At 39.1% G+C, this 286497-nt stretch overlaps 1 protein-coding gene across 1 annotated transcript; it reads left to right on the top strand.

Annotated features, from left to right (window-relative positions):
* The first annotated feature begins 98580 nt into the window (after positions 1 to 98580).
* Positions 98581 to 273623, top strand: LOC128647616 (5-hydroxytryptamine receptor 3A-like). Its single transcript, XM_053700373.1, has 9 exons — positions 98581 to 98698; positions 151049 to 151197; positions 164842 to 164886; positions 194595 to 194704; positions 212741 to 212913; positions 255575 to 255735; positions 261426 to 261633; positions 272985 to 273194; positions 273282 to 273623. Exons 1-9 carry the CDS (start codon positions 98653 to 98655, stop codon positions 273584 to 273586), a joined length of 1407 nt encoding a protein of 468 aa, XP_053556348.1. The 5' UTR covers positions 98581 to 98652; the 3' UTR covers positions 273587 to 273623.
* Positions 273624 to 286497: the final 12874 nt, after the last annotated feature.

Raw genomic sequence — 286497 nt, 5'->3', positions numbered from 1 at the left:
ATATATATATATATATATATATATATATATATATATATATATATATATATATATATATATATATATATATATATATATATATATATATATATATATATATATACAGGGAGTGCAGAATTATTAGGCAAATGAGTATTTTGACCACATCATCCTCTTTATGCATGTTGTCTTACTCCAAGCTGTATAGGCTCGAAAGCCTACTACCAATTAAGCATATTAGGTGATGTGCATCTCTGTAATGAGAAGGGGTGTGGTCAAATGACATCAACACCCTATATTAGGTGTGCATAATTATTAGGCAACTTCCTTTCCTTTGGCAAAATGGGTCAAAAGAAGGACTTGACAGGCTCAGAAAAGTCAAAAATAGTGAGATATCTTGCAGAGGGATGCAGCACTCTTAAAATTGCAAAGCTTCTGAAGCCTGATCATCGAACAATCAAGCGTTTCATTCAAAATAGTCAACAGGGTCGCAAGAAGCGTGTGGAAAAACCAAGGCGCAAAATAACTGCCCATAAACTGAGAAAAGTCAAGTGTGCCGCTGCCAAGATGCCACTTGCCACCAGTTTGGCCATATTTCAGAGCTGCAACATCACTGGAGTGCCCAAAAGCACAAGGTGTGCAATACTCAGAGACATGGCCAAGGTAAGAAAGGCTGAAAGACAACCACCACTGAACAAGACACACAAGCTGAAACGTCAAGACTGGGCCAAGAAATATCTCAAGACTGATTTTTCTAAGGTTTTATGGACTGATGAAATGAGAGTGAGTCTTGATGGGCCAGATGGATGGGCCCGTGGCTGGATTGGTAAAGGGCAGAGAGCTCCAGTCTGACTCAGACGCCAGCAAGGTGGAGGTGGAGTACTGGTTTGGGTTGGTATCATCAAAGATGAGCTTGTGGGGCCTTTTCGGGTTGAGGATGGAGTCAAGCTCAACTCCCAGTCCTACTGCCAGTTTCTGGAAGACACCTTCTTCAAGCAGTGGTACAGGAAGAAGTCTGCATCCTTCAAGAAAAACATGATTTTCATGCAGGACAATGCTCCATCACACGCGTCCAAGTACTCCACAGCGTGGTTGGCAAGAAAGGGTATAAAAGAAGAAAATCTAATGACATGGCCTCCTTGTTCACCTGATCTGAACCCCATTGAGAACCTGTGGTCCATCATCAAATGTGAGATTTACAAGGAGGGAAAACAGTACACCTCTCTGAACAGTGTCTGGGAGGCTGTGGTTGCTGCTGCACGCAATGTTGATGGTGAACAGATCAAAACACTGACAGAATCCATAGATGGCAGGCTTTTGAGTGTCCTTGCAAAGAAAGGTGGCTATATTGGTCACTGATTTGTTTTTGTTTTGTTTTTGAATGTCAGAAATGTATATTTGTGAATGTTGAGATGTTATATTGGTTTCACTGGTAAAAATTAAATAATTGAAATGGGTATATATTTGTTTTTTGTTAAGTTGCCTAATAATTATGCACAGTAATAGTCACCTGCACACACAGATATCCCCCTAAAATAGCTATAACTAAAAACAATCTAAAAACTACTTCCAAAACTATTCAGCTTTGATATTAATGAGTTTTTTGGGTTCATTGAGAACATGGTTGTTGTTCAATAATAAAATGAATCCTCAAAAATACAACTTGCCTAATAATTCTGCACTCCCTGTATGTATATATATACGCCAAACATGTTTTGGGCCAAGTCTCAGCCCTTGTTCACTGGCATAATTTGTGTTCCCACCTGCTAGTTCTATTTAAAGGCTAAGCATTAAGACAATTGCAGGCACCTGTACCTCATTAACCCTTTGAGAAAAAGGATCAAAATTAAAGGTTCTAGTACACTATAGTTTTAAGCAAAAGACCATATAATATTTCTAAGTAAAATTACAAATATATATATATATATATATATATTTATTTATATATAGCTAAACTATTAACTCCTAACCTCTGAACCACCATTACCCCTATCACAATAACCCCTACACTGCTTAACAACTTAAACTGCCATTACCCCTATTGCAATAACCCCAACTCTACTTAACCATCTAAACCACCATTACCCCTAAACTAAGACCCCCTAAGTTACAAAAAAAAAACACCCTATCAAATTACGCCTCAATGGAAGCGAGCCCTCAGTTTGCACTTGTGAAGTTGCATTTACTTTCAACTTGTAATATGAGCACAGGTTAGTGAGGGCATAATATTGCAATACCACGTCCTCGGTAACAATAGTGCACCACTGGTAATCTATCCCAGAATGTTCACTAAATATAAAAATGGTTTATGTGTAGTAACAGTTCAAATAATACATATGTAAACTAAGTTTCACTGTACATTTAGTAGACTTCTTATAATTTAAAATGTTGCCACTAGCGAGAGACTGATATGCATGAAAATGTGTACTTAAGATGGAGGTTAAACCTTTTAAAATTAGAAACACTAAAATGAATGTCCTTCCTAGAATGATGTACTTGTTCAGAGCCATACCGATTGGCATTCCTTTGCCGGAACTTGAGACACTACAAACAGATATTTTGAAGTTTTTGAGGGGAGAAGGTAGACCAAGAATAGCCTCACATTTGCTGAAAATGCACAGACGGGTAGGGGGAGTAGGGGTTCCAAATTTAGTGGAATATTATCAGGCCTCAAGACTGGCGCAGACGGCTGTATTAGGTAGACAAAACAATGGATTAGTGTGGCCAAGGATAGAAGCAGAGATTGCGGGCAATTCGAAAGCAGAGGATATATTATGGGACTTAGAAGCAATAACCAAACCAGGGGAATATAGATCACCAATAACACTAGAAGCAATTAGGCAGTGGAATAAGATCACGAGAGGGCTGCGGTTATGTGGGCCAAACTCATTGGCAAGACCTGTCAGATTCCTACTGCCAAACGAATTAAGGAAAATAGTCGATAAATGGGCAAATAAGGGGCTGTATAGGGTGGCAGATTTTTTATCTAACCTCAAGCTACTTTCGTTTTATCATATTAGAGACCAAATAGAGCCGGAACAGCTACACTGGTTTGTATACCTGCAGATCAGTTCAGCGATTACAACGTACATGTCAAATAAGCAGACCACCCAACCTACAGAACTCGAGAGAATGGTAATGGCGGCCTCTAGAGGGAAAAAATTGATATCTAGGATCTTTATACTAATTCAGAAGGTTAAACGCAATACCAAGCTAGACATGACAGAGAGATGGGAGAGGGACACATTAGAGACGTGGGAGACGGATGAATGGAATGAACTGATGCTAAATTCATACAAAGGATTGATTAGCGCAGACATGAGAGAAAACTGCATAAAGGTGATGTTTAGATGGTACCTGACACCAGAAAGGACAGCGCACTTTGCCACAACGCTAAATGGTAACTGTTACAGGGGATGTCAAGAAAGGGGTACATTTAGGCACATGTCGTGGGATTGTCAGGGAGTACAGTCACTGTGGAGGAGACTGTCAGAGCTGGTTAGAGATCTGTTGGAAGAAAGAGTGTCTCTCACGATCACACAGGCATTACTTCATGATAGGGTGAAACCATTCAATGCATCAATAAACAAGTTCATCAAAATCCTCTGCACTTGCTTGAGAATCTGCATTACCCGTCACTGGAAGGTGGGGGTACCCACATGGCAGGAGGTGGTGGGAAAAATAACAGACGTATATCATGTCAGAAATAGCGGCGTGGTCACAGGGATAGCCAGAGCAATTTCAGAAGGTTTGGCTGTATTGGTTGATGAGATCAGAACAATGTTTGAGATTGTACCAAAGAAGAAGAATTCCTTCAGACCAGTTCTGGATCTAAAAATATTGAATCGTTATGTAAGGATACCAACGTTCAAAATGGTAACTGTAAGGACTATCTTGCCTTTTGTTCAGCAAGGGCATTATATGTCCACAATAGATTTACAGGATGCATATCTGCATATTCCGATTCATCCAGATCATTATCAGTTCCTGAGATTCTCTTTTCTGGACAAGCATTACCAGTTTGTGGCTCTGCTGTTTGGCCTAGCTTCCAAGAATTTTTACAAAGGTTCTCGGTGCCCTTCTGTCTGTAATCAGAGAACAGGGTATTGTGGTATTTCCTTATTTGGACGATATCTTGGTACTTGCTCAGTCTTTACATTTAGCAGAATCTCATACGAATCGACTTGTGTTGTTTCTTCAAGATCATGGTTGGAGGATCAATTCACTAAAAAGTTCATTGATTCCTCAGACAAGGGTAACCTTTCTGGGTTTCCAGATAGATTCAGTGTCCATGACTCTGTCTTTGACAGACAAGAGACATCTAAAATTGATTTCAGCTTGTCGAAACCTTCAGTCACAATCATTCCCTTCGGTAGCCTTATGCATGGAAATTCTAGGTCTTATGACTGCTGCATCGGACGCGATCCCCTTTGCTCGTTTTCACATGCGACCTCTTCAGCTCTGTATGCTGAATCAATGGTGCAGGGATTACACAAAGATATCTCAATTAATATCTTTAAAACCGATTGTACGACACTCTCTAACGTGGTGGACAGATCACCATCGTTTAATTCAGGGGGCTTCTTTTGTTCTTCCGTCCTGGACTGTAATTTCAACAGATGCAAGTCTTACAGGTTAGGGAGCTTTGTGGGGATCTCTGACGGCACAAGGAGTTTGGGAATCTCAGGAGGTGAGATTACCGATCAATATTTTGGAACTCAGTGCAATTTTCAGAGCTCTTCAGTCTTGGCCTCTTCTGAAGAGAGAATCGTTCATTTGTTTTCAGACAGACAATGTCACAACTGTGGCATACATCAATCATCAAGGAGGGACTCACAGTCCTCTGGCTATGAAAGAAGTATCTCGAATTCTGGTTTGGGCGGAATCCAGCTCCTGTCTAATCTCTGCGGTTCATATCCCAGGTATAGACAATTGGGAAGCGGATTATCTCAGTCGCCAAACGTTGCATCCGGGCGAATGGTCTCTTCACCCAGAGGTATTTCTTCAGATTGTTCAAATGTGGGAGCTTCCAGAAATAGATCTGATGGTGTCTCATCTAAACAAGAAACTTCCCAGGTATCTGTCCAGATCCCGGGATCCTCAGGCGGAAGCAGTGGATGCATTATCACTTCCTTGGAAGTATCATCCTGCCTATATCTTTCCGCCTCTAGTTCTTCTTCCAAGAGTAATCTCCAAGATTCTGAAGGAATGCTCGTTTGTTCTGCTGGTAGCTCCGGCATGGCCTCACAGGTTTTGGTATGCGGATCTTGTCCGTATGGCCTCTTGCCATCCGTGGTCTCTTCCGCTAAGACCAGACCTTCTGTCGCAAGGTCCTTTTTTCCATCAGGATCTCAAATCCTTAAATTTAAAGGTATGGAGATTGAACGTTTGATTCTTGGTCAAAGAGGTTTCTCTGACTCTGTGATTAATACTATGTTACAGGCTCGTAAATCTGTATCTAGAGAGATATATTATAGAGTCTGGAAGACTTATATTTCTTGGTGTCTTTCTCATCATTTTTCTTGGCATTCTTTTAGAATTCCGAGAATTTTACAGTTTCTTCAGGATGGTTTAGATAAAGGTTTATCCGCAAGTTCTTGAAAGGACAAATCTCTGCTCTTTCTGTTCTTTTTCACAGAAAGATTGCTAATCTTCCTGATATTCATTGTTTTGTACAAGCTTTGGTTCGTATAAAACCTGTCATTAAGTCAATTTCTCCTCCTTGGAGTTTGAATTTGGTTCTGGGGGCTCTTCAAGCTCCTCCTTTTGAACCCATGCATTCATTGGACATTAAATTACTTTCTTGGAAAGTTTTGTTCCTTTTGGCGATCTCTTCTGCCAGAAGAGTCTGAGTTATCTGCTCTTTCTTGTGAGTCTCCTTTTCTGATTTTTCATCAGGATAAGGCGGTGTTGCGAACTTCTTTTGAATTTTTACCTAAGGTTGTGAATTCCAACAACATTAGTAGAGAAATTGTGGTTCCCTCATTATGTCCTAATCCTAAGAATTCTAAGGAGAAATCGTTGCATTCTTTGGATGTTGTTAGAGCTTTGAAATATTATGTTGAAGCTACTAAGTCTTTCCGAAAGACTTCTAGTCTATTTGTTATCTTTTCCGGTTCTAGAAAAGGCCAGAAAGCTTCTGCCATTTCTTTGGCATCTTGGTTGAAATCTTTAATTCATCATGCCTATGTCGAGTCGGGTAAAACTCCGCCTCAAAGGATTACAGCTCATTCTACTAGGTCAGTTTCTACTTCCTGGGCGTTTAGGAATGAAGCTTCGGTTGATCAGATTTGCAAAGCAGCAACTTGGTCCTCTTTGCATACTTTTACTAAATTCTACCATTTTGATGTATTTTCTTCTTCTGAAGCAGTTTTTGGTAGAAAAGTACTTCAGGCAGCGGTTTCAGTTTGAATCTTCTGTTTATGTTTTTCATTAAACTTTATTTTGGGTGTGGATTATTTTCAGCAGGAATTGGCTGTCTTTATTTTATCCCTCCCTCTCTAGTGACTCTTGCGTGGAAAGATCTACATCTTGGGTAGTCATTATCCCATACGTCACTAGCTCATGGACTCTTGCTAATTACATGAAAGAAAACATAATTTATGTAAGAACTTACCTGATAAATTCATTTCTTTCATATTAGCAAGAGTCCATGAGGCCTGCCCTTTTTTGTGGTGGTTATGATTTTTTTTATAAAGCACAATTATTCCAATTCCTTATTTTATATGCTTTCGCACTTTTTCTTATCACCCCACTTCTTGGCTATTCGTTAAACTGAATTGTGGGTGTGGTGAGGGGTGTATTTATAGGCATTTTAAGGTTTGGGAAACTTTGCCCCTCCTGGTAGGAATGTATATCCCATATGTCACTAGCTCATGGACTCTTGCTAATATGAAAGAAATTAATTTATCAGGTAAGTTCTTACATAAATTATGTTTTTACCTTTTGGAATGTGCTTTTCTTTTCAGGAAGATTTAGTTTATGGTATATTAATATTCCCCATAACACAGTAGCTGCAGATTTTTTGTTTTACTGAAGTGCACTTTTTTAACTATTCACTGTTTAAAACATATTTTGTGGGGGGTTTTAAATTCTATTTTTATAGCCGAAATAAGTTTACTCTGTACTGAAATATTTGACTTAACATATTGTGACGCTACTGTAGCAAACATGTAATAAATTAATAACACATTTATTACAGTGTAGCAGCTATATTAGAAGTAATACACGTTCAGTACATTGTGACCTTATCGCATATACAAATAGAATTTAAAAAAAACTTGTCAATTCCAAAGAACACATGTTACATAGTGCAAAGCTGAAAAAAAAACACTTTTGTAAAACAAAAATCCAGGGCTATTGTCTTCTATGAAAGCTAAAAAGGTTAAAATCATGATTATTTAAATAATGAAAAGAATTTACTTGCATATTATAGTATTTAACAGTATACTACATACATATAATAAACTGCATACCCATGTACAATATACCCACATCATGCCCAGGTTTCACTGTTGTAATGTAACAAAAGGGAGGTTGCGTTTCTGTTGACACATGCAAATTGTACAGCCATTCAATACTGCATAAAGAGATCATTTACATGACACCTATGATGCTGCTTTTAAAATTCTGCCACTGTCAGAGCAGCATCACCTCCCACATAGAAGTTAAAGGGGCAGTCTAGTCAAAATTAAACTTTCATGATTCAGATAGGGCATGCAATTTTAAACAACTTTCCAATTTACTTATATTATCTAATTTGCTCAGTTCTTTAGATATCCTTTGTTGAAGAAATAGCAATGTACATGTGTGAGCCAATCACACAAGGCCTCTATGTGCAGCAACCAATCAGCAGCTATTGAGCATATCTAGATATGCTTTTCAGCAAGTGATATCAAGAGAATGAAGCAAATTAGATAATAGAAGTAAATTAGAAAGTTGTTTAAAATGACATGCTCTTTTTAAATCAGGAAAGAAAAAATTTGGGTTTCATGTCCCTTTAAGTAAATGTGTCTTGGCGAAACTTCCTTTTAAACTCTAATTTCAGCCCTTTATAAAATTTCACAGCCAATCTTAAATTCTCAACCCCAAAACTAATCCCTTTTTAAAATATTGCTATTATCACAATGTTTTTAACATCTGGACCTTAGAAATAAATTAAAGTCAGTATTGTATTTAGTGCTTTCTATGTAAAACTTACATGAAATTGTAAAAATAAATTATTTCAAATATAATTCAGTAAAATTTAATTTTTTGGACTTTAAAGGGATAATTTACTTAGGCCTAGATTTGGAGTTTGGCGTTAGCCGCGAAAACCAGCGTTAGAGGCTCCTAACGCTGGTTTTAGGCTAACTCTGGTATTTGGAGTCACTCAAAAAAGGGTCTAACGCTCACTTTTCAGCCGCGACTTTTCCATACCGCAGATCCCCTTACGTAAATTGCGTATCCTATCTTTTCAATGGGATTTTTCTAACTCCGGTATTTAGAGTCGTGTCTGAAGTGAGCGTTAGAACTCTAACGACAAAACTCCAGCCGCAGGAAAAAAGTCAGTAGTTAAGAGCTTTCTGGGCTAACGCTGGTTCATAAAGCTCTTAACTACTGTACTCTAAAGTACACTAACACCCATAAACTACCTATGTACCCCTAAACCGAGGTCCCCCCACATCGCCGACACTCGATTAAATTTTTTTTAACCCCTAATCTGCCGACCGCCAACTACGTTATCCTTATGTACCCCTAATCTGCTGCCCCTAACACCGCCGACCCCTATATTATATTTAGTAACCCCTAACCTGCCCCCCACAACGTCGCCCCCCACAACGTCGCCGCCAGCTACCTACACTTATTAACCCCTAATCTGCCGACCGCAAAGCGCCGCCACCTACGTTATCCTTATGTACCCCTAATCTGCTGCCCCTAACACCGCCGACCCCATATTATATTTATTAACCCCTAATCTGCCCCCCACAACGTCGCCTCCACCTGCCTACACTTATTAACCCCTAATCTGCCGAGCGGACCTGAGCGCTACTATAATAAAGTTATTAACCCCTAATCCGCCTCACTAACCCTATAATAAATAGTATTAACCCCTAATCTGTCCTCCCTAACATTACCGACACCTAACTTCAATTATTAACCCCTAATCTGCCGACCGGAGCTCACCGCTATTCTAATAAATGTATTAACCCCTAAAGCTAAGTCTAACCCTAACACTAACACCCCCCTAAGTTAAATATAATTTACATCTAACGAAATTAATTAACTCTTATTAAATAAATTATTCCTATTTAAAGCTAAATACTTACCTGTAAAATAAATCCTAATATAGCTACAATATAAATTATAATTACATTGTAGCTATTTTAGGATTAATATTTATTTTACAGGCAACGTTGTAATTATTTTAACCAGGTACAATAGCTATTAAATAGTTAAGAACTATTTAATAGTTACCTAGTTAAAATAATTACAAAATTACCTGTCAAATAAATCCTAACCTAAGTTACAATTAAACCTAACACTATACTATCATTAAATTAATTAAATAAAATACCTACAATTACCTACAATTAAACCTAACACTACACTATCAATAAATTAATTAAATAAAATACCTACAATTACCTACAATTAAACCTAACACTACACTATCAATACATTAATTAAATACAAAACCTACAAATAACTACAATGAAATAAACTAACTAAAGTACAAAAAATAAAAAAGAACTAAGTTACAAAAAATATCTACAAACATAAGAAAAATATTACAACAATTTTAAACTAATTACACCTACTCTAAGCCCCCTAATAAAACATCAAAGCCCCCCAAAATAAAAAATGCCCTACCCTATTCTAAATTACTAAAGTTAAAAGCTCTTTTACCTTACCAGCCCTGAACAGGGCCCTTTGCGGGGCATGCCCCAAGAAGTTCAGCTCTTTTGCCTGTAAAAAAAACATACAATACCCCCCCCCAACATTACAACCCACCACCCACATACCCCTAATCTAACCCAAACCCCCCTTAAATAAACCTAACACTAAGCCCCTGAAGATCTTCCTACCTTGTCTTCACCATACCAGGTTCACCGATCGGTCCTGAAGAGCTCCTCCGATGTCCTGATCCAAGCCCAAGCGGGGGGCTGAAGATGTCCATGATCCGGTAGAAGTCTTCATCCAAGCGGGGCAGAAGAGGTCTTCCATCCGATTGAAGTCTTCATCCAGGCGGCATCTTCTATCGACATCCATCTGGAACGGAGCGGCAGCATCCTGAAGACCTCCGACGCGGAACATCCATCCTGGCCGACGACTGAACGACGAATGACGGTTCCTTTAAATTACGTCATCCAAGATGGCGTCCCTCGAATTCCGATTGGCTGATAGGATTCTATCAGCCAATTGGAATTAAGGTAGGAATATTCTGATTGGCTGATGGAATCAGCCAATCAGATTTAGCTCGCATTCTATTGGCTGATCGGAACAATCGGATTGAACTTGATTCTGATTGGCTGATTCCATCAGCCAATCAGAATATTCCTACCTTAATTCCGATTGGCTGATAGAATCCTATCAGCCAATCGAAATTCGAGGGACGCCATCTTGGATGACGTCATTTAAAGGAACCGTCATTCGTCGTTCAGTCGTCGGCCAGGATGGATGTTCCGCGTCGGAGGTCTTCAGGATGCTGCCGCTCCATTCCAGATGGATGTCGATAGAAGATGCCGCCTGGATGAAGACTTCAATCGGATGGAAGACCTCTTCTGCCCCACTTGGATGAAGACTTCTACCGGATCATGGACATCTTCAGCCCCCCGCTTGGGCTTGGATCAGGACATCGGAGGAGCTCTTCAGGACCGATCGGTGAACCTGGTATGGTGAAGACAAGGTAGGAAGATCTTCAGGGGCTTAGTGTTAGGTTTATTTAAGGGGGGTTTGGGTTAGATTAGGGGTATGTGGGTGGTGGGTTGTAATGTTGGGGGGGGGTATTGTATGTTTTTTTTACAGGCAAAGAGCTGAACTTCTTGGGGCATGCCCCGCAAAGGGCCCTGTTCAGGGCTGGTAAGGTAAAAGAGCTTTTAACTTTAGTAATTTAGAATAGGGTAGGGCATTTTTTATTTTTGGGGGCTTTGTTGTTTTATTAGGGGGCTTAGAGTAGGTGTAATTAGTTTAAAATTGTTGTAATATTTTTCTTATGTTTGTAGATATTTTTTTATTTTTTGTAACTTAGTTCTTTTTTATTTTTTGTACTTAAGTTAGTTTATTCCATTGTAGTTATTTGTAGGTTTTGTATTTAATTAATGTATTGATAGTGTAGTGTTAGGTTTAATTGTAGGTAATTGTAGGTATTTTATTTAATTAATTTAATGATAGTATAGTGTTAGGTTTAATTGTAACTTAGGTTAGGATTTATTTGACCGGTAATTTTGTAATTATTTTAACTAGGTAACTATTAAATAGTTCTTAACTATTTAATATCTATTGTACCTGGTTAAAATAATTACAAAGTTGCCTGTAAAATAAATATTAATCCTAAAATAGCTACAATGTAATTATAATTTATATTGTAGCTATATTAGGATTTATTTTACAGGTAAGTATTTAGCTTTAAATAGGAATAATTTATTTAATAAGAGTTAATTAATTTCGTTAGATGTAAATTATATTTAACTTAGGGAAGTGTTAGGGTTAGACTTAGCTTTAGGGGTTAATACATTTATTAGAATAGCGGTGAGCTCCGGTCGGCAGATTAGGGGTTAATAATTGAAGTTAGGTGTCGGCGATGTTAGGGAGGGCAGATTAGGGGTTAATACTATTTATTATAGGGTTAGTGAGGCGGATTAGGGGTTAATAACTTTATTATAGTAGCGCTCAGGTCCGCTCGGCAGATTAGGGGTTAATAAGTGTAGGTAGGTGGAGGCGACATTGTGGGGGGCAGATTAGGGGTTAATAAATATAATATAGGGGTCGGCGATGTTAGGGCAGCAGATTAGGGGTACATAGGGATAATGTAAGTAGCGACGGTGTCCGGAGCAGTAGATTAGGGGTTAATAATAATATGCAGGGGTCAGCGATAGCGGAGGCGGCAGAATAGGGGTTAATAAGTGTAAGGTTAGGGGTGTTTAGACTCGGGGTACATGTTAGAGTGTTAGGTGCAGACGTAGGAAGTGTTTACGCATAGCAAACAATGGGGCTGCGTTAGGAGCTGAACGCGGCTTTTTTGCAGGTGTTAGGTTTTTTTTCACCTCAAACAGCCCCATTGTTTCCTATGGGGGAATCGTGCACGAGCACGTTTTTGAGGCTGGCCGCTTGCGTAAGCAACTCTGGTATCGAGAGTTGAAGCTGCGTTAAATATACTCTATGCTCCTTTTTTGGAGCCTAACGCAGCCTTTATGTGGACTCTCAATACCAGAGTTATTTTTATGGTGCGGCCAGAAAAAAGCCGGCGTTAGCTACGCGGGTCCTTACCGACAAAACTCTAAATCTAGCCGTTAATGCATTGCTATTTTGTTAACAAAATGCCACGTGTAATCTTTAAAAAAACAGGCATTTCTTTCCTAAGATATGGTGAGTCCACTGCATCATCAATTACTGTTGGGAATATCACTCCTGGCCAGCAGGAGGAGGCAAAGAGCACCACAGCAAAGCTATTAAATATCACTTCCCTTCCCACAAACCCCAGTCATTCTCTTTGCCTTTGGTGCAAGGAGGAGGTGAAGTTAGTGTACTGAGGAATTTATTGGGTCTAGCTGTACTCCACATTAGTCTCTTCAGTAGGGCAGTGGTGGCTTTCAAGCAGTTAGGAACTTGTGAGGTGAGCCTCTCTGCGTTCCTAACATATTTGCTGCCCATGGTATAGAAAGCCAGAGTAGGTTTACTCTGTTCTCTCTTTTTTCTACAGCCCTCTATGAGGAGTGGCATCCTCCCACGCCGTGTAAGCTGTCCTCCTGCCGGACGGCTAGACTGCAGGTAAGTGCCCTTTTCATTTTCTGGGACTGGGAGACTGGCACTAAAAGGGGTTAAGAAGCCTCCCTGCAACTTTATGATGGGACTTTATATCCTTTAGAAGGATTCTTAGGCAGGTCGCAGGCACTTTTTGTGGTTTAAGAGACTAGGGGTTCATACTTTTATGTGTAAAGTATTTCCCAAATTTATTGTGACTCATTTGTGTTGGCTCTTTAGGCGTTAATTGCTCCCCTTCATTACTTACAGCGTCAGCTACAGCGTCAGCCAAAGCAGACACAGACAGGGTATTTTAAAATGATTCATTAGGATGAATCTTAGGTGCATGCCTACAGCTTTTCATTGTGAATTAACCAGTGGGTCCTGCACATTATACTTCTATCAGAGGAGGTGTTTTAGAGCGCGCTCTGTTTTTTAATGATTATTTTCTCCAGATCGGCAGCCTTATGCGTTAAAGTGCCGTGATACCCATATTTTTTTGTTTCATGATTTAGAAAGAGAATGCATTTTCTCCTACATTGGTGTGTCCGGTCCAGGTATGACTAGTCTCTTTCCTAACAAGACAGTAATGCTAGAAGACTGTCATTTTCCCTTATGGGATCGGTAAGCCATTTTCTTAGACTCATAACAGAATGAAGGCTTATAAATGGGCTCTATACTGGTTGACACTATTGTGGGCTAAATCGATTGATTTATATAATATTTATATGACTTTTGGAGTGTTTTGTGACTTTGAAACACTTTTGGGAACGTTTTTATTACGCCTGGCAGTTGTTTAGACACCTAATCTAGTCAGGAAGGCCCCTTCACTCTGGTATGCAGAGGGAGGAGGCCTCATTTTCGCGCCTCAGTTGCGCAGTTACTTTTGGAAGCAGTGCATGCAGCTTCATGTGAGAGGGTCCTGTGGCCATAAAAACGATTTCAAGAAGGCTTATTTCTGTGGTGAATAACCCCCAAGGAAGGTAAAAGCTGCAGCAAAGGCTGTAGCAGGGACTGTAGTGGGTTTAAACTGGTAAATTGAACAATTAGCTCCGGTGTGCAATACTTTCAAAGAATTAAGACACTAGGGTGCAAATTTTGTAAAGATCGGATATTTCCTTCATAGTTTTTCAAACATTCAGAAATAAAGTGTGTTCTTTTTATTATTTAAAGAGACAGTAACGGTTTTGTATAAAAACGGTTTTATTGCATTAATAGCCTACTAAAGTCTGTCTAACATGTCTATACCTTCAGATAGCATATGTTCTGTGTGTATGGAGGCCAAGGTGGTTCCCCCTTTAAATGTATGTTCAAATTGTGCCATGGCGTCCAAACAAAGTAAGGACAGTACTGTCACATTTAATAAGGTAGCCCAAGATGATTCTTCAAATGAAGGTAGTGGGGATAGTTCATCATCCTCTCCTTATGTGTCAACACCAGTTTTGCCCGCGCAGGTAAATGCTTGTTACTATGCAGCAATTAACTGCAGTAATGGATAATTCTATAGCAAATCTTTAATCCAAACTGCCAGCATTTCCCAGAAAGCGTGATTGCTCAGTTTTAAATACAGAGGATGAGCAAGTGGGCGCTGATGATAATTTATCTGTTATACCCTCACACCAGTCTGAATTGGCAGTGAGGGAGGGTCTGTCTGAGGGAGAAATTTCTGATTCAGGAAAAGTCTCTCAGCAGGCAGAACCTGATATCGTGGCATTTAAATTTAAGTTAGAACATCTCCATGCCCTGCTTAAGGAGGTGCTAACTACTCTTGATGATTGTGACTCTTTGGTGATTCCAGAGAAATTGTGCAAAATGGACAAATTCCTAGAGGTCCCTGTGCACGCTGATGCCTTTCCGATACCCAAGAGGGTGGTGGACATAGTGACCAAGGAGTGGGAGAAGCCAGGTATACCTTTTGTCCCACCTCCTATATTTAAGAAAATGTTCCCCATTGTCGACCCCAGAAGGGACGCATGGCAAACAGTCCCTAAGGTTGAGGGGGCAGTTTCTACGTTGGCCAAGCGCACAACTATTCCCATTGAGGACAGTTGTGCTTTCAAAGATCCTATGGATAAAAAATTGGAAGGGTTGCTTAAAAAGATATTTGTTCAGCAAGGTTTCCTTCTCCAACCAATTTCGTGCATTATTCCTGTCACCACGGCGTCGTCTTTTTGGTTCGAGGAACTAGAAAATTCGCTCCATAAGGAGACTCCATATGAGGAAGTCATGGACAGAATTCACGCACTAAAGTTGGCTAATTCCTTTATTCTAGATGCCGCTTTTCAATTGGCTAAATTAGCGGCGAAAAATTCAGGTTTTGCAATAGTGGCGCTCAGAGCGCTTTGGCTAAAATCTTGGTCGGCGGATGTGTCGTCCAAGACAAAACTGCTTAATATTCCTTTCAAAGGTAAGACCCTTTTCGGGCCAGAATTGAAGGAGATTATTTCAGACATCACTGGGGAAAAAGGGCCATGCCCTCCCACAGGATAGGCCTTTTAAGGCTAAGAACAAATCTAATTTTCTTTCCTTTCGCAATTTAAGGAACGGACCGTCTCCTAACTCTGCAGCCTCTAGACAAGAGGGTAACGCTTCCCAGCCTAAACCAGCATGGAAACCAATGCAAGGCTGGAACAAGGGTAAACAGGCCAAGAAGCCTGCTGCTGCTACCAAGACAGCATGAAGGGGTAGCCCCCGATCTGGGACCGGATATAGTAGGGGGCAGACTGTCTCTCTTTGCTCAGGCTTGGGCAAGAGATGTTCCGGATCCCTGGGCACTAGAAATAGTCTCTCAGGGGTATCTTCTAGAGTTCAAAGAACTCCCTCCAAGGGGAAGGTTCCACATGTCTCGCTTATCTTCAGACCAGATAAAGAGACAGACATTCTTACATTGCGTAGGAGACCTATTAAAGATGGGAGTGAAACACTCAGTTCCAGCAGCGGAACAAGGTCTGGGTTTTTACTCAAACCTGTTTGTAGTTCCCAAAAAAGAGGGAACTTTCAGGCCAATTCTGGATTTAAAAATCCTAAACAAATTCCTCAGAGTTCCATCATTCAAAATGGAAACCATTCGGACGATCTTACCAACAATCCAGGAGGATCAATATATGACTACCGTGGACTTAAAGGATGCGTACCTACATATTCCTATCCACAAAGATCACCATCAGTTCCTAAGGTTCGCCTTTCTGGAAAAAACATTACCAGTTCGTGGCTCTTCCATTCGGTTTAGCCACCGCTCCCAGAATTTTCACAAAGGTGCTAGGGTCCCTTCTAGCGGTTCTAAGGCTCATACAGACATTGTTTTAGCTTTTCTCAGGTCTCACGGGTGGAAGGTGAACATAGAAAGGAGTTCCCTGTCCCCGTCCACAAGGGTTCCTTTTCTAGGAACAATAATAGATTCTGTAGAAATGAAGATTTTTTCTGACAGAGGTCAGAAAGTTAAAGCTTCTAAACGCTTGTCAAGTTCTTCAATCTATTCCTCAGCCTTTCATAGCTCAGTGCATGGAGGTAATAGGTTTACTGTTTGCAGAAATGGACGTGGTTCCTTTTGCTCTAATTCATCTAAGACCATTACAACTGTGCATGCTCAAACAGTGGAATGGGGATTATGCAGACTTGTCTACCTAGATTCAAGTAGACCAGTTAACCAGAGACTCACTCCGTTGGTGGTTGACTCAAGATCACCTGTCTCAGGGAATGAGTTTCCGCAGACCAGAGTGGGTCATTGTCACGACCGACGCCAGTCTTTTAGGCTGGGGCGCGGTCTGGGACTCCCTGAAAGCTCAGGGTCTATGGTCTCTAGAAGAGTCTCTTCTCCCGATAAACATTCTGGAACTGAGAGCGATATTCAATGCGCTCTGGGCTTGGCCTCAACTAGCGAAGGCCAGATTCATAAGATTTCAGTCGGACAACATGACGACTGTAGCGTACATCAATCATCAGGGGGGAACAAAGAGTTCCTTGGCGATGAGAGAGGTATCCAAGATCATCAAATGGGCGGAGGATCACTCCTGCCATCTATCTGCAATTCACATCCCAGGAGTAGACAACTGGGAGGCGGATTATTTGAGTCGTCAGACTTTCCATCCGGGGGAGTGGGAACTCCACCCGGAGGTCTTTGCCCAGATAACTCAACTATGGGGCATTCCAGACATGGATCTGATGGCATCTCGTCAGAACTTCAAGGTTCCTCGCTACGGGTCCAGATCCAGGGATCCCAAGGCAACACTAGTGGATGCATTGGTGGCGCCTTGGTCGTTCAACCTAGCTTATGTGTTTCCACCGTTTCCTCTCCTTCCCAGGCTTGTAGCCAGGATCAAACAGGAGAAGGCCTCGGTGATTCTGATAGCTCCTGCGTGGCCACGCAGGACTTGGTATGCAGACCTGGTGAATATGTCATCGGCTCCACCATGGAAGCTACCTTTGAGACAGGATCTTCTAGTACAAGGTCCATTCGAACATCCAAATCTAGTCTCTCTGCAACTGACTGCTTGGAAATTGAACGCTTGATTTTATCTAAGCGTGGGTTTTCAGATTCAGTTATAGATACTCTGGTCCAAGCCAGAAAACCTGTGACTAGGAAAATTTACCATAAGATATGGAAAAAATATATCTGTTGGTGCGAATCCAAGGGATTCTCTTGGAGTAAAATTAAAATTCCTAGGATGCTCTCCTTTCTCCAAGAGGGTTTGGATAAAGGGTTGTCAGCGAGTTCTCTAAAAGGACAGATATCTGCTCTGTCTGTTTTGTTGCACAAACGTACAGGCATTTGTACAGGCCTTAGTCAGAATCAAGCCTGTCTACAGACCCATGACTCCTCCATGGAGTCTAAACTTAGTTCTTTCAGTTCTTCAAGGGGTTCCATTTGAACCTTTATATTCCATAGATATTAAGTTACTATCTTGGAAAGTTCTGTTTTTGGTTACTATTTCTTCTGCTAGAAGAATTTCTGAATTGTCTGCTTTGCAGTGTACTTCACCCTATCTGGTATTCCATACAGATAAGGTTGTTTTGCGTACCAAACCTGGTTTTCTTCCAAAAGTGGTTTCCAACAGGAATATTAACCAGGAAATAGTTGTTCCTTCTCTGTGTCCGAATCCAGTTTCGAAGAAGGAACGTTTGTTACACAATTTAGATGTGGTCCGTGCTTTAAAATTCTATTTAGAAGCAACAAAGGATTTCATACAGACTTCATATTTCTTTGTCGTTTATTCTGGTAAGAGGAGAGGGCAGAAAGCTACTGCTACCTCTCTTTCTTTTTGGCTGAAAAGCATCATCCGATTGGCTTATGAGACTGCCGGATGGCAGCCTCCTGAACGAATTACAGCTCACTCTACTAGAGCTGTGGCTTCCACATGGGCCTTCAAGAACGAGGCTTCTGTTAATCAGATCTGTAAGGCAGCGACTTGGTCTTCTCTGCATACTTTTGCCAAATTTTACAAATTCAATACTTATGCTTCTTCGGAGGCTATTTTTGGGAGAAAGGTTTTGCAAGCCGTGGTGCCTTCCGTTTAGGTAACCTGACTTGTTCCCTCCCTTCATTCGTGTCCTAAAGCTTTGGTATTGGTTCCCACAAGTAAGGATGAAGCCGTGGACCGGACACACCAATGTAGGAGAAAACAGAATTTATGCTTACCTGATAAATTTCTTTCTCCTACGGTCTGTCCGGTCCACGGCCCGCCCTGGCTTTTTAGTCAGGTTTCAAATTTTTTATTTCTGTACACTACAGTCACCACGGCACCCTATGGTTTCTCCTTTTTCTCCTAACCGTCGGTCGAATGACTGGGGGGCGGAGCCAGAGGGGGGACTATATGGACAGCTTTTGCTGTGTGCTTCCTTTGCCATTTCCTGTAGGGGAAGAGAATATTCCCACAAGTAAGGATGAAGCCATGGACCGGACACACCGTAGGAGAAAGAAATTTATCAGGTAAGCATAAATTCTGTTTTTAAACATCTTTCTAATTTGCTTCTATTATCTAATTTGTTTTATTCTCTTGATATTCTTTGCTGAAAAGCATATCTAGATATGCTCAGTAGCTGCTGATTGGTTGCTGCACATAGAAGCCTCGTGTGATTGGCTCAACATGTGCATTGCTTTTTCTTCAAATAAGGATATCTAAAAAATGAAGCAAAATAAATAATAGAAGTAAATTGTAATGTTGTTAAATTTGTATGTTCTATCTGAATCATGAAAGAAAGATTTTGGGTTTAGTGGCCCTTTAAGGACAGAAGGGATCATTGGCTAAAGGGCTTATGCACTTCTTACTGAGAGAGGTTTTTTCAATATATTTTTGCCTGTATCGGCTGACAGAATGAGGCACGAAGTTAGTTATAGCTTTGCGCTTCATTTCTGTGCCGTCTTTATGTCCCGTCTGCTTCATCTTATGTATGACAGAGAAGAGCCATTTTCGTCTCTCTTTGGGCCTGCCAGGTGACCACGCCTCCTTTCTACTCTAAGAGATCGGAGCGATGTTGATATAGAGTAGTTTGTTTATTCCGGAGTTATGCTTCTTATACTTGAGAAGCTTTTATAACGGGTGGTTTCCCTGTTATGTATCGAGTTGTTGTAGAGTCTAGACAGGGTATTTGGAATAGAGATTGGGTTACAGATTATCAGTGACCTATAGAGGGCGCTAATGCCGTACAATTTCCTACTAGATGACGCTGCCATCTACAATACTGTCTCCCTGGTGCTCATAATTAAGTTAAATTCCACTGAGGTTTGGTGGTATTAAGCTTTTATTTTGAATACAATCAAGCCTAAAACTTTTCTTTGTAATTGGGACAAGATGGAACAGAGGCCTGTTCCTATAAACTTTTGAAATTTGCCTCTTGAGATACAGAAAATATAACTACAGGTGGCTAAATGCCAGGAAATGTGTGTCTCTGTGTTTTATAATATAGAGCCTGCGGCACAATTTGTTGAACATATACAATTATGTGCTGCATAATTATAGATTATTAATTTCTGAGTCAATGGCATCTACTTATCAAGCTGTCAACTTACCTGCATTCGACGGCACCAATACGCTCGCCTAAGATCGCCTAACATCACTCCCGCGGACCTGAATACGTTCTCCAAAATTATCAAAAAAGCTGTCAAAACGCTGTGCACCAAGTACGGAGCGATGAGCAGCGGACTGTTGTTAACTAACAGTCATCAATCTCGCTGCTCTTTGGCTTTTTTACACCGCCGCCACCTACATTATATTTATTAACCCCTAATCTGCCCCCCTACACCGCCGCCACCTACATTATGCTTATTAACCCCTAATCTGCCCCCCTACACTGCCGCCATCTACATTATACTTATTAACCCCTAATCTGCCCCCCTACGCCGCTGCCACTATATTAAATGTATTAACCCCTAAACCTAAGTCTAACCCTTACCCTAACACCCCCTAACTTAAATATAATTTAAATAAATCTAAATAAATATTCCTAGCATTAAATAAATTATTCCTATTTAAAACTAAATACTTACCTATAAAATAAACCCTAAGATAGCTACAATATAACTAATAGTTACATTGTAGCTATCTTATTGTTTATTTTTATTTTACATGCAAGTTTGTATTTATTTTAACTAGGTACAATAGTTATTAACTATTTAATAACTACCTAGCTAAAATAAATACAAATATACCTGTAAAATAAAACCTAACCTAAGTTACAATTACACCTAACACTACACTATAATTAAATTAATTCCCTAAATTAACTACAATTAAATAAAATTAAATAAAATAATCTAAAGTACAAAAAACCCACTAAATTACAGACAATAATAAAATAATTACAAGATTTTTAAACTAATTACACCTACTCTAATCCCCCTAACAAAAAAAGCCCCCCAAAATAAAAAAAAGCCCTACCCTACACTAAATTACAAATAGCCCTTAAAAGGGCCTTTTGGTGGGCATTGCTCCAAAGTAATCAGCTCTTTTACCTGTAAGAAAAAATACAATACCCCCCAACATTAAAACCGACCACCCACCCAACCCTACTTTAAAACCCACCCAATCTCCCCTTAAAAAACCGAACAGTAACCCCTTGAAGATCACCCTACCTTTAGACGTCTTCACCCAACCAGGCCGAAGTCCTCAACGAAGCCGGGCAGAAGTCTTCATCCAGACGGCATCTTCTATCTTCATCCATCCGGAGCGGGTCCATCTTCTAGACATCCGACGCGGAGCATCCTCTTCATCCGGAGTCTTCTTCAACAATGAAGGTTCCTTTAAGTGACGTCATCCAAGATGGCGTCCCTTCAATTCCGATTGGCTGATAGAATTCTATCAGCCAATCGGAATTAAGGTAGGAAAAATCCTATTGGTTGATGCAATCAGCCAATAGGATTGAACTTCAATCCTATTGGTTGTTCCAATCGGCCAATAGAATACAAGCTCAATCCTATTGGCTGATTGGATCAGCCAATAGGATTGAAGTTCAATCCTATTGGCTGATTGCATCAACCAATAGGATTTTTCCTACCTTAATTCCGATTAGCTAATAGAATTCTATCAGCCAATCGGAATTGAAGGGACGCCATCTTGGGTGACGTCACTTAAAGGACCTGTCATTGTTTAAGAACACTCCGGATGAAGAGGATGCTCCGCGTCGGATGTCTTGAAGATGGACCTGCTCCGCGCCGGATGGATTAAGATAGAAGATGCCGTCTGGATGAAGACTTCTGCCCGTCTGGAGGACCTCTTCTGCCTGGCTTGGATGAGGACTTCTGCCCGTCTGGCGGACCACTTCGCCTGGCTTCGTTGAGGACTTCGGCCTGATTGGGTGAAGACGTCTCAAGGTAGGGTGATTTTAAAGGGCTTAGTGTTAGGTTTTTTTAAGGGGGTATTGGGTGGGTTTTAGAGTAGGTTTGGTTGGGTGGGTGGTGGGTTTTAATGTTGGGGGGTGTTGTAATTTTTTTTTACAGGTAAAAGAGCTGATTACTTTGGGGCAATGCCCCGCAACAGCCCTTTTAAGGGCTATTTGTAATTTAGTGTAGGGTAGGGCTTTTTTATTTTGGGGAGCTTTTTTATTTTGTTAGGGGGATTAGAGTAGGTGTAATTAGTTTTAAAATCTTGTAATTATTTTATTATTTTCTGTAATTTAGTGGGGGGGTTGTACTTTATATAATTTTGTTTAATTTTATTTAATTGTAGTTAATTTAGGGAATTAATTTAATTATAGTGTAGTATTTGGTGTAATTGTAACTTAGGTTAGGTTTTATTTTACAGGTATATTTATATTTATTTTAGCTAGGTAGTTATTAAATAGTTAATAACTATTTAATAAGTATTGTACCTAGTTAAAATAAATATAAAGTTGCCTGTAAAATAAAAATAAACCCTAAGCTAGCTACAATGTAACTATTAGTTATATTGTAGCTATCCTAGGGTTTAATTAATAGGTAAGTATTTAGTTTTAAATAGGAATCATTTATTTAATGCTAGGAATATTTATTTAGATTTATTTAAAGTATATTTAAGTTAGGGGGTGTTAGGGTTAGACTTAGGTTTAGGGGTTAATAAATTTAATATAGTGGCGGCGGTGTAGGGCGGGGGCAGATTAGGGGTTAATAAATTTAATATAGTGGCGGCGGTGTAGGGGGCGGCAGATTAGGGTTTAATAAATATAATGTAGGTGGCGACGGTGTAGGTGGGGGCAGATTAGGGGTTAATAAATATAATGTAGGTGGTGGTGGGCTCCGGGAGCGGCGGTTTAGAGGTTAAACACTTTATTTAGTTGCGGCGGGGTCCGTGAGCGGCGGTTTAGGGGTTAATAAGTTTATTAGAGTGGCGGTGGCCTCCGGGAGCAGCAGTTTAGGGGTTAATAAGTATAATGTAGGTGGCGGCAGATTAGGGGTCTTTAGACTCGGGGTACATGTTAGGGTGTTAGGTGTAAACGTTCCCATAGGAATCAATGGGATATCGAGCAGCAGCAAACATGAGCTTTCGCTGCGTTCAGACTCCCATTTATTCCTATGGCATCCGCCGCCTCCAGGGCGGCGGATTGAAAACCAGGTACGCTGGGCTGGAATAGTGCCGAGAGTACCTGGTAGACTTTTGATAACTAGGAAAAGTAGTCAGATTGTGCCGAACTTGCGTTCGGAACATCTGTAGTGACGTAAACATCGATCTGTGTCGGACTGAGTCCGGCGGATCGTATGTTACGTCACAAAATTCTACTTTTTCTGTTCTGTAGGCTTTGATAACTAAGGGGAATCAGGCTCGCCACAAATACGCTGCGGAATTCCAGCATATTTGCGGTTGACGGCTTGATAAATAGATGCCAATGTCTCTTAGGATGATACTGTTTAAGCAATGCCACAGTTTTCTCTTTTTAAGTCCCAAGCCTCAATGGCGTCACATGTAGTGCCCTGCAGTTACGCTCTATCTAGTGGAGGAGTGTTTTGCCTGCAGAATTTGCTGCCCAGTTATCTTCTGTTGTGTCTGTGGCTTTATCTGCTTTTCCTATACTAAAGGGAAATCACAAAAGGAACATTAGAGAATCAGGTAGTAAGGTTTCTGTTCTGCCTGCTGCTACTTTGCCATTCCTCATAGACCTGATGAGGGGGATACATCAGTAGCCTCTGGGGGTTAAATCTCAGATTTGGACAGTATAATTCCTTCATCTGATGCTGATGGGGTAACCCTCAGATGTATACCTGAGCACCTCATGTATGGTGCTTCTACTGTAGGCGCACAGTGCCTATAGTAGAAGGGGTTTTCTACTATGGCTAAGAGAATTTGATCCCTATAGAGCAGGGGTCAGCAACCTTGGGCCCCCAGATGTTTTGGAACTACATTTCCCATGTTGCTGAGACACTCTTTAGGCTGTCTGAGCATCATGGGAAATGTAGTTCCAAAACATCTGGAGGCCCAAGATTGCTGACCCCTGCTATAGAGGATACCTGCTCCTTTAAGGATCAAGGTAAAAGCTGGATAGATTGAAAGGGCGTCAGAGTTGTTTTAGTAACTTCAGAGGACTTCCCCTTCATCTTCCAAGCAGTGTCAGTCCAAAGGGCCTATTTATCAAAGCGTCAACTATGTTGCATTCGCCGGCGTCAATACTCTCGCAAAACATCACTGCCGCGGACCTGAATACGATATTTATCAAAAAAGCCGTCAAAAACATGCGCGTCAAGTACGGTGTGAAGCGCATCGGACTGGTGTTAACTAACAGTCATTGATGTTGCGGTTATTCGTGTTTTTCCGAACTTTCTTTATACCATTTCATTACTGTCCATGAACATATGTAAAGTTACTCTTTTATTTTTCAGCTGTTAATGTCCAAGAAATAGATTGATTTATACCTCAACAAACAATATCTCATAGAAAGTTATTTTTATATTGATTTGTTATATGATACTTTCACATAAATTAATGTGTTTTTGTTTTTCTAGAAGTCATTTCTCTTGTAAGGTGTATCCAGTCCACGGATCATCCATTACTTGTGGGATATTCTCATTCCCAACAGGAAGTTGCAAGAGGACACCCACAGCAGAGCTGTAATATAGCTCCTCCCCTAACTGTCATAGCCAGTCATTCTCTTGCAACTCTCAACAAGCTAGGATGTTGTAGGAGGGAGTGGTTAAATATAGTTAGTTTATTTTCTTCAATCAAAAGTTTGTTATTTTTAAATAGTACCGGAGTTGTGCTATTTTATCTCAGGCAGTAAATAGAAGAAGAATCTGCCTGAGGTTTCTATGATCTTAGCAGGTTGTAACTAAGATCCATTGCTATTCTCACATATGTCTGAGGGGATTACACAGATGAGGTAACTTCAGCGAGAGAATGGCGTGCAGTTTATTCTGCTATCAGGTATGTGCAGCTATAATTTTTTCTAGAGATGGAAAACACTAGAAAATGCTGCTGATACCGGATTAATGTAAGTTAAGCCTGAATACAGTGATTTAATAACGACTGGTATCATGCTTACTCCCAGGGGTAATACCCTTATGATATTGCAATATAAACGTTTGCTGGCATGTTTAATCGTTTTTATATATGCATTGGTGATAAAACTTTATTGGGGCCTAGTTTTTTACACATGGCTGGCTTAAATTTTGACTAGAAACAGTTTTACTGAGGCTTTCCACTGTTTCCACATAGTATAAAAGTTACAGTTGGTGCAGTTAAAATGACAAACTGTGACATCCAACTTCCCTCAGGAGTCCCCTGTATGCTATAGGACATCTCTAAAGGGCTCAAAGGCTTTCCAAAGTCGTTTATTGGGGAAGGTAGGACCACAGCTTGCTGTGGCAGTTGGTTGTGACTGTAAAAAAAAAAAAAAACAAAAAAAAACGTCTATTTCGTTGTTTTTTTTATCCGTTTTTTGAACTAAGGGGTTAATCATCCATTTGCAAGTGGATGCAATGCTCTGCTAGCCTATTACATACACTGTAAAAATTTTGTTTGATTTACTGCATTTTTTTCACTGTTTTTCAAATTCTGACAAAATTTGTTTCTCTTAAAGGCACAGTACCGTTTTTTATATTTGCTTGTTAACTTGATTTAAAGTGTTTTCCAAGCTTGCTAGTCTCATTGCTAGTCTGTATAAACATGTCTGACATAGAAGAAACTCCTTGTTCATTATGTTTAAAAGCCATGGTGGAACCCCCTCTTAGAATGTGTACCAAATGTACTGATTTCATTTTATGCAATAAAGATCATATTCTGTTTTTAAAAAAATTATCACCAGAGGAATCTGACGAGGGGAAAGTTATGCCGACTAACTCTCCCCACGTGTCAGACCCTTTGACTCCTGCCCAAAGGACTCACGCTCAAATGGCGCCAAGTACATCTAGGGCGCCCATAGCGTTTACTTTACAAGACATGGCGGCAGTCATGGATAATACACTGTCAGCGGTATTAGCCAGACTACCTGAACTTAGAGGTTAGCGAGATAGCTCTGGGGTGAGACAAAATGCAGAGCATACTGACGCTTTAAGAACCATGTCTGATACTGCCTCACAATATGCAGAAGCTGAGGAAGGAGAGCTTCAGTCAGTGGGTGATGTTAATGACTCAGGAAAGATACCTGATTCTAATATTTCTACATTTAAATTTAAGCTTGAACACCTCCGCGTGTTACTTAGGGAGGTTTTAGCTGCTCTGAATGACTGTGATACCATTGCAGTGCCAGAGAAATTTTGTAGACTGGATAAATGCTTTGCAGTGCCGGTGTGTACTGATGTTTTTCCAATACCTAAAAGGTTTGCAGAAATTATTAATAAGGAATGGGATAGACCAGGTGTGCCGTTCTCTTCCCCTCCTATTTTTAGAAAAATGTTTTCCAATAGACGCCACCACACAGGACTTATGGCAGACAGTCCCTAAGGTGGAGGGAGCAGTTTCTACTCTAGCAAAGCGTACTACTATCCCTGTCGAGGACAGTTGTGCTTTTTTAGAGCCAATGGATAAAAAATTAGAAGGTTACCTTAAGAAAATATTTATTCAACAAGGTTTTATCCTACAGCCCATTGCATGCATTGCCCCTGTCACTGCTGCTGCGGCGTACTGGTTTGAGTCTCTGGAAGAGGCTTTACAGGTAGAGACTCCATTGGATGACATACTTGGCAAACTTAGAGCACTTAAGTTAGCCAATTATTTTATTTCTGATGCCATTGTTCATTTGAATAAACTAACGGCTAAGAATTCTGGTTTTGCTATACAGGCGCGCAGAGCGCTATGGCTTAAATCATGGTCAGCTGACGTGACTTTAAAATCTAAGCTACTTAACATTCCCTTCAAGGGGCAGACCCTATTCGGGCCTGATTTGAAGGAGATTATTGCTGATATCACGGGCGGAAAAGGTTGTGCCCTTCCTCAGGACAGGTCCAAATCTAGGGCCAAACAGTCTAATTTTCGTGCCTTTTGAAACTTCAAGGCAGGTGCGGCATCAACTTCCTCTAATAATAAACAAGAGGGAACTTTTGCTCAATCCAAGACGGTCTGGAGACCAAACCAGACCTGGTAAAAAGGTAAGCAGGTCAAAAAGCCTGCTGCTGCCTCTAAGACAGCATGAAGGAACAACCCCCTATTCGGTAACGGATCTAGTAGGGGGCGGACTTTCACTCTTCGCCCAGGCATGGGCAAGAGATGTTCAGGATCCCTGGGCATTGGAAATTATATCCCAGGGATATCTTCTGGACTTCAAAGCTTCCCCCCCCCCAAAAGGGAGATTTCACCTTTCACAATTATCTGCAAACCAGATAAAGAGTGAGGCATTCTTACACTGTGTACGAGACCTCCTAGTTATGGGAGTGATCCATCCAGTTCCAAAGGAGGAACAGGAACAGGGTTTTTACTCAAATCTGTTTGTGGTTCCCAAAAAAGACGGAACCTTCAGACCGATTTTGGATCTAAAGATCTTAAACAAATTACTCAAAGTTCCGTCGTTCAAGATGGAAACTATTTGTACCATCCTACCACTGATCCAGGAGGATCAATATATGACTACAGTGGCTCTAAAGGATGCTTATCTTCACATTCCGATACACAAAGATCATCATCGGTTTCTCAGGTTTGCCTTTCAAGACAGGCATTACCAGTTGTAGCTCTTCCCTTTGGATTAGCTACAGCCCCAAGAATCTTTACAAAGGTTCTAGGGTCGCTTTTGGCGGTCCTAAGGCCGCGGGGCATAGCAGTAGCCCCTTATTTAGACGACATCCTGATACAGGCGTCAAACTTCCAAATTGCCAAGTCTCATACGGACGTAGTACTGGCATTTCTGAGGTCGCATGGGTGGAAAGTGAACGAGGAAAAGTGTTCTCTATCCCCACTCACAAGAGTTTCCTTTCTAGGGACTCTGATAGATTCTGTAGAAATGAAAATTTACCTTGACGGAGTCCAGGTTATCAAAACTTCTAAATTCCTGTTGGGTTCTTCATTCCATTCCGCGCCCTTTGGTGGCTCAGTGTATGGAAGTAATTGGCTTAATGGTAGCGGCAATGGACATAGTGCCGTTTGCACGCTTACATCTCAGACTGCTGCAACTATGCAGGCTCAGTCAGTGGAGCGGGGATTACACAGATTTGGCCCCTCAACTGAATCTGGACCAAGAGACCAGGGATCCTCTTCCCTGGTGGCTATCTCGGGTCCATCTGTCCAAAGGTATGACCTTCGCAGGCCAGATTGGACTATTGTAACAACAAATGCCAGCCTTCTAGGTTGGGGTGCAGTCTGGAACTCCCTGAAGGCTCAGGGATCGTGGACTCAGGAGGAGTCTCTCCTTCCAATAAATATTCTGGAACTAAGAGCGATATTCAAGGCTCTTCAGGTTTGGCCTCAGTTAGCAACTCTGAGGTACATCAGATTTCAGTCGGTCAACATCACGACTGTAGCTTACATCAACCATCGAGGGGGAACAAGAAGTTCCCTAGAGATGTTAGAAGTTTCAAAAATAATTCACTGGGCAGAGATTCACTCTTGCCACCTATCAGCTATCCATATCCCAGGTGTAGAGCACTGGGAGGCAGATTTTCTAAGTCGTCAGACTTTTCATCCGGGAGAGTGGGAACTCCATCCGGAGGTATTTGCACAACTGATTCTCCGTTGGGGCAAACCAGAACTGGATCTCATGGCATCTCGCCAGAACGCCAAGCTTCCGTGTTACCGATCCAGGTCCAGGGATCCCAAGGCGACACTGATAGATACTCTAGCAGCGCCCTGGTCTTTCAACCTGGCTTATGTGTTTCCACCGTTTCCTCTGCTCCCTCGACTGATTGCCAAGATCAAGCAGGAGAGAGCATCAGTGATTCTGATAGCACCTGCGTGGCCACGCAGGACCTGGTATGCAGATCTAGTGGACATGTCATCCTTTCCACCATGGTCTCTGCCTCTGAGACAGGACCTTCTACTTCAGGGTCCTTTCAACCATCCAAATCTAATTTCTCTGAGGCTGACTGCCTGGAGATTGAATGCTTGATTTTATCAAAGCGTGGCTTCTCCGAGTCAGTTATTGATACCTTAATACAGGCACGAAAGCCTGTCACCAGGAAAATTTACCATAAGGTATGGCGTAGATATCTTTATTGGTGTGAATCCAAGGGTTACTCATGGAGTAAGGTCAGGATTCCTAGGATTTTATCTTTTCTCCAAGAAGGTTTGGAAAAAGGATTGTCAGCTAGTTTCTTAAAGGGACAGATTTTTGCTCTGTCTATTCTTTTGCACTAGCGTCTGGCAGATGTTCCAGACATTCAGGCATTTTGTCAGGCTTTAGTTTGAATCAAGCCTGTGTTTAAACCTGTTGCTCCACCATGGAGCTTAAACTTGGTTCTTAAGGTTCTTCAAGGAGTTCCATTTGAACCTCTTCATTCCATAGATATCAAGCTTTTATCTTGGAAAGTTTTTTTTTTTTTTTTTGGTAGCTATTTCCTCGGCTCGTAGAGTCACTGAGCTATCTGCCTTACAATGTGATTCTCCTTATCTGATTTTTCATACGGATAAGGTAGTCCTGCGTACCAAACCTGGGTTCTTAACTAAGGTGGTATCTAACAAGAATATCAATCAAGAGATTGTGGTTCCATCCTTGTGTTACACAATCTGGATGTGGTCTGTGCATTAAAGTTTTACTTACAAGCTACTAAAGATTTTCGTCAAACATCTGCTTTGTTTGTTGTCTACTCTGGACAGAGGAGAGGTCAAAAGGCTTTGGCAACCTCTTTATCTTTTTGGCTAAGAAGCTTAATCCGCTTAGCCTATGAGACTGCTGGACAGCAGCCTCCTGAAAGGATTACAGCTCATTCCACTAGAGCTGTGGCTTCCACTTGGGCCTTTAAAAATGAGGCTTCTGTTGAACAGATTTGCAAGGCGGCGACTTGGTCTTCGCTTCATACTTTTTTAAAATTTTACAAATTTGATACTTTTGCTTCTTCGGAGGCTATATTTGGGAGAAAGGTTTTACAGGCAGTGGTTCCTTCCATTTAAGTTCCTGCCTTGTCCCTCCCTTCATCCGTGTACTTTAGCTTTGGTATTGGTATCCCACAAGTAATGGATGATCCGTGGACTGGATACACCTTACAAGAGAAAACACAATTTATGCTTACCTGATAAATTTATTTCTCTTGTGGTGTATCCAGTCCACGGCCCGCCCTGTCATTTTAAGGCAGGTAATTTTTAAATTTAAACTACAGTAACCACTACACCCTATGGTTCCTCCTTTCTCGGCTTGTTTTCGGTCGAATGACTGGCTATGACAATTAGGGGAGGAGCTATATTACAGCTCTGCTGTGGGTGTCCTCTTGCAACTTCCTGTTGGGAATGAGAATATCCCACAAGTAATGGATGATCCGTGGACTGGATACACCACAAGAGAAATAAATTTATCAGGTAAGCATAAATTGTGTTTTTTTATTTATTTTTTTAAATTATTATTAATGCTAGAATTTGTACATATATCCTTGCACATACGTGTGTGTGTATATATATGTATGTATATATATATATATATGTATGTATATATATATATATATATATATATATATATATATATATATACTGTATATATAATATAATATATGTGTGTGTGTGTGTATGTCAGTAATCTTTTGCAAACATATTTACATGTCCCTAAGTTCCTTTTTTTGTTCTAAACAATGCACTATATGTATATATTGTATATATAATATGTGTGTGTATGTCAGTAATCTTTTGCAAATATATTATTATTAATGCTAGAATTTGTACATATATCCTTGCACATACTTGTGTGTGTATATATATATATATGTATATATATATATGTATATATATATATATATATATATATATATATATACTGTATATATAATATATGTGTGTGTGTGTGTGTGTATGTCAGTAATCTTTTGCAAACATATTTACATGTCCCTAAGTTCCTTTTTTTGTTCTAAACAATGCACTATATGTATATATTGTAAATGTATTATTATTCTGAGCAGGAATAATTGCGAATATAATATGTAATCAGAGTATCATATGTATTTATTTGCAATCAATAGATATTTTAATAGGGATAGGAAAGTAGAAATTTAAGTTGCATGATTCAGATAGAGCATGTCATTTTAAAACACTTGGAAAGTTTTTTAAAAAATTTAAGTTTAAAATTGTATGTTCTATCCAAATCATGAAAGAATATTTTGGGGTTTCCTGTCCCTTTTAAGAGCTGGGCTAGTTTTCTTTCTGCACCTGTCTAACCCCTCCTGATTGCAATCTATTTTTAAAAATCTACACAGGTTTTATAAAATGGGCTGGCATGTAAGATGACATTTCTTACTGAAAAAGAAATTCAAGAGACTGAAGAAATACACTGAAATTAGCATGCCAGTAAATAGGTGATTTTAATTTCTGCTGTGTCTGAATCATAACAAGTTAGGTGGGCTATCCCTTTGAGCTATCCGTTTAAGATTATATTAAATCAAACATCAATTTGAATTTTAAAATTGTTTGATTTAGAAAGGGTATACAAATTTAATAAAGTTTTTAATTTACTTTTATTATGTCATATGCTTCATTCTCTTGCAGCATTGAACATAAGCTTTCTGTGTTTTCAGACTCCCATGGAGTTCTATGGCATCTGCGACCTCAAGGGTGACGGAGTGAAAACTAGGTACGCTGAGTCGAAAAAGACACAAGCGTTAATGTAGAATTTTTTTATAACTTCATGAGAGCTTCAAATAGTGTCGATTAGGAGAGCGAATGAACACATTTCCGCTTGAATACCACGGTTTTCAACTCGCATCGATCTGCGTCAGATTGAGATCACAGGATCGTATTTTACATCACAAATTTCAACATTTGATGATCTTGAAGCTTTGATAACTACGGAGGATCAATCTCACAACAAATATAATGCGGAATTCCAGCGTATTTTCAGTTGACGCTTTGATAAATAGGCCCCCAAGTCTTCTTGGGAAGGAGAGGATTTCCCAGTCAGTCTGGGAACAAGGAAAACTCACAGCTGAGTCTATATCAGCATGAAGGGTTTGCCCCAATCCGGGATCGGATCAAGGGAAGCAGACTTTCTCTTTTTTGTCTGGCATGGATACGAGACGTCCCAGATTCATGGGCTGCGGACATAGTATCGCAAGGTTACTAATTGGAATTCAAGACCTTTCCTCCCAGGGGCAGGTTAAAGCTCAGGTTTTTATCTGCAGTCCAGATAAAAGAGAGGCATTCAAGAAGTGTGTACAGGATCTTTCTTCCCTGGGAGTGATAGTTCCAGTTCCAGTACAGAAACAGGGTCTAGGTTTCTATTCCAATCTGTTCGTGGTTCCCAAAAGAGTGGGAACTTTACAACTTGTTCTAGACCCGACGTGTCTAAACAAGTTTCTCAGACTACCATCCTTCAAGATGGAGACGGTCTGTTCCATTCTTCCTTTAATGCAAGAGGGCCAGTTCATGACGACCATGGACCTAAAGAATGCATACCTTCATGTTCCTTTTCACAGGGATCATTTCAGGTTTCTAAGATTGGCTTTTCAGGACAAACACTTTCAGTTTGTGGCCTTTGCCTCATCTCCCAGAATTTTTTAAAAGGTTCTGGAAGCGCTCTTGACAGTGATCTGGTCTCGGGGGAACTGCAGTGGTGCCCTACCTGGACAACATATGGTTCAGGCGCCATTTTTTTGCATAAAGTAAACTCTCACGTTGAGATCTGTTTGTTTTTCTTCGTTCCCATGGATGGAAAGGACTCTGGAAAAGACTTCTTTTATTTCAGCAGCAAGGGTAGTTTTTTCTTAGGGACCATAATAGATTCCCTATTGATGAAAATGTTTCTGACAGAAGTCAGAAGATCCAAGATTCCTTCCTATTGCCTCTCTCTACAGTCTACTGTTCCGCAATCAGTGGCTAAATGTATAGAGGTAATTGGTCTGATGGTTGATACATGGACATCATTGCCTTTGCTCAAATTTATTTAAGAACTCTGCAGCTATGTATGCTCAGTAAATGGAATGGGGACCATGCAGATCTGTCTCGGAGGATAGATCTAGATTGTTCTCCCGGGGTGTCTTCAGGAACATTTGTCTCAGGGAACATTTTTTCGGAGACCTTCCTGGGTGATTGCGTCCACGGTTGAGGAGCAATCTGGGACTTGTTAAAGGCACAGGGACTCTGGTATCGGGAGGAGTCAGCTCTCTCTATAAACATCTTGGAGTGGAAAGCGCTTTTTAGTGCTCTGATGGCTTGGCCTCTGTTAGCCTTAGCCCGGGTTTTCAGGTTTCAGTCAGACATCATAGCCTCAGTGGCTTATATCAACCACTAGAGAGGAACTCGAAGTTCCTTAGCCATGGAAAAGGTGGCTCTGATTATTCAGTAGGCGGAGGCTCACATTTGCTGTCTATCTGCCATCCATATTCCAGGAGTGGTCTACTGGGAAACAGATTGTCTGAGCGAACATACTTTTCTTCTCGGAGAATGGGAGCTCAATCCAGAGGTTTTCTCCAGCTTGACCCTCTAATGGAAGGGTACCGGAGCTGGATCTGATAGCGTCTTGGCAGAATACCAAGCTCCCGAGGTACAATTATAGGCTATGGATACATAGGCCGTTCTGATAGATGCTCTGGCGGTCCTATGGGATTTCAGGCTGGCATACCTGTTTCCTCTGTTTGCTCTCCTTCCACGAGTCATTGTTCGTATCAAGCAGGAGAGGGTGTCAGTGATTCTCATAGCCCCTGCATGGCCTTGCAGGATCTGGTATGCAGATCTAGTGGTAGATGTCGTCTCTTCCACCTTAGAGTCTGCTTTTGAGGAAGGACCTTCTTCTTCTGGGTCCCTTATTTCATCCAAATTTAGTTTCTCTGAAGCTGACTACTTGGAGATTTAACACTTAGTTCTGGCTAAGCGTGGGTTTTCTGGGTCGGTCATTGAGACCGTGATTCAGGCTTGCAAGCTTATTACTAGGAAGATTTTCCATATGGTATGGCGTAAATATCTTTATTGGGTGAATCCAAAGTCTACTCTGGGAATAGGGTTAGGATTCTTAGGTTTTTGTTGTTTCTCCAGGAAGGTCTGGAGAAAGGTTTGTCAGCAAGTGCTCTGAATTAGTATAAAGGTTAGAGCAACAGCTTAGGACTTTGACAGCTCAGGTTTGATTGCCATTAGAGGGAAATAAGTTTTACATGAGCGTCTGGTGAATGTGCCAGACATGCAATCTTTTTGTCAGGCCTTGGTCAGAATCAGGCCTGTGTTTAAGTCTGTTTCTCCTCCTTGGGGTTTTAATCTTAAAGTTTTGCTGCAGACTCCGTTTGAGCCAATACATTCCTTAGATATTCTTATTGATATCTCTTCTGCTCGGAGAGCCTCAGAACTCTCAGCTGTGCAGTATGAATTACCTTATCTTATCTTTAATGCTGATAAAGTAGTTCTTCGTGCTAAGGTAGGTTTTCTTCCTAAAGTTGTTTCGGATAGGAGTATAAATCACAAAGTTGTTGTTCCTTATCTATGTCCTACTCCTTCTTCTCATAAGGAACGTTTGTTACACAACCTGGATGTTGTGCATGCTCAGAAGTTCTATCTTCAGGCGACTAAGGATTTTTGCCAGTCTTCTGCCCTGTTGTTTGTTTCTCTGGGAAACGTTAAGGTCAGAAAGCTGCAGCTACTTTTCTTTCTTTCTGGTTGAAAAGTATTATTTGTTTGGCTTATGAGACTGCTGAAAAGCAGCTTCCTGAGAGAATTACAGCTCATTCCATTAGGGCTGTCTCTTCTTCTTGGGTTTTAAGAATGAAGCTTCTGTGGAAAAGTTTTACAAATTTGATACTTTTGCCTCGGCTGAGTTTTCTTTTGGGAGAAGGGTTCTTCAAGTGGTAGTGCCTTCTGTTTAGGTTACCTATCTTGTCCTTCCCTAATCATCTGTTTTCTCTAGCTTGGGTATTGATTCCCAACAGTAATTGCTGATGCCGTGGACCATAGCTTAGGAAAGAAAACAAAATGTATGCTTGCCTGATAAATTTCTTTCCTTCCGGATATGGTCCACGGCCCCGCCCTTTATTTTAAGAACGTTATTTTTAACTAAGACCTCAGGCACCTCTACACCTTGTGTTAATCCTTTTTTCTCCATTTACCTTCGGTCGAATGACGGGTTTGTGGGAAGGGGAGTGAGACTTAACAGCTTTGCTGCTGTGCTCTTTGCCTCCTCCTGCTGGCCAGGAGTGATATTCCCAACAGTAATTGATGATGCCGTGGACTCACCATATCCGGAAAGAAAGACATTTATCAGGTAAGCATACAGTTCGTTTTCCTTTATTACATTTTCTGGATCCAATCCACCCTAGTGTTACTTATTTTCTTCAAATAATCAGGTAGTCAAAACAGCCAATCAAATGCTGTTACACACCCAAAGACTAACACAAAATCACATTTCCCTGTGTGCTAGTCTCAATAAATCCTCAGAGACAGTGGTATTACCCTCCTTATTTAGTCTACAAAGTGCACCAGTTGTAGGATAGGGAGCAAAGGGAAATGGCAGCACAATTACACTTAAAAAAAAAAAAACTGGCACTTTGTTAAATGTTAAATTACTTTATATAAATATATTCAAAGCCCATATACAGAGAAGGTAGAAGCTTGTTTATTCCAAGAAAAATTTTTGTGATAAGAGGTCACAATTTAAGGCTGGAGGAAAGGAGATTTAATCTCCTGCAAATTAAACGTTTTTTCTCTGTAAGAGCAATACAATTGTGGAACTCATTACCAAAGGAGGTAGTAAATGCCAAAACATTATATACATTTAAAATAATTCAGGGATATGATTGCTTGTGTTAAATGGGTCACCTTTTTTTAATGGCATTAATTTAAGCTCAACTGCAGCTTTTTTGTAAGTATATTAAGATTTGTATAGGTTGAACTCTATGAAATTCTGTCTTTGTTCAATCTCCTCCACTATATTACTATGTTATGTAAATTAAATCTCTTTTTTTTTTTTCAAATATCTTTTTATTGTTGTCCGGTAAAGCAATACACACATTCCAGTGATTACATTTTGTGCGGTTATCATATCTGGTGACAAGATTTACAATGCAGGTCCAAAATTAAACACAGTATGAAACAAAGCAATGTCACATTATGAGGGGTGGAATATTTTCTTCACTTGTCCACACTACGTTTCTATCTTACATGATATTTACTTGGTCTGAGTGATTGCACTTCCCCGACATAATCTTTTTCCATTTTCTTTAATATACCTATAACTAAACACTTAAGTAACCTATTCTAACTAGTAACCTAAATAAACCTTTTTTTTAAAAAAAGAAAAAAAAAAAAGGACAAATATTATTGTCCTTGAGGCCCGGCGGAGGAAAAAAAAAAAAAAAAAAAAAAGGGGGGGGGAGGGAGGCTGTGGGAGGTGAGGAAGGAGAGGAGGCAGTTCACCTATGAAACAATTGTCGTTTTAAAATAAATGTGCCCACTCCCCTCTCAGTTCCGCTTCTATGAAAAGAACTGAGTCCCTAAATGGGATCAGAATAAGTCTCTGAATCTCCAACTCGAAGGTAAGTATGAGTCTGCGCCATTTACGCAGGAATAAACCCAGCCTGTTCTGAACATCCATCCTAACATCCATTTGTTCCGTGAATATTTGTGTTCTAAGTAGGTTCCTAAAGCCCACAAAGGAGGGGCCCTTCCTTACTGTCCACTTTTTTAAGATACATTTTCTAGCTAATAAAATTACTAGGCTTAATATTGCGTCTTGTTGCCTGTGTTGCAATGCAAAAATAGGATAGTTTCTGGGCTAAGCGTGATGTGTATCTGTAAGGACTTATTGATCCAATATTGTATTTTATTCCAGTACTGTCTGACTGACGGACACTCTCACATATAATGTAAGAGAGTAGGCGCCTCTGCTGCACATCTCACACATTGGTTAGGGCGCATATGAGCCCATTTGGCTAATGTTCTTGGTGTGAGATAGGCCCTATGGAGGAAACGTATCTGGGACTCCCTGTACATGGCGGACAGTGTGGCTGATTTAGTTCGTTCGAGACCTCTTCTTATGTCTTCCCAAGTAATACCCTCAATTCCCACACGGGACCACCCCGTTTGCACTGAATCCCTTGTGCTCTGTGCTCTATGTTGTATGAGTGTTTGATAGATTTCCGATAAGGAAAACCTACCCATGGTGTATAGTGTTTGCGAGATGCGGAAGGGGGAACCCTCCCAGAATTCAGGTGTGTTCCGAGTTAAAGAGTTGATATAGTGACGTACCTGTAGAAAGGCAAAGAAATGTGTTCTCGGTATCCCGAACTCTCTCTGTAAAGCACCAAAGGTTTTAACCTCTTTTGTTAGCGGGGTTAACAATTGTTTAAGTGATGTCAGCCCTTTCTGCTCCCAGACCACGAAGGGCTGGGTTTCCGAACCCGCCGGAAAGTCTGGGTTTTTAATAATAGGCAGGTAGCTTGAAGCATGACAAGATTTCTTCAGGAACTTATGAGCCTGATGCCAAGCCTTTAGTGGTTCGCTAAATAACATATTAAGGCCTAGAGCCCTCACCGATCTCATGTTTGAGACATGTGGTAGGTATGCCAGGGAGACATCCCCCAGAGTAGCCTGCTCCATAGAGGGCCGACAAAAATGATGAGTTCCCACTTGCCAGTCCAGCACTAGGCAAATCAGAGCTGCCCAATTGTACAGCCTGAAGTCTGGCAAAGCCAGGCCTCCATTAAGAAAACCCATGCTCAATTTTTCCCTCGAAATCCGTGGCTTACCCCCCTTCCAAATGAAGCGGGTCGCCGCCGCGTTTAGCATTTTGACATCAGCCTTACTTAATAGTAGGGGAAGCATAAGAAGCGGATATAGAAGGCGGGGGAGTATCACCATTTTAAGAAGATTGATCCTACCTGAGAGTGACAAAGGAAGGGATCTCCAGCTGTCCATCTGCGCCTGTAGTTTTGCGCATATGGGTGTCAAATTATTAGAGTATAGCTTGTTTGGGTTTGCAGAAATCTTGATGCCAAGATATGTGATGTCATGTTTAGCCACCGAGAACGGAAATTCCCCACTTGAGTTAGTTTTTCTGAGAAGCCACAGGATCTCGGATTTGTGCATATTGACTTTATAGCCTGAAAATCGGCCAAAGTCGGTAAGGGTTTCTAGTATATGCGGTATATAAGTGCGGGGGTTTTGTACAAACAAGAGCATGTCGTCCGCATATAGCGCCAGGTGTTGTGGATGCCCTGCCAAGTCTATGCCAGGAAAAACCTGCCTTAACTTGATAGCCAGCGGTTCCAGGGCAATGTTAAAGAGGAGGGGTGATAAGGGGCAGCCCTGCCGGGTGCCTCTATGTAGATAAATGTTTGCCGAGAATATATTGTTAACTAGTATATTAGCTAGGGGGGCACGGTACAAATTTTTGATAAAAGTTAGAAAGGGGCCAGAGAAGCGAGCCTTAGCCATGGTGTAGAGGAGGTGGTCCCACTCCACTCGATCGAAGGCCTTCTCTGCGTCAAGTGACAGCAGGAAGGCCTCCTCGTCATCTCTTACTACCTCGCCCTTCTTTTTGGGCCAAAAGTGTTGGATAACCTGTAGAACCCTGCGAACATTGACCACTGACGATCTTGCGTACATGAATCCTGTTTGATCCATGTGAATGATATCAGGTAGTATAAAAGTCTCTCAGCCAGAAGTTTAGTTAGTATCTTGTAGTCGGAGTTCAGTAAAGAGATAGGCCGGTAGGACTCCGGTAAAACGCTGTCCTTCCCCGGCTTGGGTATGAGAGTGATATATGCCGTGGAGAATTCTGGCACCGGTGCCTTCTCCCCTTCGAAATAGGTAGTATATAGACTCGCCAGCGTCGTGGAGACCTGGTCCTTTAAGAGCCGATAGAACTCTATCGGCAGTCCATCCGGGCCTGAGGCTTTGCCCAGCGCCATGGACATGATCGTTCTCTGGATCTCCTCTTCCCTTATGGGGGCATTTAGTTTCTCCAGTTGAGAGTCTGAGATCTGTGGGAAGTTGATATTTTCCCAGAATTTATCATTTAGTTCGGTGTCCGAGGCACCTTCACTGGCATAAAGAGTGGTATAATAAGACGCGAATGCTTCAGCTATTGAATCAGCATCCTTCACTAGTTTTCCCTGTCTTTTCAGGGCTGTGATGTGTTTGGAGGATGTGCTCATATTCACTAACGCCGCCATAAGTTTCCCTGACTTATCCCCGAATCTATAATATTTACCCCTGGTTCGCAGGAGGGCTTGTGAGGCCTGATTGGCTAGTAAGGCATCATATTCCTTTTTGGTGTCAATATAATTTCGGTAATTGAGACCAGAGGGAGCCGCACAGTAAGTGCGGTAAGTCTCCGCTAGGCGATCTCTCAGCTTCCCTAGTTTCTCGGTGAATTGCTTTTTCCTACGTGCCAGGTAAGCAACAATGTTGCCCGACAAGACAGCTTTAGCGGTTGCCCAGAATAGTTCTGGGGTGTTTATATGCTGTAATCATCCCAACAGTGAGTTAGGTGGCTCTGAAATTCCTGAGAATAGAGCAAATATTTTGGGAATTTAAGAGTTCGTCTATTGCAAACCGACGGGTTCTTATCTATGAAAAGCGCAATGGGTGCATGGTCTGAAACCGCCACTTCCCCTATTTTGGTGTCTATGATACGTGTAATGAGAGAGTTTGAGATCAGAAACATATCTATGCGGGACATAGAGGGTGAGGTACGTGACGCACAGGTATAATCTTTCCCATCAGGGTTCAGTTGCCTCCATATGTCCACCACACCCAGGGAGTTCCCCAGTAGAGCAAAAGTGTCCTTTTCAAATTTTTCTGAGATTTTAGCCATCTTTCTAGGCTTCCCGCTATGTGTCCCTCTTAACCTGTCACAGTGAGGATTAGGGGTGAGGTTAAAATCACCCCCTAGTATAATATGTGTACCCAGATAGGGAGAGAGGATTGTTACAATATTATTCCAGAACCCCCTATCTTTTATGTTCGGGGCGTAAATGTTGCAAAGCGTATATGTTTGCTCTGCAGCACATATTTGTACAATGATATATCTGCCTTCTGGGTCTTTGAGCACTTCCTTAACTTCATGTTCAAGTCTTTTGCCTAGAAGTATTGCAACCCCCCTACTGGCAGAGCTAAATGAGGCGTATTCAACCCTCCCTACCCAGTCAGATCTCAACTTCTCATGTTCTGCATCTAAAAGATGCGTCTCTTGAAGAAATGCGATCTCTGCTTTCTTTTTCCTAAGTTGTGTGAGTATTGTTTTTCTTTTTATTGGAGAGTGGATACCCCCAATATTCCAAGAATAGACGTTAAATTTTAATGTTTAAGTGGATCCTGTATCTTGTTTTGGTAACTGTATATGAGTATGTGAGTAATGTCCCAAGTGCGAGGGTAAAAAGGGGGGTATATGGAAGGGGGGAAGGGGAGAGAGAAAGAAAAAAAAAAAAAAAAAAAAAAAAGGTTTAAATTCCTCACCGTAGTGATCAGACTCCCGGTTCAGCCTTCCACCACTATGAACCACCGCCAGGCCTCTACTAGTATCTCTAAGTAACAGTAGCTCTACGATGAAAAGACATAAAAGAGTTGTTACCCTGAAATGAGTCGTGAACTGTTCAACAAGTATGTAGAAAAGTAGTGGAAGAATAATAAGAACTTTCATACAGGTTGTAATAGGTTCCATCATTCTGACTATGTCTGTATGAGTTATGATCTGAGAATACTGCATATATACATATGTGTTCAAAAACCATGAAACATTTAACAGAAGGGTTGTTACATTCCAATAACCAAGCGAGCATATTAAATCTCTCATCAGCATTGTACATTCTAACATAACCTGTGCTTGGGATGTAATTAGGAACGATGGGTTACAAGAGTTTACACCCCTCCCATTTTCCCACACAACTGATCCTTCTCCTTTGCTTGCGTGTTCTAAGTGCCCTGAATCTAGAAAGTAACCTATGGTAACATATAACATTATAAAACTCAAACCTGAACTTAAACTGAACTTCAAAGTTCTAAGTCCGCGTGTAGCTGCGGACCCATTGTCAGTTATTTCAGTGGCCATCAGAACAGACTACTTGATTTAAAACCTAGGGTGAGTTCCTATTTACTACAGTTTCAACCCTCCTCCCCTCTTGGATGATTCTGGCGTGGGCTGCGTGGGGGGGCCCCCCCACCTTCTAGGAAATTTTGAGCCGCAGTTGGATTGTCAAAGAATTTTGGGCCTCTGGGGGTCATAATTTTTAGCCTAGCTGGGTATAGCAAGAAGGCTTTTCTACCCTCCCTATGAAGTTGTGAGCAGATTGGTGAAAATTCCCTCATAAGATCCACGAGAAATCTTGAAACAGGAGCAAGCGTGCATTTTCATACATCACATTGTCCATTTTTCTGTAAGCTCTTAGTAATGCTGTTTTGGTCTGGAAATGTAGAAACTTGATCATAATTGGCCGGGGTTGGGGTAAGTTATCTAAGCCAGCCCTTTCTGGGCCTACCCTATGAGCACGTTCCACCCCACCCTCCAGGTCTTGTGTAGGTATCTTCAGTAATGTGGGGAGTGTATTTTCAACAAAGTGGATGATATCTGATGGTTTTACTGATTCGGGGAGACCCAAGAGGCGCACATTATTGCGTCTCGACCTATTTTCTAGGTCATCTAATTTTAATTGTAATGTCACGGCTTGTCTCTCTAAGGCTTAAATTTTATTTGAGTTAGATACATTAGAATCTTCCAAATCAGAGATTCTATTCTCAGCTTCTGCTACACGTGTGGAGAACTGTTTAACATCATCTGTGAGGGTATCAACCCCCCTCTGTAAATTATCAATTTTAGGCATAAATAGTAAAGATATCTGTTTAACAATGGGGTGTGTGTCAAGTGAAACACTATCTAGGCAGCTGTCAGTGCTAGCTCCCGCGTTTGAGGAGTCAGCTCCAGATTTATTTCTGCCAGAGCTAGTTTTGCTGCGACTTGCCATGGGGGTATTCGTTAAATATTTCTCCATATACCTTTACAAGTGAGAAAATGGCTAGCATATGTGGATGTTATTCTAACAGCAGACTAGAAAGATCCTTTTCAACCAAAATATGATACAGTGTATATGAATGACTTAACCAGTACTAGCAATATCCTATCACTGAGGGAAACCAAATGTTAGTGGGAGAAAAGCATGGGTTAATACAGATAAACAATACAGTAAAAGTTCCACAGATTATACCACTCAGCCCCCAGCAGAGTAAAAGGGGAGCAACACAAGACTGTCAGCACAGCGTCCTTCATGTGCTCTTTCAGGAGTGTGAGAGTTCTGTATTTGGTTGGATATGATAACACAGTCTTATGGTTTGCTACAGCTTGGTGATTCTAACTTATGTGAAGATCTTGCAGGGGTCAAGGTTCCCAACTCTAGTAATGCCCCTTGAGGTATGCTGAGTTTCCAGTATCGCCAGCTCTAGGACCCATTCATGTGATGGCAGGGTTAACATCTGCTATCAAAGGTGCTATAAGCGCGTCCTGTAGTGGAAATTACACAGTGTCACTGCCAGGGGTGTAGGTGGGTGATCGAATAAACTGAGTGATATACCCCAGAGTTAGTCTCTTATCTTTATGCAGAGCCTTGCAAAGTCCCAGCTATCAGATCTTAGTGGCTGCCTTTGGGGAAAGTTATGTATACACTGGTAGCAGGTAGCAGTTATCTTGGTTCCGACCTCTCTCATGCGATGTTAGGCCCGGTGTTTGTGGCTATAAGGCCATATTCCCCAGTCCCCTATACAAGGTAACGGTATGCAAAAGTCCCCAGGAGCAAAGGTGTTGACTGTGGTGTGTGCGTGCAAAGTCGTACTTTACCCAGTGTGGGCTCCGGCTCCCGCCAGCATGTAGGACCTCTCCTGCAAGATGGCGCCTGTTTTCGCGCCAGTCGGACCTCCCTCCGTAGTCTGTGCCCCAGTGGGATCAGCCTGGCCGTACCGGCCGTTACCTTATCAGCAGGTTCACCTCCGCGTTAGGCAGTCGACAAAGTGGGTGAGTGTTCCCGGAGCGGTGTAAGGATTGAAGAAGACTGCAGTCCATGTGGAGCTGTGGCAGGGCCTTTTCTTGTTTTCTCAGCAAGTGTCTCCTCAATGGGGTCAGTCTCCCCCTGAACCGTACCACTGCTCCGGATTGGCGAGCAAGTCTCTTGTTGTCTCCGGTGGAGTGAATTTTTGTTGCGCTCCTTCAGCGCTTCTTGTGAGGCTGTGACTTCGGTGGCGGAGCGGTGTGCGGCTCCAGAGCTAGATACGGAGGGGGGACTCACCCGCTTCTCCTCCGTTCCGGGCAGCAAACTTCTGCCTAGGGATTGTTAGCGACCACTGGGGATGTTATAGCAGAGCAAGAGGCAGCCCAAATTAGGTTTTAAAGTTAGTTTTTGTGCTGCTGGATGCGGAGCTCCTCTTGCCTGCTGCTTCCCCCTTGGCCCTCCCACCGGAAGTCCTTAAATCTCTTTTTTTAATGTTTTAGAAGCATTCCATGCTAAACCAAATTATGTTCTCCTCAGAGCTATTTGTGCTTTTGTACGTAAATTTATACATTTTCACCCAAATTACAAGTTGTTCACTAAAACCGGTGTGTTAACAATGCTAACAATTTAGCGGTACCGCACTTTCCTTAACGCTGCCATTAAAAGTAACAAAAATTTTTTTTGTGTTGTGTGATATGGTGTGATAAGCTTCATACGGTACAAAAGCCAAGTTCTGACTTGACTTACTCGTGCACGTTTTCCCCCATAGACATCAATGGAGAAAAAGTGTTAGAAAAAAACTAACACTTGCGATTGCGGAATGGAGATTACGATAATGCATTCCCCACTGATTTCTATGGAGACAAGAAGATTACGTAAAAACCTAACACCCTAACCCTAGTCTAAATACCCCTAATCTGCCGCCCCCTGATATTGCCAACACTAAAAACTATTAACCCCTAAACCACTGCCCCGACATCGCAGACACTAAATAAAGTTATTGACCCCTAAACCACCGCCCGACATCCCAGACACTAAATAAAGTTATTAACCCCTAATCTGCCGCCCCCACATTGCAAATACTAAACCTATTAACCCCTAAAACCGCCAAACACCCACATCGTAAATACTAAAGTAAAGCTATTAACTCCTTAACCGGCAAACACCCACATTGCGACAAACTAAATTAAACTATTAACCCCTAAACCCTCCACCCAAATTAAACTTACAATATAACTACCATCAAATAAATAAAAACTTACCTATAAATAAAAAAAAAAGCTAAGCTTAAACTATAAATAAATCTAACATAACTATTTTAACAAAATAAAATATACCAAAAATAAAAAAAAATTACAAAATTTTAAAAATCCTAAAACTACTAAAAAAAAGTCTAAAATTACAACAAATAAAAAAAAATCTAAGATTACAAAAAATAAGCGAAATTATTCAAAATAAAAAAATTAAACCTAATCTACTACCCCTATCAAAACAAACAATCCACCCCAAACCCCCCAATCTAACAATAAACTACCAGTAGTCCTTAAGTCCCTCCTAACAATACAACCCTCCACCCACCCATACCCCCAAAATAAAAAAGACCTAACTAAAATATGCTACCCATTGCCCCTAAAGGGGCATTTGTATGGGCATTACCCTTAAAAGGGCAATCAGCTCTTTAGTGCCCATTTAAAAAAAGCCCTAATCTAAAAAAAAACACCCCAAAAAACAAAACTAACACTAACCCGGGCATAGTTACTCACCATTCTTGGAGTCCGGCGGTAAAGGTATTCTTCCAGGCAGATCCATCTTAATCATCCCGGTGGTTCAGCACAAAGGAGGCGCTGAGCGGAGCTGGAACAGCGGCCGCACAGACATTCAGCGTGGAGGATCCTCTTCATGTGATCGTCCACCGCACACTTAAGATTGAATGCAAGGTTCCTTGTATTCCTATTGGCTGAAAACTTCAAATCAGCCAATAGGATGAATTTTATTTAGGTGTTAGCGATGTGGGGGGTCAGCGGTTTAGGGGTTTATAGGTTTATTATAGTATTTGCAATGTGAGGGGACGGCGGTTTAGGGGTTAATAGATAGTTTATGGGGGTTAGTGTACTTTGTAACATTTTTGTTATGAGTTTTGTGACACATTTTTGTTTTGCAAAATCCATAACTACTGGTCCTTTTTAGAGGAATGGATTGTGGTGGTATAAGCAATAACGCTAGCGGAATAGCCTGACCACACAACTTGTAATATGGGTGACTTGAAAATTCCTCACTCAAAAGCCATTTTTTTAGTGCGGAATGGATTGTTGCGGTAAAGGCTAAAACGCTAGCGGTATAGTCGTACTGCCACGACTTGTAATACGAGTGAGCTGACTATTCCACTCGCAAAGGCCAATTTTTCAACAGTATAGCCATACCGCAACACTTCTAATCTAGCTGTTTCTGAGGTGCAGATATAGGCAATGTTTTATTCCTTGTCAGATTAAAAGCAGATGCTTAACCTCTAAAAACCACTCTGTGTCGCGCCGCTCTAGCTGTTGCTAGGGACGCGGCGCCTGCTGTCTGCTCGTTGCCTAGGGGGGAAGTCTGCTCCTCTCTGCGTGCTGCAGTGACGTTATCGATGCACGCTTCCTCCTGCAGAAGCCATTCTGGAGCTCCTGTGGCGCGAATCCTGCACCTATGTAAGTAACTTCAGTCCTCCTATCACTGCCCAAGTATAGGTATTACTTACTGTTCTGGGTGTTATTAATTTGTATTCTGGATTTTTATTTTGTTGCTGAACTTTGCTTGTCTGACCACTCTGCCTCTTTAACCCTTAACTGCTGGATTGATACTGCTGCTGAACTTTGCTTGTTTGACTACTCTGACACTTTATCCCTTAACTGTGGATTGATACTGCTGCTGAACTATGCTTGTCTGACCACTCTACCTGTTAACCCCTATCTGCCCTGGATTGCTTCACTGTTGCCAAAACCTGCCAGCCTGACCATCCTAGTGGTTTACCCCTGGACTACCTTACTGTTGCCGAAGCATGCCTGCCTGACCATCCTAGTAGTTTACACCTGGACTGCCTTACTGTTGCCGAACCCTGCCTGCCTGACCACCCTAGTAGTTTGTCTCTGGTTTCCTGCCTGTTGACATCAAGGACTGCCCTGCCTGTGGTGAGTGCCATTTATCTAATCTTGCAAGCCTACTATGCTCTGGGATATTCCCTATCATTTCCAGCTCGACGCCGGGATAACAAGACTACTGGCCGAGTTCAGTCTGATAGAGGAATATCCCACGAGCATTACACTCTGTTAGTGAGAGGAGACTTCCAGTGCCTGCCATCTTACTGGTTGAAAATGTTTTAGCTCTCAGAGGGGCATACTAAATCTGCCTCAGCTAATCTTTTTAGACAACAATTTGGACATACTTTCATGAAACACCAGAGAATTGTTTGTGAAATTGTCAAAATCATAGGTCTTATGCTCACAATTGGTATTATTTCTTCTTGTACACAGTGCCATCTACAGTATTTAGGACAAACTATATATGAAACCATGGTTCGATTTAGCATACACTTATCTACAATCAATGTGGGGAGTCATTCACCTTTAGTTAGGCATATTATAAACACACATGACACGCAAACAGATTATGTTTCTTGGACTATATATAAGACCCAAGTTTGAAAGGAGATGTCATGATAAATTATGCTTTTGGGTAAATTTTCTTTGGGTTTTAATTTAAAAATAAATTATTGGGAGTATTTTTCTTTTTTTCCTGTTAGATCAAAACAGCACATTATGGGTAAAATTACAAGTGGAGAGCTAAATATCGCTTGTGTGCAGCACTACAACCGTGGGATCCCCCCCACTCTTACCCGCTATCTCTTAACATTTTACTGTGTGGAGGAGAAGTGAGTTGAACGTTCACTATCCAAATACTCATCAGTAAGGAGAGGTAACATATATGGGTCAGCACGCCTCCTGGATATGGTATGATCACCTGTCTGTCTGTTAAACAGATATCGATTACAAACATTTACTTCCTCTCCATTCCAACAGTACTCATGTGGATACCCCACACAGGGTTATAGCGGGAGTGTTTTATTTACTCTCTTTAAGCGACTTTGCATGCGTGGTGTCACTTCATTCATGCTTAACCGACAGCTTAACATAACATGATCAACTTGCTGCTTTCTACTTACTTTGCATGCTGTTACTGCTATTTCATTATATGAGATGAACTGTGACTCACGAACTGACCATTTTTTTTGTTTATGGTAATCGCTATCCAGCAGTTAACACAGGAACACAGGAATAACAAACTGCATGCTTTAACGTCTACTGATCAACTTGCTACTTGTTACCTGCTATTTTGCTTTGCATGCTGCTACAAATCGTGATGCATGAACTGATCATTGATACTTGTGTTTCTGATACAATTCATCAAGTATACATATTAAGATACATGACTGCAAGTCTTTCACCATCTAGCACAAATTGAATGACATTTGGCAGTTTAGTTAATGGCGCTTTGAGCATTAGGTATATGATTATTGGCCGGCTTAGTCACTTTTAGGGTTGTATGAGGGGCCCATGTGTTGTCTTTTATGTGTGTCTCTGTGTCTATTTTGTATATGTAATTATTTATTATAACTGCATTAATATAAAAACTTTTTAACTTGCATATAAACCCTTGTGTTGTGTTATTTATTAAAGGAGGGTGCAATTCTCCTGGTCTTTTTGGACATACCTTATACCGGTATAGCCACTTTTCTACTTAATCGTTATATTTATTTAATCGAATATTTATTTACCATTCTGCACCTCATCAAGTATAGATTGGTAAAAGGATTATAATACATTTAATATTATGTATGGTTGAGCTTAGTAAAAAAAAAGTCTCTTTTTTTAATATTAGCACTCCACTGAGTAATACTAGCGAACGCTGGAATAACAAATTTAAGCGCAATGCGAACGCAAGCTCGTAATCGCATTGCTATGAAGCATTGCGCTCATGAGAGCCAATGGATGCCTCTTTCTGATGCTGTCAGAGATGGCATCAGAACCTAAGCTCAGCAATGGGGATAAGAAGCGCAGCGATTACAACATTTTTAAAAATATATGTATTTGCTTATATACATATATCTTTATGTGTTAATATGTGTATAAGCATATACATATATATTTACTGGGAACACATAGTTCCTATAGACTGCAATGTAAAGGTACTTTTCAATGCCATTTTTTTTCTAACACCCCACACCCTCCAACTTAAAGCCCCCCAAACTGCCTAGTGCAGTTGTTTTTTATAAAGAAAAAATATACATTTCTCCAACATTGGTGTGTCCGGTCCACGGCGTCATCCTTACTTGTGGGAATATCTCTTCCCCAACAGGAAATGGCAAAGAGTCCCAGCAAAGCTGGCCATATAGTCCCTCCTAGGCTCCGCCCTCCCCAGTCATTCTCTTTGCCGTTGAACAGGCAACATCTCCACGGAGATGGTTAAGAGTATGTGGTGTTTAAATGTAGTTTTTTTATTCTACTATCAAGAGTTTGTTATTTTAAAATAGTGCTGGTATGTACTATTTACTCTGAAACAGAAAAGGATGAAGATTTCTGTTTGTGAGAGGAAGATGATTTTAGCAGACAGTAACTAAAATCGATTGCCGTTTCCACATAGGACTGTTGAGATGAAGTAACTTCAGTTGGGGGAAACAGTTAGCAGACTTTTCTGCTTAAGGTATGACCAGCCATATTTCTAACAAGACTGTGTAATGCTGGAAGGCTGTCATTTCCCCTCATGGGGACCGGTAAGCCATTTTCTTAGTTTCAAACAGAATAAAGGGCTTAATATGGGCTATAAAACTGGTAGACACTTTTATGGGCTAAATCGATTGCTTTATTTGGACATTTTATACATGTTTATGCTGATAATTCACACTTATAAACTTGGGGAACGTTTTTTAACGTCAGGCACTATGTTAGACACCTTTTCCAGTCAGGGAGGGCCTTCCCAGTTGTAGGCTGAGCCTCATTTTCGCGCCATTACTGCGCAGTTGTTTTTGAGAGCAAGACATGCAGATTCATGTGTGAGGACCTGAAAGTGCTTGGAAAAGTTTTTAGAAGGCGTCATTTGGTATCGTATTCCCCTCTGGGCTTGGTTAGGTCACAGCAAAGGCTGTAGCTGGGACTGTATAGGGGTTAAATTTGTAAACGGCTCCGGTTCCGTTATTTTAAGGGTTAAAGCTCTGAAAATTGGTATGCAATACTTTTAATGCTTTAAAACACTGTGGTTAAAATTTGGTAAATTTTGAACGATTCCTTCATACTTTTTCACATATTCAGTAATAAAGTGTGCTCTGTTTAAAATTTAAAGAGACAGTAACGGTTTTGTTTTAAAATGGTTTTTGTGCTTTATTGACAAGTTCAAGCCTGTTTAACATGCCTGTGCCTTCGGATAAGCTATGTTCTATATGTATGAAAGCCAATGTGTCTCCCCATTCAAAATTGTGTGATAATTGTGCCATAGCGTCCAAACAAAGTAAGGACCGTACTGCCACAGATAATGAAATTGCCCAAGATGATTCCTCAGATGAGGGGAGTAGACATGATACTACATCATCTCCTACTGTGTCTACATCAGTTTTGCCCACGCAGGAGGCCCCTAGTACATCTAGCGCGCCAATGCTTATTACCATGCAACAATTGACGGCTGTAATGGATAACTCCATAGCAAATATTTCTCCAACATTGGTGTGTCCGGTCCACAGCGTCATCCTTACTTGTGGGATATCTCTTCCCCAACAGGAAATGGCAAAGAGTCCCAGCAAAGCTGGCCATATAGTCCCTCCTAGGCTCCGCCCACCCCAGTCATTCTCTTTGCCGTTGCACAGGCAACATCTCCACGGAGATGGTTAAGAGTTTTTTGGTGTTTAAATGTAGTTTTTTATTCTTCTATCAAGTGTTTGTTATTTTAAAATAGTGCTGGTATGTACTATTTACTCTGAAACAGAAAAGGATGAAGATTTCTGTTTGTGAGAGGAAGATGATTTTAGCAGACAGTAACTAAAATTGATTGCTGTTTCCACATAGGACTGTTGAGATGAAGTAACTTCAGTTGGGGGAAACAGTTAGCAGACTTTTCTGCTTAAGGTATGACTAGCCATATTTCTAACAAGACCATGTAATGCTGGAAGGCTGTCATTTCCCCTAATGGGGACCGGTAAGCCATTTTCTTAGTCAAACAAACAGAATAAAGGGCTTAATATGGGCTATAAAACTGGTAGACACTTTTATGGGCTAAATCGATTGCTTTATTTGGGCATTTTATTCATGTTTATGCTGATATTTCACATTTATAAACTTGGGGAACGTTTATTAAACGGCAGGCACTATGTTAGACACCTTTTCCAGTCAGGGGGCCTTCCTAGTTGTAGGCAGAGCCTCATTTTCGCGCCATTACTGCGCAGTTGTTTTTTGAGAGCAGGACATGCAGATGCATGTGTGAGGATCTGAAAGTTGCTGGAAAAGTTTCTAGAAGGCGTCACTTGGTATCGTATTCCCCTCTGGGCTTGGTTAGGTCTCAGCAAAGGCTATAGCTGGGACTGTATAGGGGTTAAATTTGTAAACGGCTCCGGTTCCGTTATTTTAAGGGTTAAAGCTCTGAAAATTGGTGTGCAATACTCTTAATGCTTTAAGACACTGTGGTAATTTTTGAACAATTCCTTCATACTTTTTCACACATTCAGTAATAAAGTGTTTTCTGTTTAAAATTTAAAGAGACAGTAACGGTTTTGTTTTAAAACGTTTTTTGTGCTTTATTGACAAGTTTAAGCCTGTTTAACATGTCTGTGCCTTTGGATAAGCTATGTTCTATATGTATGAAAGCAACAATGTGTCTCCCCATTTAAATTTGTGTGATAATTGTGCCATAGCGTCCAAACAAAGTAAGGACAGTACTGCCACAGATAATGAAATTGCCCAAGATGATTCCTCAGATGAGGGGAGTAAACATGATACTACATCATCCCCTACTGTGTCTACACCAGTTTTGCCCACACAGGAGGCCCCTAGTACATCTAGCTCGCCAATGCTTATTACCATGCAACAATTAACGGCTGTAATGGATAACTCCATAGCAAATATTTTATCCAAAATGCCTACATATCAGAAAAAGCGCGATTGCTCTGTTTTAAACACTGAAGAGCAGGAGGGCGCTGATGATAATTGTTCTGTCATACCCTCACACCAATCTGAAGTGGCCATGAGGGAGGTTTTGTCAGATGGGGAAATTTCAGATTCAGGAAAAATTTCTCAACAAGCTGAACCTGATGTTGTGACATTTAAATTTAAATTAGAACATCTCCGCGCACTGCTTAAGGAGGTGTTATCTACTCTGGATGATTGTGACAACTTGGTCATTCCAGAGAAATTATGCAAGATGGACAAGTTCCTAGAGGTTCCGGTGCACCCCGACACTTTTCCTATACCCAAGCAGGTGGCGGACATAGTGAATAAGGAGTGGGATAAGCCCGGCATACCTTTTTGTTCCCCCCCCTATATTTAAGAAATTATTTCCTATGGTCGACCCCAGAAAGGACTTATGGCAGACAGTCCTTAAGGTCGAGGGGGCAGTTTCTACTCTAAACAAACGTACTACTATTCCTATCGAGGATAGTTGTGCTTTCAAAGATCCTATGGATAAAAAATTGGAGGGTTTGCTTAAAAAGATTTTTGTACAGCAAGGTTACCTTCTACAACCCATTTCGTGCATTGTTCCTGTCACTACAGCAGCGTGGTTCTGGTTCGAGGAACTAGAAAACTTGCTTAGTAGAGAGACTCCATATGAGGAGGTTATGGACAGAGTTCACGCACTTAAGTTGGCTAACTCTTTTATTTTAGATGCCGCTTTGCAATTAGCTAGATTAGCGGCGAAAAATTCAGGGTTTGCAATCGTGGCGCGCAGAGCGCTTTGGCTAAAGTCTTGGTCAGCGGATGTGTCATCCAAGACAAAATTGCTTAACATCCCTTTCAAAGGTAAAACTCTATTTGGACCAGAATTGAAAGAGATTATTTCAGACATCACTGGGGGAAAGGGCCACGCCCTTCCACAAGATAGGCCTTTCAAAGCCAAGAATAAGTCTAATTTTCATCCTTTCGCAATTTCAGGAACGGACCGGCCTCTAATTCTGCATCCTCTAAGCAAGAGGGTAATGCCTCACAACCCAAACCAGCCTGGAAACTGATGCAAGGCTGGAACAAGGGTAAGCAGGCCAAGAAGCCTGCTGCTGCTAACAAAACAGCATGAAGGAGTAGCCCCCGATCCGGGAGCGGATCTAGTAGGGGGCAGACTCTCTCTCTTTGCTCAGGCTTGGGCAAGAGATGTTCAGGATCCCTGGGCGCTAGAAATAGTTTCTCAGGGTTATCTCCTGGAATTCAGGGAACTCCCCCCAAGGGGAAGGTTCCACATGTCTCACTTATCCTCAAACCAAATAAAGAGACAGGCGTTCTTACATTGTGTAGAAGACCTGTTAAAGATGGGAGTGATACACCCAGTTCCAATAAAGGAACAGGGAATGGGATTTTATTCCAATCTGTTCGTAGTTCCCAAAAAAGAGGGAACTTTCAGACCAATTTTGGATTTGAAGATCCTAAACAAATTTCTCAGGGTACCATCGTTCAAGATGGAAACCATTCGAACGATTCTACCCACTATCCAGGAAGGTCAATTTATGACTACCGTGGATCTAAAGGATGCGTACCTACATATTCCTATCCACAAAGAACATCATCAGTTCCTAAGGTTCGCCTTTCTGGACAAACATTACCAGTTTGTGGCCCTCCCATTCGGGTTAGCCACTGCTCCAAGGATTTTCACAAAGGTACTAGGTTCCCTTCTAGCGGTTCTAAGACCGAGGGGAATTGCAGTAGTACCTTACTTGGACGACATTCTAATACAAGCGTCATCCCTATCAAAGGCAAAGGCTCATACAGACATCGTTCTGGCCTTTCTCAGATCACACGGATGGAAGGTGAACATAGAAAAGAGTTTTCTGTCTCTGTCAACAAGAGTTCCCTTCTTGGGAACAATAATAGATTCCTTAGAAATGAGGATTTTTCTGACAGATGTCAGAAAGTCAAAACTTCTAAGTACTTGTCAAGTTCTTCATTCTGTTCCACGTCCTTCCATAGCGCAGTGCATGGAAGTAGTAGGGTTGATGGTTGCAGCAATGGACATAGTTCCTTTTGCACGAATTCATCTAAGACCATTACAACTTTGCATGCTCAAACAGTGGAATGGGGACTATACAGACTTGTCTCCAATGATTCAAGTAGATCAGAAGACCAGAGATTCACTCCATTGGTGGCTGACCCTGGACCATCTGTCCCAGGGAATGAGCTTCCGCAGACCAGAGTGGGTCATTGTCACGACCGACGCCAGTCTAGTGGGCTGGGGCGCGGTCTGGGAATCCCTGAAAGCTCAGGGTCTATGGTCTCGGGAAGAGTCTCTTCTCCCGATAAACATTCTGGAACTGAGAGCGATATTCAATGCTCTCAGGGCTTGGCCTCAGCTAGCAAAGGCCAGATTCATAAGGTTCCAATCAGACAACATGACGACCGTTGCGTATATCAATCATCAGGGGGGAACAAGGAGTTCCCTGGCGATGAAAGAAGTGACCAAAATAATTCAATGGGCGGAGGATCACTCCTGCCACCTGTCTGCGATCCACATCCCAGGTGTGGAAAACTGGGAGGCGGATTTTCTGAGTCGTCAGACATTCCATCCGGGGGAGTGGGAACTCCATCCGGAGATCTTTGCCCAAATAACTCAATTATGGGGCATTCCAGACATGGATCTGATGGCGTCTCGTCAGAACTTCAAGGTTCCTTGCTACGGGTCCAGATCCAGGGATCCCAAGGCGACTCTAGTAGATGCACTAGTAGCACCTTGGACCTTCAACCTAGCTTATGTATTTCCACCGTTTCCTCTCATTCCCAGGCTGGTAGCCAGGATCAATCAGGAGAGGGCCTCGGTGATCTTGATAGCTCCTGCGTGGCCACGCAGGACTTGGTATGCAGACCTGGTGAATATGTCATCGGTTCCACCATGGAAGCTACCTTTGAGACAGGACCTTCTTGTTCAGGGTCCATTCGAACATCCAAATCTGGTCTCCCTCCAGCTGACGGCTTGGAGATTGAACGCTTGATTCTATCGAAGGGTGGTTTTTCAGATTCTGTGATAGATACTCTGGTTCAGGCCAGAAAACCGGTAACTAGAAAGATTTACCATAAAATATGGAAAATATATATCTGTTGGTGTGAATCCAAAGGATTCCCATGGAATAAGATAAAAATTCCTAAGATTCTCTCCTTTCTACAAGAAGGTTTGGAGAAAGGATTATCTGCAAGTTCTCTAAAGGGACAGATCTCTGCTTTATCTGTCTTACTACACAAAAGACTGGCAGCTGTGCCAGATGTTCAAGCATTTGTTCAGGCTCTGGTTAGGATCAAGCCTGTTTACAGACCTTTGACTCCTCCCTGGAGTCTAAATCTAGTTCTTTCAGTTCTTCAAGGGGTTCCGTTTGAACCTTTACATTCCATAGATATTAAGTTACTATCTTGGAAAGTTTTGTTTTTGGTTGCAATTTCTTCTGCTAGAAGAGTTTCAGAGTTATCTGCTCTGCAGTGTTCTCCGCCCTATCTGGTGTTCCATGCAGATAAGGTGGTTTTGCGTACTAAGCCTGGTTTTCTTCCAAAGGTTGTTTCTAACAAAAATATTAACCAGGAGATAGTTGTACCTTCTTTATGTCCGAATCCAGTTTCAAAGAAGGAACGTTTGTTACACAATTTGGACGTAGTCCGTGCTCTAAAATTCTATTTAGAGGCTACAAAAGATTTCAGACAAACATCTTCTTTGTTTGTTGTTTATTCTGGTAAAAGGAGAGATCAAAAAGCGACTTCTACCTCTCTTTCCTTTTGGCTTAAAAGCATCATCCAATTGGCTTATGAGACTGCCGGACGGCAGCCTCCTGAAAGAATCACAGCTCACTCCACTAGGGCTGTGGCTTCCACATGGGCCTTCAAGAACGAGGCTTCTGTTGACCAGATATGTAAGGCAGCGACTTGGTCTTCACTGCACACTTTTGCCAAATTTTACAAATTTGATACTTTTGCTTCTTCGGAGGCTTTTTTTGGGAGAAAGGTTTTGCAAGCCATGGTGCCTTCCGTTTAGGTAACCTGATTTGCTCCCTCCCTTCATCCGTGTCCTAAAGCTTTGGTATTGGTTCCCACAAGTAAGGATGACGCCATGGACCGGACACACCAATGTTGGAGAAAACAGAATTTATGCTTACCTGATAAATTACTTTCTCCAACGGTGTGTCCGGTCCACGGCCCGCCCTGGTTTTTTAATCAGGTCTGATGAATTATTTTCTCTAACTACAGTCACCACGGTACCATATGGTTTCTCCTATATATTTCCTCCTGTCCGTCGGTCGAATGACTGGGGTGGGCGGAGCCTAGGAGGGACTATATGGCCAGCTTTGCTGGGACTCTTTGCCATTTCCTGTTGGGGAAGAGATATCCCACAAGTAAGGATGACGCCGTGGACCGGACACACCGTTGGAGAAAGTAATTTATCAGGTAAGCATAAATTCTGTTTTTATCCAAAATGCCTGCATATCAGAGAAAGCGCGATTGCTCTGTTTTAAACACTGAAGAGCAGGAGGGCGCTGATGATAATTGTTCTGTCATACCCTCACACCAATCTGAAGTGGCCATGAGGGAGGTTTTGTCAGATGGGGAAATTTCAGATTCAGGAAAAATTTCTCAACAAGCTGAACCTGATGTTGTGACATTTAAATTTAAATTAGAACATATCCGAGCACTGCTTAAGGAGGTGTTATCTACTCTGGATGATTGTGACAACTTGGTCATTCCAGAGAAATTATGCAAAATGGACAAGTTTCTAGAGGTTCCGGTGCACCCCGACGCTTTTCCTATACCCAAGCGGGTGGCGGACATAGTGAATAAGGAGTGGGAGAAGCCCGGCATACCTTTTGTTCCCCCCCTATATTTAAGAAATTATTTCCTATGGTCGACCCCAGAAAGGACTTATGGCGGACAGTTCCTAAGGTCGAGGGGGCAGTTTCTACTCTAAACAAGCGAACTACTATTCCTATCGAGGATAGTTGTGCTTTCAAAGATCCTATGGATAAAAAATTGGAAGGTTTGCTTAAAAAGATTTTTGTACAGCAAGGTTACCTTCTACAACCCATTTCGTGCATTGTTCCTGTCACTACAGCAGCGTGGTTCTGGTTCGAGGAACTAGAAAAGTCGCTCAGTAGAGAAACTCCATATGAGGAGGTTATGGACAGAGTTCACGCACTTAAGTTGGCTAACTCTTTTATTCTAGATGCCGCTTTGCAATTAGCTAGATTAGCGGCGAAAAATTCAGGGTTTGCAATTGTGGCGCGCAGAGCGCTTTGGCTGAAGTCTTGGTCAGCGGATGTATCATCTAAGACAAAATTGCTTAACATCCCTTTCAAAGGTAAAACTCTCTTTGGGCCAGAATTGAAAGAGATTATCTCAGACATCACTGGGGGAAAGGGCCACAAGATAGGCCTTTCAAGGCCAAGAATAAGTCTAATTTTCGTTCCTTTCGCAATTTCAGGAACGGACCGGCCTCTAGTTCTGCATCCTCTAAGCAAGAGGGTAATGCCTCACAGCCCAAACCAGCCTGGAAACCTATGCAAGGCTGGAACAAGGGTAAGCAGGCCAAGAAGCCTGCTGCTGCTAACAAAACAGCATGAAGGAGTAGCCCCCGATCCGGGACCGGATCTAGTAAGGGGCAGACTCTCTCTCTTTGCTCAGGCATGGGCAAGAGATGTTCAGGATCCCTGGGCACTAGAAATAGTTTCTCAGGGTTATCTTCTGGAATTTAGGGAACTACCCCCAAGGGGAAGGTTCCACATGTCTCACTTATCCTTAAACCAAATAAAGAGATACACCCTGTTCCAATGACGGAACAAGGAATGGGTTTTTACTCAAATCTGTTCGTAGTTCCCAAAAAAGAGGGAACCTTCAGACCAATTCTGGATTTAAAGATCCTAAACAAATTTCTCAGGGTACCATCGTTCAAAATGGAAACTATTCGAACGATTCTGCCCACTATCCAGGAAGGTCAATTTATGACTACCGTGGATCTAAAGGATGCGTACCTACATATTCCTATCCACAAAGAACATCATCAGTTCCTAAGGTTCACCTTTCTGGACAGACATTACCAGTTTGTGGCCCTCCCATTCGGATTAGCCACTGCTCCAAGGATTTTCACAAAGGTACTCGGGTCCCTTCTAGCGGTTCTAAGATCGAGGGGCATTGCAGTAGTACCGTACTTGGACGACATTCTAATACAAGCGTCGTCCCTTTCAAAAGCAAAGGCTCATACAGATATCGTTCTGGCCTTTCTCAGATCTCACGGATGGAAGGTGAACATAGAAAAAAGTTCTCTGTCTCCGTCAACAAGAGTTCCCTTCTTGGGAACATTAATAGATTCCTTAGAAATGAGGAATTTTTCTGACAGATGTCAGAAAGTCAACACTTCTAAGCGCTTGTCAAGTTCTTCACTCTGTTCCACGTCCTTCCATAGCTCAGTGCATGGAAGTAGTAGGGTTGATTGTTGCAGCAATGGACATAGTTCCTTTTGCACGAATTCATCTAAGACCATTACAACTGTGCATGCTCAAACAGTGGAATGGGGACTATACAAACTTGTCTCCAGTGATCCAAGTAGATCAGAAGACCAGAGATTCACTCCGTTGGTGGCTGAACCTGGACCATCTATCCCAGGGAATGAGCTTCCGCAGACCAGAGTGGGTCATTGTCACGACCGACGCCAGTCTAGTGGGCTGGGGCGCGGTCTGGGAATCCCTGAAAGCTCAGGGACTATGGTCTCGAGAAGAGTCTCTTCTCCCGATAAACATTCTGGAACTAAGAGCGATATTCAATGCTCTCAGGGCTTGGCCTCAGCTTGCAAAGGCCAGATTCATAAGATTCCAATCAGACAACATGACGACAGTTGCGTATATCAATCATCAGGGGGGAACAAGGAGTTCCCTAGCGATGAAAGAAGTGACCAAAATAATACAATGGGCGGAGGATCACTCCTGCCATCTATCTGCGATCCACATCCCAGGTGTGGAAAACTGGGAAGTGGATTATCTGAGTCGTCAGACATTCCATCTGGGGGAGTGGGAACTCCACCCGGAGATTTTTGCCCAGTTGACTCAATTATGGGGCATTCCAGACATGGATCTGATGGCGTCTCGTCAGAACTTCAAGGTTCCTTGCTACGGGTCCAGATCCAGGGACCCCAAGGCGACTCTAGTGGATGCACTAGTAGCGCCTTGGACCTTCAACCTAGCTTATGTGTTCCCACCGTTTCCTCTCATTCCCAGGCTGGTAGCCAGGATCAAACAGGAGAGGGTCTCGGTGATCTTGATAGCTCCTGCGTGGCCACGCAGGACTTGGTATGAAGACCTGGTGAATATGTCATCGGTTCCACCATGGAAGCTACCTTTGAGACAGGACCTTCTTGTTCAGGGTCCATTCGAACATCCAAATCTGGTCTCCCTCCAGCTGACGGCTTGGAGATTGAACGCTTGATTCTATCAAAGCGTGGGTTTTCAGATTCGGTGATTGATACTCTGGTTCAGGCCAGAAAACCGATAACTAGAAAGATTTACCATAAAACATGGAAAAGATATATCTGCTGGTGTGAATCCAAGGGATTCCCTTGGAATAAGGTAAAAATTCCTAAGATTTTTTCCTTTCTGCAAGAAGGTTTGGATAAAGGATTATCTGCGAGTTCTCTAAAGGGACAGATTTCTGCTTTATCTGTCTTACTACACAAACGACTGGCAGCTATGCCAGATGTTCAAGCATTTGTTCAGGCTCTGGTTAGGATCAAGCCTGTTTACAGACCTTTTGACTCCTCCCTGGAGTTTAAATCTAGTTCGTTCAGTTCTTCAAGGGGTTCCGTTTGAACCTCTACATTCCATAGATATTAAGTTGTTATCTTGGAAAGTTTTGTTTTTGGTTGCTATTTCTTCTGCTAGAAGAGTTTCAGAGTTATCAGCTCTGCAGTGTTCTCCGCCCTATCTGGTGTTCCATGCAGATAAGGTGGTTTTGCGTACTAAGCCTTGTTTTCTTCCAAATGTTGTTTCTAACAAAAATATTAACCAGGAGGGGGGGCGGAGCTTGGAGAGCTGCAGAGCAGAAGTGTCTTGCTGAAGCTCCTGCAAATAAAAGTTATCAAAGTGAACAAAAGTGAATATTAGGGCTAGCAAATACTACAGCTACATCAGGCAAGTGTTTGGGAGACCTTTAGAAGCTTTTCTGGGCAGATTTTCTGAGGAAAAAGCAGAATCGGAAGCAGGCTGGTTGGGAGAACCAGAGCGATTCTCAGGAAAGTCTGAGGCTTCGGCCTACATCGGAACTCGGCAACAGCAACAACAAGGCCACAATAGAGCAGCTTTGCACTAGCCAGCTGGGGAGCATCTAGGAAGAGTCCAGGAGGGCTGATTACAGCTTATCATCTAAATAAAAAGGGACACATTTTTGGAAGGCCACAGCCTGAAAAGAAAGGTGCAGAGGCAGAAGGTAATATGCTACAGCTTTCCTCTATATTTATAATATACTTTCCCACTAAACTTGGAGCATAAGGGATTGATGGTAATCTATCTGCGCGAGATTTATTAATTTATATAAGGTCCAGTGAACATAAAACAGCAAGAGTGTGGCCTGGAGATCACAGAGCCCCACGTGGGAACTACAACAGGCTTGTATGTCTAAATAACACAATTCAGGCTACATAACTTATATCTATGTAAATGTAGTATTCATCAAATAGGGGATTCATAAGTTTTAGGTTCTTTTCAATAAGAGTTGACATTTATAACATCTAAAAGTCTGCCTAACTTGACTGTGCAACTACAGGGGCGCTATCAGGACACGATTAGTAGACTAAATAAGCAGCTCTCAAAGGTCATATGACATTAGAACCTGAATTCCCTATCTAAAAAAATCAAGATGATGTTCATTATTTTTGCAAATCTGGAAATGTTTTAAATGCGGTAGTAATAAAGGTCGGCCTGGAACAACTGAGAACTGCGGTAATGAGATAATACCCTCAGAAATGCTGTAATAGAGCTGAGATATTGGAATTGTGACCCTTCTTTATTCTTATATAGCTGACTGGCTGAGAACACCTCATAAGAGAAAGACAGAAAACTGTTATAAATACTCTGTAAGGAGGGAATAACCATAAAACAAAATGAAAAGCAGAAACCAATCCATGAAAGAATGTCTCTCAAAATCACAAACAAAGTTAAAAACATTGGATAAAACTACTTGTTCGCCAAAACAACACACCCTGATAGAAACCTCAGAGGAGGAAAATGGACATCAGGGAGATATTCCAAATAATGAACTTCTGAATCAAATAAAATCTTTTTTTCACGAAGAGCTAAAAACTGCCCTATATGATCTCAAGCAGGACATTAGGGATATTGGAGGTAGAACAACAGAAATTGAAAACAAGCTAGAAGATATTTCAGAAGAAATTCCCCAAATTCAGCATACACTTTTAGACCACTCCATTTACATTAAAAAGCTTGAAGATCAAGTAGAAGATCTGGAGAACAGATCCAGACGCTCTAACCTTCGAATCAGAAACCTCCCGGAGGACTATAAAAACTTACAAGCTGATATAACTGAAATTTTTCACCAATTAATCCCAGATACGGAACCCAACATGCTGCTAATGGACAGAGTGCATAGAGCTTTGACCAAACCCTCCCAATCCAAGACAAGGGATATTATTGTTAAATTACACTACTTTAATATTAAAGAAATGATCCTACAAGCAGCCAGACAAGCTCGCACTATTACATATGAGGGGCACAATATCCAGATCTTTACTGATCTATCGCCAATAACACTGAGAAGACGAAGGGAGATGAGACCAGTGGTGACAGCTCTCTTAAGAGAAAATCTAAGGTATAGATGGAACTTTCCATTCAAACTGATTTTTACCCATAAAAACATCACACACTCTTGCTCAACGTTGGAAGAGGGACTAATGATTCTATCTAAACTGGAAATCCAAGTTGAAGAAGGAGAGTCCCAAGCCACACCAAAGCCTTTGAGAAAGCCTATACAGAAGGACTGGTCTGTAGTAAACAAAAGGGGAAAACCCCAAAAAATGAAGCCAAATTCGACCAGAGAAGAGGATGACGACAGCTCTCCAGAGGAACCATCTACAGTAACATGACATTCTCCTTGTTGGATGTTGAGACCCATACTACTGCAGGAAGAGGTGGACTATTAGGAGAACTGTCCTAAGGATCACAAGAAGATAAATATAAGAAGATTTAAACTCGTTATCACCTAGACTTTCATGTTGCTGATATGAGGAGGACTAAATCCAACGTTATATCATGAGAGTCCAGGGTTCATTTATACCCTTTCCTAGTTGCTATATATTAGCATTTCTCACTTCCTATCACACTTTATTACCTAATATTGCTTTTTATTTGTCTTTCATATCTCAGCTTTTTGTTTAAGTATTGTTGATATCATTTGCTCATTATCTATCTTCATGAGATGAGATCAAAGAAATGTTGTCGAGAGTTCCAGAGTTGACCTAAGTTAATAGTACTTGTATTTTTACTGATGCGCAAGCACGCAGCAGGTTGTAAGTATTTATTTTGTTATTGTTTAAAGTTATGTACAGTCTCAAATGTTCAAATGTTGATGATGTATAAGACAGATCCACAAAGAAACATCTCTAGAAACAATTTGACCAACATAAGCATATACCCAGATAGAAACTATGCACATTAAACTTATATCTCATAATGTAAGGGGGTTAAACACCAACATAAAAAGGAAAAAAGCGATTGCAGAATATAAATCCCAAAATGCCCACATAATTATGATACAGGAGACACACTTTACTTCAGAATCTACACCCAAATATTGGGATAAGAACTACCCATTGCAATTCCATGCACTTAATAACAAGAAAAGGTGTGGGGTGTCCATTCTCCTTCATGCCTCCCTAAATTTTAAGAAAGAGGAAATTCTCAAAGACAAGGAAGGGAGATTTTTAGTTGTAAAAGGCTCAATCCACAATACCCCGGTAATTTTAATGAATGTATATGCACCTAACGACAATCAAGGGCCCTTTATATCTAGAATAAGCAGACTATTATCAAGCTGGAAAAAAAGTAAGATCATCATAGGGGGGGACTTTAATTTGACATTAAATGATGATTTAGACAGAACCACACAAATAGCTGGCAAAAAAAGGCGATCAACCCCGGCACAGCAACTCCTAAAAGACCTACTCTTAGATTTTAACCTCATAGACAGCTGGAGAGCATTTAACAAAGGAGTTAGAGATTATACCTTTTATTCTACGGTTTATGGCACATATTCTAGAATAGACCTAATATTGGTTAGCCAGTTGCTCTTACCACTAATAACATCTGCTACCATACGCAATTGTGCATGGTCAGATCATGACATGGTGATAGTGGAGTTTGAAGGGATGATTAATCCACACAGAGCTAGGTCCTGGTCTCTGCACCCTAGCCTACTTCAAAATGACATACTACTGCAGAAGATACAAAAGCATATTAAAGACTTTGTAACTATAAATGAAGGGACCACAACAAATCCAAACTTTGTTTGGAGTGCACTTAAAGCCTCTTTGAGAGGGTTACTGATAGAAGAGTCAGGTAGACTTAGGAAAGCACACAACTCCAGAATAGATGAGCTTAGAAATGAAATTGATACCATAAGGGACCAGGTAGTAAAAAAGAAGCAAAATAAACTAGTAAAACTACTCAACAGCAAAAACGAGGAACTAAATCAACTTCTAGACAGGGAGGCGGTCCAATCGATCAAAGTGGTAGACACTAGATATTATATATATGGAAACAAGCCAGATAGGATGCTAGCGAACAAACTAAAGGAAATGACTAGGGCCTCCACTATTCCACAAATTCAAAAGGCTAACGGCCAAGTCACTAATGACCCACTCCAAATAGCAAATACATTCGCTGAATTCTATAATAAACTTTACAATTTACCCATTACCAAATCAGGAATTAGCATAAGGAAAGAATTAGACAACTTCCTAGGAAATAGTAAATTACACACAGTAACAGAAGAAGAATTAGATTCCCTAAATGCCCCTGTCACGAAACAAGAAGTTCTACTGGCCATTAAGGAATTAAAAAGAAATAAGGCACCGGGCCCGGATGGGTTTCCAGGCTCGTTCTATAAAGATTTGCAACTATCGGTGGCTCCCTTACTGGTGACTTTATATAATAATATTTTACAAGGCGTAGATATCCCCCCAGATCTGTTAACTGCAAGGGTGACAGTCATTCCGAAGCCTGGAAAGAACACACAATATTGTCAGAATTACCGGCCAATCTCATTAATTAATCAGGATTTGAAATTGTTCACTAAAATTCTTGCAAATAGATTAGCCCTGCCCATTAGAAAATTGATTGATACAGATCAAGTAGGCTTCATCTCACAGAGAGAAGCTCCAGATAACACACGAAAAGTGATTGACCTAATTAATTTCGCGACAGTGAAGAAAGTGCCTTCTCTGTTTCTAGCTTTGGACGCAGAGAAGGCATTTGACAGAGTCAATTGGGACTATATGTTTGCAGTCATTCATAAAATGGGAGTCAGGGGGCCCTTCATTAATGCTCTACAAAGAATATATTCCACTCCTGATGCATTCATTAGGCTTTCAGGATATCAATCAACACGAATTCAAATTCGAAATGGCACAAGACAAGGGTGCCCTCTGTCTCCCTTGCTTTTCGCAATATGCATTGAGCCATTAGCAGTGCTAATAAGAGATAACCCAGATATTGCAGGACTTAGGGTAGGAGATAGAGAATATAAAATATCCCTTTTTGCGGATGATGTCATCCTTGCAGTAACGAAGCCGCTTCTTTCCTTGCCAGTAATATATTCTATTATAAATAAATTTAGTCTATTATCGGGTTATAAAATTAATGAAAGTAAATGTGAAGCCCTTAGTACTCACCTCCCAAATACGACAAAGAAGTTATTAGAAATAAACTTTACGTTTAATTGGGTTAGATCATCCCTTAAATATCTAGGTGTTAATCTCACAAATGATATCAATAAACTATACAAAGAAAACTATACCCCCATGTTTTTACAGATTAGAGAACTTCTACTTAAATGGGCCAAATATAATATATCACTCTACGGGAGGATCATATCAGTCAAAATGACAATACTCCCTAAACTCTTATACTTATTCAGAACCCTCCCGATAACTATCCCAACTGCTGAGTTACATAACTTGCAAAAGGAAATTTTAAAGTACATCTGGCAGGGCAGGAGAGCAAGAATAAGCAAACAAAATCTGATGAGGCATAGGAGAAAAGGAGGGATTGGATTACCAAATCTAATTGCATACTACAATGCAGCCAGAATGGCACAGACCACACATTGGTATAGGATAGATCAAACACCCCAGTGGGTACAGTTAGAGAAAGACATCTTAGAGGTAGGAAGATTAGACACAATTCTCTGGGCGACGAAACAACATCGACCTTGGCATATTGAGGAATATGTCTCGATTAGACATACCACCTTTATCTGGGATAAACTAACCAAGACATACCCCATAATTAATGTTAGATCAAGACTGACACCATTAGCTCCAATCACTTCACTCATTAGCACACATATCCAAAAGAAATGGGAAAACAAGAGCCTTTATCGAATAGCGGACACACTCATAAGCAATAAAATACTGACCTTTTCCCAATACAAGGAATTAGGCACCCCAGAACAAAATGAATGGTATCATTACCTACAGCTCACATCTAGGGTACGAGAAATAATGGGATCAAATAAACCCCCATCTAACACCACATTAGAGACAATATGCCTGTCCAATACTCGTGGGAAGGGATTAATTGCACTATTATACCCATTATTTAGTGAGGGAATCAGCAAAGAGAAGAGTCATTTTATGACCAAATGGGAACAGGACTTAAACAGGACCTGGACATTAGAGACGTGGCTTTCAAACATTGATAGAGGCCTTTCATTCTCCCCAAATGCATTGCTAAAAGAAAACTATATCAAGGTTGTATATAAATGGTATATGTACCCCACAAGACTTACCAATGCTCAGATAGATAATCCCCATATGTGCTATAGGGGATGTGGAGAGACTGGTACATATTTACATATGTGGTGGCAGTGCGAGAAAGTTAAAAGAATATGGGACATGACATCAGCTTATTTAGGAAATATCCTTGAGACTGAGATTGATCTAACCCCAGAACAAGCCTTACTACACTTCCCTACAGAAGACATTAGTAAAAGACACCATAAATTAGTAGCAATGATTTGTACCATAGTAAGGATCTCTATAGCTAGATTTTGGAGGGGAGACCCCCCCACATTTGATTATATCGAGAAGAGAATCAACTATCACTACAATATGGCGAGTGCCTCAGCAGCCATACTGAACACTAGAAACAAATTTATCCAACAATGGGAACCATATATTATGCATATAGAAAAGGTAAATAGAGCTAGAACCTTAGCCACTTAGATAACATCAGAACCTAAGGTCTGTAAGGGAATATAACAGGGGAGTTCCAGATCACTAAGATTATTAAAATTAAACAGATATAAATATATGGAGGAAGGGGAAAAAATTAGATTGTAAGATGGGAGGCTAGTCCAGAATGCTATCCGACAACCCCTGAGATTTGAAGGTTACAGTTTGGGGTAAGGAATCTAGAGAGAAAAAAGTAAAAGATTTAAATTGTACTAATTGAATGTATAATGAGAGAAATAATTTGAAGACTGTATTGTTACTGTTTGATTGTTTATTTATTGATATTGATGATGTTACATGTACATTTTACATAATATGTGAAAAATCAATAAAAAGATTTCAACAAAAAAAAAAATATTAACCAGGAGATAGTTCTACCTTCTTTGTGTCTGAATCCAGTTTCAAAGAAGGAACGTTTGTTACACAATTTGGACGTAGTCCGTGCTCTAAAATTCTATTTAGAAGCTACAAAAGATTTCAGACAAACATCTTCTCTGTTTGTCGTCTATTCTGGTAAAAGGAGAGGTCAAAAAGCGACTTCTACCTCTCTTTCCTTTTGGCTTAAAAGCATCATCCGATTGGCTTACGAGACTGCCGGACGGCAGCCTCCTGAAAGAATCACAGCTCACTCCACTAGGGCTGTGGCTTCCACATGGGCCTTCAAGAACGAGGCTTCTGTTGATCAGATATGTAAGGCAGCGACTTGGTCTTCACTGCACACTTTTGCCAAATTTTACAAATTTGATACTTTTGCTTCTTCGGAGGCTATTTTTGGGAGAAAGGTTTTGCAAGCCGTGGTGCCTTCCGTTTAGGTAACCTGATTTGCTCCCTCCCTTCATCCGTGTCCTAAAGCTTTGGTATTGGTTCCCACAAGTAAGGATGATGCCATGGACCGGACACACCAATGTTGGAGAAAACAGAATTTATGCTTACCTGATAAATTACTTTCTCCAACGGTGTGTCCGGTCCACGGCCCGCCCTGGTTTTTTAATCAGGTCTGATGAATTATTTTCTCTAACTACAGTCACCACGGTACCATATGGTTTCTCCTATATTTTTCCTCCTGTCCGTCGGTCGAATGACTGGGGTGGGCGGAGCCTAGGAGGGACTATATGGCCAGCTTTGCTGGGACTCTTTGCCATTTCCTGTTGGGGAAGGATGATGCCGTGGACCGGACACACCGTTGGAGAAAGTAATTTATCAGGTAAGCATAAATTCTGTTTTTTTATTATTTCAAATTATTTAAGCTTACATTTTTGTTGTTGTTTTTTTTCCGATATCAGTATTTAACATATTGGGCTCTTTGCATAAATCGGAAGTAGTGCAAATAAGTAGACGTGTTTGCTTCGGCGCAATTTAATTTAATGCACATTGGGATAGCTTAACTTCAAAGCTCTGGTTAACTGTTGTGCTCAACTAAAAAGTTGCACAAAAAACATCAAAAATACATTTAAAAGTACAGTTATACTAATAATTACAGTCTGAGAAAACATTAAAAAAATATATTGCATTCAAAAATTATAAGGGTTCAAAGATATGAGGTCTCAGGTGTTAGAAAAAAAGGCAGGCAAATGAGTTTAACATACACACACACAAACACACACACATATATATATATATATACAGTATATATATATATATATATATATATACAGTATATATATATATATATATATATATATATATATATGTATATTTGCAGTCAAGTAGCTGAAAACATGAAAAAACATATTTAGGCAAAATTCATATTTAATAAAGTGTTTAACTGTGTATTTACAGTAAATATTTCATAATCCAATGTTCTTCACATTAGGGAAATATGTTCTATGTATTTATAAATATATATTCCTATGTATGTAATATATATTTATATATATATATATATATATATATTTGTATATATCTATACCTATATATATATATATATATATATATATATATATATATATATATATATGACGGTGCAGATACAATCCGTGAAACGCGTAAGGTCACACTCACCTTACGTCATAGTGTGAAAGACACTGCATATTTTACCACGCTGTACTAGTGGTGTTTGTAACGGATATTGCTACTTTTGTATTGTTTGCAACATACTATATCTGGATACACCAGCTTGTTCTACTCATCCTGATGTGATGTGGACTTTACCTGCACGATAATACTGTTGGATTTGGTGAAGTGATTTTGCACATAGCACCTTTTCAAGATCCCTTTGATGTATTGTGTGACATCCTTACCTTATTTTGATTGAGGTTGAAGTCTTTGAGTAGGCATTTCGCAGGGGGATCGTATTAATATTGCTTTTATCTAATTTTATATTTATTAAAAACATATTACACCATGAGGTGATTCTCTGTGTCCTTATATTTTTAGATTTGACATATAGATATAGATATAGATATATATATATATATATATATATAGAGAGAGAGATATTGTACCAACATACCATCATATATATTTAGATATATGTATTTATTAATACATAGAACATATTCTTCTTTGTAAAGAACAATGGAATGTGAAATATTAATATTTCATGTCTGGTTAGCACAGTTGATAAAATGCGATTGGGTTTGTGTGCAAGTAAGGTTGTTAGTTTTTTTTCCACTTTTCGTGCACCATTGAAGTCTATGGTGGAATGCGTTAATGCGGTTGAGATATTGTTAGCTTGGCTTTTTCCACACTTTTTACTTTAAACCTAGCGGAGTTAACGAGCGAATGGGTGCAATAAATAGATCTCCATTTGTAATCTAGCCCATTATGTATTATTGTGTAGTTTTGTTGATACCATTATTTGTACGTATCTATTTCTTAATCTTTTTAGTTAATTGTGCAAACAATTTTATGCTTGTGCGGTTCTTTTTATTCTAATAGGGTTTAATAATCATGGCATTTATTAAATTGTTTTAACCAACAGATTAGTAGGAGGTACCTTAAAAAGGGTTTGTGTGTTTTTGAGACACGTCTAAGTACAGCAGTGAGGTGAAATGCATTAGAAATTGCAATATGCTCATATTTTTTTAACTCGTCTTTTGATAAAGATAAGAATACAAATTAATCTTTATCATTCAATGGAGTTGACTGTCTACATGCCTTTTCTTTTTTTCTCCCTTTATCTATGGTGTTTCATCCATCCATTTTTTTTAATGCTTTCGTACTCTCTAGTTATTGAAAAGACAACTACTGCTTTATGTTTTAAAGAGACAATGCAGTATAAAAAAAAATATCGAAATAAATAGTTGCTGCTATAGTTCACATATGGTGAATGGCATCCTGCTTCCACATCTCACTAACACTTATCAGTGAAAGATGGTTGTGTAGTTGCAAGTTTGTTGCAAGTTTGGGGATTGGGTTTACTAAACTGTTATAAAAATCTGCAGACAGGTTCCAGCCCTTATTTTACCTGCGGTTAAAAAAATCTGCTGTTTTTCCCACCTTCTCTACCCTTTTGGAATGAAATGTTTCCACAGTAATCTTAACGTTCCTTTTGGGGTTCTTAGTTTTGTTGGTGGGATTAGCTTTAATAATACACAGTTATTGTCTGCTGTATGCCTTGCACCTCTGGGTTGTCTCTCTCCTGGGATGGAGATATGCCCTAGCTACGGCGGTTGATTATAGCCCTGTATGCAATAAAGGGATGGACTGAGGGAAAGTCAGACTGAATAGTAATGGTGACACCCACTAGGTGCCTACGGGTTTCCTTCCTAGTGGGTAGGCAAGCCTAACTGCTCCTAAAAGTCCACAACCATTATATGATTGGATTATCCTGAGATATAAAACATAGTTAAAACACTCCCCAGTTGGTGTTAGGGCGAGGCCAAATGTGCTTTTGATTTCCAGGTCCTTGCTTGGAGTTCGTCACAAAAAAACGAGAAAAAAAACTTTATTGCATAATCAGTTCTGTTTTTAAATATTGATATTTTTATTAACTAGTTGAGAAGTATATTGTCTTATATTACTATTTTCATTACTTAATTGCTTTTTTGAAATAAGAAGTCTTTGAGAATAATGTAAATATTGGCAGTTTGCAATTTAACATCTTGAATAGCAAGAATAAACAAGAATAACCTCTGAGACTTTGTTTTGAACTAAAATCTATTTGATAGTAGATTATATTATTTAAATGTAGGTAATGTAGGCCCCATGTAATAAAAGGAGAGAGGACAAGCTTCTCAACTCGAGAAGTTTTCCGCTCACCTTCGCTGCATACGCTTAAGTGAGCATGTAAATCCTGCCCCTTCTCTTGCATGACAAATCAATTGAGAGAAGGGACTGTCAATTACCTGGAAGTGAGCGAGTACTATTGATTCTATTACAAGACCAGAGACTTCATATTTGCATAACTTTCTTTTACTACTCGTGTGCAGCTTTAAAAGTACATAAAACACATACAGTTAAAATAATACAGAGAAAAAAGAGTCTATATAGCTAGCCAATGAGAATGCTAGGTTAGAGACTAGAGAAAAAATGGACCAATCAGATGACCCATATTGACCATAAACAGACCAATGTGCACCCCATCTTCCTCTTTCTTTTGCTGCTCAGCAACAAGATAAGTGTGCATTATTTTTCTCTGAGATATATTGTATATTGTTTAATTATTATATATATTTTCTCCTTTATTGTATATATATACTTTTTTCCTGTTCCTCATTACATATTTTCTTTATATTTATCCTTTTCCTATCCGTTTTTTATTGCTATTTCGTTTTACTTTATTTTATTTATTGTCTGTTGGCATTTTTTCTCTTGCTCGTTTTTTTTCCCTTGATCCACCCTACTTCACATGTTTTTCTTTGTCCGTTTTTCGTTTCGTTAAGTTCTTTTCCCTCACCTGTTCATCCTCTCTCTCTGCTCCTTCGTGTCACGACGTCCGACGCCATTTTGTGGGCATTCGTTTAGTGACGTCACAGCCCGCCTTCTTCTTTTCCACAGAAGAGCTGTCGACGCCTCCTCCATTACCAGCTAGTGTAATTTCTGGCTCCTTGCCTAGTTTCAGTTTCTATTCTCTTTTGTTGTCATTGTAACTAATTTCATTCTCCATTTCTTCTTTTTTAGGTTAATACTGCCCTCCGGTGGTCTTTTCACACATTTACATTTTAAAACATTTTTCCATCAGAAAAGTTTTCTGTTATAAAACGTTTATTATATTACACAAATATTCTCAAAATATTAAATTATTATTTTTATTGTATTGCTTAGAGGTTCAAGTTTAATTTATTTATTTAAAAAAAAAAATAATTCCTGTCATTTTTTCAAGTGTGTTTTTTCACTCAATAATTTTAATATGTCTCTAGACATTTCTTCCCCTAATCCCCTAACAGAGCAATCTGTGCAAAAAATGATAGACAATTCCTTGGGAAAATTAATGTATCATATGACTTCCCTTATGGCAAAAACTTCTAGCGCTATAAAAATAAGCAAGAAACTTGTGAGTAAATCAAAACATACTCTAGCAGAATCTAATATTCCTTGAGGCAAAGGAAGTAAAACATCCGCCAAACGACCCCTTACTCCCAAGGGGCATAAAAAGGGAGTTTCAATCCAAAAATCCCAAATTATTTCTAAAGACAAAGTTTCAGATTCCTCCACCTCATGTAATTCTGATAATTTTTCTGAGTACTCAGATAATTCTACATCTAATAATTACAAATCAGACTCTTCTTCTGATTCTGAGCCTAAATGTAAAAAATTTAAAAAGCATTCTAAAAAATCTAAACATTTAGATGAAGATGATTTGAATTTTAAAGATGCCCTAGGCAACCCCCGTTTTAATGCGGATACTTTGCATCACCCTCGGTCCTCAGAGTGGTTTCCCCCCATGGAAATTGCAACTTTTGTAGACTTCCAACTTAAAAAGACCCTAAAGAAAAGGGCTAGAAACAATATGAGAGCCGAATGCCCTAGACCTTTACTCCCCAAAAATTGTAACATTACCCCTGATATAGATCCTAAATTTCTCAAGTTTATTGGATCACAGGGGTATAAAATTAAAAAAGGCTTAGATAAAGCCTGGAGGAATTGCCAAGACAAACTACTTGATTCTATTGGCCCAATTACCAAACTTTTTGAACTATCTGAAGAGGCCGTATTAAAAGAATCCCCTATGGACCCTACTCTCATAAGGGAGTGGGTTCAACGTATTCTATCCTTTGTTGGCAACACCAACTCTGCTATAATTGTTGAACGAAGAAAAAATATTCTTCGAAAAATTGACCCAAAATTTTTTGACTTTGCGGTCATTGAACTCCATTCTGATAAAGATGGTCTCCTCTTTGGGGATGCCTTTTTGAAGGACTTGAACCTTTACGCAAATACCTTTTCAACCCTCAATAAAGTTAAAACCTCTATGAGGAAAATGATGTATTCTCAAAATTTCTCTGACAGGGCCGGGAAAGGTAGAGGTCGCTTTCCCGGCCGTACCACACATTTATCCAGACCTCACTTTCAGCAAAACTATTCCCCTCAATTCCAATCTAACAGATATACCAGCGAAACCAACCCCGCTTACAACTTTTTCCCACAACGTTCCAGACCATTGCATCAAAGAGGTCAACGTATCAGATCGCGATCTCGCCCTCCTGCAGGTAAAATTTCCTCTTTTTCCTTCTCCTTCTTTCCCACTAAAAGTTGGTGGACAAATAGCTTCCTTTGCTCACAATTATAATCTCATAACTTCAGATCCTTGGATCTTAAAGACAGTTCAGGGAGTTCAAATAGACTTCATATCTCCTCCTGTTCAAATATCATTACTAAAACCTATTCAATTCTCTCAAAAAGACACATTTTTGGTTCAAAAAGAGATAGAAATTCTTCATCAAAAAGAAGCAATCTCTCAAAACCCAAATCCTCACCTTACTTTTTTCAGCAACCTATTTCTAGTAAAAAAAAAAACGGTCAATTCAGACCTGTTATAAATCTAAGAACTCTCAATGCCTATGTTGTTTACAACCACTTCAAACTAGAAGGGATTCATCTTCTAAGAGACTGCCCTTTGGACAACGATTGGCTTGCCAGGTTAGATCTTTCGAATGCTTATCTCACAGTTCCTATAGCTCTGGAACATTGGAAATATCTGACTTTTTCTTGGGAAGAAAACATCTGGAGCTTTACTTGTCTTCCTTTGGCCTGTCCTCCTCTCCATGGATTTTTACAAAACTTCTCAAACCAGTAGTCTCTTTTCTGAGACTCAGAGGAATTCGTTTAATCATCTATCTAGACAATATTCTTCTGATGAATCAGAATTTTATTTCTCTTCATGCCCAATTATCCATGACAATAAATCTCTTAGAAAATGTAGGTTTCCTTGTAAACAAAGAGAAATCAATCCTATCCCCTTCCAAATCTCTAATTTTTCTGGGTTTTCTTATAGATACAATGAAAGCCACTTTAAGTTTGCCCCTCTCAAAAATAAAGAACATCAAGAAAGAAATTTCCAAAACTCTCAACAAACAATTTGTCTCGGTCAGACAGATAGCCAGGATAGTTGGGTTACTTTCATCCTCTATTCAGGCTTTCCGGCCCCTCTTCATTATCGCAAACTCCAAAGGTTAAAGATTTCTTACCTTCAGAAAGGTTTCTCTTATTCTCACCTCATTCCATTATCCTTGGAAACCAAAGAGGAGCTTTCATGGTGGATTTCCCACATGGAAGCTTGGAATGGGAGAGCTATTTTTGGAAAATCCCCAGACTTAGTCATATGCCAGTCTATCGGGCGGGGGTGCTCGTTGCGGTCCATTGATTTTCGGAGGGAAATGGTCCGCAGAAGAGAAAGGCCTTCATATAAATTGTTTGGAACTTTTGGCCGAATCTTTTGCAGTAAAAAGCTTTGTAAAATCTCTAGCTCCTGCTTCTATTCTTCTCCGGATGGACAACATTTCAGCAGTGAGATATCTCAATTGATTAGGTGGCACAAAATCGAGTAATCTGTCCAATATTACCAAGGATTTTATTCATCTTTGTCTAGACAAGAATATCTCTATCAAGGCAGAGTATATTCCAGGAACTTCAAATTCAGCGGCAAATTGGGGTTCTCGTTTTCTCAGGGATTCCAGCTATTGGAAAATTCTCAGGAATATCTTCCTTTCTATTCAAACCCTTCTTGGTCCTTTTTCTTTGGACATTTTTGCTTCTCGTCTCAACCGTCAACTTTCCCTCTACTTCAGCTGGCGTCCAGATCCCGATGCATTGGCAATAGATGCTTTCCTTCAAATCTGGCCTAAACAAGGAGCTTATGCTTCCCCCCTTTTTCCCTGATTGCTCGGACGATTTCTGTAGTTCGCAGGAAACTTCTATCTCTAACTCTCATAACTCCCCTGTGGCCAACTCAAGCTTGGTATCCTTCTCTTTGAGAGATGTCCTTCAAGCCTCCCCTTCTCCTCCCAGTTCTTCTTCTAGACCCAGAAGGCAATCCGCACTATCTCATTCTCAATCAATCTCTCAGGTTAATAACTTGGTCGATTACGGGGAACTCAGAAATCTCCTCGAACTTTCGGACTCAGCTAAAGCTCTCATGCTGGATTCATGGGCCCCAGGAACCCACAAATCTTATCTTTCCGCATGGTCCAGATGGTCTGGCTGGTGCATTCTTAAGGGGCTGGATCCCTTTTCAGCCCCTCTAATTCTTAATTTTCTTTCTCATCTCTTTGACCTAGGTCTTGCATACAGGACTATTAATCTTTCTAGATCCGCTATTTCTGCTAGACATGACTTTATTAATAATCTTCAAGTCGGAAAGAATCCTTTAATATGTCGTCTTCTCAAATCTATTAGATTAAAAAGACCTGCCGCACCAAAACATAATTCCTTTTGGGATGTAGACTTAATTTTCTCTCTCTTTAAATCTTGGCCTTCTAATGATCTTCTTTCATTAAAACAAATTTCAGCTAAACTAGCTACCCTTCTTTGCCTTATCTCTTTTCGCAGGGTTTCTGATGTTTGGGCTCTTGATTTCAACTCTAAATCCTTTTCTCCTGTCACTTTCCTCATTTCCCGCAGAACTAAGATCTTATCCTCTTCTATATTCTATCCTTACTTTCCTAACGAACCCTCTCTTTGTGTTGTGTCTTGTCTCAAAACTTATGAAACTAAAACTTCATCTCTTAGAGATTCTTCTACCAACCAACTTTTACTATCCTTTGTCCCTCCTCACGCTCCTGTCTCTCCTACCTCTATTGCTAGGTGGATTAAATGGATCATGTCTGAGGCTGGAATTGATCTTTCCTTCACTGCTCACTCAGTTAGAGGATCAGCCGCTTCTAAAGCTCTTTTAAAATCTGCTCCTTTACAAGAAATTTTGAAAGCAGCAGACTGGTCCTCCGACTCTACTTTCAAACATTTCTACTTTAAACCCATTCAACATGCCTGTCTAAATCTTTTTCAATAATTGCTTTAAACATGCAAATATGAAGTGTCTGGTCTTGTAATAAAATTCTGATTATCCTAGCTTTGTGAAGGAATAATTTTATTAAAGACACAGAGACGAATATTTCCCACCTCTTCTTTTATCTTCTCCCAACCCATTCTGTTACTTAACCTGTTATATACTAATGTTATATATTTTATTTTAGTTACCAACTACTCAAACATCATTAATTAAATCTGGATTTGCTCCTTCAATCAAGACATCTGCAACTTCATGGAGACATAGAGGGATCTTCGGATCTTCACACTCCTTCCCTGAGTCCTCCTCGAGTCAGAATTCCCTAAAGTTTCTTCAAGTGCTATGGTTCTGTTTTCTCCTATGTTTGTTTATTGGACTGTTGGGACTGTTTTGTTTCTTCAAGAGATTCCTTGTTATGATCATCAAGCAAGAAAGAGGAAGATGGGGTGCACATTGTTCTATGTATGGTCAATATGGGTCATCTGATTGGTCCATTTTTCTCTAGTCTCTAATCTAGCATTCTCATTGGCTAGCTATATAGACTCTTTTTTCTCTGTATTATTTTAACTGTTTATGTGTTTTATGTACTTTTAAAGCTGCACACGAGTAGTAAAAGAAAGTTATGCAAGGGGGCGGAGATAACATTGGAACTGAACGACGTACATTGCAAGAGCTCCAGCTATATTACTTATAAATAGTAACTTTAGCGTCCGTTCAAGCCCAAATTTGACATAACTGCAGAGAAATTTGTAAACCCAGGTGACCTGAACAGTTAAACTCCAAGTGAGGAGTGATAAATGGACGGTTCCTCACTTTCCCGGAGTCTGTCTTGCTGAGGGGAACATCTGAGAGTGGCCATCTTTTTTTTAGCCTACGCAGAAACTAAAAGTGCAGAACAAATCAGACTAAAGGCTAATCTATCACCTTCAGCTGAGGACAATGGCTATAGAAACACTTGAGTATGAGATATCTGGCATATTGGGGGGGGAGCCACCTATCTGACATGCTTACGATAATCTCCCAGTGGTCTATACGGTTGACTGCACCATATATGCTACAAGATTGCGCAGGACCACTATCCTTACCTGCTGAACTTTCAGAGCCTCACAATATGGTGGTGAATACTCAGAGCATGGTTGGAGATGCGGAAGATGGAGATGTTAGGCAGTCACTGAAGACATACCCATTTCAACCCAAACAGCGGCACACTATGCGTGGCTCTCCAGCATCAGCACAGCTTGTCTCTATGGCAATGATCCAGTCTACCTGCGGCCAACAGAGAGAAGAAGGGAGACAGCTCCGGTCCTGGAGTGGTGGTCATGTCTTCAACTAACAGTGTTAGATATATTGCTGAGTCCAGGGGTGCCTCTCATGTTGCCACCTATCTCATGCACCCCGCATGCTGCGATGCCCAGACTGGAGTGAAAGGAGATATAGAGCGACGGTCATTCTCAGGAATGGAGCTAAAGACTTCTAGAGGCATCGGCTAAAGGAACTGTTCAGCAGCTCATCAAGTCTTTTATGTTCCCTACGGATTGGGAATTGTTGCTGACTTGTTTTGCTTATCCTAGATAGTTAAATATGGGCTGAGAAGTCATCTAGGTTTGTTTAAAGTTTCTCATTTATATGATAACTATATTGTGGGACATCCCAGTAGGTTTCTTGTACATAATGATGTACTTAATTAATCACACCCTCATTCACAGAGTTCCATTTTTTCAAAGGTCACTATATACCTATATATCCTGTCTGCTGATGTAACCTTGGTCTACCAACACTGCAAGCCAGGCTGATTATAAACAATATATATATTAGTCCCAAAAGTTACTCTCTAAATCATAATGTTTACAGCTATGACTCCAAAGCACAGGAGAGCCCATAGCCTGATTTATATGTTATAGATTGTTATAGTATGAGTTGAAGAGAGTTATATATGTCTTACCAGCTAACTACATAAGTTTATTTGACAATTCACTATGTTGAATCTGATGGTATAAATGATACTCTAGTTTGTCTTTCCCTACTCAGGAATACCTGTGAATGAGAGCTATAACTTAGTTGGCTGAATCATTCTATGCACCATAGCCCCTATTTTCTGTGATATACTTCCTATAATTGACCATTTGGAGTAAAATAAATCACTGCTCTGTCAGCGGCCGAGACAGCATGGTTAGGTTCTTTGTTTAGAGCTATTGGTTACGAACTGTGATTAGGGGAACTATGGTTGTATTTTTATTCCACCTACATACCTATATATGTTCATATACGTGTGCCTACAGTTCTAATTGTTTATTAAATAGAATACATACCTTTTGAGCGCATTGTTATTCTGCCCTCATGTTTTGAGATATATTACCCCAGGTCTCTAGCGGCTAACATAAACCCTGACAGAATCTCCGTATAGAGCTGTGTTTCTTGTTCTAAACGCTTAATAGAATTTATACCTCTTGAGTGTAAATTTATTTTGGCCTCCTGTGTAGCCTTTATAGATATATTATATTCTGGAACTTTCTATTTTGAACGGAGTCAAGGCTACAATCCTAATTTATCAACGACAGGCTAGGGATTTAAATTAAATTAACATTTCTAGAAATAAGATACAGATCCCAACTGTGACCACTAGAGGGGAGTCAAGGATAAGTTATGGTTTGTCATATGCAATAGCCATATGTGATCCTGTAGTTTGCTCTGCGCTATGGTCCCAATTTATTTCAGGATCTCCAACCCTTTGGCTTCAGATCTGCTGAGCACAAACATAATATAGGTAGGTAATTATACTATATTGTTTCTCATACCAAGCTTGACATACTATCCCAGACACAACAATCAAAAAAAGCCACATTATACCTTTAGAAAAAGTACACTAGAGTATGGCTCCAATTTCTATTGTAGCCAGTTTACTTTAAGCTTTGTCTCCCTTAGTTTGTATGACCTTTACAGGTCGGGAAACTAACTATAACACTCTTTTCAATGCACGGCTGTACTTAGTTAAATTGCGGCTATTGGTTACAATATATGTGGTCCCACTTACTAAAATGACAGTGTTAAGAAGAAGGGTACACACATTATGGACTGCACACCATAATTTTCAGAGCGTACCAATTTCCTAACATAACTTGTGCTCCCCCCCCCATACTCCCATCGACTTATTAGTTAAGCATAAGAAAATGCATCTTATAGAAATTCTATTTTATTGTCTCTATATCCCCCTTACACCACTCCCATGACAAAGGCACTATTTTGAGGGCCCACAGGTGACCCTAGCTTATTATAAGAGGATAAAGGTTTGTGAGCGACTTTATTATGAGTTAAAGGGGAAATATGATCATATTTGAAATATGGATAAATAAGAGGTTTGCTTTTACTTACAAGTGTTATTAACTGTTGTTATATCTTGCTGAGATTTTTTACTAATTTTCCAATTAAGGTCTTACTTTTAATATATGTTGCATTTTAATATATCAGAGAGACCTGGATAATATCACCAACATTGGATTTGTATGCGATATAACCTTGTTGTTCCTGTATATTGTATAACCTCAATAAAAAATATTTAAAAAAAAAAAAGAAAGTTATGCAAATATTCTTCTCTGTGTCTTTAATAAAATCTAGCTTATTCCTTCATAAAACTTGGATAATCTGAATTTTTCCTCGCCCCTCAGAGGTGGCATAGAGTTTAAGAAGCAGCAGCCCAATGACCGCTGCTTCTTACATTGCAGGAAGCAGGCTCGCATATATTAACCTACCCCACAAGGGCTCCAGAGCAGCTTACGTTGCTTAGTACATGGAGCCCTTAAAGGGACAGTCTACCATAGAATTGTTATTATTTTAAAAGATAGATAATTCCTTTATTACCCATTTCCCAGTTTTGCACAACCAACACTGTTATATTAATATACTTTTTACCTCTGTGATTACCTTGTATCTAAAAACCTTCTTCCAGCCCCCTGATCACATGACTGTGACTGTTTATTATCTATTGTCTTGCAGTTAGCATTGTGTTGGGCTAAATCTTAAATAACTCCCTGTGCCTGTACACAATGTAATCTATATGGCCCACGTGTACTTTGTCTCTTTGTGTTGAAAAGGTATTTAAAAAGCATGGGATAAGAGGCAGCCCTCAAAGGCTTAAAATTAGCATATGAGCCTACCTAGGTTTAGTTTAAACTAAGAATACCAAGAGAAAAAAGAAAATTTGATGATAAAAGTAAATTGGAAAGTTGATTAAAATTACAAGTCCTATCTGAATAATGAAAGTTTAATTTTGACTAGACTGTCCCTTTAATATAAACGTTTGTATTTACAGATCATATTCCAATTTATCTCCCTAAAGACTGATGATGTGAGAGTTCAGTAAAAGAGTTCAGCACATCAGCAAACAGACAGTGCAAGCTGCCAGAAGGGAGACACTCCAGACAATCCAAATGATACAAAAAGCAGCAGCACTTGTCCCAATGAAACATATACATTTATTGAGGTATAGAGAAACTGATACATGACATTTCGGGACTCAACCCTTAATCATGTGAACACTCTGGGTGCTACCTGCACCACTACTTATACCCAATAGGTGTATAATTAACTGGTGCATACATCCTATCTACACATTTATAAATACAACTCCCTCTGTTGGTCATGGTAACACATTACATTCTCAATATAACCCCAACAGATTATTTGTCTAATACCCAAACAAGCACAAAATTTATAGCAATCACAAAATGAATGAAACCACCCCCAACCAATATATACATTGATATCACAATATTGAAACAAGTTTCAACCTTTACAGAAATAAGGACCAATCTAGTTCACGGTTCAGCCCTCTAGGGTGCATGGTATCCAATTTAAAAATCCAAAAGGCTTCATGCCTCTTAAGGATCATCTCTCTATCGCCCCCTCTTCTAGGTCTCCTAACCTGCTTAATCACCTGAAATTTAAGCTGAGAAATTAGATGTCCTGCCCGCAAAAAAATGATTTGAAATTGGAGCCTCCAAGTCCCCCTTCCTAATATTTCACTTGCATTGATTCAAACGTTCACTGGCTTTTCTTGCTGACTCATATATATATATATATATATAAACTTAGAAGTGTGTATGCACTCTCACCATCTGTGTTATCTGCCAGGGTGCTGTAGTGTAGTGTATAAAGATTGAAATATAATAAGCACTCACTGGTCTTCAGTTAACAGTGTTAAATTTTCTTTATTTCAAACTTGTGACGTTTCGGGACAAGCAGCGTCCCTCTGACAAACAACATGTGAAAAAATGGTGACTTATAAAGCCTGTGACCCCTCCCCTTCCTCTCAAGGCAACCAATAATTGGTTTCAGTAAAGTGCTCATTGAAATATAGTATACCTCATCAAAACCCAATTGATAGTAATCATTAGTCAAAAAACATAATATAATTGTGAACCCCACAATAATTGCAGTGTAAGGTGGTGTAATCTGCACGGATGTAAGGAAAAACAAAAGTGGCACCATGGTGGAGGTGTGTAAGGTCAAATCTAACACATATTAAACCGGAACAAATTGCATCACAAACATCTGATCATCACTGAGAGCTGCTGAAAAGTTGATAGGTCACCACAGACAACACCCCTCTCAGTGATAGGCTCACAATGTAAACAAAACAAAACCAACAATACAGCCAGTTCGATCACAATGAGACATCAATGAGTAAACATATTACAATTACCTAGTGGCTAAGGTGCTGCATATCCCACAATAGGATCAGTAATCAGCTGTCAGTCTAATCACAAACCCAACAGTATACTACTTCCTAGTCAATCGTGACTGCCGTGGAACCACGCCTCTCATGCCACATGTTAACCGTACGCCTCAAACTAACAGTACCTACTGTAACCCTGTTCTAGTAAATATTGTCTGATGTTTCGCATCAAAAAACTGAGACATGTATAACGCCCATCAGGGGACGTGAACATTGTCATCGTTACATGTGAAATATAACATATAAACCTTGGCTCTTATGCCTATGTCACTGTGAGCAAACAACAGTTAGTACTATCGTACCATTAGCCAGACATACTGACAAAAGTCTGATATCTCCCATCGTAAGCCGTAGACATGTATCTGTGCCCCTGCATTAGGTAACACCCATCAAGGGACGTGATCTCATAATCATCATAACATCTGACATATAGAAAAATAAGACATATATACAGGGAGTGCAGAATTATTAGGCAAGTTGTATTTTTGAGGATTAATTTTATTATTGAACAACCATGTTCTCAATGAACCCAAAAAAACTCATTAATATCAAAGCTGAATAGTTTTGGAAGTAGTTTTTAGTTTGTTTTTAGTTATAGCTATTTTAGGGGGATATCTGTGTGTGCAGGTGACTATTACTGTGCATAATTATTAGGCAACTTAACAAAAAACAAATATATACCCATTTCAATTATTTATTTTTACCAGTGAAACCAATATAACATCTCAACATTCACAAATATACATTTCTGACATTCAAAAACAAAACAAAAACAAATCAGTGACCAATATAGCCACCTTTCTTTGCAAGGACACTCAAAAGCCTGCCATCCATGGATTCTGTCAGTGTTGTGATCTGTTCACCATCAACATTGCGTGCAGCAGCAACCACAGCCTCCCAGACACTGTTCAGAGAGGTGTACTGTTTTCCCTCCTTGTAAATCTCACATTAGATGATGGACCACAGGTTCTCAATGGGGTTCAGATCAGGTGAACAAGGAGGCCATGTCATTAGATTTTCTTCTTTTATACCCTTTCTTGCCAGCCACGCTGTGGAGTACTTGGACGCGTGTGATGGAGCATTGTCCTGCATGAAAATCATGTTTTTCTTGAAGGATGCAGACTTCTTCCTGTACCACTGCTTGAAGAAGGTGTCTTCCAGAAACTGGCAGTAGGACTAGGAGTTGAGCTTGACTCCATCCTCAACCCGAAAAGGCCCCACAAGCTCATCTTTGATGATACCAGCCCAAACCAGTTCTCCACCTCCACCTTGCTGGCGTCTGAGTCGGACTGGAGCTCTCTGCCCTTTACCAATCCAGCCACGGGCCCATCCATCTGGCCCGTCAAGACTCACTCTCATTTCATCAGTCCGTAAAAACCTTAGAAAAATCAGTCTTGAGATATTTCTTGGCCCAGTCTTGACGTTTCAGCTTGTGTGTCTTGTTCAGTGGTGGTCGTCTTTCAGCCTTTCTTACCTTGGCCATGTCTCTGAGTATTGCACACCTTGTGCTTTTGGGCACTCCAGTGATGTTGCAGCTCTGAAATATGGCCAAACTGGTGGCAAGTGGCATCTTGGCAGCTGCACGCTTGACTTTTCTCAGTTCATGGGCAGTTATTTTGCGCCTTGGTTTTTCCACACGCTTCTTGCGACCCTGTTGACTATTTTGAATGAAACGCTTGATTGTTCGATGATCACGCTTCAGAAGCTTTGCAATTTTAAGAGTGCTGCATCCCTCTGCAAGATATCTCACTATTTTTGACTTTTCTGAGCCTGTCAAGTCCTTCTTTTGACCCATTTTGCCAAAGGAAAGGAAAGTTGCCTAATAATTATGCACACCTGATATAGGGTGTTGATGTCATTAGACCACACCCCTTCTCATTACAGAGATGCACATCACCTAATATGCTTAATTGGTAGTAGGCTTTCGAGCCTATACAGCTTGGAGTAAGACAACATGCATAAAGAGGATGATGTGGTCAAAATACTCATTTGCCTAATAATTCTGCACTCCCTGTAATATATAGAAATGTTGCTAATATGCCTACGCCACTATAAGTAACCAAATGTTATTGTTATGGTGTCATAAGACGGATCTACCGCTAGATTGTTATACCTGTCAAGCATCAGTGTCACACCCCCTGTCTGACTCGTACCAATGGTGCCACAGCTAAGCCTGTCAAGCGTACATGTCACGCCCCCTGTCTAATACGAACCAATGGGACCATAGACTAAACAGAAACTAACAAACATCAATGGTTGGCAATGTTATTTGTGAGAGTCCTCTTGTCCCATTCAGATTGATGAGAAAAGTGGCTGTTATGCTACAATAAAGTAGGAGGCGTTTCCTTCTTTGATGAGAGTCTATGAATTGCCCTATGGAGAGTCCACTGATCTATTTATACAGAGTTGTTGATTTCTATGATGACAGAACTTTTCTGTTCTGCTCTATTTATTCAGTTAATTGTAATCATTACTTTGGGGTCATTATCTTAGTTTAACATAGATTTGTTAGCTGGTATCAGGTCTCATCTCTCCTTGTCCTGGCTCCTTCCCTCTATAGGGTTGGGTGCCTTGGACAGTAAGAATACAGTAATGAGTACCAGTATTTTCTCCTATATATCTTTTATGGAATAATATATTGCATATGGATGGAACCTAAATGTATAGACCCTAATTTGTTTGCTTTCATGATGATAACTGCTGGGTTTGCCGTCATTTGTTTTTAATTTTAATTTAATTTTATTTTATATATGTCTGTTTTTAATAACACATTTTGTGAGTGGTCTGTATGAGTGTTTGGTGAGCGGGTGGCGCTAGGGTGTTCTTTTGGTGTGGTGGTCGTGCCTGGTTTGCATTTATTCCTGACTTATTTTTGGCATCTGGAGGCTTTCAGCTGCACAGTACGGCGAGAGAATTGATCTCTCTTCTCATTCCACTATGTGCCATTAGATTCTCCCCAGGCTTTATTTTTGTTGACATAATCCCTAGGATTTTGGTCAGTGTCTTTTTATGTTGGGTAGTATGATACAGTGTTATCGTATTGATCCATAAGCATAATTAACTAGATGGTAATGTTCGCTATACTACTGGAGCCTTGGGTGGTCCCGGTAGTCCATTAATGTTGAGGCATCATATTTGTTGGCCCCATAGTTTTGATACTATAGAGACAAGGTTATACTGCTTATTTGTGACATTGTAATGTGGGGTTAGTATGATGCATACATATGACTTCTTAAGTGGATCCTGTCCCTTGATGGTGTTTTACATTGATGTTTGGTAGGTTCTGTTTAGTCTATGGCCCCATTGGTTTGTATTAGACAGGGGGCGTGACATGTACGCTTGACAGGCTTAGCTGTGGCACCATTGGTTTGAGTCAGACAGGGGGTGTGACACTGACGCTTGACAGGTATAACGATCTAGCGGTAGATCCGTCTTATGACACCATAACAATAACATGTGGTTACTTATAGTGGTGTAGGCATATTAGCAACATTTCTATATATTATACATGTCTTATTTTTCTATATGTCAGATGTTATGATGATAGAGATCACGTCCCTTAATGGGTGTTACCAAATGCAGGGGCACAGATACATGTCTCCGGCTATCAGACTTTTGTCAGCATGTCTGGCTAATGGTATGATAGTACTAACTGTTGTTTGCTCACAGTGACATAGGCATAAGAGCCAAGATTTATATGTTATATTTCACATGTAACGATGATAATGTTCACGTCCCCTGATGGGCATTATTTAGCGCAGGGGCACTGATACATGTCTCTGGTTTTTGATGCGAAACATCAGACAATATTCACTAGAACGGGGTTACAGTAGGCACTGTTAGTTTGAGGCGTACGGTTAACGTGTGGCATGAGAGGTGTGGTTCCACGGCGGTCACGATTGACTAGGAAGTAGTATACTGTTGGGTTTGTGATTAGACTGACAGCTGATTACTGATCCTATCATGGGATATGCAGCACCTTAGCCACTTGGTAATTGTAGTATGTTTACCCATTGATGTCTCATTGTGATCGGACTAGCTGTATTGTTGGTTTTGTTTTGTTTACATTGTGAGCCTATCACTGAGAGGGGTGTTGTCTGTGGTGACCTATCAACTTTTCAGCAGCTCTCAGTGATGATCAGATGTTTGTGATGCAATGATTATTTTTGTTCTGGTTTAATATGGGTTAGGTTTGACCTTACACACCTCCACCATGGCGCCACTTTTGTTTTTCCTTACATCCGTGCAGATTACACCACCTTACACTGCAATTATAGTGGGGTTCACAATTATATTATGTTTTTTGACTAATGATTACTATAAATTGGGTTTTGATGAGGTATACTATGTTTCAATGAGCACTTTACTGCTACCAATTATTGGTTGCCTTGAGAGGAAGGGGAGGGGTCACAGGCTTTATAAGTCACCATTTTTTCACATGTTTGTCAGAGGAAGGAACACTGCTTGTCCCGAAACGTCACAAGTTTGAAATAAAGAAAATTTAACACTGATGACTGAAGACCAGTGAGTGCTTATTATATTTCAATATATATATATATATATATATATATATATATATATATATATATATATATATATATATATATATATATATATATGGCCACACAGGCACTTAATCAGATAAATAATATATTCAGAATTACATGCAAGGTAGTCATTAATCTTAAACTCCCTACCTGAGTGGGGATGAGAGAAATTTTTCCCCTTGATCATGTTACTACAACTGAAACAACCAAGGCATGGATAACACCCTTCGTTCTTCGTAGTGATATATTCTGTTTTATCACCTTTAGTGGTACCTATGCCAGTTTTAGTAAGTTGATCGCTAAGAGAAGATGCTCTCCTATAAGTTTTCCGCTCACCTTCGCTACATACATTCAAGTAAACATGTAAAGCCTGCCCCTTCTCTCGTGTGACAAATCAAATGAAACAAGGGACTGTCAATTACCTGGAGTGAGTGAGCACTCTTGATTTCTCCTCGCCACGCAGTCTAATGACCACTGCTTCTTACATTGCGGGAAGCAGGCTCCCATATGCGAACCTGGCCCACAAGGGTTCCGAATCAGCTTACGTTGCTTAGTACATGGAGCCCTTAATATAAAAGTTTGTATTTACAAAACATATTCCAGTTTGTCTCCCTACAGACTGATGATGCCACAGACCAATGAAAATATGATTGGCCAACAAATAATTTGATTTAAAAATGTACTATGTGGCAACTAATAATAAAATGTAGATATTTTAGATTGGCCAGAAAGCCTTATACATAATTTCTGGTTTAAAGAAAAACTTGTAACAGGTTTGCTGATAAGTAACAAAGTAACAGGTGAGTAATCAGTAGGGCAAACTCTATCAAATGATTGGCCATCACAGTGATTGGTAGATTAGATATGGAGTGTCATTGAGTGACAAGTTTAAAATAAAGGCTAATGAGAAATTCACTTACCATCTTTGAGAAAATGCAAATGTAAGAGTGAAACGTATCATAGGACATAGTCCAGGGTCCAAGTGACTGAGTTTTGTTTTTAAGTATGCAATAATAAAGTTTTTTTTCTACTTTTTAATTGTTCCTTTTTGTGGAACCTTTATACAGTTGTGAAGAAGATCGTTTTTATCTTTTGTCAAATGCCAAATATCCCCTTCAATATTGGCATTATATGTGTGGAGAGAGCCTACTCTATTGCAGATACCCGATCCAGGGTCGTAAGCAACTGCAGTAGGGGTTTTGTGTTTAGGAACACAGTTGCTACCATTTTAAGGTTTACAGTTAATTAAATATTTATTAGTCACATTTACAGTATGCCTAATAACGTTAATAAAGTTATTTGTATTAATAAATATGACAGTGACCATTCTTTCTTCCAAATTATTTATTTATTTATAAAATTTATTTATAAAATATTTTACAAGGAGATTTATCTTGTTTTCAAGTATGCCCTGGGTCCACAAAACATTGCATTGATACAATAGGGTACAATAAAATACAAAAACAAGGACTCACTTTTCTAAGATTCTTGACAATACTGGGAGCAATGATATTGGGTGATAATTAGAAACCAAGGTTATATCACCACTTTTATGGAAAGGCACTACTCTTGCAGTCTTCCAAAGTTTGGGTATGTATCCAGACACCAAGGATTCATTAATTAGGATTGTGACAGGTTTAGCAATTGCCCACACACTGAGCTTCAACAGCATTGCTGGGATTTGATCAGGTCCAGACTGTTTTTTCATTTTTAGATTTTTAAGGTGTTTCTTAACAACACTGATGGGTACAGGTCTAAAATTGAACTTCTCTATATTGGGTCTTTGCAGATTTAGTGGGGCCTGATCCACATTTGTAGTTTCAGGGTGTTTGTAATTTATTAGTTTGTCAATCAGGGTGGTGGAGCATCTGACAAAATAATTGTTAAAGGCTTTTGCTACTTCTAAGGGAAGTTGCAGGGTTTGGTTGTCCACTTTGACAGTGGGGGTTTGGGAGTGGATTGGGGGAGTGTGTAAGTTATTTATGATTTTCCAAAACTTTCTAGGGTTTGATATGTTATTGTTCAGATTTTCACAGAAATATTGGACCCTGGTCAATTTTGTTTGTTTAGTGCATATATTTTGCAATTGTCTATTTACACAGTGATCGTTCATAGAGCAAGTATGCTTGAACTTTGACCACAATGAATCCCGAAACTGGTACAATTGAGCTCATATGAGCTCCTTTTACTCTCACCTTACGCAGTGGGGCATGCAAATTCCAAACTTGTAGGAGTTCGGACTGAAAGAATTCAGCTGCAGAGTCTATGGCCCCAAGTTATCAAAGTCTGGCGGACCTGATCCGACAGTGCGGATCAGGTCCGCCAGACTTCGCTGAATACGGCGAGCAATACGCTCACCAAATTCAGCATTGCACCAGCAGCTCACAAGAGCTGCTGATGCAACGCCGCCCCCTGCAGACTCGCGGCCAATAGGCCGCCAGCATGGGGGTGTCAATCAACCTGATCGTACTCGATCGGGTTGTATTGCAGCGATGTCTGCCCGCCTGCTCAGAGCAGGCAGACAGGTTATGCTTCATAACTGCTGTTTCTGGCGAGCCTGCAGGCTCGCCAGAAACACGGGGCATCAAGCTCCATTCGGAGCTTGATACATATGCCCCATTATCTGGGATTAGATTTAATCTGTGCAAGGGGAGGTTCTTGATGTCATTTAGAAATGATTGAAGATTACATTTTTTAAGGACCTGGTGATTTTAACCTTGGGAGAGGATTTTTTTATTTTGTGTATGCAGCACACTAAGCAGTGGTCACTGAATTCAGTCAGAAGAAGTGGAGATAATCCAATTGACCAGGGTGTGGTTATGGCTTTTAATGTTTATGTGAGTTGGGGAGGATTATCTGCAAAGTCTTAAACAGCGAGCAAGAACTATTATTTCTCTTGTTAAGTGTATCCAGTCCACGGATCATCCATTACTTATGGGATATTCTCCTTCCCAACAGGAAGTTGCAAGAGTCCACCCACAGCAGAGCTGTTATATAGCTCCTCCCCTAACTGCCATATCCAGTCATTCTCTTGCAAGCTCTCAACATAGCTGGAGGTAGTAAGAGGAAAGTGGTGTAAGATAGTTAGTTTTTTCTTCAATCAAAAGTTTATTGTTTTTAAATGGTACCGGAGTGTACTATTTTACCTCAGGCAGCATTTAGAAGAAGAATCTGCCTGCGTGTTTCTATGATCTTAGCAGAAGTAACTAAGATCCACTGCTGTTCTCAAATATGTCTGAAGAGTGAGGTAACTTCAGAGGGGGAATGGCGTGCAGGTTATCCTGCTATAAGGTATGTGCTGTTATAAGTTTTTCTAGGGATGGAATTGCTAGAAAATGCTGCTGATACCAGATTAATGTAAGTTAAGCCTAAATACAGTGATTTAATAGCGACCAGTATCAGGCTTACTATCAGAGTTATATACTCTTATAAATTTGCAATATAAAACGTTTGCTGGAATGTTTAATCATTTTTTATATATGCTTTGGTGATAAAACTTTATTGGGGCCTAGTTTTTTTTCCACATGGCTGGCTTAGAAACAGTTTCCTGAGGCTTTCCACTGTTGTAATATGAGTGGGAGGGGCCTATTTTCGTTTTTTTTGCACAGTTAAAATTACAAAATGAATCATCCAGCTTCCCTCAGCAGTCCCATGAATACAATAGGACATCTCTAAAGGGCTACAAAGGCTTCCAAAATCGTTTATAGGGAAGGTATAACACAGCACTGCTGTGGCAGTTTGTTGTGTCTGTTAAAAAACGTCTATGTTGTTTTTTTTTTTATCTGTTTTTTGCATTAAGGGATTAATCATCCATTTGCAAGTGGGTGCAATTCTCTGTTAACTTATTACATATACTGTAAAAATTTCGTTTGATTTACTGCCTTTTTTCACTGTTTTTCACTGTTTTTCAAATTTTGACAAAATTTGTTTCTCTTAAAGGCACAGTAACATTTTTTATATTTGCTTGTTAACTTGATTTAAAGTGTTTTCCAAGCTTACTAGTCTCATTACTAGTCTGTACAAACATGTCTGACATAGAGGAAACTCCTTGCTCGTTATGTTTATAAGCCATGGTGGAAGCCCATGTTAGAATGTGTACCAAATGTACTGATTTCATGTTAAGCAATAAAGATCATTTTTTTTTTGTTTTTAAAAAATTATCACCAGAGGATTCTGTCGAGGGGGAAGTTATGCCGACTAACTTTCCCCACGTGTCAGACCCTTTGACTCCCGCTTCGGGGACTCACGCTCAAATGGCGCCCATAGCGTTTATTTTACCAGAGGATTCTGTCAAGGGGGAAGTTATGCCGACTAACTCTCCCCACGTGTCAGACTCTTCGACTCCCGCTTCAGGGATTCACGCTCAAATGGCGCCAAGTACATCAAGGGCGCCCATAGCGTTTATTTTACAAGACATGGCGAAAGTTATGAATAATACTCTGGCAGCGGTATTAGTCAGACTACCTGAAATTAAAAGAAAGCAAGATAGCTCTGGGGGTAGATACAGAGCGTACAGATGCTTTAAGAACCATGTCTGATACTGCCTCACAATATGCAGAAGCTGAGGGGAGCTTCAGTCTGTGGGTGATATTTTTGATCTTGGGAAGATGATTTAACCTGATTCCGATATTTCTACATTTAAAATTTATGCTTGAGATCCTCCACTTGTTGCTCAGGGAGGTTTTAGCTGCTCTGAATGACTGTGTTACAATCACAGTGCCAGAGAAATTGTGTAGACTGAATAAATACTATGCAGTGCCGGTGTGTACTGATGTTTTTCCAATACCTAAAGAGGTTTACAGAAATTATTAATAAGGAATGGGATAGACCAGGTGTGCCGTTCTCTTCCCCTCCTATTTTTAGAAAAATGTTTCTAATAGATGCCACCACATGGGACTTATGGCAGACAGTTCCTAAGGTGGAGAGAAGAGTTTCTACTCTAGCTAAGCGTACCACTACCCCTGGCGAGGACAGTTGTGCTTTTTTAGATCCAATGGATAAAAAATGTTTATTCAACAAGGTTTTATCCTGCAGCCCCTTGCATGCATTGCTCCTGTCACTGCTGCTGCAGCGTTCTGGTTTGAGTCTCTGGATGAGGCTTTACAGGTAGCGACTCCATTGGATGAATATACTTGACAAGCTTAGAGCACTTAAGCTAGCCAATTCCTTTGTTTCTGATGCCTTTGTTCATTTGACTAAACTGCTAAGAATTCTGTTTTTTACTATACTGGTGCGCAGAGCGCTATGGCTTATATCATGGTCAGCTGTCGTGACTTTAATAAATAAGTTACTTAACTTCCCTTCAAGGGGCAGACCCTATTCGGGCCTGGTTTGAAGGAGATTATTGCTTATATCACTGGAGGAAAAGGTCATGCCCTTCCTCAGGACAGGTCCAAATCAAGGGCCAAAAAGGTCTAATTTTCGTGCCTTTCGAAACTTCAAGGCAGGTGTGGCATCAACTTCCTCTAAGGCAAAACAAGATTGAACTTTTGCTCAGTCCAAGATGGTCTGGAGACAACCAGACCTGGAACAAAGATAAGCAGGCCAAGGAGCCTGCTGCTGCCTCTAAGACAGCATGAAGGAACGGACCCCTATCCGGTAACGGATCCTATAGGGGCAGACTTTCATTCTTCGCCCAGGCATGGGCAAGAGATGCCCAGGATCCCTGGGCATTGGAAATTATATCCCAGAGATATCTTCTGGATTTCAAAGCTTCCCCCCCAAAAAAAGGGGAGATTTCGCCTTTCACAATTATCTGCAAACCAGATAAAGAAAGAGACATTCTTGCATTGTGTACGTGACCCATCCAGTTCCAAGAGAGGAACAGGGACAGAGTTTTCCTCAAATCTGTTTGTGGTTCCCAAGGAAAGGGAACCTTCAGACCTATTTTGGATCTAAAGATCTTAAACAAATTCCTTAGAATTCCATCATTTAAGATGGAAACTATTCGTACCATCTTAACTATGATCCAGGAGAGTCAATAGAGGACTACAATGGATTTGAAGGATGCTTATCCTCACTTTACGATGCATAAAGATCACCATCGTTTTTCAGATTTGCCTTTCTAGACAGGCATTACCAGTTTGTATCTCTTTCCTTTGGGTTAACTACAGACCCAAGAATCTTTATGGAGGTTCTGGGGTCGCTTTGGCAGTCCTTAGGCCGCGGGGCATAGAAGTGGCCCCTTATTTAGACGACATCCTGATACAGGCGTCAAACATCCAAATTGCCAAGTCTCATATGGACGTAGTACTGGCATTTCTGAGATCGCATGGGTGGAAAGTGAACAAGGAAAGAGTTCTCTATCCCCAATCTCAAGGGTTTCCTTCCTAGGGACTCTGAAAGATTCTGTAGAAATGAAAATTTACCTGACGGAGTTCAGGTTGTCAAAGTTTCTAAATTTCTGACGTGTTCTTCATTCCATCCGCCCCCTTCGGTGGCTCGGTACATGAATGTAATTGGCTTAATGGTAGTGGCAAGGGACATAGTACCGTTTGCACGCCTACATTTCAGACCGCTGCAACTATGCATGCTCAGTCAATGGAACGGGGATTACACAGATTTGTCCCCCGGTTAAATCTGGACCAAGAGGCAAGAGATTCTCTTCTCTGGTGGCTATCTCGGGTCCATCTGTCCAAGGGTATGACCTTCCGCAGGTCAGATGGGACAATTGTTACAACAGATGCCAGCCCTTTAGGTTGGGACACAGTCTGGAACTCCCTGAAGGCTCAGGGATAGTGGACTCAGGAGGAGATCCTCCTTCTAATAAATATTCTGGAACTGGGAGCGATATTCCATGCTCTTCAGGCTTGGCCTCAGTTAGCAACTCTGAGGTACATCAGATTTCAGTCGGACAATATCATGACTGTGGCTTACATCAACCATCAAGGGGGAACAGAAGTTCCCTAGCGATGTTAGAAGTCTTAAAATAATTCACTTGACAGAGACTCACTCTTGTCTATCAGCTATCCATATCCCAGGTGTTGAGAACTGGGAGGCGGATTTTCTAAGTCGTCAGACTTTTCATCCGGGGGAGTGGGAATTCCCTCCGGAGGTGTTTGCATAAGATCTGGTATGTAGATCTGGTGGACATATCATCCTTTCCACCATGGTCTCTGCTTCTGAGACAGGACCCTCTACCTCAGGGTCCTTTCAACCATCTAAATTTAACTTCTCTGAGATGGACTGCCTGGAGACTGAACGCTTGATGTTATCAAAGCATGGCTTCTCCGAGTCAGTCATTGATACCTTAATACAGGCATGAAAGCCTGTCACTAGGAAAATTTAACATAGATATGGCATAAATATCTTATTGGTATGAATCCAAGGGTTACTCATGGAGTAAAGTCAGGATTCCCAGGATACTATCTTTTCTCCAAGATGATTTTGAGAAAAATGTTGTCAGCTAGTTCCTTAAAAGGACAGATTTCTACTCTGTCTATTCTTTTGCACAAGCGTCTGGCAGATACTCCAGACGTTCAGGCATTTTGTCAGGCTCTGGTTAGTTCCAAGCCTGTGTTTAAACCTGTTGCTCCGCCATGGAGCTTAAACCTGATTATTAAGGTTCTTCAAGGAGTTCCGTTTGAACCTCTTCATTCCATAGATATCAAACTGTTTATCTTGGAAAGTTCCTTTTTGGTAGCTATTTCCTCAGCTCGTAGAGTCTCCGAGCTATCTGCTTTACAATGTGATTCTCCTTATCTGGTCCTCCGTACGGATAAGGTAATCCTGCGTACCAAACCTGGGTTTTTTACCTAAGGTGGTATCTAACAAGACTATCACTCAAGAGAGTGTTGTTCCATTCTTGTATCCTAATCCTTCCTCAAAGAAGGAACGTCTATTACACAATTGGAACGAGTTTCGTGCTTTAAAGTTTTTGCTTACAAGCTACTTCAGATTTTCATCAAACATTTACTTTGTTTGTTGTCTACTCTGGACAGAGGAGAGGTCAAAAGACTTCAGCAACCTCTCTTTCTTTTTGGTTAAAAAGCATAATTCGTTTAGCTTATGAGACTGCTGGACAGCAGCCTCCTGAAGGGATTACAGCTCATTCTACTAGAGCTGTGGCTTTCACTTGGGCCTTTTTAAAATGAGGCTTCTGTTGAACAGATTTACAAGACGGCGTCTTGGTCTGCGCTTCATACTTTGCTTCTTCGGAGGCTATTTTTGGGAGAAAGGTTTTTTTTTCGGGCAGTGGTACCTTCCGTTTAAGTACCTGCCTTGTCCCTTCCTTCATCCGTGTACTTTAGCTTTGGTATTGGTATCCCATAAGTAATGGATGATCCGTGGACTGGATACACTTAACAAGAGAAAACATAATTTATGCTTACCTGATAAATTTATTTCTCTTGTAGTGTATCCAGTCCACGGCCCGCCCTGTCATTTTAAGGCAGGTAATTTTTTCATTTAAACTACAGTCACCACTGCACCCTATGGTTTTTCCTTTCTCTGCATGTTTTCGGTCGAATGACAGTTAGGGGAGGAGCTATATAACAGCTCTGCTGTGGGTGGACTCTTGCAACTTCCTGTTGGGAAGGAGAATATCCCATAAGTAATGGATGATCCGTGGACTGGATACACTACAAGATAAATAAATTTATCAGGTAAGCATAAATTATGTTTTTTAGGATTCAGCCAATCAATATTAAAATCTTCAAAGACCAAAATTTCACTAAGGAGATGGGCTATGTAAGAAAGGGAATGCACAGGGGAGCTAGGTGGGTAGTAGATTCCTGCAACAATGATTGATTTACTGCACAGATCTCAATTGTGCCAGAAAAGAAATCAAAGGTGGCAGGAGAGCTACAGTTTTGTAAGGGGGTGTACAATGCCGCCTTCTCTTTTTGCTCTGTTATTTCTATGGCATGAATACCCATGTATTGCAATGGCAGAGTCATTTATTTTTGTGGTTGGCTACGATTCAGAGATCACAATTATTTTGGGCTTGTAATGTGAACCCCATGCTTGCAGTGCATTTTTGGTAGTAAGCTGCGGATATTACAGTGCACAAAGGAGATTCCTTTTTTAGCTGGAAGGCTAGGAATGGAATTTGCTGGGGGACCAGGGTTAGACTCTATATCATTTGCAAGAGCAAGTAACATAAGGAATAGGAATTTGGACATAATTTTTTTGTTTTGCCATATAGTGAATGGGATACTTTATAATTTTGTAAGGTGGGGGTAGGAGGACTATTTTTTATAACTCTCCACCAGCACTCAGCAGATAAGTTACAGCAACAGATCAGACTATGGTGTATGATAATTTGTTTTCCAGTTTGAGGTGTGTGCTTATGGCGGTAGTGATGTGAACAAAATTGGAATGAGAAAAGGGTTATCACGAATAACAGTATGGTCATATTTGGATTCATGTTAGTGGTATGCGGTGTATAGATGAAAATAAAACACAAATAGTAAAAAATTAAAATGAAAAAAGAAACAAAAGTATATAATATTGATGCGTGATATATAGCTATTTGTAGTCAGAGAGGGTATGTATTCTATAGGGTTAAGTGAATGGAAGGATGTGCTGATCAGTGTTTGCACCTCTCATTTTAGGAGAATGAAAGTTGTGTGGGAGACTATCTATAAATGAGGAAATAAGCTTGGGGTGGGAGGGAAACTGTTTTCCAGAAGGCTACCTGTTTGTTAGCAGAGGGCAGTGTAACAGAGTGGAAGTCTGTGTATTTGCTTGCAAGTCTAGGGCAGGATATATTTTAAATCAGGCTGAGGGAGAGAGATATATTAGGGTCAGAAGGACCTGCAAAAAAAGTTAAGGTATGGGGAGAGTGCATTTATGGTTACATTTGAGCTAAGGGTTATTCAAGCAAAAACAAAAGATAAAAAATTACAGAGATAAGACAGAGGTATCCATGTGGGAAATAAAAACATTAGCAAATAATAAGAAAGATATATGGGCCTGAGATAGTTAAACTAAATTTTAACATAATGGGCAGACATAAAGGTGATAAAATATGCAATGTATGACTAGCACATACATTGGGGCATATGTATCAAGCTCCTGCAGGCTTACCAGAAACAGCAGTTATGAAGCAGCGGTCACAAAGACCGATGCTCCGTAACCTGTCCGCCTGCTCTGAGCAGGCGGACAGACATCACCGGAAATCAACCCGGTCGAGTACGATCGGGTTGATTGACACCCCGCTGCTGGCGGCCCATTGGCCGCGAGTCTGCAGGGGGCGGCGTTGCACCAGCAGCTCTTGTGAGCTGCTGGTGCAATGCTGAATACGGCGAGTGTATTGCTCGCCGTATTCAGCGAGGTCTGGCAGACCTGATCCGCAGTGTCGGATCAGGTCCACCAGACCATGATAACTAGAGGCCATTGTGTCATTGTCTTTATTGTAGTTAAGTGGAGTTGGTGGATTTTACTCACTAAAGGATGAATGGGTATCTTAATACCTTATGTGCTTTTGTAGTTGCATGTAAATGTCACTCATCAGATATAAGAGATTGTTAGGACATATGAACAGCATCTATGGCCATGTCCTTGAATTATTGATATGTCTGGCAAGTGCTGTATAGAGACATGGAGATGGGAAGCTATTAATGTAAATGTGATATTGTTAATAAAATTATAGTATAAACGGCGTTAGCTAGAGCTGTCTTAAAAGGACAGTAAAGTTAAAATAACATTTTCATGGTTCAGACAGAGCATGAAATTTAAAATAACATTCCATTATACTTATGTGCTCCAATATTATCCACTTTGCCTTTTTCTCTTTGTATCCTTTAATGACAAGCATACCTAGGTAGGTTCAAGAGCAGAAACCCAATACTGGGAGCTAGCTGCTGACTATCTTTGCTCAAAGCAGACAACAGAGCAGAAGGTGCAGGCAAACCAAACATGATGTAAACAGCTCCAAGAGTTATTAGCCACATAATCAGTCCAAGATAAGCTGCAAAACAGAGGGTCGGACAGGTAGCAGAATACAGATAACTAGCCAGGGTCAAACCAGGATAGATAATAAGGAACAGAAACACCAGGAAATTAATAACTGAATAAGTAAAGAATACTCACAGGTTTTTAAAACTTCCTGTGCAACTTTTGATGCTAATTCTGCCACAAGTCTACTTCTGATGTTGACATTACAAATGGCGATGTCATTAGCACAGGTGCCACAGTCAGATTCATCATTAAAGGGACAGTCTAGTCAAAATTAAACTTTCATGATTCAGATAGGGCATGACATTTTAAACAACTTTCCAATTGACTTTTATCATTAAATTTGCTTTTTTTCCCTTGGTGGTATTTTTGAAAAGCTAAACCTAGGTAGGCTCAAACTGATTTCTAAACTGTTGAAAACTGCCTCTTAGCTCAGAGCATTTAAAAAAATAATCACAGTTAGACAGTACTAGTTTATGTGTGTCATATAGATAACATTGTGCTCACTCCGTAGAGTTATTTAGGAGTCTGCACTGATTGGATAAACGGCATGTCTGTCAAAAGCACTGAGATAAGGGGGCAGTCTGCAGAGGCTTAGATACAAGGTAAAACAAATATTAATATAACTGTGTTGGTTATGCAAAACTGGGGAATGGGTAATAAAGGGATTATCTATCTTTTTAAACAATACAAATTCTGGTATAGACTGTCCCTTTAATGACAGTGTGTCTCGCTCCTAATAGGCTGTTCATGAAGCCATACCAGTAGCAGGCATTGTTAGTGCCACTCAAATCTATACAATCTATAGTTTATTTTAGGTTACCAAGGGATTTTCACTTTATACTGTTTCATTTATTACATAGAATATATATTAGGGCTAGAGGAAAGAAAACACGGAGCGCAAAGGGAAAAACAGAAAAAACATCATGGTGCAGTATATCTAAATAAAATAAATACATTTATTGTATACACAAAAAAACAAACTCACAAGTGCGACCTCAAACAATGTGAGGTCTGTAGTATAAAGCGTTGGTATAGGTGACTCCTAACTCTGCAATAGAGCGCTCCTTATATCCCCAGGCCTCCCTGCCTGTAGAAACAACTGTCCGATGTCCGATGATGGGCGAGTTGTGATACCCCAGAGCAGGTGCCTCATCCAGAAAGGCAAACCTGTGTTGCCGGCAACGGTTCCTCCAAACCGGAAGGGGTTTAGCGTCACAATACGTGTGTGTGGGAAGGCCTGGGGATATAAGGAGCGCTCTATTGCAGAGTTAGGAGTCACCTATACCAACGCTTTATACTACAGACCTCACATTGTTTGAGGTCGCACTTGTGAGTTAGTTTTTTTGTGTATACAATAAATGTATTTATTTTATTTAGATACACTGCACCATGATGTTTTTTCTGTTTTTCCCTTTGCGCTCCATGTTTTCTTTCCTCTAGCCCTAAAGTGTGCATCTTTTCACCGATATCACACCAGTGATTTAAAAAGGGAGCGGCATAATAAGGAGAAACTTCTTTGCTGTCTTTTTGGACATTGTGACACACTCGTTATAAAAAGACTCTACCTGCAGAAAAGTAGGAATATGATATAGAGCTTGAAATGTCATTTATTTTTAAATGTATTATTGTTATTATTATTTTTTGCATGAAATTTGCATGAATTTTTTCTAGCATAGTTTGGCGCTTTTTCAGTTGTTTGTTGAGAATATATATATATATATATATATTATTTGCAAATCAGCCATTTTCTTTTCATTTTTGTCTAATTTTATGTCTTATCTTTTTCTTACCTTTTTATTATCTCTTCCTGTTTACTGCATTACAAATTGCACACACATTTTCATTATCTCTTTAATTTGACTACTAAGGATGGGCGAATGTTTTGCAACATTCTAAAAATGAAATTAATTTTACGACGTTTGTTCTTTCCAATTTCTAATGCTTGTAGAACATTACATTCATTTAATGTAATAGTATTTCTAATGTTTTCTTTAAATCTAATATTCAATTCAAATTTTTCTATTAATTAGATTCGAATTATGCATTATTTTTATTTAAAAAATTTGAATCTATATATTTGTAATAATATTTCTCTGCTCTCTTTAAAGGGGCAGTAAACCTACAAAATTCTATAGCTGATCATGTCCGCACATTGATAATTCGGCCCCTATGTGTTTTATTATTAAATAATACTATCTGTATTCAGATACAAAATGGCTATTAATGTTGCTGATACATTGTTGGAAGCCACCATTATAAAAATATGTGTGTCAGTATTCCGGTCAGCTCAATAACATATAATGGGATAAGATCAGGAATAAAAAATACTTTTGACATTGAATTTCTCAAAGCCTTTTTTAATTTCACATGGTCCTTGGATCAGTATTTTGGAAAATGACCTTACATATTAAACAGGTTTCTCCACTTTCAAGTTTTTTAGATTCTTTTGCATGTAAAATGTCAGTATCCTCCCACAAACATAGCACAGTTACCATGCAAGTATGTATAATTACATGAAGAGATTTAAGGAGTTGCTTTTCCCCTCACTCATCTCAAAATGTCGCCATGGACTCTAGCTCTGCTGCTGGTGCTCACATCTTTAGGTAAGTCATATATATATATAAACACATAAGCTCTATAAAGAACAGTTATACACCATTAATTAACTAGTTACATTTTAAACATAATGATAACCAGACACTTATTTATGCTATTTGCTTATTATCATTCATATTATGTCTTTAGAAAAATAGTCATCCTTGTGTCAGTATGCATGAGCATTATATGAATGAAACTCAGTCAAAGGCAAATTATTATGCAAACTACAACTGATTATTTTGATATAGGAGGCTGGAGATGTATGTTTTGTTAACAGCGTGCCTCACTATCTATCTATCTATCTATCTATCTATCTATCTATCTATCTATCTATCTATCTATCTATCTGTCTCTCTATCATCTATCTATCTATCTATCTATCTATCTTATCTTATCTATCATTTATCTATCTATCTCTCTCTCACTCTCTCTCTCTCTCTATCTGATCTATCTCTCTGATCTATCTATCTATCTATCTATCTATCTATCTATCTATCTATCTATCTATCTTTCTATGTATCATCTGTCTGTTTGTTTGTCTGTCTGCCTATATCTATCTATTTTGATTTTGACTCTAATAGAAAGGTATGTTTGTGCACAATTGTCCCATTGTATAAAAGCTTACAATTGTTTTTATTGTACGTTTTCTCAAAAAATGTAATAGGCTAAAAAGGACAGACTACTCCATAATTGTTATTGTTTAAAAATATTTTCCCTTTATTACCCATTCCCAGGTTTGCATAACCGACAGTTATATTAATATACTTTTTACCTCTGTAAATACCTTGTATCTAAGACTCTGCAAACTGCCTCCTTATCTCAGTTCTTTTGACAGACATGCATGTTAGGCAATTAGTGCTGACTCATAAATAACTCCATGGGATTGAGCACAATGTTATCGTTATGTCACACATGAACTAGCACTAACTTGCTATGAAGAACCGTCAAAATGCACTTAGATAAAAAGCGGCCTTCAAGGTCTTAGAAATTAGCATACAAGCCTACTCAGGTTTAGTTTTCAACAAAAAATGCCAAAGAACAAAGCAAATTTGATGATAAAAGTAAATTGGAAAGTTGTTTAGTTTTGACTAGACTGTCCCTTTAACCAAAATACTAGTCCTTCGTATCTTTTGAAATGTTATATAAAACAAACAACATTTGTATGCTGAATAGGATAAGGATATACTGTATATATTGATAGAGATTATACATGACCTGGGAGCCAATCAGCAGTAGTAGTCACACAAACCTGTCATCCTCCAGCTTTGTCTTATCTATCTATCTATCTATCTATCTATCTATCTATCTATCTTTCTATCTGCCTGTCTGTCTGTCTATTTATCTATCAATCTATCATCTGTTTTACAAGCCTGGTTTTCAAATTGTCTTAACTTTGTATAGGAATAATACAAAGGGCTGCATTAATTAAAGCCTGGATTGACAAGGCCAAGAATGTAACATTGCACAAACAATTGCTTGTGCATCTGTGCTTCCTGCTCTCATGCAACCAAATGCACAAGAACAGGGCTTGCCAATCATCCCTGCTAGCCTTGATGTAGGGGAGAGGTCAAGTAGCAACTACAGCTGCATAAATGGGGCCCTGGGAACAGCTCTGCAGCTTCTTTTTTTTTTTTTTTTTTAAATATTCTCTTTATTAATAGAAGAAACAAATGGAAATATACAGGCGTACAGAGACTTTTGTTCTCCAGTTAAACAGTAGGAGATATGACATAATATGCATATGGTACACAGTCTAATACAATAGTCAGCCATCCAGTCTCTTATTTAATCAGTTGTTTTCGATAAGCTTATTATTTGTAAGGTAATTACAGTTGGTTATATCCTCTAATCCATGTATTCCTCTATACCAATTTTCCATTTTTATTCTATTATTTTAAACTATCAAACAATTACATTAACAATAACCAAACAGAATAGAGTAGTTGAAATTCCAGCTAACTTTGAACCACATCATCATCCCCACCTCCCCGCTTCATATCTATTTTATGTTGACTAAAGTACATCACACCATGCCCCTCTGAGCATCACCTCTAGAAAGATTTAATGATGCAGGAAAGGTTTTAACACCTGCGGCTGTTGGCTAGGGGGGAGGCTTAATATGAAGCTTTGCCACTTGTTAAGGAAGTGTCGCAACCTGCGTTTGGTGTCTAAATTAGTATCAAACTGTTCAGTAAACAATTGTCAAAGCATTTTATGTTTGAGTTGGGTCAATGTGGGTGTTTTTTTGGAGATCCATAGTGCCAATATACATTGTCGTGCCAGCAGAGTACTAAGTGTAAGCATGGAGTATAATGGTTTGTGTTGCATATCCCATGAAACTAGGAATATTGATTTCAGATCAAAGAGGAGATCAACCTTAAAAGTAATTTTAACCCAGTATTGCAGGCATTTCCAGAATTGTTTTACATGTGGACACTCATAGAAATAATGCTTAAGTGTAGGCCACTGTAGGGAACATTTGATACATTGATTTGGAAGATCTTAGTTTCCAGTGGGATCTGCATGCAGGGGTAATGTAATCCTTACTTAGCATCCTAATCTGCATTTCTCTGGTATGAACCGCTCTAAGCTGGTGAGTATGTCTTTAATGCATATGTTCCCCAAATCCTCCCTCTGTAGTCTAGTCAACATATTTCCCATTACATTCTTAGAAGCATATGTTGTTAAAAGGCGGTATATGGGGGATATGGAAAAACTGCCCATTTTATATGCAACATTGGTGTGAGCAAAAGGAGAAAGCTGCCAGAAATCTTTGTGTTGAGTCATTAGTGTGTTAATATAATGCTGGACCTGGAGGTAGTCATAGAATTGTGTGTTGTGTAAGTTATATTGGTTTTTAAGGTCCTGACAGGTCCTAACTATGGCCTAGATTTAGAGTTTGGCGGTAGCCGTCAAAACCAGCGTTAGAGGCTCCTAACGCTGTTTTTTACCGCCCGCTGGTATTTGGAGTCAGTCAGGAAAGGGTCTAACGCTCACTTTGCAGCCGCGACTTTTCCATACCGCAGATCCCCCTACGCCATTTGCGTATCCTATGTTTTCAATGGGATCTTCCTAACGCTGGTATTTAGAGTCTTGGCTGAAGTGAGCGTTAGAAATCTAACGACAAAACTCCAGCCGCAGAAAAAAGTCAGTAGTTAAGAGCTTTCTGGGCTAACGCCGGTTTATAAAGCTCTTAACTACTGTGCTCTAAAGTACACTAACACCCATAAACTACCTATGTACCCCTAAACCGAGGCCCCCCACATCGCCGCCACTCTATTAAAATTTTTTAACCCTTAATCTGCCGCTTCGTACACCGCCGCCACCTACGTTATCCCTATGTACCCCTAATCTGCTGCCCCTAATACCGCCGACCCCTATATTATATTTATTAACCCCTAATCTGCCGTCACCTACCTACACTTATTAACCCCTAATCTGCCGACCGGACCGCACCGCTACTATAATAAATGTATTAACCCCTAATCCGCCTCACTACTGCCTCAATAACCCTATAATAAATAGTATTAACCCCTAATCTGCCCTCCCTAACATCGCCGACACCAAACTTCAAGCATTAACCCCTAATCTGCCGACCGCTACTCTAATACATTTTTTAACCCCTAAAGCTAATTCTAACCCTAACACCCCCCTAAGTTAAATATAATTTTTATCTAACGAAATTAATTAACTCTTATTAAATAAATTATTCCTATTTAAAGCTAAATACTTACCTGTAAAATAAACCCTAATATAGCTACAATATAAATAATAATTATATTGTAGCTATTTTAGGATTAATAATTATTTTACAGGCAACTTTGTATTTATTTTAACCAGGTACAATAGCTATTAAATAGTTGATAACTATTTAATAGCTACCAAGTTAAAATAATTACAAAATTACCTGTAAAATAAATCCTAACCTAAGTTACAATTAAACCTAACACTACACTATCAATAAATTAATTAAATAAAATACCTACAATTATCTACAATTAAACCTAACACTACACTATCAATAAATTAATTAAATACAATACCTACAAATAAATACAATTAAATAAACTAACTAAAGTACAAAAAATAAAAAAGAACTAAGTTACAAAAAATAAAAAAATATTTACAAACATTAGAAAAATATTACAACAATTTTAAACTAATTACACCTACTCTAAGCCCCCTAATAAAATAACAAAGACCCCCAAAATAAAAAAATGCCCTACCCTATTCTAAAATTAAAATAGAAAAGCTCTTTTACCTTACCAGCCCTGAAAAGGGCCCTTTGCGGGGCATGCCCCAAAGAATTCAGCTCTTTTGCATGTAAAAAAAAACATACAATACCCCCCCCAACATTACAACCCACCACCCACATACCCCTAATCTAACCCAAACCCCCCTTAAATAAACCTAACACTAAGCCCCTGAAGATCTCCCTACCTTGTCTTCACCACACCGGGTTCACCGATCGATCCAGAAGAGCTCCTCCGATGTCTTGATCCAAGCCCAAATGGGGGGCTGAAGATGTCCATGATCCGACTGAAGTCTTCATCCAAGCGGGAGCTGAAGAGGTCCATGATCGGGCTGAAGTCTTCTATCAAGCGGCATCTTCAATCTTCTTTCTTCCGGATCCATGTTCATCCCGCCGACGCGGAACATCCATCTTTACCGACGAATGACGGTTCCTTTAAGAGACGTCATCCAAGATGGCGTCCCTCGAATTCCGATTGGCTGATAGGATTCTATCAGCCAATCGGAATTAAGGTAAGAAAATTCTGATTGGCTGATGGAATCAGCCAATCAGAATCAAGTTCAATCCGATTGGCTGATCCGATCAGCCAATCAGATTGAACTTGATTCTGATTGGCTGATTCCTACCTATCAGCCAATTGGAATTCGAGGGACGCCATCTTGGATGACGTCCCTTAAAGGAACCATCATTTATCGGGAAGTCGTAGTGGTGAAGATGGATGTTCCGCGTCGGAGAGATGAACATGGATCCGGAAGAAAGAAGATTGAAGATGCCGCTTGATAGAAGACTTCAGCCGGATCATGGACCTCTTCAGCTCCTGCTTGGATGAAGACTTCAGCCGGATCATGGATATCTTCAGCCCCCGCTTGGGCTTGGATCAAGACATCGGAGGCTCTTCTGGATCGATCGGTGAACCCGGCGTGGTGAAGACAAGGTCGTAGTGGTGAAGATGGATGTTCCGCGTCGGAGAGATGAACATGGATCCGGAAGAAAGAAGATTGAAGATGCCGCTTGATAGAAGACTTCAGCCGGATCATGGACCTCTTCAGCTCCTGCTTGGATGAAGACTTCAGCCGGATCATGGATATCTTCAGCCCCCGCTTGGGCTTGGATCAGGACATCGGAGGAGCACTTCTGGACGGATCGGTGTGATACCCGGTGAGGTGAAGACAAGGTAGGATGATCTTCAGGGGCTTAGTGTTAGGTTTATTTAAGGGGGGTTTGGGTTATATTAGGGGTATGTGTGTGGTGGGTTGTAATGTTGGGGGGGGTATTGTATGTTTTTTTTACAGGCAAAAGAGCTGAATTCTTTGGGGCATGCCCCGCAAAGGGCCCTTTTCAGGGCTGGTAAGGTAAAAGAGCTTTTCTATTTTAATTTTAGAATAGGGTAGGGTAGGAATTTGAATGATAAAACACCACACCCTCAAGGCATCCCTGTACATAAAGTTATTTTTAATGTCAAAGGGTAGGCTCATAAAAGACATGCATGGCAGATAGGCCAAAGAATGTGGGGAAGTAATATTTGCCTCTAAAGATGTCTAATGAAAATGTGCTGTGTTAAGTTGCCAATCTATCACCAAGCAGATTAATGTTGCCCAGTTGTAGAATTTGAGATTGGGGAGCGCTAGGCCCCCACTAAGGTATGGCTGCTGTAAGGTCGCGGTAGCTATGCGCATTCTCTTACCTTCCCAGATAAAGGATTGAATTACCTTGTTTATATTTGTCACGTCCGCTTTAGTGAGTAAAAAAGGCTACATCAGGAGTGGATAAAGGATCTTAGGCAGGATCATCATTTTAATTAGATTAACCCTTCCTGTAAGGCCCAAGGGGAGTTTGGCCCAGGCCTTTAACTGTAACAGCGCCTGTGCACATTGTTTGAAATATTAAGTTTGTATAGTTTATGTGGATTTCGGTGTACGGTTATTACGAGGTAGGTAAGAGTGTTGGGCTGTGTGACAAACAGGTAGTTCCCCCTATCTGGATTATGATCGGTTAGCCATAGTATTTCAGATTTTGTCATGTTTATTTTGTACCCCGAGAAGTCTCCGAAGGTATTCAAGGTCTCAATAATTCTAGGGACGTATAGAGATGGATTGCTAACAAAGAGTAGCATGTCGTCAGCATATAGGGCCATGTGCATGTTGGTGTTCCCAATGGCAATTCCTGGGAAGATTTGTTTTAGTTTTAGGGCGAGTGGCTTCAAGGCCAAATCAAACAGTAGGAGGGAAAGTGGTCAGCCCTGACGTGAACCCCTTTCAAGGGAAAGGTTTGAAGAGTTAAGGCCGTTGACCAGAATGCTTACAGTGGAAGTGCAGTAGAGCTTATGGATAAAATCAAGGAAAGGGCCTTCAAAGTGAAATTGTTGAGGTGGGACCACTCAACTCTATCAAAGGCCTTCTCTGCATCCAGAGACAGCAGGAAGGCCTCCTGAAACCCATTCTGGTATTTAACAGTGGCTTAGGTCCAGAAGTGGTTGAGGGCGTGAAGAACTTTTCTTAAGTTGACTACAGATGATCTACCCTGTACAAATCCCGATTGATCGGGGTGTACCAAGAAAGGGAGGATTCCCTTTTACCGATTGGCCAGTATTTTCATAAGAATTTTGTAATCTGTGTTTAATAGAGATATGGGGCGATACGCCTCAGGGCGCACATGATCTTTTCCTGGTTTTGGGATTAAGGTATTATGAGCCGTTGTAAAAGACCCAGATGGTCGACCCTCCTGGATAAAAATACTATTAAATAGGTTAGAAAGAGTTGATGAGATTTGAGGTAGCAGTATTCAGTAGAACTCAGTAAGGAGTCCATCCAGACCCACGGCTTTCCCTAAGGACAGGGACTTAATGGTGTATTGGATTTCCTCTAGGGTAATTGGAGCGTTCAATATGTCTATTTGATTTTGTGTGAGGTAGGGAAGAGTAAGAGATTGCCAAAAGTTATGAAAGTAGTCAGGTGTTTTCGGTTGCTGCCTTTTATATAGGTTAGAGAAGTAGTCTGCCAAACAGCCAGGCACCTCTAAAGGAGTCCAGTAAACTTTCCCTCCATATTTCAAAGCAGCTGTATCTTTCTTTGCTGAACGCACTTTCACTAGTGTGGCTCAAAGTTTACCAGATTTTCTAACAAAACAGTGAAATCTACCTGCTGATTTAAGAAGGCCAGTATAGTGGCCTGCTGCTGAAAAAAAGTATCCATCTCCATTTTGAAGACATTGTAGTCATCATATGCAGGGCAGGATCTTAAAGTGCAGTATTTTAAGTAAGCCTGTCCTAGATTAGTTTGTAGATTATTGTATCTATATTGGATTTTGTGTTTCAAATTAGCTAGATATGAGATAATATGCCCTGAGAGAACTATTTTAGAGGCCTCTCAGAACAATTGTGGGTTAGACAAATGTGAAAAGTTATCAGTACAATAATCATTCCAGGCATGAATAATGTGTTTTTGAAAAGATTCAGATGTAAGAAGGTAGGAAGGGAAATGCAAAACGTTCCTGTTGGGTCTAGCAGGGAAGATACCCACTGTGAGTTCCACAGGTGCATGGTTGGAAATTATTATGTTGTGGGTTTTATCAGATTTGACCTGGGAGACCAGGGAGTCTGAGATCATGAAGAGATCCAATCTAGAAAGGGATGAATTAGACTTGGAGAGACAGGTAAAGTCCCCATCATCCGGGTGTCGTCTACGCCAAACATCACACACGGCCAGGGTATCACTAAACATGCTAAAACCCTTAAGTTCAAAATTTCCCTTTTAACGGAGGATCCTTTTATTGGTCAGGTCCTCAGTCGGCCAGGATCTGTCTAATGTCGTATGTGGAGCTAAATTAAAATCCCCCCTCAAGATAATCCTAGTACCTATTAAGGGGGACAGGGCTTGAACAAGTGTTTTCCAAAAGAGTAAGGAATTGGTGTTGGGAGCATATATGTTGCAGAATGTATAATTAACATTGTCTATAGATGCTTGAATGATGAGAAACCTACCGTCGGGGTCAGTAATAGTGTTCGGAATTTCCACCTGCTGCCTACTATTCTGGTATGATAGATAAGCTATGTGTCCCACCCAGTCACTACGCAATTTCTCATGCTCCCTATCTGTAAGATGGGTTTCCTGGAGGAAGGCAATGTCCGCATTGAGGTGTGTTAAAATAGATTTCCTCTTAATAGGGGAATTAATGCCGCCTACATTCCACATAAATAATTTAAGGGCCATTATTAGGCATTACAGAGGATCAAGCACAGTGGAAACTGCATGGGAGTTCAGAGATAAGGAGAGTAAGGACAGAGGGGAGAGCAGTTGTTGGGACAGAGGGTTTAGGTACCTTCCATGCATACAATAAGTGAAGTTTTTTGCAGTGAGCATACAAACGGGCACTCCATTAGTGAGAAAAAATAGGGGGCTTTGTAGAAAAAGAAAGAGCCGCATAAGGAGAATTTGTGCTTTGTATCATATACCCCTACATCTAAAATCAGTTGTGTATCAATACTGATTAGAGCCAAGGGAAATGCAAGGGGAACCTGGGTCATCAACAACAGCAGTAACTGTTGGAAAAAAGGTAAAGCATCATTCCCTACACACCATGTATTATGGTCAGGTAGTATGTATGTAGATGAGTGCCCCAACATCAAGTAGGCCATTAATGAACCTGGCAGAGAAAAGGCCAAATAATGATTGTGGTTGTTATCAGACAGATTCTTCCAAACACTAGGGGGCAATAGGATATTGCATCATGAACAGCTTGTGGGCCAGGGTTATAGCCGAGTGAGAAACACTCAGGCCTAGATTTAGAGTTTTGCGGCCAAAGGGGTGCGTTAGCTACGCATGCTTTTTTCTGGCTGCACCTTTTAAATACCGCTGGTATTTAGAGTTCACAGAATGGCTGGGTTTTCAGTGCGTTAGGCTCCAAAAAGGGAGCGTAGAGCATAATTTAACGCCACTGCAACTCTGAATACCAGCGGTGCTTACGGACGCGGCCAGCTTCAAAAACGTGCTCGTGCACGATATCCCCATAGAAAACAATGGGGCATTTTGAGCTGAAAAAAAACCTAACACCTGCAAAAAAGCAGCGTTCAGCTCTTAACGCAGCCCCATTGTTGTCTATGGGGAAATACTTCCTACGTCTGCACCTAACACTCTAACATGTACCCCAAGTCTAAACACCCCTAACCTTATACTTATTAACCCCTAATCTGCCGCCCCCGCTATCGCTGACACCTGCATATTTTTTTAACCCCTAATCTGCCGCTCCGTAAACCGCCGCTACCTACATTATCTCTGTGTACCCCTAATCTGCTGCCCCTAACACCGCCGACCCCTATATTATATTTATTAACCCCTAATCTGCCCCCCACAACGTCGCCTACACTTATTAACCCCTAATATGCCGAGCAGACCGCACCGCTACTATAATAAAGTTATTAACCCCTAATCCGCCTCAATAACCCTATAATAAATAGTATTAACCCCTAATCTGCCCTCCCTAACATCGCCGACACCTAACTTCAATTATTAACCCCTAATCTGCCGACCGAATCTCGCCGCTACTGTAATAAATGGATTAACCCCTAAAGCTAAGTCTAACCCTAACCCTAACACCCCCTAAGTTAAATATAATTTAAATCTAACGAAATAAATTAACTCTTATTAAATAAATTATTCCTATTTAAAGCTAAATACTTACCTGTAAAATAAACCCTAATATAGCTACAATATAAATTATAATTATATTATAGCTATTTTAGGATTTATATTTATTTTACAGGTAACTTTGTATTTATTTTAAACAGGTACAATAGTTATTAAATAGTTAAGAACTATTTAATAGCTAAAATAGTTAAAATAATTACAAAATTACCTGTAAAATAAATCCTAACCTAAGTTACAATTAAACCTAACACTTCACTATCAATAAATCAATTAAATACAATATCTACAAATAACTACAATGAAATAAACTAACTAAAGTACAAAAAATAAAAAAGAACTAAGTTACAAAAATAAAAAAATATTTACAAACATTAGAAAAATATTACAACAATTTTAAACTAATTACACCTACTCTAAGCCCCCTAATAAAATAACAAAGACCCCCAAAATAAAAAAATGCCCTACCCTATTCTAAATTAAAAAAGTTCAAAGCTCTTTTACCTTACCAGCCCTTAAAAGGACCTTTTGTGGGGCATGCCCCAAAGAATTCAGCTCTTTTGCCTGTAAAAAAAAAACATACAATACCCCCCCCCCAACATTACAACCCACCACCCACATACCCCTAATCTAACCCAAACCCCCCTTAAATAAACCTAACACTAAGCCCCTGAAGATCTTCCTACCTTATCTTCACCTCGCCGGGTATCACCGATCGGTCCTGGCTCCGAAATCTTCATCCAACCCAAGCGGGGGCTGGCGATCCATAATCCTGCGGCTGAAGAGGTCCAGGAGAGGCTCCAAAGTCTTCATCCTATCCGGGAAGAAGAGGCGATCCAGACCGGCAACCATCTTGATCCAAGCGGCATCTTCTATCTTCATCCGATGAGGAACGGCTCCATCGTGAAGACCTCCAGCGCAGATCAATCTTCTTCCTCCGACGTCCAACTGAAGAATGACGGTTCCTTTAAGGGACGTCATCCAAGATGGCGTCCCTCGAATTCCGAATTTTTGTAACTTAGTTCTTTTTTATTTTTTGTACTTTAGTTAGTTTATTTCATTGTAGTTATTTGTAGATATTGTATTTAATAAATGTATTGATAGTGTAGTGTTAGGTTTAATTGTAGATAATTGTAGGTATTTTATTTAATTAATTTATTGATAGTGTAGTGTTAGGTTTAATTGTAACTTAGGTTAGGATTTATTTTACAGTTAATTTTGTAATTATTTTAACTATTTTAGCTATTAAATAGTTCTTAACTATTTAATAGCTATTGTACCTGGTTAAAATAAATACAAAGTTACCTGTAAAATAAATATAAATCCTAAAATAGCTATAATATAATTATAATTTATATTGTAGCTATATTAGGGTTTATTTTACAGGTAAGTATTTAGCTTTAAATAGGAATAATTTATTTAATAAGAGTTAATTTATTTCGTTAGATTTAAATTATATTTAACTTAGGGAGGTGTTAGGGTTTTAGGGCGAGTGGCTTCAAGGCCAAATCGGCAGATTAGGGGTTAATAAGTGTAGGCAGGTGGAGGCGACGTTGTGGGGGGCAGATTAGGGGTTAATAAATATAATATAGGGGTCGGCGGTGTTAGGGGCAGCAGATTAGGGGTACATAGGGATAACGTAGTTGGCGGCAGTGTACGGAGCGGAAGATTAGGGGTTAAAAAATTTAAATATAGTGGCGGCGATGTGGGGGGACCTCTGTTTAGGGGTACATAGGTAGTTTATGGGTGTTAGTGTACTTTAGAGCACAGTAGTTAAGAGCTTTATAAACCGGCGTTAGCCCAGAAAGCTCTTAACTACTGACTTTTTTCTGCGGCTGGAGTTTTGTCGTTAGATTTCTAACGCTCACTTCAGCCACGACTCTAAATACCAGCGTTAGAAAGATCCCATTGAAAAGATAGGATACGCAAATGGCGTAGGGGGATCTGCGGTATGGAAAAGTCGCGGCTGTAAAGTGAGCGTTAGACCCTTTAATGACTGGCTCCAAATACCAGAGGGCGGTAAAAACCAGCGTTAGGAGCCTCTAACGCTGGTTTTGACGGCTACCGCCCAACTCTAAATCTAGGCCTCAGAAATCAGCAACATTAAAAATAACATCTTAAACATCAATACTAAACTAGCAAAAGTATATGCAATGCATTTAGAGCTCATATAATACTGGGCACATTTCGGTAACAAAAATAACTGTTGGGGAAAAGGCAGAGCATTATTCCATACATACAATGAATTATAATCAAATAGTGTGAATGTAAGCGGATACCCCAACAATAAGTGGGTCCCAGGTGGGCCCAGTGAGGAAGAAAGGGGCCAGATAGTAAGTATGTTTGTTACCTGGTAAGCAACCCCAGATACTAAAGTGTAATAGGTCACTGCATCACGAACCCTTTGCGAATCAGAGTCGTGATCAAGTGGGAAGTATTCAAAGAACAATAACATCAACAGTAACACTCTAAACATTAATATGAATAGAACATAAATATATACATTGCACCTATTGCCTGTATGGTACGGGGCACATCCTGATGCATAGTAGTGCCTAACATGAAAGCTAATCTCTATGCATGTGTGAGTCGGACGTACAGCATGTATTATTAAAGTTTGTGGATGAAAACCACCCAGAATAAGTACAAATATGTAAAATATTAGGGATAGACTATATGTTGTTTGTGCAAAAGACTCTGGCATAAGTAACACAGTAATTAGTAGCCCATAAACAAAACAAAAAAAACAGCAGTAATGAACACATATAGGAGGTATACATTACATATCTCTTTCTTTCATGGGGCATATCAAGCGTGGCAAGAAACAGTTAATTAAAGATGTGAATAATTTCCCTTAAGGAGCATTGGAACACTTTTCCGCTGCCAGGTATGAGTCCAGGGCTTGAGGGGAGTGAAAAATGTTGGGGCGAGATGTAGTCATTAGTCAAAGTTTTGCAGGGTATAGTAGGGCCACTTGTCCACTCTGCTCATGGAGCTTAGAGCAATGCAGAGCAAAGTCCCTTCGTTTCCTGGTAATCTCAGTGGAATAGTCTTGGAAAATTAAGAGATGGCGATCTTCAAACCGAACTTCCTTCTGCGATCTATAAGCTCTGAGGAGAGCCACTTTTTCTTGAAAGTGAAGACATTTAAAGATCATTTGTCGTGGTCTATTGCGTTGATCTGGAGGATTGTCAGGGCCCACTCTATGGGCTCTTTCTACATCAATTGGAAGTTGATCAGCTTGTATGCCCAGTAGCTTGGAGAAGGTAGAGGTGACAAATTCCATCAGGGCTTTACCTTTTATTATCTTGGGCACCCCCACAATGCGCAAATTATTGCGGTGACTCCTGATCTCCAGGTCCTCAACCCTTTCCAGGAGATACTGGCTTTGCTTAAATACTTTTTTGAGTGAAACGTCCATACTGGCTTGTCTGTCCTCTGTTTTTGAGATGTGTGACTCTTCAGAATTTAAGCGCATTGAAAATTGTCTCACCTCGCTAGTTAGGTTGTCCATTCCTGCTTGGAGCGAGTACATTTTTGGTAGAAAGAAGGACTTTAAATCCTGCATCAGGGCAGAATGGTCTCCTGTGTGCAGCACAGATTGATCAGCTTGGGGGGGGGGGGCTATCAGTATGTATCTCCGCAGTGTGGCAGTTTTTTTTTCCAGCCGTTTTCACTCATTCTGTCAGAGAGGCTAGGTGAGATCTTAGAAAAGTACTTGTCGACTTTCATGAGAGTAATAGAAGAAGGAGACTGCTACAGGCAGGATCTGTTTCTTTGGGGTTAGACTGCTTGGAGAAAGAATAGGGCCAAGACAGAGTAAAAAGTTGCTTACCACCACCCTGTTATGTCAAGTGAAGATCTTGCCAGGTATCTAATAGCCATTTTTCTCTCTGCTTTTTTTGCTCCTTGCCTGTTCCCCACTCAATGATGTCTGCACCTAATTTGCATGGTCAGAGAGGTAGCTGCCAAGGCCTCAGTAGAATCCGACTGCTGTCTAGTGCACTGGGTCACTCGTGCTGTGTAAATGAGTGTTGGATGGACCTGGAGAGCTCCCGGGTCTGTAGCATACGCTGCCTGCATTTATCATTGCACTAGCAGTTCTGGTGAACTACAGGTGCTACGCCACACTCTGCAGATTTGTGGCCAATCAGCCTCTAGCAGGGTCGGATCAGGTTGATTTTCAGCGATGTCTGTCCGCTACCTCAAAACTTGTGTTTCTGGCGAGCCTTCAGGTGCTTCAAGCTCTATACGGAGCTTGATAAATATGCCCCTTAGTCTTAGTCTGAGCAAATCTAATTTAGCAACTTATGAAGTAGATAATGGCAGCGATTGATACATTAAAAAGTAGAATAAATTTAGGGCAAAAAAAGCTTTCTTTTTATAAAACTGCCACTTCACTATCGCGTGAAACCCATGAGAGATTTTTAAAAAAAGATAACTTTATCACATCACCCTGTAAGTAATCAGTAAAGTCCCACAATATAAACAGGAGAACAAACATACTAAATTATAAGATACTGTAATGGTACAGAGGTGGCCTATCTTTGATCTCACATCACAAATATAATTCATCAGATATATCAACAATACCATCAGAGATAAAATGATTAGCATGTTGGAGCAAGCGAGCAATGCTAGACAAATCACTATCCATTTCCTGTTGCGCTAATCTCTCTCTCTCTCTCTCTCTCTCTCTCTCTCTCTCTCTCTCTCTCTCTCTCTCTCTCTCTCTCTCTCTCTCTCTTTCTCTATCTCTCTTTCTCTCTCTCTCTCTTTTTCTCTTTTTCTCTTTTTCTCTTTTTCTCTTTTTCTCTCCTTGGGTCTGGGATAATTGGAGAGAGGGTGGGCCATTATCCCAGACAGCTGTGAAGCTGTCCAGCAGCTAATCACAGGTGTGGCTAATTAGAAGTTGTGAGGGTTTAAATAGGAGCCTCACTTAGGCCTTGAGAGAGAGTTACACAGCTACAGAAGCTGGTGTGTGTGTTTGTTACACTGTGTAAAAGACTTTTGTTCCTGTGAACTGTAAAAGGACATTATTTTTACAAAGCACTTGTGGAATGCTGTGAAGTGCTGGGACACATTTAAAAGTACTTAACTTTGCTGCAGAGGAAGGATTTCCCTCTTTTGAAAATGAACTGCCTGTTTGTTATTGCTGTGAAAAATAAAGCCTTTTAATCTACAGTGGACTGTCCTGTGCTGCATTTGTGCCCTAGAAGACCGTGGTTAAAAGTGTTTCCTGTTACACTTGGTGGAGAATCCGGGCAACCACGTTGTATGTCTGTGGGCATAATAATCTGCAAGCAACATGGAGGAAGTCATTAAATCTTTGATCCATTCTAATGCTATACAGCAGGAGACTAACAGAAAAGCTGCTGAAAATAGTGCAGCACTGCAACAGTTGGTCTTGGCCCAGTCAGAGAGTGCTATGCTGCTGGCTAAATCACAGAAGGAGAACACTGAATTGTTGATACAACAGATGGCTGCTGTGCAAGCTGAGACATTCAGGAAGACCCGGGAGGAGCAGCAAAGTGCTACACAGACTCTGCAACGAGAGATTCAAGCCATATCAGAAAAACTGAACTCTAAATATGTTGGTGGCAGCCAAGGTTCCAGAGTAATAAGGGCTAGTCATTATCTTCAAAAAATGACAGCAGCTGATGATGTTGAGGCGTATCTTTTGGCATTTGAACGCACAGCAGAAAGAGAAAAATGGCCGACAGTTGAGTGGGCGAGTATACTTGCGCCATTTCTTAGTGGTTAACCTCAGAAGGCCTACTTTGATTTAGAGCCAGCACAAGCCAGTGACTATGAGAAATTGAAAGCAGAAATCCTTGCACACCTGGGGGTGACTTCGGCAGTCCGTGCACAAAGATTCCATTCCTGGATGTTTTCATCTCATAATGCTGCAAGATCCCAGATGTTCGACCTTATACACCTTGCCAGGAAGTGGCTGCAAACAGAGGTTAATTTGGCTTAACCTGCTTCCCTGCGGATTACCTGCTTCCCTGCGGCGGTGGGTTAATCAAGGTGATCCTCAAACAGCGGATCAGTTGATTGTATTGGTCGAAAGATTTATAGCTTCAGGAGAAGTTTTGCAACAATCTTCAATGGATCAGCCCCACAATCCCAAGTCCCAGAGCTCTACAAGAACTGGTAAGACTGTTCAGGGGATAAAGGGGATAAGAGAGCAGCAGGTGTATAGGCAAAACACCAGAGACATTTCCCCAGGAATTAAGGAAACATTTAAATATAACCAACCTGTAAGATGTTTTAAATGTAATGAGGTTGGGCATATTGCTAGAGACTGTGATAAAGATGAATTTATGGACTGTAATGTTGCACATTCACTATTGTCTAATAGCAACAGCTCTGTTAATAACGATTCCCATTGGTGTACTGTGACGGTTAATGGTAAAGTGTCTAGGGCTTTGCTTGATTCAGGAAGTATGGTCACACTATTGGCTAAATCTTTAGTACCAGATGCAGTATTAGATTATGGGGAAAAAAATGGGAATTATCTGTGTTCATGGAGATAAACGGAGATGGAGATGGAGATTGAGACTCAGTGTGGTAAATTAAAATATTGTGTTGGTGTAGTACCAAATTTAGCCCATGAGGTGGTGATAGGGAGAGATTTTCCAAAATTTCTGGAGTTATGGGAATCTCCAGAAATATGTCAAACTTCTGATATTTATGTATTTCCTTTCTCTGAAACTGATTTTAAAGGGGGTTCCATTGAAAAGGAGAAAAATAAGATTTATTGCCCTATGCCTGTATTAGTAGGTGATCAACCTTCTCAGAGTAATGAAGTACCAAGTACTAGCTCGGAAAATATTGATGCTTTCATAGATCTGGTTGGTGGCCCTGGTCATTTTAAAAAAGCCCAATGGGAGGATCCAACATTGGTAGAGGCAAGAAATAATATCAGGGTTATAAATGATGTTGTGACACAGCCAGGAAATGTATTACCCTATCCTTATTTTGAAGCAGTTAATGATTTGGTATATCGTGTAGAGAAGAAAGGAACAGACATTGTTAAACAACTTTTGGTGCCCCAGACTTTTAGGAACACTGTATTAAATCTTGCACATAACCATATTCTAGGGGGGCATTTGGGAGTTGAGAAAACCAAAGAGAGAGTTCTTAGAAGGTTTTATTGGCCAGGGACATTTGTAGCCATCAAGGATTATTGTGTTTCATGCCCTAAGTGTCAACTTACAGCTCCTGCTAAAGATTTTCTTAACCCTTTAGTGCCCTTGCCTATAATTGATGTGCCTTTTGAGAGAATTGCTATGGACTTGGTGGGTCCGCTGGTTAAATCTGATAGAGGACATCAGTATATACTGGTAATCCTTGATTATGCTACACGCTATCCTGAGGCAGTTCCCCTTCGTAACAGCTCTGCAAAGTCCATAGCAAAAGAACTCATGCTAATGTTTAGCAGGGTCGGGATACCTAAGGAAATTTTGACAGACCAAGGAACTCCATTTATGTCCAGGGTTACAAAAGAATTGTGTAAGTTGTTTGGTATAAAACAACTAAGGACCTCAGTATATCACCCTCAGACTGATGGTTTAGTAGAAAGGTTTAACAAAACTCTCAAAGTATGCTAAGAAAGGTAATTGACACAGATGGGAGAAATTGGGACCTTCTGTTACCCTATTTAATGTTCTCTATCAGGGAGGTTCCCCAGGCTTCTACAGGTTTTTCCCCATTTGAACTGTTATATGGGCGGCATCCCAGGGGATTGCTAGATATAGTTAAAGAGACTTAGGAGCAAGAGACAACACCTTATCAAAGTATTATTGAACATATTTCCCAAATGCAGGATCGTATGGAAGCTGTCATGCCCATTGTAAGGGAACATATGGGAAAAGCACAGGAAGCACAAAAGTACAGCTACAACCATAATGCTAGAGCCAGGGTGTTTCAGCCTAGGGATAGGGTGTTAGTTCTGGTCCCTACAGTTGAAAATAAATTCTTGGCTACTTGGCAGGGCACATATGAGATAATTGAGAAAGTGGGTGATGTTAATTACAAACGGCTAGATTTGGAGTTTTGTCGGTAACGACCCGAAAAACTAACGCCGGCTTTTTTCGTGCCGCACCATAAAAATAACTCTGGTATTGAGAGACCACATAAAGACTGCGTTAGGCTCCAAAAAAGGAGCGTAGAGCATTTTTAACGCAGCTTCAACTCTCGATACCAGAGTTGCTTACGGACGCGGCCAGCCTCAAAAACGTGCTCGTGCACGATTCCCCCATAGGAAACAATGGGGCTGTTTGAACTGAAAAAAAAAAAAAACACCTGCAAAAAAGCCGCGTTCAGCTCCTAACGCAGCCCCATTGTTTGCTATGCGGTAACCCTTCCTACGTCTGCACTTAACACTCTAACATGTACCCCGAGTCTAAACACCCCTAACCTTACACTTATTAACTCCTAATCTGCCGCCCCCGCTATCGCTGACCCCTGCATATTATTATTAACCCCTAATCTGCCGCTCCGTAAACCGCCGCTACTTACATTATCCTTATGTACCCCTAATCTGCTGCCCTAACATCGCCGACCCCTATATTATATTTATTAACCCCTAATCTGCCCCCCACAACGTCGCCTCCACCTGCCTACACTTATTAACCCCTAATCTGCCGACCGGACCTGAGCGCTACTATAATAAGGTTATTAACCCCTAATCCACCTCACTAACCCTATAATAAATAGTATTAACCCCTAATCTGCCCTCCCTAACATCGCCGACACCTAACTTCAAACATTAACCCCTAATCTGCCGACTGGAGCTCACCGCTATTCTAATAAATGTATTAACCCCTAAAGCTAAGTCTAACCCTAACACTAACACCCCCCTAAGTTAAATATAATTTAAATCTAACGAAATTAATTAACTCTTATTAAATAAATTATTCCTATTTAAAGCTAAATACTTACCTGTAAAATAAATCCTAATATAGCTACAATATAAATTATAATTATATTATAGCTATTTTAGGATTTATATTTATTTTACAGGTAACTTTGTATTTATTTTAACCAGGTACAATAGCTATTAAATAGTTAAGAACTATTTAATAGCTAAAATAGTTAAAATAATTACAAATGTACCTGTAAAAGAAATCCTAACCTAAGTTACAATTAAACCTAACACTAGACTATCAATAAATTAATTAAATAAACTACCTAAAATTACCTACAATTAACCTAACACTACACTATCAATAAATTAATTAAATACAATTGCTACAAATAAATACAATTAAATAAACTAGCTAAAGTACAAAAAATAAAAAAGAACTAAGTTACAAAAAATAAAAAAATATTTACAAACATAAGAAAAATATTACAACAATTTTAAACTAATTACACCTACTCTAAGCCCCCTAATAAAATAACAAAGCCCCCCAAAATAAAAAAATGCCCTACCCTATTCTAAATTACTAAAGTTCAAAGCTCTTTTACCTTACCAGCCCTGAACAGGGCCCTTTGCGGGGCATGCCCCAAGAAATACAGCTCTTTTGCCTGTAAAAAAAAACATACAATACCCAAGCCCCCCAACATTGCAACCCACCACCCACATACCCCTAATCTAACCCAAACCCCCCTTAAATAAACCTAACACTAAGCCCTGAAGATCATCCTACCTTGTCTTCACCTCACCGGGTATCACACCGATCCGTCCAGAAGAGCTCCTCCGATGTCCTGATCCAAGCCCAAGCGGGGGGCTGAAGAGGTCCATGATCCGGCTGAAGTCTTCATCCAAGCGGGGCAGAAGAGGTCTTCCATCCGATTGAAGTCTTCATCCAAGCGGCATCCATCCGGAGCGAAGCGGCAGCATCCTGAAGACCTCCACCGCGGAACATCCATCCTGGCCGACGACTGAACGACGAATGACGGTTCCTTTAAATGACGTCATCCAAGATGGCGTCCCTCGAATTACGATTGGCTGATAGGATTCTATCAGCCAATCGGAATTAAGGTAGGAATATTCTGATTGGCTGATGGAATCAGCCAATCAGAATCAAGTTCAATCCGATTGGCTGATCCGATCAGCCAATCAGATTGAGCTCGCATTCTATTGGCTGTTCATTAAGGTTCTGTAATGACTTTCGTAAGCTTAATTGTGTTTCCAAATTTGACACCTACCCAATGCCTAGAGTAGATGAGTTAATAGAAAGGCTAGGAAAAGCACGTTATCTCACTACAATTGATTTAACGAAAGGGTATTGGCAGGTGCCTCTCACTAGTCAAGCAAAGGAAAAGACAGCTTTTTTCAACCCCAGAGGGCTTATTTAAGTATACGGTGTTGCCATTTGGTTTACATGGGGCCCCGGCAACATTCCAGAGGATGATGGATAGAATTCTGAAACCCCATGTTCGTTATGCGGCAGCATATTTGGATGATGTTATAATTTATAGTACAGATTGGGAATCCCATCTTCCAAAACTGCCAATCCTGCAAAATGTACTGTTGGTTTACAGGAAGCTAAGTACTTGGGTTATACTATTGGTAGAGGATTAGTTAAACCTCAGACAACAAAAGTAGAGGCCATACAGAACTGGCCACAGCCTCTAACTAAAAAACAAGTAAGAGCATTTATTGGGATAACTAGTTATTATAGAAGGTTTATCCCGAATTTCACTACAATTGCGGCACCCTTGACAGATCTCACAAAAGCAAGGGCCCCAATTATGATAAAATGGTCCCCAGAAGCAGAACAAGCTTTTAAGCATTTGAAAGATGCCCTTTGTGCCCATCCAGTTTTGGTAACCCCCAATTTCGCTAAAGATTTTATTGTACAGACAGATGCCACTGATGTTGGTTTAGGAGCAGTTCTCTCGCAGGAGTGTCAGGGAGAAGAGCATCCTGTCCTTTTCCTAAGCAGAAAACTCATTTCACAGGAAAAGAACTATTCTATTGTGGAATGCCTTGCCATTAAGTGGGCTTTAGAGACCCTTAGGTACTATCTGTTGGGAAGAAAATTTAAATTAATAACAGATCATGCTCCTCTCACATGGATGAGTCAGAATAAGGAAACAAATTCAAGCATTACTAGGTGGTTTCTTAGCTTGCAACCCTTCAATTTTACTGTTGAGCACAGGGCTGGTCTTTTGCAGGGCAATGCTGATGGTTTGTCTTGGGTACATTCATTGATGTCCATGGTCGCTCAACCCACTGGGTGTGAGCTGGGGGGGAGGATATGTGACAGAAAGCAAGGACTGGTTATAAATGGAAGATATTTAAGACTAAGCATTGTACATGCTATTTCTCCATTCAGTTAAAACCCCAGGGAGAAAGAGTGTGTATTTGATTATGCAGTTGATAAACTGTGTTCTGGGTCCCTGGGGTTTGGGATAATTGGAGAGAGGGTGGGCCATTATCCCAGACAGCTGTGAAGCTGTCCAGCAGCTAATCACAGGTGTGGCTAATTAGAAGTTGTGAGGGTTTAAATAGAAGCCTCACTTAGGCCTTGAGAGAGAGTTACACAGCTACAGAAGCTGGTGTGTGTGTTTGTTACATTGTGTAAAAGACTTTTGTTCCTGTGAACTGTAAAAGGACATTATTTTTACAAAGCACTTGTGGAATGCTGTGAAGTGCTGGGACACATTTAAAAGTACTTAACTTTGCTGCAGAGGAAGGATTTCCCTCTTTTGAAAATGAACTGCCTGTTTGTTATTGCTGTGAAAAATAAAGCCTTTTAATCTACAGTGCACTATCCTGTGCTGCATTTGTGCCCTAGAAGACCGTGGTTAAAAGTGTTTCCTGTTACACTATATATATAAATATTAAATATATACATATAAATAAATAAATATTTGTTTAAAATAAAAATAAAATTATCCTGTATGCGCAGAACAAACATTGGAATGTGAAATATTTATGGTAAATACTCAGTAAAACACATTATTAAATATTATTATGTAATTATTATTTAGACACATTTCTATATTAGAGCCCTTTGCAGTCAAATACATGGCCATATACCATAAACTTTTGAACCCTTATATTATTATAATTAATATTTATATGACTAATTTTTATCAGATAGTGTTTATATGAATGTAACAGTTTACTGTATTTATTTTGTGTTTGATGCAACTTTTATTTTATCTGTAACCCTTTACGCTATAAGGCCGATTTATCATGGCCTGAATGGGGCCAAATACCCCCGGTTCTTATGTGAGCCTTTAGGCTCGCCGGAAACAGGAGTTAAGAGGCAGCAGTCCTAAGAACGCTGCTCCCTAACTCGTACACCTCCTTTGAGGCTGCAGACATCAATCCGCCTGATCGCATACGATCGGGTTGATTGACACCCCTTACTAGCGGCCGATTGTCTGTGAATCTGCAGGGATCACGTCCGTCTGCACAATGGTAAATCACCACCAAGTCTTCAGTCATCCTAACGTGCATTAAATTAAATTGCGCTCCAGAGGTATGAAAGTAAAACAATGGTATCAGGGGTGGACCAGGGATGGGAAGCAGGAATGTAATGTTAGGAGCCAGTCCATCTTTGGTTGAGCACCTGGGTAACGCTTGCTGATACTCAGGTGCTAAACCAAAAATGCTCCAGCTCTTAAGCTTACAATCCTGCTTTTTCAAATATAAATAGCTAGAGAATTGTCAGGGTTTTTTCCCTTCTTTGTTTGCCATGTGCTGCTGGCAGCCATTTTACTCACCTTTGTTGCTTAATCTGGTACAGAGTGTGTGATGCTGCTCATTTCCTGCATGCCCTCTTATGGCCAGACTGTTGTACATCATCTGTGAGACAGGTTTTAGTGTAAGAATTGTGATGTCATCACTTATTATTTAAAGGGCCTCTGTGCAGTATGCTTTGCCCTTGTGTGGTCTCAGACCTGTTTGTGAGTTCCTGTGTTCCAGTTCCTGTGTATTACATGGTTAGTCTGATGTCTCTTCTGGTTCCTGATCCCTGGCTTGTTCCTGACTTTGCTGTTCTCCTTGTTCCTGATTCCGGTTCATCTGACTACTCTCTGTGGCTCCTGACTCAACTCGTCTGACTACCAGCTCTGGTTTTGACTCCCAGCTTGTTATTTTACTTGTGGACTTTTTATTATTTTTGTTAATAATAAAGGTGTGATTATTTTTGCACCTCTCGTTTCAGTCTGATTCCTGGCACCCTGAGATTACGCAAGGCTCATGAATCCTGATAGTGCTAATAATCCACCTTTACCTACCATCATTTCCAGGATAGATGAACAGGATCACCGCTTGGATCAATTTGCACTAGCCCTGCAAACCCTGCTGACTCGCACTGCACATTTGGACCAGAGTGTCCCACAAGTTATGGCTGCTCCTGTTTTCGCTGCTGCACCTAGTCCTACCAGGAGCATGTCCGGTTCTGCCCCTCTACCTCAGCATTATGGAGGTGATCCTAATCAGTGCAGAGGGTTTTTGAACCAAGTGGGCATTTACTTTGAGATGTTACCTCAGGCGTTTCCCTCTGACGGAGCTAAGGTGGGATTTCTCATCTCTTTACTCTCTGAAACGGCCCTTGCTTGGGCTAATCCCTTGTGGGAGACTAATAAACCTGTGATTTCTAATTACCCTGAATTTGTGGCCTCCTTTCGAAGGGTATTTGATGTTCCGGCTCGCTCCTCCTCTGCTGCCAAATGACTCATGTCCATTCAGCAAGGTACGAGATCTGTTGCTCAGTATGCCATTGAGTTCCGTACGCTTTCCACAGAGGTTGGTTAGAACAATGAAGCCTTTGTTGCCGCCTTCTTTCATGGGCTTTCTGATGCGATTAAAGATGAAGTTGCTGCCAGAGATTTACCAGAGGATTTCGAGACTTTGGTGTCTTTTTTAATCCTAATTGACATCAGACTCAAAGAGAGGCCTTCTTTCAAGGAGCGCTTGCGGATGCCTCCTGTTCCCGAGTCACCAGGTACTTCTGTGCCGATGCAGTTGGGATTCACGCGTCTCTCTGCGGTGGAGAAGGCCTTTAGGAAGGGCTCTGCCTCTATTGCAGGTTACAGGGCCACCTTTTAAAGTCTTGTCCTACAAGGCTGGTTAAACGCTCGCACCTAGGGTCCTGTCGGGGACAGATCTTGGGTGGTTTATCCTCGTCCCCTGAACCGCTAAAGGAGAAACCTTTGGTCATGGTTGTCCTTTCCTGGGTGGACTCCTCCATAGTCACCCAGGTTCTTGTTGACTCCGGTGCTGCAAACTATTTAATTGACAGTGCTTTTGTATCACAGCACTCCATTTCTGTATTGCCTCGGTCCATTCTGCTTGCTTTTGAGGCTATTGATGGCAGGCCTCTTCTGCATGCATTTGTTACTAACAAAACTACTCCATTATTCATGGCTTTTGGGGCTCTCTATTTTGAAACCCTCCAGTTCCAGGTGATGAACTCTCCGCATTTTCCAGTTGTTCTGGGTTATCCCTGGCTCCAAAAGCACAATCCCAGTCTTGACTGGCGTAGGTCTGAAATTTTGTCATGGTCTTTGCTATGTATTTCCTCTTGTCTTCGGAAACCAGTCAAAGTCCTGTGCACTTCTTTGGTATCTCAATTGCCTGAGGAGTACCAAGGAACTTATAATTGTGCCATAGACCTGCAATCCGGAGCCAATCCTCCTCGGGCCGGGTTTACCCTCTCTCGGTTGCAGAGAATTGTGCTATGGAGGTGTATGTTGCCGATGCTCTGTCACGGGGGATCATCCGCAAATCCTGCTCTCCTGCAGGGGCTGGCTTATTCTTCGTGAAGAAAAAGGGTGGCGCGTTAAAGGGATACTGAACCCAAATTTTTTCTTTCATGATTCGGATAGAGCATGCAATTTTTTTTTTTTAAATATTTATTTATTTTCCACTGTGCAGTAAACAAGAAGCCAACATAACATAACATAACATAAAATTTCCAGTTAAATATGTTTACAACATAAATCCACCATCACTTTTCCTTATTAATATAATCAATAACAAACTTATCATAATTACACTGATATTCCATCGTCTTATCAATCTTAATGTAGACTTATTTTCTTGTATACAGTTTCTGCACAGCAGGGTTTTATAAACCGTTAATTATCATTCACTCAGTGGTCCAGTGACCATGGACCCTTCCAAAAAAAAAAAACAAGGTGTAAAAATAAAAGAAGGAAGAAGAAAATGACCCTCTCTCTCATTCTCCCCCGACGTCTTTGCTACCAAACACCTAGGAGCACCAACTCTGAATTCTGAAATGGAAAAATCATATAATCAATCTCATTTTCGGGGAGTGTTTTAATATATACAGCCCATTTAGTGAAAAAATTTTTTATGTCTTCTGTGTTATCTATATCAGTATCCTTTTGTTCAAGTACACATTGTTTTTTCAAACAGTTCTGGATTTCAGAGACACTTGGTGTGGAACGCATTTTCCATTTTTTACATATGAGATATCTAGTTGCTAAAATAGACATAGATACAATGTTCTCATTTGGGTAATGCTTCTTTAAATTATCAAAACAAAAAATAATCTGAAAGAGGGATAAGGTCACTGGTGAAATTTTCAAGACGTTATTTAGCCAATATTCAAGCTTACCCCATACTTTACGAATTTTTGGACAAAGCCAAAACATATGCTTAAGGTCAGCTGCAGGGAGTGAGCATTTAGGACATCTGTCGAAGTCAGAGTTGTGCAACCTGTGGCCCTTCTCCGGGGTGAAGTATGCTCCATGCAGCAGTTTAATATGTGCCTCCCGCAATGTGGCAGATAGTGTTGTCTTTGCTACTCTGATTATGGAATATTGTAAGATTTTTGGTTCCACTATGGTCTGGCCTAAGATTAAGGACCATGATAAGGCAAGGTTAGCTAGAGTTGAAGTTCCCCTGACAGTGACAAGTAAGCGGTTACAAAAGGAAATGGACATCCTATTCACTTTAATAAGTGTAAGCCAACTTTCTAATTTACCCAGTGTCCAGGACCATCCTACTTCTCTGATAATTCCGGAAATATAATGCCTTATCTGAAGGAAAGCAAAAAAGTCTTTATTAGGTAAGATAAATTCCATTTTGAGTTCTTCAAATGTTTTAATCACTTTGCTGTCCGCATCTATCATTAAAGATATCTTATTTAAGCCATTCCTATGCCATCTGAAGAAGACCTCAGATTGTAGCCCTGGCTGGAATCCTGGATTACCTATTAAAGGTAAATGGGTCGGTGTTCTGGGATTGATTGAAAGAAGATTTGATATCTTCCACCAAGCTTTGATAGGGTTTACTATCATTTTGAATCTCTTAATCTCTGGTGGAATCTCTTTAAATGGAAAATGTAAAAGAGCGCAAGGGAGATATGGATCACACACATTTGTTTCGAGAGAATTATTTAAAACATAATCTTTAGAGAGAATCCACCCTGATGCTATCCGAGCCAGAAAACTAAGATTGTAAGTGCGAATATCAGGCAGTGCCAAGCCTCCCAATTCGCGTGGATGAGAAAGTTTAGTGCGAGAGATCCGTGCTTTTTTCCCCTGCCAAAGAAATTGACCAATTAGATTGTTTAAAAGCCGGACATCTTTTTCAAAAAGAAATAGCGGTACGTTCTGGAGTACGTATAACAGTTTTGGGAGGAGAATCATTTTCCATAATGCAATTCGACCCGAGATTGATAATGGGAGATTTTGCCATTGCCTAAGTTTTTCCCTGATTTGACTTATAATTGGAGGTATATTAAGTTTATAAAGATCGCCAGATTTTGCTGGAATAATTATCCCTAGGTATTTAAAGGACTCTGTTACTAATTTAAAATGATTCATGACACAGGAGTCGTTCTTCTTGTGAATCCATTATATTTCTGATTTAGATGCATTTATCTTGTAGCCCGAAAAGGTACCAAAATGATCAATTATCTTCAGAAGTCTAGGGATATTAGTTTTAGTATTAGATATATACAGTAAAACATCATCCGCATATAAGCCAATTTTAATCTCATGTTGCTTAATCTTTATGTCTTCCATATTTTGTCTTAATGTGATTGCCAATGGTTCAATAGCAATGTCAAAGAGAATTGGAGAGAGGGGACATCCTTGACGTGTCCCTCTTTATAACAAAATTAGGGGGGAAACAGATCCGTTGACTAATAAACTTGTAGCTGAATGGTTATATAAGTTCTCTATAAATTCTGGGAATTTACCATTGATTCCAAACTTAAGCAAAGAGGTGTTAAGATGTTTGAAAGTGACAGAGTCAAACGCTTTCTCTGCATCGATGGTGAGAATAGCCATATCAGATAGATTATCATGCACCTTATCAGATTGTAGTATTTTTTCAAAATAATCCAAAACAACTAAAACCTCCCGGATTTTAGCCGACGAATTCCGTTTATGTAGGAAACCTGCTTGGTCCGGGTGGATTATTTTAGGAAGAATAAACTGTAATCTAGAAGCTAAGATAGAAGTTAAAATCTTGTAGTCTGAATTAAGTAAGGCTATGGGCCTATATGAATCCATTTTCAACGGATCTTTCCCTCCCTTAAGTATAAGACTGGTATAGGAAGAGGAAAAAGAAGATGTAACAGAGTTTCCAGTAATGTAAATATCATTGTATAAATTCGTTAAATGAGGGGTAATTTCGGCAACTAATATTTTATAAAATTCGTTAGGTAGCCCATCCGGGCCGGCTGCTTTATTACTGAGAAGCCTGGAAATCATGTCTGTAACTTCCTGAACCGAGATGGGAGAATTAAGAGAATCTATACATTGCTTTGTTAGTACAGGACTCACGATTTTGTCCCAAAATTCTGCAGATTTATCATCATCGAATCCTCTACAGGAATATATATCCTGGTAGTATTCCACAAATGCAGAGGCAATTTCATCTGGCTTCAAGAATCGCTTATCCTTATTTACAATCTCTTCGATATATGACTGTTTTTTTTCGTTTTTAACTAATCTAGCTAGCATCTTTCCAGACTTGTTACCAAATCTATATAACTTTGCTTGCATTCTTAACTCTTTTTGTGCTTGTTGAGTTAAAGCAAATGTGTCTCTTGCTTCTTTAGCTTGTACATATTTGGCCCAATTTAAAGGATTTTTCTGCAACAGAAATTTGTTATATGAGTTAGATAATATTTTTTGTATTTCTTTTTCCTTTGACCTCAACTTCTTAGACAAAATCATATTGAAGGCAATAATTTCGCCTCTAAGAACCGCTTTAGCGGTCTCCCAGAACACGGCAGGGCGATCTGTGCAATTGGAGTTAAAACGTAAAAATTCCTCAAATTTTGTCTTAAGGCAGGTTTTAAACTTCATATCAGAAGCTAGAAAATATGGAAAATGAAAACGCTTGTTTAGGCTGTATAACCAAAATTATGGGAGCATGATCTGATAAAAAAATAGAAGCAATACTCACCTGAATCCTAAGGGATCCCAGTCTCTCATCTGTCAAATATAAATCGATACGTGAAAGCGTCTTATGTGCTTTTGAGAGACAGGTAAATTCCTGGGTATCTGGGTTCTGATTTCTCCACATATCACGTATAGCTAAATGTTGTTTTATTTTATTAAACAATTTGAATTCTAAGTTGTCCTTTTTCTGTCTTTTCTGTTTCATGGTGTCTCGAAGTCTATCTAGCGGGCATTGAGGAGCCATATTGAAATCGCCTCCCATGATTAAATGTCCTTCTGTGTATAGAAGAATTTTTGATTGTAGTTTATCCCAAAACTCTGAGTCATAAGAGTTAGGGCCATAAATATTACATAAGGTGAACATTTCTTGGGCGATTCGAACCTTTAACAAAACAAATCTTCCCCCTGGATCCGGTTCACAGTGCACAACTTCGAGCTGAATCCTTTTCCCTATTAGAATAGCTACACCCCTTTTTTCCCAACACTTGGTGAAAAAAATACATCTCTGACCCAAGAAGTTTTAAGTTTACGGGATTCTTCCAGACTCAAATGCGTTTCTTGAATGAATCCAATATCTGCGTGCATTTTTCTTAATTGGGTCAGTATAGTTTTACGTTTGATAGGGGTAGAAATCCCACCCACGTTCCACGAGACTATCTTACATCCTTCCATTATTTATAATATTAGTCACCATGGGGGCGATGGAGGAGAAAAGAGAGGAGAAGGGAAAGGAGAGAGGAGAAAGAGAGAAAAAAAAAAAAAAATTTTAAGGAAATTATACTTAGACATTCCATACATACATATCCCGAACCCAAGGGATAATCGCAACTGCTGGACCAATTCTGACTATTGCGGTGCAGACCCAACTGAGGCTAAAGGATCCAGGGATATAAGGAACTTCTCAGCTTCCAGAGCCTCTGAAAAAAAGTGGACTGCATAATTTGCTGATACTTTAAGTTTAGCAGGGTACAGTATGGTGGCGTCAAAGCCATTATTTATAAATTTAGTGCAGATAGGTGCTAGTTCTCTCCTCCTAGAGGCTGTTTCAGCGGAGAAGTCCTGAAATAAAAGAATCTTAGCACCATTGATAATAAGTGGTTGTGTTTTCCGAAAATGCTGTAAAAGAGCAACTTTATCTTGAAAGTTCAATAATTTTGCAATAACAGGTCTAGGAAGGGTGGTGGTTTTGTTTGGTATACGGGGTGAACCTAGCCTGTGCGCCCTTTCTACAACAATACGGTGGTTTGTAGGAGGGAATTTAAGTGCAGTGGTCAGAGTATCTGTGATAAAAGAGGACAAGTTCTCATACTGTTTTTCCTCTGGGAGGCCGATTATTCTAATGTTATTCCTTCTGCTACGATTTTCTAAATCTTCTAGCCTTGAGAGAACTTTTTGGATACTGGTGTCAATATTATCAATTTTGGAACCATGTACTATTGTAAGGTCCTCTAGATCTGACACTCTCTGCTCAGCCTCAAGAAGCCGAGAGGAGAACTGTCTAACCTCCTGCGATAAAGAAGATATGTCCTGTTTGATATCTATCTTCAGGGCCTCAAATTTAGGAGAAAGGGCCTCAGAAATGCTGACCGCTAGGCTTTGAATGTTAAGTGCCTCTGGCATAGGTGTGTTTGCTAAGGCTGAGTGCAGATCAGGGACTGGGTCCTGTGTTCCCTTGGTATTTCTATCCCTTTGCCTAGCTGACATAGCTGGAGAAGATGGTTTAGCAGAGATACCCAAAAATGTGTCCATGTACCAGGTGTGGTTCGGTGACCGTGAAGAAGGGTGCGCATATAATTATTCTACAAGTGCTAAGATAAGTGGCGAAGAAAAGAGAGAAAAAAAAAAAAAAAGGGGGGGGGGAGGAGAAGTGAAAAATTAATTGGTGGTAATTATGGGTGCTAGAGGCACCGAAGCAAAGTGAATTGGGCAAGAGATTGTGTTGCCCAATACCGTTAGTGAAGTGAAGTGAGAACTAAAGAAAAAAAATTTACACACTGAAAGTCCCATAAAAGTGAAGATTATCCAAGTGAATTATAGCCGTGACAGCAAGGGAAGAAAAGTATAGCTTCCACACAGTAAACTTAGTGAGTGAATTTAAAGTACACAGCTATATTACCCTATTTAAGGCCAGCTATGCAACTAAGCTGCAGGGTTTATATCAATTGTGTGACAGTTTAGCTTAGTTTAATAGGAACTATGAAGGTTAGATTCAAAAAGGCTTAGTCATACAACCTTGTACTTAATAAGTAATTGGTAGTTTAGAATTTTTTATGCAAAAATTAGAAGCAGAACATCAAAGGACCTCGTTTTAGAAGAATCCTTCTTAGTTCAATTCATATATATTCATGTGCTATAAATCAATACAGCTTAATGCCATAAGACGATCCAAAAGTGAACAACAACAATTGCTTAGTGAGATATAAATGTAGGCCCTAAAGTTTGTCTTACCTATATAAGAGTACCCCAACTAACTTGGGTTAGATAATTTTCTCTTTTCCCCCTTTCTTCCTCCCTCTCCCATCTCAGGACCATCCCTCCCCCTTTCTTTTCCCCCACATTGATACCAGGGAAGATGGGATTAAAGAGCAATTCCCCTTCTCTTCCTTTTAAGCACTTTACAATTCGTTGTAAGTTTCTTTTTAGAAATTATAACAATTATTATGAACAACAAGAATGTGATGCAGCTACACAGCTATAATTACTGAAAGAGAAGGATGAAAAGAAACAAAATGTAATAGAATTGCAAGTATCGTCAACCAGTAGCAGCCGCAATCTCTATAGATCTGGAGAGAGTGTAGCAATATAATACAATGTAAACAGTGTGAGCATCTAAAAGAAGATCATCAAAGTTATTAATGTTTCTCCTCAGTTCTGCATGATTTGCCAAAGTAAGAATTGCGTAGATACTATACCCACAGACCCAAACATTAAAGTATACTAGTACAATCTCAAGAAGCCTCTGTTAGGCAAGTACCCTGTTTCAGAGTCTTATAGCAGCTTTGTTTTAAGCTAAAAGGAGGAAAATGAGAAAGACTTCAGTGTCCACAGATATATCCTAGACAATCAGCTCATACAGCCTTACAGAGATATTAGTCCAGTGACTAGCAGGGACTCTCACTCCAAGCTTAGTCAAATTCTGCTTTAGTGTCTTTATCTTTATTCCCCTTTTGTGAAGTGCTTCTGATATGAGTTGATTAGATAGAAGGATAACACTCACCCCTTCTCGTGGCGTCAGGCTGCCCGCGGTGGCTGTGTCTTAGTTTGCTGCTCCCTGAAAGATAGATCAGTCCCAGAGATAGCCGACGTTAGGGGCCTCAGTCGCAGAAAAAAAAGCCCAGAATAAAGTTCCCCTCACGCAACATCGGTGGGGGGGAACCCTGAAGCCCTCCGGCGACACCACAGGTATATTCCAGACTCAGTCCTCCCGGCAAGACCGGGCCCGACCTCCTCCCGCGCAACACCGGTGGGGAAGGGGGCGGGACAACCGCCGGTCGGTGGGGCCTGCAAGCAAACTGTGCGGATCTCCTTAGTGGCAGCGCTGGTAAAGCTGTAGGGGAAAGAACCCAAGCGTCTTGAAATCCCGGGTCCAGCCGGAGACAGGCAGCGGGCAGCAGACCCAGAGAGGGGGAGTGGGGACAGCAAACAGGTCACTTCAACGGGGTAAGAAAAAAAAGGATAACTTTGTATCAGGTGCTTCAGATAGATTAGTTTCTTTCTTAACCAAGCCAGTTGGTCTGTGTAAAACGCTACACTGAGTCCAAGTAGCGAATATCCAGCATATACCAATGGGGTGGAAGTCCACTGGTGAGGTTCCAGAGATGGGTATTAAAATCTGTCCTTCGAAGCAACCTCAAAGGCTTGAGGTAAGGCGCAGATAGTTTCTTTGCCAGTGGCAAACGAACTGGAGCTGCGAGCTAAGCACACCTGCGTGAGCAACACCTGCCTAGCTCCTCCTCCACCGGAACCTCTAGAGCATGCAATTTTAAGCAACTTTCTAATTTACTTCTGTTATCAATTTTTCTTCGTTCTCTTGATATCTTTATTTGAAAAAGAAGGCATCTAAGCTAAGGAGCCAGGAAATTTGTGGTTCAGAACCATGGACAGCATTTGTTTATTGGTGCTGTCCAATCAGCAAGGACAACCCAGGTTGTTCACCAAAATGGGCCGGCATCTAAACTTAAATTCTTGCTTTTCAAATAAACATACCAAGAGAATGAAGAAAATTTGATAATAGGAGTACATTAGAAAGTTGCTTAAAATTGCATGCTCTATCTGAATCACAAAAGAAAAAATTTGGGTACAGTGTCCCTTTAAGACCATGCATCGATTATAGGGGTCTTAATCATCTTACCATTAAGAATGTTTACCCTATTCTGCTCATTAAGGAACTCTTTGACCGCCTCAAGGGAGATACGGTCTTTTCTAAACTTGATTTGAGAGGAGCATACAATCTCGTTAGGATTAAGGAGGGCAACAAATGGAAAACAGCATTTAACACCAGGAGCGGGCCTTATGAGTATCTTGTAATGCCCTTTGGCCTATGTAATGCTCCAGCTGTTTTCCAGGAATTTATTAATGATATTCTACAAGATATGTTGCAACAGTGTGTTGTGGTGTACTTAGATTATATCCTTATACACTCACCCACTCTTGAGGCTCATTGTTCTGATGTTACACAGGTACTTCAGAGACTACATCAGAACGGCCTGTTTTGTAAACTCGAGAAATGTGAGTTCCATCAGACTCAAGTAACCTTCCTAGGTTATGTAATCTCCATTCAAGGGTTCTCCATGGATCCTGACAAGTTGTCTGCAGTCCTGCAGTGGCCTCACCCAGTTGGTCTTCACTATATTCAATGTTTTTTGGGCTTTGTCAATTACTATAGGAAGTTTATTAAAAACTTTTCTTCCTTGATCAGGCCTATTACTGACATGACCCAGAAGGAGAATGATCCACTCTATTGGTCACCTACTGCCAATAAGGCTTTTGAGAGTCTTAAGACTGCCTTACTGCCGCTCCAGTTCTGGCTCATCATAACCATGTCCTGCCTTTCGTTCTTGCTGTTGATGCGTCTGAGACTGGAGTAGGTGCCCTCTTGTCTCAACGTCCTACGTCTGACGGTCCCTTGCATCCGTGCGGTTTCTTCTCTAAGATATTGTCTCCGGCGGAGTGCAATTATGAAATTGGCGACAGGGAATTACTGGCCATAATTTTGGCACTCAAGGAATGGAGGCACCTTCTCGAGGGTACTAGTGTACCAGTGCTCATTCTTACTGACCACATGAATTTGACTAATCTTTCCGAAGCAAAACGTTTGTCACCCCGACAGGCCAGATAGGTGCTATTTTTGTCTTTGTTTAATAATGTTGTCTCTATCCTGCCTGGTACTAAGAATGTTAGGGCTGATGCCCTCTTTCGTCAATTTTCGCCTCTGTCCAAGGAGGAGTCTGTACCTATTAGAGTTACACCTCCTGACCATATTTTGGGGAGGAGGAGATCCTGGCTGCACAAACCAATGCACCTCATGAGAAACCTAGTGGTAAGTGCTTTGTACCTGAGAATCTTCAAACTAAACTATTGCACACTTACCACTATCCTAAAGCCACAGGTCACCCGGGCAAGAAACAAATGATTTGGTCTGTCACTCGACAATTCTGGTGGCCAGGTCTTCGTTGTGATGTTGCTGTGTATGTTGCCTCCTGCTCAGTCTGTGCACAGAATAAGACTCCTCGACATCTACCTGTGGGTCTTCTTCAACCTATTGCTAATGGTGAGCGTCCTTGGACAAATCTTTCCATGGACTTCATTGTCGAGCTCCCTGTTTCCAATGGCAATACTGTTATCCTAATGGTGGTTGACTGTTTTTCTAAAATGTCACATTGCATTCCCTTGAAGAAGTTGCCTACTGTGCAGGAGCTTGCTTCAATTTTTGCCCAGGAGGTCTTCCGTTTACATGGGTTACCCAAGGAGATAGTCTCGAGCCGGGGTAGCCAGTTTGTCTCCAGATTTTGGCGTTCCTTTTGTGCTCAAATGGGGATCCAGCTTTCCTTCTCCTCGGCATATCACCCTCAATCCAATGGGGTTGCATAACGGTCTAATCAAGCTCTGGAACAGTTCCTCCGTTGCTATGTCTCAGATCACCACATTAATTGGTCTGAACTGTTACCTTGGGCAGAGTTCACTCGTAATAGTGCTATTAATGCTTCCTCCCAGTTTTTCCTGTTCATCGCGAATTATGGATTTCAACCATCCTTTTGCCCTATTCATTCATGTCCAGCTTTGGAGGAGCATATCCAGCAACTCCGTTCCACGTGGGTGTAGATTCAGGATTGCCTTCATCATTCTGTGCAGCGCCAAAAGTTCCAGGGTGATCGTAGGCATCTGCCCACGCCTTCCTACCAAGTTGGTGAGAGGGTTTGGCTGTCCTCCCGCAACTTGAACCTTCATGTGCCTTCCAATAAACTGGCTACCTGTTATGTTGGTCCTTTTGGATACTCTGACGTGTCAATCCTGTGGCCTACGCTATTGACCTTCCTCCTGCAATGCTCATCTCCAATTTTTTTCATGTCTCCCTCTTGAAACCATTTGTTTGTAATTGGTTTACCACTGTGTTGCCTCGTCACCATCCTATCTCTGTTGACAACCATGAAGAATATGAGGTCAGCAGCATTATTGACTCTCTTATGTCCAGGGGCCGCGTACAGTATTTGGTTCTCTGGAGGGGAGCGTTAATGGGTTCCCTCCTCATGCTCCAGCCCTCCTCCGTGCCTTCCATGCCCATTTCCCCAATAAGCCTTTTTCCTCCTGCGGAGAAGGGGTTGTTGAGGGGAGGGTACTGTCAGGGTTTTTTCCCTGCTTTGTTTGCCATGTGCTGCTGGCAGCCATTTTACTCACCTTTGTTACTGAATCTGGTACAGAGTGTGTGATGCTGCTCATTTCCTGCACGCCCTCTTATGACCAGACTGTTGTACATAATCCGTGTGAGACAGGTTTCAGTCTCAGAATAGTGATGTCATCACTTATTATTTAGTTGAAATACATCTTTATTGAAGGCAACAATCGTTTAAAGATAGTACATCAATGGATTGATCAGATTTGACATCTGTAATGCACAAAATTAAGTTTTAGAAGCTTACATTCCTTTAGGTGCCCCCCGTCCTGTACCACACCGGTACTCGTGGGATAGACCTTGTGACTGACGATATATAGCATATCACTGTATATACACTTTGCCCTTTTTATGCATACTTATAAAGTAATAATAACAGATTCCCCACAACATAAAAAAGAACAAAAAAGGAAAAAGAAATGGGCAAAAGAAAAAAAAACAACTACAAACTAACTTCATAACTGTGGTACTAGTGGTGAGCAACTTTTGCTCTGATCAGTTTTTTGTCTAGACTCTAATAGGTCCTGTAAAGAGATAACATCTAAGAGTTGAGTCTAGTCTACCGAAGAAGGTGTGGTCCCGATCTCCCGCCTGATTTATAATTGAGAGTTCCCTTGTTTGCCGTATATATAATATAGTTTAGTGTAGCATAATACATATAGTCTTATTCTTTCTCATTCATTATCCAGTAATACCATATTTTGGTGAACTGTTCCCTGTCACCTTGTATTGAGGCCGATATTTCTGACATAGTGTATAAATGCTCTATCTTACCCAATATCTCCTGCCATTCAGGGGCCCCTACTTTCCAGTGTCTGGCTATACAGACTCTGGTTGCTGTACATAGAATCTTAATAAATGTATTTATGACCTTATTATATTGTGTAAATTTATAGTTCAGGAGTGCATGTGCCGGGGTCAAACTGATATGCTCTTGGAGTAACCTATTTATAAGTTCCTGGAGTTTTTCCCAGATTATTTTAATTTGAGGGCATGTCCACCACATGTGGAGGTATGTACCCCTTTCCTGACATCCTCTATAGCATTGGTTTGACCCATTCTGAGAGAAGTGGCATGTTTTCTCAGGTGTGAGATACCATCTAAAAGCCGTCTTTATACAGTTTTCTTGCAGGTCGGCGTTAATCAAACCCCTACTAGTGTCAAACATCACCTTCTCCCATTGTTCCCTTGACAGATTCAGTTCAGTATCAAGCCCCCACTTTGCCAACAGCGCCGAACTGCTCGGCTCTGCGGCTGCCTGTAGGGCTATATATAGTTTTGATATCAACTGTCTCTGTCTGTCTAGAGTGGTGCAAATCCACTCCAAGGGGGTTATTGCCTGAGCTGTCCAAGGGTAGCAATAGCCCTGCACAGCTGAGGAGAGCTGTAGGTATAGGAACCAATGTAATTTCAATGGCTGTATTTTGTCTTGCAGTTGAGAAACGTCTGTATATGCCTGCCCTCTAGAAAATCCGCCACCCTATAGAGTCCTTTATTGAGCCACTTCCCCACCTGTATACGAACCTCAGGTGGAAGTAAAGCTCCCACCGGCTTAATGCCGGTGTTTGCCGGCATCAGTTTCAGAGTGCCTGTGAGAGATCTCCAAATCTTGATAGTGTCAGTCATGGCCAGTGATCTAAAGCTTGGGTCATCTAATGAATGCCCCACTTCCCATAAAGCATCAGCGGGGCATTCACCCCCCCAAACTTGCCTCTATCTGGGTCCAAAGGATCTTATGATTGTTTTGGTTTAGTAAAGAGGTCTGGGGGAGCCTAGCCGCGTGGAAGTAGTTTAGTAAGTTCGGTATACCCACCGCCCCCAATTGTCTGTGTCTAGATAACATACGGGAGGCTATTCTTGCGTTTCTATCATGTCTTAGGAAGCTGTTAAGGGACGATTGCAATTTAAGCAATTCTGGCTTAGGTATCATCATGGGTAAGGTTCTAAAGAGATACAGAATCCTGGGTAGGATGTTCATTTTAATAGCAGAGAGTCTCCCATACCAGGAAAAGTTATAAGTTCTCCATTTCTTAAGGTCTTTGTCTATGGTCTTGTAAAGTGGGGCATAATTTAAGTCATGTAAGGTATGGTATGATTCTGCAATTTTGATGCCCAGGTAGGTAATCGATTTTTTGGCCCATGTAAACTCAAAGTTGGCCTCTATTAGTTTTTTTGTGTGTGCTGGGAGAGATAATGGTAGCGCTTTGCTTTTCTCTAAGTTGATCTTGTAACCTGACACCAGTGAGAAGTCATGGAGCGTCTGATAAAGGTTAGGGAGAGAAATCAAGGGTCTGGTTATAGTTAATAGTACGTTGTCTGCAAAAAGCGAAATTTTTTATTCCAAATCCCCCACCCTCACCCCAGAGATGTCAGGATTTTGTCTTATAGCTGCCGCAAGTGGCTCTATGCACAGGGCAAAGAGCAATGGAGACAGGGGACACCCCTGCCTCGTGCCACTAAGGATCTCAATGGGTCTGGATTGAAAACCCGCCGCTCTAATGACTGCTGTTGGGGTAGAGTAGATTCCCTTTATCGCCTTCATAAACGCCCCACTAAATCCCATCTCCGTCAAGATCGTGGTCATGTAAGTCCAGTCTATTCTGTTGAACGCCTTCTCCGCGTCCAACGAGAGGAGCAGAGAAGGCGTCCCTGTAGTCTTTAAGTAGTCCACTAGGGTAATGGTCCTCCTAACATTATCAGGGGCCTCCCTTTATGAAATAAAACCCACTTGGTCTGGGTGGACTAAAAGTGGAGCTATTTTCTTAAGCCTATTTGCTAATATTTTCGTTAGGATTTTAACATCCTGATTCATCAGGGATATCGGTCTATAACTTTGACACTTCTCTGGGATTTTACCTGGCTTAGGAATTACTACTATCTTAGCCCTTAGAAGATCCGTCAGTATTTCTTTACCTCCCATGACATCGTTGCAGAATTTCTGTAGATGTGTGACTAAATCTGACTTGAAAAATTTGTAATATTCTGCCGGGTAGCCGTCTGGCCCCGGCGCCTTGCCTAGTTTCAGGTCCTTAATTGCCAGGAGGATTTCCCCTGTCGAGATGTCAGAATTCAGGTCATCAATATCTTGTGTGGAGAGTTTAGTAAGTTTGGCCCTGTCCAGTAGTCGTCTTAGAGTCTCTTTAGTCTGTGGCCTGTGTTTTACCTTTTTCCCATCATAGAGGGAGGAATAATAGTCAGCAAAAGTGTCGGCTATCTCCTGTGGATGGGATGTACGATCCCCATCAGGTTTTTGCAGCACTGGGATTGCGAAATTCCTTACCCTCTCTCTCAATTTGTGCGCCAAGTAGCTATCCGGCTTGTTTGAGTAGAGGTAGTAGTGGGCTTTTAGTGTCTGTATTGCCCTGACTGAGTCTAGTATGTTGGTCAAGTCCTTTCTCTTAGCTTGAAGGGTCTTAAATACAGTAAAGGAAAGTGTTTGCTGGTGGCGTTTCTCCAGTCCCTCAATCTCTGCCTGGAGTTTCTGTTTAATCTCTAATGCTTTCTTAATGGCTCTTGTCTTTGCTTTGATAAGTAGTCCCCTAATGAATGGTTTGTGGGCTGCCCAGGTATGGATAGGGTTAGACGTTGAGCCCTCATTCACCGACCAATATTCACCTAATGCCTTAGACATAGCCGTGTGAGTATGTTGGTGTTTAACTGTTGTTGGGTCAAAGGTCCATGACCTCTGTCTGCTTATATTTAAAATACCCGTCAGTTCAATCTGTATCAGTGAGTGGTCAGACCACACACAGGAATGTATGGATGATGTGACTATATTTGGCAGTAAAGTCTGGCTGAGGAAGATGTAGTCTAATCTCGAGTATGTTTTGTGGGCATGGGAGTAGAATGTATAGTCCGTCGTCCTGCCATATTTAGCTTCCCATGAATCTAGGATATTATGTGTGGCTAGGGAGTCCCTAATGGATTTCGCTATATTATTGTGCCTCTGTTGTTTATTAGTCACTTTGAGTCCTGCCCTGTTTTGTGTGGGGTCAGAGATATATTAAAGTCTCCAGCTAAAATAATACGGGACTGTGACCATTGTGTTAGGAGATGCGATATGTGTCTAAAAAAAGAGTCTTGCTTCTCATTAGGGGCATAGACATTACAGATAGTAACTGGGGTATTCTGTATAGTCCCCCTGACAATAAGATACCTGCCGTCCGGGTCCATTATAGTTTCCTCTGTGAGGAATTGAAGTGAATGATTAATTAAAATAGATACCCCCCTCTTTTTTGTATCAGCAGTCGAATGATAGTGTATGGGAAATTGTTTGGACCAGTACCTAGGAATCACCGTTTTGGTGAAATTGGTTTCTTGTAACATTATAACCTCGGCTTTTGTTCTAGTATATTGGGTGAGAGCAGTTCTACGTTTAACTTCCGAGTTCAGACCTCTCACATTGTGTGAGATTATTCTAATTTTTTGGGCCATTACTTGAGTCTTTCCCTCCCTGTGTCTAGAGCGGGACCACCCTCCTTCCTATCTATATATCTTGTACCACATAAAAAAGAACAAAACAAAAACATTTTAAAACCATACTTAGTAAGATAGAGTAACATTTTAACAGCTTTAATACGAAAGTATCGAGCGTCAGGGCCTAGCGCCCATGCACCCCATTCAAACATAGTTCAATAATAACTTACCAAATAGGCATAACAAACGTGCAATAGATATCAAACAAATAACCTATATTTCGTTGTGTGTAAATAATAGTTAGGCAACCTGAAGTATTTAAGGTTCCATCTACTTGTATATAGCTGGCCTCCTAGTTTGGGCAACCTTTTTGTCTTCCATAACAAAAGTCTAGATCATGTTTTTCCCCCTTCCCTCTAAACCCGTGCGTCCATAATGTCTTTGGGATCTAGCGTTCATGGTTTAGGACTTTCCCTGGCACCATGGTCATTGCAATTGGCCACTGCTGCCCAAGTGTCTAATCCCTTGTCTCTCACTGTACAGAGGGGGGACAACAGCGGTGTCCGGCCTGAGGCCCAAATCTCAACAAAAGTCCCACCTGTGGAAAGAAGGGTCAATTCAGTACTTATCTGCGTAGGATCACGTCCTGGTGTCCGAAGATCTTCGGTCACTCTTCAAGTTTTTTTGCTTCTTCCTAGTGATCTGTGTCCAGTTTCGAGCTCTGGAGTGGGTGTTTGTTGTATTCGGTCTCCCTTCCTCCCCTCGCTGTGATTCTGGGGACAGTCGGAGGGGATCAAGGCCCAGATGTTGACATATTTCAGGGATATCCTTTGGATCCCTGATTGTAAAAGTCACCCCATTCTGTATGATGTTAAGGGCGAAAGGGAATCCCCATCGATAGGTGATCTGGTTTTTCCTCAATAGCTGTGTAAGTGGTCACAGAGCACCCCTCCTCTGCAGTGTCTTCAGACATAAGTCCTGGAAGAACTGGACTACTGAGCCCTGGAATTTGAAGGTCGGGTTCTTTCTTGAGGTGGCCAAGATTGCTTCTTTTTCTCTGAAGCGAAACATTCGGACAATCACGTCCCCCTTGGGTTTTGCTCTCAGAGCCCTATGGGCTCTTTCCATCTGGAATAAATGATCTTTGGATTGCCCTGTAATGGCCTGAAAGAGCCGAGTCAGATATCTGTCCAAATCACCAGGAGACACAGACTCCGGGATCCCTTTCAGTCTGATGTTGCATCTGCGACTCACGTTTTCCAGATCCTCCATCCTCTCTTGGATTGTATCTAGCTCTAATTGTTGTGAGGCTACCTGCTGAGATAGTGTAGAGACCTCGTCGAGTGTAGGGTTTTCATTGTCTTCTAATGTTGCTACCCGGTTGCCCAGGTCTTGGACCTCTTGTTTGATGTCAGCTAGACTGCTGGTGACTGACTGTTGCATAGTGTCCATCTTTTCCAAGAGCTTCTCAAAGTTGGACGATATGTCTTGCTTGGATATCAGATGTTTAATGTCTGCTTTGGTAACAGGTGTCAAATCTTCCATATTGGAGGTACTATTGGAGTCTGAATCTGCTTCTTCCTCCGGGTCTCTGATTTGAGTCTCTATTTGCCTATCTCCTTTAGCTGGTTTAAAGAAAAGATTTGCAGAAGTTATTTTACTTCCTGTAGCAGTCTTGGGCGGTTTTCTTTGAGACATGTTAAAGGCAGATAGAGATGTTGTCTTAGCCAAGGTGAGGCTATTCCCCAAGTAATAGCAGGAGAGGTCCTCAATCAGTATTAGCGGTATTTTGGGGTAAGCTAAGAGAGAGCCTATCTCCTTCCCAGAAAGGGTTAAAGTCTCAATCTATTTTCTGACTTCCAACTCTGTTATTTTTAATGGCAGCTGAGGAGTGATTGGTGGTGTATCCAAGGGGATAAAAAAATCTTTCAGATGTCTGAGCCCCTCTATATTATGGCTTTTAGTTGCCAGCTTCCATTTGGCCCACAGCCCTAGGTAGATGCATCCCTGCAGGGACTGTAGCTCATGAACTCACTGTATTACCTCCCAATATGAGGGACAGGTTTGCCTAGGCCAGGTGAATGTTATCTGTGTAGCAGGCCTTATCTAGTCCTTGGACCCTTGCTTTGGGTCTTATACAGTGAATGGCTGCTACATGTCCCCCTGAGCCCTAGCCCTGGTCTCCTTCATCTGTGTATATTTAGCCGGGTCGGCCAGGTATTGCATGTCCCTTAACCCCTCCACAGGGCTGCTTGCGGTAACCGGGAGTTTAGGTCCTCTTCAGCAGTGTGGTCTCTCATTTATTGTGGCGCCCGCTATCCTTTCTCCTGTACCCCGCCCTTCACTGTGAACTCACCCGGTCCAGAATACAATTTACAGCGTGAGTGCTGTCATAGAAGGTTGCTTCTGAGGTCCGGTGTTCCGGTCTAGAAATCAGGTCTTCCTCGTGGCTGTTAAAGATGGCGGCTGGTCTCCTACCCGGCCCTGCTCCGGGAGCGCATAACACCCAGAGCTGCTGCTTGAGTTTATAGTCAGTAGCCGGATCCAGTGTGGGGAACACAGCGTTCACTCCCCTCTAATCCACCTCTCTGATGGATAATAGTGACCTGTTTAGGCCATTTAAACAAACTCTATGCACGGAGCTGTTTGCCAATGCGTCCTACATGGCGCTCCCTCAGGCTCCGCCCCCCATCACTTATTATTTAAAGGGCCTCTGATCAGTATGCTTTGCCCTTGCATTGTCCCAGACCTGTTTGTGAGTTCCTGTGTTCCAGTTCCTGTGTATTATCTGGCTAGTCTGAAGTTTCTTCTAGTTCCTGATTCCTGGCTTGTTTCTGACTTTGCTGTTCTCCTTGTTCCTGATTCCGGCTTATCTGACTACTCACTGTGGCTCTCGACTCAGCTTGTCTGACTACCAGCTCTGGTTTTGACTCCTGGCTTGTTATTTGACTTGTGGACTTTTTATTATTTTTGTTAATAATAAAGGTGTGATTATTTTTGCACTTCTTTTCTCAGTCTGATTCCTGGCACCCTGACAAGAATGAAGAAAAATTGATAATAGGAGTAAATTAGAAAGTTGCTTAAAATAGCACGCTCTGTCTGAATCATGAAAGATTTGGGTTTAGTATTCCTTTAAGTATGAAATATTTGCCTCACTAAAAAGGCCTATTAAGGGTTTAGTAAATCTAGGCCACAATATAACAATGTTACTGTTTACAAGGTTTGTGTTAAAGGGACACTGTACCCAAAAATTTTCTTTCATGATTCAGATTGAGCATGAAATTTTAAGCAACTTTCTTATTTACTCCTATTATCAAATTTTCTTCATTCTCTTGGTATCTTTATTTAAAATGCAAGAATGTAAGTTTAGATGCCGGCCCATTTTTGGTGAACAACCTGGGTTGTCCTTAGAGATTGGTGGATAAATTCATCCACCAATAAAAAATTGCTGTCTTGAGTACTGAACCCAAAAAAGCATAGATGCCTTCTTTTTTAAATAAGGATAGCAAGAGAACAAAGAAAAATTGATAATAGGAGTAAATTAGAAAGTTGCTTAAAATTGCATTCTCTTTCTGAATTACAAAACAAAATTTTTGGGTTCAGTGTCCCTTTAACCTTGTTGTGCTTTAGCACGTAATTGTTTTCTTTGTTCTCTAGGAATGTGGAGAGGACTCCTTATTCCTAGTGTCCCTGCATTCCTGTGACATCATCACAGACTCTCAAAATAACAATTTATTAAAAATAAAAAGAGAGAAAAAGTTAACTCATCAGTTATACTCCATAGAGAGGGAATACAGCACTTAGAGTTCTAATCAAATGCTTGTTTAGCTCACATTTAGAAAAAAAATGCTATTTAATTCCAACACAGTGCTGTATTCCCTTTCTATGGAGTGTAACTGGTGACGAGGTAACTAAAATTTTTCTCTTTTTTATTATTAATTGATAAATGATTTATTTTTATACGTCTTTTACAATTGCTATGTATATATTAAATAAATAAATACTTTACCGTATCATTAAACTAGCATATTCCAGTGGGCCTTTTTATGTCATGGCCAAATTTATTTCAGGTACAAAACACAATTGGCCAACATTTCAAGTGCATTTTAGCCTTTGTCAAGGGCTCCTGTGAGTGCAATTTTTTGGAATTATATATATATATATATATATATATATATATATATATATATATATATATATATATATATATATATATATTGTAACAGGAAACACTTTTAACCACGGTCTTCTAGGGCACAAATGCAGCACAGGACAATCCACTATAGTTTAAAAGGCTTTATTTTTCACAGCAATAACAAACAGGCAGTTAATTTCCAAAAGAGGGAAATCCTTTCTCTGCAGCAAAGTTAAGTACTTTTGTGTCCCAGCACTTCACAGCATTTCACAAGTGCTTTGTAAAAATAATGTCCTTTTACAGTTCACAGGAACAAAAGTCTTTTACACAGTGTAACAAACACACACACCAGCCTCTGTAGCTGTGTAACACTCTCTCAAGGCCTAAGTGAGGCTGCTATTTAAACCCTCACAACTTCTAATTAGCCACACCTGTGATTAGCTGCTGGACAGCTTCACAGCTGTCTGGGATAATCAAATACACACTCTTTCTCCCTGAGGTTTTAACTGAAAGGAGAGATAGCATGTACAATGCTTGGTCTTAAATATCTTCCATTTATAACCAGGCCTTGCTTTCTGTCACATAATATATATATACATACATGTGTGTGAGTGTATAATTTTGTACAAGATAAAGCTTGTGTATAGACATAGCATGATAAGTAAAATATATGTTCTGTACAAATGTTACGTCATGTGCTCTATGCAGAGTATAATATCAAGCACGAGAGAAGATCAAAAAAGATGAATTAAAAAATATATATATATATTGGTAGGAAGTAGAAAATGATGTCTGAGCTTTGTGCCCTTTGCATACTTCATGTTTAGCTTTGCGACCTAGCACGTAGTGAATGGTGTCAAACTTGTTGATGACTTTTTACCTGCAAATGCCTCTCACTAGTTTTGTAAACATTTTTATGCAAAAATTAATATTATTATTACTCTTTAAGGAGAATTAAAGGGGCATTAAACTCAAATTTGAAATACACATAACTATATTTCCGTTTTTCAGCTTTAAAGGTAAGTATTTTTTTGCAGTATATATGTACCATTTTAGTGATAGCTTTGAGTGTGCGCTGAGCATACTTACATATACTCCACGCAGCTTCATTCAAACACTTCACCTGCTTATAGAGCATATATTGTGTTGGTGATAACATGCCACTCCTGGCTCTCTGAGTATATACGTTCTATTAATAAAGCTGCATAGTATACAGGGCATATATACATTTATAATGTTTGCTTGAAACATTTTTACTAATACAAATGCATTGGAAAATGCTTCTTTTTCAGAGCTGAAATGTAATCATTTCCATTTAAATTTTGAATTTTCTGTCTCTTTTTGAAACCTATTAAGCAATATATAGATGCCTGAAGATTAGAGATACCACCAATATCACCATCACTAGTGTGCACAGATGAACCCATGCAGCTTGTAGTAGAAAACGATGAGAGGACAAAATAGTAATTATTATTATTATAATTAGTAGTAGTATAATTTGTTAGCTGAACAGGTGATGAAACACATTCTTAATATATACAAAAGAAGATAGTGATGGTCAACTCCAAACCAAGATCCTTGATGTGTGTTCTTATCTTCTATGATATAAGCTGCATTCTCTATTGTTAATTTATGTAGGTCATTTGTAAGTCCAGAATATCTTGTATCAATAACTAGTGCAAATGAATTCTATATATTACATTCAAAAAACTTAAAATAGTTGCCATGACTCCTACAACAACAAATAATTTAGTCACTTGCTTACAGGTATAAAGTAGTTGGACTTTCCAGTTGTACTCTTATGTTGTATACCATAGCAGTTTGTCTTCATGTGATACAGCAATTTCATGTTTCATACCCCAAGGCATAACAGCCACGCAAAGTGCAGAATTAGAGTACAGGGCAGTGCACAGTAGAATGTACACCATACAATGTTTTTTACATTGTGTTAACTTTCCATACGGAGCTTTATAAATATGCCCCACAGTGTTTTCACTTTTCACCATTGGTAGCTTACCTTCTCTTGTCCTGATGGACTGAATTAGACTTATGCATGGCGAAAAAAATTGTTTCGGATCAATTCAGATGTTTTCAAATTTCGTTTTCGGATCGATTCGAATTCGGATACATTCAAATGCATTCGTTTCGGATTCATTCGGATTCATTTGGATTTGAATAAATTTGGATGTATTTGGTTCGGATTCGATTCGTAAATTCGGAAGTTGGGTATGTGTTAGGTGGGATGTGCTGTGTATTAGACTAGTATTATGTACTGTAATATTAGGTGTAACCCATAGCAGAGTGATATAACCTAATATACAGTACAATACTAGTGTAGTGTGATTAGTCCATGGCCATCCGAATGTTACGAATAAATCCGAACTAATTCGGATTTATTCTTTAGATTCGGTACTACGGTAATTCAGAAATTCAAATTGATCAAAATCTCCGAATTTGACAAATTCATCCGAATTTAAATTCGGAACGAAACGCACATGTCTAGTCTGAACATATTTTCTTATCACCACCAAAACTAAATGTACTTCTTACTTCTTACATATAATTAATACACATTATTTTTGTCCATGCTACAGTTATAATAAATTATATATATGTTATTGACAAAGCATATATGGCAGATTTGACTGCTCATAAGTTCAGAATCATGGGCATCCCTAAGGTGGTAAGAGGGGGCATAAGCTCTCTGGTTGGGACATATTTTTCTATTTTATTTCAGGTAAAGGGAATTAAAAAAGCTCTAACTGAGCCACCTTAGATTTCAGAGGGACACAAGATGGAAATGGGAAAATTTGTTATAAGAAGTCTCATATTTTATGTTATGAAAAAAAATTGTATTTTCTTAAACCTTATTTACCATGTTATAGAATGAGGAGACATTAATCTATGCTTCTCTTTCTGCCAAAATATGTCCACTCAGGAGTAAAGTGGTCCACTAAAAAGGATGTAATTTATATAGAAATATTTATATAGAAATAACAGTTCCATTACCGATTTGGTCAGTAGTTTTCAGAACATTTAGCATAGAGAAATAGCTGATTTAGATGGCATATGGTTCCATAAATATTTTAAGTAATATTTTGTTCCTAAAAGATTCAAAATGAGAGATAGATTACAGGGACTTCTCCTGCCTTAAAGGGATACTAAATCCAAAAAAAATCTTTAATGATTCAGATAGAGCATGTCATTTTAACCAACTTTCTAATTTACTCCTATTATCAATTTTTCTTTGTTCTCTTGCTATCTTTATTTATAAAGCAGTAATGTAACATTTAGGTGCATTTTTGGTTCAGAACCTGAGCTACATTTGCTTATTGGTTGGCTGAATGTATTCACCAATAAGCAAGTGCTATCCAGGGTGTGGAACCTAAAATGACCCAGCTCTTAAGTTTTACATTCTTGCTTTTGAAATAAAGATAGCAAAAGAACAAAGAAAAGTAAATTACAAAGTTGCTTAAAGTCGCATGCTCTATCTGAATCATGATTTTTTTTTTTTGGCTTAGTATCCCTTTAAAAACATAGATTCAGCATATCCAGGGGCATTTAGCCCAAAGCAGTGAAATAATATTTGTGTGCATAATACTGAAAAACATTATAGTTTTGTTTCTTGTAAGCAGTAGGGAATTTTGCACTTGGAAATATACTTTTTCTATATACAAATGCAATTTTTTTCAAGGAACTTTCTTTAGGTTTGAAAAATGTGAGGTAGGCATTCAATTATTAGCAGATCTAACTAAGGCCTAGATTTAGAGTTTGGCGGTAGCCGTGAAAACCAGCGTTAGAGGCTCCTAACGCTGGTTTTAGGCTACCGCCGGTATTTGGAGTCAGTCAGGAAAGGGTCTAATGCTCACTTTAAGCCGCAACTTTTCCATACCGCAGATCCCCTTACGTCAATTGCGTATCCTATCTTTTCAATGGGATCTTCCTAACTCCGGTATTTAGAGTCGTGGCTGAAGTGAGCGTTAGAAAAAACGACAAAACTCCAGCCGCAGAAAAAAGTCAGTAGTTAAGAGCTTTCTGGGCTAACGCCGGTTCATAAAGCTCTTAACTACTGTGCTCTAAAGTACACTAACACCCATAAACTACCTATGTACCCCTAAACCGAGGCCCCCCCACATCGCCGCCACTCGATTAAAAATTTTTTAACCCCTAATCTGCCGACCGCCACCTACGTTATACTTATGTACCCCTGATCTGCTGCCCCTAACACCGCCGACCCCTATATTATATTTATTAACCCCTAACCTGCCCCCACAACGTCGCCGCCAGCTACCTACAATTATTAACCCCTAATCTGCCGACCGCAAAGAGCCGCCACCTACATTATAGCTATGTACCCCTAATCTGCTGCCCCTAACACCGCCGACCCCTATATTATATTTATTAACCCCTAATCTGCCCCCCTCAACGTCGCCTCCACCTGCCTACACTTATTAACCCCTAATCTGCCGAGCGGATCTCACCGCTACTATAATAAAGTTATTAACCCCTAATCCACCTCACTCCCGCCTCAATAACCCTATAATAAATAGTATTAACCCCTAATCTGCCCTCCCTAACATCGCCGACACCTAACTTCAATTATTAACCCCTAATCTGCCGACCGAATCTCGCCGCTATTCTAATAAATGGATTAACCCCTAAAGCTAAGTCTAACCCTAACACTAACACCTCTAAGTTAAATATAATTTAAATCTAACGAAATTAATTAACTCTTATTAAATAAATTATTCCTATTTAAAGCTAAATACTACCTGTAAAATAAATCCTAATATAGCTACAATATAAATTATAATTATATTATAGCTATTTTAGGATTAATATTTATTTTACAGGCAACTTTGTATTTATTTTAACCAGGTACAATAGCTATTAAATAGTTAAGAACTATTTAATAGCTAAAATAGTTAAAATAATTACAAAATTACCTGTAAAATAAATCCTAACCTAAGTTTCAATTAAACCTAACACTACACTATCAATAAATTAATTAAATAAAATACCTACAATTACCTACAATTAAACCTAACACTACACTATCAATAAATTAATTAAATACAATATCTACAAATAAATACAATGAAATAAACTAACTAAAGTACAAAAAATAAAAAAGAACTAAGTTACAAAAAATAAAAAAATATTTACAAACATCAGAAAAATAACAATTTTAAACTAATTACACCTACTCTAAGCCCCCTAATAAAATATCAAAGCCCCCCAAAATAAAAAAATGCCCTACCCTATTCTAAATTACTAAAGTTCAAAGCTCTTTTACCTTACTAGCCCTGAACAGGGCCCTTTGCGGGGCATGCCCCAAAGAATTCAGCTCTTTTGCCTGTAAAAAAAAACATACAATACCCCCCCCAACATTACAACCCACCACCCACATACCCCTAATCTAACCCAAACCCCCCTTAAATAAACCTAACACTAAGCCCCTGAAGATCTTCCTACCTTGTCTTCACCATGCCAGGTATCACCGATCGTTCCAGGCTCCGAAATCTTCATCTAAGTCCAAGCGGGGGCTAGATATCCATCATCCGACGGCTGAAGAAGTCCAGAAGAGGCTCCAAAGTCTTCATCCTATCCGGGAAGAAGAGTAGATCCGGACCGGCAACCATCTTCTTCCAAGCGGCATCTTCTATCTTCATCCGATATTTTTCTGATGTTTGTAAATATTTTTTTATTTTTTGTAACTTAGTTCTTTCTTATTTTTTGTACTTTAGTTAGTTTATTTCATTGTATTTATTTGTAGATATTGTATTTAATTAATTTATTAATAGTGTAGTGTTAGGGTTAATTGTAGGTAATTGTAGGTATTTTATTTAATTAATTTATTGATAGTGTAGTGTTAGGTTTAATTGTAACTTAGGTTAGGATTTATTTTACAGGTAATTTTGTAATTATTTTAACTATTTTAGCTATTAAATAGTTCTTAACTATTTAATAGCTATTGTACCTGGTTAAAATAAATATAAAGTTAACTGTAAAATAAATATAAATCCTAAAATAGCTATAATATAAATATAATTTATATTGTAGCTATATTAGGATTCATTTTACAGCTAAGTATTTAGCTTTAAATAGGAATAATTTATTTAATAAGAGTTAATTAATTTAGTTAGATTTAAATTATATTTAACTTAGGGGGGTGTTAGGGTTAGACTTAGCTTTAGGGGTTAATACATTTATTAGAATAGCGGTGAGCTCCAGTCGGCAGATTAGGGGTTAATGTTTGAAGTTAGGTGTCGGCGATGTTAGGGAGGGCAGATTAGGGGTTAATACTATTTATTATAGGGTTAGTGAGGCGGATTAGGGGTTAATAACTTTATTATAATAGCGGTGCGGTCCGCTCGGCAGATTAGGGGTTAATAAGTGTAGGCAGGTGAAGGCGACGTTGTGGGGGGCAGATTAGGGGTTAATAAATATAATATAGGGGTCGTGGTGTTAGGGGCAGCAGATTAGGGGTACATAGGGATAATGTAAGTAGCGGCGGTTTACAGAGCGGCAGATTAGGGGTTAAAAATAATATTCAGGGGTCAGCGATAGTGGGGGCGGCAGAATAGGGGTTAATAAGTGTAAGGTTAGGGGTGTTTAGACTCGGGGTTCATGTTAGGGTGTTAGGTGCAGACGTAGGAAGTGTTTCCCCATAGACAACAATAGGGCTGAGTTAGAAGCTGAACGCGGCTTTTTTGCAGGTGTTAGGTTTTTTTTTCAGCTCAAACAGCCCCATTATTTTCTATGGGGGAATCGTGCACGAGCACGTTTTTGAGGCTGGCCGCGTCCGTAAGCAACTCTGCTATCGAGATTTGCAGTGGCGTTAAATATGCCTGTACGCTCCCTTTTTGGAGCCTATCGCAGCCATTCTGTGGACTCTCAATACCAGAGTTATTTTAAAGGTGCGGCCAGAAAAAAGCCAGCGTTAGCTACGCGGGTCGTTACCGACAAAACTCTAAATCTAGCCGTAAGAGATTGAAACATTTCACCAAAGATCATTTGCAAATGCAACTCATCTGTAAACGCAATTTAACAGTCACTAAAACAAAGCTGTAATAATGTACATTGTTAACTTCCTTTTGTTAGCTATATAGTTATATATATAGTATATATCAGTTCCACTCCATTCACTCCAGAATAGACACTGTACTCACCGGAGTTCTTGTACAATAAAACGTCACTTTTATTGAAACTGTATTAAGACGGCATATTCCCAAACGTTTCGGTACCAACCTGGTACCTTGTTCACTGGGACACTAAGTGGGAAAAAAGCGTTATACCTAAAAACCTACACCTCACCTCTATTTAAACTACTCGTGTCATATACTTCCGGTCGACAGAGCCAATGTACAAGGATCCGCTCAGGGGTTGCAACCGCCCCCTCACAACATAACCACATGGCTAATTACCATAGCCTATCATTGCGTGTTGCGTATCATATACGTCCCCTATACAACAATCAGCAGCCCCTCCCATTGACTCTGGCGATCACAATACCATTACCCATTAAAAACATAGCATCCTGTTATGAAACATTCTAGCAAAGTTAAAAGCATACATTACAATTAATAGTTTATTATTGGAACTGGACTAATTTCAACACAGTCACTTTATCTCTAGTTGTATGGTAGTAAACGTTGGAATTCTTTTTGCTTTTATTTCTATGTGAGCGTATGGGACACTAGTGATGATACCATTTCTGTATGGGCGTATGTGACACTAATGATGATACCATTCCATCAATTTAGCATCAGGGCAAAATTATTTCCAATATTACAATATATAGCAACCTAGACCATCTGATCATAGACGCTCCATTCATCTCAGAAAAACACTGTAATCCAACTGTGTGTTTAATCCCTTTGGGGACACCATATATATATATATATGGTCTGAGGAAGGGGATACTTTGTCTCCAAAACATCACATTAAATATTTGGTGTTAAAAAGTCCAGTGAGTGCAAGTTTTTGCTACGCATATCTATTACCTACTAGCATCCTGGCTGCTGAAGTTTGAAGTGAGATTGCTCATCCTGGTTCTATATATATATATAAAGCTTTAGCGCATTTGGCCTAGTGCACCTTTGGGTTAGCACGTGACTGAAACAGAAGAAGCTTTTTAGACAAGCCCCATAAAAATCTATGGGGATTATATTGCAGGCACCTATGTATTATTATATCATCTTAGCCTATCATGACTTGACCAGTCAGTTGTACTCCTGTTACAGTTGTTTTGGTTCACATTCCATTCCTATGTACTTAACAGCAATCTGCATAATATGTTATACTACAAATTGTGTTATTATGCACCTGTTTTGTACTATTTGCATTTTTAAATAATTTTATCTTGAGCATAGTTAGCACTAATATATTTGCGCCCCACTTGTAATCTAGGCCTTAGTGGTTAGTAAACAAAAATGACGCCTTTATTTTTATTGTGTGATTCGTGACATCACTGTTGATGTAATTTATGAAACATGTTATAACTAGTGAAGTCTATGAATGTGGGATATATGAGGAAACAGTTCAGTTGTGTATAACTTTTTGGAACATCATCATAGCATTTACTAACTAAGCTGTTTTTTTTACATTGAATATGAATCCTTTATTCACCTATAACTATACCTTTTTGTACCACATGTATAGGTTGCTGTGAAACTGTTTGCAGTTACAATGACCTACTGAAAAACCTGAGTCTAAGCAACTCTCCAGGTGCTATTGTGAGACCTGTTAAGGACTGGACCACACCATCCATTGTACTAGTGGACATGGAACTGTACACAATAATCAATTTGGTGAGAACACCGTTTTTATTTTTGAATGTGTTATAAAAATGTATCTGAAAATTTAAATTCCATATTTTAATAGTGGATTTGTTACTCAATACTACCTTAGTCGTTACTGGATATATCCACTCTGCTGACTCGGCAACCAATTAACTAACAATCACCTAGATTACGAGTTTTGTGCCAAACAGGGTGCAAAACTAACGCCAAAAAATGTGCGTTATTGCACTTTCAATAGCGCTGCCATTACGAGTTACTGAAAAGCCTCCTTGTGCTGTGCGTTATGGTGTGTTAAGCTCCATACCGCACAGAAGCGAAGGGCTGAGTTTATGTGCTCGTGCACGCATTCCCCCATAGACATCAATGGGGAGAAAGTGTTAGAAAAAAAACTAACACCTGATGCGCGGAATGGCGATCGCAGTTACGCAATCCCCATTGATGTCTATGGGGAAAAGAAAGTTACGTTTAAACATAACACCCTAACATAAACCCCTAGTCTAAACACCCCTAATCCACCGCCCCTGACATCGGTGACACCTAAATAAATTCATTAACCCCTAATCTGCTGCCCCCGACATGGCCAAACTAAATACAATTATTAACACCTAAACCGCCACCCCCGTCATCGCCGACACTAATAAAAGTTATTAACCCCTAATCCTCCGCTCCCCAACATCGCCGACACTATTGAAAGTTATTAACCCCTAATCCGCTGCTCCCCGACAATGCCGACAACGCAGACACTAAATATAATTATTAACCACTATTCCCCTGTTCCCCAACATCTAAATAAACGTATTAACCCCTAAACTGCCAGCCTCCCCACATTGCAAAACACTAAATTAAACTATTAACCCCTAAACCTAACACCCCCCTAACTTTAAATTTAAATTACAATATAACTATCTTAAAATAAATAAAAACTTACCTGTGAAATAAAAATAAACCTAACATTAAACTATAAATTAATTACTGTTGGGGGGACTTTGTATTTTTGTCCAGGTAAAAGAGCTGTTTAACTTGGGACAATGCCCTTCAAAAGGCCCTTTTAAGGGCTATTGGTAGTTTATTTTGGGGGGGCTTTTTTATTTTTATAGGGCTATTAGATTAGGTGTAATTGTTTTTATTTTTGATAATTTCGTTTATTATTTTTTGTAATCTTAGATTTGTAATTTTAGTGTTTATTATTTTTGTAATCTTAGATTTTTTTACATTTTTTCGTAGGATTATTATTTTTTTAATTTGTAATTTAGGTTTTCAATTTTTTCGTAGTGTTAGTTTTAGTTTAGTGTTTAAAGGGACATGAAACCCAAATTTTTTTCTTTCATGATTTAGAAAGAGCATGCAATTATAAACAACTTTTTAATTTACTTCTATCATCTAATTTGCTTCATTCTCTTGATATTCTTTGCTGAAAAGCATATCTAGATATGCTCAGCAGCTGCTGATTGGTAGATGCACATAGATGCTTTGTGTGATTGGCTCACCCATGTGCATTGCTATTTCTTCACCAAAGATATCTAAAGAATTAAGCAAATTAGATAATAGAAGTAATTTGGAAAGTTATTTAAAATTGTGTTCTCTACCTGAATCATGAAATCATATTTTTGGGTTTAGTGTCCCTTTAATTTTATAAGAATAGTAATGTTAGGTTAATTTATAGTTTAATGTTAGGTTTGTTTTTTATTTCCCCTGTAAGCTTTTATTTATTTTAAGATAGTTATATTGTCATTTTAATTTAAAGTTAGGAGGGTGATATGGTTTAGGGGTTAATAGTTTAATTTAGTGTTTTGCGATGTGGGGGGCTGGTGGTTTAGGGGTTAATAGGTTTAGTTTAGTAGTTACGATGTGATAGGCTGGCGGTTTAGGGGTTAATAGGTTTATTTATTGGCGGCAATGTGGGGGGGTGAAGGTTTAGGGGTTAATATGTTTATTTAGTGTTGGCAATGTGGCGGAGCAACGGGTTAGGGGTTAATATATTTTAATAGTGTTGGCGATGTGGGTGGGTGGTAGATTAAGGGTTAATAACTTTATTTAATAGTCGCGATGTGGGTGGGCGGCAGATTAGGGGTTAATATGTTTTATATAGTGTTTGCAATGTGGGAGGGTGGCGGTTTAGGGGTTAATAGGTAGTTTATGGGTGTTAGTGTACTTTGTAACATTTTAGGTTTGAGTTTTGTGAAACATTTTTGTTAAGCGAAATCCATAACTACTGCTCTCAGATGATGGTATGGATTGTGTCGGTATAGGCTGTAACGTAAGGCTTTTTGCCTGAACGCACAACCTGTAATACGGACGCTATGAAAATCCCACACTCAAAAGTCATTTTTTTTAGTGCGGAATGGACGTTGCGTTAAAGGCTAAAATGCTTGCAGCAACTCGTAATATGCATTCCTGGCCATTTCAGCGTAATGGAAATTTTTCAGCATTAAAAGCCGTATCGCAAAACTCTTAATCTAGCCAAATGAAATTGCTGGGTATCATTATATAGTGCAAATCTGAACTTTTAGACTCTTTCCCATCTGCAGAAAAGTCTTCTCCCCCTTTATAGTAATAGTTTTAACATCATGAGCAAAGGAACTAACTTGTTGCTACTCTATCATTTCTTCCCTCATCTATTTGTTAAAGGGAAGCTTATTTTTCAATTTGAAATGATGGCAAAGAACACATAAAAATTTGTGATTTTTTGGAGTTGTAAGAATGTGAATTATAATTTTTTTTGGATCATATTTTTCCTCTAAACATGTTTACACAATAAAAGGCGCTTTTTTATTCTCTTACAATTATGTCCAGTCAAAAAGCTGTACAATAAAAATCACTACACAAAAAAGTGGTGATAGCAATGTTTGTTTTTATGTTAGTGTCCATATCACAACAGATCTACTAACAGGGCATTATTTGCATGTCTGGGAAATGAAGTGACCTTTTCCTGGTTTGTTTTTGCCCGAACACTAAAACGTATATACCAGTATTATAGCCCTCCATGGAGAGGTGGATTTGCTATCAAAACAGAGCCTGTCCACTCTTTTGACTGGTTAATAGTGATTACCAAAGAGAGGCTTTATATAGAAATGTATGTTTTCTTAGAAAAGTAATATTTACATAAAACATGGAAATAGTTTATAGTATATTTTACCATACTTCTACATATTTTTATAATAGATGTTGGGCACACTCATTTTTCTTTTCTACTCCCAACACTGCTCAAAATAATCTTTTAATGGTGGCGGGTTAGGGAGCATAGTACAAGTAGAAAGTAAATTGTTTGCGTGCCAGCCAAACCCTATGCACGCTAATTTTAGGACTTTAGATATGGAAACCGCAATAGAGCTACATTGCTAAAACCAAAGGTAGTTATGAATATTTTGCATTCCAATGTTCTTCACATAGAAAATGTTAATTTTATTTTTAAATATATATTTCTACATATATCTGATTATGTTTTGTAAAATATATATCTATACCTATATATCTATATGAATATATACAGGTATGGAGATATACAGATATATATATATATATATATATATTTAGGATTGTTAAAAATACAAAGAACATATTCTAAACTCATTTCATGAACACCAGTGCATGTATACACCCATACAAATATTTAAACATATATATATATATATATATATATATATATATATATATATATATATATATATATATATATATATTAGTCCTTTCCATTCAAGTACCTTGTCATAAACCTTTTAACCCTTATATTTTTAAAAATCTATATTTATTTAAATAATTATATAATAATTTTATCAGATTGTTAGCATGGTCGCGATATTACTTAACAATAGCATGCTACTTGTAATCTAGCCCATTATTAGCAAAATCCATTTTCCTTGAAACTGAGTACTGGGGCCCTTAAAGCAACATATTTGTATGAAATAGGTAAACAACGCTTGATATAACCTCTAGTTGGCACCAAGCCAATGCTGCAGGTAGCTAAAGACTACAAACAGGTCCACTCCCAATTTCATTACAATGTCTGGGTGCGATCGAGAAGGTTCTATCGGTTTACATAGAAGGATGAATATCCAGTTTAAAAAACTAATAAGCATAGCGTTATTTAAAAAGATGTGACACACTTTCAAGCATGTTTCTTACTGTCAGTATGCATGGATTTTTAATGCTTATTCAAAAATAAATTTGAAAAAATGAGTGGCCTTTCATTGAAGCAAATACATATGTACAGTATTGTTTGATTTTTGAGTGTAGCATTAATGTAATTGCCGCTAGGGATGTAAACCAGGGCTGGGACCAAGTATTTGTTTTGCAAGTCACGTATAAGTGAATTAACACAGGCAAGTCCCAAGTCAAGTCCCAAGTCAAGAAAGGAGAGCCCAAGTCAAGCTGCAAGTCCTCAGGGACAGTACACTGTAAAATTGTTTTTATATGAATGCATTTTCAATGACTTGTTATACCAGCTGCAGAGTATAAAATGTATGTGAATTTGCATTTTCAGGTTTATTTGTGTATTTGAAGTAGCTGGTTTTGTGCTTTTAAACCACAGCCTATTACAATGGGTTGAGCTTCAGGTAATATCAGATCTCATTAGGTTATCACTTTTATGTACACAGACTTGCTCCCTTATCTTATATTTGTCTGGAACACCAAAGCTCAATACATAGAGAGAACAATGGGAAATTATCATTTTATTACTTAACTATCCTGCACCACACTGTGAGTTTAATTTCTTCTACTGGCTGTGTTTAATTAGGCTATTCATTAGCTGAGACTCCAGTATTAAAACTTTCAGTATAGGTTGGGAAACCCCAAGCTAAATCAGCTATTTTAAAGGGTAAAATAGGGGCAAAGGAGCTACTTGTAAACAATTTAATACACTCCACCAGGTAAAATTGAACATTGGGAACAATTTAAATAGGAGAACATTTTTGGGTGAACTGTCCCTTTAAGCTTCAGGTGTTAAACAAGTCATTAGTGCTCTTTGCCCAGTTACATGTGAGAGTATTATTACTATGGTCAAATATACTAATTTATACTAGGAAGGCTTCCCAGTTCTATTTCATGTGAGTTTAGGCATATACCATTTTCACTAAGGGCAGCAATCTATATCAGTACAATTTTTCTGCCCAGGGATGTGCTAGAAAGTGTGGCATAAACTTGATAAGGACAATCAGTGAAACATCAGTGTTTATTTGGTAACTGAGATTAACAAAGACAAAGGGGCCTATCTATCAAGTTCCAAATGGAGCTTGAGGGTCCTTGTTTCTGGCGAGTCTGAAGACTCGCCAGAAACACAAGTTATGGAGCAGTGGTCTAAAGACATTTAGCCATTTTCTATATTTAGACATTCTTTATTAGATAGTCTTCAGTGGAATATATTATTTTCCCTGATCCTGTAATAGCACTATTACTTAAATCCTTTTTTTCTGATTCTTCACATTTCAGTTAGGTTGGTGGTCACCTAACATAACCCTAGTAATAGCAGCTCCACAGGATAGATTTATGCATGTATTTACTGAGATAGTTATACATAGTGTAAACACATTTATTTGTAGTATATGTAAATATAGAAATAAGTGGGTAATTTACTTATATAAGGTCAGCGCTAAAAAATACATCCTTTCTGATATATATATATATTTATATATATATATATATATATATATATATATATATATATATATATATATATATACAGGTAGCCCTCAGGTTACGCTGGGGTTAGGTTCCAGAAGGAATGGTTGTAAATCGAAACCGTTGTAAATTGAAACCCAGTTTATAATGTAAGTCAATGGGAAGTGAGGGATATAGGTTCCAGGCCCCTCTCAAAATTGTCATAAGTAACACCTAATACATTATTTTTAAAGCTTTGAAATGAAGACTTTAAATGCTAAAGAGCATTATAAACCTAATAAAATAATCACACAACACAGAATATATAATTAAACTAAGTTACATAAAAAAAACATTTGCTAAACAGTATTATAAACCTAATAAAATAATCACCCAACACACACTTTACTTGCATTTTTCTGCAAACAATTCTTTCTATGTTCCTATGAAAGCTGCTCGATAGCTCAGGTCTAGTTATACTGATTCATTTTAGCTTGCTTTGCTTGCATTTCTTTGCTGCAACACAAGCGGACAGCTCCACCTACTGGCTATTTTAATCAATGCACTGCTTCTCAATACTTTTCAATAGCAGTCACATGACTGGAAAAAAAAGGTTGTTATTCTGAAACGGTGCAAATTGAACCATTGTAAATCGAGGGCCACCTGTATATATATATTTAGGTGGCCCCCGTCACCACTTTCTGTCGGAGTACCACAAGGCTCTGTCCTCGGTCCCCTTCTCTTCTCAATCTACACATCATCACTAGGTTCCCTAATTAAGTCCCACGGTTTCCAATATCACTTGTACGCCAATGACACCCAAATCTACTTCTCTGCACCAGAACTATCTCCTTCCTTGCTAACCCGTGTCACTAACTGTCTTTCTCACATCTCTTCCTGGATGTCCTCTCACTACCTCAAGCTAAATCTCTCCAAAACTGAGCTCCTCATTTTCCCCCCTTCTTCCAAAATCTCCACCCCCAATATCTCTATAACTGTCGACAACTCCATCATTACCCCTACCCCGCATGCCTGATGTCTCGGGATCACATTCGGCTCAGATCTTTCCTTCACTCCTCACATTTAGTCATTGGCTAAAGACTGCCGCTTCCACCTTAAAAACATCTCTAAAATTAGACACTTCCTTACACAAGACACAACTAAGATTTTAATCCACTCTCTCATTCTTTCCCGCCTTGATTACTGCAACTCTGTCCTCTCTGGTCTCCCCACCTGCCGCCTAGCTCCTTTACAATCCATAATGAATGCCTCTGCCAGACTCATCTTCCTTACACGTCACTCTTCATCTGCTGCGCCTCTCTGCCAATCCCTTCACTGGCTTCCTCTTGCCTCTAGGATCAAACACAAAACTCTCACTCTGACATACAAAGCCTTCAACTGCACTGCTCCCCCCTACATCTCCGACCTTGTCTCCAGATACTCTCCCTCCCGTCCCCTTCGCTCTGCTCATGACCTCCTACTCTCCTCCTCTCTTGTCACCTCATCACACTCCCGTTTACAGGACTTCTCCAGACTGGCTCCCATCTTATGGAACTCTCTGCCTCGCTCCACAAGACTATCTTCTAGTTTTAAAAGCTTCAAGTGCACCCTAAAGACTCTACTGTTCAGGGACGCATACAACCTACGCTAACCTTTCCTAATACCAGTTCCTCTCCTCCACTGCAATCCCCTGAACCCTCTTAGCATGTAAGCCTAATAGTCCAGCTGTTAGTAGATAATTGTTTTGTTGTACTCCCCCTTTGTTTATAGCGATGCGGAATCTGTTGGCGCTCTACAAATAACCTATAATAATAATATATATAAATCAATACAAATCTTTGCATAGAAAATTATCACATCTAGGCAAGTTCCCCGCTTGCGTTTCCCCAGTAAAACTCCACATACATTGTTACCAATGCACAAGAGGATTCTGGGTAAGATAGATATGCAAAAGTTTTTTTGCTTCAAATACTGTTTTAACACAGCGAACCCTTAACAGGATTATTGTAGCAACACAGAAACCACTCACTAGACAAGCTTGTTTTGTTCTTGTTAGAACTCATCAGTAGGATATTAAGTTCTGGTTACTGCTTTGGTAAAGCTAATTTCAGGGTTAAATCAATATTCATAACAATTATGGTGGAGATACAAATCTGAGATTAAAATCCTTCATGTCTCAGTAAATAAATTTGAATTTTGATTTACTTTTTTTATGATCTGATGAAATCTAATTTTGATCTGAAACGTCATCCAATAAATTTGACACTATTTTGTGAAAATCCTGTGAGTGCATCATTTTTGCTTCTACTACTGATACCAATGCTGCACCCAGGTGGCTGACCCAGGAGGGAGGATTTGTTTTCTACAGCTTCTATATATAATATATATATATATATATATATATATATATATATATATATATATATATATATATATATATATATATATATATATATGTATATATATATATATATATATATATATATATGTATATATATAAAAATATATTTATATCAAAATGAGTGAGTTTGGTATACGTATGTATGTATATTAATATATATATATATATATATATATATTATATATTAATATATATATATATATATATATATATATATATATATATATATTTATGAGTGAGTGAGTTAGGTATTTATATGTTTTGTTTTGTTTGCCAAGCCCCAGGGACCAGCCAAGAGTGATCACAACAAAAGCATTCTCATGAAGTTGTCTCTTTAAGAAATTGATTTTTTTTAATGATGTCACTAATTTGTGTGCCAATGATAATTTTTCTTATCTTTTTTAAACAGGCTGAATATGTATGTACTTTAAGCCATAACTATGGCTATATGCCGAAATGCGTAGGCTTAATTTCTTGCACACCATTTCAAGTATTGTTCTCCGTTTTTAATCTTGATGAATAAATGCTAAATTTTATTACGTACTTTTGGCTCGCTGGAACCTTCATTGGTTATTGTTCATGGGCCAGTTACTCCAGCAGAGCAATATATGGAGTATAGATACACTCTGAGAGAAGCAACCTGGTAGAGCTCCAGTGGAGGAGTGTATGTTGTCCAGAGGCCAGTTTCGGTGCCTCAACAAGATATGTTCAATGCGGCTCATCCGTTTGTAAGCTGACAGGTGACCTGACCAGAAGTAAGTCTCCGTTCTCATGTGTACAGTCCTTTCTAATTCTCCTCCTATTTTGGGAACTTTTAACAGGGTTATGCTTTCTATTTGATCTCAGTGTGTGTGTGTGTTATAAGCTGCAGTATTTTACTAATATATATTGAGGCAAGACTTTTTTGGAATAATTGAGTCAACTTCTGTGCATTATTTATTCCTTTTGGTACATATCTGACTGCACCAGCTCATTTTTCCTCAAATATCCTTTATACTCCAACTACTAATATGGAGGACATACGTCTGCATTATTATTAATTAAAATCAGTCTCTGAAAGAGATTGTATACCTCAGGACATTGATAAGGTGTTCTCTACTGAACTGTCTGAAACCACATTGAGTTCTCTTTTTTATTGAAAAGTAAGGACTTTTGATAAAAGAAAATAAACTACAATGGGACTTATGGGGTCCTATTTAACAAATGTCTGTCCGACATGATCCGATCAGCGGATCATGTCCGAGAGACATTGCTCAATGCGGAGAGCAATACGCTCTTCGCATTCAGCATTGCACCAGCAGATCTTGTGAACTGCTAGTGCAACGCCGCACCATGCAGATTCACGGCCAATCGGTCGCTAGCAGGGGGTTGATTTCACGCAATCTCTGTCCGCCTCCTCAGAGCAGGTAGACAGGTTATGGGGCAGTGGTCTTTAGAACGCTGCTTCATAACTGGTGTTTCTGGCGAGTCTGACTCCATACGGAGCTTGATAAATGGGCCCCATAGACTTTAGAGAGATACCTTAAATCACAAATGATACCAAGAGGTTTAAGAGTTCAAAAATGTCCTACTTTTGAAGTTAATGACCAATCTTTTATAGATCAATGGAACTCAGTTCTCTCTGAATTCTCATTAAGATTAATGTTGTTGTCAATTAATTATAAAACCAATGTTTTGAAAGAACATAGGGACAATATTTATAAAGTGCAGTTAGAATTAAATAAGAGATGTAGCAATAATGATTATCCTAAATGTGATTAACAATTACATTCCACTGTGGCTGAGGTTAGTTTTGCTATCATGGATACCAAGCACAATAAGTTCCTAAGATATTCTTTTATCAGTCCAATAATGTATTTATTTGGAATAGACAACAATGCTTTAACACTAGACAACAACAAAATAGATCTAGATCTAGGAATAGAAACAGGAGATCAAGGAGTAGATCAAGGATTGGCAAACTAGTTACATTTACAGACAGTGAAGCTGAGTCAGGTGATAATGGTATGGCCACCAATATAGAGAATGGCACTCGGGAGAATTTTGCATAACTTTATTATTGGTCAAATTAGGATAACATTTAGATAGTCAAAACAGAGGATGTGCAATAAAGATTGCAGATAGTAACAATAATGGGTTAAAAAATAACTTTTATTAGAAGCATAAATAAAATTGGAAAACACACACTTAAAAACACACTTAGGAGCCTTGAGGTTATTATAATCTCATTCGAATTATTATATGCTGGGTAGGAGTTACTGTTGGGACTATAACATTAGAATCCCTAACAGGTTACATTACCATATGTTTATATCAGAGTAGGTTTGAATATACTACTTTTATTTCAACAAGATTGAGGCTTAAATTAGCCAGATAACGATGGTTAAATTATTTGCACCCATTTAAGTTCACTAGTCACACTATAAGTTTGGATGACTTATGACTTTGTCATCTCATTGCTGGAATATGTAGCGTTCTATTGATTAAGTTGATTGACAAATAGCGTTGTGTTATTGCAACTGATTTGCCTAAACTGAGTGGAGGTTCTCACCTAATCATATATAGTCATGTTTATATATAAAAATGAAAAGTGACAGTCACTCACAATAATAGTGGGGATTCACATCTGCTATACCCAGCATATAATAATTCGAATGAGATTATAATAACCTCAAGGCTCCTAAGTGTGTTTTTAAGTGTGTGTTTTCCAATTTTATTTATGCTTCTAATAAAAGTTAATTTTTAACCCATTATAGTTACTATCTGCAATCTTTATTGCACATCCTCTGTTTTGACTATCTAAATGTTATCCTAATTTGACCAATAATAAAGTTATGCAAAATTCCCCCGAGTGCTATATATGTAGTCTTTATCAAGATACGGATAACCTAGCCTATCTTGTAGTTTGTTCATACATTTTCTCACTACATAGCACCAATCCTCCTTTACCTTATTAATGTGACTGAGTTCACACTTTGTACTAGAGAATACAGGGGATCAACTAATATCGCTAATCAGTAGTGCCATTGGTAGCTTTCTCCCTCTTTTCAAAAATATAGAGAATGGGCCTAGTAATCAGAGAGGTATTTTGAAACCTGTGACTTTTGATATAAGCCATACTCCACGGGAAAGTGGATAGATACAAATCCTTTACCTTGGTGGTTAGACCCACGACTCCAAAACCAACCCATGATGACTGCAAACTCTATGACTACAGAGCCCTACTTAGAGTCACACTGTTGTAGTCAGATCTTGTGAAAGTGATCTGCAAGCAGTTGGACTTAATTGGATATTTTTTAGATTTTATTTTCCGAATTTACTAGTCCATTTCAGGAATTTGTAACTGATGTATCTTAGTTTCTTTTGACACACAATTACTTCGAATTTGAGGGAGAATTCTTTTTGCAGAAAAGTGGGGCAGCTATGGGGGCAAAATGTGCCCCTTCTTACGCAAAACTATATTTAGGTTGGTGGGAGCTGTCCCACATTTATGCAGTCGATAATCCTTCCAAAAACAACATTACGTTTTCCTAAAGATATATTGATGACCTTATCATAATTTGGAGAGGGGATAAATCTTTGGCTATCGAATTTGTAGATTGAATTAATGATAATCAATATAGTCTAGCATTCACCCATTGCTTTCATAAGACCACCATTATTTTGTTGGAAGTAAAACTAATGGGTAATCCTGATGGGAATCTTACCACAGATGTATATTGCAAGCCCATAGCAGGCAACACTTTGCTGCATGCCAAAAGAAATCATCCACGTCATGCCCCTTACGCAGTAGCAAAAGGACAGTTTATCGTTTGAAAAGAAACTGTTCTGAGAGTATGCAGTATAAACAACAAGCAATCCTGCTAACTAAATGCCTGAAAGCTAAAGGTTATTTGGCAGAGATTATTAGAAGGGGTTAAGGTGAAGTTGATAGCATTGATTGTAACAAGTTACTTCAATATAAACCCAAACAAAATGCAGGTTTTGGTGGGGTAACTTTTGAAACAGATTACAGTAATCAGTATGATCAAGTGTGTAAAACGATCAAAAAGCACTTTAAGATTTTGGCAGCTGATGATCAATTGAAAGGAGTAGTGGAGAAGGGTATTAGATGTTCTTATAAGGGGATACTCGCTGGGCAATATTTTGACTCCCTCTGTTCTTTAATCAGTTACGCAAATACAGAGTTCATGGTTAACTCATGTAGGTATGTACAGGTGTGGACACACTAGATGCAGGGCTTGTGACTATGTTGAATTTAAAAATACATTTACCTCTATGGTCACCAACAAAACATATCCCATAACAATTTTTTATTGTACATCCACATATGTAATTTACCTTGCATCATGTGTATCCTGTTGCATCCAATATGTAGGTCTCACGGCACGTGATATAAAAAAACAAGAATTAAGAAACATCTGTCTTCAATAACTACTGGTACTTCCACTACACCTCTTGTGCAACATTTTGCACAACATCACAATTGTAGTGATTCTAACTTTAAATGGAGAGCAATAGAACAAGTGATGAGACCTAAAAGGAGAGGTGATAAGGACAGTATTTTAAATAAACACGAAATGTATTGGATCTTTGAATTAAAAACTAGGGTACCTTTGGGTCTGAACTCGGAGAACGATCTAATCAATTATTGGGAGTAATGTTTGTAGTTTTGGAAGGAAACTTTTCCTAATGTCTAATACCCAATTAATCAAAAAGTTTTGCATAGTGATGGTCATTTAAGGATACCAAATAGTAAATCTCAAGTTAGCCAACTGCGACTCATACTTGTTAGAATATGCGGCTTTGAGATAGTATAGTTTCCACAATTAATATAATTTATATGTGGGTGTGAAATACATGCCTAACATCTCATATTAAATTTAATATATTCCTGCTATTCATTGGTTAACTTTCTATTTATTTATTCATTAATAAGTATATATCACTATATCCTTTTCATTATTTTATGGCTAAATGACAGCTGATCTAGCTAATTTACCCTGTGTCTCAAAAGCATTCTCTTGAAGTTTCAATGAGAATGTTTATGTTTGAACTATTGTCTCTTTAAGAAATTGATTTGTTTCAGTGATGTTTTAATGATGTCACTAATTTGTGTGCCAATGAGAATTGTTCTTATCCTTTTTAAACAGGCTGAATATGTATGTACTTTAAGCCATGACTACGGCTATATGCCAAAACGCGTTAGCTTAATTTTCTTGCACACCATTTTCAAGTATTGTACTCCTTTTTCAAACTTGATGAATAAATGCTACGTTTTATTATGTACTTTTGGCTCGCTGGAACCTTCATCCATTAATCTTTGATTTTAGAAGGCATAAAGTCTTTCTAAATCAGAGAGTTTGGACCCAAGTCAAGTCACAAGTCATTGTTGTCACAAGTCTTCTTTGATTATTCTGAGTCGATTCGCAAGTCATCTGACATTGAAATTGCTACAAATAACCTTGTAGGCTATTAAGATTTAAATAGTTTTTTTTTCTTTGTGAAATCATAGTAATAATATTATCTTCATGATAAAAAGATTATTAGTCATCTGTGGCTAAAGCTAGAGGAAACAACAAATTATAGAAAGTGTGACTGAATCTTAATATTCACTTGTATTTTACATTTAATGTATTGTCTCTTATTTCTTTCAGGATACAAGCCTACAGATTCTAACCACGTTTATCTGGTTCACCATGGTAAGGTCCTAAATTTATATGTTACACAGCTACACTTATATTTTGTGCAAAATGACTAGTTCCTAACATAAATGTACATTTTATTCAGGAATCTATGTATCAATTTTCTATCTGTCTATCTATCTATCATCTATCTATCTATCTATCTATCTATCTATCTATCTATCTATCTATCTATCTATCTTATCTTATCTTATCTATCTATCTAATCTATCTGCCTGTCTATTTTGCTTTTGGAACTAAGAGAAAGCTATGCTTGTGAACAATTGGTCAATGGGATATAAGTTCAATCGTTTTTTCTGTACAGTTTCTCAAAAAACGTAATTAAAGGGACACTAGAGTAAAAATTAAAGTTTTCATGATCCAGAAAGAGCATGCAGTTTTAATATACTTTCTAATTTACTTCCATTATAAAAGTTTGTCTTTTTTATGCACTTTTGGAGACATCAGCTACTACTGACCAAGTGCACAAGTTCACAGTTTATATGTATACTAACCTGTGATTGGCTAATGGCTATCACACGATGGGGTAAAAAATGTATTTGTCACAAAAAATTCAGAGTAAATGTTATCACATTGTCTTTTTATTATGCATTTTTTTATTAAGCAATTCTACTGTATTTAATAGACCTTTATGGCATTATTTTTAAACTTCAACAAAAAATGACTAATAGCATTTGAGGAAGTGAATGGTGACAGCCTTTATGGGCCATTTTTATCAAGAGCAAGAAAAACTGGTTTTAATGTTGTTGGGCCTAAAAATGTGTTTTTTGTGTGTTTTTTTTTTTTACCAAACTGCTAGTCATTCATAGGGGATTTCCATAGTTTTTGAAATATTAAATAAAAATAAACAACATTTGCAAGCTGATGAATAGAATAAGAAAGTATTTGTTAGACAAAATGCTTCATGTATTAATAGAGATTATACAAGGCTGCTAAAAGGGACATAACCCTTAAAACTAGTTCTTAAAGAGGAATGAAAGTGAGTATTAAAGGGACATTGCAGAGTAAACATGACATGCTCCAATTTGAGCACAATAATAATAATGCTATTTTTTTAAGATTTTTATTGAGGTATTAGATATAACAGAATGCAAGAACATTTCAAATATAATGTCACATAACAAGGAAAAAATTGGAATACATAATACTTGCAATAGATCAAGATAGACATTTAAAGTATATAATATGGAGTGACTGGAGCAGACCGAACAGATACGTGAGGGGTAGTGGTCTTATTAATGCTGAGATAGCAGAAACATGAAATAGTTATTTATAATAATATAAAGAGGTGAGTATTATTTCAAATATAGGGCAAATAAAATAAAATGGGAAAGAGCTTTGAACCAAATCAAAGTAGGGGGTGTCGCACTGGTTTTATGTATATAAGAAGAGATGGTGAGGGAGGAACCGGATATAAGTTATTCCCCCAGTTATGTAATATGGTGTTATGGAGTTAAGGAAGTCATATAGAAATGATCTACCTAAGGACGGAAAGTGTAGATGTAAAATTAAGAAATAATATCTATTAAACTAAGATATGAAGTATAAAAGACCTTCTGGCATGAAATGTATACATTAAGTAGACCTGAACATAATAATTTAGATACATATAACAGTACAATATAAGTAGTGTAATAAACAATAATATTCTACCAACTAAATAGCAGATTTGTAAGCTCAGGTCTCAGTATCAGTTCTTGTTAGAGCTCATATCCGATATAATGAGAGAGACAAAGCAAAGAGTTTATACCATCATTATAACCTTTGGGTAGTGAATAATTTACTACCTACTGAGTGATAGTTAACATTGGATAGGTATTCTATGAAGATATAGGAGTCTAATTTATGAATAGTATAATCAGGGTAGATTCAGAAATATCAGTGAGGTAAATCTAATTTAATAGCAAAACTCTTAAGTATAATCTGAATCACAATCCCTGTCATTGGGACTCACTATCAGACTCTAATAAGGGTCTCTGTTAAAAATTGGGAGATTAACATTGCTAATGAATCAGAGAATTTCAAAGGTTGAAACTTCAGGTTGGCCTAAAATTCTAAAGTGCAAGGTAGTTGTTAAATGTAAGTCTCAAACCTGAGAGAGATAGTATAGTAGCTATATCTTAGATCCAAATTGGTCTCAATACTATGAGAGTAAAACCCACCAAATAAACGATAAACGATAAACAAATTACAGACTGAGTAAATATGGTTACCTGTATGGGAACGAGAACAGGAGGAACTGGAACGCTAAGGGGGGTAGTTATCAAGCCATCAACCTCAAATACGCTGGAATTCCGCAGCGTATTTGTGGCGAGGCTGATACGCCTTAGTTATCAAAGGCTCGAGACCGGCAAAAGTAGAATTTTGTGACGTAAGCATCGATCCGCCGGACTCCGTCCGACACAGATCGATTCTTACGTCACTCCAGATGTTCCGCACACAAGTGCGGCACATTCTCACTACTTTTGCTAGTTATCAAAAAACTAGCAGGTACGCTCAGCACTTTTACGGCCCAGCGTACCTGGTTTTCAATCCGCCACCCCTGGAGGCGGCGGATCCCATAGGAATCAATGGGAGTCTGACCATAGCGAAAGTACAAGTTCGCTGCTGACAGACATCCCATTGATTCCTATGGGAGCTGTCTACACCTAACACCCTAACATGTACCCCGAGTCTAAACACCACTAATCTGTCCCCCCTACACCGCCGCAACTAAATAAAGTTATTACCCCCTAAACCGCCGCTCCCGGAGCCCACCGCAAGCTACTCTATACATATTAACCCCTAAACCGCCACTCCCGGAGCCCACCGCAACTATAATAAATGTATTAACCCCTAAACCGCCGCTCCCTGAACCCGCCGCAACCTATATTAAATGTATTAACCCCTATCCTGCCCCCCCTACACCGTCGCCACCTATAATAAATTTATTAACCCCTAATCTGCCCCCCCTACACCGTCGCTACCTATAATAAATTTATTAACCCCTATCCTGCCCCCCACTATGCCGCCACCACTGTAATAAAATTATTAACCCCTAAACCTAAGTCTAACCCTAACGCCCCCCTAACTTAAATATTAATTAAATAAATCTAAATAAATTAAGTCTTATTAACTAAATGAATCCTATTTAAAACTAAATACTTACATTTAAAATAAACCCTAATATAGCTACAATATAAATAATAATTATATTCTAGCTATCTTAGGATTTATATTTATTTTACAGGTAACTTTCAATTTATTTTAACCATGTACAATAACTATTAAATAGTTATTAACTATTTAATAGCTTACCTAGCTAAAATAAAGAGAAATGTACCTGTGAAATAAATCCTAACCTAAGTTACAATTACACCTAACACTACACTATACTTTAATAAATTATTCCTATTTAAAAATAAATGCTTACCTGTAAAATAAACCCTAAGATAGCTACAATATAATTAATAATTATATTATAGCTATCTTAGGATTTATATTTATTTTACAGGTAACTTTGTATTTATTTTAGCTAGTTAGAATAGTTATTAAATAGTTATTAACTATTTAATAACTACCTAGCTAAAAGAAATACAAAATTACCTGTAAAATAAATCCTAACAATTAAACCTAATACTACACTATCATTAAATTAACTAAATAAACTACCTACAAATAACTACAATTAAATACAATTACATAAACTAACTAAAGTACAAAAAATAAAAAAAGCTAAGTTACAAAAAATAAAAAAATAAGTTACAAACATGTTAAAAATATTACAACAATTTTAAGCTACTTACACCTAATCTAAGCCCCCTAATAAAATAACAAACCCCCCCAAAATTAAAAAAATCCCTACCCTATTCTAAATTAAATAAATTTCAAAGCTCTTTTACCTTACCAGCCCTTAAAAGGGCCATTTGTGGGGGCATGCCCCAAAAAGTTCAGCTCTTTTGCCTGTAAAAGAAAAATACAACCCCCCCAACATTAAAACCCACCACCCACATACCCCTAATCTAACCCAAACCCCCCTTACAAAAACCTAACACTAATCCCCTGAAGATCATCCTACCTTGAGTCGTCTTCACTCAGCCGAGCCACCGATGGAACTGAAGAGGACATCTGGAGCGGAAGAAGTTAATCCTCCAAGCGGCGCTGAAGAAATCTTCCATCCGATGAAGTCATCATCCAGGCGGCGCTGAAGAAAAGTCTTCGATCCGGCCGATGTCATCTTCAAAGAGGCGCTGAAGAGGTCTTCTATCCGGGCGAAGTCATCTTCCAAGCCGGGTCTTGAATCTTCCTTCCGCCGACGCAGAACCACCTTCTTCACCGACGGACTACGACGAATGACGGCTCCTTTAAGGGACGTCATCCAAGATGGCGTCCCCTCAATTCCGATTGGCTGATAGAATTCTATCAGCCAATCGGAATTAAGGTAGGAAAAATCTGATTGGCTGATGGAATCAGCCAATCAGATTGAGCTCGCATTCTATTGGCTGTTCCGATCAGCCAATAGAATGCGAGCTCAATCTGAGTGGCTGATTGGATCAGCCAATCGGATTGAACTTGAATCTGATTGGCTGATTCCATCAGCCAATCAGATTTTCCTACCTTAATTCCGATTGGCTGATAGAATCCTATCAGCCAATCGGAATTGAGGGGATGCCATCTTGGATGACGTCCCTTAAAGGAGCCGTCATTCGTCGTAGTCCGTCGGTGAAGAAGGTGGTTCCGCGTCGGCGGAAGGAAGATTCAAGACCCGGCTTGGAAGATGACTTCGCCCGGATAGAAGACCTCTTCAGCGCCTCTTTGAAGATGACATCGGCCGGATCGAAGACTTTTCTTCAGCGCCGCCTGGATGATGACTTCATCGGATGGAAGATTTCTTCAGCGCCTCTTGGAGGATTAACTTCTTCCGCTCCGGATGTCCTCTTCAGTTCCATCGGTGGCTCGGCTGAGTGAAGACGACTCAAGGTAGGATGATCTTCAGGGGATTAGTGTTAGGTTTTTGTAAGGGGGGTTTGGGTTAGATTAGGGGTATGTGGGTGGTGGGTTTTAATGTTGGGGGGGGTTGTATTTTTCTTTTACAGGCAAAAGAGCTGTTTTCTTTGGGGCATGCCCCCACAAATGGCCCTTTTAAGGGCTGGTAAGGTAAAAGAGCTTTGAAATTTATTTAATTTAGAATAGGGTAGGGCATTTTTTTATTTTGGGGGGGTTTGTTATTTTATTAGGGGGCTTAGATTAGGTGTAAGTAGCTTACAATTGTTGTAATATTTTTAACATGTTTGTAACTTATTTTTTTATTTTTTGTAACTTAGCTTTTTTTATTTTTTGTACTTTAGTTAGTTTATGTAATTGTATTTAATTGTAGTTATTTGTAGGTAGTTTATTTAATTAATTTAATGATAGTGTAGTATTAGGTTTAATTGTAACTTAAGTTAGGATTTATTTTACAGGTAATTTTGTATTTCTTTTAGCTAGGTAGTTATTAAATAGTTAATAACTATTTAATAACTATTCTAACTAGCTAAAATAAATACAAAGTTACCTGTAAAATAAATATAAATCCTAAGATAGCTATAATATAATTATTAATTATATTGTAGCTATCTTAGGGTTTATTTTAAAGGTAAGTATTTAGTTTTAAATAGGATTCATTTAGTTAATAAGAATTAATTTATTTAGATTTATTTAATTAATATTTAAGTTAGGGGGGCGTTAGGGTTAGGGTTAGACTTAGGTTTAGGGGTTAATAATTGTATTACAGTGGCGGCGGCGTAGTGGGGGGCAGGATAGGGGTTAATAAATTTATTATAGGTGGCGACGGTGTAGGGGGGGCAGATTAGGGGTTAATAAATTTATTATAGGTGGCGACGGTGTAGGGGGGGCAGGATAGGGGTTAATAGGTTTAATATAGGTTGCGGCGGGTTCATGGAGCGGCGGTTTAGGGGTTAAACTATTTATTTAGTTGCGGAGAGGTGCGGGATCAGCAGGATAGGGGTTAATAATTTTATAATAGAGGGCGACGGTGTAGGGGGGGCAGGATAGGGGTTACTAGGTATACTGTAGGTGGCAGCGGTGTCCGGGAGCGGCGGTTTAGGGGTTAATACATTTATAAGAGTTGCGGCAGGGTCTAGGAGCGGCGGTTTAGGGGTTAATACATTTATAAGAGTTGCGGCGGGGTCTAGGAGCGGCGGTTTAGGGGTTAGTAACTTTATTTAGTTGTGGGGGGCTCCGGGGGCGCCGGTATAGGGGGTAGAACAGTGCAGTTTAGTGTGAGTGCTTAGTGACAGGCTAGCAATAAAGCTGGGAAAAAGCCGAAGGGCAGCGAGATCGGATGAGTGATAACTGTCACAGTCCGCTGCTCATCGCCCCGCGGCTTTTTGACAGCTTTATTTGATAACTTAGGCGTATTTTTTCAGGTCCACGGCGGCGAAGGTAGGCGAGCTTAGGCGGACGTATTGGGCCGGCGAAGTCAGAAAAGTAGACGGCTTGAAAACTACCCCCCTATACCTTAAAAATCACAGGTTAGAAATAACAGTAGTTTTAGGTTCTAATTAACAATATTCCTAAAATAATGAAAGTTAAAGTATTAAGCCTGAATCAAAACAATTATTGTTAGGCAAGAAAAAGAGTACACAAAAGAGCCATTAGGTGGTGAGAGGGTAAGATATGTACCCGTACGTGGGCTCATGATAACACTAATTGACAGTCAAGGACCCTTGAGACAAAAGGATACATTTGCATTCAAACATCAGTTTCATGTAAAGGATACATAAGAGCCATTAGAAGGTAAAAGGGTAAGATATGTACCCGTGCATAGACTCATGTAAAACCTAAATGTTGGGCAAGTTCCCATAACGTTGAAAAGAGTGTTGGACATTAAGATGGGTCCCTTGAGTGTGTCAAATCCTTTATTTTGGTTTGTTGGGTAGATCTACTAGAAAGTGGTTGCCACTCAGGCGCAGATGTATTGAGCACTTTGTTAGATGTCTTTGAAATGGGGTCCGAAGACTGGGGAATTCCAAGCGATTGGAGGAGCTTCAAGCCTTAATCTGGTGAAGAAATGACATAGGAGTGGTCTCCAAATTGAAAGAAGATCAGGATCATCTCCACCTGCATTTCACATTGTGTGAACGTAGAACTTGGGTGAACTGTTGGAACGTTCTTCTCTTGGCAAGGGGAAAGATCTGAATACATTTGAATATTATGAAAAGGTTCTTTTAGATTCTTGTTGGCAAAGGATGTGCTAAGAATTTTTTCCTTAAAGGTATAGTAATGGAGTCTAATAACGACATCCCTTGGAATATCTGAAGCTGAGTTTCGGGGCAAAGGGCTCTGTGTGCTCTGTCAATAATAAACTCTTGATCTTGAAGAGTTCTAAGTAAAACCTTGAATAAGCCAGTGAGATACTGAGGTCTGCTGTGTCTTCAGGAATTCCTCTAATCTTGAGATTATTATGGCGTGACCTATCTTCTAGGTCCTCCAATTTAGTTTTGAGGCCTGATATTTGTTCTGCTAAGTTCTGAGAATACGACAGTAGGCTAGCATGATCAATGTTAAGGTCTTTATGTTTTCTTTCCAAAATTTCTGTACGTTCTCCAAGGGAAGAGATATCTCGTTTGAGCTCACTAACTGATTGTTTAAGTTCTTGCTTAAGAGACGTATAATGAGAGTCCATTTTGTCAGATAAAGCTTTAATGGAATCCAATATGGGGCGATCTGTGGAATGGTTATCTGATTTGGAGGTTCTTCTAAAGGAAGCAACAGAGTCTCTAGATTTGTCATCTGAGACATCTTTCTCAAAGACATCTTTACTATGAAAGTGATCTTTCAGAGTTCTCTTAGGGTTATCTTGATGTTTTTGCTTTTTCTTCATGGCTTGAGCCATTATGAAAGACCTGTTTATTTTGTTATTCTTTGCTTTTGTTGTAAGGAAAATAAAAAAATCTTGAAATTACGAATTACTTAACTAGAGTGGAAACTGGGGGAAATACGCTCGTATCACCAATGTTAGAAAATTAAGACTGCTAGTTAAATGGGTCTAGTAGTAGAAACAGGTTAATTCATGCAACACAGCCTGAAGTTGCATTTTGCTAGATATAAGGATGAGAACCTTAACAGCCTTAAAAGATAATGAAACATGGGTAGTGCTAGGCTGTATATTTTTCTATGTGATTACAAATACAAATGCAAACAGGGGATATAGCAGTCTTTTTAGAATTCCGTTCAAATCCTCAGGAATAAACAGGAATAAACATCATATATATCATTCACAGATATTCTCCAGTAATTGCTCAAACACAATATTGTAATATCCCGTTAAACAGCTTCAGTGGATATTCTATATATGAATAGGCATTTAAAGGATTACAAAACTTTACTTTTTTGTCCACAACCTGACCATCAATTTCAAATCACTAACGTGTATAGTTCATCACTTACCTACTTTTACAGTACAACGATCTTTCAGAACACTATAAAATTAAATTTTATTTTTCTAAGATGACGTTTTTACAGCCAACCCTCTAATATGGGCTGGGCACAACCAAACTCTTTTTCCAATCATATTCCAATTTTGTGCATATCATTAAGTGACGATTTCGTCACCAGGCGCTTGGGCATTGCGATCCGTTGTCTTGCTCATGCGCATATCTGATCAATGATACCACACTTACCCATTCAGTGGTATTGGAATTACGCATGTGCTTTTTGTAATATCAGAGTAATCATTATAATTTCCACAAAGTGCTATGTTTTATAAAAAGTAAGATAGATTATATACAGTATATATTTAAATTAAATGTATATGTGTTTCATTTATAAATTTATAATTCATGCTCGTTATTGTTATTGAGATTCTTGCAGTGCTCAGCTATTACCTGGTCTATTCAGCGTATTGAGCATATAGTTAAATAAAAATTAATATATGTGTTTCATTCATACGTTTTTCCTTTTTTACATAAATATAGAGTTAATGCTCGTTATTGTTAGGGAGATTCTCGCAGCGGTCCGCACTTACCTGCTCTATTCATCAGCTCTGTCTGATATTGATACAGCGGGCGTGCTGGTTTGCTTCAAATGACGTCAAGAATGACGTGGTCGGAATATTGCGCATGCGCAAAGCGTTAGAACGCAGCCATTTTCATAACCTGGGTTATCGTTAAGGATTGGATTGTAGTAAAGAATCGCCGTCGGTGGGTTTGGAAATCATTCTATTTTTGAAACTGGATTGCTAAGAAAAGGTAAAAATTTGAAACGCAATGCTAATTACAAAAATAATTTAAATATATAGATATTGAAATTGAAGATTACTTTTATTCTGGATTTAGTGTCCCTTTAAATATTTAGCTAAACACTTTATAGAGGAACACGATCAAGATTTGAAATTCTTTAGCTGGAGTGCCATAGAACTTATTAGAAAGCCACACAGAGGAGGAGATAGGCTGAACCTCCTAGAAAAAACAAGAGGCCTATTGGATTTTTAAGTTAAAAACACAAGTGCCTCAGGGGTTCATTTCTGAACATGATATTATAAACTGTTGGTTCTAGTAAGATCTTGATAGAAAAAATTGTCGACAAAGTTTATGCCTACTTATGAAGACCATTCTTTGGTCTATATATTTATTTTGTGTGTCTATAAATCTTTGTTTACGATCTTTTCTATATTTATTAATTTACACATTTTTTTGTAGTGTAAAACAATGTAGAGTAATTGTTTGGCTATCTAAATTTTTTAATTGGAAATACCATTTGCGGCTTGAATTATGAATAACAATGTAAGAATTAATATAACATAAACAGATAGGAACGTCACTATTGAATACTTTTATTTCTGTTATTTCTTTTGGCTAACTTCGTTAGTTATTAATATTGCTTGACATGTAATATCTAACACACTTGCATTAGGAGCTCTGTTCTTAGTTTAAAAGCAGTGAACATCTGTAAAGATTTTAGGGCAACTAAGTGATACAAAGTTTATGACACATAATATAATTTATTTTAGATTGTATAAATTGTAACTAAAAGTGATCACAAGAATACATGTGGCTTAGCTGTAAAAATAATCATAGCTGTATTGTGGATCAGCGCAATTAAGAATTTTTGCTAAAACACCTTTTTTGCTCTAGAAAAGAAAATAAGATGAGGAATGCATAAAGCAAACCCTTATTTCTGATTTAAAGTGATTCAAGTTTGAATATATATAATCAAGCCTAGAAAAATGTGTTGTCAAGGTTACATAGTCTGGGGGAGGATAGTTTAGTAAAAGTTAGGTGGGAGTGTGTAATTACCTGGTTATTTATGCCGCAGGTGAAGGTTTTGTAATTATGGTCTATGATTACGGCACGATTGTCAGCCGAAATGTGTAAGACCAAGCTGTTTTTACATGTTTATATGTTGATTCTCATACAATAAATGAACTTTCGTTTACTTGAAGCCTGGATATATAATTTACCTTTATGAGCCTTAAAAGATGTTTGTCGTAATTGTGAGTTGAAGGTTTTTCTACATGTAGACCCCCTCCTAGGGAAGTGTCCCCTATAGGCAAAGTGGGTAAAAGGTATAAGGGTTTGACCTGCAGGTAATAAAGGCCTGCAGGAAATGGAAGAGGGAGTCTTGTATAGATAAATGATGATTTAATCCAAAGGTAGTAGCTTATGTGAAGTTAATAAAAAATAAGCAGGTCTCAGGTATACTATCATTGTGAGTATGAGAGTTGGAAAACCTCCACAGGGTCACACAGCTATAGGTACTTCCAATGTTATGGGTTTATGCAGAGTAAGCAAAAAGGTATATCATAAAAAACAAGGTTTAGAGGGCTAGTGCCTAGTAAAAGATAATGTATATTGAGATTATCACCTCTTGGAAAATACTCAGCAGAATAGCAATCGACTTGGGATGAGAGGGGCAACCTATCCTATAACAGAGATGGAGGTACTCTGAAAGTATACTTATTGTCTGGGCCTTGTCAAATTGTGTGGGGTAACCTCAACAGGAAGGTCTGCATGTTAAAATAATATAGCATATAATATAAGTATTGGATATGTCTTTAACTCAGACCGTACTATTATTCTTACTTTATGGTGTCAAATTTTAGCAGCACCATCTAGAAAGATGTTATAGTTAATGCGTTTTTATATACAATTTTGTCGGTACCATCTAAGCAGATGTGAGTAGTGGACGAGTGTGGAGACTCCACGTGGCTTGTAAGTTTTTTAATGCAGGGTTTGTGAAAGCGCTATTACATTAAGTGCAGTGTCCATTCACATAGGTGATTTAACAGCTCCTGTAGTATAGGTGAGCCATATGTATTACATATAACTGGTATTATTAAACCAGATGTGATATAAGGTATATTAATAAATTAGCTAGAAACGGATATATGTCTGATATTTGTGTATCTGTTGTGACCCAAGCCTAATTATTTATAACTTTCTCAGTGGGCATACATTTATGGGAAACATGAATCTACTCAGGGATAGTCCTTAGGTGTTTGTGAATTTTAGATTAGGGATTATCAATATAAGAGGGTGAAAGAGCTTGATGAACTTAAAGTAAAGGTAAACTTTGATGAATGAAAGCACCATTTTTTTTAAATACTATTAAAAACAGGGGCACCTTCATTCATCAAAGTTTAGAAGGCAGCCGTTTTGATTAAAAACTTACCCTTTGTTTTTTTTACAGCCAGAGCAGCTTCCCCCACCCAGAGATCCTCTCTAGTCTTCACACATCATCAATGACTAATCCAGCTTCCTCCAATCACGGCATGCCCTCAGGCAATGACTACCCTGGGGGGAAAGCCATGATTGAAGGAAGCTGGATTAGTCATTGATGACGTGTGAAGAGAGGATCTCCGGGTGCGGGAAGCTGCTCTGGCTGTGCAAAGAAGAGTGGTAAGTTTTTAATCAAAACAGCTGCTTTGTAAACTTTGATGAATGAAAGTGCCCCTGTTTTTAATAGTATTTCCATTCATAAAAGTTTACCTTCACTTTAAATGATCTATGATATTTCCTGTTATGTTTTTTTAAAAAAGATAAATGAAATTGAAAAAGTTATTGGAAAAAATTAGTGAAAAAGTTCAATGATAAAAATTAAGAAAGTATAAGAAATTCATGGAAAAGAGTTTATATATATATATATATATATATATATATATATATATATATATATATATACATCTGAAGTTATACATTTAGAATAAACTTAAAGCTATTTAAGATAATTTTGTTATTTCTGATATAAATAAGTGGTAATAAATATAAAAATTAGGATAGAAATCACATATAGTAAAGACATCCAAATAGTAGCCACTGAGTTATTTGAAAAAAAACTGGTTAGAGAAAAATCTACATTCAGCCAATTAGGCTAGAGGGTTTGTAGCTCATAGATCCAATTAGCTTCTCTTAGTAGAAGAGTGGTGGACATATCCCCTCCCCTCTTTTGTCTGACTTAATTCTGTCAATTACAATAAATGAAAAAAACTTTAGATTGCTGTTATCACAAAGGCGAAAATGCTTGGCTACCGGCAGTTCTAAATTTCTTTCTTCTAATGAGTTCTCTATTGAATATATATGCTCTCTAAGTCTTTCTCGGACTGTTCTCCCAGATTCACCTGTGTATTGCATGCCACATTTCTTACATGTCATGAGATAAATAATGTTTTTGTCCATACACTTAATTGTAGCCTTAATTTTATATTCCTGTTTCGTGTGTTCTGACTTAAAGGTTTTTGATTTATTTGCAAATCTGCACACCTTGCAGGCAAAGCAGGGGAAAAACCCTGCAACTCACTCCCGAAAACATTTTTTTGTTTAGTATTCGTTTTCTTTACAATAGTTTTCAAATTACTTGATTTACAATAGACAAATTTAGGCATACTTGGCAAATGTGGGCCTAGGACAGGATAAGGATCTGCTGTTAGCATATTCCAATGGTTCTTAAATATGTGTTATATTACTTTCTTATTTTCATTGTATTGGGTAATAAAGGGGGCATTCAGACAATCAGAGTGTTCTATGTGGTTTCTTTCCTTATCTTTCCTTATCTTTGTATGTTAATAGCTCCATTCTATCTGATTTTTCTATCTGTAACCTAGTTTTTTTGATGATTTTCTCATCGTACCTTCTTTCTAAGAATCTAGCTTTAAGCAAATTAGACTGGTCTTTGTAGTCTGCATGATTATTGCAATTTTTTTCTAACTCTTAAGAATTGTCCTTTAGGTATATTCTTTTTCCAGAGGGGGTGGTGGCAACTAGTCGAGTGGATGTTATCGTTCGCATTCACTTGAGGTGAAGTATGTTCTAGTAGTTATATTCTCTTTCAATTTCTAAATCAAGATAGGCAACCTTACCTCTCTTCTTTGCACAGCCAGAGCAGCTTCCCGCACCCGGAGATCCTCTCTTCACACGTCATCAATGACAAATCCAGCTTCCTCCAATCATGGCTTTCCCCCCAGGGTAGTCATTGCCTGAGGGCATGCCGTGATTTTCAGCCTCTCCCTCAGCACTGGTACATTTCCCTCATTAATGAAACATGCGCTGGTCACACCTATCCTCAAAAAACCTTCCCTTGATCCTACCTCCCCATCCAACTACCGCCCAATTTCCCTCCTCCCTCTTGCTTCAAAGCTTCTCGAAAAACTAGTATATGCACGCCTATCCCATTTCCTTAAATTAAACTCCCTTCTTGACCCGCTGCAATCTGGATTTCGTCCCTATCACTCCACAGAGACAGCTATTGTTAAGGTCACCAACGACCTACTTACAGCTAAATCAAAAGGCCACTTCTCTCTGCTTATCCTCCTTGATCTGTCCGCAGCCTTTGACACTGTCGACCACCCTCTTCTGCTCCAAACCCTCCAATCCTTCGGCATCTGTGACACAGCCCTTTCGTGGCTCTCTTCCTATCTGTCAAACCGTACCTTCAGTGTAGCCTTCTCTGGGGCCTCCTCTGCCCCATCACCACTTTCTGTCGGAGTACCGCAAGGCTCTGTCCTCGGTCCCCTTCTCTTCTCAATCTATACGTCATCACTAGGTTCCCTAATTAAGTCCCACGGTTTCCAATATCATTTGTATGCTGATGACACCCAAATCTACTTCTCTGCACCAGAACTATCTCCTTCCTTGCTAACCCGTGTCACTAACTGTCTTTCTCACATCTCTTCCTGGATGTCCTCTCACTACCTCAAGCTAAATCTCTCCAAAACTGAGCTCCTCATTTTCCCCCCTTCTTCCAAAATCTCCACCCCCAATATCTCTATAACTGTCTACAACTCCATCATTACCCCTACCCCGCACGCCCGATGTCTCGGGGTCACATTCGACTCAGATCTTTCCTTCACTCCTCACATTCAGTCATTGGCTAAAGCCTGCCGCTACCCTATAATTGTTTTGTTGTACTCACCCTTTGTTTATAGCGCTGCGGAATCTGTTGGCGCTCTACAAATAACCGATAATAATAATAATAATAACCTTATTATTGCTGATAACTTCTGTTAAAATTATATTCCTATTGTTTGTGTTCATCTCAGTATACATTCCATAAATTCACTCTCATCTCCCTTCCAAATGATAAAGAGATCATTTATATATCTTTTATATACGATGATGTTAAAAACCACTAGAACATACTTCAAGCAAGTGGATGCAAACAATTACATCCACTCAACTCTGTGCGCTGATGACTCAACAAAGAATATATAGGATGTGACTGTTTATGTGAATCACATTTGTTGCAAAGAGTTCTTTTCCTCAAGTTATGATTAAAACTTGGTTAAAAAATAAGTAATCTGTTAGTCAGCTCAAAAAACAATGTCTCAATTATGGATAAAACATATATTTTTTGGGATAAAATACTTAACTTTTATTTTTTATTTCTTTACCTTTGGATACAGAAAATTGATATTGGCACATTATCACTTGGCACTTTTTATATACAAGGACTTTAATGGACACCATTGGATATCATAAGGATTACACATTCATAAGACTTTCACCTTTAAAGGCTTTATATATATATATTTTTTTTAATTTTCTTTCACGTAGGAATCACATATTCAACACCTGAAAGGATCTTTTTCTTTTTCATAATATATTTTTTCTTTTTTTTTGGAGCACCTCCACATTTTCAGAATTATTATTTTTTGGGGTTATTATTATTATTTTTTCAGGATTTATCTTATTATTATTTTTTCAGGACATATTTTCTGGACTATTTTTTCAAATATTACAAAAAAAACAAACTTTTATCTACTTTTGTGCAATTGGTTCTATGCTATTGTAATGGTTTGCTATTTGATTTTAAATTTAATTATGATATCTGTTTTACTCTGATTAGATATTTATCTAATACCAATTGTTAGGAATAAATATATTAAATTGTATACATTTGTTTAGAAACCCATTTAAGCTTATTAGCGCTTCTTATATGTCTTTTTGTTATACTTTACCAATCTGGGATCAGGTTAGGAGGTCCTATTTAATAGGAAGCTTACGGGTTGCACACCTGACGCTTAATGCTTCCCATTATTTCAAGAATGGGGTTACCTGTGTTACCCGCTCTTCTTTTGTTGGAATCACCTGTGATTTCCAGTGATAGTAGGTTAATATCTTAGCACTGTTTAACATAATGTACAACAGGGTTCGTTTACCCTTGATTCTTAACACTACATTCATTCATTGCACGTGCGACCCCCACCCATAGCATGCGCAACTTGGTGCAATCCCACCAAACATGTAAAATAACCCTGCTTCTCCACACTTCATTCAGCACTTGCCTGAAGAGTTTGGTTAGATTTTCTTTAATTTGTTTGGAAAGTACTTTTGTGGATATAGGAGCAGATTTGTTGATCAAGAAGACTTTGCTCTGTTCTTTGACTGTTATCTCAACACCCAACTGTTTAATCCAAGGTTTTGTGTAGGAAGGAAGTTGGTTCATATCAGGTAAGAGACTATTAGCTTTAGCTTATATAAAAGGGAAATAGCATGTGAAGGTGGAGATTGCGACATACAACATTTCTTGAATGGTGTTAAGGAGCGGAATATGAGATGTTTGTATGAAAAGGTTTCTACGAAGTGCTTTACTTGTGTGTAATGAAACCCTGAGGAAAAAATTCCTGGTCGTGTTCTTTTAGTTCCTTTGTCTATATGTAAGTTTGCTTACATCTGTCAGTCTCCGACTTCAAGGGGGATTATTAAAAAATGGAATCATTGGTTTATGTTTTGGGGAAATATGTGATGAGGTGTAAACAATGCTATTCCACACAATAAATAATTCCTGCATAAGAGGGTATATGAGGCCTATATTTTGCTTAGAGCCATGTCACTGCTCCCACATTATCGGTTTGCAGGATGGCATTATCTATCTGGACCCAAGATTTATGAATGGGGCTCCATTCTATTAACCTTTGTAGGATAACAGCCTGCCCATAAATTGTGCGGTTTAGTAAACGCGGGCCTCTTCTTTTGGCTACATCAATTTTTATTAAGGGATTTTAAAAAGATAGTAATCAAGCCTCCATAAGATTGGGAAACCAAAACCAGGCCATAAGATCTCACACTGGACTAGTGCCCAGTCTGCCCAGGTGATAGGAGGTATATAAGTATGTAAAATCATAGTGAGGCCTTTTTGGCCAGTAAAAAGATAGTCAAATTATAAGTAAACATGTGTGAGAAAAAAATGTAAAATCTTGCTGAGAAGGATGCATAGTACGCCATATGATATTAAGGGATAATTCTTTTAATTGAGAATTCACCTTTATCAGAGTAGATTTCGGAATACTTGAAGTATAAAAGGAATCTGTGATGGTGCAAACAAAACACAGAAGGGCGCCTCCTAGTGTAATATCGTACAAGCAGTATATAAATATACAATGGCAATAGACTGGTACTCACAAGTGTGGCAGCACTCACTCGTGCTTCGTGGCACCTACTGGGATCTCTGTGTCCCCGCTCACTGTTCTTGGGCTCTCACACACCTCCGTCAGGGGCATAGTCTCCAACAGCAAAAGAACAGGCTCTCAGTCAAGTGATAAGTATAAAATCACTTTTAATAAAATAGTATAAAAACACAGTGTACAGAAAGTTCCCACTATGTATTAAAATCATGCAACTAGTTTCTCAGCTGGCACGCTGTTTCCTCAGGTATCTAAAAACTGACTGAGAGCTCTAACCTATAAACTAAACATAACCAATGAAAACTCCATTGTATTGTTACACCCCTACACGCAGCTGTTAGCCTGATTGATTTTCAACTTAACCCTTCAAATCTCCCATACACATTTCTTTTGAAAGGAAGACCATATAAAGTTCTTTGAAATACTCTATACAATAATCAGGTTCACCATTCTCCAGTGTGTAGCAAATAAGCCAATAGTGTATAAACCTTATTTGGTTATTCATGTATAATAGTTATATTAGGGGGAAGGTGCTATGAGAGGATGCTACAGATGTATTAGAGGGAGGGAATATGTGAGTATGCTGCGGACACATTAGGGGGGGAGGGGATATGTGAGGATGCTACAGATGTATTAGGGGGAGGGGATCTTTGAGGATGCTACAGATGCATTGGGGGGAGGGGATATGTGAGGATGCTGCAGACACATTAGAGGGAGGGGATATGTGAGTATGCTACAGACGCATAAGGGGAGGAGATATGTGAGGATGCTACAGACGTATTAGGGAGAGGGGATATGTGAGGATGCTGCAAACACATAAGGGGGAGGGAATATGTGAGTATGCTACATATGCATTAGAGGGAGGAGCTAAGTGAGGATGTTACAGATGCATTAGGGGAGGGGATATGCGAGTATGCTACAGATGCATTAAGGGAGGGGATATGTGGGTATGCTACAGACGCATTAGGGGGAGGGGATATGTGAGTATGCTACATATGCATTAGGGGGGGCTATGTGAGGATGTTACAGAAGCATTAGGGGGAGGGGCTGTGTGAGGATGCTACAGACGCATTAGGGGGAGGGGATATGTGAGTATGCTAGAGATGCATTAGGGGGAGGGGCTATGTGAGGATGCTGCAGACACATTAGGGGGAGGGGCTATGTTAGCCTAATGATGAGCAGTGGCAGCTTGTGGGTTATTCAAATGGGGGCTCACAATACATGAACTGGAGCTAAATAACACCTAGCAAATATTTTATAATTGGTATCAACTATAGAAGTGGAGATAGAGCAATACAGCAGTATTCATATTATCTGTATAGGTGGCGGCTTTAACAGGCAAAACAGCTACTTCAGATGACAAAATAAAGGTAAAGGAGCTAACTCCAGTGAGTAACATGGATCATTAAAAAAGGTGGGTGGGTACGTGGGTGGAGCTGGAGCCAGTTGGAGGTGATGAATATGTGGATCAGAGTCATCAACACCTGGTCCACATATTGGAGGGAGCAGGGCTGCGCTATATCAGCTGCTTAACAGCCAGGCCAGAACTTACCTTGACTATACTTTACAGACATCACTGAGGGGAGAGAGGGAGGGAGGGGAGAGAGAGAGGGAGGGGAAAGAGAGAGGAAGGGTGGAGGGGAGAGAGAGAGAGGGAGGGGGAAAGAGAGAGGGAGGGGAGAGAGAGAGGGAGGGGAGAAAGAGAGGGAGGGGAGGGAGAGGGAGAGGGTGAGGGAGGGAGAGGGGAGGGAGAGGGTCTGGGAGGGAGAGGGAAGGAAGAGGGGAGCGAGAGGGAGAGAGAGGAAGGGGGGAGAAGGAGAGAGAGGGAGGGGGGAGAGGGAGAGAGAGGGAGGGGGGAGAGAGAGGGAGGGAAAGAGAGGGAGGGGGGAGAGGGAGAGAGAAGGAAGGGGGAGATGGAGAGAGAGGGAGGGAGAGAGGGAGGGAGAGGGGAGAGGGAGAGAGATGGAGGGGGAGGAGAGAGAGGGAGAGAAAGGGAGAGGGAGGGGGCAGAGGGGGAGGAGGAAGAGAGAGGGAGGGGGGAGAGAGCGAGGGGGGAAAGGGAGAGAGATGGAGGGGGGGAGAGAGAGGGGGGAGAGAGGAGGAGGGGGGAGAGAGGGGGAGGAGGAAGAGAGAGGGAGGGGGAAAGAGATGGAGGGGGGAGGGGGAGAGAGATGGAGGGGGGAGAGAGGGAGAGAGATGGAGGGGGGAGAGGGAGGGGGGAGAGGGAAGGGGGAGAGAGAGGGAGAGGGAGGGGGGGAGAGGGAGGGGGGGTGAGGGAGAGGGAGGGGGAGAGAGGGGGAGGAGGAAGAGAGACAGAGGGGGGAGAGAGAGGCAGAGACAGAGAGACAGAGGCTGAGACAAAGAGACATAGGGGGGAGACAGAGGGAGAGATGGAGACAGAGAGACAGAGGGGTGAGACAGAGGGGGGAGACAGAGGGAGGAGACAGAGAAGGGAGACAGAGAGGGGAGACAGAGAGAAATAGAGACAGAGGGGGGGGGGAAGACACAGGGTGGAGCCAGAGGGGGATTCAGAGAGAGAGATGGAGACGCAGAGAGGGAGACAGAGATATGTATATATATATATATATATATATACATACAGTATATATATATATATATATATATATATATATATATATATATATATATATATATATATAATATATATACTGTGTGTGTGTATATATATATATATATATATATATATATATATATATAGACATATATGTGTGTGTATATATATATATATATAAAAAGGTAATCCCCAGAAAGGAGGACAAAGGAGGCTGGAAAATCACCCACGGCTGGTTCAACAAAGATTTATTGAGCAAAGGTGCTAGTACAAAAGGTGAGAGCAAAGCCTTAACACATTATATATACTGTATGTTATATATATATATATATATATCTATCACGAGGATGCACAAATGTAATACCTATCAATACATGTTTTAATTAAGCCAATGATTAAAGTTTCAAAGAAAAAACAGATAGAACTTACAACTTTGAAACCTCAGCCATATTGATGTACACGTTACACAACACTTCAAGACCTGCCTTTCTGCTTAGAGAGCTGTAAATCATTCCCCCCCCCCCCAGGCACATCACACATAAACTTACAAGCACAGAGCAGCCCATGTGACCTTCTGCTCTGCTCTGCTATACAGGGTGCCTAAAGCTATAACGGCTACGACTAGCAGCAGCACACAGAGTACTGAGTTAACCCTTATCTGCCAGACTGCCAATATCTATGTCTGCTCACCCGCTTCTAAAAACTGCCTATGTCTGCTCACCCGCTCCTAAAAACAGCCCTGACAACAATGAGCAGTACACTACCTACCTACTTGGTACTGGGAGTTGATTAGGAGATGCAGATGATGGCTTTATGCTGCTACTGTCTTTACATTTACATCACCTCGCCACGCACCACCACACGATATTCTGCCGGCTGCCGCCTTTGCACTTCACAGTTCACACTTAATATTGGATGCTGCGCAGGGCATGTGGGTGGAGCTGGAGCCAGTTGAAGCTGAAGGTGATGAATATGTGGATCAGAGTAATTAACACCCAGTCCACATATTGCAGAGGGCAGGGCTGCGCTATATCAGCTGCTTAACAGCCAGACCAGGACTCTTACCTTGACTTCACAAGTTACATCACTGAGCCATCACCCGATATTGTCCCCAAGCCCTTACCGCACAAACTTGTCCGACCCTGGCCACGCCTCCCCAGACAAGAGAGGCACCAATGATTGGCTGTTTTGTTCAGATTCATCTGGAGAGCCGCCTCTACTCGCACATCAAAAACTGTGCGATTAACAAGGTATAGGGCTGGGTTGTGGGGGGGGCGCTGCAGGCACTTTGAAATAAGTGCAAAGGGCTTGAAGCCTATACTTCTATCTATCGCACGTGCGGTGTGTTAGATAGAAGTAAAAATGGCAAAAAAAAATATTTTTTTTAACAAAACTGGACTGGACCTTTTTTGGCTGTATAAATATTAATTTTCCAATAGGGGGACAATTGGAAAAATTATATTTATTCAGCCAAAAGGATTTTTTTTCTCTCTTTTAGGAGGTTCACGTGCGCCTGTGATCCTATAGAGGAGCCTCCACTGATGATGAGTGTATGTATGTTATATCTGAGGCTTACTGATACACACATACAGAGATAACAGGGTGAATAAGAGAAATAAAAAATACATCATAGTTAAAAAGCTGCTAAGTCAATGTTTTCGTTTAACCCCTCTGGAAAAAGGCTACCAAACTTATAAATCCAATATGTTTCTCTTTGTCTCAAACAATTGAGATGATTGGTTGGGGTACCCTTTCCAGAGGGGTTATACGAAAGGTACAGTCCTTTCCCTGATGAAATTTTGTAAAATGTCTCGATACACGATGTTTCTGACTGCCTTTTTTTAATATTTCTGAGATGTTCACTCCAACGTCTCCTGATCTTACGGGTAGTACGCCCCAAATAGTGGACTCCACATTCGCATGCTAATAAGTAAACCACAAAGCTGGAACTGCAGTCCAACCTTTCCTTAAGTTGGTATGAATACCATGTAACATTCAATGTAATATTTTTTGTCCCATGTGTAATATATTGACACATGTTACATCTCTTTATATTACACTTATAGGACCCTTTTAGTGTGTTGTTTGTAATGAATGTGTCTTCAACATTCTTCTCTTATTCACTACTTTACTTGGGGCTAATCTACTTTTTATCGTTGGGGGCCTCCTGAAAGGAATTGTCGGTTGGTCATCTAGTATCTGTTTTAAAATGGGGTCTCTTTTCAATAAGTGCCAGTGTTTGGTCATAATCTTTTTAATTTTTTTGAAATTTGAATTATAGTTAGTTATAAAGGCAGTTTTTTTTTCTCCTCCTTTGGTTGTAAATGAGGAGTGGGTGGGTATAGGATATTATTCCTATCTAACCTCCTAGCTCGCTCATAACTCCCTTCTATTAATTGCTGAGGATACCCTTTTCTTTAAATCTATTTTTAAGAATCCTAGATTGCTCATCATATTTCTCTAGCGTTGTACAATTACGTCTAATTCGTTTGAATTGATTGAAAGGTACATTCCTTTTCCAGCTGTCAAGGCATAGTACAAAAAATTAGAGGGTCTAATGGCAAGTTAAAATCTTCTACTAAAAATAGGACCTATTTGGTTAGCTCTAGAAGATTATTGACTACATGCCTGGAAAACAAATGTTGATTTTGGTTTTGAAGATACACATTGGATAGTGTAACCAGTCTACCATGTAAAATGCTTACCACTATAACAGTGCTTTCCAACCTGGGTGCAGCAACACATTAGTTTGTCAGTGGCAGTGTGAAGGTGTTTAGAGAATTCCAGAACATTTAAAGGGACAGTTCACCCAAAAACTTTCTCCCCTTTAAATTATTCCCAATGATCCTTTTTACCTGCTAGAGTGTATTAAATTGGTTGCAAGTAGCTCCTTTACTCATATTTCAGCATTTGAAATAGCTGATTTAGCTTGTGGTTTCCCAACCTATACTGAAAGTTTTGATACTGGCGTATACGCTATTGACAAGCCTAAGTAAACACAGCCAGCAGAAGAGATTACACCCTCAGTGGGGGGCATGATAGTTAAGTAATAACATTATCATTTTCCATTGTTCTCTCTATGTATTGAGCTTTGGTGTTCCAGACAAATATAATATAAGGAAGCAAGTCTGTGTACATAAAAGTGATAACATAATGAGATCTGATATTACCTGAAGCTCAACCCATTGTAATAGGCTGTGGTTTCAAAGCACAAAACCAGCTACTTCAGATACACAAATAAACCCAAAAATGCAATTTCTCAAATATTTTATACTCTGCAGTTGGTATAACAAGTCATTTAAAATACATTTATGGAAAAACAATTTTACAGTGTACTGTCCCTTTAATAATAGTCATTTTTTAAAATTAATATTTAGTTTATATTTTAATTGTCCATGTGTATTTGTAAATACATTTGTGCAGAGCTATGTAAAGAACTATAGATATTCCGCTTTTATATTTCTATTTCAAAGGCTTGTAGTAAGGAAAATATTAATAGATCAGTACATATAAGGGGCGTCTTCTTGACGTTGATTGATATTGCACATAGCCAATCTGAATTATCAGAAAACGAAAACTTGGCGGTAAGGAACAAGGCGTCACTCATTCCTAGGCAAGATGGAGGCATCTGCAATTGCCTGTATAGTCATAGAATCCAAGGAAAATCCAGGGACCTCTCAAGAGACCACAGTTTCTTCTCCTGAGCACCCACAATGGGTGCTTATCTTCCGTACTTTGGTGGATAAGTTATTGGAGGCACTTGTGGAGGTGGACATGTATATGACATGATGCATAAACTAACAGTCACCTAGATTACGAGTTTTGCACTAAACAGGTTGCAAAACGAATGCAACAAAAGTTGCATTATTTCACTCTCCATAGCGCTGCCATTACGATTTTCTGAAAAGCCTCCTTGTGCGCGCTATATGGTGGCGTTAAGCTCCATACCGCACAAAATCCAAGGACTGCTTTGGCGTGCTTGTGCACACTTTCCCCCATTGACATCAATGTGAAGAGAGTGTTAGAAAAAAAACTAACACCTGAAGTGTGGAATGAAAAATCTCTGTAATGCAACCACATTGATGTCTATGGGGAAAAAAAGTTACATTTAAACCTAACACCCTAACAAAAACCCCTAGTCTAAACACCCCTAATTCATTGCTCCCGACATCACTGACACCTAAATAAAGTTATCAACCCCTAATCTGCCGCCCCCGACATCGCCGACACTAATAAAAGGTATTAACCCCTAATCCACCGCTCCCCGACATCGCCGCCACTATAATAAAGTTATTAACCCCAAACCTCTGGCCTCCCACATCTTTGCCACTAAATAAACCTATTAACCCCTAAACTGCCGGCCCCCCACATTGCAAAACACTAAATTAAACTATTAACCCCTAAACCTAACACCCCCCTAACTTTAAATAAAAATTACGATATAACTATATTTAAATAAATAAAAACTTACCTGTGAAATAAATATAAAACTAACATTAAACTATAAATTAACCTAACATAACTATTCTAATGAAATAAAAAATACTTCCTATTAAAATATATAAATTACAACAAAAAAAAAATCCTATGAAAAATTTAAAAAAAGTTTACCAAAAATAATTAACTCTAAAATCCGGAAAAATAAACTTGAAGTTATTAAAAAGACCAAAAGTGCTAATTGTTATGTTGCATGTTATTGGCTGATCGGAACAGCCAATAGAATGCGAGGTCAATCCGATTGGCTGATTGGATCAGCCAATCGGATTGAACTTCAATCTGATTGGCTGATTGAATCAGCCTATCAGATTTTTCCTACCTTAATTCCGATTGGCTGATAGAATCCTATCAGCCAATCGGAATTCGAGGGACGCCATCTTGGATGATGTCATTTAAAGGAACAGTCATTCATCGGGAAGTTGTCGGCCAGGATGGATGTTCCTCGTCGGAGGTCTTCAGGATGCTGCCGCTCCGCTCCGGATGGATGAAGATAGAAGATTCCGCTTGGATGAACACTTCAATCAGATGGAAGACCTCTTCTGCCCCGCTTGGATGAAGACTTCAACCGGATGGAGGACCTATTCTGCCCCGCTTGGATGAAGAATTCGGCTCGGCTGAGTGAAGACAACTCAAGGTAGGGAGATCTTCAGGGGGTTAGTGTTAGGTTTTTTTAAGGGGATTTGGGTGGGTTTTAGAGTAGAGGTATGTGGGTGGTGGGTTGTAATGTTGGGGGGGTATTGTATTTTTTTTTTACAGGTAAAAGAGCTGTTTACTTTGGGGCAATGCCCCGCAAAAAGCCCTTTTAAGGGCTGGTAAAAGAGCTGATTACTTTGTAATTTAGGATAGGGTAGGGCATTTTATTATTTTGGGGGGATTTTTTATTTTATTAGGGGGCTTAAATTAGGTGTAATTAGTTTAAACTTCTTGTAATTTTTTTATTTTCTGTAATTTAGTGGGGGGTTTTTGTATTCTAGTTTAGTTTATTTAATTGTATTTTAGTTTAGATAATTGTAGGTAATTTATTTAATTAATTTATTGATAGTGTAGTGTTAGGTGTAGAATTTATTTTACAGGTAATTTTGTAATTATTTTAACTAGGTAGCTATTAAATAGTTATTAACTATTTAATAGCTATTGTACCTAGTTAAAATAAATACAAAGTTGCCTGTAAAATAAATATAAATCCTAAAATAGCTACAATGAAACTATTAGTTATATTGTAGCTATATTAGGCTTTATTTTATAGGTAAGTATTTAGTTTTAAATAGGAATAATTTATTTAATGATAGTAAATTTAGTTTGTTTAATTTAAATTATATTTAAGTTAGGGGGGTGTTAGGGTTAGGGTTAGTCTTAGGTTTAGGGGTTAATAACTTTATTATAGTAGCGGCGATGTTGGGGGCGGGAGATTAGGGGTTAATAATTGTAGGTAGGTGGCGGCGATGTTAGGGAGGGCAGATTAGGGGTTAATAGAATTTATTATAGTGTTTTTGAGAGGCGGGAGTGCGGCGGTTTGGGGGTTAATACATTTATTATAGTGGCGGCGATGTCCGGTCGGCAGATTAGGGGTTAATAAGTGTAGGTAGGTGGCGGCGACGTTGGGGGGGCAGATCAGGGGGTAATAAATATAATATAGGTGTCGGCGATGTTAGGGGCAGCAGATTAGGGGTTCATAGGGATAATGTAGGTGGCGGCGATGTCCGGTCGAAAGATTAGGGGTTAAAAACATTTATTTTAGTGTTTGCGATGTGGGGGGGCCTCGGTTTAGGGGTTCATAGGTAGTTTATGGGTGTTAGTGTACTTTATAGCACAGTAGTTAAGAGCTTTATGTTCCATTGTTAGCCCATAAAACTCTTAACTACTGACTTTTTTTGCGGTAGGAGTCTTGGCGGTAGAGGCTGTACCGCTCACTTCTTCCAAGACTCGTAATACCAGCGTTAGGCAAATCCCATAGAAAAGATAGGATACGCAATTGACGTAAGGGGATTTGCGGTAGCCTCGAGTCGTGGTAAGAAAGTGAGCGGTAGACCCTTTCCTGCCTGACTCTAAATACCAGCTGGCGTTAAAAAGCAGCGTTAGGACCCCTTAACGCTGCTTTTTAACCCTAACGCAGAACTCTAAATCTAGGCGTTACTTTTTATATTGTGTTATTCTGCTTAATTTGATATTTTTTACTTTTTTGGATCTATTTTTTTATTTTTTGAGTATTGATTACTTTTGTTGTAGGATTTTGAGTAGCTAAGCGCCCCCTATGGTATTTTGTATTGTTTATCTCATATCCCCTTTTTCTTTCCAGGATTTATTATTTTTAGTAATGTTAGTTTTTTTTTTTGGTAATGTAGGTTTTTTATTTTTTGTATTTTCTTTTAACAAGTAATCACCTAGATTACGAGTTTTGCTCTAAACAGGGTGCGAAACTAACACCAAAAAAGTTGCGTTATTTCACGCTCCATAGCGCTGCCATTACGAGTTACTGAAAAGCCTCCTTGTGCGTGTGCGTTCAATATGGTGGCGTTAAGCTCCATACAGCACAAAATTCAAGGGCAGCTTTGACGTGCTTGTGCACGTTTTCCCCCATAGACATCAATGGGGAGAGAGTGTTAGAAAAAAACCACCTGAAGTGCGGAATGAAAAATATCCGTAATGCAACCCCATTGATGTCTATGGGGAAAAAAAAGTTACGTTAAACACCTTAACATAAACCCCTAGTCTAAACACCCCTAATCCACCGCTCCCCAACATCACCAACACTAAATTAAACTATTAACCCCTAAACCTAACACCCCCCTAACTTAAAATTACAATTACAATATAACTATATTAAAAAAAATAAAGACTTACCTGTGAAATAAAAATAAACCTAACATTAAATTATAAATAACCTAACATTACTTTTCTAATAAAATAAAAAATACTACCAATTAAAAAATCTAAATTACAAGTTTAAAAAAACCTAACACTACGAAAAAATGTGAAATACCTAAAATTACAAAAAATACCAAACACTAAATTACGAAAAATAAAAAAATACTAAGCTTACAAAAAATAATAAACAAACTTATCAAAAATAAAAACAATTACACCTAATCTTATATCCCTATAAAAATAAAAAAGACCCCCCAAAATAAAAACACCCCCTAGCCTACAATAAACTACCAATACCCCTAAAAAGGGCCTTTTGTAAGGCATTGCCCTAAGTTAAACAGCTCTTTACCTGGAGAAAAATACAAAGTCCCCCCAACAGTAAAACCCACCACCCAACCAACCCCCCAAAATAAAAAAACCTAACTCTAAAAAACCCTAAGCTACCCATTTCCCCTAAAGGGGCATTTGTATGGGCATTGCCCTTAAAAAGGCATTCAGCTCATTTTCACTCCTCTTAAAAGGGCATTCAGCTCTTTTACAAAAGCCTAAAGCCCAAAGCCCTAATCTAAAATAAAAAAAAAACACCCAAAAAAATAAAAAAAAAAACCTAACACTAACCCCAGAATATCTACTCATGGTTCCTGAAGTCCAAACATCCATCTCCATCCAGGCGGCGAGAAGTCTTCATCCAGGCGGCAACACCTTCATCCATCTTGGGGACGTCTTCTATCTTCATCCCGGCGGTGCAGTTTTAATTTGTAGTATTTTTTTATTTTATTAGAATAGGAATGTTAGTTTAATTTATAGATTAATGTTAGCTTTATTTTTTATTTCACAGGTAAGTTTTTATTTATTTAAATATAGTTATATTGTAATTTTAATTTAAAGTTAGGGGGTGTTAGGTTTAAGGGTTAATAGTTTAATTTAGTGTTTTGCGATGTGGGGGGCTGGCGGTTTAGGGGTTAATAGGTTTATTTAGTGGAAGCAATGTGGGAGGCCAGAGGTTTAGGGGTTAATAACTTTATTATAGTGGCGGCGATGTCCGGGATCGGCGGATTTGGTGTTTGTGATGCGGGGGATGACGGTTTATGGGTTAATAGTGTATTTTATCGGTGTTGGTGTACTTTGTAAGGTATTTTTGATGTGTTCTTTTGTGCTCTTTTGTTTTGCAAAACACATTACTACAGGTATTTGTGTGCAGAATGGATCGTTGCAGTAAAGGTCATATCTCTAACAGGAAAGCAAAACTTTTAATAACAAATTGGTGAGAATTCCGCATGCAAAGACGATATTGCACCATACCGCGCGACTTGTAATCCAGGCTCTTTAACTGTCCCTTTAAGGCTGAGAGACATATAAAGGAGTACAAAATATTACAATGACGGAAAAGCTGGGTAAAAGTTCATCTCTCCATGTCCTTGCAAAGTCTTTGTATAGAGGTTAAGGTGTTGGACTACCCAGTGTCCTTGTAAAGCCTAATAAACAGTGCATACTTCTTCTATATAAATTATGATGATTTTAATTAGAAGGGGACAAGCTCCAGCCCCAAAATTCATTCTCTTCAGAACCTTACATACAATGTTGTGGATGATACCCACTCAAAGGCTCTCTCAAATTTACTTGATATATTTGTTAAATCATTGTAACTTTATGAAGTAAAATGCATATCTTTTGCTCATTTCTCTCATCTGGTACAACAAAAACCTGAAATTGATCTATTAGTCTTTTAATAACCTTCTTAAAGTGTCTTGTTTGAGCTGCTCCATATTACAAGTAAATTGCTAGCGCTCAAGTGAAAGCCTTGGATGTGCTATCATCTGAAGATCTGATAGCATGGTCATGCCTCACCTAATACTTCTATGGGGTGTGCTACAAAACTTAGGTTTGTGCTGGGTTAGTAGCAGATGTTACTTTAACTGGGGATAGCTGGTCATCAGGGACAGTCTTAGGAGGTCTCACAGGGAAAAAATAAATTATGTTACCAGAAGCCCCACAGAAAAAGCAGAGATCTAGTTTTTGGTGAATATTTCTTATTAGGGGTAGTTTTAGAATTACGAGTTCCTCCCAACACAGGAAAACAGTTTATACTTCATGTCGGGTTTAGCACACATGAATAAACCTTATCAGTCTGCTGGCCGGTTATTCAAAACTCGGGAATGGGTAATAAAGGGATTATTTGCCTTTTTAAGTGATAACATTTTTGTCTAGACTGTCACTTTAATGGATTAAAGTAGATTTGAAAAAGAAATAAAAATTACACAATGTTCCATATGATGTTTTTTTTAAACTGGAATTCTGATGTTTTGGAGAGGGAGCATACACTTGGAGATACCCAAATGATTAATATAAAATGTGTCTTTTCTGTATGCTTTAATGCTTGTGTATTTTTATTATCATATAAAAGAGCGACATTAAAACATATAGGTATTTTCTCAAATGAAAAAAATGTAGCAAACTATTTAAAACGGAATTTAAACTAATAAAGCAGTATCAGTTGTACTCTGCCTATATAAACTAATTTGCTTTTAGGTACTCAGTGAGCATTAGCAGGAAGTATCTATTGACCAATGATCATTAAAAAGAAGTACCTGTCTGCCAATGAACTTTAGGAGGAAGGACCATTCAGCAAGAGAGCATTAGTAGAAAAAAGGACAAATAATTCTACTGTATCACTTTAATTATAAAAGGATTTATTTAATATTTTTGATGAAAAGTAATAATAACATGCTCTTTCTTATAGACAACATAAATTGTACGATGTCCCTTTTTGTCTGTTGCTAAGTGTCATATTTCAGCTGTATTGCACATTTGTGTGATCAATCTGTAACATTGCATAAAAATATCAATGCCATTTATTGAAGATTATAAACTGCAACTGTATTCCTTTTTCAGATCTGGGATAATGAATTTGTTAGCTGGCAACCAGATGACTTTTGTGGAATAGACAAAGTTTTTGTTTCTTCAGAGCTCTTTTGGAAACCAGACCTGTACATATATGAAATGTGAGTGAAGTTGGATTTTATACAAATTTGACTTTTATCCTATAAATAAATATCTGCTCTGGGCAAGATTGCAAGCCAGCTGGTAATATTTATACATAACCCCTTTACCAACAGAACTTTAGACAAGCCACAATTAATGGGGGATCTATTGATACCTACTTAATGTACTCTTCACAAATTAACGCTATGCTTATTGGACTCTTAATATTGCATCAATTCTTTTCTGATCAAACAGGCCCCCGCCAACACATTAACCACCTACCACCCGGACCCCAAGTGTATTAACCATTAGTGCAATCTCCCAAACAATATTAATCCTATGGTATATCAAGTGACCTTCCATTAATTCATCTGCAGAGTCTAACAAATCAGGACTAATGTGGGAGGTTCAATTGTACAATCAAACTCTGACAAAAACAGGAAATAGAGAGTTAATGTACTGGGGAAAGCTCATGGAAGTAGAGGGTCAATGTGTTAGGGTTTATGGAAATAGAAGCTGAATACCATGGGGATACCAATTGGTTTAGGGTTAATGAGATGAGTGATTACATGATGAGGATGTAATATAGTAGGGGTTCAATAGAGGTGGGGAATTTTGCTTCTGTAATGTTTAAAAAGAGATTAAACACTTAGGGCTAGATTACAAGTGGAGTGCTAAATTATCATGCTCCAGCAAACTGGCAAGTTTGCCTGTTTGCTGGAGCCCGATAAGTAACCAGCCATTACAATAAGCACGCAGAAAATTAAACAGAGATCAGATCTCTGGTTAATCTTCTAAAAGTGCCCCAAATGCCCTCAAAATAGAGGGCATTATAGATTTTTTATTAAAAAAGATATCTAGCATTTTTTTTTAAATAAAGAAATGGCACTAGGCAGTTTTGGGCTTTAAAGTTGGTGGGAGTGGGGTGTTAGAAAAAAATGGCACTGAACAGTGACTTTACATTGCAATCTATGGGAACTGTGTGTTCCCATAGACCGCAATGTAAATATATATGTATATACTTATATACATATATATTTATGTGTTAATTTGAGTATATACAGGGAGTGCAGAATTATTAGGCAAATGAGTATTTTGACCACATCATCCTCTTTATGCATGTTGTCTTACTCCAAGCTGTATAGGCTCGAAAGCCTACTACCAATTAAGCATATTAGGTGATGTGCATCTCTGTAATGAGAAGGGGTGTGGTCTAATGACATCAACACCCTATATTAGGTGTGCATAATTATTAGGCAACTTCCTTTCCTTTGGCAAAATGGGTCAAAAGAAGGACTTGACAGGCTCAGAAAAGTCAAAAATAGTGAGATATCTTGCAGAGGGATGCAGCACTCTTAAAATTGCAAAGCTTCTGAAGCTTGATCATCAAACAATCAAGCGTTTCATTCAAAATAGTCAACAGGGTCGCAAGAAGCGTGTGGAAAAACCAAGGCGCAAAATAACTGCCCATGAACTGAGAAAAGTCAAGCGTGCAGCTGCCAAGATGCCACTTGCCACCAGTTTGGCCATATTTCAGAGCTGCAACATCACTGGAGTGCCCAAAAGCACAAGGTGTGCAATACTCAGAGACATGGCCAAGGTAAGAAAGGCTGAAAGACTACCACCACTGAACAAGACACACAAGCTGAAATGTCAAGACTGGCCCAAGAAATATCTCAAGACTGATTTTTCTAAGGTTTTATGGACTGATGAAATGAGAGTGAGTCTTGATGGGCCAGATGGATGGGCCCGTGGCTGGATTGGTAAAGGGCAGAGAGCTCCAGTCCGACTCAGATGCCAGCAAGGTGGAGGTGGAGTACTGGCTTGGGCTGGTATCATCAAAGATGAGCTTGTGGGGCCTTTTCGGGTTGAGGATGGAGTCAAGCTCAACTCCCAGTCCTACTGCCAGTTTCTGGAAGACACCTTCTTCAAGCAGTGGTACAGGAAGAAGTCTGCATCCTTCAAGAAAAACATGATTTTCATGCAGGACAATGCTCCATCACACGTGTCCAAGTACTCCACAGCGTGGCTGGCAAGAAAGGGTATAAAAGAAGAAAATCTAATGACATGGCCTCCTTGTTCACCTGATCTGAACCCCATTGAGAACCTGTGGTCCATCATCAAATGTGAGATTTACAAGGAGGGAAAACAGTACACCTCTCTGAACAGTGTCTGGGAGGCTGTGGTTGCTGCTGCACGCAATGTTGATGGTGAACAGATCAAAACACTGACAGAATCCATGGATGGCAGGCTTTTGAGTGTCCTTGCAAAGAAAGGTGGCTATATTGGTCACTGATTTGTTTTTGAATGTCAGAAATGTATATTTGTGAATGTTGAGATGTTATATTGATTTCACTGGTAAAAATAAATAATTGAAATGGGTATATATTTGTTTTTTGTTAAGTTGCCTAATAATTATGCACAGTAATAGTCACCTGCACACACAGATATCCCCCTAAAATAGCTATAACTAAAAACAAACTAAAAATTACTTCCAAAACTATTCAGCTTTGATATTAATGAGTTTTTTGGGTTCATTGAGAACATGGTTGTTGTTCAATAATAAAATTAATCCTCAAAAATACAACTTGCCTAATAATTCTGCACTCCCTGTATACACATATTAACACATAAATATATATGTATATATTCATATACATGTATATTTTAAAATGCTGCCCATCGCTGCGCTACTTACCCCCATCGCTGCGCAAGGTTCTGATGCCATCTCATGAGTGCAATGCTTTCCAGCAATGTGAATGCAAGGTTGCGTTCGCATTGCTGAAAACTTGTAATACCAGTGCACAATAGCCTGTGGTGGTATTACTCAGTGGTGCCCTAATATCGCTTTCATGAAAATATAATGCTCCACTTGTAATCTGGCCCTAAATATATTTCATAAGCATAGTATTGATGTTATTACCCGATTCCTTATAGTCATGCATGGGTGCCCCATGTTGAAATCTATCTTTTACTGCATTCCAGTGCTGACGTATTTGAATATGAGCAGAATCTCTTCTTCAGATGCCTGCTGTGAAACCTGGGTTCTAATTTGCAGCACTAATAATTAGAGGGAGGTATAAGAAATGTATTTAGTGTTTAATGTCCCTTTAATGTTGTGAATGGAGGTTGCATAATGTGAGGTATCTAGGAAGTAGTGGGTTAACAATGATGTTGGGTGTCTGGTGCCATTAAGGTCTATGTCGCAGGAGGCTTATGATTAATGTGGGAAGGGAGAATAAGGTTTACTAGTGGTAGGAGGTTGCAGTTGTTGGTTGGGTTTAGCTGGGGAGATAGGCAGTGGTTCCTCTTTTCATAGGCATCACACTGGTAATTATTGAACATAGGTATCATTGTTTAGTAAATGTAATCTTTGCAGTTGACATAATATTCACTCGTAAGGAACCATTAAACTGCAGAAAGGCATTAGAGTCCTCTTGAAAAAACAGCTCTTTTGTATTATGGTTGGATACAATCATGGCATAGAGTAGAGCAGACACAATCAATTTTTTCCATAGCTTCTAGTTACTCCTGCTATTTGTACCTGGATCTGTACCTGTAATTACCAACCAGCATCATTAGTGGTTCATCAGCAATCAGCCTTCAAAGACCTCACAGTCCTGGTGGTTAAGGAAATGCCCAAAACCTGATAATGGGAGTTTGCCAGAAATTACACATCCCTGTACTCACAAAAAAGTATAACAGTTAACTTATAATTACCTGTGACCTGCAGATATACCTGCAAGCTCCTCTTCCTTACACTATCCTTGACCTTGTATTAAAGGGCTATAATAGCCATTTAGAAACCCCAAACATGTATTTTGTGATTCAGACAGAGAATACAATTTAAAAAAAAGTTTCCAATTTACTTCTATTATCAAATTTGCTTAGTTCCCATAATATTGTTTGTTAAAGAAATACCTAGATAGGTGCTGGAGCACTATGGCAGGAAATAGTGCTGCCATCTAGTGCTCTTGAAAACGGATAATATTCTTGCAAAACTTCTACCATATAATGCTCCAGGCACATGCACCCCCCTAAGCTTATGTTGCTGCTTTTCAACGAAATATACCTAAAGAACAAAGAAAATGTGATAATAAAACTCATTTAGAAAGTAGTGGAAACCAGGTATGCAAGGACAGAACTTACATATTGTTTTTTAACTGCTTTAACCATCTCCACATTTAGGTATTTATAATTGGTATTTATATTACATAGGTAGGTACCAGTATCACACCAATATATTTGGGGATCCTCTGATTCTCACAGACCATCTGCTCCTGAAATAGAAGACAAAGTCTAGCACTATGGGACTATTTCTAACACGTGAAGACCCCTTTAGCATCCAAAAACTCCTTTCTGCAAAGTCCCTAACACTGGAGCTCCAAGTTCATTTATCTACCTTAATCTTCAATTCAACAATGTCCTCTACAACAACTAAAGTGCATGCCCCTTAGTATTTAGCTTGAGAAGTAATCCTCAGCCATAGTATTTCAGTGAGTAAGCTTCTGATTGGTTGAAACATAACTTAAACTTGAATTTGCACTTTATTTTTAATAAACTATACACTATATCAAGCAGGAATAAAGTTGTTAAATATCCCTTTATCGTTTAGATGTGGTAGCGAGATTAGAGGATATGGAATTATTTCAATGGAGGGTTGATAGGTTTAAATTACAGTTAAGGCTTAACTGTTTTGGGGTAGTTTCAGTTAGGGTGTAATTGCGAAGGCATATGGGGTTTAGGTGATGGAGATCAGGGCCGACTCAACCATAGGACTAAGTGGTTCCAACGGACCCAGGTGTCAATTGGTGGGAGGAGGGGCGGCATTTAAGTTCCTGAGTTAGTTACTGTGAGACCCAGCCAAACCACTAATGTCCTATGCAGAGCTGATTTAAGGAAACAGACTTGATTTATTTTGTTATTTAGGTACTCACTTCAATGAGCACACACAGTGCTAGACTTCCCTGGGAGATTTTCCAGTGGGCTACTGGGGCAGGTATATATTACAAACATGGGCCTAACGGAAATTTCCAGTCATGCCTTTAACTTGAAAAAATAAAAATGAAATGAAGTACCTAATACATCCTAGTCTTGTCAGCTAGATCAAATGGATGGCATAAAGTTTGCAGGAGCCATGTCTTTTGATTGGGATTTGTAACATGGACATATTGGGTATAGAAACAGTACATGTATGTTTGTTTTTTCTCTGCATATAGCCAGCAATGAACATGTGTTGGTGGCCATGGTTCTTGTCTGGAGTCTTTGGGCTAATAAGTATCATATATATAAATACATACTATTTTAGACTGCCCTGTTTTCTAATTTGCTTCCCTTCTGGGTTTTTTTTTTTAATATTGAATAAAAATATTTTGAAAGGGGTATAACTAGACAACAGGGTTATACGTGCCCACTGAGCCAAAAGTTGCCAGTCTTCATCTGCTCCCAGCAGCATAACAATATCATGCACAAAAACACAGAACCAGTCAGGGGTGATATTCAAGGTTCTCGACCCAGACATCACAATGTCTTGAGCCGACCCTGATGGAGATAAACACAGTATAAGTGCATTGGGGATAATGGTTAAGTTTATAAGATGGCAGATAGTTGAGGACGTGTTAGAAAATTCTCACAATATGTTCAGATTAAACTGATTCTTATGTCATAAAGGTGAAAAGACACTAGGAGGACAACATTAATTTAATCATATGTGTGAATACTTTGTGCTTGTTTAAAAAAATCTTGTCTCTTTGCCATCCCAGTTATAATCTTGCCCACAGTATTTTGAAACAAAATACATGTATTGGTCTTTTCTAATATTGTTTTCTTGAAAATGCTGTTTTTATTCTTAAAAACTCTTTGTTTATTAAACTCAATAGGTAATGAGTGTTGGATAATGTACATTTTGTTAATAAACAGTATGTATTGTCATCTTTTATTCCTTTATGACACAATGAAAATATGTCTTGCTAGCAATGTGCAAAACTGTTAAATTGTTGTGAGCAATTGGTGCACCAGTGTCCGCTTTAAAAACTAATTGCACTGTAAATGTTAAGATGGGAAGTGATAGACTAGAAATTAACAACTGAAGGATTCACTTTGGGCCAGATGATAGCACGACACTCGATAAGTAGTATCGCTGGACTGCGCTAACATTAGCGCACAACTTGATATTACAAGTTCATGGTAAATCATATTTACTAGAGAAGGGTTAGCATGGCCAAGCGCTCTAGCACACTCATTGCATGTAATGGATATTGTAAACGTGGTAAATAGCACTCATATTACAAGTTGAAAATAATAGGCTGCGCTGGAGCGAAAGCCAAAACTGCTGTAGAATATTTACCTTGACTTGAGACCTGAAGTAAAGAGTAAGGGCTAAAAAAAAAGTTTAACAAAACACATCTAGAACACAGTAAAATAAAGTATTACAGTATACACTTTTTATTTAAAAAAATTAATTTTAATATTGATTAAAATATTTTAAAAGGTTTAAAAAAAGATATAGGGGTCGATTTATGAAGCAGCACATGCTGCTTCCGACCCACTCCACTTCAGTTCCGTCTGAAGCGGAAGTTAAGAAGCAGCGATCTTAAGATCAAATACGATCGGGTTGATTGACACCCCTACTAGCGGCCATCTGCAGGGGGCAGTACTGCAATGCATGGCTTAGGCTGACCATATTGCCGCTTTAAAAAGGGACACATATGAAAAATACATATGTCAGGGCTGTTTTCAGGGCTGTATAAAGAAATGGTTTTGTATAAGAACCCTCACATATGTATTTTTCATATGTGTTCCTTCTTAAAGCGGCAATATGGTCAGCCTAGCATGGCTGCATTTATCGAAGTGTGGTGGACATGATCCGCTGTAGCGGATCATGTCTGTCTGCACCATAATAAATTTACCCCATAGTATACAACAAAGTGTTTGACTGGCAAGGGCTCCAATGTTTATATAAATGTTTAAATATGTGTATGTGTGTATGTAAACATTTGTATATATGTGCATACATGTGTATTTATGAGTTTATATCTAAATATGTTTGTGCACACATACATACATACTGTATATACACATACAAACACACATATATATATATATATATATATATATATATATATATATATATATACATACAGTATACATATACATATATTCACATATTTAGACATATATCTACACACACACACATATATATATATATATACAGGGAGTGCAGAATTATTAGGCAAGTTGTATTTTTGAGGATTCATTTTATTATTGAACAACAACCATGTTCTCAATGAACCCAAAAAACTCATTAATATCAAAGCTGAATAGTTTTGGAAGTAGTTTTTAGTTTGTTTTTAGTTATAGCTATTTTAGGGGGATATCTGTGTGTGCAGGTGACTATTACTGTGCATAATTATTAGGCAACTTAACAAAAAACAAATATATACCCATTTCAATTATTTATTTTTACCAGTGAAACCAATATAACATCTCAACATTCACAAATATACATTTCTGACATTCAAAAACAAAACAAAAACAAATCAGTGACCAATATAGCCACCTTTCTTTGCAAGGACACTCAAAAGCCTGCCATCCATGGATTCTGTCAGTGTTTTGATCTGTTCACCATCAACATTGCGTGCAGCAGCAACCACAGCCTCCCAGACACTGTTCAGAGAGGTGTACTGTTTTCCCTCCTTGTAAATCTCACATTTGATGATGGACCACAGGTTCTCAATGGGGTTCAGATCAGGTGAACAAGGAGGCCATGTCATTAGATTTTCTTCTTTTATACCCTTTCTTGCCAGCCACGCTGTGGAGTACTTGGACGCGTGTGATGGAGCATTGTCCTGCATGAAAATCATGTTTTTCTTGAAGGATTCAGACTTCTTCCTGTACCACTGCTTGAAGGTGTCTTCCAGAAACTGGCAGTAGGACTGGGAGTTGAGCTTGACTCCATCCTCAACCCGAAAAGGCCCCACAAGCTCATCTTTGATGATACCAGCCCAAACCAGTACTCCACCTCCACCTTGCTGGCATCTGAGTCGGACTGGAGCTCTCTGCCCTTTACCAATCCAGCCACGTGCCCATCCATCTGGCCCATCAAGACTCACTCTCATTTCATCAGTCCATAAAACCTTAGAAAAATCAGTCTTGAGATATTTCTTGGCCCAGTCTTGACGTTTCAGCTTGTGTGTCTTGTTCAGTGGTGGTCGTCTTTCAGCCTTTCTTACCTTGGCCATGTCTCTGAGTATTGCACACCTTGTGCTTTTGGGCACTCCAGTGATGTTGCAGCTCTGAAATATGGCCAAACTGGTGGCAAGTGGCATCTTGGCAGCTGCACGCTTGACTTTTCTCAGTTCATGGGCAGTTATTTTGCGCCTTGGTTTTTCCACACGCTTCTTGCGACCCTGTTGACTATTTTGAATGAAACGCTTGATTGTTCGATGATCACGCTTCAGAAGCTTTGCAATTTTAAGAGTGCTGCATCCCTCTGCAAGATATCTCACTATTTTCGACTTTTCTGAGCCTGTCAAGTCCTTCTTTTGACCCATTTTGCCAAAGGAAAGGAAGTTGCCTAATAATTATGCACACCTGATATAGGGTGTTGATGTCATTAGACCACACCCCTTCTCATTACAGAGATGCACATCACCTAATATGCTTAATTGGTAGTAGGCTTTCGAGCCAATACAGCTTGGAGTAAGACAACATGCATAAAGAGGATGATGTGGTCAAAATACTCATTTGCCTAATAATTCTGCACTCCCTGTATATATATATATATATATATATATATATATATATATATATAGTTTTCCAGGAAGAGACTGCACTCACTAGGCTTGTATAAAAATAGCTTTTATTTAACATGACGTTTCAATGTCCAACTAGTAAGAATAGCAACATCACCAGCGTGATGTCCCAAGTGAAAAAGGTTCTGACTGACTAGTATACTACTATAGTGAGCAATCAGTAATTTGCATACAGCGGTGTGTAATTAAGCTTGCAACTTCACATCTGATTCAATGTGTTCCATCCGTTGTCAGGTTGATGCTTCAACCACTTGCAGATAATGTTTCATATCATGTTAAAGGGAAGATTGCTCATATTGGGAGTACGTTATTATTTGGATAAGTAGGCATCCAACAAATTTAGTGAACATTAAAAATAAAATCACTTACTGCCCCACTGCACACAATAGGAGAATAGTATGTGTTGTCCCAGGAGGAGATTTTGTAAATACTATTATAATTGCAGAACAAGGCTTTTTATTTATATAGTGGAATAGTTAACCACATAGTAATGATCATAGTCACCAATTTTAGAATAATCCATATTGGAAACAGTTATCTTCAACCAATAAATGGTCCAAAGTCCAATTTGATGTTAAGTCCCCTGGGGGACACAGTGTCCTGCATACATATTCACCTGGACTCCAATTGAAGTAGCATTCTAGCACGATCTCCACCACTCTTTTGGGGGGGGATATGATCAATCACCATACTGCGCAAGCTAGATAAATTATATTTATGTGTGACCAAATGACATGCCACAGGAAGGTCTGATTCTCCATTCTTCAGTGCCTCCCTGATGGAGAATCTGTGGTTGGCCATCCTTTCTTTGAAAGTAGTTGTGGTTTTACCCACGTAAAAGAGGGAACATGGGCAAATGAGTATATAAATGACATAAGTAGTGCTGCATGTAAGCCGATTTCGAATGGAATATCACTTATTTTTGTGTGGGTGTTAAAAGTAATCTCCTATGAGTAAGCTGTAGCAGGTGACACAATCTTCACAGCTGAAGCACCCCACTCTTGTAGATTTTAGCCATGTTTCTTTCTGGTAACATCTTTTAGGGACTTTTTTGACCAACAGATCACAAACATTCCTTGCTCTGCAGTAAACCATCGTTGCAGGTTTGCTTCTCCAGCTCGCAAGACTTTTGTCAGTTCCTAAAACGTCTCATCTGTTGCGTATAGACTCTTGTAAGCTGGAGTGTACAGGGGTGTAAGTGGTCACAAAATTCAACTGGTTATCAGTAGGAGTCAGTGCCTTATTGTCAGACATTAATAGCATATCCTGTGTACAATTGTTCAATCTGTTTCTTGCAGCCACAATGTCATTTTTTGTCATATCCTATCTGTTCAAGTTTGTTACACAGAGTCAAGTTGGAGTGTTAGTAACATTGGTTCAGAGTTATTTCTGACCACTCTTGTGAGCTGGGGTGAGATTACCCCATTTTCTGGTGTCTAGGGTGATAGCTAGATGCTTATAAGAGGGAGTTTCTGTCTGTTGTCTTAGAATATAAAGAGGTACCAAATCTCACACCCCTGTCGTCTTTGACTTTGATGATATTAAGGTCAAGACAAAGTATTTCATTTTGATCAAATTCGATCTTACATCTGATAGGAGAGTCACTATTTTTCAATTCCTGTACCAATTCAACAAGAGTCTCAGGGCTCCCCCTCCAGATAAGAAACAGGTCATCTATGTATCGTGTGTAAAAAGGTATATTTGTATGTTGTAAGGGTTTCATTATTCAAAGGGGTTTGACCCCATAGCCTTACCTGCCGTCTGGAGGTAATAGCTGTTCTCAAAGCTGAAATAGTTTTTTGTTAAACAGTGTTTAACTAATTAAAGAAGGAATTCTAAAGAGAGACCCTTATAATATTGATTTTTAGTGACTATAGACCTGACAGCCTTCAACCCCTCCTGGTGGGGGATAACAGTGTAAAGGCTTTCAACATCTATAGTCAAAAAAACATCACCTTCCTCAAGGGATTCAAAGTCCCTCAGTTTTTTTATCATGGCAGTTGAATCTTGTAGGTATGAAAAAGAGTTATGTACAACCGGTTGGAGATGGAAATCTATGTGTTTGGCTACTCCTGACAATATAGATTCTCTGGCCGACACTATCAATCTACCCGGGGAGAAGTGATAAACGTATGTATCTTGGGTAAAATATATAATATTGGTGTTTTGAGGAAATCTGTAGTGAGAAACTCTCTTGTATTGTGATGTAGTTAATTTGTAGTGCAAAATTGATGGTTTTGTCTATTTGTTTTTTTATATAGATTAGTGGGATTTGAAGGCAGTTTGTTATATGTGGATACATCAGAAAGTTGGCGTAAGGCCTCTAATCTATAGTCACTGTAATCCTGTATTACTATAGCACCCCCCTTGTCAGCAGGGCATATAGTAATAGTAGTATAATTCATAAGAGTTGATAGTGCTTCACGTTCTTGTTCAGATATGTTAGAATATGTCTGAGTGTTTGAATTATTATCACAATCTGAACGTATAAGTCTAGAGAAACTTTTGATAGATGAATTGGATGTGGGTAGATAAAATTTTGACGAGGTTTTAAATGTTGTGTTGGTATGTACGGATGTTTTGTCTTTGAAAAATTCTTTAAGCTGCATCTGAAAATTATATATGTCTGAAAATAATCCGTTTTGGGGGTGGGATTAAAGGAAAGACCCCTATTCAATAGTTTGGTTTCATCCCCAGTAAGGGACCTTGTACTAATATTGTATACTATATTTGTTTCTTGTACATGGGTTTTCTTTTTGTACCCCCCTCGTCTGGTGTGTGTCCTTCTAAGTTTTTTGACTGTGAAGTCAGTGTCTTTTTGGCTGATTGGAGGCCCACTATTTTTTATGTTGGTATTGGTGTTGTCACTTCCAGAGGACTCCTGCCTACTGTTATCTATAATATCAATTGCGTTCTTAGTTCTATTGAAATTGCGTTGTTTGGGGTTATATACCCTGTGTCTCTTATCCTTACCATACAACCATACAACCATTTGTAGATTTTTTTTTCACGGTAATCTGTCTCAACAGTGGTCAGTTTCCTGTTTTTGAAAGCTAGTAATTCATTGTTATATTTTGTGACCACATACACCCCTGTACACTCCCCATTACAACAGTCTATACTCAAAGATGGGACGTTTTGGGTACTGACAAAAGTCTTGCGAGCTGGAGAAACAAACCTACCGCAGAGCAAGGAATGTTTGTGATCTGTTGGTCAAAACGGACCCCAAAGATGTTACCAGAAAGAAACATGGCTAAAGTCTACAAGAGTGGAATGCTTCAGCTGTGCAGATTGTGTCACCTGCAACAGATTACTCATAGGAGATTCCTTTCAACACCCACACGAAAATAAGCAAAATTCTATCCGATATCGGCTTACATGCAGCAGTACTTATGTCATTTATATACTCATTTGCCCATGTTCCCTCTTTTACATTGGTAAAACCACAACTACTTTCAAGGAAAGGATGGCCAACCACAGATTCTCCATCAGGGACGCACTGAGGAATGGAGAATCAGACCTTCCCATGGCACATCATTTTGTCACACATAAACATAATTTATCTAGCTTGCGCAGTATGGTGATTGACCATATTCCCCCCCAAAAAAGGGGGTGATTGTGCTAGAATGCTACTTCAATTAGAGTCCAGGTGGATATTTCCAGGGGACCTAACATCAAATTGGACCGTTCATTGGTTGATGATAACTGTTTCCAACATGGATTATTCTAAAATTGGTGACTATGATCATTACTAAATAAAAAGCCTTGTTCTGGAATTAAAATAGTATTCACAAAAGTTTCCTCCTGGGACAATACATACTATTCTCCTATTTTGTGCAGTGGGGCAGTAAGTGATTTTATTTTTAATTTTCACTAAATTTGTTGGATGCCTTCTTATGCAACAAATTAAGTTCTCCCAATATGAGCAATCTTCCCTTCAACACGATATAAAACATCATCTGCAAGTGGTTGAACATAACAACTTAAGACTACAATATTTTATGATATTTCCATCATAGTGAAAGGCACATGTGAGGAAGGATCCAATCAGCATGAAGCATCAACCTGACAACGTATGGAACACATTGAATCAGATGTGGAGTTTCAAGCTTAATTACACACCGCTGTATGCGGATTACTGATTGCTCATAGACGAGTAACTATAAAAGTCAGAACTTTTTCACTTTTAACCAGACCTCCTTTGGGACATCACGCTGGGGATGTCGCTATTCTAACTATTTGGCGACATTTGATAAAGATGCCAGTAGGGCATTGAAACGTCATGCTCTTTCCATATTCTAACCTGTGTTAAATAAAAGCTATTATTTTATACAAGCCCAGTGAGTGCAGTCTCTTCTGGAAAACTGCATTACTTTTGACTTTGCACCCTGGCAGCTACATAAGTGAGTTGGTTATTGGAGTGCAAAATTACCTTGGAACTTATATATATATATATATATATATATATATATATATATATATACTGTAGAATCTCAATTATCCGGAACTCAAGTGTCAAGTATCCTGAATAAACACATTGTTTTCAGCAAGAAATTGAGCCATTCTGGGAATCTGGGTTATAGAACTAGTGCTATTTTTAATAGTGACTCTCAAGCAATCAGAATTACACTTATCCAGAATCTAACAATCCCCATGGGTGCCGGTTTATTGAGATTCTACTATATATATATATATATATATATATATATATATATATATATATATATATATATATATATATATATGTATACACTTTAAGCCCTTCATAGTCAAATACCTTGAAATTTGCAATATAATTTTAATCAATTTTAATAGGTTGTAATGTGTTTTAAATAGAAATATTTGAAATTCTTATGTTCTTCACTTAGCAAAACATTTTCTTTTTATTTGAGGAAAAAAAACACACAACAGGCAGAGTGGTCAGACAAGCAGAGTTCAGCAGCAGTATATCAATCGGGCAGTTAAATGGTTAACAGGGAGTTTGGTCAGACAAGCAGAGTTAAGCAACAATATAACAGTCCAGCATAAAAATCAATAACACCCAGGAGAACAGTAAGTAACACCTATACTTGGGCAGTGATAGGTAGGACTGATGTTACTTACATAAGTGCCGGATTCGTGCCACAGGAGATCCTGACCAGTTTCTGAATGGGGAAGTGTGCGGCGATGATGTCACTGCTGCATGCAGAGAGGAGCTGACTCCCCACTAGGCAATGAGCAGACAGCAGGTTCCGCGTCCTTAGCAACAGCTAGAGCGGCGCAGCTCGACAAGTAGAACTTTCCTGTAGTATATCAATGTCTGATCCAGCCTATTACGGTCAGTCCAGCTCCGAAATACCAGGCAATTCCTCTCTGAACAAGGAACACAGCAACCCCAGACAATCGTTTCGGCCTTCATTGGGCCTCATCAGTGAGGTGTAGTCATATTCCTCTAAGCACACTGAGCAAGGAGTCCACGTCTGGTTGCCCCTTTGCTTTGGTTATTTCTCTCTGTATGTATTTAGTCACCCTAAGGGAAAAAAGGGGAAACTAGACGTGGACTCAGTGTGCTTAGAGGAATATAGCTACACCTCACTGGCGAGGCCCAATGATGGCCTTAACGATTGTCTGGGGTTGCCATGTTCCTTATTCAGAGAGGAATTGCCTGGTATTTCGGTGCTGGACTGACCGTAATAGGCGGGATCAGACTGATATACCACAGGAAGTTATACTCTGTGAAAAGCATTACTGGGCTAAAAGAAGCTGCATCCAGGTGGTAAATCACCATAGAAAACGCTAACAATGTATTGAGCCGGTTGTTCATTCCTGTGAGTGTGCTTCTCTCTGTACAGCAACAGACCAGGATTTTCACCAAAACTTGTAGTCAAATTTATTGACGTTTCGGGGATATGTTTCACCTTCTTCAGGACAATAATTACATACCAAAACCATGCTTAAATAGTGTACAACTAACAGCATAATCTCCCACTTCCTGTGAAAATAAGCCACAAAATTATATATCATATCAGGTATTCAATGGTGTATACAACCAAGTGAGCCGGAAATTATCACAATTCACTTCGGTTAGTAATGTGCTAAATAATTTTATAAACGTAACATCCTTACACAGCATCAATAGTGTTATACCAAAATGATAATAAGAATGTACTTTCCTATAACATGCATATCAAAGCATCGTACACTGTTATTAGCAACAGCCTGTTTGTGGAGCCGGCAGTCGTTAATTTACATCACTTCCGGTTTTGTGACTACCGGATGTTATCAATTTACTTCACATCTGGTTTCGTACAACCCGGAACTTTCTTTAACACGCTAGTTCCAGTCAGTGTCATGTGTCTTATCTTATACAAACAATAGGCAACCAAACAAATATAATAATAACTTCAGGTAAGTAATTAAATACAATGTCAGTATATACTCTTCATAGGAACCGGAATGGCAAGGTAAAAAGTGTACCACGTGACAATATACATTTCAAATTCACTCAAAGTGATCATTTCAAGTTATCATTTTGCAAATAAACATAATATATACAAATATACGTTCAGATAGTGGATTCAGCTAGTATATCACATGCATAGTTCGGACACATAAGTAAAGGATGATTAACTGTATCACTACATATTGTGTCTTCTAGCACTACACCCAGCAATAGCTCCCAGCCGTATGGTTTCACATAAAAGAGATCATTGCATATACATCGAGGTAATGTATGTAGAGTATTCGGTCTAGGGGGTTTGACATGCAAATATGCAGACCATCTTTATCCACTAGCGCACATGTATTAACCAATGACATAGATCAGGGATTCACCTACAATCTATACCACAGGGAACCCGCATCCTGTACCCATTTACAACCACTCTCCTCATTCCTTCTACTTGCTTCATGCATAGATGATAGTCTTTATGTTAAAGAACCAAAATCAGGCATAGAGTAAGTCCTTAAGGATAGATGGTATTCAATCTGAACATCCATTCAGCTTCCCTCCTTAAGAGCATTTTATTTCTGTCTCCGCCACGTGCTGGTTTCAGGATGTGATCAATCAGTATCACCCTGACCAATGCCACCGGGTGTTTGGCCTCCATCTAATGGCGTGCTACGGGCTGCTCAGATTCGCCCTTCTTGACACTATCGGGTTAGTGAGCGAGAGATAAAAGGAAAAGACTTTCTTTAACAAGCCCCATAGAACTCTTTGGGGATAGGGAGTTAGCGAGGTCATGATAAAGTCCTGAAGATAGTGCACCTGAGTCACACGCTTTTTACTTTCAACTTGTAATACCAGCGCTAATCCGACAGTGTTAGTGATAAAGAATGAGCATGCCATTTGTACTCTTGCCCTAAATGTTTGACCATCTTTCAGACAGAAAGTGGACTTTTTATCATTTCAACAGCCTAATTTGACTATGTATTTTGTGTCTCTATAGATTCATAGCCTATAGCCGTGTTTACATAGTTGCTGGTAATCAACAGTTGCAACATCGGCTTTTGTTTGTATACTTCTGCAAGCATTTTAACAGTTTGTTTGACAGGTAATAAGCATAAAATTGGCCAAGATGTTTTGGAAGAATTCCAATCATGTTGTGCCTGTACAATAAACTCTGTAATAGTTAAAAACAACATTTTATATGTATATATGAATAAAAGGATCTAGATTAATGAAATCTATGGTGATTGCTTTTGTATAGTTTGCTTTTGTATAGTTTGTCGGAATTGGGTCAGACAGAAATGTACGATATCTCCTACAGCTAACAAGATCTGCAGGAAAAGCAAGAAAATAGAAATCACCACTGCCACATCTAGAAATGACGTTTAGCAATTGTGTCCTTAAAATGTTTATTTTTATTTCATACTCACTTTTGATTGTAAGTTATAGTAATTGTATCTGGTTAAACTGGATTTCTATCCACAAATGCATCATTGTGATAATTAACAGTTTGCTGTCTTGTTTTTAGATGACCCATATCTTTTGATTGGGTTTTAATAAAAAAATCAGTCCAAAATGTTGTGTTTTGTGTAATTGCAACATTAGAATATCGCTTCACATAGTTTAAACATTTTGAATTAGCTGTTTACAATTTACAGTATGAGAATTGTAATCTTATTTTAGAAGATGATATAATTTGTGGCCATTTGTTTTCTAATAGAAAATAACTTTCCGCACTGTTCTTGATTCTAAAAATTAGAAAACAAATGAAAAATATTAAAAGTTAAAAAAAAATATTGAGGAAACATGCCCAGTATATCCATGTGTGCTTCTCTTATCCCTGATTGGTTACATTTAGGTACATTGACAGTTGTCAAGAGACTAGGGAGCTGATTCATCAAGCTTCGAATGGAGCTTGATGCAGCTGTTTCCGCGCGAGCCTTCAGGCTCACCAGAAACAGGAGTTAAGCAGCGGTCTTAAGACCGCTGTTCCTTAACTCATCCACCACCTCTGAGGCGTATCCGATCTTCAGGGGGCGGCATTGCACAAGCAGTTCACCAGAACTGCTTGTGCAATGATAAATGCTGACAGCATATGCTGATGGCATTTATTGATGTGTGGCGGACATGATCCGCTACAGCGGATCATGTCCCCTCGCACTTACATAAATCGGCCACTAAGAGTGAACTATGATGCCAGTTTAAGGGCCTTTAGTGCTCCCCATAGAAAATTATAGGAAGAGCAATTTCTTGTTAGTAAATATGGAAGTTTTTTATATTGGTTTTGGTTTTTGCACTAGAACTTTGAGAGCTTGTGAGCAGCTATTGATACCAGTAGAGTGTCAGTTGTGATCAGCTCAGCTACAATCAGTGTCGCTATTTTGTTATATAATTTTTCTGCTCAAATTCTGAAAATAAAATTAGTTTTATTATCCAAACATGTCACCTGAAGATGACTATAAGGGAATAAAACAATGTATTTATTTTATTAGTTACAATGTTATTCCATGCAGCCTTTCACTAGAACTCTCTTGTCTCCATCTTTAGAGATAGAATTCCATGGAATAACATAGGGATTTGGAGTAAACAAAGAGGCTGTTATGATGATGAGATCATATTATTTGCTTTCATAGATCAAATATGATCAAAATATGTTTTCAATCATAGCTTTCATAGCTCATGTTTCATACTTGCTTTGAATACAATTACTGAAGCTTTTAGCAGAAGTTAAATAAAATGGCATTTAAGAAAATGAAGGAAAACTTTTAAGCGTTACGATGACAACTTTACATTACTCTTTTTCCTTCATTATTTAGGACACAAGATGAAGGTGACTCACCCAAAATACCTTATTATCTTCTCAACCACAATGGAACTGTTCTTCAATCAATACCATTAAGGATCATAAGTTCCTGCAACTTAGACATTTTCAAATTCCCTTTTGACATCCAGTCATGTACCTTGTCATTTGGTCCCTATGTTCATTCAGGTATGTACCAAGCATGTTTATTTTTTCAATCACAATTGCTCTAAATGGGAACAAAATGGTAGTGACCCAATCAAAAACATTTTTTTTTAAAAGTGATGTATGCATCCATCACAATCTATCGGCGATTTGCTCCCAAAAAGGCTTTTTGTTTTCTGAACCAAATGGTAGCCGATATTTTCAAATGATCACAATGCTATATTGTATAATATACAATATTATATAAAATAATATATATAAAATGCCCACTGCTGCAAACAAGTTTTCAACAGTAAAGCTCCCAAAAGGACTCTCCTTGTGTTATGTACCTCTTTTCAAGTAGAAACTGGTAGGTCTCCTGAAACTGATACAATAGCCCATTCATACCTATTAAGCTTACAGGAAAACTGTATTCAAGTAGCCCATTTGTGCAAGAGAAATACTCATTTACATGTGTGACATTAACCTATTAATTAATCAGTAGAGCTAGTTACACATATAAGTTATGGGACTAGTGGTGCTGATTGAATCTTTGCATCTTTTATGTTGTCAGGATAGGCAGGCTGTGCACAATATTTCTATTCCTATTTGGTTGCTTTTTAACTTCCGCAAGTATTTTTTAGACAATATTTACATCAATTGTTTTTCAAAGGGCCACTTCCATTATGGCATAAACTAAAAACAAGATGGCGATTACGAGTTACAATAGATTCCATGGAAAGTCACAATTAAACGATCCTCTTTTAAAACATAATTTTATAAATACCAGAACATGAACAAGATTAAAGACTGGTTTCAAATAGCCGTGAAATAGTGTTAAAGGGCCATTAAAGTAGGAAAATTACACATCTAATCCATTAGAGCATGTAATATTTCTATTGTTGGCCCTGCTCTACTGTGTTTTTACCCCCTGCAAAGGGGTTAAACACAGAGTAGAAGTTCAGTTCAGGACCCACTGTGCTGTGATGGTCCTGAGCAGAACCTGCCGCTGATCTAATCAGTAGAGCTAGTTGTGGAACGGATTAGAGCATGTCATTTTTTGACTATAGTGGCCCTTCTTTAAAAGATTTCAAAAATGCCCTTTTGAGCAGTGCCTAGAGCTGTCAAATTCAGAAAGACAAAACCGGGCTTGAAAAAGTATTTTGATCATTGAGAACTTTTTGGCACCATAGGAGAAATAGGGCTTTTAATGAGGATCTGAAAATCCATTTGCAAGTGCAGGAAAGAGCCTGAAAACATGCTATTGTGATTGCCCCCAAAAAAGCCTTTTTGGCCTGAAAAAGGGCTGAAAAAGCTGCAGCTGATAGACTGTGATTAAGGCCTTAGTGTCAGGGTATTTTACCTGCTTTGTTTGCCATGTGCTGATGGCAGCCATTTTACTCACCTCTCTTGCTGACTCTGGTGCATACTGTGATTCTGCTCATTTGCTGCACTTCCTTTTATGGCCAGACTGGTGTACATCATCAGTGTGAGACAGGATGCAGTCTCAGAACTCTGCTGTTCTCCTTGTTCCTGATTCCGGCTTGTCTGACTACTCACTTTGGCTCCCGACTCGACTCGTCTGACTATTCGCTTTGGCTCCTGACTGGTTATTTGTCTTGTAGACTTTTTATTATTTTTTTGCTATTAATAAAGGTGTGATTATTTTTGCACTTCTCGTCTCAGTCTGATTCCTGGCACCCTGACATTACGCAAAGGCCATGAATCCTGATGGTGCTAATAATCCACCTTTACCTGCCATAATTTCCAGGATGGATGAACAGGATCACCGCTTGGATCAATTTGCACTAGCTCTGCAAACCCTGCTGACTCGCACTGCACATTTGGACCAAAGTGTCCCGCAAGTTATGGCTGCTCCTGTTTCCACTGCTGCACCTAGTCCTACCAAGAGCATGTCCGGTTCTGCACCTCTACCTCAGTGATATGGAGGTGATCCTAATCAGTGCAGAGGGTTTTTGAACCAGGTGGGCATTTACTTTGAGATGTTACCTCAGGTGTTTCCCTCTGACAGAGCTAAGGTATAACTTCTCATCTCGTTACTCTCTGACACAGCTCTTGTCTGGGCTAATCCCTTGTGGGAAACTAATAAACCTGTGATTTCAAATTACCCTGAATATGTGGCCTCCTTTCGAAGGGTATTTGATGTTCCGGCTTGATCCTCTTCTGCTGCTAAACGACACATGTCCATTCAGCAAGGTACAAGATATGTTGCTCAGTATGCCATTGAGTTCTGTACGTTTGCCGCAGAGGTGGGTTGGAACAATGAAGCCCTTGTTGCCGCCTTCTTTCATGGGCTCTCTAATGCGATTAAAGATGAAGTTGCTGCCAGAGATTTACCAGAATATCTCGAGGCATTGGTGACTTTTTTATCCTAATTGACATCAGACTCAGAGAGAGGCCCTCTTTCAAGGAGCGCTTGCGGAAGCCTCCTGTTCCATTGTCTCCTACGTGTTCGTTCCCACCCATGCCTCCATCTCCTCCCATGCTTCCTGGTCCCGAGACACCAGGTACTGCTGAGCTGATGCAGTTGGGATACACGCGTCTCTCCGTGGCGGAGAGGGCCTCTCTATTGTGGGTTACAGGGCCACCTTTTGAAGTCTTGTCCTACACGGCCGGGAAACGCTCACACCTAAGGTTCTGTTGGGGCAGACCTTGGGCGGTTTATTCTCGTCCCCGGGACCGCTAAAGGAGAAACCTTTGGTCACGGTTGTCCTTTCCTGGGTGGACTCCTCCATAGTCACCCAGGCTCTTGTTGACTCCAGTGCTGCGGGCTATTTCATTGACAGTGCTTTTGTATCAAAGCACTCCATTCCTGTTTTACCTCGGTCTGTTCTGCTTGCTATTGATGGCAGGCCCCTTCAGCCTGCACTCGTTACTCATGAAACTGCTCCATTATCCATGGCTGTTGGGGCTCTCCATTTTGAAACCCTCCAGTTCCAGGTGATAAACTCTCCCCATTTTCCGGTTGTTCTGGGTAATCCCTGCCTCCAAAAGCACAATCCCAGTCTCGACTGGCGCAGGTCCGAAATTTTGTTGCGGTTCCTAGATGTTTTTGACAAGGTGCATGCCGGTACGTTGCCTCCTCAGCGTTCTTACTATTGTGTCATAGACCTGAAACCCAGAGCCATTCCTCCTTGGGGCCGGGTTTACCCTTTGTCTGTTGCGGAAAATTGTGCTATAGAGGAGTATGTTGCTGATGCTCTGTCGCGGGGGATCATCCACAAATCTTGCTCTCCTGAAGCGGCTGGCTTCTTCTTTGTGAAGAAAAAGGGTGGCGAGTTAAGACCAAAGGGGTCTTAATCGTCTTACCATTAAGAATGCTTACCCTATTCTGCTCATTATGGAACTCTTTGACCGCCTCAAGGGAGCTACGGTATTTACTAAACTTGATTTGAGAGGAGCGTACAATCTCGTTAGGATCAAGGAGGTCCACAAATAGAAAACAGCATTTAACACCAGGAGCAGGCATTATGAGTATCTTGTAATGCCCTTTGGCCTATGTAATGCTCCTGCTGTTTTCCAGGAATTTATTAATGCTGTCCTACAAGATATGTTGCAACAGTGTATTGTGGTGTACTTAGACGACATCCTCATACACTCACCCACACTTGAGGCTCATTGTTCTGATGTTACACGGTTCTTCAGAGACTACGTGAGAACGGCCTGTTTTGTAAACTCGAGAAATGTGAGTTCCATCAGACTCAAGTAACCTTCCTAGGTTATGTAATCTCCGTTGCAGGGTATTCCATGGATCCTGACAAGTTATCTGCAGTTCTGCAGTGGCCTCGCCCAGTTGGTCTTCGGTCTATTCAACGTTTTTTGGGGTTCGCCAATTACTATAGAAAGTTTATTAAAAACTTTTCTTCCTTGGTCAAACCTATCACAGACATGACCCGTAAAGAGAATGATCCACTCCATTGGTCAACTACTGCCATTAAGGCCTTTGATAGTCTTAAGACTGCCTTTGCTGCCGCTCCAGTTCTGGCTCATCGTATCCCTGTCCTGCCTTTCGTTCTTGAGGTTCATGCGTCTAAAACTGGAGTAGGTGCCCTCTTGTCTCAACGTCCTACGCCTGACGGTTCCTTGCATCCGTGTGGTTTCTTCTCTAAGAAATTGTCTCCAGCGGAGTGCAATTATGAAATTGGTGACAGGGAATTACTGGCCATAATTTTGGCACTCAAGGAATAGAGGCATCTTCTCGAGGGTACTAGCGTGTCAGTGCTCGTTCTTACTGACCATAAGAATTTAACTTATCTATCTGAAGCAAAACGTTTGTCGCCCGACAGCCCAGATGGGCGCTATTTTTGTCATTGGTTTAATTATGTGGTCTCCTACCTGCCTGGTAGTAAAAATGTTAGGGCTGATGCCCTCTCTCGACAATTTTCACCTCTGTCCAAGGAGGAATCTGTACCTACTCCAGTTATACCTCCTGACCATATTTTGGCTACCATATGTACTAATTTGACATCTCCCTTGGGGGAGGAGATCCTAGGTGCACAAACCAATGCACCTCCTGAGAAACCTAGTGGTAAGGGTTTTGTTCCTGAGAATCGAACTAAACTTTTGCACACTTACCTCTATCCTAAAGCCGCAGGTCACCCAGGCAAGAACCAAATGATATGGTCTGTCACTTGACAATTCTGGTGGCCAGGTCTTCGTTCTGATGTTGCTGCGTATGTTGCCTCCTGCTCAGTTTGTGCACAGAATAAGACTCCTCAACATCTTCCTGTGGGTCTTCTTCAACCTATTGCTAATGGTGAGCATCCTTGGACACATCTTTCCATTGACTTCATTGTCGAGCTTCCTGTTTAAGTGATTTAAATAGAATATATATGGACTCTGAAAAGAGACCACAAAATTCAAAAAACACAGGCGCTAAAACAGCTTAAAATAGACAATGAAAACGTGATTTTCATTGTCTATTTTAAGCTGTTTTAGCGCCTGTGTTTTTTGAATTTTGTGGTCTCTTTTCAGAGTCCATATATATTCTATTTAAATCACTTTAACAATTGAGGTTGGGAGTTTCCTCTTTATCATCACAGGTTTAATAGTTTCCTTTTTTACGCAGTTAACCCTTTCGTTTTTTTGTCATTACGAGCTTCCTGTTTCCAATGTCAATACTGTTATCCTTATGGTGGTTGACCATTTTTCTAAAATGTCACATTGCATTCCCTTCAAGAAGTTGCCTACCGCTCAGGAGCTTGCTTCAATTTTTGCCTGGGAGGTCTTCCGTTTACATGGGTTACCCAAGGAGATAGTGTCTGACCGGGGTATCCAGTTTGTCTCCAGATTTTGGCGTTCCTTTTGTGCTCAAATGAGGATCCAGCTTTCCTTCTCCTCGGCATATCACCCTCAATCCAATGGGGCTGTGGAATGGTCTAATCAAGCTCTGGAACAGTTCCTCCATTGCTATGTCTCAGATCACCACAATTATTGGTCTGAACTGTTATCTTGGGCAGAGCTTGCACGTAATAGTGCTATTAATGCTTCCTCCAAGTTATCCCCGTTCATGACGTATTATTGGTTTCAACCATCCTTGTTGCCTGATTCATTCATGTCTCAGGGTATTCCGGCTTTGGAGGAGCATCTCAGGCAACTCCGTTCCACTTGGCGCAGATTCAGGATTGCCTTCATCGTTCTATGCAGCGCCAAAAGTTACTCGCTGATCTTAGGCATCTGCCCGCACCTTCCTACCAGGTTGGTGAGAGAGTTTGGCTGTCCTCCTGTAACTTGAACCTTCATGTGCCTTCCAAAAAACTGGCTCCCCGTTATGTTGGTCCTTTTCGAATACTCCAACGAGTTAATCCTGTGGCCTACGCTCTTGACCTTCCTCCTGCAATGCACTTCTCCAATGTTTTTCATGTCTCCCTCTTGAAACCATTGGTAAGTAATCGGTTTACCACTGTGTTGCCTCGTCCCCGTCCTATCTTTGTTGACAACCATGAGGAGTATGAGGTCAGCAGCATTATTGACTCTCGTATGTCCAGGGGCCAGGTAGAGATTTTGGTTCACTGGAGTAGCTACGGTCCAGAGGAGCGTTCATGGGTTCCCTCCTCTGATGTTCATGCTCCCGCCCTCCTCCGTGCCTTCCATGCCGTTTCCCCAATAAGCCCTTTGTCATCCCACAGGGCAGGGGTCGTTGAGGGGAGGGTAATGTCAGGGTTTTTTTTCCCTGCTTTGTTTGCCATGTGCTGCTGGCAGCCATTTTACTCACCTCTCTTGCTGACTCTGGTGCATACTGTGTGATGCTGCTCATTTCCTGAACTTCCTTTTATGGCCAGACTGGTTTACATCATCAGTGTGAGACAGGATGCAGTCTCAGAATTGTGATGTCATCACTTATTATTTAAAGGGCCTCTGTTCAGTATGCTTTGCCCTTGTGTTGTCTCAGACCTGTTTGTGAGAGCTCCTGTGTATTACCTGGCTGTCTGATGTCCCGTCTGGTTCCTGATTCCTGGCTTGTTCCTGACTCTGCTGTTCTCCTTGTTCCTGATTCCGGCTCGTCTGACTACTCGCTTTGGCTCCTGACTCAGCTCATCTGACTATTCCCTTTGGCTCCTGACTCAGCTTGTCTGACTAACAACTCTGGTTTTGACTCCTGGCTTGTTATTTGTCTTGTGAGCTTTTTTATAATTTTTTTGCTATTAATAAAGGTGTGATTATTTTTGCACTTCTCGCCGCAGTCTGATTCCTGGCACCCTGACACTTAGTCAATAAATAAATATTGTGAACAGAGCCAGCGGTATTTGAATTTTACTGAGGGTACATGGCGGTAAGCAAGTGAAGCAGCCCTACTGCAGCAACAAAGACTCTTGCATTGCCTAACTGCTATAACAGGTACTGAATAAATAGTCCTTTATATTGGCTTTAAAGTCTTGCGGCTGACAGCCGGGTCTGTCCCGCCAGGGTACATTGTGCGTTAATCTTCAGAAAGACACTGCATGTATATCACTCACGAGTTTGACCATAAAAAGAAATCACAAGCACAAATCTTGCAATCAAGCTGTTACATTGTGCCAAAGTAAAGTAAGGAAATTGTGTCCAGATCCAGAGCGTGTGTATACACTAAGAGCTTGGAAACTGAACAGTTACTTGTTAATAACAGCTGCAACTTTGGGGCCCCGTAATAACTAACTGACTTTTTATGATTACAAAGTTCCCTATTTACTTGTCTCCCAAGTTACAATTGCAGTACGGATATTATGTGTATATAGATTACTATATATATGGTGCATGAAAGTTTGTGAGATACATTTCAATGAATAGCTGGCCAGCCTGTTCTAAATACCTGTGTATTTTTAATTTGGTGTGGATTCCGCTTTAAAGGAAGAGGGTGGAGGGTAGACGTTCTGATTTACGGTTGTTCAGAATTACATAGTAAATAAAACTCTGGTTAACTAAGTGCGGCCTGTGTCCCTCTTTGATTGACTGATACATTTCGCTCAATCCTTCTCTCTTATTGTATTGTATATTATTTTGGGACAGCCAGCACAGTTTGTGGTTGTTGGAATTTGAGAGCCTAATTGTGCACTACCACACATCTTTATTTATTACAATAAATAAATAACACCTAGATTGCAACTTTTGCACTATAGAGGGTGTGAAACTAACGCAAGTTGCGTTATTTCACCCTCCATAGCGCTGCCATTAAGAGTTTTGGAAAAGCCACCTTGTGTGTGCGATATGGTTGCAATGAGCTCCATACAGCACAAAATCCAAGCGCTGCTTTGACGTGCTCGTGCAAACTTTCCCAATAGACATAATTGGGGAGAAAGTGTTAGAAAAAAAACTAACACCTGCGATTGTGGAAGGGAAAGCTCCGTAATGCAACCCCATTGATGTCTATGGGGAAAAAAAAGTGACGTTTAAACCTAACACCCTTACATAAACGCCACATCTAAACACCCCTAATCTGTTGCCCCCGACATCGCCGACACCTACATAATGTTATTAACCCCTAATCTACCACTAATCAACCAATGAAAAGGGCATTTATCTCTTTAGAGCTACTGAAATCCTATTGGCTGTTCAAATCAGCTACTGAAATTCTACTGGCTGATTTGAACAGCCAATAGGATTTCAGTAGCTCTAAAGAGATAAATGCCCTTTTCAGGGCAAGAAAAAGAAGTGAATGCCCTTTTAAGAGTAATGCCCATATAAATGCCCTTTTCAGTTAGGTTTTTTATTTTTGGGGGTTGGTCGGGTGGTGGGTTTTACTGCTGGAGGGACTTTGTATTTTTTTTCAGGTTAAAGAGCTGATTTCTTTGGGGCAATGCACTACAAAAGACCTTTTTAAGGGCTATTGGTAGTTTATTGTAGGCTAGGTTTTTTTTATTTTGGGGGGCTTTTTATTTTTATAGGGCTATTAGATTAGGTGTAATTGTTTTTATTTTGGATAGTTTCATTTGTTATTTTTTGTAATTTAGTATTTTTAAATTTTGTAACTGTAGATTTAATTTTTTTTGTAGTGTTAGTTTTTTTTTATGAGTAATTTAATTTATTTTATTGATAGTTATTTTAATGTTAGTATAATAGTAATGTTAGTTTAAATTACAGTTTAAACTTAGTTTTTTTTTAATTTCCCAGGTAAGTTTTTATTTATTTTAAGATAGGGATCTTGTAATTTTAATTTAAAGTTAGGGGGTTGTTAGGTTTAAGGGTTAATAGTTTAATTTACTTTTTTTGCGATGTGGGGGCTGGCAGTTTAGGGATTATTAGGTATATTTAGTGGCAATGATGTGGGAGGCCAGAGGTTTAGGGGTTAATAACTTTATTTAGTGGCGGTAATGTCAAGGAGCGGAGGAATAGCAGTTAATATCTTTATTATAGTGTGGGCAATGTTGGGGTGCGGGGGAATAGGGGTTAATAACTTTATTACAGTGGTGGCGATGTCGCGGAGCGGCGCAATAGGGGGTTAATAAATTGTATTAGTGGCGGTGATGTTGGGAGCAGCAGATTAGGGGTTAATAACTTTATTATAGTATTTGCCATGCGGGAGGGCCTTGGTTTAGGGGTAAATAGGTAGTTTATGGGTGTTAGTGCACTTTGTAACACTTTAGTTATGAGTTTTGTGTAACAGTTTTGTTGCGTAAAACTCATAACTATTACTCTCAGATTGCGAAACAGATTGTGTCGGTATTGGGTGTAACACAAGTTTTTTAGCCTCACAGCAAAGCTTGTAATGGCAGCGCTATAGAAATCCTATGCAAAAACTTAATTTTTTTGAGTGCGGGATTGACGTGTTACAGGCTAAAATGCTTGCGGTACAGCTATACCGACAAGACTCGTAATGGCTGCGTTACTGTTTTAACGCTGAAATTGTCATTTTTTCAGCGTTAAAACACAAACGCAAAACTCATAATCTAGGTGTAAGTTATTTAATTGCACAGCCATATTGTAGCTTGAACAATTAAATATAATTCATAGCTCAGAGAGATGAAAATTTGATGGTTCAGGTTTCGGATTTAGCTGCATTGTTATAATGGATATTTAATTTATACAAATGTTCAGCCTTTCATATCCATTCTCTCAGCAGCTATTCTTAAAAGAATACTTTAATGTGGAAATGCAATGGTTTACTTAATTAGAGCATATCATTTCTGTATTACTGAACACTAAGAGGTTACACTTTCAGAAGCAGCAATTGATTATTAAGCTCTTAAACAGAACACAGCCAGTGATTGGTGGGTTGTGCTACTGCTGCCACTTATTGTCATGGCATTTCTCTACTGTAATACTTGAGGCTGCTGAGCTACACTTTACCAAAGTGTTTAAAACCTTTGCTGTTATTAGAAACATAAGGGATGATCACAGTCTATCATCCAATAACTATGTACATGCTAACAGCTACAGATGAGCCCTTTTCTATGTTGATTTTAACAGCCATTTTTATTGAATATTGGAAGCACTTTTTAAATTATCGATTCTGTGAAAAAGGTTTTTATACTTTACATGTGCCAGTCCTGTTTTCCTGATCACAATCCAAATACTTATCAATGAACTACACATTTACAACACCAGCTGCTGTTTGCCATGTCACTTGACAGAAGCTACTGTTCCCCATGTCACTTGACAGAAGCTGCTGTTCGCCATGTCACTTGACAGAAGCTACTGTTCCCCATGTCACTTGACAGAAGCTACTGTTCCCCATGTTACTTGACAGAAGCTGATGTTCCCCATGTCACTTGACAGAAGCTACTGTTCCCCAAATCCCATGTCACTTGACAGAAGCTACTGTTCCCCAAATCCCATGTCACTTGACAGAAGCTACTGTTCCCCAAATCCCATGTCACTTGACAGAAGCTACTGTTCCCCAAATCCCATGTCACTTGACAGAAGCTACTGTTCCCCATGTTACTTGACAGAAGCTGCTATTCGCCATGTCACTTGACAGAAGCTACTGTTCCCCATGTCACTTGACAGAAGCTGCTATTCGCCATGTCACTTGACAGAAGCTGCTGTTCGCCATGTCACTTGACAGAAGCTGCTGTTCGCCATGTCACTTGACAGAAGCTGCTGTTCGCCATGTCACTTGACAGAAGCTGATGTTCCCCATGTCACTTATCAGAAGCTGCTGTTCGCCATGTCACTTGACAGACGTTGCTGTTCGCCATGTCACTTGACAGAAGCTGCTGTTCGCCATGTCACTTGACAGAAGCTGCTATTCGCCATGTCACTTGACAGAAGCTGCTGTTCGCCATGTCACTTGACAGAAGCTGCTATTCGCCATGTCACTTATCAGAAACTACTGTTCCCCATGTCACTTGACAGAAGCTGCTGTTTGCCATGTCACTTGACAGAAGCTGATATTCCCCATGTCACTTATCAGAAGCTACTGTTCCCCATGTCACTTGACAGAAGCTACTGTTCACCATGTCACTTGACAGAAGCTGCTATTCACCATGTCACTTGACAGAAGCTACTGTTCCCCATGTCACTTGACAGAAGCTGCTATTCGCCATGTCACTTGACAGAAGCTGCTGTTCGCCATGTCACTTGACAGAAGCTGCTGTTCGCCATGTCACTTGACAGAAGCTGCTATTCGCCATGTCACTTGACAGAAGCTGCTGTTTCCCATGTCACTTGACAGAAGCTGCTATTCGCCATGTCACTTGACAGAAGCTGCTGTTTCCCATGTCACTTGACAGAAGCTGCTATTCGCCATGTCACTTGACAGAAGCTGCTGTTCGCCATGTCACTTGACAGAAGCTGCTATTCGCCATGTCACTTGACAGAAGCTGCTGTTTCCCATGTCACTTGACAGAAGCTGCTATTCGCCATGTCACTTGACAGAAGCTGCTATTCGCCATGTCACTTGACAGAATCTGCTGTTCCCCATGTCACTTGACAGAAGCTGCTGTTCGCCATGTCACTTGACAGAAGCTGCTGTTCGCCATGTCACTTGACAGAATCTGCTGTTCGCCATGTCACTTGACAGAAGCTGCTGTTCGCCATGTCACTTGACAGAATCAGCTGTTCGCCATGTCACTTGACAGAAGCTACTGTTCCCCATATCACTTGACAGAAGCTGCTGTTCCCCATGTCACATTACAGAAGCTACTGTTCCCTATGTCACATGACAGAATCTACTGTTCCCCATATCACTTGACAGAAGCTGCTGTTTCCCATGTCACATGACAGAAGCTACTGCTCCCCATATCACTTGACAGAAGCTGCTGTTCCCCATGTCACATGACAGAAGCTACTGTTCCCTATGTCACATGACAGAAGCTACTGTTCCCTATGTCACATGACAGAAGCTGCTGTTCCCCATATCACTTGACAGAAGCTGCTGTTCCCTATGTCACATGACAGAAGCTGCTGTTCCCCATATCACTTGACAGAAGCTGCTGTTCCCCATGTCAGATGACAGAAGCTACTGTTCCCTATGTCACATGACAAAAGCTACTGTTCCCCATGTCACATGACAGAAGCTACTGTTCACATGTCACTTGACAGAATCAGCTGTTCGCCATGTCACTTGACAGAAGCTGCTGTTCGCCATGTCACTTGACAGAAGCTACTGTTCCCCATGTCACTTGACAGAAGCTACTGTTCCCCATGTCATTTGACAGAAGCTACTGTTCCCCATGTCACTTGACAGAAGCTACTGTTCACATGTCACTTGACAGAAGCTACTGTTCACATGTCACTTGACAGAATCAGCTGTTCGCCATGTCACTTGACAGAAGCTACTGTTCCCCATGTCACTTGACAGAAGCTACTGTTCCCCATGTCACTTGACAGAAGCTACTGTTCACATGTCACTTGACAAAAGCTGCTGTTCGCCATATCACTTGACAGAAGCTGCTGTTCGCCATGTCACTTGACAGAAGCTACTGTTCACATGTCACTTGACAGAATCGACTGTTCACCATGTCACTTGACAAAAGCTGCTGTTCGCCATATCACTTGACAGAAGCTACTGTTCACCATGTCACTTGACAAAAGCTGCTGTTTGCCATATTGCTAGGACAGCAGTCACTATTCCCTATATTACAAGGATAACAGTTATTTCTCTGCATGTCACTACTGCTCTCATGCTACTAGGACAGCAGTCACTTTTCCCTGTGTTACTAGGACAACAGCCACTGTTCCCCATACCACTGACAGCAGACAATTCTTCTGTCACTAAGACAGCAGTTTTTTACATACCTAGTAAGCCAGTGGAGGGGTGCTGTGTAAGGTAAGTAACTTTACACAGCACACACATAGTCCAGAGGCTATTTGTATGTACTCTGACAACAAGTAAAGCAGACAAAAACGTGTATATACAGCACTTTACCAGAACTTCTCCATGTGTGCACAGTAGTTATAGGATTGCTGCATAAACCCTTGCACAATAAAACACGTCTGGTAAAGTGCTGTATATACAAGTTTTTGTTTGCATATCATTGATGCTGATTCAACTTGCACTACCAAGCCAAAAATCATGGAACTGAACAAGCGAAACAAAAGTAACAGAGAATACAATGTCCTCAGGGGAAAAATATTCGGAGGACACAGCAAGCGGCGGAGGCGACAAGGAGGCCAGAAAACTTTGGAATAAGGCAAACACAGAGCAAAGATCGAGAGAGGAGCCACAACCAATATCAGAACCAACAAGGCCACGGCCAGCCGGGTCGGAGGGGCTGGAGACTGTACCAGAATTAGTGGTAAATATTTCAAAATCGCAGCTTGATGATTCAGAGTTGAAGCTTTTGAGTAAGGGACTGTTATTCTGTTGATATAAAGAAACTATTTCCTTTTTTATATATATATATATATATATATATATATATATCTTTATTTCTATACCATATCAAAATACAGTTTCATGACAATCCAAACAAAAAGGAAAAAACAAATTATGTCAGGCATTATTAGTATAGCCACAAAAAAAGATAACACCATAAAGGTGTTTACAATTGTCATTATTAATAATAGATAGATAAGTATACAGCATATATTTTTTATCGTGACAAATATTAAACCCTTTCAAGGGGAAGAAAACAATAATAACATTTGTAGGATTTTGCATATTTTGACATTGCATAGTAAAATTCCCTTTATGCCTTAAACTAAATCCAAACAAAAGCAAAAAAAAGGGAAAAACAAATTATACCAGGTATTATTAGTGTAACCACAAAAAAAACGACAAAGTAAACTTATTGATTTGGAATTGATAGGATCGGTTGCGCTGGATTAGATTGTGACTGATATGTTTAGAAAACCCACTTCGGGTAATACAATCTTATATGCTGTTTCATGTCACCCGGCGCATCTAATCAAATCAATTCCAAAAAGCCAACTGTTGAGACTAAGAAGAAATACAAATTCAGATTTGCTTTTTGAGATACAAGCTGGTAAACTAATTGAAAGACTTAAATACAGAGGCTATGATGAGTCAAGAATGTTACATGGCATCAACATATAATTCGTGGAAAAATTTGTTCGTAATCAGTATCCATAAACAGCGGTATAATCAGTGATGATATGGTGTAAACATTCCACCCAGGAACCCCACAGTTGCGGGAAACACCAAACTATCCTGTAAACATGTGTAACATCCAGTAATGAAAAACACAAGAGGACTCACCACACTCTCCGGAAGCCCACCATAAGAATGGAAATACCTATGTTTGCAGTCCAAAGTCACAATCTTGCAAGTAGCTTGAGATCTGAGTCGCAATTCTCTGTGAGTGGTAGGCTTCACCGTGCCGCCTCTGTGACACACCTGTTTAATGCAAGGTGTGAGACTGCTCCAAGTTCCGGTGCTGCTGGGGCTCTCCAAAAACCCGTAGGATTCAAATAGAATTATAAACAGCAATCAAACAGTTCACAGTTCCGAAGCAAGGAAAGGCAGGGAGAGATATCGGTAGTTAAAATGTTATATATATTTATTATTGCTTACATTAAAAAATGTTTCACAAGGCACAGCAAACAAAAAAGACTTTCGGCTGACGCGTTTCCTGCCTTAGCGGCAGTTCATCAGAGCACAAAATTCAGTGTTAGCAGCAGGTGTTTAATCAGGTACGGGTCTGAGTCTTAACCAATCACAATAAGCAGATCGGGTGTAAAAGTTAACTCTATCATTACCCATACTGACTATATAACTTCCGCGGCTAACATTGTATTAATCATACAAACAGTACAACTTAAAACTAAAAACTAAAAACATATAAATCTGTAACATACTGTAACTTACTGGAAACAAAGTAAGATGTAACAAAAGAGAGAAAAGTTATATATATTTACATATACCATTCTCTTTCTGATCTCTTATTTATAATTTTAGAAAAATTTACGTTATACTCTATAGATGTAATACAGGTGGAACTTAAGTTAGCTGATGCAACACAGTAGCTATAGAAGTATACAAAGTCAAATACAACTTGGTAAAAGTAAGCAAATGCAGCAGTGGTTTCCTATGTTCCAAACCTAACAAATTCTATTGAAAAAATACACGATCGTATACTCAAAAGAATTGTTCACTATGGGATTTTGTTGAAAGAGTAGTGTGAGATAGCTTACCACAAAATAACGAATGTTAGTAAATAACCTAATATAGCAGTTAATGGGCTCACCCTACACTCATCTTCATATCTTTTAAAGTTTTACAATATCAAATTGTGTTAGATGAAGATTAACCTGTCGATAAAGCAGACTATATTGCCAAGAGTCACATCAGGGTAATGTTTTAAAAAAAATTCACCTATCAATATACAATTTAATATCACTAATTTTATTAATACCCATAGGGCTTCCAGTTTTGAGGGTATATATCCAAAAAACTTCTCGCTTAGCGAGAGCTTTGTATCTATCCCCACCTCTTATGCCTAATTTAACCTGTTCAATACCTTGAAACCTAAACACACTGAATTTATCACTATGAGAGAAAAAATGTTTCGCAACAGGAGTTTTAGGCTCCTCAGCCTCTAGGGACAAAAGATGCTCACGTATTCTCTCTTTGAGACTTCTAGAAGTGAGTCCTACATATTGAAAATTACATTGTGTGCAGGTAATAAGGTATATGATAAAGTTTGAGTTACAATTTAATCTCTCGCGAATTTTGTATGTAATGCTAGTAGTACTAGAGGAAAAAGTGTCCCCGACTAATGCATAATCACAGCTCTTACAGGGTCTTACTCCACATTTGTAAAAGCCTACCCTGCCAGGTAACCAGCTTACCATTTTGCTATTACCATTATTTTTAGAACTGAAATTTTTAGCAACCATATCACCTATTGTGTCTGATCTACTAGAAATGAAATTACAGTTTTTGCTAACCAATTTTAAATCCTCATCCCTCTCCAATAGTGGTAACCTTCTCCTAATGATATTGCAGATATCATTATATTGTCTGCTATATTTGGTTATAAAATTGATGCCATGCTGACTACTTATTCTGTTCTTCCTATTTCTATTTTTGTTGTTGTCAGCAAGCAGACTCTTTCTGTCCATATCTGCAATCCTAAAAGACATATCCCGAAGATTCTTATATTCATAACCTCTATCGACCAAACGTGATGTGAGATCATTAGCATGTCTCCAATAATCCTCCAGACTGGTACAATTGCGTCGTAACCTTATGTACTGACCTTTCGGTATGCCTCTCTTCAAGTGATTAGGGTGTAAAGAGTCAGCCCGCAAGATGGTGTTCCCTGATACTTTCTTTCTAAAGACTTCAGTAGTTAAAGCGAGATCAGTATGGCCTATAAGTACATCTAGATAAGGTATATTGTCAGAGGACGCACTGTAGGTGAAACCAAGGTTACTAGAATTGTTATTAAGAAATTCAACAAAATTAAATAACTCATTGTCAGTGCCTCCCCACACAATCAGAATATCATCTATATATCTAGTATATAGTTTAATATGGTTACTGTAGATATTCCCCTCACCAAAGATTTTCCAAATCTCAAAATCTGCAAGAAAAAGATTTGCATACGAGGGGGCAAATTTTGCCCCCATCGCTGTACCTCTTAATTGTAAGAAAAACTCCCCATTGAAAACAAAATAGTTATGGTTAAGTAAAAATGATATCGCCTGTAAGATGAAATCCATCAATTTATTATCATATCCAGAGTATCGCTCTAGCATTCTTTTAATAGAACAAATGCCTAAATCATGAGGGATGCAAGAATACAACGATATCGCATCAATTGTTGCAAATTTGTAACCCTCTTTCCACTGAAAGTCCTGTATTTGTCTTAGTAGATGTTTAGTGTCTCTAAGGAAACCTGGCAGGGACTGCACTATGGGCTGTAGTTGAGCATCAACCCATTCTCCCAACCTTTCCCCCAGGGAGCCAATAGCTGAGATAATTGGTCTCCCTGGGGGATTAGTGAGAGACTTGTGTATCTTTGGCAAATATTTAAAGATTGGTATCCTCGGATACTCCACATAAATATATTCCACTACTTTGTCAGTGAGTATCGCATTTTCTAAAGCTAGATCTAATAAATGTCTCAATTCTCTTTGAAATTTAATTGTTGGATTAAATGTAAGCTTCCTATAGGTTGATGTGTCATCCAACTGTCTGTAAGCCTCACCAATATAATCTGCTTTATCCAAAACTATGATAGAGCCTCCCTTATCTGAATTAACTATCACCAAATTAGGATTTTTGGTGAGTTTTTCCAAAGCACAGATTTCATTCCTATTTAAATTTTTGTGTTTCACATTACCATTAGCCTTATTACTTTCTGTTCTTTCTGATAACTCAATTAGATCCTGTTCCAGAATCGAATGAAATAATTCTATAACATCATTTCTAGCATGGACTGGATAAAAATTACTAGGTACAGTTTCCGAGCCGCAGGACCCAGTGGAAGAGGAAGGGCCACAAAAACAACAAGTAATCAACCTATCAACTGTTGCACTGGACTCTAATGAAATTGCAGTTTTATCCAAGGGACTTGGTTTTTCTCCCACTAGGGATTTCAATTTGTTTGACACGATACTAGATATAAATAAATTCATTCGTAAAATTACTCTGAATAAACATTTCAGAGGCGCTGTGGTAACTAACCAACCTGCTATTGCACCTTCGAACACACAAGCTTTGAGTGACACATGTAACTTTGAGGTACTATGTGATATTGTGTCCTTATGTGCATTGCAGGATGGTAGTAATCTTACAGATGGGTGTGACAAACAACAGTCTATGGGGAAAACTGTACCTAGTAATTTTTATCCAGTCCATGCTAGAAATGATGTTATAGAATTATTTCATTCGATTCTGGAACAGGATCTAATTGAGTTATCAGAAAGAACAGAAAGTAATAAGGCTAATGGTAATGTGAAACACAAAAATTTAAATAGGAATGAAATCTGTGCTTTGGAAAAACTCACCAAAAATCCTAATTTGGTGATAGTTAATTCAGATAAGGGAGGCTCTATCATAGTTTTGGATAAAGCAGATTATATTGGTGAGGCTTACAGACAGTTGGATGACACATCAACCTATAGGAAGCTTACATTTAATCCAACAATTAAATTTCAAAGAGAATTGAGACATTTATTAGATCTAGCTTTAGAAAATGCGATACTCACTGACAAAGTAGTGGAATATATTTATGTGGAGTATCCGAGGATACCAATCTTTAAATATTTGCCAAAGATACACAAGTCTCTCACTAATCCCCCAGGGAGACCAATTATCTCAGCTATTGGCTCCCTGGGGGAAAGGTTGGGAGAATGGGTTGATGCTCAACTACAGCCCATAGTGCAGTCCCTGCCAGGTTTCCTTAGAGACACTAAACATCTACTAAGACAAATACAGGACTTTCAGTGGAAAGAGGGTTACAAATTTGCAACAATTGATGCGATATCGTTGTATTCTTGCATCCCTCATGATTTAGGCATTTGTTCTATTAAAAGAATGCTAGAGCGATACTCTGGATATGATAATAAATTGATGGATTTCATCTTACAGGCGATATCATTTTTACTTAACCATAACTATTTTGTTTTCAATGGGGAGTTTTTCTTACAATTAAGAGGTACAGCGATGGGGGCAAAATTTGCCCCCTCGTATGCAAATCTTTTTCTTGCAGATTTTGAGATTTGGAAAATCTTTGGTGAGGGGAATATCTACAGTAACCATATTAAACTATATACTAGATATATAGATGATATTCTGATTGTGTGGGGAGGCACTGACAATGAGTTATTTAATTTTGTTGAATTTCTTAATAACAATTCTAGTAACCTTGGTTTCACCTACAGTGCGTCCTCTGACAATATACCTTATCTAGATGTACTTATAGGCCATACTGATCTCGCTTTAACTACTGAAGTCTTTAGAAAGAAAGTATCAGGGAACACCATCTTGCGGGCTGACTCTTTACACCCTAATCACTTGAAGAGAGGCATACCGAAAGGTCAGTACATAAGGTTACGACGCAATTGTACCAGTCTGGAGGATTATTGGAGACATGCTAATGATCTCACATCACGTTTGGTCGATAGAGGTTATGAATATAAGAATCTTCGGGATATGTCTTTTAGGATTGCAGATATGGACAGAAAGAGTCTGCTTGCTGACAACAACAAAAATAGAAATAGGAAGAACAGAATAAGTAGTCAGCATGGCATCAATTTTATAACCAAATATAGCAGACAATATAATGATATCTGCAATATCATTAGGAGAAGGTTACCACTATTGGAGAGGGATGAGGATTTAAAATTGGTTAGCAAAAACTGTAATTTCATTTCTAGTAGATCAGACACAATAGGTGATATGGTTGCTAAAAATTTCAGTTCTAAAAATAATGGTAATAGCAAAATGGTAAGCTGGTTACCTGGCAGGGTAGGCTTTTACAAATGTGGAGTAAGACCCTGTAAGAGCTGTGATTATGCATTAGTCGGGGACACTTTTTCCTCTAGTACTACTAGCATTACATACAAAATTCGCGAGAGATTAAATTGTAACTCAAACTTTATCATATACCTTATTACCTGCACACAATGTAATTTTCAATATGTAGGACTCACTTCTAGAAGTCTCAAAGAGAGAATACGTGAGCATCTTTTGTCCCTAGAGGCTGAGGAGCCTAAAACTCCTGTTGCGAAACATTTTTTCTCTCATAGTGATAAATTCAGTGTGTTTAGGTTTCAAGGTATTGAACAGGTTAAATTAGGCATAAGAGGTGGGGATAGATACAAAGCTCTCGCTAAGCGAGAAGTTTTTTGGATATATACCCTCAAAACTGGAAGCCCTATGGGTATTAATAAAATTAGTGATATTAAATTGTATATTGATAGGTGAATTTTTTTTAAAACATTACCCTGATGTGACTCTTGGCAATATAGTCTGCTTTATCGACAGGTTAATCTTCATCTAACACAATTTGATATTGTAAAACTTTAAAAGATATGAAGATGAGTGTAGGGTGAGCCCATTAACTGCTATATTAGGTTATTTACTAACATTCGTTATTTTGTGGTAAGCTATCTCACACTACTCTTTCAACAAAATCCCATAGTGAACAATTCTTTTGAGTATACGATCGTGTATTTTTTCAATAGAATTTGTTAGGTTTGGAACATAGGAAACCACTGCTGCATTTGCTTACTTTTACCAAGTTGTATTTGACTTTGTATACTTCTATAGCTACTGTGTTGCATCAGCTAACTTAAGTTCCACCTGTATTACATCTATAGAGTATAACGTAAATTTTTCTAAAATTATAAATAAGAGATCAGAAAGAGAATGGTATATGTAAATATATATAACTTTTCTCTCTTTTGTTACATCTTACTTTGTTTCCAGTAAGTTACAGTATGTTACAGATTTATATGTTTTTAGTTTTTAGTTTTAAGTTGTACTGTTTGTATGATTAATACAATGTTAGCCGCGGAAGTTATATAGTCAGTATGGGTAATGATAGAGTTAACTTTTACACCCGATCTGCTTATTGTGATTGGTTAAGACTCAGACCCGTACCTGATTAAACACCTGCTGCTAACACTGAATTTTGTGCTCTGATGAACTGCCGCTAAGGCAGGAAACGCGTCAGCCGAAAGTCTTTTTTGTTTGCTGTGCCTTGTGAAACATTTTTTAATGTAAGCAATAATAAATATATATAACATTTTAACTACCGATATCTCTCCCTGCCTTTCCTTGCTTCGGAACTGTGAACTGTTTGATTGCTGTTAAGAATGTTACATGACCTAGAAGAGATAAAAAAAATGGATCTCAAGATCAAAAAGAAGAGGGAAAAGGATTGGAATATGGTGGGTGGTAAACAATCTATTGTTTTTTCCACTAAATATTCAATTCAGTTCAAACAGGTTTGTGACATAATTAAGAGGAATCTGAGTGTGTTGAAAAGTGATGATATTTTAGCTCCTCTGATTGAAAACGTTAAATTTGTTTTGAAGAAACCACCAGCTCTGGCAACCAGGTTATCACCAAGCATGGTATCTCAAAGACATAGTAGTGTTGGTTCTGATTGGCTAAAGAAGAAAGGTACGTTCAGATAATTAGCAATTGTGGCACATGTAATTGTATATCAAGGGGTGAGTCCTTTAGGAGTACAACCAAGAGCAAGGAATTTAGAATTAAACACTATGGCAATTGTAGTCCAGAATACGTGGTGTATCTCTTAGAGTGCTCAATTTGCCATGAACAGTATGTGGGCCAAACCACTCGTAGCCTGAGGACAAGAATAGGAGAGCAAAAAAGAGATATCAGGAATTACAACAAAGATTCTAGTGTGGCAAGACACTTCAATTGTTATCAATTTTTAAATGAACCAACAATTAGGGTAAAAATAATTGATTTGGCCAGATCACCACCTGGAGGTGGGAATAGGAATAAAATCCTGATGAGGAAGGAACTATATTGGATATTTATGTTAAAAACAAAAATGCCCCAAGGTATGAATAAAGAGTGGGGCATGAGCTATTTCGTGGATTAAATTTAACTATATGAATTCTAATGCATAAATGATGGAGAATTTTAATTCACTGTGTCTTTATCTGATATATATGGCCAATCTATATTCCTAGTACTTTGAGGGGGAACACGTGGTATAGTGCCTAGATTGTTTACGTGTTCAGGAACACTCTGGGTAACAAACAATGGGCTTGATCCATCCAACTATACTACGTGTTCTCCTCAACACCATACATTATTGTCCTTGGAAATCACAATTGTTTATAGATTATAAAGAACATATGAAATTTAATAGATTTAGTTATACTTGTTGGATTATCTATGTATTTGCATAGATTTGTAGAATTAACTATACTGGATTCATTTGATTTTCATTTATTTGTGTGTTTTCCTAAGAAGATTGTGTATATATATATATATATATATATATATATATATATGTATAATTTACAAGACAAGTATTGGGAGAGGAATACTGACACCTTCCTGTTTATACAGACCAAGGTGTTTAGCAGTAATTATATTTTGTTTACTTAGGATCCAAGAGGTAATTATCCATTTTTAGATCAGGTGCAGACCCCCAAAAAAATTTATAGTTACAAAATAAGTTAGTAGAGGAAAAGCCACAGTAGATCTATATGAGATACTGTGTAAAGATGGGGGATTGCAGCAATCTATAGAGCTTCATTTTCCTTTAATAGGCGTTTGGCTGAAAGCGATCAAGAAACAAACAAGTGGATGCACATGAGCTCAGGTCAGCGGCAAATTTATTTACATAGTAACAAACATACTGAAAAGTAGTTGCAATTTGTCATGGTACAAGCAATAATTTTACTACCACTGCAGTGGGATAATCATTATAGTAATGTATTGCTAGAACAGCTAATATAGTTGCAACATATATTATTAATCCTGTACATCAACAAAGAAAGATAACTAATAATCATGTGGGATAACTTTAGATCATATATACGACCTGTATCGAGTGTCCTCCTTATGATTGAAAAAGTAGAAAAGGACAAATTATTTCAAAAGAGTCCGTTTTTGCCTGGGCCCAGGTTCCAGGTGTGAGAAAACTTCAAAGAAAGGAATTTTCAGGGCTCATTCTTTGCTTTAGAACATAATCTTTGTCGATGAAACTTGCATGCTAGAACTCCGAGGTAAATGCGTCCTCTATGGCTAGCATGGATACATAATACTTTGTTGCAAAATGTCGTTATTGTTAACAACCCAGGACAATTGCAGCTTTCCAGAAAACTGTGGTAAGTAGTGGTCCGAGTATCTTCTTCAAAACACTCTTCCAGACTTCTGTAATATATCAACAGTCCGGGTATCTGTGTTAGTGCTCGCCTCCGACTCCACTTGTGTAGCCGCCAAACAGCGGTAAATAGCGGTCCGAGTATCTGCACTCAATACTCAATACTTAAGTATCCAGGTGTCTGCGTTTATGCTCACCTCCGGATCCACCTTTTATCCGCAAAGATTACAGTGATAAGTTCGGATTTCGATGCTGTGGCTTCATGCCGAGTCGGGACAAGTGCTTCCGACCTTAAACTGCTTGCTGTCTCCACCTCAATGTCAAATCACCTTAGCTTGTAGGGATATTGACTACACCGGGTGACAGATATTTGACTTCATACCCTTCGTCCAAACTTAGGTACACTGTAGATAAGTGTCTGTTGTCGACGCGCGTTTCGCCCCACAATGCTCAGCGAAAGCTAGGGCCTCATCAGGACTACCTGACACCTGTTTCTCCTACCTATTATTGGATTTTTCTCTCAGGGGTGTGTGTTTGTTTCCGGTACCAAAACATGTACCATTGGTTTCCCACAAACCGGCCTCCATAGAAACTATCCAATTGCTAGGAGAGTTAAACTTGATACAAATGCATCTTAAATCTGCCGCAAATACCCAGAGATCACGTGCACCGCTATACAAATATTGCCATCATATAAGGCACTAGGTTAGACATAGAAAAATGGAAACTTAGATAGAGCATTAATTTTTAATTAAAGTATTAGCTTTAACTTGATAGTTATTGATTGCTGACCAAAGGATTGTATCAGCTAGACAAATAGTTTTTCTTTTTATTATTCATTACCGTAGTCAGCCCAGAAATGAAGCGTATTCTATTCTTTCATTTAGCCCAGTAGGAGTCATTGTTTTTAGTGTATATGTCCACCTGGCTTCTTTTCTAAGAAGGCACTTGTCCTCATCACCTCCTCTTCCATTTGTAATCCCTTTATCAATTGCTATAAATTTTAGAGATATAGTGCTACTATTATGTACCTCTTTAAAGTGGCGAGCTACACTTGTATCCCTTTCATAGAGAATGTCATCTCTATGCTCCTGCACCCTGTCCTTGAACATTCTTTTCGTTTTTCCAACATAGAACAGGGGGCAGGAGCACTGCAGGAGATAGACAACCTCTACTGTATTGCAATTTGCAAAGTGTCTTATTTCAAAATTCTTGCCTGTATGGGTGCAAAAAGTTTTACTTTTTAGGATATATGGACAGTAGACACAGTGTCCACAGGGATAGGTGCCTTTAACCTGTTGGTGTTTATTTAGCCAGGTGGTTTCAGGCTGTGATCTAACAAATTTACTTTTGACTAGTTTATTTTTTAGATTTGGTGATTTTTTAGCTGTCATCAGTGGGTATTGTCCTATCTTATCTGCTATTTTTTCATTTTTTCATCTAGTTTTAGAATGTGCCATTTCTGTGCTAATATGGATCGAATATTGTGCCACTGGCAATTATAAGTTGTAATAAACCTTAAGTTGTTTTCAACTTTTTTCTCTTTTTTTGAATACAGGAGGTCATCCCTATTCATTTTCCTCACTTTGTTTAGGGTATATCTAATCAATTTTCGTGAGTATCCCCTTTCTATGAATCTTTGGCACATCTGATCAGCATGATAATCGAATTTTGTCCTGGAGGAGCAGTTTCTCTTTAATCTCAATAATTGACTGAAAGGTATGCCTTTCTTCAGAGATTCAGGATGACTGCTTGATGCCTCCAGGGCACTATTCGTTGCTGTACTTTTTCAGTAATTCTCAGTAGAGATTTTATTACCTTCTTTTTTGATCACTATGTCTAGGAATGGCAGTTCTTTAGTACTTGATGCATGCGTTAGAAAAATGTTACGATTATTTTTGTTTAGATTAGAGACAAATTCTTGAAGACAGGCCAGGGGGCCATCCCACAGCATGAGTATGTCATCCACATACCTAATCCACATGGAAACATGGGAGTCAAATACCTCACCATATTTCTCAAATATGTCCAACTCCCATGCTCCCAGGTGGAGACATGCATATGTCGGAGCACAAACTGCTCCCATGGCTGTCCCCCTGACCTGTCTATAAAGAGAATTGTCAAATTGGAAGACATTGTTATTCAAAATGAAGTGTAACAGATCCACAACAAAAGCAGTATGTCTATCACTCTCTGGTCCTCTTGTTTTAAGAAATTGCTTAGATGCTTCTATCCCTATTGTATGCGGTATTGAAGAATAGAGACTTTCAACGTCTAATGACACCAAGATTGTTTCTGTTTTAACTGATATACCATCCAGCTTCCTTAGGAGGTCTGGGGTATCTTTTACATAAGAGGGGAGGGAGAGAAGGAAAGGTCTGAGAAAGATATCTACATATTCACCGATATGTTCACTAATGCTGCCAATCCCCGAGACTATTGGTCTCCCAGGGGGACTGGTAGGATTTTTATGTATTTTTGGAATTACATAAAAAGTGGGCATCACAGGGTGAGTTGGACTAAGGAATTGAAATTCCTTTACAGAGATGAGACCATCTATCTTAGCATCTTTTAGTATTCTATCAAGTTTAGATTTCATTGATGTCATGGGGTTTTTTAGAAGTTTTTCATACTGTAATCTATCATTCAATTGTCTCTTTACTTCATTGAGGTAGAAGGACTCATCTAGGAGGACTAGATTACCGCCCTTATCAGCTGGCTTATAAATTACTCCCTTTGCTGTACTTAGTTCTTTTAATGCTTGTCTTTCTTTAAAGTTTAAATTGTCAGACTGAGTCCAGTCTTCAGGTAGTTTTTCAATTTCTTTCTCAACCGCTTTAACAAACATTGAGACAATGGGAACCTGTGCTAACGAAGGCATATATGTTGATTTTGGTTGCAGATTAGTTTTTAAGTTTCTGCAGCCTTTTACAGATTCCTCCCTATCTTCATTTTCATTCAGGAGGGATTCTAATACCTTTAGTGTTTCATCATCTTTTCTCTGTTCTGATTTATGCTGATGCATAGTATGATGTAGAACTATTTTTCTAGCAAAAAGGTGAAGATCTTTCACTAGTTCAAACTTGTCTAGTTTGTTTGATGGGCAGAAAGTTAGTCCCTTTTTTTAAAACCTCAATGTGAGTCAAATTTAGCCTAAAAGAAGAGAGATTTATAATTTGTAGATTACTTTCAACCTCTGTTTTTAGTATCCCTGATAAGGTACCGGAAACAAACACACCCCCCTGAGAGAAAAATCCAATAATAGGTAGGAGAAACAGGTGTCAGGTAGTCCTGATGAGGCCCTAGCTTTCGCTGAGCATTGTGGGGCGAAACACGCATCGACAACAGACACTTATCTACAGTGTACCTAAGTTCGGACGAAGGGTATGAACTCAAATATCTGTCACCCGGTGTAGTCAATATCCCTACAAGCTAAGGTGATTTGACATTGAGGTGGAGACAGCAAGCAGTTTAAGGTCGGAAGCACTTGTCCCGACTCGGCATGAAGCCACAGAATCGATATCCGAACTTATCACTGTAATCTTTGCGGATAAATGGTGGATCTGGAGGTGAGCATAAACGCAGACACCTGGATACTTACGTATTGAGTATTGAGTGCAGATACTCGGACCGCTATTTACCGCTGTTTGGCGGCTACACAAGTGGAGTCGGAGGCGAGCACTAACACAGATACCCGGACTGTTGATATATTACAGAAGTCTGGAAGAGTGTTTTGAAGAAGATACTCGGACCACTACTTACCGCAGTTTTCTGGAAAGCTGCAATTGTCCTGGGTTGTTAACAATAACGACATTTTGCAACAAAGTATTATGTATCCATGCTAGCCATAGAGGACGCATTTACCTCGGAGTTCTAGCATGCAAGTTTCATCAACATAGATTATGTTCTAAAGCAAAGAATGAGCCCTGAAAATTCCTTTCTTTGAAGTTTTCTCACACCTGGAACCTGGGCCCAGGCAAAAACGGACTCTTTTGAAATAATTTGTTCTTTTCTACTTTTTCAATCATAAGGAGGACACTCGATACAGGTCGTATATATGATCTAAAGTTATCCCACATGATTATTAGTTATCTTTCTTTGTTGATGTACAGGATTAATAATATATGTTGCAACTATATTAGCTGTTCTAGCAATACATTACTATAATGATTATCCCACTGCAGTGGTAGTAAAATTATTGCTTGTACCATGACAAATTGCAACTACTTTTCAGTATGTTTGTTACTATGTAAATAAATTTGCCGCTGACCTGAGCTCATGTGCATCCACTTGTTTGTTTCTTGATCGCTTTCAGCCAAACGCCTATTAAAGGAAAATGAAGCTCTATAGAGTGCTGCAATCCCCCATCTTTACACAGTATCTCATATAGCTCTACTGTGGCTTTTCCTCTACTAACTTATTTTGTAACTATATATATATATATATATATATATATATATATATACATTATTTTTATATATGAAAGAGAGAAAGTAGCTTTTTCTATGGATGCATTAACATTTATCTGTTTAGATTGATGATTGACTTATATGTATATAATCAATTTTGAATAATATCATCATATCTATCATCTTTTTGTTGCTATATGTATCCCTTTAAGAAGATCGTTTTTTTCGTAGTAAAATTGAGACATTGGTCTCATTTACTGTTTTTAACTTGTTTAAATGATGTTTTTTTGAATGAGCAACTCTATTTCCTTCCTTGTGGGTCTGATTAACTGTGTTCAGCTGTTGAACTTTTTGAGTGATTTGAAGGCCAATAAAGGAACGGATCAGGGAGTGCTCATGTTATCCTATGTCTAAGTGCCAGCAGGCACGAAACGCGTAAGGATGTACTATGTTCTGTCTTTCAGTTCTTGGACTGTGCTATTTTAAATAGTATCAAATAAAATTTGGATTTTAACATTTCCCCCTGAGTGCTGCTTAACGTGGTTGTTTTGGATTGTTTGTTGCGGTGGGCTCAGCCACTAGCGTGCACCACGTCATAGCATTCACCTATGCCCCAAACAATTACAACATTCACAGTCTGTCCAATGAAGGAGAGTGGCGGTGTCAGGCCTTGAGCAGCGTGGAGGATTAGTACAAAAAAAAATACCTTAAAGGCATTTTCAATTGTCATTATTGGCATTTGATGGATAGATATACAGAATGTATCCCTTGTTGTGCCAAATATTACCCCCTTTCAAGGGGAAGAAAGCAATAATAACAACAACATTTGTAAACGTTTACATGTTTTAACACTGTATCAGAAAAATTCCTTTTATGCCTTAGGCTAAATCTAAGCGAGAAAAAAAAAAGGGAAACACAAATTATGACAGGCATCATTAATATAGCCAGAGAATAAAAGGTAACACCACAGAGGCATTTACAATTGTCATTATTGATATTAAATGGCTAAATCTAAGATATATATCTCTCATTGTGCCCGATATTAACCCCTTTCAAGGGGAAAAACAATAATAACAATAACATTTATAAGATTTTACATATTTTGACACTAGCATTATGAGCTTCCCTTTATACCTTAAATTAAATTATTTGCATGATGTATTTAGTTTTTCTAGTAACCTAAAATAAATACAACAAAGCGGGGGGGGGAACTGACTATTTCCAACTTGAAAATGATTTGTATACATTTTTCAGGACTTTGAGATTAAAGAGCCATTTTAGTGGTGCCTGTAATAATGAGATAATTGCACATAAAAATGGTAATCATACACGTGTGGATAGCACTAATGTGGGCATTAAAAATATAAAAAAATAAAATGCATGAGTCTCAGTTAGAACATAATAACAGTGATATCGTTACTTTAAAAAGTGTAAAATTCAGGGACAAAAGCAGATTTATTCCACCTATGAATAACCACAGTATTGAGACTTTTGTAGCTATAGTCAATAAAGATATAGGAATACTTAAAAAGAAAAATAATATGACCAAAAATGAGATGAATGCAATTAAATTATTGAGGGAAAAGATATCATAATCAAATTAGCCAATGAGGGTGGGGCTACTGTGTTAATGGAAAAAAGTGATTATGTGCAAGAGATATTAAAACAGCTATCAGATTCCACTGTGTATTTGAAAGTAAACTTACATAATTTCCTAGTATAATATAAGGGGTTGCAATTAACTGTGAAATTATGTAAATCATGCAATAGTTAAGGGTGGAGAGAAGTGAAGTAAAATACAACATAATAATTTAAAATCCCATATATTAAAACACAAAATGGAGTATGACATAATCTATTGCAATGTTTTTTAACAGGTATATTGTGATAAACCTGTATTCATTAACAAGCTATGTGTAGTATTATTTGTGTCTCTGCATATCTGTAAGTTGGTGCAAATGTTTGTGCATTAACATGAATGAATATGTACAATAACCATTAATGTCACTATTTTGGCTATTTTTGAAATGTTTAAAAACCTCTCTGAAAACGATGTAATGTATACCTTTTACTCTCATGTTTCCATATATATTGAATTGAATATAGTTTGCCAGCAAAGAATGTAGATACCATAGCAGGCAATATATTAATATATTTATCTATTTTGAATTTAAACATTATTCATACTTAACAAATAGAAATTCTAAAGGTTGATATACTGTGTCTAGGAAAGGGTTAATGTTAACTCATCAATGGTCAAACAAGAAAAGACAGGGAATCGGCTAATATGTCAGATTCATTTAACCTATTAAATGAGGGCAACAGCATTTTAAGTAGAGGCTTGGCTGTCACTAATCAAGCTATGATTACGGCAGAAGTAGCCGAAACATGTCAGCATTGGTGACAAGCCTACCCTAGATGGATTGCATTATCTGGAGTAGAAGCTGCTAACCTGTTTTTAAACTTGACAATTAATAAAGGACTTTTTATTTTACCTGCAAGACTCCGGACTCACTCCTTTACCAGCATTGTGCAATTGAATTTTCATAAATGGTTACCATACCTGCAATTCAACTCATGTGGTCTATTTAATAAAATGCCAGTGTTCAAAAATATACATTGGGGAAACGACACGTAAGATACGTGATAGGATTAATGAACATAGATTAAACATTAGGTGTGGTAACAAGGATGCCTCTGTTTCCTCCCATTTTATAGAAAAAGGTCATGGAATCAGTCAACTACTTTGGCAAGTAATAGACTGTGTCAAAAAACCTAAGAGAGGGGGTAACTGGAAACTATGCTAAAACAAAGGGAGCTATTTTGGATTTGCAAATTGGATGCCATGATTCCTAATGGGTTAAACAGAGAGAAAGATGTTTCTGTTTTCTTATAAATATCTTTATATTGACATATGGTGCCATTATCATTTATTATAACTATCTGCGCTATTAATGCATCTTTATAAGTCAAGAAAACATTGTACCATTATTATATCAGTCTGCATTTTATATATTTTTGTACATTTTATGCTCTTTGGAATATTATTTGCAGTAATATACTTCATCTCCGTTTATGTACACTATTATTATATGCAAATCTCTAGAAGCATTTTAAGTTTATTGCATGCACATTACTCCAGCCTAAATCAGGTAGATTAAAAAGAGACCTTTAGTGTTCCATGGTACAAAGTACAAAAGCAACATTGTTCAGACTTGTATTAGGTCCTTAGTCATGGTACTTTGGACCAAGGAACAATAAAGGTCTCTTTTTAATCAACCTGATTTAGGCTGGAATAACCTTCTTCATGTTTGTCTACTAATGAGGGGTTGGCTGAACCTGCACTCCATGCCTGTACTGCTAAGATAGGTTGCTGTTCCCTATACCTCTTTGATTTCATGGGGCATATGTATCAAGGTCTGTCGGACCTGATCCGACAGTACGGATCAGGTCCGACAGACCTCGCTGAATACGGCGAGCAATACGCTCGCCATATTCAGAATTGCACCAGCAGCTCACAAGAGCTGCTGGTGCAACGTTGCCCCCTGCAGACTCGCGACCGCCAGCAGGGGGGTGCCAATCAACCCGATCGTACTCGATCGGGTTGATTTCCGGTGATGTCTGTCCGCTTGCTCAGAGCAGGTGGACAGGTTATGGAGCAGCGGTCTTTGCGACCGCTGCTTCATAACTGCTCTTTCTGGCGAGCCTGCAGGCTCGCCGAAAACACGGGGCATCAAGCTCCATTCGGAGCTTGATACATATGCCCCCATATGTTTATTGCAGGTTCAGCAGCAATTATTTTTACATAGGCAGAACTTCTGTCTCTGTAGATATGCTACAAATTATATGTTCTATGCTGTTAGTGCACACAATACTATAATATATGTTCCTCTAGGTATACAGTTTACCTTTCCTGTATATTATTCTGTCGTGCAGGATTTATCTGTATTTTAGTATAACAGTATAGATCCTTTAGAGATAAAGGGCTAGATTAGAAGTTAAGTGATAATTTATCGCGCTCGCGTGAACAGGGCCATTACCAGTGGCTGATTAATGCTACCGTGAGCTCGCAATAGCAATTAGGTCTCATAAAAAAGAGATCAGATCTCTGGTTCATTTTAAAAATGTGTCCCAATTGTCCTCAAACTTAACTGTACATATCATTAATAATAATAAAAAATATGACCATCTTTCATTTTTATAAAAATAACTGCACAAAGCAGTTTTAGGCGTTAGAAAAATAAAACAGCACTGAAAAGTGCCTTTACATAGTGGTCTATGGGGACTGTGTTATTCCTGTAAATATACAGTACATGTTGTATATGCTTACAGTGGGGCAAAAAAGTATTTAGTCAGCCACCAATTGTGCAAGTTCTCCCACTTAAGAAGATGAGAGAGGCCTGTAATTTTCATCATAGGTATACCTCAACTATGAGAGACAAAATGTGGAAACAAATCCAGACAATCACATTGTCTGATTTGGAAATAATTTATTTGCATATTATGGTGGAAAAACAAAATTTATGCTTACCTGATAAATTTATTTCTCTTGTGGTGTATCCAGTCCACGGATCATCCATTACTTGTGGGATATTCTCCTTCCCAACAGGAAGCTGCAAGAGGATCACCCACAGCAGAGCTGTCTATATAGCTCCTCCTCTAACTGCCACTACCAGTCATTCGACCAAAGACAAGCAAGAGAAAGGAGAAACCATAGGGTGCAGTGGTGACTGTAGTTTAAAAATAAAACACACCTGCCTTAAAAAGACAGGGCAGGCCGTGGACTGGATACACCACAAGAGAAATAAATTTATCAGGTAAGCATAAATTTTGTTTTCTCTTGTAAGGTGTATCCAGTCCACGGATCATCCATTACTTGTGGGATACCAATACCAAAGCTATAGGACACGGATGAAGGGAGGGACAAGGCAGGTGCTTAAACGGAAGGCACCACTGCCTGCAAGACCTTTCTCCCAAAAATAGCCTCCGAAGAAGCAAAAGTATCAAATTTATAGAATTTTGAAAAAGTATGAAGCAAAGACCAAGTCGCCGCCTTACAAATCTGTTCAACAGAAGCCTCATTCTTAAAAGCCCATGTGGAAGCTACCGCTCTAGTAGAATGAGCTGTAATCCTTTCAGGAGGCTGCTGGCCAGCAGTCTCATAAGCTAAGCGTATTATACTCCTTAGCCAAAAAGAAAGAGAAGTTGCCGAAGCCTTTTGGCCTCTCCTCTGTCCAGAGTAGACAACAAACAATGCAGATGTTTGACGAAAATCTTTAGTAGCTTGTAAATAAAACTTTAAAGCACGAACCACGTCAAGATTGTGTAAAAGACGTTCCTTCTTTGAAGAAGGATTAGGACACAGTGACGGTACAACAATCTCCTGATTTATATTTTTATTAGATACCACCTTAGGTAGGAAACCAGGTTTGGTACGTAACACTACCTTATCGGAATGAAAAATGAGATAAGGAGAATCACATTGTAAAGCAGATAACTCCGAAACTCTTCGAGCCAAGGAGATAGCTACTAAAAACAAAACTTTCCAAGATAAGAGCTTAATATCTATGGAATGCAAAGGTTCAAACGGAACCCCTTGAAGAACCTTAAGAACTAATTTTAAACTCCAAGGCGGAGCAACAGGTTTAAACACAGGCTTAATTCTGACTAAAGCCTGACAAAATGCCTGCACGTCTGGAACCTCAGCCAGACGTTTCTGCAAAAGAATAGACAGAGCAGAAATCTGTCCCTTTAAGGAACTTGCTGACAAACCCTTCTCCAATCCATCTTGGAGAAAAGATAATATCCTAGGAATCCTGACCTTACTCCATGAGTAACCCTTGGATTCACACCAATGAAGATATTTACACCATATCGTTTGATAGATTTTCCTGGTGACAGGCTTTCACGCCTGTATTAAGGTATCAATGACCGACTCTGAGAAACTGCGCTTTGATAAAATCAAGCGTTCAATCTCCAAGCAGTCAGCCGCAGAGAAATTAGATTTGGATGGTTGAAAGGACCCTGAAGTAGAAGGTCCTGCCTCAGAGGCAGAGTCCATGGTGGAAAGCAGTGTTAATTTTGACGGCAAATTTCAATTTAGTCTTAGTTTTAGTCTTTTGACTAAAATGCCATTTTAGTTTTAGTCGTATTTTAGTCATCTGAATTGTTTTAGTTTTAGTCTAGTTTTAGTCGACTAACTCTTCAGTTGATATTAGTTGACTAAATCTCCAGTAGATTTTAGTTGACTTAAATCTAAGGGGTTTAGTTAGTGTAATGTATTATTTAAGCATTTCTCTATAATTTTTAAACTCATTATATACTCCAGGAGTAAACATAACACCTATTATTATTAATTGTATTAAGGTTTAAACATGCAGTATAGACACAGATTTAGAAACGTAATTTTGACAGCAAATTTTGATTTAGTTTTAGTCATAGTCTTTTGACTAAAATGCCATTTTGATTAAGTTTTAGTTATAGTCTTTTGACTAAAATGCCATTTTAGTTTTAGTCGTATTTTAGTCATCAGAATTTCTTTAGTTTTATGCTCATTTTAGTCAAGTTTTAGTCGACGAAATTAACACTGGTGGAAAGGATGACATGTCCGCCAGATCTGAATACCAAGTTCTGCGTGGCCACGCAGGTGCTATCAAAATCACTGATGCTCTCTCCTGCTTGACCTTGGCAATCAGACGAGGGAGCAGAGGAAACGGTGGAGACCAAGGCGCTGCTAGAGCATCTATCAGCGCTGCCTTGGGATCCCTGGACCTGGATCCGTAACAAGGAAGCTTGGCGTTCTGGCGAGACACCATGAGATCCAGTTCTGGTTTGCCCCAACGTTGAATCAACTGTGCAAACACCTCCGGATGGAGCTCCCACTCCCCCGGATGAAAAGTCTGGTGACTTAGAAAATCCGCCTCTCAGTTCTCTACTCCTGGGATATGGATAGCTGATAGGTGGCAAGAGTGAATCTCTGCCCAACGAATTATCTTTGAAACCTCCAACATCGCTAGGGAACTCCTTGTTCCCCCTTGATGGTTGATGTAAACTACAGTCGTGATGTTGTCCAACTGAAATCTGATGAACCTCACTGCCGCTAGCTGAGGCCAAGCCTGAAGAGTATTGAATATCGCTCTTAATTCCAGAATGTTTATCGGAAGGAGAGCCTCCTCCTGAGTCCATGACCCCTGAGCCTTCAGAGAGTTCCAGACTGCCCCCCAGCCCAGAAGGCTGGCATCTGTTGTTACTATTGTCCAATCTGGCCTGTGGAAGGTCATACCTTTGGACAGATGGACTCGAGATAGCCACCAGAGAAGAGAATCCCTAGTCTCTTGATCCAGATTTAGTAGAGGGGACAAATCTGTGTAATCCCCATTCCACTGACTGAGCATGTAGAGTTGCAGCGGTCTGAGATGTAGGCGGGCAAACGGCACTATGTCCATTGCCGCTACCATTAAGCCGATTACTTCCATACACTGAGCCACCAAAGGGCGAGAAGTAGAATAAAGAACATGGTAGGAATTTAGAAGTTTTTACAACCTGGCCTCATTTCTACAGAATCTATCAGAGTTCCCAGGAAGGAAACTCTTGTGAGAGGGGATAGAGAACTCTTCTTTTCGTTCACTTTCCACCCATGAGACCTCGGGAATGCCAGAACAATGTCCGTATGGGACTTGGCAATTTGGAAATTCGACGCCTGTATCAGAATGTCGTCTAAGTAAGGGGCTACTGCTATGCCCTGTGGCCTTAGGACCGCCAGAAGTGACCCCAGAACTTTCGTAAAGATTCTTGGTGCCGTAGCTAACCCAAAGGGAAGAGCCACAAACTGGTAATGCCTGTCTAGGAAGGCAAACCTGAGAAACTGATGATGATCTTTGTGTATCGGAATGTGAAGATAAGCATCCTTTAAGTCCACGGTAGTCATGTATTGATCCTCCTGGATCATAGGTAGGATGGTTCGAATAGTCTCCATCTTGAAAGATGGGACCCTGAGAAATTTGTTTAGGATCTTGAGATCTACAATTTGTCTGAAGGTTCCCTCTTTCTTGGGAACCACAAATAGATTTGAATAGAATCCTTGCCCCTGTTCCTCCTTTGGAACTGGGTGGATCACTCCCATAACTAGGAGGTCTTGAACACAATGTAAGAATGCCTCTCTCTTTATCTGGTCTGCAGATAATTGTGAAAGCTGAAATCTTCCTTTTGGGGAAGAAGCTTTGAAGTCCAGAAGATATCCCTGGGACACAATTTCCAATGCCCAGGGATCATGGACGTCTCTTGCCCAAGCCTGGGTGAAGAGAGAAAGTCTGCCCCCTACTAGATCCGTTACCGGATCGGGGGCCAATCTTTCATGCTGTCTTAGAGGCAGCAGGAGGCTTCTTGGCCTGTTTACCTTTGTTCCAAGCCTGGTTAGGTCTCCAGACCGGCTTGGACTAGGCAAAACTTCCCTCTTGTTTTGTATTAGAGGAAGATGATGCTGCACTCGTCTTAAAGTTTCGAAAGGCACGGAAATTAGTTTGTTTGGTCCTTAATTTGTTAGACCTATCCTGAGGAAGGGCATGACCTTTTCCTCCAGTAATATCAGAAATGATCTCCTTCAGTCCAGGCCCGAATAGGGTCTGCCCCTTGAAGGGAATATTGAGAAGATTAGACTTTGAAGTAACGTCAGCTGACCAGGATTTAAGCCATAGCGCCCTACGCGCCTGAATAGCAAAACCTAAGTTCTTAGCCGTTAGTTTAGTTAAATGAACAACGGCATCAGAAACAAATGAATTGGCTAGCTTAAGCGCTTTAAGCTTGTCAAGTATATCATCCAATGGAGTTTCTACCTGTAAGGCCTCTTCCAGAGACTCAAACCAGAAGGCCGCAGCAGCAGTGACTGGGGCAATGCATGCAAGAGGCTGGAGAATAAAACCTTGTTGAATAAACATTTTCTTAAGGTAACCCTCTAACTTTTTATCCATTGGATCTAGGAAAGCACAACTGTCCTCGACGGGGATAGTTGTACGCTTAGCTAGGGTAGAAACTGCTCCCTCCACCTTAGGGACCGTTTGCCATAAGTCCCGTGTAGCAGCATCTATTGGAAACATTTTCTTAAAAATAGGAGGGGGAGAGAACGGTACACCTGGTCTATCTCATTCCTTAGTAATAATTTCTGAAAACCTTTTAGGTATTGGAAAAACATCAGTGTAAACAGGCACTGCATAGTATTTATCCAATCTACACAATTTCTCTGGCACTATAATGGTGTCACAGTCATCCAGAGTAGCTAAAACCTCCCTGAGCAACACGCGGAGGTGTTCAAGCTTAAATTTAAATGTTGACATATCAGAATCAGGTTAAAGCATCTTCCCTGAGTGAGAAAAATCACCCACAGAAAGAAGCTCTCCTGACTCAGCTTCTGCATATTGTGAGGGGATATCAGACATAGCTACTAAAGCGTCAGAGTGCTCTGTATTTTTTCTAGCCCCAGAGCTGTCTCGCTTTCCTTGTAATCCTGGTAGTTTGGACAATACCGCTGTAAGGGTATGATCCATAACTGCTGCCATGTTTTGTAAAGTAAACGCCATGGGCGCGCTAGATGTACTTGGCGCCTCTTGAGCGGGAGTCCCTTGAGCGGGAGTCAAAGGTTCTGACACGTGGGGCGAGTTAGTCGGCATAACTTCCCCCTTGTCAGTTTCCTCTGGTGATAAATCTTTTAAAGACAGAATATGATCTTTATAACTTAAAGTAAAATCAGTACATTTGGTACACATTCTAAGAGGGGGTTCCACAATGGCTTCTAAACATAATGAACAAGGAGTTTCCGCTATTTCAGACATGTTTAAACAGACTAGCAATGAGACCAGCAAGCTTGGAAAACACTTTGATAAATGTAAACAAGCAAAAAATAAAAACGGTACTGTGCCTTTAAGAGAAACAAATTTTGTCAGAAATTGAAAAACAGTGATAAAAAGCAGTAGTTTTACAGTGTGTATAATAGACTAACAGAGCATTGCACCCACTTGCAAATGGATGATTAACCCCTTAGTTTCAAAACCGGATTAAAACCCCCCCGATATAAACGTTTTTCAACATTCACAACAAACTACCACAGCTCTGCTGTGGCCCTACCTGCCCATATAACGACTTTGAAAGTCACAAAAACCCTTTAGAGAGGTCCTAAGTGTTCAGGGGACTCCTTCAGGGAAACTGGATGTCTCAAGCTGCAAAATCTAATGCGCATTTAGGCGCGAAAATAGGCCCCTCCCAACCTGTATTCACAGTGAGAGGGCCTAACAAAACTATCTCTAGGCAAAATCTAGCCAGCCATGTGGAAAAAACTGGGCCCCAATAAAGTTTTATCACCAATATGTATAAAAAAAAGTTTAAACACTTCCAGCAAACGTTTTATTTTTCAGTAATGTGAGAAAGTAATAAGAATATTACCTTTTACAGCAAGCATGATACTAGTCGTTATTAAATCACTGTAATCAGGCTTACCTTAAATAAATTATTAGGTATTAACAGCATTTTCTAGCATATTCATTTCTCTGGAAAAATTTAAACTGCACATACCTCATAGCAGGAGACCCTGCACGCCATTCCCCCAGCTGAAGTTACCTCTCTCTTCAGTTATGTGTGAGAACAGCAATGGATCTTAGTTACAACCTGCTAAGATCATCAAAAACCACAGGCAGACTCTTCTTCTACTTTCTGCCTGAGGCTAAAATAGTACAACTCCGGTACCATTTGAAAATAACAAACTTTTGATTGAAGATAAACTAAATAAAAACACCACATCTCTCTAGCTACTTCCTTTCTTGTCGAGAGTTGCAAGAGAATGACTGGGAGTGGCAGTTAGAGGAGTAGCTATATAGACAGCTCTGCTGTGGGTGATCCTCTTGCAGCTTCCTGTTGGGAAGGAGAATATCCCACAAGTAATGGATGATCCGTGGACTGGATACACCTTACAAGAGAAATAAGTATTTGGTCAATATCAAAAGTTCATCTCAATACTTTGTTATATATTCTTTGTTGGCAATGACAAGGTCAAACGTCTAGTTTCCAACTAGACTACAAATGGATATACCTTTCCTCAAATGGCAAATACTGGAGCGGATGTGGTACTGATGTAAAACTGCTACATTATTGGTGGCCTTCCCCTAGACTTGGCATTTTCTGGAGAGATATTTTCACAAAAATAAATGGGTTACTGGGATACGAGTTCAGACAAGACCCAGGCATTTTATTTTTCCATTTTCCCACAAAGGTGAAAGAAAAAGTTAAGAAGGCCTACTTATGATGACATGCGCAAAGGTATTGATTCCTTTGCACTGAAAATCTGCAGCAACCCCAATCTTATCAGAATGGGAGGCTCAGGTGTTAAATATTCCACTACATTAAAATAGAAAGGTAGAATTTTATGGAATTATGTTGCAGTTGTGGAATAGTAGATGAATCTTTACACAACACTTAGTGGTTTATATTAATATTGCACTTTTTGTTCCTTTTGTCCCCTCATACAAATGTGTGTTCTTTCCGCTCCCTACTTCCCTCCATTTTTTTTTCTTTCTCTTCTTCCCCCGCCTGGCCTCTACACATCCATCAGTGAACAAGTGTAAACAAGTGTAATGTTGTATCACACTATGCAATCTTCTACTTATTCCCTGCAATATAAACATCCTCTGTTAACATATTACTAAGTAGTAACTCAGTGTTTCTCATTTATCTTTTATTTTATGTTAAACTTGATATTTCTTGGGGGCGGGGCTGGCCAGCAACTGAGCCAGTCGCATGTTCTGGGAGCTCCGTAAAAATAGCATCTATGAAAGCCTCATACTGTGGATATACCCCAAAAAGAAAATTGCTGAACTACTGCATAATCATACTAGGTGAAGCCCTGGATATGCTGATAAGTGCTTGGTAATTTATTGATCTATACTGAGCTGAAAATCTGTTTAGGATTGGGCCGTATCACCAAGAAGCGCCATCTTGGCATATTTTTGCACCCTGCTGGGATATTACACACTACACTCTGAACCACCCAACTGATCTTTAAACTTGTGGTCTTTTTAATGCCTGAGGTGTGTCACAGTACTAACCACAAATTTCGTACTCCGCTGTCAGAGAACTTCTAGAAGAGCATGGGAGAAAGCTATGTAAGAGACTTGATGCACTTATTTGTATGTCTCAAGCAATGCGCATGCATAGTGACGGCCTCATGGTGGAGCGCAATGCGGTGCAGGAACCGCAGAGCAGCATGGCGCTTGCAGCTCCTCAAGTCTGCTCTTTTCCGTTGATGCTGAGAGGCACAGACCCTGGGACTACATCTCTCTCAGCTAGCATGCATATGCAGTCACTAGCAGCTTATCCCAAGGAGGAGGAGGACTGCGTCACTGAGAGTCTGGTGCTACAACGAGACACATTCCTTGCAGCTCTCCACACAGACTTCTCTCAGCCGCTGGCTGGTACGGCTCTCAGAGTGCCTTTGGGGCTGGACTATCCACACTCGCTCCGACTAGACGGCTGTGAGGGCTGGCAGATCCTACAGATTCTCCAAGTTAGATCATCATGGCATCATGCTTTCCAGAGTCTCCGGTCTGGCATCGGATAAGTAAGGGGTTGTATCTTTGAGGATGTGTTGATGTCTGAGGGGATTGCCGTTGATGAGACACTCTCTCTATGTATATAATTGATGTTCCCAAATAATATACTATGATGCCTGTTGCGGCTTGTTATGAAGGCCCTAGGGCCTGATATTTGGACTTGTACTCTGTACTTGCTCATTTGCCTAGATTAATCTTTTATACTATATAATTATACTGCTCACTGTTACCATGTTTCTCATTCCTATGGGCCTTGTTCTCAGTGGATTTTGTTTTTCACTATTGGGACCTTCATATTAAGAAAGTACCTGCTAATGTATGTATTTTTTTTTTTCTTTTCCCCACTCCCGCTTCTATGTTGTTTTTTTTGTTAAGTTCTATCAAATCTACCTGTGCCCCCTATGTTGATTTGGGTCTAACTGTTTGTACCTCACAAACCCATTAGTTCCTAATTGAATTATTATAGCTGATTTGTGAACATTATCTATAATTCTGTTTAGCCTTCTACTACCTAATACCCAGTGTTTATAGCCCCTTTATAACCATAATCCTGCTGGAGGGGCAGTTGCTCTGCTATTCTGTAATTTCTCTGAGGTTTTCTATTATACTCTATGGATCAGAGCTACGTCTATAATTATTTACAAATGTTTTCTATTACATATAAGCTAACATATTGGGCCTCTACTGAGACTCAGTCACTATTTCTTTTATATGCTATTGTCAGAGATCCATAGTCTAACATTACAGAACGACTTTGTACAGGTTCCAAAGAGGATTATTCTGCCTAAAATTCCCCTGATGTCCCTTGTAAAGATTATATCACAGTAAGCTAGTAATCAAGTTAATTATAACACATAGCCATATGTTGGACTTAATGCCCCTAGAGTATGTCTTATGTGATATTTTGGAACTCCTGACTACACATAGTGCCAAATGAGAATGTTCCCCTAGCATTATTGTAGTCCCCTCTAGAAAATTTGTAGTCTCCTGTCTTGTGAGAGAGCGCATTTTTGAGGAGTGCTCTCATACCAAATATACTTTCAGTTGCATAGCCCCTAAGGAAGGGGACTCTATCACCAGCCCTGGATCTGCCCCCCCCCTTATTGTGTGGTTTGGGATAAACAGCTTATCCTCCACACTTCCTATTTGACAGAGTTATGAAGTCTCTGTCCCATCCGTGGGGCCTTTTCTTTGGATTATACCTACATGTTTGTGTGACTGACTGACTCTTCCGGATCTTACTATTGTTAGTTCTATCGTGACTATTATTTTGTGTTCTAAAGCCTGCAAATTGTTCACTCTTGTTACTTTTGTATACATATCAGTTCATATATATATTTAATGTAAGTGATAGATTCCTTGTTAAGATACATAGAAGCTAGAGGATCTAAGGTTACCAACCTAAGTGTTTCCCGAGTTCCTCATAGAATGAGATCTTGTTGGAGCGAGTGCTGATCAACAAAGGAGGAATAATACTGCTATGTTTACATATATACTCTCTCATAAATATACTATGTTAACTGCCGTACCTTCAATTTATTTAAACGTTAACTTGCAGAAGAGTTAGCAGAAGATAGCTTCATGATCTTCTTTATGTGACTTAGACTGTAACTGTTGTTTCTTGTGCCCATGTTGAACCAACTTGTAATTTTATGTTGCTCATATTTTATTCATATCACTGTTTTGTGTTATGTATTGTCTAATATCTCTTGAAGATGCTTAAGCGGGTTTTGTCTGAGTATGATATCACTGTCTTAATGGTGTGTCTTCCTCTATACCCTAATTTTCAGATCCCATGGGTGGATCTCTGGTACATTGATGACACTATGCAGATACAACAATAAAATGAGGTGCAATTTTGAAGGGTAATATTCGGTACAGGCTAGGCGAGATGTGATTTCCTGCTTGTTGATGTTTTGCACTATGTAACCAAGAACTCATGTATTAATGTACTTGTGATGTTGCCCTTCAATTTGTAATTGTTATGTGTTTGTTTGGATTACCTCAATAAAAACATTTTTTAAAAAAAAACAAAAAACTTGATATTTCTTGTCCATTTTGAGAGAAGTCTGCATGATTTACTTTTCCAAAATTATCTATTCAAAACTGATAAAGAACTTCATTACAACTGTTTTGGACATTAATAAAAAAATCATTTAATAGATCTTAGCATGGGGATAGGGCTGCCAGCTGTGCTTCATAAAAATACCAGATGACCAATAGGTGAATGGATACGTAGCTGGGTTCACAAAATGTCTCCACAAAAGCTCAACCTTAGGCCCCATCCTTGATCTCACCACATATATTTTTCACAACTAAGCAGTCATTTTATCCCCTTGGTTGCCAGTAACACATGTACAGAGCAGTGATGTGACCCCTTGGCTGCTAGAGGTACACACGACCCCCCATGGTTGCCTGTAACACATATAAAATAAAATGCACAGTGTAACTTATTTTTAGCCCTATTTTTAATGCATAAAGGCCTAGAAGTCCCTTTACATTTAGCTGATAGGGGTCTTTAAAAATACTGGACATTTAAGTGTCCAGTATTTTTGTACAGATTTTACTGGACAGCCTGCTAAAATACCTGACTGTCTGGTTGAATATTAGACACCTGGCAACCCTACATGGGGAACTAGATGCTGAAAACCTAACCTTGATTTCTAATCATATCTTAATACCCAGCATCTAAACCCAAGACTTATTACAACTTTGGTTGATAATCACCAAAGGACTGCTTCTATTCCCTAGTTCTTTTCACTGTAATGAATGTTACATTTGTATACCATTTGTCCATGTACTGTTATCATACTTATCTAATAAAGCTCTATTTCTTAAAAAATATGAGACCCATGTGCAATTGGACAGACAAGGTTCATGACTTGGGAACCTGTTCTCCTGTCTTTGTGCTTAGTACATGGAGCCCTATCTATAAATACATTTGGTCAGAATTCACTGAATCTGTTAAAGTTTATAAAGAAATATTGCAAATTTTGTGAGAAGAGCTATATCGCAGATCATATTTTCTTCCTTCCTATAGAAAAAGATATCATTATGTTGCCAAGAACTAATTCTACCGTGGTCAGCGATACCTCAAAGAATATTTTTGTCAGTAGAGGAGACTGGGCACTGGTGAATATTACGGTTTCCAACACATCGTATCTGACTGATGGGGAAGCTTATAGTCAAGTGATTTTCCAGGTGAGAGGAGTTGATATGAGTAAGTTTAATTTCATTGGTTGCAGCACAGTTTGTTTTTTCAGAAATGGGTAAACAAAATCCATATTATTATGACTCACAAAGTTTTCTTTAAGAGAATATAGTAAAGAACAGATTTGTCTTGTCTATCTTATCTCAATAATACTTTATAATTTATGCTTAATTACTTTATTATTCCATTGCAAATTTTATAGGCATATATATATGCATTTCTTTTTCTGCATGCCATTACATTGTTGTATAGACAATGTTTTAACTGTCTACGGTAAGGGCTAAAAGTAGCTTGGTACCCCATATTATCTGACCTCTTGAAGAATGTGCTCTGACAAAACTCATCAGGTTCATGGTGCTGAATTTAAAGAACCCTGGGAGATGATTTCTTTGTCATCATTTTATAACTGACCCTAACTAGCCTCAGTAGATAAAATATCATAACAGGGGGGGCCCAAGTTACATTATGGGGAGACCTTTATTTTATAGAAACTAAAACTTTATACTTATTTCTTCAATATCAAAACAACTAATATAAATCTGCATATTATTTTACATGGAGAGTGCTACTTTTTCAATGTCAGCCATCTTGGAAATGTTGCTGCCAATAAACCTTTGGTGGCAATAATAATACCTACTGCAACTTAGTGAAAATGCCACAATATATAGTCTAGATATTACTGTCCATAGCTAGGTATTGATTACCTTACCTTCCAATGCTACTGCTTATATCATTTTGTACAGCTAGATTATTAAGGCACTGGTATATTCATTCAAATGGCAGATGTTTTAATGATATGCAAGTTAAACTGCACTTTGAATAATGCTTCATTCACTACAAAAGCAATACATTTAGTGCTAGATTACAAGTAAAGGGCTATTGTTTGCACGCTAGCGATATTAGCTTTTTTTGGCTTTTTGCCTGTGTTGGAAATTGCACGCATATTAAAAGTTGAAAGTAAATGTGTTCACTAGAGCACAATCATGATTTACGCTTGTCGGGTTAGCCTGACTTGAGAGCTTGTGTAAAGGGAAGGGGGCAAAATAGTTGCATTAAACACAACATAAATACATTAAGAAGTATAGTTACACTCATATAAGAACTATCTGATAAAAAATATTTTTAAAAAATTATTTAAAAATGTAATTTCAGATATATGTCATAAGGTGTTTGAAAAAAAGGACTTTAAGATATATATGCATACATATATCTCACATTCCAATGTTCTTTACTTACAGAATAATGTAATTTGTATTGTAAATTCATATTTATATATATCTATATACAGTATCTCACAAAAGTGAGTACACCCCTCACATTTTTGTAAATATTTTGTTATATCTTTTCATGTGACAACACTGAAGAAATGACACATTGCTACAATGTAACGTAGTGAGTGTACAACCTGTATAACAGTGTAAATTTGCTGTCCCCTCAAAATAACTCAACACACAGCCGATAATGTTTAAACCGTTGGCAACAAAAGTGAGTACACCCCTAAGTGGAAATGTCCAAATTGGGCCCAATTAGCCATTTTCTCTCCCCGGTGTCATGTGACTTGTTAGTGTTACAAAGTCTCAGGTGTGAATGGGGAGCAGGTGTATTAAATTTGGTGTTATCGCTCTCACACTCTCTCATACTGGTCAAGTTCAACATGGCACCTTATAGCAAAGTGAGGATCTGAAAAAAAGAATTGTTGCTCTACATAAAGATGGCCTAGGCTATAAGAAGATTGCCAAGACCCTGAAACTGAGTTGCAGCACGGTGGGCAAGACCATTCAGCGGTTTCACATGACAGGTTCCACTCAGAACAGGTCTCGCTATGGTCGCCCAAAGGAGTTGAGTGCACATGCTTAGAGTCACATCCAGAGGTTGTCTTTAGGAAATAGACGTATGAGTGCTGCCAGCATTGCTGCAGAGGTTGAAGGGGTGGGGGTCAGCCTGTCAGTGATCAGACCATATGCCGCACACTGCATCAAATTGGTCTGCATGGCTGTCGTCCCAGAAGGAAGCCTCTTCTAAAGATGATGCAAATGAAAGCCCGCAAACAGTTTGCTGAAGACAAGCAGACTAAGGACATGGATTACTGGAACCATGTCCTGTGGTCCAATGAAACCAAGATAAACTTATTTGGTTCAGATGGTGTCAAGCGTGTGTGGCGGCAACCAGAAGAGGAGTACAAAGACAAGTGTGTCTTGCCTACAGTCAAACATGGTGGTGGGAGTATCATGGTCTGGACTTGCATAAGTGCTGCCGGCACTGAGGAGCTACAATTCATTGAGGGAACCATGAATGCCAACATGTACTGTGACATACTGAATGGAGACTGGGCCGCAGGGCAGTATTCCAACATGATAACGACCCTAAACACACCTCCAAGACGACCACTGCCTTTCTAAAGAAGCTTAGGGTAAAGGTGATGGACTGGCCAAGCATGTCTCCAGACCTAAACCCTCTTGAGCATCTGTGGGGCATCCTCAAGACCTCAAACAGAAGGTGGGGGAGCGCAAGGTCTCTAACATTCACCAGCTCCGTGATGTCGTCATGGAGGAGTGGAAGAGGACTCCAGTGGCAACCTGTGAAGCTCTGGTGAACTCTATGCCAAAGAGGGTTAAGGCAGTGCTGGAAAATAATGGTGGCCTCACAAATTGACACTTTGGGCCCAATTTGGACATTTCCACTTAGGGGTGTACTCACTTTTGTTGTCAAAGGTTTAGACATTCATGGCTGTGTGTTGAGTTATATTGAGGGGACAGCAAATTTACACTGTTATACAGGCTGTACACTCACTACTTTAAATTGTAGTGTAATTTCTTCAGTGTTGTCACATGAAAAGATATAAAAAATATTTTAAAAAATGTGAGGGGTGTACTCACTTTTGTGAGATACTGTATACCTATACCTGTATATCTATTCCTATAGATATATAGGTATAAATATCTATTTTAACATTATCAGATATGTATAGAAATATATATTTAATAATAAAAGTTATATCATTTTCTATGTGAAGAACATAGGAATGGAAAATACAGGGGTTCTCGGTTTAGGTCTAACATGGTGTCGGGTTAGCGCACATGAAAAATTGCTAACTTCAGTACTTGTTATTGAAATAATAAATATAAAATATAAAAAAATATGAATAATATTTATTATACATGGATAATTTCAAATTTTTTACAGTATGTATAATAGTTTTAATAATTATTAATCAGCAAGATTACAAGTGTTGCAGTACGGCTATACCACTAAAAAATTGGCCTTTGTGCGCGGAATGGGAGGCCTCCCGTGTTACAAGTCGCGGTGATATGGCTATACCGCTAGCGTTTTAGCCTGTACTGCAACTCTCCATTCCCCACTCAAAATATGGCTTTTGAGTGTGGAATTTTCAGGCCTAAACCTAACACTCCCTAACTTTAAATTAAAGTTACAATATAACTACCTTTAAATAAAAAAAACTTAACTGTGAAATTAAAAAAAACCTAAGCTTAAACTATAAATAAACCTAATATAACTATTTGAAAAAACTAAAATAAACGAAAAATAGAAAACCTGTTACAAAATTAAAATACGAAATATGAAATATTTTTAAAAACCTAACATTACACAAAAAACACTAAAATTACGAAAAATTAAATAAATCTAAGAGTACAAAAAATAATAAACTAAATTATCCAAAATAATAAAAATTAAACCTAATCTGATACTCCTATAAAAACAAAAAAGCCACCCCCAAAATAAAACACCCCCTAATCTAACAATAAACTACCGATAGCCTTTTAAAGGGCCTTTTGTAGGGCATTGCTCTGAAGCAATCAACTCTATTACGTAAAAAAAATTACAATTTACCCCCTAATAGTAAAACCCCCCACCCAACCAACCTCCTCAAAATAAAAAAAAACTAAGCTACCCATTGCCCCTAAAGGGGAATTTATATGGGCATTGCCGGGGGGCGGGGGATTAGGGGTATTTCGACTAGGCATTTATATTACAGAGTGCTACGCCTACAGAGGCTTCCGTAGTGATTGCAGCTTATTGCAGCTGTGTTGTATTTAAACATCCACTCTAACTGACACAAACCGGACTGTCAAGGAACTTCTATAGGAACGCTAGCAGCAGGTCTCACACCAACTCTGAGACGCACCAGAAATCTCAGTGTAACCATATAGCGGGCTCATCTGTTGTTTGGATCATTTTACAGATTACTATACTGTGAGCACGGATTGTTCTTTATTTATACTTACTCTGATACCGTATAAGGAGGTTTGTCCTCTGCCCCATTAGGAGTCATCTCGTGTGGGACACAAAGTTTTGGCATTCCTCTGCACTTTTTGGATATCAAGTTGTTTTGCTGGTCCCGGTTGCGTCGCACAGTTGTGTCGCAATTACATCTACTTGCTACTTTTTAACTGGTTTAATGTTATATTTTTAACACTGTTCCATATTTGTATTAGATTTATTATATCGCTGTGTGTTTAAATAAGCTGATTTTTATGTGATTTTATCTTCATATAACCAACATTACCGCTGAGTGTTCACACTTTAGCTACTTCGACTACCATTTTTTGCATGTGAATCTAATCTTTAGGCTTGGGAGATCCTTTATTTGTTGATTGTTTGTGTAACTATTTCTTTTGCTCTTAGTTACCCTTCTACTCCAATTATCCTAATATAGCCATACAAATGCAAGCTCTCAAGGAAACAAACTGGGAACAAGTCAAGGGTTCACAGACTTATGTAATCACCTTAGACATATACAAAACATGAACGGGGACTGCACTTTCAGACTGGACTGGGAACACATCCCATGACCCTGCAACATGCTCATCCCTGGGTGCTCAATAGCACTCTCAGGAAGATGTGCTGTCCCCAGAGTCACTGGCAGTTGACCCCAGACAAGTCTGGGTGCAAGGACCATAGGGAAAATTACTAAATAAATTAATATAACATACAGAGAAAGTCCAGAACTTGCTTGCAAGCTCTCAGCTAAGTTTAAAAGCAAAACTGGAAGAGTTAGTTACCACATCTGGCCAAATGGGACAAGCCCAGGTACCACTTCAAGGTCTCTCCCTAAACCTTTGTCCCTAATACAGCCATACAAATGCAAGCTCTCAATTAAACAAACTGGGAACAAGTCAAGGGTTCACAGACTTATGTAATCATCCTAGACATATACAAAACATGGACTGGGTACACATCCCATGACCCTGCAACATGCTCAGCCTGGGGTGCTCAATAGCACTCTCAGAAAGCTGTGCTGTCCCCAGAATCACAGGCAGTTAATTTTCCCTATGGGCCTTTTCCCTATGGGCATGTTGCAGGGTTATAGGATGTGTACGCAGTCCACAGAACCTAAAGATTCTGTCTAGTGAAGTTTATGCTCAAGCGGGAGTGCTAAATACCGTCCCACTTGTAATCTATCCCTTAATAGTGCATGCAGTAAATATGCAATGAAAGTGCCTTTCATAGCTTCTTTGTATTTATTGAATCACTCCCTTGTATGCAAAACAAAAAAGCAAATTGACCTATGACAGCATGACAGCAATAAATGCCGTCTTCACTCTCTTTGCGCTAGTTTATTCACTTACGTGTTTGTCTCTTGTCTGAATATTATGGATTGTTTTACACTCTTAACAAGCTTATAAAACCTGTCAATGTTTGTGTCATTTTGCTTCCACAGATAACTATAAAGAGATCACCTATCATTTATGTAATTAATCTGATAATACCAGCCGGTTTTCTGGTTCTGCTGGATATCGCCAGTATGTTCATTCAGATGGGAACTGGAGAAAGGCTTGGGTTCAAGATTACTGTTGTGTTGGGTTTCTCTGTGCTCCTGCTCATTCTGAATGATCTGCTCCCTAATTCTGACAGCCCACCTGTTTTAGGTAAGCAGCATTTCTTATTAAACAGTGATCAGACTTATTTCTTATTTTTATTCAGCTAATTAAAGAGGGTGCCTAAACATTATAGTCATTGCACGTTAATGTTTAGTTCATGCCTGAACACAGTTCCTAGATACCAATTAAGATTTCTTTATTAAAATAATATAATCAGCCAATGGAACACTCTGCCATATACATCTTTGGTCTTGAGTTCACTGCCATTGTTAAATGAATTAATGCATCACTGTAGCACCTCTAAATGACAAAGATGCCAACTGTCCTGAGCTTGCAAGTTATTGCATTTTTTACATGGTCAGTGTTATACACCTAAAAAGGAGGAACAAGGGATGCTTAAAAATATGTAGAATTAGATCCCCCACATTTTCCCCCTACACTTGTGATATTTAGCTTTGTGGTCAAATTTTTGCACCAAATATCATCATCTAGAACCAACCCTGACCCAGAAAGTCAAATGGCAGAGCCTTTATACATATATACTGATCATATAGCACTTTACACACAGGCCAGAGACTCATTTGGCAGAGGCAAAATCCAGATCCACCAGTCTCCTCCCCCATCCAAAAGAAACAGAACCTGGACAGTGACTAAGAGGAGTAGTGGCCACAGGTCTCCAAAAACACATATTGGATTGATTAGTTGATGGAAAGACAATGGGACAGTGTAAGGCTGCAAGAAACCAGTAAAGTAAATGTTATTGAAGAATCACCAGTCAAGATGAGCTGAGGTTTAAGTGGGAAACCACATAATAGATATTGACGGCTGGGCAGATGACTTAAATATGACTAAGACTAAATCAAAATTAACACTACCCTGTAGCCTCCATCATCCTCTTACTCTACTCAGTCAGTCAGGCCCAGGAGTCTTGAGGCACACAGGTAGATGTACTGGCTTCTTTAAAAAAATTCCAATCTAAACACTGCAACCCACTTCTGCAATATATGCTTCTTACAGCACCCACAATGAACACATTTGCTCACACATACACAAAGGAACACACACTCTTTCTCACATACACGAATAAACATCCTTTTCTCTCACACACAAACTTACACTTTTTCTGACACACAAATGAACAAACTCACACTCTGATACACACATATACACAGACGAACAAACTCACACTCATTCTTGCATACACGCAAACAAACACACTCTTTCTGACACACACAAACTCACACTCTTGCTCACTCACACTCTTGCTCGCACACCTATACCCCCTCAGGAACAAACACACACTTGCTCACACACATGACAAAACACACATTCTTGCTCACACTCACACACACAGGAACAAACACACACTCTTGCTCATACACAAACAGGAACAAACACACTTACTCGCTCACTCACACACACAAACACATGCACAAACAGGAACAAACACACACATGCTCACACACACACATGCACACACATGAACAAACTTACACACTTGCTTACAGTGACACACACATACATATAAAACACAGTTCAACATAAATATAGAACCATTTACACTTAAATGCCAGCTGCTGACATTCTACCTCCTACAGCACAACTCCAGGGGCTGGACTTCATTCTGAGCATTAGCTGGCTCCCACATCCTTTCTGCACCTCCATTCCCTCAGCAGTATTTAGAAGCACAAGCCACTCCTGTTGTTGTGAGTCACTGCACAGGCACTTCAGAATAAAGGGAATAAGCAGACAGTGCTGACACAGCACTAGACATTACAGTAAAGCAGCTGTGCCACATTTGCATAGTTGCCAACAGTCCCTGATTTCCACGGACAGTCCCTGGATTTTGTTGTATGTCCCTGGATTTTTTTTGTCCCTGGAAATGTCCCTGAAAATCTCTTTTGACTACATTTGTTGTTTGTATATATACATATATTTTATATATATATATATATATATATATATATATATATATATATATATATATATATATATATATATATATATACACACACACATACACACATACATATATACATACACACACATATATACAGATAGATAGATAGATGATAAATAGATATAGTGTATTATTTAAATATAATTCATTCCTAATGTAATATTATTATTATTATTGAATGGGTTCACATATTATTTGTCTTTCTAATTTTGATGCTGTGTTGTAAAAATAACCATATGCCCAGAATGTGTTCCATAGACTGGTAGGTGTAAGAGCTTGGTGCTGTATAATAAACTATGGATAAGTCTAAATTATACTATTACTTTCAGATGGGTGTGTTTTGATTGCAAAACTGAGTGGGCGGAGCAGTTGAACAGTAGGTCGTCAATACTCCAGTAACCCGCTTGCTTGCTCTGCTGCAAAGTGTCCCTGGAATTTTTTTTTAAATGTTGGCAACTATGCATTTGGTACAGCTGCAATGTGAGATAAAACATATATAAAAAAGTTTTGAAGTCACTGGTACCTCTGTAACTGCACCACCACTAGCCCTAACATCATCTACAGTGACCTGGAGTAAATGCTGGGTCCTTGCAAATTCTAGGGGGGGCAAATGCCCATTCTTGCCCCCCCCCCTCCCCAGACTCCCATGCGACTGGCAAAGAATACAGGACAGATAGCTTTTAAAAGAGAGATGATTAACAGCGCAATTACAAAGCAGAATAACAGAAGGGAGGAGTTAATGTTACAAACTGGCACCTGGACACTAAGGCCTAGATTTAGAGTTCGGCGGTAGCCGTCAAAACCAGCGTTAGAGGCTCCTAACGCTGGTTTTGGGCGCCCGCTGGTATTTGGAGTCAGTGATTAAAGGGTCTAACGCTCACTTTTCAGCCGCGACTTTTCCATACCGCAGATCCCCCTACGCCATTTGCGTAGCCTATCTTTTCAATGGGATCTTTCTAACGCTGGTATTTAGAGTCGTTTCTGCAGTGAGCGTTAGAGCTCTAACGACAAGATTCCAGCCGCCTGAAAATAGCAGGAGTTAAGAGCTTTCTGGCTAACGCCGGTTTATAAAGCTCTTAACTACTGTACCCTAAAGTACACTAACACCCATAAACTACCTATGTACCCCTAAACCGAGGTCCCCCCACATCGCCGCCACTCGATTAAAATTTTTAACCCCTAATCTGCCGACCGCCACCTACGTTATACTTATGTACCCCTAATCTGCTGCCCCTAACACCGCCGACCCCTGTATTATATCTATTAACCCCTAACTTGCCCCCCACAACGTCGCCGCAAGCTACTTAAAATAATTAACCCCTAATCTTCCGACCGCAAATCGCCGCCACCTACGTTATCCCTATGTACCCCTAATCTGCTACCCCTAACATCGCCGACCCCTATGTTATATTTATTAACCCCTAATCTGCCCCCCACAACGTCGCCGACACCTACCTACACTTATTAACCCCTAATCTGCCGAGCGGACCTGAGCGCTACTATAATAAAGTTATTAACCCCTAATCCGCCTCACTAACCCTATCATAAATAGTATTAACCCCTAATCTGCCCTCCCTAACATCGCCGACACCTACCTTCAATTATTAACCCCTAATCTGCCGACCGGAGCTCACCGCTATTCTAATAAATGTATTAACCCCTAAAGCTAAGTCTAACCCTAACACTAACACCCCCCTAAGTTAAATATAATTTTTATCTAACGAAATAAATTAACTCTTATTAAATAAATAATTCCTATTTAAAGCTAAATACTTACCTGTAAAATACATCCTAATATAGCTACAATATAAATTATAATTATATTATAGCTATTTTAGGATTAATATTTATTTTACAGGCAACTTTGTAATTATTTTAACCAGGTACAATAGCTATTAAATAGTTAAGAACTATTTAATAGTTACCTAGTTAAAATAATTACAAATTTACCTGTAAAATAAATCCTAACCTAAGATATAATTAAACCTAACACTACCCTATCAATAAAATAATTAAATAAACTACCTACAATTACCTACAATTAACCTAACACTACACTATCAATACATTAATTAAACACAATTGCTACAAATAAATAAAATTAAATAAACTATCTAAAGTACAAAAAATAAAAAAGAACTAAGTTACAGAAAATAATAAAATATTTACAAACATAAGAAAAATATTACAACAATTTTAAACTAATTACACCTACTCTAAGCCCCCTAATAAAATAACAAAGCCCCCCAAAATAAAAAATTCCCTACCCTATTCTAAAATACAAATATTACAAGCTCTTTTACCTTACCAGCCCTGAACAGGGCCCTTTGCGGGGCATGCCCCAAGAATTTCAGCTCTTTTGCCTGTAAAAAAAAACATACTATACCCCCCCCCCAACATTACAACCCACCACCCACATACCCCTAATCTAACCCAAACCCCCCTTAAATAAACCTAACACTACCCCCCTGATGATCTTCCTACCTTGTCTTCACCATGCCAGGTTCACCGATCCGTCCTGGCTCCAAGATCTTCATCCAAGCCAAGCGGGGGCTAGACATCCACTGAAGAAGTCCAGAAGAGGGTCCAAAGTCTTCCTCCTATCCGGCAAGAAGAGGACATCCGGACCGGCAAACATCATCTCCAAGCGGCATCTTCTATCTTCTTCCATCCGATGACGACCGGCTCCATCTTGAAGACCTCCAGCGCGGATCCATCCTCTTCTTCCGACGACTAGACGACGAATGACGGTTCCTTTAAGGGACGTCATCCAAGATGGCGTCCCTCGAATTCCGATTGGCTGATAGGATTCTATCAGCCAATCGGAATTAAGGTAGGAATTTTCTGATTGGCTGATGGAATCAGCCAATCAGAATCAAGTTCAATCCGATTGGCTGATCCAATCAGCCAATCAGATTGAGCTCGCATTCTATTGGCTGATCGGAACAGCCAATAGAATGCGAGCTCAATCTGATTGGCTGATTGGATCAGCCAATCGGATTGAACTTGATTCTGATTGGCTGATTCCATCAGCCAATCAGAAAATTCCTACCTTAATTCCGATTGGCTGATAGAATCCTATCAGCCAATCGGAATTCGAGGGACGCCATCTTGGATGACGTCCCTTAAAGGAACCGTCATTCGTCGTCTAGTCGTCGGAAGAAGAGGATGGATCCGCGCTGGAGGTCTTCAAGATGGAGCCGGTCGTCATCGGATGGAAGAAGATAGAAGATGCCGCTTGGAGAAGATGTTTGCCGGTCCGGATGTCCTCTTCTTGCCGGATAGGAGGAAGACTTTGGACCCTCTTCTGGACTTCTTCAGTGGATGTCTAGCCCCCGCTTGGCTTGGATGAAGATCTTGGAGCCAGGACGGATCGGTGAACCTGGCATGGTGAAGACAAGGTAGGAAGATCATCAGGGGGGTAGTGTTAGGTTTATTTAAGGGGGGTTTGGGTTAGATTAGGGGTATGTGGGTGGTGGGTTGTAATGTTGGGGGGGGGTATAGTATGTTTTTTTTTACAGGCAAAAGAGCTGAAATTCTTGGGGCATGCCCCGCAAAGGGCCCTGTTCAGGGCTGGTAAGGTAAAAGAGCTTGTAATATTTGTATTTTAGAATAGGGTAGGGAATTTTTTATTTTGGGGGGCTTTGTTATTTTATTAGGGGGCTTAGAGTAGGTGTAATTAGTTTAAAATTGTTGTAATATTTTTCTTATGTTTGTAAATATTTTATTATTTTCTGTAACTTAGTTCTTTTTTATTTTTTGTACTTTAGATAGTTTATTTAATTTTATTTATTTGTAGCAATTGTGTTTAATTAATTTATTGATAGTGTATTGTTAGGTTAATTGTAGGTAATTGTAGGTAGTTTATTTAATTATTTTATTGATAGGGTAGTGTTAGGTTTAATTATATCTTAGGTTAGGATTTATTTTACAGGTAAATTTGTAATTATTTTAACTAGGTAACTATTAAATAGTTCTTAACTATTTAATAGCTATTGTACCTGGTTAAAATAATTACAAAGTTGCCTGTAAAATAAATATTAATCCTAAAATAGGTATAATATAATTATAATTTATATTGTAGCTATATTAGGATTTATTTTACAGGTAAGTATTTAGCTTTAAATAGGAATTATTTATTTAATAAGAGTTAATTTATTTCGTTAGATAAAAATTATATTTAACTTAGGGGGGTGTTAGTGTTAGGGTTAGACTTAGCTTTAGGGGTTAATACATTTATTAGAATAGCGGTGAGCTCCGGTCGGAAGATTAGGGGTTAATAATTGAAGGTAGGTGTCGGCGATGTTAGGGAGGGCAGATTAGGGGTTAATACTATTTATGATAGGGTTAGTGAGGCGGATTAGGGGTTAATAACTTTATTATAGTAGCGCTCAGGTCCGCTCGGCAGATTAGGGGTTAATAAGTGTAGGTAGGTGTCGGCGACGTTGTGGGGGGCAGATTAGGGGTTAATAAATATAACATAGGGGTCGGCGATGTTAGGGCAGCAGATTAGGGGTACATAGGGATAACGTAGGTGGCGGCGGTTTACGGAGCGGCAGATTAGGGGTTAAAAGTGTAATGCAGGGGTCAGCGATAGCGGGGGCGGCAGATTAGGGGTTAATAAGTGTAAGGTTAGGGGTGTTTAGACTCGGGGTACATGTTAGGGTGTTAGGTGCAGACTTAGGAGGTGTTTCCCCATAGGAAACAATGGGGCTGCGTTAGGAGCTGAACGCTGCTTTTTTGCAGGTGTTAGGTTTTTTTTCAGCTCAAACAGCCCCATTGTTTCCTATGGGAGAATCGTGCACGAGCACGTTTTTGATGCCGGCCGCGTCCGTAAGCAACTCTGGTATCGAGAGTTGCATTTGCGGTAAAAATGCTCTACGCTCCTTTTTTGGAGCCTAACGCAGCATTTGTTTGAACTCTCGATACCAGAGTTAAATTTATGGTGCGGCCAGAAAAAAACCCGCGGAGCGTTAACAGCCCTTTTACCGCCGAACTCTAAATCTAGCCGTAAGAAAAGCTTGGCAATATTGTTGTGGTATATAGAATGAAGGAGTCTTAAACTATTATTCCATTAGGGCTATAAATAATAAAATGCAATTAAGAAACTGCCAATAAAACAGTGTAACATAGAAACTCATATTCAGAAAGGTTAAATAGCTGTCACAGAGACCTATAATCTATGACCCATTCATATATCTTCAATATATAACTCTGTCTAATAGTATTTAAGTTTAAATTAAATGGAATAAAGACTGCATGATATTCACTTATTTCCCATCTGAACACAGATTATAAAAGTTTTACTGAAATATTAGCAATTCAAATATAAATGTCCCTACTTGTGTTATCAACAGAGAACAGAAAGATATTATGTGGTGTCGTAATTAACTTAAAAATATGAAGCAAGTGCTGTTTCTTATGTCTGGCTTCAAAACACTAATATTAGGAATAGAGAAGACCCTGAGGTCTTTCTCTTACATTAGATAAGAAGAAGGCTTTTAGCTAGGCAAAGTAAGCCCATCCCTTTACACCCCTCTTTCACTTTACAGGTAGGTTTACCAGGTGTCCAGCATTCAACTGGATAGTCCTTTATTTTAGCAGGCAGTCCAGTAAAATCCTCTTAAAAATACTGGAAATGTAATAGTTTTTGATTGTTAAATGTATAATAAATAATAAAAAAAAAGTGAGGGCAGTCAAGAGGGTCAAATCTCTACTTTTTACATGTGCTACTGGCAAACAAAAAAATGCAGTTATTTATTTCTGTTACTGGCAGTCAGGGGGTAAAATGACTGCCTAAATGTAAAGTATAGATGGTAGAGTGATCAAGAGTGGGGTCTAAGGTATAGCTTTGGTGAGGTTAAGCATTGTGTGACCCAACATACCATTGTGCTTAATCACCTACAGATTGTCCAGTGTTTTTTAAGGAGGACAGCTGGCAAATCTATTTACAGGAACCTTTTCCACTCTCAAATATTTATAATTCCACCCCAAACCTGTTATGATAGTAAATTATATGCTATTTCCTTTATTTGAATTAGCTTTAGAACCACTCTTTAGAAATTCTATGCAACTTCTTTCTATGTATTGCAATAGGTGACAGCCACTGTACCTATCTCTTTATGCAGATGATATACTGCTCTTCGCAGCAGATCCCTTTTAGCCTTACTGTATTATAGAGTGATAACAATATTGCACTAACATAAGGGAATCTGTGTTTAAAACAGCTTTTTAAAAGTAGAGAATTGCGGTATTGTAACCAGAACCACTGCTCCAGGGATATACTATTTGCTATGGTTTTCTAAAAGTCACCTTTTTTGTTTAAAGGTGCAGATGTGCCAGAAAAGGACAAGCAATATATATATATAATGCATGCCCTGCTCCTCAATAATACAAATAATAAGAAACATGTGTATGTGTGTATGTTATATGTATGTATATAGATATAGATACAGTATATAGGTACATAGATTTTCTTCCAGAAAACTGTAAAAAATAAAAATAAATGCTGGTGCTGCTTACCTCTAAGCACCACACCACCAGATTATTTAATCCTTTCAACTGAGATATTTTTTACACACTTGTGCTAGAGGTTATTTTAGTTGTTTGGGTTACAAATAAATGTTAACATTTTTTTTCTGTAAGTTTCCAGCACAATTTATACCTCATTTCTTCAGCAGGCCAAGCATTATTAGAAAATAACTTTAGAAATATCATAATATAAGAAGACGCCACTATATGGAATGTAAAAAAATTAAATTTTTGTGTCATTTTTATGGTGTACATAGTCAATAGCAGCACGGGAGTCATAATTTACTAATGACCAGATTACAAGTGAGCAGTATTTAACCCTCCCGCTCGAGCGTTATCTCTGCTAGAAGTAAGCTTTTTGCGCGTGTTGGGTAGCGCTCGTATTACAAGTTGAAAGTAAATATTTTTTGCCTGTGTGCTAACCCGACGTATGTAAAAAACAAAAATTAGAATATCGCACTCGTGATAATGTATTCTCCTATAGAAGTCAATGGAGCAAACAAAAAAACACCCTACTCCTGCAAAAACACGATTGCATATTCTTAAGTGCACTAACCCGACGTGAAAATATGAATATTTCACATTCTAATGTTCTTCACATAGCAGAATATGTTCTATTTATTCATAAATACATATTTCTATTATATATGTGATTGTATGTTGGTACAATATATGTTTATATATATACATGATTGTTTATAGGTATAGATATATAAAGATATATAAAGATATATAAAGATATATATATATATATATATATATATATATATATATATATATATATCAATATCAAAATAACAAGAGTATTGCATTGAGCAATGATACTTTTTTTATTGGACTAACTATACATTTATAAGTTGACAAGCTTTCGGTTGAGTTCCTTCCTTTATCAAGTCTGAAGCAATACTGACCTATTCAATGGAATTTACAGATTATATCTTAAAACACAGAATAGCTAAGAAGACAGAAAGTGCAGGGAGAGGAGGAGGTGTCGTAAAACTCATGAGGGGGGCTTAGGTAACAGGCAGACAGTGTCCAGTGTAGGAGAACAGACAGGGGAAATATATAGCTTTACATAGAGCATATACTGACATAAAGTTATATATCAACATTGAATCAATATCTATAAAGATGTGAAATTGTATATACAGGGGGAATACAAAAGTTAAAAAAGACAAAAGTTTGGACATAGGCTTACCTGTGTACCTATGTATAAAGAATGTGGAATATACAATGTAATTGACTAAATTAAAGTACATTACAAAAATTTTTGATAATGTGTTAAGAATCCAGAGTCCACATTTAGTCCAGAATTAAACAGGTTGAAGTGCATTATCATTTTCATTTCAAAGGTTTTTCTGTGAAACAAAATACTGCACCCCTGTTGGTCACCATTTCACCCAACCTGACCACTCCATCCAAAACTCCAAAATCAAAATTCTCAGAGGCAACTTCAAAAACACCATGGAAAGAAAAACCTTTGAAATGAAAATGATAATGCACTTCAACCTGTTTAATTCTGGACTAAATGTGGACTCTGGATTCTTAACACATTATCACATTTTTTTGTAATGTACTTTAATTTAGTCAATTACATTGTATATTCCACATTCTTTATACATAGGTACACAGGTAAGCCTATGTCCACACTTTTGTCTTTTTTAACTTTTGTATTCCCCCTGTATATACAATTTCACATCTTTATAGATATTGATTCAATGTTGATATATAACTTTATGTCAGTATATGCTCTATGTAAAGCTATATATTTCCCCTGTCTGTTCTCCTACACTGGACACTGTCTGCCTGTTACCTAAGCCCCCCTCATGATTTTTACGACACCTCCTCCTCTCCCTGCACTGTCTTCTTAGCTATTCTGTGTTTTAAGATATAATCTGTAAATTCCATTGAATTGGTCAGTATTGCTTTAGACTTGATAAAGGAAGGAACTCTTCGAAAGCTTGTCAACTTATAAATGTATAGTTAGTCCAATAAAAAAGTATCATTGCTCAAAGCAATACTCTTGTTATTTTGATATCTAAATCTCTTTACTAACACAGCTACTCCAATCAACGGATATATATATATATATATATATATATATATATATATATATATATATATATATATATATATATATATATATATATATATATATATATATATATATATATATATAAAAATACTTAGATCATATTATTCTGTTATGTGCAGAACATTGGAATGAGAAATATTTACTGTAAATACACAGTATAATACTTTATTAAAAAGGAATATTGCAGAAATATATTTTTACATGTTTTCTACTTATCTGCAAATTAGTATGTATTTATGTGTTATATGTGGTATAAATGTCTGTAAATACATATATTTACATATAAATACATATATATATATATATATATATATATACATACACACACACATTTTTAGATATGTATATATCTCAATGTTAAAGCCCTTTGTCTACCTTTTTTTCAAGCGATCGCGTTTAATTTCAACTTGTAATACGAGCAGTAAACCTAACGCATGCAAACAGCGTTCGCATTGCTAGGAAGCATTGAGCTCACAACCTTTATTCTTTTTTTAAATAAATTACACTTAATTTTGGGGGCATTTGGTGGACATTTATAAAATTAACCAGAGATCTGATCTCTATTTAATCTTATAAGTGCAAATTGCTACTGCGACCTTGCGGTAGCAATAACCAGCCACTTGTAATGGCTGGTTAATTTATCGCGCACCCACAAACAGGCAAATTTGTCTGTTTGCAGACACACTATAAATTAGTGCTCCTTTTGTAATCTAGCCCTTCATTTGGTGGATGATTCCATTACCATTTGTGCATTTCTTCTCATTGATCAGGATACCCTTTAGCTTTAGATGGTAACATCTTGTTCTTCCACAGGTATATTCTGCTGTGTGTGTCTGGCTGTCATGGTATTCAGTATAATTGGGTCTATTGCCATCTCCTTCATGTTGACACAGTCTGCCACTCAACCATATGTCCCCGTATGGATAAAGGTCTGGGTCCTGAAGCATTTAGCACGTGTTTTATGTTTCAAGACAAAGAAAATGAAGGAAGATACAGTCAAAGTAACTGTGACTGGCAACAAAGGTAAGTGCAGATAATGAGGTAAGGACAAACCAGTATAGTAAAATAACAAGAGATGATCTGATCATAATCATTTTTTTTTTTCTGCAGTTTCTGCAGCTGATTGTCATAACAATGACTCAAAAGACATAAAAACAGAGACAGAAGTGGAAGATCAAGATAAGAAGAAAAACACTACAAAAGAGAAAAAAACAAGCGTGGAGGCAAAACTGCTAAAGATGTTATTGGTAGAGATACTAACAATCCACCAAGATTTGATTGACTCAAAAAATGAGACTGATGCTAGGTCTGAATGGTATATTGCTGCACTGGTTGTGGACCGACTTGTCCTTATTGTGTATCTCTGTACTGTGGTTATTATATTTGCTATTGTAGTCATTGTATGGGCATCATAACCAAAACAATTACAAATTCTGTACTGGAGAATTACCACTCACTTGCCTAGATTACGAGTTTTGCGTTAGAGGTTATGCGGTGCTAACGAGCAGTTTATGCTCACCGCTCACTTACAGACAGCGCTGGTATTACGGGATTTTACAAACCCGGCGTTAACCGCAAAAAAGTGAGCGTAGAGAAAAATTTTGCTCCACATCTCACCTCAATACCAGCGCTACTTACGTTAGCGGTGAGCTGGCTAAACGTGCTCATGCACGATTTCCCCATAAGAATCAATGGGGGAGAGCCAGCTGAAAAAATCTTAACACCTGCAAAAAAGCAGCGTAAAGCTCCTAACACAGCCCCATTGATTACTATGGGGAAAATACATTTATGTCTACACCTAACACCCTAACATGAACCCCGAGTCTAAACACCCTTAATCTTACACTTATTACCCCCTAATCTGCCTCCCCCGACATCGCCGACACCTACATTATATTATTAACCCCTAATCTGCCGCTCCGGACACTGCCGCCACCTACATTATACTTATGAACCCCTAATCTGCTGCCCCCAACATCGCCGACACCTACATTATATTTATTAACCCCTAATCTGCTGCCCCCAACGTCACCGCCACTACAGGGAGTGCAGAATTATTAGGCAAGTTGTATTTTTGAGGATTAATTTTATTATTGAACAACAACCATGTTCTCAATGAACCCAAAAAACTCATTAATATCAAAGCTGAATAGTTTTGGAAGTAGTTTTTAGTTTGTTTTTAGTTATAACTATTTTAGGGGGATATCTGTGTGTGCAGGTGAATATTACTGTGCATAATTATTAGGCAACTTAACAAAAAACAAATATATACCCATTTCAATTATTTATTTTTACCAGTGAAACCAATATAACATCTCAACATTCACAAATATACATTTCTGACAATCAAAAACAAAACAAAAACAAATCAGTGACCAATATAGCCACCTTTCTTTGCAAGGACACTCAAAAGCCTGCCATCCATGGTTCTGTCAGTGTTTTGATCTGTTCACCATCAACATTGCATGCAGCAGCAACCACAGCCTCCCAGACACTGTTCAGAGAGGTGTACTGTTTTCCCTCCTTGTAAATCTCACATTTGATGATGGACCACAGGTTCTCAATGGGGTTCAGATCAGGTGAACAAGGAGGCCATGTCATTAGATTTTCTTCTTTTATACCCTTTCTTGCCAGCCACGCTGTGGAGTACTTGGACGCGTGTGATGGAGCATTGTCCTGCATGAAAATCATGTTTTTCTTGAAGGATGCAGACTTCTTCCTGTACCACTGCTTGAAGAAGGTGTCTTCCAGAAACTGGCAGTAGGACTGGGAGTTGAGCTTGACTCCATCCTCAACCCGAAAAGGCCCCACAAGCTCATCTTTGATGATACCAGCCCAAACCAGTACTCCACCTCCACCTTGCTGGCGTCTGAGTCGGACTGGAGCTCTCTGCCCTTTACCAATCCAGCCACGGGCCATCCATCTGGCCCATCAAGACTCACTCTCATTTCATCAGTCCATAAAACCTTAGAAAAATCAGTCTTGAGATATTTATTGGCCCAGTCTTGACGTTTCAGCTTGTGTGTCTTGTTCAGTGGTGGTCGTCTTTCAGCCTTTCTTACCTTGGCTATGTCTCTGAGTATTGCACACCTTGTGCTTTTGGGCACTCCAGTGATGTTGCAGCTCTGAAATATGGCGAAACTGGTGGCAAGTGGCATCTTGGCAGCTGCACGCTTGACTTTTCTCAGTTCATGGGCAGTTATTTTGTGCCTTGGTTTTTCCACACGCTTCTTGCGACCCTGTTGACTATTTTGAATGAAACGCTTGATTGTTCGATGATCACGCTTCAGAAGCTTTGCAATTTTAAGAGTGCTGCATCCCTCTGCAAGATATCTCACTATTTTTGACTTTTCTGAGCCTGTCAAGTCCTTCTTTTGACCCATTTTGCCAAAGGAAAGGAAGTTGCCTAATAATTATGCACACCTGATATAGGGTGTTGATGTCATTAGACCACACCCCTTCTCATTACAGAGATGCACATCACCTAATATGCTTAATTGGTAGTAGGCTTTCGAGCCTATACAGCTTGGAGTAAGACAACATGCATAAAGAGGATGATGTGGTCAAAATACTCATTTGCCTAATAATTCTGCACTCCCTGTATATTAAAGTTATTAACCCCTAAACCTAAGTCTAACCCTAACACCCCCTAACTTAAATATAATTTAAATAAATCTAAATAAAATTACTATAATTAACTAAATTATTCCTATTTAAAACTAAATACCTATAAAATAAACCCTAAGCTAGCTACAATATAACTAATAGTTACATTGTAGCTAGCTTAGGGTTTATTTTTATTTTACAGACAAGTTTGTATTTATTTTAACTAGGTACAATAGTTATTAAATAGTTATTAACTATTTAATAACTACCTAGTTAAAATAAATACAAAAGTAACTGTAAAATAAAACCTAACCTAAGTTACAATTACACCTAACACTACACTATAATTAAATAAATTAAATACAATTAAATACCATTAAATTAAATTATCTAAAGTACAAAAACAAACACACTAAATTACAGAAAATAATAAAATAATTACAAGATTTTTAAACTAATTACACCTAATCTAATCCCCCTAATAAAATAAAAAAGTCTCCCCAAAATAAAAAAAAGCCCTACCCTACACTAAATTACAAATAGCCCTTAAAAGGGCCTTTTGCGGGGCATTGCCCCAAAGTAAATCAGATCTTTTACCTGTAAAAAAAATTACAAATACCCCCCCAACATTAAAACCCACTACCCACACAACCAACCCTACTCTGAAACCCACCCAATACCCCCTTAATAAAACCTAACACTAACCCCTTGAAGATCACCTTACCAGGAGAGGTCTTCACCCAACCGGGCCGAAGTCCTCAACGAAGCCGGGAGAAGTGGTCCTCCAGACGGGCAGAAGTCTTCATCCAGACGGCATCTTCTATCTTCATCCATCCGGCGCGGAGCAGGTCCATCTTCAAGACATCCGACGAGGAGCATCCTATTCAAATGATGTCTTCTTCTACAATGAAGGTTCCTATAAATGATGTCATCCAAGATGGCGTCCCTTCAATTCCGATTGGCTGATAGAATTCTATCAGCCAATCGGAATTAAGGTTGAAAAAATCCTATTGGCGAATGCAATCAGCCAATAGGATTGAGCTGGCATTCTATTGGCTGATTGGAACAGCCAATAGAATGTGAGCTCAATCCCATTGGCTGATTGGATCAGCCAATAGGATTGAACTTCAATTTCAATTTTTTCTACCTTAATTCTGATTGGCTGATAGAATTCTGTCACCCAATCGGAATTGAAGTTTCTCAACCACATTTCTGAACTCTGTAAAATCTTTTGCACAGTATATGTAGGATGATTTATTTTTTATATTTTAGCGTGCCTTAGATAACACACCCTATATATCAAGTTCACAAACAAAATAAGTTGGTAATGCTCACCTACCAATAGAAGTGTGGCTAAGAGTGCAACCTAGATAATAGTATAGTATATAAATAGTAGAAAGGAAGTGGAGTTCACAAATACGTGAATTCCAAAAGTCTAGGATATAAGCACCTAATAGACAATATTTAAATAAAACAATGACAATTGAGTATGATAAGTGCAAAATATACTTTATATAGATTCATGTAGATATAAATATACATAACAAATCCAAAAAAATAAACCATTCATACATACACTCACACACAGCAAGGGGTCCCCTTATTGCAAATAGAGCATAAATGGTATAGATGAGTGGTGCACCACTATAAAGTCCAGTTAGCTGCAGATAGAATAGGCAAAAAAGCACAATAAAGCCATAAGGTGTTCAAGCATGGGTATTGCAGGAAAGCAGCAAGCAAGACTGTAAAGCTGGTCTTGAACGATGCAAAGTCAAGCTGTGATGTGGTGCAAGATTTATAGTCATATACAAGAGAGAACACAGTCGCTCAGTAAGCAAGGAGATTATGTTGTCAAAGAATTTATGGTAAATGTTCCAATCATTTCCACCAAACGCCTTACATGATAATAATGCAAGAGAGATTATTGCAAAAGTTCCATAGAGCAAGTGCCACAATTATTGCGGACCATCAGCATACAACCGCATTGCCTTAGATGTAATAAGGAAGAGTGATACTTATCCGCTCAAAGAGTTCATCAGATGGGCACTTTTTCCAAATACCGAGAAGGCAGGCAAACAGGTGGAAGCGGGGACATGCCCAAGCAGGGTGAGGTAGCGACCGACCAACGTGTCCCTATGCGCGTTTCGCTCCGCTCTCGTGGTCGCTCGGAGCTTCTTCCGGGTCTGACGTCACGATGTTTGAACAGGCTTCTTTATTGGGCAAAGAACGAACACCTGATTGTAGGCAATACCATAGTGCACAAAGTATCCACGTGTGACTTAGTACAGGCAATCGTCATATTGGTTCAGTCCAAGCCTTAATAGACCAATTATATACAATTTAAAGCTATAACAAGTGAGGTCAAAAAGATTTCCTTTTTACTTTTTTACTAAAAGCTTTAGACTTTTTTTCTCATAAACAATCATATCCACATTGACACCAAAAAATTAATACTAAACTTTAATCTTACTTAATAAAACTAAACTTTAAAGGGACGATTTCATTTGAAATATTCATGATAGATATTGGATTTGTACAAATGTTGCAAACAAGTTTAATCGATATTTCTACATACAGACTGTCATTATTCAAAAAACAGCAGGTTTAATATACAATTTTAGGTCTGTAACAAAGAAGGAGAGTCAGTTCAAAAAAGAGGCAAATTCCATTTTTTCATTTAACCCATTAGGGGAGAGTGTATTTAAATAATACATCCATCGGGTTTCTTTCTGCAGAAGAATTGTATCATTGTTACCACCTCTCTCGCCTTTACAGACTCAATACCAACGAATTTTAAACAATCCGTTTTAGATTGGTGGTATTGTGCAAAATGCCTAGCAATGGGACTGTCAATGTTAAAATCTTTAATATCATCACAATGTTCAGTGATACGGGAGCGGAACTCTCTGTATGTTTTCCCCACGTAAAAAAGAGGGCATGAACAAGACAGGAGGTATATCACCCCTACAGTCGAGCAATTGATAAAAGATTTTATTTGATAAACTTTTTCAGTATTACTTGCAAACATCTTTGTTCTTTTAACAAACTCACAACAAACACAGTGGTTACATGGGGTACATCCTACAATTTTTTGTGAATGCTCCTCCAACCAATTAGTTTGTTTAACCTGGTTAAATTCACTACTGACTAAACAGTCTTTAAGGTTATTGGCCCTTCGTGCCGTCATAAGGGGATAGTCCCCAACATATTCCTGTAAAACAGGATCAAGTAGAAGGAGGTGCCAGTTTTTTTGTAAAATGTTTTTAACTGTATCCCAATGGGAGTTAAATTTGGTAATAAACCTAATCTTAGGAGTCATAGTGTCACTTTTTAATGCTTTATTTTGAAAGAGAAGATCTCTCCTATTAGTGTTCTTCACTCTGTAAACGGCTCTTTTCACACAACGTTTTGAATATCCCTATCATAAAATATCTCTGCCATCTCCATGTCTTGTCTATTGAAAGTTTTATCATCAGTACATATTCTGCGAAGTCGCAAAAATTGCCCATAGGGAATACTTTTCTTTAAATTTTCAGGGTGATGACTAGATCATAAAAGAAGGCTGTTAGAGGCTGTTGGTTTTCGGTAAACTTCAGTTGCCACCATGTTGTCTTGTTTAACAATCAATAGATCAAGAAACTCAAGTTTGTTACTGTTATAATTGCAGGTAAGAAAAATGTTAAGATCATTTTGATTGAGAATGGATACAAATTGCAACAGTTCTTGTTCATTTCCATCCCACAGGATGAAAATATCATCCACATATCGAATCCAGAGGGCCACATGTGCATCAACCCACTCAATAACATCACCAAATACAATATTGTTCTCCCACCAACCTAGGTGGAGACACGCGTAGGTCGGTGCACATGTGGCCCCCATAGCCATACCATGACTCTGTTTGAAGTACTTTCCATTGAAGAGAAAGATATTGTTTGTCAAAACAAACTCTAAAAGCTCAATAACAAATTTGGTATGTTTGCGATATCCTAAACCTCTGGATTCCAAAAAGGACTTGCACGCCTCAATACCAACTGAATGGGGAATGGAGGAATAAAGGGACTCCACATCTAAAGAGACTAATAATGTCTGTTCAGATATGGTTATTCCATCCAAATTTTTGATGACATCAGTGGAATCCTGTACAAACGTCCGTAATTCATTAACATATGGCCTTAGGAAGAAATCCACCTACCTACTGATGCCCTCTGTAGGTCCGCCGATCCCAGAAATAATGGGACGACCTGGGGGCTTTAACAGGGACTTATGAAGTTTTGGAATCCAGTAAAATACTGGAATTTTTGGTTTAGCATTATATAGATATCCTTGTTCTTGACTAGTAATCAGATTAGATCTCCTTGCATCATTAAGGAGGAATAAAAGTTCATTATGAGATTTTTGAAAATCTTCACGAGTTACAGCACTGTATCTGAAAGTTGGCGAGTAGCCTCACTAATATAGTAACTCTGATCAAGAATCACAACATTTCCGCCCTTATCAGCCGGTTTGAACACCAGCTCTTTATGGAACATAAGCTCATCTAGAGCAATACGTTCACCTTTTGATAGATTATCATTAATGATGCCAGTTAGCTGTATCTGTGCAAACTGCTCAGAAACATTTTGCACAAACACAGCAATATTGGGAATTGTTGAAAAAGATGGCATGCATGTGGATCTCTTCCTAAAATCAGTGCTAGGGAAAATATCTGTTAGTTCATTGGATTGTTCATAGGCTAAACTTTCCAAATCATGTAATGTCTCTCTATCACGACTATCACCATAATTGATAGTCATGCGGGGACTCATTATCTTTTTTAATGCTAGTTTACGTGCAAAAAGGTGCAAGTCCTTAGTTATTTCAAATAAGTCAAGTCTACCAGAGGGACAAAAACTCAGACTTTTTTCTAGAAGTTGAATGTGTTGTTGGTTAAGGGGAAAAGAGGACAGGTTTACAATATTAGATTTTTGGTTACATGGGGGCTCTCCCAAAAGGGATGGCGTTTCCTGTTCTAATTAAACCTCAACCTGTTCCTGGTAATCATGTAATGACCCCTGTTCCTCCTCCCTCCTCCATCTCTTCTTTCCTGAGGGGGCCTTCGCGTGTCGCCGCTTCCCCCCTCTCCTGGTCCTACCCTAAAGGGCGTTGCTCTTGACTTGCCTCTAAGTTTAAATTATCAGGGTCAGAGACAGCATCAGAACCATCGGTTCCAGAGTCATAGTAATTCCTGCTGTAATATCTATTACCTATGACTCTATTTATCCTATAGTCATCCTGGTCCCTAATTAATTTACGTCTCTTTCTCAATTTAATCTCACATTGCAATTTTTCAATCAATTTCTGAGTTTCTTTATTGAGTTTTTCAAAAGACGAATCATTTACATAGAATTGGAGTTTATCATATATATTATCAACCTCGATTTTACAGTTTTCTATTTTTTTCTCATCCTCAGCAATCATGAGAGTTATCAAATCTAAAGAATATTTAGTTAGAATTTCATTCCATTTTGTTAGGAAATCATTGTTAGCATCCTCCTTAGATTAATTCCTGGATCTAATCTAATTCTAAGTCCTCTAGGAATAATCTCCATCTTCAAATAATTTGATAAACTTTGATATTCCCATTTAATTTTGACCTGCTTAGTCAACTTCTTTTTGTAACATTAAAATGCTGATACAACATCATTAATGACGTCCTCCTCCCCCTCAATCTGCACACTCTCCTTCAAAGTAAAGGCCTCAGAAATATCTGTATTCCAATGTTCGTCACTAAGTTTGAAAGCCATGTCTGTAATTGTATATCAACAGTCTGTAAGTACGCACTAATCCTACTATAATGTTCGTATGTATATATTTGTTACACGGACAATTTTCAAAATATATATTATTATAGATAGTTAATTTTAGGGAGCATATACCAGAGACTCCATGGTTATATAAACTCTTATAGAAAGAGCTATGTTACAAACAAACAAAATAAGTTGGTAATGCTCACCTACCAATAGAAGTGTGGCTAAGAGTGCAACCTAGATAATAGTATAGTATATAAATAGGTGAAAGGAAGTGGAGTTCACAAATACGTGAATTCCAAAAGTCTAGGATATAAGCACCTAATAGACAATATTTAAATAAAACAATGACAATTGAGTATGATAAGTGCAAAATATACTTTATATAGATTCATGTAGATTTAAATATGCATAACAAATCCTAAAAAATAAACCATTCATACATACACTCACACACAGCAAGGGGTCCCCTTATTGCAAACAGAGCATAAATGGTATAGATGAGTGGTGCACCACTATAAAGTTCATTTTGTTTGGTTTCCATAGATAAATATTGCCAATGCAGTGATTAATTGTGAATATATGTTGTGAATGTAATGTCCCTTTAATACAATTAGTGGATACAAACAACCTGAACAAGCAAATATGCACCAATTATATTTATATAGAACAACTATGTCCAGAGCCCAAGTGCTTCTTAAATTGCTCAATTACTTATCAAGATATAACATTTGTATCTAAACCAAGCTGCTCATCTGCTCATTTGCATCTTTTTGTATTGTATTATTTGTTTAGTTAATACACATTATACAAAATTATAAATGTAGTAAAAAAAAATAAAAACAACTATTTTTGTTTACTTTTGTTTTTTGTAAGAAATTCAAATTGTATTATTTAAAAAGTAAACTAACAAACAAAACCTGATAACAAAAGGAGATATAGCTTTTCAATTATTTATGGGCATGAAAGGACAGAATCTGATAAACATAGAGGGGCCCAATTATCAAGCTCTGAATGGAGCTTGATGCCCCTGTTTCCGTGCGAGCCTTCGGGCTCGCCGGAAACAGCAGTTATGAAGCAGCGGTATAAAGACTGCTACTCCATAACTTGTCCGCCTGCTCTGAGGCTGCAGACATCCGCCCAATCCTATACAATCAGGCTGATTGACACCCCCTGCTAGCGGCCAATTGGCCGTGAATGTGCAGGGGGCAGCATTGCACAAGCAATCTCTGGGCTGGCAAGATTATTTAAGATTACTCGCCATTACTTTTATTTCCCTGGTGGAATGATCTAAAGCCATTTTTTTACCCTGAAAACAGGGTGTCTTGCTAAGGGGCGCATACTGTATTTTCGTATGGGAAGGAGATGTATACATTACAAGTACAAAATGGAAATCATAATTTTAAGTATCATACAAAAACAAATAATTTAAGGCATTCACACATAAATACACAGGAAAAGATTTTATTGTTAAGGTGCATCAAAAATTGTAGCAAAATTGTTCATCAAAATTCCAATGTTTTTCAAAAAAGTAAAATTTGTATGTAAATTACTCAGGAATAAATCATATTAAATATGCACAGAGTAAATTGTATTTTAAGTACACTGCAAAAACAAAGAAATTTGTAATTGATACCTGTGTATACTCACCTTGCTCCTGAGATAAAGCATACTTACCTTGATACCTGTGTATGCTCACCTTGCTCCTGAGACCGAGCATACTTACCTTGAAACCTGTGTATACTCACTGGGATCCTGAAAGTCAAGCAGAATAGCCTGATACTGGTGAATGCTCACCCTGTTCCTGAAGCTGTGTATGCTATAACCTTCCTAGTATCCCGTGACATTCTGACCAACAGTACCTGCTGGGTATCCTGTGCCTGTTGAGAATTTGAAACCTGTGTCTACCATACCAGTGACAGCCTTCTTCAGATCATCTGTGCCTGCTGTACCTAATAGGTATTCTGTGTTACTCTCAGCTTTTACTACTCCAATAAAATACCAGTATCTTATGGACTTTCTTTCTGCTAAAAGACTTTGGTAATTTGCATAAGGCCTCTTTTGTGAGCTTCAATCTGCACTACCCACTGTACCTTCTATTTATCAAACAGTAAAGCTTTCAAGAAATACTTTAATAGAATATTAAATATGATTGGGTGTGTAACTGGATACAAAATATGTTTAGGTTTATACACTTTTGTGCAAGACAGTCAATAAAAACAAAATGATATGGCTATTTAATAATTTTATTAACAATAAAAAAATCTATTCAAATTTTTATGGGTCAAAAATAAAATCCACTAAAATAACCATCCAACTTCGGATCAGCTGATAGGTTAACAGACGCTGCATGCCAGAAGGACTTATGCCTTTCGGCATAAGCCGTACTTATAGGGCTCATTTATTAAGCAGCGGATGTTGCTTTGGAGCCCCATCATTTAAGGTCCACCTGAAACGGAGGTTAAGAAGCAGCGCTCCTTAAATTCTCTGCCAAAATCAACCCAATCCGATCGGGATGATTGACGGTGTCAGGATTTTGGTGAAGTCCAGGATCAGACCCAAATGCTAGAATGAACTTTAAACACACGCTAGCACACTGAGCATAAACCAGGATGTGACTCACAACAGCTTCCAAATTCAAAATCAAAGGTACTCACTGATAAAGCAGGAATAGCAGTCATTAGAAGATCAAAGGAGATCACAGGTAGACCAAGAATAGGTAAGGGACTCAGGAGGTCAGTGTAGGAGGTAAACCACACAAAGACAGACAGGCAGAGGATTGGCAACTTTAGATCAGGCAGTGCAGGGTTAATCAGAAGCGTAGGTTGGGATAGCGCTCAAATGGCTAAGAGAATCAATGCAGCTGATAAAATTATAAAGATATGTTATACCAGATTTATGTTAATAATGACCGTTATAATTCGCATTAAGGTATACCAGGAAATAACAAGGTTGAAAATATGTGGATACAAACGGCCTGAACAGAATTAAAATATGTGAATACATAGAGTTAAAAAAGGGGCGTATTATATTAGACAAAAATAAACCAAAAATAAAGAATTGGAGATATATTGTATCAAATAGAATATAAAATTTAATATATAAAATATATAAAATACATTAAACAAAATCTGATTCCGGCATCTAAAAATGACAAATACTATTAGTTACATATAATTAGCGAATAGTAATGATTACTAAAATCCAATCTGAAACAACTTGTAACAAAATGACAAAAGTAACAATATATATGCAAGGGCAAAAATGTAGCTAGTTATGCAATACGTTGGTGTCTTAGCTAATATATTAGGAACCTGTGTCCTTAATGCTACTGCAGCAATATCGATAGAGCAGTCGGGAGATCCGTGTGCAATAGATCTTACAATCTCTGCTGTCCGTATTGCAGATGGTAATTGTAGCAAAGATAATGTCCTCTCCGTGGACTTGTGCTTATTGTAACCCTGTAAGCACAAGTCCACGGAGAGGACATTATCTTTGCTACAATTACCATCTGCAATACGGACAGCAGAGATTGTAAGATCTATTGCACACGGATCTCCCGACTGCTCTATCGATATTGCTGCAGTAGCATTAAGGACACAGGTTCCTAATATATTAGCTAAGACACCAACGTATTGCATAACTAGCTACATTTTTGCCCTTGCATATATATTGTTACTTTTGTCATTTTGTTACAAGTTGTTTCAGATTGGATTTTAGTAATCATTACTATTCGCTAATTATATGTAACTAATAGTATTTGTCATTTTTAATGTATTTTATATATTTTATTTATTAAATTTTATATTCTATTTGATACAATATATCTCCAATTCATTATTTTTGGTTTATTTTTGTCTAATATAATACGCCCCTTTTTTAACTCTATACAGACCCTTTGTATCCAGATATTTTAATTCTATTCAGGCCGTTTGTATCCACATATTTTCAACCTTGTTATTTCCTGGTATATCTTAATGCGAATTATAACGGTCATTATTAACATAAATCTGGTATAACATATCTTTATAATTTTATCAGCTGCATTGATTCTCTTAGCCGTTTGAGCGCTAGCCCAACCTATTTTTTACTTTGTTATGTCAGTGAATCTTTAGAGGTAGGTTCGCGTGCTTTTTGGGAATTAGCTTATAAGAGATAGGGTGTAGAATCTTATAATCATCTTTTTATTTAATTTTAATCAGAAGCGTAACAGGGTGAAGTATAGGTTCAGAGTCTAGCTGTACAGAATCCATAGGTTGAAATTGCCTGGACAAGTACCTGGGATATATGAAAGGACAAAGTTGAATTTAGAAAAGTATAAAGCCCACCGTGACTGTCGAGAATTGAGACGTTTAGCCGTATGGAGATAAAGGAGATTTTTCCTTGAGGATAGGTGCTCCATGTAACAGATCAATGGGGCAATCAAAAGTCCAATGAGGAGTTAAGCATTCAGCATCATTTTTCGAGAATACATTGAGAAAAGCATGATATTGTACAGGTAAAGCTGCAAGTACATCCAACAAGGCAATGGTAGAAATAGAAGGTTTGGGAGGACTCTGGAGACAGTGCCTGAAGCAGGAAGCTCCCCAAGCAGTAAGTTCTCCCTTAGACCAAGAGAACACTGGATTGTGGAGTTGTAACCAGGGAAGTCCCAGTATTAAGGGAAATTGAGGAGTTGATATGACATCAAAAGCTGATGACTTCAGAGTGAAGCACTCCCACAGACATAAGTAGAGGTTCCATAACATGTTGATTAAATCCGGAGCCCAAGGGTTGTCCACTGACAGTGGTAACTTTGATTAAGTGATTCTTGGAGTGAATCTTAAGAGATTCAGCAAAAGATGAATCGATAAAAACTCTGGCAGCTCCAGAATCGATAAAAGCTTGGGCTTGCAACTTGATGTTTAAGAGAAGGACGGTAACAGGAATGA

Source organism: Bombina bombina, chromosome 1 (assembly GCF_027579735.1).
Source record: "Bombina bombina isolate aBomBom1 chromosome 1, aBomBom1.pri, whole genome shotgun sequence".
NCBI lineage: Eukaryota > Metazoa > Chordata > Amphibia > Anura > Bombinatoridae > Bombina > Bombina bombina.
The sequence above is the reverse complement of the archived record's forward strand: the minus strand, read 5'-3'. Positions and strand labels throughout refer to the sequence as shown.

What these genes read in the sequence shown, in the direction of transcription:
- LOC128647616 (XM_053700373.1), top strand. Translation starts at nt 98,653, where the DNA reads ATGTCGCCATGGACTCTAGCTCTGCTGCTGGTGCTCACATCTTTAG. An exon ending in ATAGTCAAGTGATTTTCCAG is followed by an intron (nt 255,736 to 261,425) that starts GTGAGAGGAGTT and finishes TTGCTTCCACAG; the next exon opens with ATAACTATAAAGAGATCACC. An exon ending in TGACAGCCCACCTGTTTTAG is followed by an intron (nt 261,634 to 272,984) that starts GTAAGCAGCATT and finishes GTTCTTCCACAG; the next exon opens with GTATATTCTGCTGTGTGTGT.